The sequence below is a fragment of the Python bivittatus genome, unplaced genomic scaffold (assembly GCF_059951505.1).
Source record: "Python bivittatus isolate LINGU-HERP-01145 unplaced genomic scaffold, Pbiv_v1 ctg000220_np1212, whole genome shotgun sequence".
Taxonomy (NCBI): domain Eukaryota; kingdom Metazoa; phylum Chordata; class Lepidosauria; order Squamata; family Pythonidae; genus Python; species Python bivittatus.
The window spans coordinates 32,518,091-32,756,815 of NW_028277048.1; the positions used below are offsets into that span (position 1 = coordinate 32,518,091).

The following is a 238,725-nucleotide window of genomic DNA, read 5'->3' on the forward strand; positions in this document are numbered from 1 at the left end:
TATATATTAATAATATTTATTAATATTTGACATTAATATTAGCAAGAGACAGGTTCAGGAGACAGGAGTGCACCCTGAAGTGGCAGAAAGAGGGAGATGTCTCTCTTTCTCCTGCTCCACCACCCCTTGCCACCATTATTAGTCATCTACTATTCTGGCTGGTCCAGATCTCTCGACTGGGAGAGCCTATGTGAAAAGGTCAGAGCCTGTCTGCTTTGAAAGAATAGGAGGCTTCCATAAGAAGAACGCCCCTGGAAAACATGTTCTGGGGCCAGCAGTGAAGTGACCAATATGTGCCAGGCTGATGTCATTCAATGACCACACCACCAACCACATAATCAGTGAAGCATCCTAGATCACGCCCATAGCCATGTGTTGGGAGAAGAGGGAAAACCTTACTGGAAAACTGGAACAGCTTTAAGCTGCCTTTGCTGTGGGGTGGAGAGTGATGAACTCAACATCATGATAACATGGCATATAAAAATGGTTCGTGCCATGGTTAGGAGAACATGAGGATGAGACCTGAGATAATGAGGTTAATGCCAGTGATTGTTGCTTGCTTCATGACTGCCATAAATGAGATGGAGCATCCAGAAAGAGAAAGAAGAGGCTCCATTACTAGCAAAAACATAATCCAGACTTACATTTTAGGAAATATCTTCCTCATCAGTGGAGAAAGGGATTTATCAATTACTGGCTTATAAAAATAAGTTACCCTGTTGTTTTACTTCACAGGATTTTTGGGATCACAACTCTATTTACGCTATTTGGTTTGGTGCTTATTCTCATGCCACGATTTATATATTTATACTTTGTGCCATGTTTTTTTTTTAAAAGGATCTCTGCTCTCACTCCTGCTCCAAGGCATGGAGCTTGCCATCTAGACTGGATGCTCTTCTAAAGCTCTTCACTTTAATGTGGCAATTCAGCTTCCGTGGTTTGAAGGCAGAAGGACTGAGAGATAAAGCTAAATGCTTCTTTGATCTGGAAGATCCTCCAAATATACTGAGTAAAGGGGTTTTACTTCAAATGATAATTAACATTTTCTATGTTTGCGTAATACACTGAACATAAGTTAACCCAATGAGTTGAATTTGCATAGTATGCTAAACAAAAACTAACCAAGGTCAAACTAAGCAGGCCTAGCAAGTTGGGCAAAGGTACAGTATTAGTTTTACTTGTGAATGCAGCCTCTAAATTTCTACTCATCTTTTTTTCTATTTTCTTAGGGCTACCTCTTTTTTTCTCTCTTTGGATGGACTAGTATTTTTTATCAGCCTTTCTTAACCTGGCCCCATTCATATACACTGAAATGCCACTGGCCAAGTCTGGAATGATAGAACGGGTCATCTAAACCACCTGGTTGGAGAAGGCTACCTTAGGTCCACCGTTGCCACTCTTTCCTTGTCAACCAGCTCATTTATTTAAGCAATGAGGTTTCTTTTACTTGATGATGTCTCCAGGCACTTCTGCTTCAGTGTGATACCTGCAGTTGTCTCCTTTCTTCTCCTATGGAGGCTTGATCTTTAACTGTTACCAGCAATGAAATTCACCAGCTGAAATCTAAGCCACTAGAAAAAAGGGAACGAGTAGAATCAGCACTTGCTATGTTGAATGCATAAAAGGAAGGACATTCGCGTCAAGAAGTGCTATCTTGCCATAAATGTGTATCCTGAGTGGACTCTTCAATTATTCTAACATGAATGTCCCCCCCCTTTTTTCCCCTTTGGAAGGTATTCCACAAAGGTGGAGAATTGAGCAGCCTTAGAAACAGCATGCACAATGTAGGCAAGAGTCTTTATTTATTAAATAGTAATGGAGAGACTGTGCAGAAGATAAATACAGTTTGATAACTTTCAGTCAACAGAGCAGAAATTTCCCAGAGCATCAATAAAATAAGGGCAACTCAACCAGAACTATGCAAAAACTGAGCAGTTTTCTTGGATTCAACAGTTATTCTGGGTCTTTTGAATTAAACAATGGATTAAAATGTCTTCGCTTCATTATTCATGATGTGCTTGTCAGAGCCGACAAGCTACCTAGGGACTTGCCTAAAGAAATTAAAAATGTATCTTACATCATCACCGTACTTTTGCTCAGTAGCCTTGAATACTACTAGGAACAAAGCCACAGCTGTTACGTGTTGTGTAAAACTGGTGGAGCTACATTTTGCATATTCTGCGCAGAGGAGGATCCAACCTATACAAATGTCACCTTGCAGGATAGCCTTATTCCAGATGTGGGTTTTATTTCTTTTTATTTATTTATGCATTTTCTATAGCCGCCCATCTCAATTAAAGTGACTCTGGGTGGCAAACAATCTCAATAATTAAAACCATTAAAACAATTACAAATTATACATATAGGCAGCCAACAGTTATCATAAAAATTACACAAAAATCAACAGTGTAACCAGGTAATGGGGCCCTTAACACTTTTGGGACCCCAGGCTTGGGTACATAGCCAGGTTTTTAAAGCCTTATGAAGGGCTAGTAGGATCAGGGCCATCCTGAGCTCCTGAGAGAGGGTAACAGTGGTCCTACTTTGCACAAGAGATGTCTGACGTACTTTTCTTATTGAACACTGAGCTAGTTTGTGTTTCTTAAAAGTTGTTCCCATAAGGCTTCTCCCATACACACAAACAGAACCCCTTCAATGACAGAACATAAAGGAAGATATTGCAGATATAATGTATATTTCACCTGACTCTTCCACTCTCTTTTGTAATTCCAGGGCAAGGGGGAGGAATCATGGGAATCATTTAGCTATCCAATGACAGTTCAGAATTGTGATATAAATGGTATGTATTACACATGTATCTAATTTGCTAGAACATGATAGAAAGGCCACCTTTTAGCAAAGCCTGTTATGTGTTATATATAGAATATAGAATTCAACTGTAAGCAATCAAGTTTCAAAGTACAGTAAGTGGAACAGCAGAATTGAAAAAAAGGCTGCTGATCCACGCTGTCCCTAGTAAGGAGAATCCGGAAATTAACTGTGTTTCAGTAATCTCTCTTTCACTTAAGAGAAAACAAAACCGCAAATTAGAGAAACTTCCCATCTGTACCACATGTCACAAAATGGAGTCCATCACATAAGTGCAAACAAGGGGAAACATAACAACAGAGATCATTTAGCAATCCAATGACAGTTCAGAATCGTAATATAAATGTAGTGTATTGCAGATCCTGAGAATCAACTTCTGGTTCTCCTTCTCAGGAGCTCCTTCTCATGTTAGGGTGGACATACTGGTTAGGACTGCCTCCTTTTTGATGGCCCAACCACCCATGCTTGGGGGGTGAGGTTTTGTACTAGACAGCCCACCTTAGGTGTGAAAGCTCCCAGTGCAGAATTGGCATAATCAGGAATGCACAAGGCTTGAATTTCTGAATTGGGGCAATCCTTTATGGCCCTCCAGTGTGAAAGTATGAACCATTTATTGTTAAAAATGATCTGCACAATTCAAACAACACAGACATTTCAGGCATGCTAACAAAAAGGTGATTTCAGCATGCCTCTTGGGTGTAGAATACAGAAAAAATGAAGCCGCCCACACTGGCCAGTGCCCAACAGGTAGTTATGTGTATACTGTTGAGACCCAGTGCTGCAGAACCACTGCAAAACCGCTCAACTTAGGGAGTCAAAAGCAGTTCAGATTGGCTGAAGATAAAACACCCTGGCTATTTTTAAAATTCCTGCATTGTTTTATGCCCTTTTTTTTAAAGTAATGACTACTGTTTTAATTGTTAGAGTCTCTTGCTGTTTTATTTGTTTTGTGCAGGCCAATGTAGAAATGTCATGCATCATGTAAATGGGTCAAAGAAATACTACGTAAACATTTGGCATAGCACGGTCAGAACATCTTGAGCTCTGAGCACAAGTATCTTGCAGTTGGCCTAATTAGAGGCAGCCTCAAAGGGAGACTCAATGCACCCAAGTGAATCCCACAACAATAATGTTGCACCACATTCTGAAGGCTCATTGTTACTTGGTGGTTCCCATTGACTTTCCTAACTGCTGAGTCTTGTTCTGTTTCTCACCCAAGTTCCAGTGCTTTAGGATTCCCTTTAATACTGTTACTTATTCATTTCTTCATTTTTCATATTCTGCAACTACTAAGTATTTGGGCTCCTTAATTGGGGGGACATTTTGTCTAGGAGTGAAGTCCAAGCCTTCCTCCCCCCCCCGCCCCACATTTACTGGCACACTTTGATGCTTCCCCAATACTTCCCAAAGCCTCCTGGCCCTTGGCAAGCTCTGCAATTGTCCGGGCACTCCTTGGCAGATCGACAAAAAAGAGGAGCATTTATTATCATTTCAACGAGATGGGCAGTGACAAATTTGATAAATAAATAAATAAAAATTAATAAATAAAATTATTCTTGCGGCATTACAATTCCTCCTCACCCCAAGTCCTGTAATGAGGTAACATATCAGAGTAAACATGTATAGGAGGGGAGGAAGCCAGCTGAAAGCAGCTGGACGTATTTGCTGGGAAAAGGTGTCTTCAGCGCAGCATGAGTGAGGCAAGGTACAGTAAGTAGCAGAGCAGAGCAGTCAAAGCCCGTGACTGTACTGGATGCTACTCTGTGAACTCTCCCACCCTGTGAAAAGATGCTGATGGTATCCTAACCCAGAGACTCCCTGTGAGTGGGATGGAAAGGTGCCTTTTGAATTTCTTGGGAGTAGGAAGGGCTGCCTTGCTTTTTGGGTTTCCTACGCTTCAACGCAAGACTGTTTTCCTCTTTCTTGCATGGCAAAGTGTGAATGCAAACCTGCCTGCTGCAAAGGGCCCCCTGAAAGCCAACACAAAGATTGATTTCCGCTGCTTGAGAACCGTAATTTGCAAGTCCTCCTTTCACTTCAGGCTGCAACAGAAGAGGAAGCGCTGAGCCACCACCATGCTTGAACTGCATCGTCACAGTTGTTGTCCTTCTCCACCGACAGGGCTGTGTTATCCGTCTCCGAAGGAGAGAACCGAAGCAAGCGGAAATGGGGCTCCTAATGAGTTGGGGAGCACAGGGGAGGGCCCTCACTCACTGCTTCTCTGCAGCTGCCCCAAGCCGCCTCCAAGGATCAGCAAAGTATTTGTCCCTTGGTTAAAAGAGAGCTCTCCTGCTTAAACCTTCAACTCAGTTTTAAACAATAAAAGAGGAATTTAATAACCCTCCAGAGCCGCTCAAAATGGGAAGAACTCAGAATCTTCAGACTGCAGCTTTCTCTGCTGAGACTTTTGGGACATTCCCTTAAGGAGACAAGGACTCATGTTTGAGCCTTTCCATCCTGGTCTGTCCTGACTCTCCAGGATCTCTCTATTTTAAAGCAGGGATAGACAACTGTTTCATAGCCAAGGCGGGTGGCGGGGGGGGAGGAGTACTCTTAAAACCATTTGCTGAGGCTTCAAGGGCTGCAGGTCAGTAATGGGATTATTTTACAGGAAGGGAAGGCATCAAAATGCTCAGTCCATTTTGTGGAATGGTGGTGGTGGTGGGGGGCTGAAAGGTTTTAAAGCACCAACAGGATGCCTTCAACTCTCATCAGATTAAGGCAGCCATTCTCTTCCTTATTTTACCAAGAAAAACACGGGGAAATTGCGCTACTGAAAATCAGCATTTTTGCCAGCAAACTTCCAAAGCAGGAGGAGTGTTTCAAGGTCCACAATGAACAATGAGGAACTGCACGTGGCCTATAGGTTCTGGGGCATTTTCTTCTGCTGTAAACTAAAAAGCCCTAACCCTTTATCTAAACTCGAAAGGTGTAAGCTTCTTGTACATTTGCCATAATTGTTTTTTTCCCCTATTTTAACTGGCTGATATTAACACAATGCTCAGTTCTACAAGACTAGCTTGCAAATCCAAATGTTATATTGATATCAGCTAGTTAACATTTCTAATAGAAAGCATTTTAAGAATACTAGATCAACATTCCTCCACTCTATTCAGCTCTGATCAGCTGGCAGTGTGAACATCTCAAGTCTGCATTTTCCAAAGGAAGCCCGCATTATCACCTCCAAAAAGAACAGTGCCATCCAATGCCTTTTGGTGTTCGTTTTGTCCCCCGCTCTGCAGTTCAGGGCCAGAAAGTGAGAACGAAAGGACAAAAACAAGTCAGTGGTAGTTTGAGTCTTTCTCCTCCGATGGCTGGGTTTTATTTGCATGAATAGAGGAGTTGCCCATTTCTCTGATGAGTTGGAAATACTTATTTATTAGATTTATATTCTGCCTTTTCTGTATAGAAGTTCAAGGCAGCATACATAGTGCTCTCCCTTCTTATTTTCCCCCAAAACTGCAACCCTGTGAGGTAGGTTGGGCTGAGAGTCAGTGACTTGCCCAAAGGAGCTTCCACAGCTGAGGTGGACTAGGACCTGGGTCTCCCCATTCCCAGTCTGACACCTTCACCAGTTACACCATACTGGCTCTTTGTTGCTAGAATGCCACCCTCACACATGGACAAGGTTCCCAAGCTATAATATAGTGTGTTGATTGTCCCTAAAGGGGTTGCCAGCAGGAAGAGGCAAGGAGATTTGGAAGGAAGGTTGTTGAGGTTGATTGGTGGTGGCTGATGAAGGAGAAAGGAAAGCAGTAATTAGAACTGGTTTGGGAGACAGAAAGTGACAGCATCTCAACTTTTCTGACCCCCAGTATACCTAAGCAGAATTAAAGAGGTTAGGATTTGGTGGACATTCCAGGACTCTAAGCTGGATTGGAAAGTTGAAAAAAGCAAATGGCAAACCCATTCCGTTGCCAAGAAAACTACCTGGATGTGACTGTGGAGTCACCAGGAGCTGAGTTCAATTCAAGGTGGCTTTCCAGTCCCCATTGGGTGCCAATGTTGGGGGCAGCTTTGCCTGATCTTGGAAAGCTAAGCAGGGTTGGATTTGGTCTGTAGTTAGACAGGAAACCACCAGAAAATCTCAGGGCTGTAGGCTAGAATGGGAAGTTGATAATGAAGGAAATGGGAAATCATGTCATACCGTTGCCGATCAAGTTACATGGATGTGTCCACGTGGTAACCCAAAGTTGAGCTTGACTCAGAGCAATCTTTGCCTTCTTTTTCTATTGTTAACATTTCCCAGTATGGGGACCAAAGGAAGAAATAGTTACTTCAAAACAAGATCTCTGTTTATGTAAAGGGGTTAAGTTTAATGTTTGGTTATGTTTGCCTACTTTGTTCTCTTAGTGGGATAGGTGATACAATATTGAAGCTCGTTGTTTCTGGTGTGGAGGACTGAACTGCTCACTTAGAAGTAGGGCCTCAGCACCCCACATTGGCAAGGTCTGACCATCAGATTTGCCCACGTCAATTGCAGACTTGTCAGGAAACAATAAGAAAGAAAAGCAGATTTTCCATTTGCTGCAATTGGGAGGGACCTCATAATTAAAAGTGAGGGGCGGCAGTTGTCTGAAAAGAATGGTACTGTACCCAGAAGGTGCCCTTGGTAGGTACCTGGCCAGCATCAGGAAAGGATTGAAGGGTGGGGAATATAAGGCTCACAGCACTATCATTGTTTGGTGTCTTCTGTGAACCCCGACAGTGTGGGTTTATTCAATAAAACATGGCAATACAGGACCTTTTCATTCATACTTTCCCCTGAGAACCTAGAAGCTGCATTTAATTCTAAAGAAAGGACTCTGTAAAGTCTGTCTGAGCTGCAAAAACACCTTTTCAGGCAGGATGATGATTATTCCTGCTGTTTCTTATACAAAACTTATGTTCAGTATGGTAAATTATAAACTGACAAAGCAATCCGTAAGCAGTTCAGCAATCACAGGTTGGATGAGAGTCAAATCATGAGCACAAATGGGACTGAAATCAGGACTCAGTTGGCATTCAGGGCCTTTTTAATGTATATTCTAAATAGCATGCTTAAAAGTACAAAATATGAATACAGAAAACTCATGGTTTCAGTGGACATAGATGTATTGAGGAGGAGAAGGAGGAGGAGAAGGAGAAGGAGAAGGAGAAGGAGAAGGAGAAGGAGAAGGAGAAGGAGAAGGAGAAGGAGAAGGAGAAGGAACAGCCAGTACCTGTTTCCAATACAGAGTTCCCATATACTGATTCTTTCCTGGATGAGTTTAGAGCTTAGATCCTGAACACTCCATCTGGTCAAGAACTGAAAAAAGAGCTAAAACCCTGGCTTGCTTGTTTTTAAGGGAGCCGAAGCAACCTCTGACCAGCCTCATCCTGTCCCCATATATATCATCTCCTCCTCCTCCTCCCCCCTGTGCCTGGAGGCCATCTCACCACTCTTTCCCTTCCTCTCCTAGGTCTCAGTTTCTTCCCTTCATGGCCTTATTCTTCTTCCCTTCTCCCTTCCCTTCCCTTCTCTCTTGTCCCTCTCCTGCACATGTGCCCAGCTATGGGGTTCTCCTCCAAACCTATCCCACTGCAGACTGCCTACTTGCATACTTCCCTGCTACTCTCCTCACTGCCATCTCTGTCCAGGATGCAGTCTTCCTGCCAACCCTGGATCCATTCCTCCTCCCCCTTGTCTTCCTTCCTCACCCAGCATCTAGCTTTCCTTCAGTTGTCTGTTGCTATTATTATTGCTGCTGGTAGTAGGGATGGGAAGCAATGGAGACAGAAGAGCTTGCTGGGTTATTCTGGGCCAGCTGCTTTCCCTCAGCCCAGAGTACTTCTTGGTAAATTGGGTTGAGGTTGTTCTGTTGTTGTTGGATAAAAATCAGGTCTTACCGGTGGGATACAAATGTAGAAATAAGTATTTCACACTGCATTATGGACCACAGGCATCCACGGGGGGGGGGGGGGGGGCGAAGGAAAGATCCAACCTTGGGACACACACAAAAAACCCCAGGATTTGTACAGTGATGTCACAACCCTTTTTGTCATTTTTTTCTTCACTGCAGTTTGCAGTGGACCCCTATGTGATATACAATGTGTTAGATAAAATACCTACCTAAGAAAGTTTGTTTTTTGAAAGTTCACATCTATGTCCCTACTCCAGATTCATCTTTATTTCCAAGAATGCCTCTGGGCCCAAATAGTATCTAGATGGTCTTAGAAAACAAGACCATTTTGGAAATGTGCCCTCCTGCCCAGGAAAAGAACAAATTAAAATTGAGTTGGTAGAGGACGTCTTGTGGGCAGAGGGGATGGCATTCTGCCTTCTGGTAAATGGGTGTTGAATGAGTATCCATGCCCATGATGGCAGTCATTTTGTGAGAGCGCTCCTAACTTATTCCCAGCATCCCAAACATTCTCACCCTTGTTTGCTGCAAGAACATACCCCATGAATCCAGGATACAGTAGATGGCAAATCTAGTTTTTCCCTATGTAAAAAGTATTCATCTATCCTAAGAGGGAAGCTGCAGGAGAAAAATGATCCAGAAAAATGATATAGCCAAAGGCAAATGGTGACTCAAAGCTTGTTTGGGTGATTTTATTCTGAAATTAAGGCACAAAAAAACCTTGTTGGGAAATGCACAGCAAATGTTTCCACTTGCACGGAGAGCAGTTAATGATATCCTGGTTGAAGAATCTAATCTGCTGCCTCAGTCCTCAAATAGAAAAGCTGGATTTGGGCGATTTGGCACACCAGGGCCTTTAAAGACCTAGAATGTCATCTGAGCTGTGAACATGGGACAGGATTAGTTTAAGGTGCCACGCAAATTAGATTAAGATACCACACTTTGAATCTAAAGTTAGTTGTGGATTGATTTACTTTACTAGACACAGAAACTAGGAAGCTAGAACAGCTGCAGAAGGGTTTTCCTCAGCTGTCCCCCAGCCCATCTAGAATAGAAGCCAGGCAGTACATATTAAAAAAAAAAAAAAGTGAAGTTCTATAGAAGGCAGGAAGGCAGGACAGCTTGCCCCTCACTACAAATGTGGATGGAGGAGGAGGAGGAGGAGATGATATATATGGGGACAGGATGAGGCTGGTCAGAGGTTGCTCTGGCTCCCTTAAAAACAAGCAAGCCAGGGTTTTAGCTCTTTTTTCAGTTCTTGACCAGATGGAGTGTTCAGGATCTAAGTAAAACAGGAGCAGCTCTCAGTTCCATCAATTGCCTGGCACTGACTTACTAACAGGACCTACCCTATCTGGGTTGCAAACATCCGTATCACTAGGTGGCGGCAAAGAGTTAGAGCAGTGTTGTCCAAACTTGGCCACTTGAAGATGAGTGGACTTCAACTCCAGAATTCCCCAGCCAGCCTTGCTGGCTGGGGAATTCTGGGAGTTGAAGTCCACTCATCTTCAAGTGGCCAAGTTTGGACAACACCGAGTTAGAGCTTTCTTTACCTCTCTGCTGCCCCTGGTGGTGGTGGTCATCTGGAATTGGCAGCTCAGGTATGATCACCCTGGTTCACTTCATAACAAGGTCACGCAGAAGGAGGAAGCTGGATCCAGCAGCTTGCTCTGGGTGAGAGACATGGGCATGAATGGGAGGTAAGCTATGGGGTCTTTGAGTGCCCCACAAAAGCCGCTCTCTTACTCCTAAAAAATTGTTCTCTCTATTTAAAGCCTGATAGAGACAGGCCTGTATTTCAAGTGATTTGCGATCAGACATTTGTTTTGAGTCTGACTCACAAAGGTAACAAAGGCAGCCATGTGACAGGAAGCTGTACTATGCCTGGTTAAAATAACATACTTTGTACTCCCATATATTTCACTCTCATAACAAAAGCACCAGAATTCTAAATTAAAGGTTGGTGCCTCATCCCTTCCAGAAATGGCCTAATTTTAGATGGCTAGATCTCGCTGGAATCAAGCTGAACTTTTAGGCTGACGGAGGTAGACTATTCTAAGCGGAGCTCGGCCTCTGCTGCTTCACGGAAGCCGGTCCTGGGTTTGAAAGCTGAAGCCCTCCTCCTCCCTGCTCCCAAGATCTCCCCAGCAGAATCTCTCCCGGATCCTGCAGAACTGATTCTAGTCGAGCCAGCTGCAAAACCTTCCAGCCAGCAGGGGCTGTGGGTGGGGGGCAAGGCCACTCCTCCCCCATCGATGCAAGAAAACCCAGGAGACACAACTTTACACAGAGACATTAAACTTAATGACTTTACACAGCAGTGACTATTGAACTCAGTGGCAATAGGGAAGGCAACCCCTTCCCCTAGAAACAGAGAGGCTTGTTTGGAGAAATCAGTCTTTCTCTCTGTCACCCAACAGAGAAGCCAGCTTTCCATAAAACGGGTACGTTTTAAACCCCAAACATGGGTGTCTGCAGGAGGGAATCTAACCTTGCAAGAGATGGTGTGCCATGCTCGTACAAAAGGGGGGGGGGCTTGGATGGTAAAGCCACATCTGTCATCTTGCAGAGTGACTCCCCCATCCTCTGCAGATGCCCCTTACCTCAAACATGGCCTTATGATTCAGCAACCATGGCCTAATTACCTTGCCAAAATCTCCTGGAGCAGCTCCTTCTTCCCTCCTTTGGTTTTCATTGGATTCCTCTTGCAGCTCCTCCTTGCTGGTCCCGATTCAAATCTAGGTTGGCATCTCATTGGTTCTTCCAGTCATGATCTGCTCCCCCAGAGGTTCCACTCTGGATCTTCCTCTGGCTCTTAATCTCCATTTCCCCTGGTTGACCCATTGGATGGATTCATTACAGCTCCCTTGAACACAAGCTGCAAGCAGGCTGACCGGAAGAAAAGGGTTTCTCCTGAATAATTGTTCTGCCCCTTGCTCTCCCAAGGGAATCCTTTAGCTCTTCTCTCCCTTTTGTCTTTTTAAGCTGTCTGGCTCATGAGTAACCTTTCTCTCACTTTAAAGTTTTCCTTCTTTCCTCCCTTACTCCTGAGTAATCTTCTGCGTTCCTTTAAATCTCTGATTCCTTTTAACTCCCTAGGGTTGCCTCTCTGTGCTGATGACTTCCTTTCTTTTTTCTTTGCCTCAGGCAGTGTCTCTAGATCTGCTTCCATCCTAGGTCTGCCCCCCAAATGCCACATCTTTTATACCTTTTCCAAATGGGATGATTTCTTACAAGGTGATTTCCCCTCCCCCCTCCCCTTTTATTTTATTAAATCCATTTATATAGCTGCCCATCTCAGTTCATGACTCTGGGCAGCTCACAACATTAAAACAACAATATATAAAACAATACACACACACACACACATATACATATACACATACACGCAAATACAAAATAAAACAAGAAATAAAATACACAGCAGCCAGAGAATCATAAAAAGTCCTTGGCATACCAGGAAATTTCCTTGCAGGTTCCCCTCCCTCTGAAAGGAAATAGAAGTGCTAATTGTAGCAAAGTGTTCCTCTGCTGCTACTAAGATATCTCTGTTGGTAAAAAGACTAAAAGCACCTTCAAACCAAGCTCATCTCCTGGTGACTTAGTTTTCTGAGCAACAGTATAGCTCTGGTTTGCTACTGTCATTTTCCAGTTCCTTGTTGGTTTGTATGTCTGTTTATTTGAATTTCCCATTCCAGACTGGTATTTCCTGGTGATCTCCCACCCGAGTATTCACTAAGTCCAGCTTAGTTTATCTGAAAGCAGACAAGGTCAGGTGGGTACTTGGAGTCCATCCTGTGAAAATATTGCCCATCATTTTATGAAACCTCCTATGGCTCTGTCTTCAGATTCCTCCTAATTTTGTCCTTAACCCTCTTCCTACTTCCATGGAACTGCTTTTCCAGCGCCAGCCAGTTTTTTTTCCCCATTACATGCATTTCTCCTTGTAGCATCCTTTTTACCTATTGGCCTAAACTCAACTGGAGGCCTTCTGGCAGCTTTCCCTAACTTGCATCCTCCAGATGAGTTGGATTACAGGTCCCCTCACCCCCAGCCCCCCCCCCAGCAAGAGCGGTGCTTAGGGCAGCCTTACTGAACCTGACATCCTTCAGATCAAAGGAGGCTTCAGCCTCCAGAATTCTTCCCTGGTTTGGCTAAGCTGGGGCAGAATTTTGCAGTTGCAGGCAGAAGACATCTGCAGAGCAACTCTGAGAAGCTTTTCTTAATTTATAGCAATCTTTCCCCTCCCCTTTTCCTGTTACTATTCTGTTAATGAAACAGAAATAAAATAATAACTATAATCAGTAATGATTGCCCATCTTCCTTAGCTACGATATTCTCTCTTGATTGGCATGAAGTTCACAAACATTTGGAGCAGCAATTTGTCTTGGTTGGGTTCCAGAGCATACAGGACGGGGTTGCTGACGGATGGGAGCTGGGGCCTCGTTCCTCCTCCTTCTCCTCCTGTCCTCTTTCCTTTCTCCCTTGTGCCAGAGTGGAGCAGGGGGCAATAGCAGCCTTCAGGAGGGAGACGGAGACGGAGACGGAGAAGAGGGTGGAAGAAAAGGATGTTTTTATTCCTCCATTTTTCATAAACGATAGGTTGGTTGCTCCTTTTTCCCCTGGGACATCTCTTTTGATTGCCAGAATACCTGTGAGAACCATGAAATGAAACATCTGATTTCATTTGATAAGTTTCCTGCTTCCTTCTAATAAGAGTTACAAAGAATTACCTGGAGCAGTGAGATTTGTTTTTTTTAATAATTCCCTCTTCCTAAGATCCTGACATAAATCAATTTCTGCCTCTCTCTCACACATACACCCATGCACAAACACATTCCTCACAATGACACTATATGCCCAATGAGCTGTTGTGTTCCTTCCTGGTAAGAGGGAAATACATTTGTGCAGGTAATTTAAATGAATGGCAAAAATAAAAGTGACCTTGGGAATTTTTACGTACACATGCATCTGTTGGGAGTGCATATCTCCAGTTTAATATTAAAGAAAATAGAAGCAGCAGAAGGGAGACAAATAAGAATAAGGTGGTAATTTGCAAAGGAGCTCTGTTTTTGGAGGGAGAAGACAACAGCACAATGACAGTAGGTTTCAAGAAAGCTGGCCCTTCCCGTGGTTCAGGCTGGCAAGGTAAGAAGGGGTGGGATGAAAGGAGGCAGTAACAGAGCAGAGGGGGTGGTTCATGCTATTTTGTGTCCTGAGAGGGTGGGCAGGAGCGTGGCACTATAAAGGAAACAGTTTTGGAAGTTGCCAGGGACATCACACCCCTGTAGGATGCTAGGGCAGTTTTAGGCTGAGGTTGGGAAGCAGGAATATCAGTGAAGGTGAGGACAAAGTTGTGTGGGCTAAACAACCTGGCCTTGACCCTCTGAACTGCTTGGATAAGGCAAAGAAGGCTGCCTCGTCACCAGTTTAATGTGGAGAACAGGAGAAGTATGAGGGGGCATGTAAGCTTTAGGGGAACAGGAGGAGAAGAAATCGGATTAGTAGACAAATAACAGGAAAAAATGGAATTAGAAGAAAGAATGACCTCGTCTTCTTAATATGTGATGAACAAAAGTGTCAAGGGAGCAGTTGCTGGAAGAAAAGGGAAATAGGAAGGAGAGGAAAATGAGAGCCATAATATCTTTCTCGTAAAATAAATGCAGCTCTATTAGAAGGTAACATTTCAGAAACAATTGGCTGACTTTTATATGCTAGACATGAGATTCATCAGTAGAAGACAGAGGCACCTGGCTGGCCAGATGCAGGGTACCCCTCTTAGGTAGGCAGGGAAGAGAAAAGGGGCACTCACCACCCGCTGCCATCCTATTCTTCCTTCTTTCAGCCCTGGGTATGAGATTGGAATGGGGAAGATCTTCCACTGACCTATGCGTGGCTTCTGGAAGGAGGCCGTAACCCCCAATTTCAAGCAAGTGATACATTCTTGGTGGATGACAGCCCCTGGCTGATTTTGTCAGGGCTTAGAAACTAAACTGCCTGGTGAGGACTTGGTGGAAAATCTCCAGGAAAGACAGGTGATGCTTTAGAGAGGGAAGCTGAGAAACATTCCAGAAGAAGGAAAAGGTAGAACCACTTCCATTCTGTTACCAAGAAAACTACCTGGACATGTTCATGACATCACCAGGAGATGTCAGCCAGACAGGACACATGACCAGATAAGCTAATTCTATTTTATTGTAAAGCTACATTAACAGAATCTTGCAAGTCTGAAAGTACAATTTTCCTGCCGCCTCTTTACAGTCTGAGAACTGAGCCTATTGCTCTGTCCACCATGCAGCTACGGGCTATGCTGTCTCTTATCTGACCATTCCCTAGGCAGCATCTCTTTACTTCATCTCCCAAGGTCTTTCTCACATACCATTACAGGAGCTTGCAAGTTACCTTTTATAAAAAGAAGGAGATTGCAGGGATGAAGTTAGAGAGACAGGAAGATGATCTTATCAACTCATCACAGAAGTGCAACTTGAGTTTTCAGAATGACAGACATTTTCTTATATCTCTTACTAAGGCAAACTTGAGTCATGTCTTAGCTTTATGGAAATATCTTTGCCTATCTTGAATTAAAAAATGCAAAGTTTTCCCCAGCGTGTTGTAATCTGGACATGTTAATTGAGGGCATCTCCTCCCATCTCCCAAGCATGATGGGTCCTCATGAGGCAGCCTTTGCTCATCTCCCACCCATAGCTGAAGGCAGCTCACTTCAGGTTTTCTGATCTGATGTGGAGTTTTCCATCTTGAGATGAACCTCACTATCCATGTGATGCCTGTTGTTTCAGGAAGGACTGAGTGGATGACACAGCAGGGGGTGGGATCCGCCCAGCTCTTATTGGCCACTTCTCTGGTGCAACCCCCCCAAGTCATTTGTGAGGGGGAGTGGCTGGGAGGAGGAGGAGGATGCTTTGAAGTCATATTTACTCTCCCTCCCAAATTCTCCATGTCAGGTTTGCATGGAGTGGGGCTTCCCAGTAAAGCAGGAAGTGAAAATCTCTCCCGCTTATTGCCCCTTCACCTGATCCATGCAGATGACCAGTGGGGTGGGTATAGGGCTTCTTGGTAAAACAGAAGCAGAAAGCCCCCCTCCCAATGGATCAGGTTTGGCAGACAGCTAAACCCACTGCTTTAGCCCTCTGTTGAAACACACTCCTCCTTCCCCAGCTCCAGCCCAAGGTAGGGAGACCAACTGATGTATATTTTTCCTGTCAGCAGGAAAATCCATAGACAGCTGAACTTTAACTTGTCCCATAGTAAACTGTTAGGACAATGCCACCAGCCTCATTAACAAGGTGGAGTTGAGACTGGTTTTGTAAACGGAGCAAATTTATCCTGGCAGGCTTTGTGCCACTTCACGGACTGGAGGACGGCCTGTTAAACCGGCACCCTGGATGTACCTGAGCTTCTCAGCCCCGGACAAAAGGGCTGGCCTTGACGGGAATCATAATCTGGCACCTCTGAATGCTGACAGGCTGGGAAAGACAGGGGCGGGGCTTCTGTGGTACCTTTTGAAAGCCATCGTGGGCTCTCTCTTCTCAGCACTGCTTCTTCCACTACTTTTGAACCTGTCTCCCCCTTCCCCCTGAGGAAGATGGCTTCCCCTCAAAAGACACATTTGGGTGTAAAAAGGAGAATGCAGGCTGCAGTGCTTTAAATGCACACCCCAAAAGGCAAGTCACTCATACAGTGGAATTGTGGAAGGAGCCCTTGTTGCAACTGAATGTCCCGCCCCGTGTCTGTAACTCTTTTAGACACAGGACTTCTTGGAGTAGATGGCCAGATTCCACAGCGAGTCATGGAGTTGCTCCATGGAGTTAGCAGCTTCAGGAATTATGGGAACTCCATAAACTGCTTACCATGGGAAAGAAATTCTACCAGTCTTCATAGAGGCTGAGATGGTGGATGAATGCAATGACTATAGCAACAAAAACAAATAAAAGGTAAAAAGGTTTGTTACATCGTTTTCTTCACACTCAACAAGTGACTGCTGACTGTGAATTGATTCTCCTGACAGGAATTGCATTTGAGGTGACACAAAATTTCTGTCTGTAGTGCTGGGTTTATGATTACTTCTTTGATATGTGCAAGTTGCTGCTTCAACACATGCAAACCAACTCAAAGAAATATAACTTTATTTGGCGAATAACTGTTTACGCTCCAGCTACAAAGGAAGTTGCTTTTAAGCAGCTCAAACCGTCTAGGCTGGACTCACCATGTTCCCTCCTGGAGGCCTTTTCTGCTGCCTGCTTCTTTTTAAGGGAAGATGTCAGCACTGATCCCCTGACATTCTGCATTTAGTGCATGGAGCAAGCAGGGGGTCCTCTTTTCTCTGGGCATCAGCTTATCTGGGAAAGGAATTCAGCCTCTCTTTCACCTAAATGAAGAAACAGTTCTCCCTGGCAAGGTAGGCCACAATTTTGCAGTAGACATTACATTAAATTAAATCATTAAATCAGGAATTGAAAGTCAGAAGTAGAGAAGACTGCTTCTTTCCTCCTGAAATACATCCTTTGAATACAGCTTCTCTCTTTATTACACACACACACACACACACACACATCTATCCCTCTCTTTCTCTCTCTTCCTTTTCCACAGACACCCCTCCCTTTCTCATGAGCAATCTCTCACTTGTAGCCATCTGTTCTTCTCACACGCACAAACACATCCTCTCTCTTTAACCTACACAGCCACCCTCCTTCTTCTCATTCAGATGCACAGCCCTTCCCTTCCCTTCCCTTCCCTTCCCTTCCCTTCCCTTCCCTTCCCTTCCCTTCCCTTCCCTTCCCTTCCCTTCCCTTCCCTTCCCTTCCCTTCCCTTCCTCAGTCTCTCTCTCTCTCTCTCTCTCACACACACACACAGAGGTCCTCCTCGTCTCTGTCACACACCTGCTTTTGTGCTGTTAACTGTTGTGCACATCCCGCCCTCCCAGCCCTTGCTGAAAAAGTCTCCTTCGTGGAAAGAGGTGTGCCAGCCTCTGTCCTGCTAAGCCCACCAGCCCTTCGGTGAGCATCTTCCCTGCTCTTTCAGGAATGAAGGTCAGGCCTGGAAGCGAACCACACAAACACTTCTGTGCCCCTATTAATTTATAACATTGAAGGCTCACCATTCTCACAGCACTGAGTTATTTTTGCTGGCTGTGAGAAGCGAGGGAATTGGGCTGAGAACACCTCTAAGCAGCGTGTTCTTTGTATTTTTATCGCTCAGTGGCACAGCTGCCAGAATGAGTATGTGTTAGTGCACGAAAACCGCAAACTCTAATGAAGCATATGGCCTTTCCTAGAACAGGGTTGGTAATACAGCATCATTTTTAAGATTAAGAAAGGTTGGAAATGACGAGCTGAGTGTCCCTTTAGAAAGCAAGTCCATCCTGAACAAATCGGTAAGTTGAACAAGATGTTCTTCGTCAGATCAAAAATATGCATTACGCTACAACTTCAGTTGTTTAAATTCAATACAATTTATGCCATTGATTTTGTTTGTATTTAAGCATGTCACAGTGTGACAGAGTTATTTTTGAACTGGAGGTGTATTATGCTTTTCCAAGAGTGGCCACTGACTCAGAAAACAAGACAGTGGAGGCTTTAATGCTTTGAATTATATACAGTGACATTATTTACAGCAAGTATTTGCAAGGGGTATATGCAACACCATACAGGTGTTCACCCAGTGTCAGGTTTCCTCCTAAGTCTCCTTCCCAGAGACTGTCCCCCTCTAGATCTCCCTCTCCCTCCCCAGTTTCTGGGCTTGATCACAGAGAGTGAAAAGAAAGGAAGAGGCTGGAATTTACCGTAGTGTGCTTAGCGTGGCCTGACCCTCGCCTGCTTGGCTGAACACCTACTGTTTCTCTGTTGAAGGAAGAACCTCTCTCGGCGTCTTCTGCCCAACCCTTCCCCAGAGACCAGAGCTTCTCTGCCGACAGCTGATCTCCTCCTTCCCCTCTGGGGTCTTGGGTGAAGCTGCCGCCTGGAGCCCCCCCCCCCAGGTCCTCCCTTCCCATTCTTGGGTCTTGGGTGGAGCTCTCGTCCCTCTGGGTCCTCCCTTCCCTTCTTCCAGGAAAGCCACCCCTGGACCTTTCTTCTCCCTTCCTGACCAGAAACCAACAACTGCTTTGCACACTTAATTTCTCTCTCCAACCATTCTGTTCACTCTGTTTTGTACAGACTTTCTCTCTCCTCTCCTTCTCTCTTTCTCCAGTTTTGGGTCAGACTGGCAGCATGTCCCCCAGCAACTGAGGAGGTGGGTGTCCCCCCAGGGCTCTAGTCCCCAGCACCTATATACCAGGTTGGGCCAATGGGACTCTGTCTCTCCTTCTCCCCACAACAGCCCAGGCTAGCAGCCAGGTCAGTTCATCAGCCCTCATGACAGCACAGCTGCCCTTCAAGTCCAGAACTGAGCTTTTTCTCCCCTTTCCTCTCTCTGCTTTTGCTGACTCACACCAGCACAACAGCAGCCAGGCCAGGCCAGGCCAGGCCACTAAAACCCATATGCCACAAAGCATCTTGAACTTTGACCTGGCTGCTAGCCCGGGCTGTTGTGGGGAGAAGGAGAGACAGAGTCCCATTGGCCCAACCTGGTATATAGGTGCTGGGGACTAGAGCCCTGGGGGGACACCCACCTCCTCAGTTGCTGGGGGACATGCTGCCAGTCTGACCCAAAACTGGAGAAAGAGAGAAGGAGAGGAGAGAGAAAGTCTGTACAAAACAGAGTGAACAGAATGGTTGGAGAGAGAAATTAAGTGTGCAAAGCAGTTGTTGGTTTCTGGTCAGGAAGGGAGAAGAAAGGTCCAGGGGTGGCTTTCCTGGAAGAAGGGAAGGTTTAAACTTTAAACAATCTCTTTAAACAGATTGGCAATATCAGAGTGGAAGATAATGTCACAAATGTTGCTGGTTGAAGTCAATTTTCTCTGTTGGACCCGTAGGAGACCTCACAAATATCACCTGAGAACTGGAGGAGGAGGAGGAGGAGGAGGAGGAGGAGCCTTGTTTAGGTATTCCGGAAGAATTAAAAAGTCAGCAGGGCAGGAGCCCCTCCCAAATAAAAGCAAACTTTCAGGCAGCTCTCCAACAGGATGTCTGCACGCCCAGCCAGTTTATAGAGGGGAATCTTATTTTCCTAAGGATAGAGTGCCTATTTCCTTTTATGTTCCTTTAATTTATGAGCAGTAAAGTATAAAACATGATATGAAATGTGGCCTGATTATTATTTTCTTGCTGTTACAACCACTGATTCAGCAACCATTCAACATTAGGATGGCGCCAAACGAAGGGGACTTATGACTGGTCCTTGAAGTTGCGGCCGTTGCAGCATCCCCGCAGTCATATGATTGCGATTTGGGCACTTGGCAACTGGCTTGCACTTACGACAGTTGCAGTGTCCCGCGGTCACATGATCACCATTTGCGACCTTCCCTGCTGGCTTCCCACAAGCAAAGTCAACAGGGGAGGTGGCAGGAGATCACAAGTCGCTCTAGGAAGTTGCTCCTTCTCCCGCCGCTTTTTCTCCCAAGAAGCCCCTGGGGAGCAGGGCAAATGCGGGCCCCAGGCAAGTGGACGGCTGCCTGCCCAGCTGCATCCACACTGTGCTGTAGCACCTGCCCCCAGCCCGCTTGCACTTGTGCCGTGCTGTAGCACCCACCCGTGTGTCTGGCCACTCTCGCATAAAGGCTCAGTTCTGTGTTCTGTAGCTTCTGCGATCAAGGCAGGTGCAAAGAATACATTTGGTTTCTTGTGTTCTCCATATATTCACTTTGGATCTGTTTCATTCCTTTGTCATCGAATAGCCCAACCCTTCCCTGGCTGTTTTTCTGCTTTGAGTGCCCTTAAAGTAACCCTTCTTGCTCTCCTTTAGTTTTTTGGCATACGGTCCTCAAATTCTTTCTTTGCATTGTGTATTATGTTGTTCTGTTCCACATACCCTCACACGCTTCCGTATACTGTATTCAACCTGTAGGCTTATAAATAAAATACAAATATTACAGAACATCAGTAAGGTTAGTTTCATGTGACAATTTTCAAAAGCACACCATGTTTGAGGAAGTCCTGAACTTCTTAATTGCATATTCTGTATTATAGATTCTATAGTAGATAAGTAGTAGAGGTTTTTTTTACCAGATAGTTTTAATTAGTCCATATTCAAACAAACATAAAATAATGTAAAATAAAATAAAAGTGAACAATTTAACACACACAAAAACAAAAGGAAAGAAAAAACATGGCACAACATGAAAAGCAAACAAACTCTGTAACTGCAACTATATCCTAAGTTCACCTGATCTTATAAGTCTTAAAAAAACTAAACTAAACTAAACTAAACTAAACTAAACTAAACTAAACTAAACTAAACTAAACTAAACTAAACTAAGCTTTCAATATTGACCAAACCTATCCAATAATTTTTTTTCTAAAGGGAAAGATAATGTGATATTACCGGATTAACCAAATATATAATTTTCTCAAAAATTGATTAAGTAGTAGAATTATGACATGCAGGATGCTGAATACATTGTACCCTTGGAAGCTGAATTACTGTTCAAGCATAGGAGGAGGAACAATTTAACCAGAGTCAATTCCAGTGTAAAAAAAGCCAATTCTCAGATGGTGAGTGAAAATATATCCCAGCCATTGGTGCTGAGATCAGATGTAAAATTTAAGAGGTGTAATGGATTCCAATGGAAATGAAAATGAAATTGGAAAAACAGTATCGAAGTGACATATTGTTTAGGCATTACAAAACTGGCGTTTATGGAGCTAGTGTAAGAGTCAGGATTCAGATCTCTACAGCTCTGAAGTTTATGGGTTTAGGACAATTCCCATTATAATCTGCATAACAGATTGTTGAGAAGTTTTCTCCCAATCACTCTTTAGAACAGAGATGAACAACGTGTCTGCAATCAAGGGCCAGCCTTGGCTTTTGATTGCTATGCTGAGGGCCATGTTCCCAAACAGTGAATGGACTCAGGGCAAAGTATTTAACGGAACTGGACCAGAAAATAAAACTGGTAAGGGTCTTTCCCGTTCATTTAATGCCTTCCTTTGCTGTCATACAGTATTAATGTTACCAGAACAACCTTTGGAGGTGATCTGTGGCCCAATTGCAGTTCTACAGTGTCAGGTTGTACAGCTCTGCTTTAAAATCTATCTTTCTGATTTTGAAACATCCCTACACATGGTTTTGAATTCAGTTTTTGGTTTCAGTTGTCTTCCACCTTTTAAATTTTGCATCTCCATCAAGTGCTCAGAATAGATAAACTGGTGATACACTTCTCAAAGTCAGCACTGTAACTCTTTGTGAGAGCTGATTCTCACATCAATACGGGGGCCAACAGCCATTTCCAAAGCAATTTCTAGGCGCAGGCTGACCCCCTTCTCAACAGAACCAGGCATCCTCCCCGTTTTATTGAAAGAGCGTAAGGACGAGAGTGAAAACCCGACAGCCTTGGTTTGCCTTTATATAGTCTTCCTATTTGGAAACTAAAACACTTGCCAGAATTCCTGTTGTTACTTTAACCCTTTTCCTAATACATCTTAGAGAAACTCATTCCATAGATCAGGGTTCTCCAAAGTGGTCAATAGTGATCCCAAAGGGTCAATAGGACTATCCATTGTTGTTATTCATAGTACGATTAGTTAAAGTAGTATTTATTAAATTATTTTCATATAATAAATGTTTGGGGGTCGATGAACAATCTGAAACTTCATGAAGGGGTCGATGAGCTGAAGAATTTGGGGACCCCTGCCACAGAGTGTTTTCCAGTCCTGATTACAGCCAAAGAAGTCTGGCACCATTTCTCCTTCATTTGCCTTCTTCTCCAATTCAGTTACATGCCACATTCTTATCACCTACTGTACATCAGAACCCAGGTCCAAGCACCTGCACCCTTATTAGCTTCCTCCCTCATCAGAATGTCGGTAACAGTGTGGTGAAAGGGAGGACTTCTGCTCTGCTCTTTAAATGAGACGATCAGAACGTCATTCTTTGCAACATAAGCATGCTTCATTTCTAATGGAACTCATTTGAAAGGCAGACAATAATGAATGGATAATGAAGGTTGCTTCCATTTTTAATGGATCATGAGAGGGTAGCATTTTTCAGTCAACAACTCATACTTTGAGACCCAAACTGTTTTCTGAAATGAAAGTGCACACATTCCCCTCCATACCACATTCCAATTGTCATCAGGTGGAATGTCTCAAATATGCAGATGTCAATAATGCGTTCCCTTCCTCTCTTTTTATCCAGTCTCGTGCTTTTCACATCTTAGCAAGAACCTAGACAGCAACCCTCTTTTTGCTTTGGCAGCAGTTTTCCAAATGCCTGTTAATAATCACACATATCTACAAATAACTTTTCCATAATGAAAATAAACAGCTGAAGACTGAAAAAGGTCCAGAACAAGGGTATAAAAAAAATCTTAATCAGCTGACTTTCAGAAAGATTTTATAAGTATGCTAATAATTTCAGATGCGCAGTCATATATGATAATTCAGATTTGGCAGGGATAACTAGAAACTGGCTGATACTAACTCAAATCATTGCCTCAATATCTCATTCAATATTGTCTGTTACATGGATTGGCAGCAATGTTCCATAATTTCGAGTCTTTCCCAACCAACCTCTTGGGAGGCCAGAAAGATTACATCTCTTTGACATATAAAACATAGGGGCATTTACTCAACTGGAGAACTAAAAAAAAAAAATGTAATACTGATTGTCAGATTAACCTGGCTAGTATGATGCTTTACATATACACAGATGAATAAATTTTATCTCAGTCGGATATCACTGAGTACAAAACTCCTAAATGTAAAAAGCTAACAGTTCTGGAAATAACCTTACAGATGTATAGCAAAACATTAACCCCATTAGCTTTGATTCCATGTAACAGTGCTTAGAGTCTAGGCTATATATAACATCCAGTTGGTTCCTTCTGCACATTAACTATCACTTCATCTTGCATGATGGCTAAGAAAATGGAAAAAGGTGATTATAAACCTGGAATTGCCCTCTCCTTATGGCAACATGTAAAACATGAATTGTTATAAATTGTTTTGATTTCATTGTGCTGTACTCTATTTCGCCATGATATTAGCATTTGCACCTTTAGATGCCCCAGGAAATAACACCCAGTGACCCTACATGGATTGCCACTATGCAATAACACTATACATTTCTGCAAATAGTAAGGGGCAGAAGGGTATAGATTTGCAGCACGCACTTGAAATTGCAAGACAGCTCTAACCCCATTTTTAAATGAATACAGCAGAGGCAGATTCTTGGATGTGAGGGTTACTTCTAAGCAGAAATGAATTTGCATTCCCACTGGAGCAGATACAGGTATGGAGTGGATCATTCTGGACAAGCAGGTAATGAACAATTATACAAAGAGTCTTATTTAGCAAGTGGAGAACCATCTAGTTTAAACTGAAAAATCCTCATTGATTAAGTCAGCAACCTCCTAAAACCTTTGCAGTAAGAAAGACTCCCACAAAAATAATTGTCAGTATCTTTATTCATACTCAACTTGCTTCCAAACTATCATTACTATTTAACAAAAAAAAGTCATGCAAACAAAGTTTAATTGTTAAGTTTAAGGAAAAAGTGCAACAATTTGTACATTAATCTTGTCCATTTTTAAAAACATCTTCTCCCAGCAAATGAATGGCCTCTCCATTTTCTTTACAGTACCATGCAATTATTAAATAATTAGAAAACATTGTTCTGTCTTCCAAATAGAAATATTGAGCCTTAAAATAGTATCATATATAAAATGTAAAATTTTATTGGGGTTGACTTTTGTCCAACGAGAGAGTGGGAACACAGCAAATACTACAGTGTAATCGTTCTCATTCTTTCATGCAAGAAATTCATCGTATAGGGGTTATAAGCTCTCCCTTCCATGTGACATATGGATCTCAGGCTTTACATTGACAAAATTACATTACATTTTATAAAATTGATTGTGTACACCTTCTAAGCAATGAAAAGAAATAAAAGCTCTGAAGTTTGTTCTGAGATAGTTTGGGGCATTGATTACAGTATAAGTACGTCCTAGGCCTAAACTCTGCATAATAATTAAGCATAAGCAGGCCAGCTAACTGAAATGGGATAGTAATGAGTTGGTTAAAATTAACCTTTTGAATCCCAAAGCAGATGAGATCTGGATGGGGGGGGGGCAGGTGCATCTACAGATGTTCAGACAGAGCCCGAGGGGTCTCTAGTTGTAAAAGGCTTAGCCAGTCCCTAAGATGCAAAGATGTGGGAAGTGGAATCCTTTGCCGTGGAAGGCCTGAGGAACACTCAGGGGAGAAGGCGTGCTCTTGTTAAAAAAGGGTGGATGGACATTATTTGCATACTTTACCCCAAAACCTCCTTCACAGAGATTGTCATGGGGTTTGCATAGGAGAAATTCCCTGCGGATTTTGTAAAATTTGAATATCAGATCAAAATGGATTCAGGCCGTCTCTCAGTACATAATCTGACACTCTTTTCATCAGTTGTTGAGAATAATCAAATAGTCTTTGACAATGATCAGAAGACACCCAATTACCTCTGAGCAAAACCAAGTTATCCAGCTTTTTGTCCTGTTATACTAATTTATATGATCATGTAAATGTGCAACTTGCTCATGGATTGAAATAAAGTGATTTAATTTCTGCTGATGGGATTAGTTGCTTTCAAAAGTCCTCCCACTTTCCGTGCTTCATGAAATCTTGCTTGAAAATATACAGTGTCCAATTTCTTTCTCCAGAAAATATCCTATAGCACTCCATTATGCTAAGACTTTTTTTTATGCAGTGTTGGAACCCCATTAATAGAAAAACCACCTTTATACTTTAGCAAAAGCAGCATCTTGCAACACTGTACAGGACTTTGCTTGGCAAGGGCTAAAATATTCCAGATCCCGTATGAGACATGTATTGGGTTATGTAATTTTTCTTCAGCAGTACTATTAAAAGTTGTATAAAAAAGTACAAATAGCACAGCATATTCAGCAAAATATGTAAATTGTTGGATTCTCTATTAAAAAGTGTAATATTTGTTTTTTTGTTTTTTTAACTTGGAAGTGCAGCAAGAATAATAACCAAACAGACCTCACAATAGACTGTGAGGATATAGATAATATTGTTATCCCCATTTTACAAATGAGGAAATTGAGGCAGAAAGGTTTCATACCTTGCCCAAGGCCACAGAGGGAATCATTGGCAGAGCTGAGAAAAGCAGTCCATTACTCCTAGATCCCACACTTGTAATTCAACTATGAGGACACCTGTATTGCCCCCCCATCACATTAAATATTTTCATATCCCAAGAGACTTTTTAACAGCAGGCTTTCCTAAGGTGGTGTAAATGCCAAGCTTCACTGACACAACTATTTACTGACAAAGTAAGGAAACGAGCAGTGTTAAATCACTGTCAATTTTAAATATTTCAGATATTGTACTTTTGGATTTGCTTCTTACACTTCAAGTCAACAATTTGGGGGGGGGTCTTTTGGGGGGTTGAAAACAGCTGCAATGGAATTTTTGCACATTTTACAGATGCAATGACAGCTGTAACAACTTAATATTCAAGATAATTTCATTCTCTCCCTCCCCCACCCTCCCCATTTCTAAACTGAAAATGAAATATTTTCTCTCTACAATAATGTATAGAGTTTGGTTCAGGAGGATTCTTAAATGGATATGAATACATTTGACCCATGCAATATAAGCTGAGAATCACAAGCAGTCCATGCCATGTATGTTCTGTTAGGTACCTGAGCTGTGCTCTGTACACATCTCTCCCCTGGAAAGATCCCTCTGGAGTAGAGGGGGGCAGGGAGGAGAGGGAGAAGGGGCCTGGGTGATGCCCTGATTATACCAAAGTATCAGTTTCGGCAACCTTCAACAGCGTATTCTTACAAGATGTTCTGTTGGTCTCGTTTTGCATAAAAGATTATTCTGAAGTGGAGCCAATACTTTGTTCTGTGAAAAGATGCTTTCTAAATTAATGATATACAGTCTTAGTTCTTAAGTAAACATTGCTTTAATTCCACATACTGTAAAACCAAAGAGGAAAACATATCTCCTATGTTTGTTGACCTATTTTAGTCTCTAGGAGTACGAGGAGGCCTACTGACAAAGAAGCAAGATGAAAGTTAAGTACACACAGAACTTAAGTACTCCATTGAGGAGAAGTGCTGCCCTTTATTTATTTATCTATCTATGTAATTATTTATTTGCTGAAAACAAAGCCAAGGGATTAGAGCCCCTATAGGATGTTTTTGAGGAACATACAATTCAGGAGCTACATTCTAGGAATTTTAAAGCCCTGCTCTAGCAAAGCCACCCCGAACCAGATGCTTAGACAAAACCCAAGTCTGAAGGGCTTAAAAAGCAAGTGTTTAGGCCTAAATTAACAAAGACTTCAGAGCAGACCTAGCTTAGAGGGCTAAGTGGGAGACTATTGCCTTGCAAGGACCGACTCTATGGTACCAATGTATCTTAATCCAACATTCAGATTTTAAAAAAGGAAGTTATCGTACCTATTTAACTATTCCTACAAATTTAGCAGGAGGATACAGAAGCCCAGGCAACTAAACTATTTTGTGGTGGGAGATGAAAGAGGCGTCTACAACGATGCGTGACATGAAGCAAATGGTTAGGGAGATGCCTCCCCCCCCGCCGGTATTAAAATCCAGCATCAATCAATGATAGAAATGGAGGACAAAAAGGAGGAGGTCATCTCACAACACAAATGCAACTATGGAACGTGGCAGAAGATATAGCAACGCCCAACACTGATGTTTTGAAAAGGAGATTAGAGAAATTCATGGAGGGTAAGGCTCTTAATGGCTACTAGTCATGATAGTTCAATTCAACCTTAATATCTCTAAATATCAATTGTATGGGATTTGTGCAATATGCATGTGTACAGGTGCTCCTGGTAATGGAATACTGTTGGATCAATTCATTTTTATTTTTTAAAAGATCTTGGCAATACCTGCTCTGGACTTACCACTCTGCTTAAGAAATTTTGTCATCTCCTCATCCTGTAACTTTTTAAGAAGGAATACACTGTTTTAGAGTAATGCTGGGACTGAGCAATGACAAAGAATATTGCTGTTCTATTGAGTGGACATAGCCTAGAGCAAACGAATATGAACATTTACCTAAATAAATTTAAGAAGGAATGCATTTGCATTGTCTAACAGAGGTAATTTCTTCTACCTGACTGAAAAATACACAGGGGCCTTAAAATTTATGCAAAATTCACAGATCTGTTGTTGATTGTATCTTTAGGGATAAATTGTGGCTAAAACTGGAGCATTTGTTTACTGACCAAAGGCTGCTTTATCTTGTCAAGACCCTGTATCCATCCTTCAGCTCTGATGTGACAATGCAGGCCAGTTTTACTGAAGCTTCCCCTAAATCCGAGGGATTGGGAAGGGATGGCAAGGATGACTTCTAGCCTCTACTCAACTTACACTTGAATGATCTGAAAAATACGTTAAATAAGCTTGATAGACCTTTGCCAGCATTTGGAAAGAGGAACATTTATGTTTTAAGGTACACAGATGATGCAATCATCCTCTTGTTATAGACCTGGACTAAAATATGAGCTAAACAAATTTTTAAATGTTTATAAATGGTCAATTTTTCAAACTTTAGAGCAATTTCTTAGAGATCAGTTATGGTAAGTGAAAGATCAGAATGTTCAAATGGTTACTTTGCAAAGATGGTGACTAGGTAAGCAACTCAAGAGTACAGGTCAAGACTTTTCTGTGTTATTTTCTCACTCGCATAAATTATGCTTTCCAGACACTTCAGGGCTTGAAACTGCTATTGTTTCTTTTATCTTAAAAGGGATCAGTATCTTTCCACTGTCATTTAAGTTTTTAATGCTACAGTTAACCTCTCATCTCCTTCATGGCGCTGCCATTTGGATCCAGAGAATGCCTTCAGATCTGAATTGCAGCAAACTGGTGTCTTGTGTGCCCACTTACAGTTCCCAAAATGTGTTTCCAATACAATAATTTTATTGGAAGGACAGTTCCTTTTAGAGATTAGAGCACAGCTCTTTGGTCTGTTGTGCTTGCTGAGAGTACCTATTTTTAGGATAGCCCCTGGTTTATTTCCTTATCTCCCTGCAGAGGGTCACAATTGCTCCTGACCAAATTTGAAAGCCCAAGGAGCTCACTGAATTGGGCTACTCCCACTGCTTCTCTATCTGGGCAGGGGATGATTCTGCTGTTGCACTAATAGTTGGAGTATTTCCCTTCCAAGCCTCTGAGTTTATGCTCATTCATCCTGTGCACCAAGCTCTTGGCATTTTATTTGAAAAGGGTTCTCAGCCAGCTTCTTATCTTAATAGAGTTCTTGTAATTAATTGTCTTGGTTCAAAATAGGGAAAGGAGGACAACAAGGCTGTATACTGTCACCCCGCTTATTTAACCTATATGCAGAGTACATCATGAGAAATGCCAGGCTGGAAGAATCACAAGCCAGAATTCAGATTGCAGGGAGAAACATCAATAACCTCAGATATGCAGACGATACCACCCTAATGGCAGAAAGTGAAGAAGAACTAAAGAGCCTTTTGATGAGGGTGAAAGAAGAGAGTACGAAAGCTGGCTTGAAACTCAACATTAAAAAAACTAAGATCATGGCATCTGGACCCATCAATTCCTGGCAAATAGAAGGGTTAGAAATGGAAGCAGTAACAGACTTCATTTATTTGGGCTCCAAGATCACCACAGATGGAGACTGCAGCCATGAAATTAAAAGACACTTGCTCCTTGGGAGGAAAGCTATGGCAAACCTAGACAGCATATTAAAAAGCAGAAGACGTCACCTTGCCGACAAAGATCCGCATAGTCAAAGCTATGGTTTTTCCAGTAGTAATGTATGGCTGTGAGAGCTGGACCATAAAAAAGGCCGAGCGCCGAAGAATTGATGCCTTTGAACTGTGGTGCTGGAGAAGACTCTTGAGAGTCCCCTGGACTGCTAGGAGGTCAAACCAGTCAATCTTAAAGGAAATCAACCCTGATTGCTCATTGGAAGGATTGATAATGAAGCTCAAGTTCAGATACTTTGGTCACCTAATACGAAGAGAGGACTCTTTGGAAAAGACCCTGATGCTGGGAAAGATTGAAGGCAAAAGGAGAAGAGGACGGCAGAGGATGAGATGGTTAGATAGCATCACTGAAGCAATGAGCATGAAACTGAGCAAACTCAGGGAGGCAGTGAAGGACAGGAAGACTTGGCGCGATATGGTTCATGGGGTCACGAAGAGTCGGACATGACTTAACGACTGAACAACAACAAAATTGTCAAACCTTTGTTTGACAAGGCTGAATGTATCCCCCTCACCATTGTACAAGGAAGATATGAGGGGGCTCTTCAATTCTTGGGGGCTTGTCCATGTAATGATCAGGAAGTCGGGTCTAAGCAGCATGTCCTCCTGTACTGTAATTTTTACACTGGAGCATGTCAGCAATTGACTATACCTATTACGGAGTGCAGAAGCAGCTGCAGAGTAGTCCAAAAAGTCCAGAAGACAGTCATGAGTGAGTGATCAAAACCCTGTCCCTTTTTTATTGTTAACACCACTTGATTTTTGACACTTCATCCCCCTTAGATGACCCAATTAGACTGTCCTGCCAGTTCTGTGTTCTATCTTAGCTGAAAGATAAAATTCCAAGGGTTAGTGTCAGTGGCTATTAGCAAGGATTGTCTCATAGGAGAGGGATTATCTGGGTCATTGCTGTACTGCATTTTTATAGTGTGTGTGTGTGTGTCTTTGTTGCATTTAATGTTTGTTTCTTATCTTGGCTCTTGCCATCAGCTATAATAAATTGTCAACTGAGGTAATTAGAAAGAAGAGAACTGCATTTGTAGAGCCACTTTTCCCACTTCAGTACCCACAAGATGTGATGGATAACAACACAATTAGAATGAGGGCAGTGGAGTGGAGAAGGCTGTTGCACAGCAGTGGTTGAATCATTTATAACACCAATGTACATCTAAGACACACTGAACAGGGGCCCAAAATACAATTTATACCATAAATTGTGATGATGATGATGATGATGATGATGATGATGATGATGATGATGATGATGACTTCTTGTTGTTGTCATCTATGGTAAGTGCCACACATTTATGTCCCTATGATTATCAACTTGTCAGTTGGTTGTCTCGGGTGATTTATGCCTGCATTCCTTGGCACAAGTGCCCCCTTCAGGGACTTCTCATTATCTCAGAGTCAGAGCCCTAAGAATATATGCTGTGCACTGTCTGGTCTACTTAGTCTGGTATTGCCAGCTTTGACCAGCAGCAGTTTTCCAGGGTCAGACTGATGCTCTGCCCCATCATTTGCAAACCAATTCTCTTTAACTGGAAATGAGGCAGATGGCACCCCAGCCTTTCTACAAGCAAATCAAGGCACTCTACTGTTCAGCCGTGGCCTTTCCCTTTTTTGCAGCCTTTTGAGGGCTTTTTGGTGGGGAAACTAAGCTACCCAACTTGATAGGATTAGGAAAAAGCAGAATATAATGTTAGGTCAAAATTAAATTTGATTTAAATAAATAACTTAATTAAAATTATTATTTCCCATGTAATATGTTCCAAATCTATATACAGGTAGTCCTTGACTTATGACCACAATTGGGACTGGAACTTCCGTCACTATACCATGTGGTCATTAAGTGAGTCATGCCCAATTTTACGACTTTTTGCCATGGTTAAGGAATCACTGCAGTCATTAAGTGAATCACATGGTTGTTAAGCAAATCTGGCTTCTGCTTGTCAGAAGCCCCCTGGGAAGGTTGCAAATGGCGATTATGCGACCCCGGGACATTGCAACCAGCATAAATACATGCTGGTTGTCAAGTGCCCTGAATTTTGATCACATGACCGCGGGGATGCTGCAACAGTCATAAGTGTGAGGACCAGCCTTAAGTCACTTTTTTCAGTGCCGTCATAACTTTGAACGGTCATTAAACAAATGATCATAAGTCAAGGACTACCTGTAATGTATATTTTTACAGCAAATTATTTGATTTTGAGAGTCTGCATACATGTCATGGCATCTCTTTTTAGTAAAGATACTCGAATACTTCGGACTTGAATAAAACACCTCAAACACCAGATTTTACATTAGAGAAACTTGGCATTTTGTTTCTTTCACTGTGGAAGTGTTATACACAATTTTGGCACTTATTAATAACAGTGTTATTGTGATATATCATACATACAAAGCAATCAGTTGAAAGGAGTCTGAAGAAACCTAGGATTTTCTGTAAGCAAAATCCATAGTTTCTTGAAAAAGTTTTTCTACTCAGGATGTTCATGGTAATTTTGTATTATGTTCCCCAAAGTGCTATTACCATGACAGGTGCATCTCCCCAATAACTTGAAGTGTATTTGAGTAAATTGGGGGACTTGACCTAAAATATTAAATGCCCAGTTTATGGCTTGGTGGTTGATCTCTGCCCCAAAAGTTCTCCATTAGGCACTGGCCCAGCCTAATGAAATTATATGCTTAAAAAGGCAAAATGTGCACATTTTTTTTAAAACTGGCTATGTCCTGAAAAATAGGCAAAGGAGAAGTTGATGTCAATTAAGTTTTATCTAATATGTTTAACCTTTTTATGTGTAACAATTGCTTTCTGTATACTGGTCATATTTTTAAATTTTTATACTATTACATTATAAGTATAAATATACTTAACAAATATTTAATACATTTAAAAATATTTATACTATTAAAAAACAGCTAAATCTGCATTGCCCTGCTTAAAGATCTCTTATTCATAGTCTGCTACAACTTCCAATATTACATCCACTTAACGGCATGAGCATCTCCTGTTTTAAGTTACTTGTTGGTGTCTCTTCAGTACTGCAGTTTGCACAGCTGTTTAGTTAGTTGATTCTCAGCTGAACTAGAGATATAGTACATTTTTGCAGGCCTATTTATTTCTTTATGACAATTTGGAACACTAGATATAGGAACTGGAATCAGGAGTGTGCTCATGTAAGTGCTAAATGGGGCAGGAATATTTTTACACGGGGCAGCAAAGTTTACAAAAAATTGTAACTATCACATTACATGTTTGGTGAGATGTCAATCTTCTTGTAATTTGTTCATTTACTGAATTTATATGGCTGCCTATCTCACACAGTGATCCCAGGTGGCTCACAACATGGCATCTCAAACTAGATTCTTCCATTTTCCCAAGTGGCTCATGGCCACAGTTGTTTCACAGCCGATGTGGTGTTTATTTGGGGCTTAGGTTTAGGGTCACCTTTACAAATGCTTTTTGGCACACAGTTGTAGAGAAAACACATGCCATTACATATGAAAACCTGGTCTATTTTGTCATGGTTGCACACCTCCTGACCACCTGTATTCAAAATAGCTTTCCTAATAAATTCCACACACACTGAAAAGTGTGTATTTGTGTGTGTTCTGTTCACACAGAACATGCTGTGCATGTTTCTCTGTCCCAGAGAATTCCAGAAGGCGGCAAAAAAGCAAGTATAAAGTGACCCTTGCACAGATCCTTGGAGAAAATGAGTATGTTCAGGGGAGCAAGAGGTTACAAAAGGGGATTTTGCACACTTTTAAACTGGTATGAAAAATTAATCTTCAAATATAGTTGGGAACCTCTTCTTCATAATTTTATGGAATACATTTCATTTTGAGGGCACATTTTTCTGTGACAAAATTAATAAGCAGATGGGCCTTCCAGGGGCTCTCATGCACATATTTCGGCAGCTAAGTGTACAGAAATTAAGAGGGAAAACATTACAAGAAAAAGCATATCACATTTACATGCAAAAAACCTACAAATCCGCTATTTATCGACCTTAAAAATGGGTATCTTCTAGTGAAATAGCCGGGGGGGGGGGGAGTGAACCAATTTAAAAGCAGGGGTATAAAACTCTATGAAAACTCTGATAATTATAGCTCTAATATATTGTTTTCCTCCCCCACCCACCAAAAGTAATAGATATGCAGTAAGCGTCCAGTTTCCCCTTGAAAGGAAGCCTCATACTGAAGGAAGAAAAAATGTGCAGGTAAACGGTTGTTCCCCACGTTTCCTGTTCAAGTTCCTTTCTCACATAACCCTCATGCTGCTTTTCAAACTGCTTGAGCGTGAAGAATTGACTGAGGGCTATGGTGCAAGTTCTCTGCAGAGGGATGGGGAGAATTGGCCCTCCATGCACCAGCAGCTTCTCTTTCCTGGCTGGGAATGGGTAAACTTTGCACATGTGTGTGCACTGTGTTCACTGTGCTCAAAATCTTATAGCAGTTTAAGATAATGTAGCAGCAGAACGACATAAAAATAACGCACAGAGCACAGATTTCCCTAAACTATCACCAAGGTGCAGCATTTTAAAAGTCCTAAACAAAACCCAAATAGTAATAGAACACTAAGCTTCACTAGTATAGCACAGCTGTGTCTTATTAAAATGTGTACCATAGGAGATACAATTACCCATAATATAGATTAACTTAATGTTGTTCATTAAACATGCAAAATTCATTGCATGATGCATATTCAAAAATGTATTCAACAGCTTCCAACAGCAGTTGAAGAAAACTTATTCTGTGTTAATTTTCACTTTGATTTCTGTGGTTCCAGGTATTCTAAACCAGTATCTTAAAAGCTGAATTTATTTTTAGAAACATTCCTTAATTATCTCAGGCTTGACTCTGAACTCTACATCTCTATTAATTTACTGTACACTTTTTATATTCTATTCATGCAGTTTACTAAATAAATAAGTATAAATTGAAGAGTTAGGGATGTGTAGATTAGCTTCAGAGCCAAGTTAAGAAATATTTAGGATAAAATATTAAAACTAGCTTTACAATAAACTTGACTAGTGGTGTAAATTAAACAGCAAAATGGCACCCTGGATCATAATATAATCTCATGGAGATTAAAAATAATACATATATCAGTATTAAGCAGTTTTACCTTTGAGCTAGTTCATCACAGGCTCTAGTTAGTATTCATCCTATGCACATAATTTTTATTTTATACTGAAAACTTTTTAGCGAAAACTTATACGAAACCTCTATTTTGATCAACTAATCTTAAAAGATCTTACGGGCCTTGTTTGTTCATATATTTGTTTTAACAGCGATCTGGCCAACTGTAATATTGAAGTAAATTTTCTGGATTTCCCTTTATTCCATTTTTTTCCCAGGCCCCTTATTATTCAGTCCACTTACATTTCCATCACTTTCTTTCTTAACCCCACATGATACTCTCAGATCCATTACTAACCATCTAAGAAGAAGTTTTCAGAGGTACAGGATATAGAGAAAAATAGTCAAAGTTATAAAAATGACAAAGGCTAGCAGTAATCTATAAGCAGCAGTGATTCCTAGATAAATACACTGGGTGATCTTCTACATCCACACGTTCCTTGGCATCTTCCCTTCCTCCTTATCCCTACAATTCCCAGACCCAAATGGAATCAACAAGGCAAAGGTCTAAAAACTCCAAGGCTAAAGGGCAATTTTCCACTGGGTTGCTTTCCTGAGTCTATGGTTTTCATACTGCACTCTGCAACATGGGATGTACAAACTGTGGATTGACATAGGAGAACCCCTCAAAATCTGTTTGGTCTATGTTAGAAATGACCAGCTGATCAGGTGGCGTTAATACTGGTTGTCCTCTGGTAAAGAACTTGTCGAAGTTTTCGGCACCCTTGCCACACTGTAATTAAAAAAAAAAAAAAAAGGGAGAGATTTACAAATTGGAAATCCTTAAGTAAACAGATGCTAGAGTACTTAAAAAGTCTATCCTGCTCTGAAGATCATACATAGGAACCACATTTTTTAGTCCTGAATAAAAAGGCTATGATAATAATCTTGAATGAAAGAGCCATAATAATATTCTTGATACAAAGAGTCACAACTGTCTTGGATATACATTCAGATGGATGAAAATTAAACCTAGTGACTGGGGATATGAAAAGCAAGAATTCTTGTGCTAGCTAGGCCACCCTGTTCAACAATGGTGATCATATTCAGACCTAATATGCAATATCTTTGTTTGAATGTACATCTAGGACCTAGTTATGTGCACAAAATATTTATATTGTAGGATATATGCATTCCAATTATTACATATTTGAGAATACTGTTTCCAAGTCAGACAAAAACATTTCAGGCTGGAGGCTCAAAATAGCCCACACAGGATTGGGAAGTCTTCCCCTTAAGCCCAGTGTAGGATTTTAGCCTTGTGGCCTTCCAGAAGCTTCTAAAAGCCAACCTGTTTTGGAGAGCATTCAGGAGATAATGAGTTGACAACCTGATTGCTGTGCTTGTGTTGTTTTTGTTTTATATATTGTTTTTTTTTTAATGTGAACCACGGGAAGTCCATACAGATTGTGGCAGTATATTAAACAATGTGAGATGAAATGAAATGGGTGGCAGAAATGTCACTATCCTAGCTGGTTAGGCTCTTCCCATAGGAAAATAACTTCAACAAATAAATTGAAATGGATCAAAATGTATTATCTTTCAGATGAAGCTGCTAAACTCAAATCTCACTGTATTAAAAACATGCAATGCCATGATTTTTAAATCCTTTAAAAAATGAATCTCACAGACTTTCTGTTTTGCGTTACTGATGTGTGCCCGGAAAGTCACATACTGACTTGTGCTTTCCCCCAGGTCACGCTTGCTGTAATATTCTAAAACTCAAACAGGAACCCTGGCACTTAGAAGACAATGTTACATTTTAGTGGGGAAATATATATTAAATGGTAACTGCTATTGCTCACAGCTGTCTTGCGGGGAGTTTTGTCATGAACGCGTCATTTTTCTGCCAAATACATTCTCTTAATTTCTGGTTGCAGCAATCAACAGAAAAGTGGTTCAAATAATACATTCTATGGCTTCTTTGTAATGTTTTCAAAGGGCAAACTACTTCATGGCAATCAAAAAGGTTTTTAACATGATGGGCATTATGGTTGAATTCCAGCCCACGTACTAAAAATAAATGCTTTACAGATTACTTATTTCACATCTCCAGTTTATTCTGTTCCATTTCTTGTGAATGGCATTACATCTCCATCAAACATTTTTAAAAGCCCATCTTGGTACATAATGTAATTCAATATCTTCTCTACTGCCCACACTAAAGCGGAAAAACAGCTTTAGGTACCTAGTGATTGTATGAAAAATAGTTTCATCAAACTCTTCAAAAGTATTAGTACTACTTAATCTTAGAAATATATGACTTTTGATGCTTTATGTCCAAGTTTTTTGACAAGTTAAATCATATATATTTCAACAGAAAAAGAAAAACTACTGGGAAGGGAAAAATTGAACTCAGGACTGGCAATTTAACATTGACAGACTTTGAGGAGATGGGAAACATCATCCAAGCTATGCTTTCTGAATTATGCTGTTTCCCTCTTGCACTTCCAGCCAGCTGGGAAACAAATACAACAGGTTTTATAGGATAATGACTTCAAGCCCATCTCACTCAGGAAATAAAAAAGATGACTGCATACAAATGGATTAGAAGGCATCCATTTACTCCCCTAACTGATATGGAATATATTCCCATTCTGAGCGCAAAACAGTAAGAAATTATTAAAGAATAATCTTAGCTCTAGAAAAGGCCAACATATAGTAAATATTAATCCCTTGGGATAGGCTTTTACACACTCGTTGTCCCCTGATTTCACCGCAGCTTTCTCACCAATAAAGATGAATAGCATTATGCCATCATGGCAAAAGTTCCATGTAACTCCAAAAAGTCAGCACTGCAGGTTCTTCCCCAATCCTTTGAAGATCCATGATGCATAAAGCTGTTACATTTTGATTAATGTGAAAGGAGGAGAGTTGGATCTGTCTAGCCTGTACACTGGAAATTTCTGGGCAAGATATCTCATGTGATGGATCTTTCACCAGAAAATATCAAGCCTGTACACATATCTATAGAAGCTCCACTCAACCTACTTATGCATCATTTCTGTTTAGGTCATAATACAAGAATCTCTCCTGTGATTTGAAAGGATCAAATTTGCTCCTTCTGTTTAGCCTCGTTGCATAAACTTCCACTGTGCCTTCAGAGCTGCTTTAGAGGCCCTTCTCTAGGTTGCAGGTGAGAGGAGTGCAATATGAGAGAGTAAGGCCTTTGTTCTGGTGGTTCTCGGAGTCTGAATCTCTCTCTTCAGAGGTTTTATCATGCTGACTCCTCTCAGCACGTGCTGTTTCTATAAGTACCTTCCAGGTGGTGTTTTTAAATTCTGCCTTTATCTCAGCATACTGTTAAATCTTCTGCATCTATTTATTTATTTGGTTCTGCCTTAATTTTATAATACTTGTCTTGAGTTTCTATTGGCATCTGCTCTAAATCTGCTTTAAAATATCTAAATAAAATAAAACTTGATTTTATTATGAGACCATAGATACCACATGCTGAAAGAAACATTATTGTCCATCTCATTTACCACTTTAGGTTTGAACGGAGGCTGGATATCTCTGTTCTCCAGTCTATCCCAGTCAATTCTCCTGAAGAAGGCATGTTCCCTAATGTCTCTTTCTCCTTCGGGCCCACAGCCGAGACGTTTTGCAGGGTGTTTAGTCATTAACTGGAAATCAAGCACACAAATGATACAATGAGATTTTTCAGAATGAAGGGAGGAGCAACACACAGTCATCAATGTCACTTTGTTTTCCTCAATGTCTGCTGCTGTAATCCTAAATTTAAAATATCTATAATTCATAGTATATTCCTAAATTCCAAATTGGTTGCTGTTTTCTCTAAATACAGATCAAAGACAGATTTTTGCCATTTTGCTAGATGTTCAGTTTTTTTAATGTTCACAAATTAAAAAAGAAAAATTTGAAGAAGAAACAGACACATTTTTGAATCCAGAATTACTAAACTAATACTCACTACTATCACTTTAAAATGTTCACTTGATTAGCCAATGGTACTGGGAAAAAGGATTTACCAGGATGTATATTTATAGATATTTTTCACCACTGTTATACTGTACAGAAATAAATGTCCTTCTCAGATGCAGAAATATTTTTCCTCTTCTGTCAAGAATTAAATAGCTAGCAATTTAAAAAAAAATCTATATTTAAAAAAAACCCACCACAAGAAAGGTTGAGAAAGCATATTTTCTTAATTTCTGGATAGCGTATCATTCTAAAAGCATGAGCTTCAACTATTGTTGCAACAAGGGAAAGAGAAAGATAGCTATCTAAAGAGCAAATCATGAAAAATATGCCATCTAAGGTTTAAAAGAGCTTTAAATACATTTGGGACTACATAATCACAAATAAAACTGTATCAGATGAACATCCCTGTCCAGACATATTTTTTGTGTAAGAAAGTGCATGTTTTCTGAGTTATGACATTCATCCATGTTCTCAGACAGAAGCAATATCCATTTACGTAAAGGAAATTCATCTTGTGTGAAGCACACAAAGAGAAACAGACAACATTCTCCTTTTCACTATCATTGTTGTACAAGAACTTTGGCTCACAAATAGCTAGTGAGAACTGAAAATTTTGAATTTCAAAAATGGTTCTTATGGAAGAATACATTTTATTAACTATTCTGATAGTATAAAAGTGAACACTTGTGACAAATATAAAAACGTTGGGTCGATTCTATTACAGCAACAGTGCTCATAAAGTATCTAAATTCACTCTACTCATACAGTAACTGATAAATGCTTCATATCTCAATCATCAATTTATATGACTCAGAAAAAATATCACAGCATCTCAGATCAGTACACCTTACAACCATTAAGCCAAGATCATCTTCAAGCAGAGGGTCTTGGATATCAATGCTCAAGTTGGCATGAATCCCTAAAAGGGTTGGCCAAGAATAAAAAGACATTCCAATTAGAAAAATACTTAACAATAGGTCTGGCACAGGGCCAAAGAAAGAGCACAATTCAAGCTCCTGGATTCTATGATAAAAATGGGCGATTCTACTGAATACTGTACTCAGAGAGGAAATGTATATGTGGTGCCTTAAACAGAGACACACATTCTCTTGTACTGCCCTCTCTATTCCCCAGCGAAGGAGCTACCAATCAAGAGGACAGCCCCTGGGACCCCACTATCAGATTATCTTATTTCCTTCAGCGTACAAACAGACTACCAAATTCATAGCTAAAGCCATCCAGTGGAGAGAACTTCCTACCTAGATCACATTAGGATCAACTGCCAAAATGACAAACATATTTGAATAGTTTACTGCTTTTTGTATAACTTAATACATTGAATCTATGTTATTTTATTTTATCATGTCGATACTGTGTTACGATTTGATATGGTTGTTTGACTGATCAATAAACTAAACAATACAACCGTACCCCTTTGCAGATGGACACAGCTTCTTTGGACATTGCTTTGGGATAGGAAACATTATGTTCCATTATTGACTGAAAGAGTTCATCTTCATCCTCACCATCAAATGGAGGCTGTTAAAAAGAAAGAATTAAATGATTGATATGAAATTCAGAATGAAGGCCTACACTGAATATTTATTCAAAAGCAGATCATTATTTCCCACTGGCTCAGACTACCATTTGGTCAAACTGACTGGAGATACTGTGGGAGTTTGGGGGAAGGATGAATAACGCTCTGTTGTATTTGTAGGACAGAACATGACCTTCGTGCGTGGGAATGGAAGAGACGATGTTTTATGCTATTCCAAGCTTTAGTTGGTAGTCCCACAAAGTGTGCTGGCCTCGTATCTGATGCCCTGACTGTTGGAAAATGATGGGTCTCCCTCCTGTTCTGCATCTACAATCCCTGGGTGAGGTTACCTGGAGTTTTGGAATCCAATGTCACCATACGCTGATGGTTCTGACCCTCTCAATCTCAATCTAAAGAAGCTGTTCATGTTTTTAAAAAGAGCTGTTGACTATACAGTAAGTATATGAAGGAAAAGAAATTGAAACATTGTCTGTTTTGGGGTATAATTCAAAGAGCAGGTTATGACCTAGCTCTAATGGATTTGCAGCTAACTGGAGTATTGTATTTTTCTGTATGATCTTAACCTTATTTTAAGATCTCTCAAAGTCCATTTCTTCTATTTTCTTTGAAAACTTTAAAGATAATAAAGCGCCTTCTTTGCAGCTTCATCTACCATCCTTCACAAATGAAACCTATCACTGATAGCTTCTACTGACAGTTTGCAACACATATGGCTTGTTTATTTTTAATTAATGTGTGATGTGCTAATGTGTGGGTTATGTGAATAAGTCATACCTCGTTTTAAGACAGTATTTGGAAATATAGTTTGTTGCTGGCTTATGGATTGAGAACAATATATAAAGGAACATGGCTGGATTTCTGGCTCTTATGTCCTGCACAACCCTCAATCTGAAGAGTTGCAAGAGAAGAGTAGCTGAAAAGATGGAAAACAAACCAGGAACTGGCCAACAAATGAAACACGATTTATTTGGTTCATCTGCAAGACTGACTTGTTCAACAAGCCATCATATTTTAAGACAAAGTATTATTTAGATGATGCATGAACATAGCCGTTGTTTGCATGTACTACTGAAACCTCGCGGTTTTAATTTTTGGAGAATATTCAGTTGGTCAGTTAACTAGAAATTTAGCTATTTGCCTTTATTTTTACTGTTTCTCATTTTGCATTTCATTCCTGACCCATTTAATGATTTAAGGAACAAATCTTACATCATGAAATGGACACATTCTTACCTGACCAGCCAGCATCTCATATAAAAGTACTCCGTAAGCCCACCAGTCCACTGACTTTCCATATGGCTGATAGGCAATAATCTGCGAATTCCAATGAAAAGCTTCAGTAATATATACTTGAGCGTATATAACTTTTGAAAAAGATATAAATTCAAGTATACCTCTATAAAACACATCAGTTATACTAGTAGCGCAGTGCATCAAAGTGAAACTTTTTTTCTTCAATGATTGATACAGAAATCATGGATATTTTTAATACCACGAAGTGCTATATCTGAAGTGGTGATATTTAAGTTTAATTGTGTTGAGGGGAACAAGTTTCCTGTTATGCAAATAGTAAAATGGGATGAACTGGCCTAGCCAATTAATCTTAAGGGGGTAGAATTTTACCCCAATAGCCCCGGATCTATTTGGCATGAGTCTGTTTCTGCAATCATCTGTGCTATCTGAACAGCTGAAGTTACCTAACCCTTTCCTATCCCACAGCAGACACAATATCCTAGAAAGTCCCAGCAAAAATGAGACCGCTCTAGATAATCTGTCTCTATAGCTATTCTATTTTATCTGACATTGAGGAGGAGATAAAGGGGCAGAAATGGGTGAGCACGTTGCTGTTCACATTGATATTATAATGCTTGTTGCAAGTGCACCATTATGGATGTGATTTTTTTTATTTACTCCAGAAAGAAGGAAACATGGGAAATGGGAAAATAAATGACAGCCTAAGATAATGGCCCTGGGGCAACTGACAAAATTGTCATTGCTCACGTGCAATGGGGAATAATCCATCTGGGGAGTGGATCATTGGGTTAACCATCTTGGGTGAACCTGGCCACTGAGGAGCCAATTACTCAGGTGATTCTGAACTAATATATAGATCCAAGGGGACATCTGATTCTGTGTACTGTGTATATAGAGCTTACACAGCAGTAAATCTTAGTGATATCCCTCCATTGACCCTTGAGACATATCAACCCTTAAAATATATTCAGACAGCTCCCTCTGAGGAAGGAGCAGCATTTTTTTCTGTCAACAGTACTGAACTATAGTTTCAACTGGGTGATTAGACCTTATGGAAAGCTACAATGAAAAACACATTTGCTGGAATTATAATGATAATTATCATTTGTGCTATTGCACACACATTAATCAAATGCATCCTTGGATTAACACCACATGGCTGCATTTAGAGAGTTCTGGATCTCATAGTAGTGAATTCAAGTTTGAAATCAAGTATTTTCTCAAACCCATTTTCTGAATGATTAATGGGTGAGAAGGAAAAAATGAGAAGACATCTGGAGCTCTAAAGGTTAATTACATATAGGCAAAAGTTACAAATATGTCATAAGGTTAATGCACCTATTTACAAATATACTATACTGAGTGGTGGTGAACAGCCATAGAGGCAGGCAATCCAAGTTTGTGTTGAGAGAAATGGTTGATGGTTAATGACCTCAACCTGTGCAGTGCAACCACACATTAATATTATGACCTGGACCAGGATTGGAAGAGGAAGAGAACATTGTGGTACTTTTTTCACTTTCCCTGAAAAAAATATATGAACATAACCATGAATATAGTACTCTTTTCATATTAAATTGCCTCTCATGCTACTCCTCTCTTAATAACATGCAACATTGTTAACACAGATAAAAATTGGTAGGAATGGTATGATTTAAGAAATGGAATGTTCTGCAGTTCTCTGGAACTTTCTGTTCCATTATTGGGGAAATGGGAGCTCAGTTTTACTTAATTTTATATGTTAATTGGCATGCAGCTTCATGATATGCATCTAAGGCCATCTATTTCCTGTTACACACAAGAAAAGTCTGACTGATTTGGTTCCTAACATACTTTCCTACACATAAAATCTCTCCTCTTTTGTGGAAGAGTCTTTTTGGGGGGTTTCTTGGAAGCTGACTGAATGGGAAGAAAAGCCATCAGTCAAGGCCCTCTAAACCCCTGCAAGTTCCTTGTATCCTCCCCCGCTGGCCCAGAGCCCCCAGCTGTCTGCAGCCAATCTGCAGGAGGAGCACATGGGGCTCCATAGAGACGCTTACGAAAATTACTTCCCTTATTTCATCTTGAAAAGCATTGCATGAGCAGAACTCCATTTATGAATGTCTAGATCTCAACTATTATCACTGTTTTCTTTATGCCAACAATTTTCTGAGAGAAGTAGTTCATTTATAAAACAGTATTTTTTTACTTAGGGGACTGAATGTTTTCAGGACTTCACCTAAACTGGATCTCTAGCTTCCTAAACATTTGTTAGAATGAACTCTCTCTCTTCGTAGGTTGAAAAAAATCCCCGAATTTTTTAAAATGAAGATTAACAGCTTTCTTTCAATATCACCCTTATTTAAGGTAACACAGCTTCCTCACATGTGCCTTTCTAACATAAGAGTAGGGATTTTTTCCCCCTGTGGAAAACCATATTACCTCATTCATATTGAGAGCTGGGGACTCCACCTTTTTCTGTCACTCACTCATTGTTCCATTCATCCTTCTCCTTTTCCTCTCCTCCCTCCCCTTCTCTCTTTTTCTCCCCCCCCCACCTAGGGGGTTATCAAAGAAAACAACAGACTGCTTTTGTCTGAGACCTCCACTGATTAAAGAAATACATTATTGTTACTGAGAGCCACAGAGTAAAGTTCTAAAAGGCACAGCTTTGGGTTACATCAGACAGTTCCTTGCCAAAAGTGAATCTGCCCATCCAGTCTGGTCACTGAGAGGGGCCCAGCTGACAGTGCCCTCCCCTTGTGAGATCTGGGGGCAAGTGTGAGGCAGCTGTAGTAGCCCCCACCTTATAGAATACTCTCCTCTCCAGAAGTACATTGCAGCCCCCGCCTGGCTGCAATTCTGAAAACAAGTTAAAACTGTTTCATTTCAATGTGCCTCTGGTCCCAGCAGTCTGAGTGTGGGCACCTATTCGGGACTGAGGGGGTGCTTTATGTGGTTATTCTTAGTTTTTGATACTGTTGGGATTTAGTTCTTTATTATTATGTGTTTATTTGTTTTCTTGTGGTTTGGTTATGAACGCTGCCCCAAATCCTTTGGGATCAGGGCAGATTATAAATGCTGTAAAATAAACAAACAAGCAAATACGTTATAAGAGTTAAGCCAAGGATTTTACCACAGCATGGTTTCGGTAAAATGCTCGTTCTAGGCACAAAGTTTCAATGGAAATTGATAGGTAGAATCAGGCAATCAGATTCTGAGTTTTATCCAAAATATTATTAAAATGGTCATTATGACAGAAGGAATGAAAATCCACTTACTATACAACAGTAGCAAAATTTCACAGCAAGTTAATATTAATACTAAACTACTGCTCTTTTCCGAGACTCCAAACAGGCTTTTAAAAATACTACAAACTATAGCTAGCCTATTTTAAGTGAATTTTCATTTGTATTTTAGTTCCAAATATAAACAAATGCAGAAAAGCAGTTAACTAATTAATAAGAGTGAATAATAGGCACTATTCAAGGCATTAATTGCAAGAATATGTATTTCAAAACATGAATAACCAGGAAACTGATTTATTCTCTTTCTGGCTATAAAGGGAAACAGAATGGAAAGCTAAGGATTGGAGAAGAAGGAATTTCCATTCATTGGCTTCACAATACTGGAAGCTGAAGTATCTAGATATATCATGTATATTTAAAATTAATCATGATACGGATTTACTTCCCTCTAAAGAATGAACCACTCCTGGCTGACACTAATTTAAGGTACAACGAGATGAGGTCAGATTTCACCCTGGGGCTGTAGTCACTGTTGTCAAATATTTCCTTTTGTCACAGACTTGGGCATAAGCATTCAGTACAAACTATGATGATGGAAAAAATGATGAAGCATGCATCATGATCTCATGATGCAAACTGTAGCCTTTCATAGTTTCATGCATCCTAACATCAGAGAGAAGTATGTAAGCCAGAAGGTTGCTTTTCAATGTCACGATGCAGATTTCCTCATTTGCCACCACCTTTATCCCTCAGTAGACACTTACGGAGTTATCTAAGAATGGAATTAAGAGATAAGGGTAGAGGGACAATCACTTTATCAGTTCCCCATCAATTTTCCTTACTGACTGCAGAGCAGCAGGAAACCTGGCTTGGCGTAGTTTATCAACATTTATCATCTCTCTCATTTCCATCATCAACAGTGAACAATCAAGTTAGAAAATCTAGCACTGGTATATTGTTCAAAGGTACATTACACATTTCTTCTGGAAGAATTATGTGCATGGTGCATAATATCTCAAACAATAAATACCTCTGGTGCAATATAATCTGGAGTCCCACAGAAGGTCCTTGTTGTCACTCCATCGCTCATACTCTCCTTGCACATGCCAAAGTCTGCAATCTTAATATGTCCTTCAGAATCCAACATTACATTATCTAATTTCAGATCTCTATGAAAAACCACAGCAATTAAGAATGTTAAATATCAGCTGTCAGAAATGCTGATGGCAGGCTCATTATAAGAAATAACTTAGAACCAGGGTAGCTCAAAGACCATACTTTCCTATGCAAACTTGCTCACCTATTGAGAAGGCCTGCAGACAACTTATGTGTAGGTGCCAAGGGAGATGTCTGAGGGCACAATGGAGTATGTTGCCACCATGTTGCTTTCATAACTATACAAATCAAACTGTATGTCTTAAGTACCCCTGTACTGTACTGTATATAAACAGGGAGCAAACCCCACACTCAGTCGCACTGATGATGCTACCTAGTTGGGTCATGAAATGTCTGCAAGCAAACAACCAAGCTCAGAGAGCACCAAGGACTCCACAGTTCAACCCTGAGCTACAGATATTCGCTTCTATTGTATGGCTTAAATCAAACACACACAACACTCTTTTCCTATTGAAATACATTAGGCAAGACTGTTCAGAGTCCCTTCCTTTGGTGAAGTCAGATTTGGGATTGACTTTGGGAGCTTTGGGGACCAAACCTCTATGGAATAGGCTTCATGGTCAAGCATGCTAGTCCATGAAGATAAACCATAAAGCTATGCCTTTGTTTTGCTATTTTTTGTTATTGCTGCAAGACTGCTGCTTTTGGTTATTTCACTTCTGCATCTCTTGTGATGATACTTTATTTAAATGTATAAAATACAACTCAGATTAAATGTATAAAATACAACTCAACAGATTGCTGTTAGCATCCAATGATTTTATAGGATCTATTGAGAGCAAACAGACTGATCTAGCTGCATTTCTTTGTCTTATAATGCTTAAACAAAGAAGCTTTTATATGTTTTGCAAATCTTATAGCACTGAAGACTTCTGTTAGGTGTGCCACGGTGAATAAGCAAATTGTAATACAAATACATATTTTTAATCTGTTCTGTTAATTGGGAATACAATTGTTCCCAGTTCAGTGCTTTCTTCCTCCATCTTTCCCTACAAACACTGCTTTTTTATAACCTGTGACAAAACTTGTATTGTTACACAAAGCTGTTATATTTACCGATAAACAATTCCTTTCTTATGGAGAAAAAAAAGGCCCACTGAGATCTCTGCTGCATAGAACCTGAAAAGGAAAAGAGTCCTGCTAATCAAAGGATCTTTATATGCATCGACAAATTTTGAAACACTTACAACCACCCATTCAGGAATGTTCTTTCACACCACTGGACCTGACTCAGTAGGGATGTGAGGACTGGTCCTTTCCTCTCCATCAGGTTCCCATTGGTAGATCTTGCCACACCATAAATTTTGGAAGCTGATGGCTGGTATTGGACAGTCAGCCCCACAAGATTATAAACTCCTGATTGCCCTGGATTCTAGGTTGCAAAGAAAACATTCCCCAAGAGATCAGCCCTCTGATGTAAATGTTCACATTGCAGTATGTGGAGGAAGATGAGCATATCTCCAGAGCCATCTCATGGGGCAAGAGGGAGGATGTTTACACAGGATTACAGGACAAGATTAATACAATGGCTGCAAGCCACAGAAGACCACCTTCATGCTATGACTCAACGTTCTGTTATTTACAAGAGAGGATTCTGATATTACTTTTTCTGTCTGTATGTGGAAGTTAGTGATTTATGAAGACACCTGCCTCCATATTACACCTAGGGCTGTATTTTGGGGCCAAAGTCAAGGTGGTCTCCAACTGACAACTTGCAGAGTGGCAGGTGATGGAGACAGCAAAGAGGCTCACCATCAATACTTCAGGAGTGACAATATGGGTGCAAGTTTCTTTTTCCTGTCCTTATTTTAAAAAGTACTTTTTTGTAGTCCAGGGCAACCAACTGAGCATGCAAATTGTTACAGATGTTCACTTTATTATGTTTAGATGTCTAACCCTAACCCCAGTAAAGCCTGTAAAATGTTAAATTCAAAAGCTAAAATTGCCTAGTTACATGGCTAACTTACAGTAATGTCTTCTACAGATAGACTAGGAACAGAGTGAACATACTTTGCCATAGCCAGCCAACACCCAAACCAGTCTTCTCCTGAGCAACTTCAGGCAGATTATACTTTCTTTTTTTTCTGAATTTTGGAAGGCTTCAACTTATTCAATATCTTGAGGCAGTGATTACCCCTCTCCTCCCCTACCCCAATTTCATGGCAAGCAAGAGGAACAAGTCTCCTCCATCCAAAGGTCACGATGCAACATCAGTGCCTTGTGAAGCAGGCTCTAAACCCTAGAGCTTGACTATTATGTTTTTAAAGAGAGCTCAAGGAGGGGTGTGTGTGTCTGTGTGTATCATGGAGTCCAGAGTTGCTGATAAGATAGTAGGGTAAGGACATCCCCAATCCATGATGGCTTCTTGCAGTATTACTTTGTTTTGTTCCTCCTCCTTCCTCTGGCTAGTTACCAAGAGCTCATCAGACAGGTTTATAACTTTCCCCCCCCTCCTCTATGACAAGGCATTATTAGTATCAGGCAAGAATAGAAGAGAATCCTAATACACTGTTAGTTTACTGTTTGACAATCTGAACTGTAGAGCATGTAGTGCCACATCAGCTTGTTTCTAAAATGCTTGTGATTCACACTAAACCTTATTTAGTCAATGTTTCACACATAATACAATAATATAAGAAATGCAGCTCCTTTCAAAATGTTTACTAGTTTAATTATATGAAATTAATAGAAACCATGCTAAGATTTACTTCTTCTGAGTAGTTTTAAGCCTGTGCAATATTGATGAGTTTTTGAAGCTAGCCTTACTGTGAAACTGTCAGTTACACACAAAATAGAAAATATGGGTGGGAAATGGAAAGACGCATATTCCTAAAACATAATATTTAATGACAAATTTGATTTAAAATCAACAGAAAAGGCACTCACACTGCTTGGGGCTCCTTAAATTTTCCTACTTGCTGAATATGATACATGAGGTCACCACCATTCACATACTCCATGACAAAGTACAGGCGATCCTAGCAGACAATATGAAACCAATAAATATGTCAGGCAGTGGACCTGCCACTCAGGAATTGTTAACACAGAAGACTGGGGAAAGAGTCTTAAGTGCATCTACACAATTATAACACAGTCCCATGAATTATCAGATAATAAAAGCAATTCTTTATAGGACTAATTAGATCAATTTGGAAGCTATGCACTGTGTACAGGTGCAGATTTGATCTTTCTTCTTTTTATAGCAACAATTGTTATTACATCAATAAGGTGAGGTGGATTTTCCTCCCCAAACTTTTAAAGATAAAGTATGAATAAGTCAAATGGTTTAGTTCTGAATATCCCACTTCTTTCCTTAGATACATAACACTGGTTATCAATGGAAGCATACTTATTAGAAATTATTCTGAAATTTCTAGGATGTGATTCCAGCACCCTCATTTAAAGAACCTATAGCCAACATAAATGTCACGAATACAAGTAATATCATTCTCTTTGTTCCCTCTGTTAAGCTGCTATTTTCCTTTCACTATTTTCACTTAAGAGTGAAAGGAAAATAGCAGCTTTGGAGAGTGACTTTTGTCAGGATGATGGCAGGAGTTTAGCTGTTCAACTCCTCCTTCCCATTCTCCATCCTCCAAGACAGGCGCCTTTGCATTCCTTTGTACGTAAGAAAAAAAAAAGCAATGAATGGCAGTCTCATCCATCCATCCCATGAACCTACTGGCAGATATTCAAAAGAAATGCTCTGCAACTAACCTATATTTTTCCATTTTAAACACTGTCCTTATTTCTGCTGATAAATATATCAGCTGAGAGAACTACATTATTTATCACCCCACCCCCTACCACACCACCCCCTATTTTCACTTTACTCTGTGAAGTCAGTACAGCAAATATGGTGTGTGAGAACTCATACCACAGGGATGATGTATAAACACATACCACAGTCTGGAAACAAGAGTGAAGCTGTGTTAAGAAAGGAGGTTTGTCCATCAAGGCTAGAACCCGCTTTTCAACCATGGTACACTCTACATCATCATCTTGAATGACCACATCTTTTTTCAATATTTTGGCTGCGTACAGTTCTTCTGTTCCCTTTCGTTCCGCTAGCATCACCTGAGCAAAAATGAGAAAGTGAATATTTAGCTGACTACAGACTATGAGTAATTTCTTATCAGAAATATGGAAAAACATTTCTGGTAATTCAGTTCCCTATAGAAGTTCATTAACTTGCACAGAGTCTCTAAGAAATCTGTTCTGTTTTTTCAATGTGTTTGTTCTGTTTTTCCCATTTCTTACATAAAAACTACTGAAGACTAACTATTCCAGAAGTTATACAAGGGTGACAAAGGCCCTAAAACTGATTGAGCCCACACTGCCTCTTTCTGCATGTGGATCCTAGAAGCTACCTGGTTTTTAGAGGAACTTTGAGAGATGAAGTGGCAGAAGAAATGCCTAGAGTGTCACTGGAGATGAAGAGCAAAACTGACTGAACGCAGGCCTGAGCCTTTATTAAGGATCATACAATGGCAATAAAAGCAGCAAAATGCAATTATTTTTCCACTCTTATTGTGTCCGTGGATCGTTGTCCAGTGGCTCTCTTAGGGAGGGATTGGTCAGATGGCCATCTGAAGGACTGCTATGAGGACTATTTGAGGCAACTGCAGATAAAATTCTTTGGATTCACTCTGGGTTGGACTCCAGCTGTTCAGGTTTGTTAAGTGTGGTATAGATCTATCAAGGTTATCTGGAAAGAATTTGTGCCTGTTGGCCCTGAGGAAATTAACAGGGACCTCAAAGCTGTTAAGGCAGCCACATGCATGTTAGATCCATGCCTTTCCTGGCTGGTCAAAGCCTCCTAGGAAGTGATACGTAGGTGGGTCCAAGCAGTGGTGAGAGAGGGGTAGGTCTGCATCCAGTTAAGGAGGCAGTTGTCTGCCCCCTTCTCAAGAAACCATTGCTGGACCTTACAGTGTTGGATATTTTTTAATCTGACTCCAACCTTCTTTTTCTGGGGAAGGTTGTTGAGGAGGTGGTTACCCTGCAGCTTCAGAGAACTTTGGAGGAAGTAGACTGTGTGAGCCATTTCAATCTAGTTTCAGAACAGGATATAGCACTAAGGTGGCATTGGTTGCATTTTTTTGATGACCTGCAGCTGGTTCAGAATGGGGGAAGTGTGTCCCTCCTGGTCCTCCTTGATTTCTCATCAACCTTCAGTACTATGGATCATGGTATCCTTTTGGACTGGTTCAGGGCATTGGGGATGGGAGGCATGATGTTACGATGGCTCTCCTCTTTCTTCCAGGGTGAGTTTCAGTCAGTGTTGATGGGGAAGAGAGGTCAAGCCCTCAACCTCTACTCTGAGGGGAAGTATCTCAGGGATTGGTTCTGTTCCTGATTCAGTTTAGGAGGCTGCAGGATGAGGTCACCTGTCAGTATGGGGATAGATACCATCAATAAGCTGACCATACCCAGTTATAGATCTCAACCTTTGGCTGTCCAAGGTCTGGCTCCTATTTCTTAAACAGTGTCTTCTTGTGAGACCCAGGAGATGTATCTTTTCTGTCGCCACACCTGTCCTCTGGAACAGCACTCTCCCTGAGATTTGGATAGCCTTGATCCTGCCTTTTGGAAGGCTTTTAAGATCTGACTTTCCCCTCAGATATTTGGTCAGGAGGTGTTGTGCCTATATCGATTATTTTGGTTGTTTTGGGTTGTACAAAGTTACCTTGTGTGTGATATGTTTTATTAGCTTTTTGCTTCTTAATGGTTTCTAATTTTTTAAAAATATTGTTACCTACAGTATTTTGATTCTTTCCCCCCCTCTTTTATATCCATTTTATATGTTGGCTAAAGGCTGTAATAAAATTGATCAATGGTTATTACTAAGTTTTGTTTTTATCTTGTATGTTGCCCTGAGGTGCACATGATTGGGTGGCTATATAAATTGATTAAATAAATGAATAAATAAATAAGCCATCTCTCCTGTATGTTTCTTGAAGTAAAGATAACATATTATTTAACAGCCCCTTTTGTGGAAAACCAGTTTCACAACTCCTCATTTTATCGCACCTCCATCAAAGCACAAAATATGATAAATCATTAGCAGCTAGACTAGATTTTCCTAATTTGCAAATTCCAATTTTAACCATTAAAACATGTGGTTGCTTAAAGATAGGGCAAGATTATTCTTGGAAGGCTAGTAACCTGGTTGCCAGCTGGCCGTGGAAAACACATGCAATATACTTTCCAAATTGCATAATGCTTTCACAGCAGTATTTACCTGACTCTCAGATCATACAGAAGCTTGATCCTGAAATGGCAAGTTTTATTATGTTTACACTAAATCTTATATGTATCTACTCAGAATGAAATCCCATTGAATTCAATGAGGCTAACCCCTCATGTAAGCAAAAATGTAAGACTGTAGGCATGTAGGCAAATGCTGGATTGCAGCTTTGTTATCAGGAGCAGCTAAAGGAATTATTAACAAATCTGCTGTGTCTCATATTTTTCCTTTTCAGATTCAAAATAAAATCATAGAATCATTGGGTTGGAAGGGACTGGGGGGGGGGGAATCTTCTAGTGCAATTCTAGACCATCCTAGACAAATGGCTTTGTCTGGAAACCTCCAGTGATGGGTGCACCCACGACTTCAGGAAGCAGGTTGATCCACTGCTTAATAACTCTCACAGTCAGGATATCCCTCCTCACTTTAAGTCTGGATCTTTCTCTGTAAAGCTTCCACCCTCAGGGACCATGGAGAGTAAATCCACACCCTCTTCCCTGCGACAGCCCTTCAAGTATTGGAAGACAGTGCTATCATGTCTCCCTTAGTTTTCTTTTCTTTAGGCTAAGCATACCCACTTTTTAAACTGTTCTCCATAGGATTTAGACTCCGAGCCTCTCATCTTCTTTGTTGTTCTTCTCAGCACTTCTTTTCCAGTTCCTCAGCATCCTTCTTATATTATGGCAATTAAAACTGGACATAATATTACAGGTGTGGTCTGACCAGTGCAGCACTGAGTGTTATTATCACTTCCTGTGATCTTGACACTATACCTCCGTTGATGCAGTCCAAGTTTGCATTGACTCTTTTTGCAGCTGCAGCACACTGCTAGCTTATGCTTAATCTCCAGTCTACCAGGATACCCAGATCCTTCTCACAAGTACTAGTGCTAAGCCAGGTATCACCTAAATGCACCTGTATCCGTGCATTTGGTTTTTCCTACCTAAGTGTAGAACCTTATATTTCTCACCAGTGCATTGACATTTTTGTAAATAATTTACTAAAACATAAATGGATGAGGTAATGTATTTATTATGCATTTCCAATTTTTATTTATATAATTCATGCCACATTTCCCCAAGCATTTTTGATAGATTTGACTCTTGTTCAATACTTGTTAAGTTTGGGTTAAGTCAAATACACCGCAAAGTTGTAAAAAAGTTATTTTGACTTAGTCCATTGTCCTTTGAGTCCAAAGTGTGCCCTCCCCTCCTTTGTCTCTAATTCTGGTTGTTTCAGTCTCCCTAAAAGTAAGAAACAAAGTAGCATGAAATTACACCCTCATTCACAAATCTTGACACTTAGTTTGTTTTCATGATGGACAATTACGGATCAAGATACAGTCTGACTCCAGATCAAACTGGCTACAAAGCCTGGGATTGGATTTCTTTTAAAGTAAAAAATTGCTTTATTCTGTTGCTTTGGTCATATGGAAGTTGGATGATCACTGTAGTAGTAGATTGATGATCACTTTGTTAGTAGATTGCATTTACTAATCTGTGTCTGAAATAGCCAAGTATCTACTCAAACATGGGTACACTTTGATTTTTGCAACTATACAACTTGAGGTATTGTCCCCATATTAATTTTTAGGCAACCATTTATAGGTTACTAAAATGCCATATGATTTAAGCTACCATTGCTTGATTATAATTGCATCCGATTCAGTATAAATTCAAGTTTCGAACTGTCCTCCATAACAAGCTAGTATCTTCCCCCAAGAAATGTTGGCGACCTGGAACTCTGGTGGGATCCTTTACACATGATGAGGAACTCCCACTTAAGATATTTCTCCCATAAAATGACAGGCCTACATTCAAAACTTCACTTTATTTTAAGGATACAAATATGTTACTGCATTTAACATATAAATGTACTGCTGATCTTCTGTTTCAAACCAGAAATTATAGATTTGGGAATGGTATGAAAAAGTTTTCATTATTCCTAACTTCTGATTGAGCTTACCCTGTGTTACTGTGAGTGCAAGGAGCATATGCACAAGAACTTTGGGGAGTAAATTGCCCACGATTTTGGTGCCAGTTTAGTTTCTTTCTTTTCCCTTTTTCAAGAATCAGCAGTATTATATCCCTCCCATATTTCTTCCTTGTTATTTGTATATATGTTTCAGAAACCACATTGTTTAAAAGAACCTTACAAATTATCAATACATCTTACCTTTCCAAAGCTCCCTTTTCCAAGTACCATTAGAAAGTTGAAATCTGTTAGTTTAACCCGATCAAGATTATTGGATGGTAAATTACAAGTCCGGTCTTCAACTGGAGTTATAACTTTGTTAGCTGATGGACCAAGCTTGGCTTTCTACAGAAACAAAGAAAATTGCTATAAGACCTATAGTCTGGTTCTAGAAATGATGAAAGATCTGGATGAGTTTGAGGGTTTGTACTTCAGAAGATACTTCATAATAAATAGTGAACAAGCACAAATTCAACTGCCCAAATACTTTAATTATGGACATTGTTAAAGTGACATAAAGTAGTACAGAAATAGAAGCAATGCCTTTTTGGGGGTTAAAACAAAGTCCAAACAATGTAAGTCATTACGTTCATGCTAAAACTTCAAAAATCAATTGCCTTTTTTTCTTTTCTATCATGAACAGTGTTCATAATAAAATGCAGGGCTCATATGATCCTAGAAATTTCCACCTCTTCAGATGTAAGAGACCCATTCAGTTTAATACATTTTATTCTCAGGCAACCGGCAACAGGATGGCAGCTTGGATGTAATAATCAACTAAACATTTTGAATGTTCTAGCTGAAATTCACATTTCTTAGAAGCATCATTTTATCAGTTTGTGATGTGTTTTTTAAAAAGAAAATCTTTATTGTTAACTGAATAGATAGCATATTGTATAAATCATTGCCACTTTCCAAGCATCATAATTTATTTCTAATCAAATGCTGATTTCAGTGTAAAAACATTATTGCATTCAAAGCCTTTTGATAAGGGTTTTATGGCTTGCAGAGGCATACACTGGAATAACTAAAACAGCAATTCTTTTTATAAAATGCTTTTCAATCCACAGAATGTTCATTTATGAAGGGTTGTAAAGTTCATCTTAAAGAAAATTGCTACCTTAAAATCTAATTACCAAATTACTATCATATCTTATTTCAGCACATTTTATCTGCATGGGATTTTAAAAAAATGATTGAAAACAAAGTCCATTTATAGAAAGACCCATATAGTGAACTTCCTTGCTCACTTGCTTCCATCCATCCATCCATCCATCCATCCATCCATCCATCCATCCATCCATCCCAGAATTACTTATAGTCAGACATAAGGCTAAGATACATGCTTTATCATCATTTCAGTACTATCGTGCAGATGCTAAAATATCAATGCAGAAATCTGTCAGCTTCTTAAAACGTTCTATAAAAAAAACAGGCATGTACAGTATTGGGAGTTGGGAAGCATTTGTGCCGTTTTCATGGTAACATTCCCCTAAGATCTCCCCCACAACCACCCCATGGTAAACAGTGGAAACACAAGAAGTCCACCAAGACACACTTCAGTGCTTACCACAGGGTGGCCGTGGGGAGGTCTTGGCATGTCTTAAGTGATGTACCAGTATTAAACAATCATTTGATTAAAGAAAAGAGATTGCAAATTTTGATAATTTAGTTGGGGCAAAAAACTCCAAAATTATATAAGTTATGTTAAGAATTCATACAACATTGTTCATTACTGTTAGTATTCTATATCCAAGATGTTCTTGGGGCTAAAAAAGAAAAGATAGTCCCTTCTATTTTCAATTTTAGTATAGGAAAAACAACAACCTTGTTGAAATCAAAGTTAGAAACAGTATATTTTAAACATTTATATTCAGACAATGTTGTAGTTACTATGCTATGCCATTCACTCAACAAGACGTATCATTCAAGAGCAAAGGCCCCCTTCTGGATCCATTCCTGCAAGCTATGGAGCAGCCAAGTTGCTTGAAATCTGATCTAGTGTAGCTGCTTTGAGATTCTCCTACCCACCAGGAGAGCTGGCAAAGCAAAGCAAAGCAAATTGAACTATTTGCACATTTGTAGTAATTACAGTTCTTGACTTAGGAGGTCCATTAAAAAAAATACTCAGCAACAAGGTAATGAATCTTTATAAGTCACATTGTTCAGAAATTAGAATTGATAAGAAAACATAAAATAAATAAGAAGAAAATATAAAGGTCCATTAGGGATTTAAGCACCAGTAATTCTTAAGAGTATAGGTAGTCCTTACTTAACAACCGTTCATTTAACGATAGTTCAAAGTTACAACTGTCTTGAAAAAAGTGCTTTATGACCTGTACTCACACTTATGACCATCACAAACATTGCACCAACTCCCACGGTCACGTGATTGCAATTTGCAACCTTTTTTATGATGGTTAAGCAAATCACATGGTAGTTAAGCAAATTCTGGCAAAAAATGTCCATTGGGGAAGCTGGATTTGCTTAACCACCACATGATTTGCTTAACAACCACATGATTCATTTAATGACTGCAGTGAATCACTTAACAACCATTGTAAAATGGTCATAAATCGGATCTGCTCACATGGTGACTCACTTAATGACCACCCCGCTTAACTGTCAATTTTCCAGTACCTATTGTGGTCATTAAGCGAGGACTACCTGTATGGAAAGCATCAAGAGATATTATGTCTCCTACTTTCCCAAATTTTATGTGAAGCATTAGATTGTCATGAAATGTTTTGAAATGCATAACGTAAATATGTAAAGTCCAGAAATATATTGCAAAACTTACTCTTGGAAGTTAAAGAATGTCCCCTAAAAGGCATTTGAATGCATTCAGTTCTGTGTTGCCAGTGTGAGCACGATTTGCCCAAACGTATGAAAAACTATTTATAATCACAGGACTGCATTTGAAATAACCCGTTTCAGATTTTGTAAAAACATCAAGTGCTGTATTGCTTACGGCCTCCAGTGTTGAATACTGTGTGCAAAGCCCTGTTGACTAAAAGGATCGAGGCTATCTGACAGCCCTTTGAAATGGGGCAAAATATTTGCAATATTCACAGATCCATTTTAACGTTAGGAACTTGAAGTGCTGATACAATGTGATACTACATAACCTGTAATTTTTCTCCTCCTGTCATTTCAAGGTGATATAACTCGTAATATAACTCATTTTTTAAGAAGATGGGAATATCTTAAGAAGATATCTTAATATCTTAATATCTTAATATCTTAAGAAGAAGAAAAATATATATAGATATATTTATATATATATATATAAAATTTGTCACTGCCCATCTTCTTAAAAAATGAGTTATATATATATATAAACAAACAAACAAACAACATGCCCACATCCCAAGGTTGGCGACCCACTGTTGAGGAGGAAAAATTATATGAGATTCTACAGAACTTTAGTTTCCATTTTGAGACAGCTGAACACTACTGTCCAAGATACACATCTCACCTAAGCCACATACCTGCTACTCTGCGTTATTATGAAATAAGCTCAAAGCATCATAACCCACTGAATTATTGACATCTTCAAGGCAAACGCAGGGATATGAAATATTACTCAATACACAAAATACAATTACATGTTCTCATTTTTAAGAAACAAAATATTGTAATTATTATATTGTAGCATGTAGTGCATATTTTTCCAGTCTTAAAAGATGTATAGTTTTAATTAAATTACTGTTTAAAAGGCAAAAAATAATTTCTGGGAACAACTTTACACTATCTCCACAAAGCACCATGTAACACTTGGTAATTATATTATGCTTATTTTGGGGGGGGGGATTCCCCCCACCTGCCACCCCTGCTGTTGGTTTCAAAAGCACTTATTTCAGATAATGGGCATAAATAATCTGCTCTTTGTTGTACAACTACAGGAGTATAAAGGACTGCATTCTGGAAGGCATGTGTCCTTCAGCCATGGTTTCTAACAAGGACGGATGGCTCAGATTTCCAGAAAGACCTTTCCCCCTTTAAAAAAAAAAAGGGGAGGGGTGAGTTCTGCAAATTTTTATTACATTCCAGAAGAATTAACATGTTGCCTGTTTACTGAAGGCATGCAGAAAGGCAGAAGAGAATAATTCCAGCTGAGAGACAGGAAGTAGAAACAGAACGGTTTTAATAGGTGGCAAATAGTTAGGCAGCAACAGAATTTGATTCTGAGGAAAAATGCCCATTCAGTTTAATAGTATTAACTGGGACAAAACAACATAGGAAAAGAAAAAGTTTAATTTGTAATCTTTCTCAGTGAGTCCAAGAAGAAAGCAGGATACGAAACAGACTTTAAGACCAGTGCAATCCTAACAATTTTAATATATACCTTCATGAGAAAAAAAAATGTTTTTAGTTTTCAAACTATGGTAATATGGATTAATTTCTCCCATAATATTGGTTGTGAAGAACACGGGGAGCCTTTCAAACCTGGAATCACAATGCTTTGTTTCAATCTAACCCAAGCCAAATTTCACCATGCAGTATGCAACACACACTGGACAGTTCGTCAGGCCATGCAGCACACTTACATTGTCTTAGTGAGGGGAGAAGTTTTAGGTATACATTTTAAAAATGAAAGTAATATGTTTAGTACAGTCAAAAATACGTTCCACAAAAGATGCCTCTGCCCTTTGGTTTCTTACATAGGTATTTAAAAAAAAACCCATGAAGCAGATATAGACCAACACAGCATACAAAATCCTTGCGCCAAGTGTGGAATTTTATCACAGCCTAAGTGCTGGCGCAGTAGAACCCATTAGCACTGCTATTTTCCTCTATTCTTCGGTAAAACACAGAAGGGGCTTAAGTTCATCTCTACCCCTTTTCAGCCCCCAGGTCCCCATGTTTTGTTTCAACCTGATGAGCTTTCATCAGATACCAGAGCTTGCTTTTGTTAGCACTGGTTTAACTCTTCATTTAGCGGAAGCCAAAACAGATTAGCATCATATTATCAAGCTGTCTGCGAGACAGCTACATGAATTTCTGCTTTGCTTCTGTAACACTATTAGGACCCATTCTGCATTCTTTACTACAGGCATTAATATTAGTAAATTCAAACAAAAATACCACACAAAATCTTATCTTGCAAACTCAAAGCCTAGATTTTTTAAAAAATGGAAATTAGTTGCGCTGAGAAAAGGAAAAAACAAGACATGCATGTAATCTTACTTTCTTTGGTTTGGACGCACCTTATCTTGGACCCTTCTTTTACCCTGTAACCACAGGCAAGATACACTTTATACATTTTCAACTCTAGGATATAAACAAAATGACTATATTGGTAGAACCAAACTCAAACTCACTTCTACCTACAATAATTAGAGATGCCACTTCATCATGGCTGTTTCTCAACTGTATTACTCGGAAACCCTGTGTATCCCTTTATTTAGAACGGATGGGGAATTATGATGTAAAGAGAAATGTCAGTACGTCCTATTTTTGTATCTTAACGTTTTGTAGAGAACTATGCAGACATACTGTACTTTCTATAGCTACAAAATCCAAAGCATCATAACAGGTAAGATTAACAAGTGAAACACACTGATTGTCTGAACCTAATGATCAACTTGTTTCCATGAGCAAACCCAAGTTTTGTGTGAAAGCAGCACTCTCCCACTCTGTGCCAGAAAGTTAGCCTCTTTTCTAACTGGATATTGACAATCAACATCATCATCATCATCATCATCATCTATTAAATTTATATGCCAGCTGATTCCCAGATACTCTGGGCAGTTTATAATTGCTGAAAACGTTTATGAACAGAAATCAATACAAAAATCCACAAAAAAAGAGCATGAGACAGAACAATGGCAAAGAAAACAAACCCAGAAGGGAACGCAAAAGAAGAAAGGGGTGTCAGTCATCCTCGCCAAAGGCCTGGGTGAACCCTTTAAGGCTCTTCGGAATAGGAGTAGGGTGGGAGCCATTCGAATTTCGGGGGGAACCTCATTCCATGCCATCTTATCTACCAATTTGCTTACCTAACAGTCTCTAGAAAAGGACTGTAATTATCCCCAACTCTCCTACTGAAGTGTGAATATTTTTTTCTATCAAAATCAGGTTGTGCCTAGAAGTAAGTTCTTCATATGGCAACATAGAGCAAGCTTATTCCATCTCATATGCCCCCGTATGTCAGAATGTAACCTAAACCCCAATCCCTAAGTATATAAACTTTATCACTGAGGCCCAATTGTATCAGACCTGATTTTGTCTGACTTTTAGATCCAGTGTGTACAATATGCTTAACTGAGTGGGGGAAACAAGTTGTATAAACTCTTCAATCCACCCAAATGGCTTGCAACTTATGGCTGGACTGTCAAGAGCTGCACCAGACTTTGCATGGATTGTTAAAGACCAAGCTGCAAAGTGGGGCTAGGACTCAAAAATGGTTCAAATGTGGGTGAAATTTTGCCTCCTGAAATCCCTTAAAACATACCAAAAATCGGGCTGAAATTGTGGATCCAAGCTGCACATCTTACATCCCTCAAAAATTCTATCAAAATGTAAACATTACCTCTTGCATTCAAGTAAAATACTAACTTGCACTATTTTATTGCTTATATTAATTTAGGGCCTAGATCGATCGATTGATCGATCGATATACAAATACAGAGATATATGCATGCACGCACATACAATTTTCTTGGTCCCATTCAAACAATGATTGCTACCTTGTTTTCAGTAATTTGAAGCTATAGGTTAATAGTGATTTCCCAAGAGCGATAACCATAATTTGCCAATGGAACATCACATTAAACAATGGTTAAAAAGGAGGGATGGAGGTGGAAGAAGAGGAGAAGGAGGTTGTACAAAAGAAAGGAAGAGGGAATGTGAGACCTATATAAAAATTAAGACTGTGAGTCAGTACAACAAGTTGCCAGTAGCAGCGAGACTACTATCTGATCTATCTGAGAAAGCACCATGGGCTGGTCGTCATAGCAACACATTTTATATCTCTATGGAGCTCACTAGCTTGATTTCTTTTGCCTGATATGTAGAAAGCATAAAAACTGGTTAATGCTTTTACACACTGAACAAATGAACCTATATTTTCTGAGGAACCCATTTACTGTATTGTTTTTATTCACTTCAACGGCATCTAGTGGCCAGAAAAAGAAACAGCTTTGTTCTTCTGCAGTTGATCTTGGTAAATTCGCTTAAGTGAGCTAAGCAAATTTAGGGACTTAATTCAATAGAAGCAACGGTCCTTTATAAATTACTATTTTGTTCTTAAGAAAAAATAATAGATATAATCAGCATGGGAACAAAGAAGTACAGACCAATGCATAAATCTGCAAAATTTCTTTGCATGAGGTGAAAAAAAAGATGAGCCTGCTTTTAATGTTAGCAGAATCATCTACATTGCTCATCCCAAGCGCAAAAACATTTTAGAAGAGGCAAGTGATCAGATTTTTAATGCTTTAAACCAAATAAAATTATCAATTACGGTTCCAGTGTTGATGTACAAGCTGATTGTCCTTACTTACAACTTAAGGACCCAATGAACCCAGCACGCACCTTCCTTTCATCTTTAAGTCTCAATTCCCTTTCTCTACAAATTACAAGAAAACTGAACCTGGTATTGTGTAAACATTTAATATCAATGTTACTACTCTTGGGAAAATTACACAGTGGCACAACTGAAAGACTATAAATATTTGGGAATACATCTTGCTGAGGATTTGCAGATTTAATTGAATACCCCAACAAAGGGGTAGAATGAAAAGATTTGGGGTGAAATAAGTAAATGTGAAGAGAATTAAGAGACATTGAATTAAGCACAGAAATACCCCACTCCATCCTTATTTGTTGTTCTACACCTAAGTGCTTCCGTCACCCTCCCTGAAATTCTTACTGAAGACCTTGTGGATGTGAGGACAGGCTAGGACAATTTTGGAAGGGAACAGGTCTCTGAATCAGGACTCCTTTGAGGAAGAAGAAAGTGGCTGTAACTGGGATACAGTGGGATATCAATTAAATGGTTGTATTAGATTGACTAACAGGAGGAATGTTATGACAGATGAGTGAGATGAACAGGCTCTGGGTGAAATAACCAATAGTGAAGTAACAGAAAAAAATCCCATTGGTCTACATTTCTGCAGGTTGTAACAATCAAAGAAGACTTTGGAATTCACCTGTGTGGATCTTGCCAAATGTTAGGAATTTTAAGTGGAGGAGAGATACAAGTTTAATTCTTCCCATTTATATAAGTAGAACTGAGAGCAATTCCTTTTGCCTGGGCTGTATCTAAACCTGTTAACTCAATCAAGGGAAACAGTTTAGAGTCAGAATGAAATGCTTATCCAGAATAAATCAGTGATCCCATAACGCTGTTCAATTTATAAAAGAATGGGAAGAGAAGAGTATGGCTGAAGCATACATGGAGTCATATGGAGACTATTTGTCAGATATAAATTTACATACTATATACTGGTATATCATAATTACTTAAATATTAGAGCTAGATGTTCTAGATAAATACTTACCACTAACTAAAAGATGAATCTGTCCATTTTATGAATATTTTGCTGCGGCTAGATATTATACATTATTTCATCACCCTGATTTATTTCTTAAAGGAATAGACGCAAGAGTTACCTATGGCATTCGCTGTGTTATAGCAATGTGCTACTGCCCTCATGTGGTTTAAAAAAAGGAAACGTGCTATCAAGAGAACTCAAGAAATCATTGCCCCCAGACAGCTGACTGTAACAGAAACACACAGTGGGCATTCTCCTTTATAACTGAAATTTACTCTCCTACAATTGTGCAAAAATAAAGATTGTGCAAATTGTGCAAAAATAAGGATCTTTGTATGCTTGTAACAATTCTACAGGCAATAGAAACCAGCAGATAATGCTAAATCACAATGATACCCATTACAATAATTACAAACATTACCCTTGGAAGAAATTCATTGGCCATAAACAGAGTAATAGGTTACTACAGTAATGGGTGTACTGCACTTTGCAGAAGAAAGAATTAGGCATTTGTTAATGAAATGAAATACTTTCTTAATCTCAGTGAAAAGGAGGATGTCCTAACATGTCTCTGTTAAGAACAGTAAGAGAAGACAACTCTTTTTTTAAAAGATAACAACAAAAGAAATAAGTTTGACAGCTTCCAAATGCGATTCCCTCGCAGCCAATCCTACTAAAGGTAATATTAGATCCAGCTTTCCTAGAGCTTATGATCCAAGATTGCTTTGAAAAACTCATGAAATAGATTTTTTTGGGCTCACCTTTAGCAGAGCTCCTGCTAGTGACAAATTTATAGCCATGGAGATTTCTTTGGCCCACAAGGAACTTTCATAATGTGCTAGCCTATCAGCACAGAAACATTTCCAATCCAGTCTAAGGTTCTGGCAAGCCATTTCTGAAAAACGTTGCCAAGAAAACTGCAGGGGCTAGTCCAGGCAGTTTTCAAGAGTCAAGTCTGATTCAAAGATGCATGCACCACACACACACTTTATAAAGCTGAAATCAACAGTGAGCAGGGAATAAAACAAGGATATGTGGCATCCCCTGGTTGTATTTTTACATAAATGTATAAGGAATATTTGTAGCGACATTAGAGGTGTTTGGTAGGAGACATAATGAGCATGTAGTCTTGTATGCAGATTATACTGTATTATTGGCTGAGAATCTGATTTCTTTGCAGTGAATATTGTATAGATAGTATGCTGACATGAAGGTAGGCAACTAAAAATTAATATACCAAAGACCAACATAGTTGCTTTTGACAATGAAAACAGAGAAAACAATTCCAAGTTTTACATAAATGGCAAAAAATAGAGGTAGCAGATGAAACTGAACATTTAGTAGAATGTTTGTTAAAAATGAGAATGTGGATGAAGAAATTTTGTGATGGCAAATGCTTATAGAACAATAGTGGGTAGCGTGGGGCCTGATACGAGTATCAAAGTTTATTGAAAGGAAGAATGGCTGTGAATAAGAGCATGCTTCTACCCACTTTATTATATGGAAGGGAGTGCTGACTGTGTCAGGAGAAACCTAAAAGTAAGATGAATGAAGTGGGAATGGGTTACTGAAAGAGTGTGAGGCAGCACAAGAAAGAGAGTCAAGAATGAATGTGTGATGAATTAATGTGCATTAAATACACAGATGGGTGGTTGGTACAAAAGATGAACTCTGAGGTGGTTTGGTTATATACAGAGAATAAGTGAGGATCAAATCACAAAACTACATTAAGGAAAAACACACTGAGAGGAAGAGGAAGACCAAGAAAATTGTGTTTGGATGGACTTCATGAGATTCTCGAAGAGACAGAAGTGAAAAATCTAAAGAGTGAATGCCATCCAATCCTAACACCCTCCAGATGTCAGGACAAGGCATTAACATCATCTCCAGCCTGATCTGGGGTAGCAGTGTAAAACTCGGCATCAATAGCACATTGATACTGGTGGTATTGTACTCTAAACCAATGGATGACCTCTCCCAGGGGCTTCACGTAAAGGTTAAAGGGGGAGGGAGGATTACAGGCACCAAATTGACCTTTCCTCTTCTATAACCACTGACTGGATCCCACCCCTCACCCCTTGCTAAGGAATGACTGAAACTACAGCAGAACAGTGCCTTCAATCTCCAACCTTAATGAGTGGTCCACAAAGACATCACAGGCCGTTGAGTTTTCTAACAGGGCTGGGAGGGGTGCACTTGCTCCATTCAACCTTATAATATGGAAATCTAGATAGCTTAAGCATCTCTGTTATTAAACAGTCCTCCTGATCTTTTTGCTATCTTTTTAGTAATATTTACAATGGAAATGTCCTTACAAAAATGTGTTGGATCAATGCATTACTGAAAATTCTTTTTTGTTACTGAACGTTTGTTACTGAAAAACACCTTTGATTTTAGAGAATATATTCAACATCTAATATCTTCCCTTTCCATAAACAATTTAGACAGTTTAGGTCATACGGGTAGTCCTCACTTAAAAATGGTAACTGGGACTGGAATTTCTGTCACCAAGTGATGTGGTCGTAAAGCATGATGGCATGTGATTGCGCCACTTTGCAGTGGAAATTCTGGCACTTCCAATTGCCACTGTTAAGTGAATCCTGCACCATTGTTAAGTGAGGATAATATGGGGTCACCGTTTGCCACCTCCTGCCAACTTCCCCATTAACTTTGCTTGTAGGAAGCAGGCAAAAAGATTGCAAATGGCGATCACATGACTGCAGGATGCCGCAACATCACAATTGCAAGATGGGCACCAAGCACCCAGATTGTAATCGTGACCGTGGGGATGCTGCAACCGACATAAATATCACTCGTTCAGCACCACTGTAAGTTTAAATGGTCACTGAATGAGTGGTTGTTAAGTGAGGACCACCTGTATGACGTATCTCTAAGAAGAAAACAAATTACTAATTTAGGCACTGTGCAACAATTATGAGTTAAATACAGTCTAATTGTCATATACCTTATTAAAAATAAATGTGATAAATAGTATATATTTATCCAATCCAAGATGGCGGCTGCCAGCAAAAGCTGGTCATTGCCGCTGTATCGGGGGGTCTTGTGGTTTTGACCCCTCCCCCCCGGGACTTATAATCTTTTAGGGGTGGACTGGGTGCGGAGGAGACTGCGAGGGGGGGTTTAATCCCTCTGGTGTGTCGACTCGGGGGCAACCCCCGGACGGAGTGGCAAGGCGCGACCAGAGCATGGTGGTTCGCAGCAGGGAGCAGCGGCCTTGGACGAACCTCGGATGAGCTCTGGTGCAGTGCGGTCCCTGCATGGTGCGCTGAGCCCCCGGAGCAGAGAGCTGGCGTGGCGAACCCCAAGGGGCACCGGTGGAGTGTGACGAGCCTACTGAGCCCACCTAGTCTTGGCGTGGCGGAGAGAGCCCTTGTGGGCCTTGGCGTGGGTGGCAACCTTCGGCGAGCCTTGAAATGCAGAGGCCCCGGGAGGGTTGCAACGAGCCGCGGCAGGTCCTGGTGAGCCGCGGCGCAGTGTGGGAAGCTCCGGCGAATTCCAGTATGGCGTGGCGAACCGCCATGGACCCCGGCGTGGCACACTGAGTCCCAGGCCCAGCAGGCCCAGCAAGCCCTCAGGTGGCGCAGCAAGCCCCAGGGGACCCCTGGAGCATCTCTGCAAGCTTCAATTGACCCCGGACTCCATGTTGTGTCTTAGTGAGCCCCGGAGCAATGCAGCAAACTCCAGGGATGTGGGAATTTACAGGCAGCTGGAGCCCTGGGAACTTGGTGGTTTGGCGCAAGGACGCTGGGCAGGTTGGTGGGGCCGAGACCATAGTGGACTTGTAGTCCGGCTGTGGAGGAGGATTGTTTGGTGTTGGAGGAGCAGCTGGACAGGGGAGCAGCTGGACAGCATACGAAGCCAACAGCCCCTGCTTCTAAGACCAGCAAACTGGGGATTAAGAATCTAGCCACCCCATTAAGCCCCCCCCGGGCCAGTGGAGAACCGCAGGGTACCTCCAGTGTGAGTCTGGGACTTCCTCCTGGGAGTGAGAGTCTGGAAGGGAGTCTGGGAGCGTGTGAGGATACTAGGATCCACCTTCTGGGTGTGAGACAGGAGGTGTGAGTTGGGTGTCACCCTGCCGTCTAGTGAGAGAGGTCATGCAGGGTGGCAGAGGGTGTGGGAGTATGTATGGTTCAGTGAGGGGTGGGTCCTGGTGGCGCCGGAAGCGTGAACTGGTGCACTGGGATGACCCTCCCTCACCGGTGAGTGCTTGGGTGTGAATAATGACTGGTTGGAAGGAGGGGCCCTTGCCTCAGATTGGGGACCCGGGAGGTCCAGGTAGGGAGGTATTTGGGCCCAGAACCCCTGGGGGCTATGCAGTGGGCTACACCATCGAGGTGGTGACGAGCAGGGGATGTTATGGAGGGAGCTGGAGGGTGGGCCATCTTTGGGGAAGACGCCCCTGGTATGTCTCACCGGTGGCATGTTCCGGCCCTCCTGGCTCATTCCCAGGTCCTGGTCAGCAGGTTCGTAGGGGCCCTGGCTTTCGGCTGCTGCTGCTTAATGCCAGGTCGGTTAACAACAAGGCCCCCCTCATATGTGACTTGATCACTGAGGAGGGGGCAGACCTGGCTTGTATTACCGAGACCTGGCTGGACCCCGAAGGGGGGGTGCCCCTCTCAGAAATGTGCCCGGCTGGGTTCACGGTGTGGCACCAGCCGACATGCCAGGGCAGGGGAGGAGGGGTGGCTATTGTGATCCAGGAATCTCTAGTGGCCTTCATGGGCATTGCTCCACAAGTTTCTGGCTGTGAGACGCTGTTCATTAGGTTGGGCTCCCGTGAACAGTTGGGAGTTCTGCTATTGTACCAGCCTCCCTGCTGCGTGGCAGCCTCCCTGCCTGAGCTGCTGGAGGCGATCAAGGGGCTGGCAGTGGAGTTCCCCAGGCTTATGGTTCTGGGGGGCTTCAACCTGCCATCCCTGGGGTGGTCCTCGGACGCAGCTCAGGAGTTCATGGCTACGATGGCAGCCATGGGCCTGTCACAAATGGTGTGGGACCCAACCCGAGACAGTGGCCACATGCCAGATTTAGTTTTCTTGTCGGAGCAATGGCAAAGTGATCTGAGGGGAGATTTACAGCTTTCCCCATTGTCATGGTCAGATCATGTCCTGGTGACCTTGAGCTTCTCCTATGCCACCCCCCTCCGCAGGGAGGCAGGACCCATGCGATTGGTCCGCCCCCAGCGCCTGATGGACCCGTCAGGGTTTCAGAGGGAGCTGGGGGATATTCCTGTGGACCTGCTGCATGGTCCAGCGGAGGCCTTGGCTGCTGTTTGGAATAGGAAGGCGGCTGGGGCCTTGGACAGGATCGCACCTATGCGACCTCTCTTGCCACATCAGCCCTGACACTCCCCGTGGTTTACGGAGGAGTTGAGGGTGAAGAGGGTCAAGAGACCGCTGGAGGAAAACAAAGACTGAATCCGATCGAAGACAGGTTAGAGCCGCTGTTAAGGCCTACGTTGTGGCAATAAGGGTGGCGAAGCGTCAATACTTCTCCGCCCTTATCGCGTCCGCAGAATGCCGCCTGGCAGCCCTGTTTAGCATCACTAGGTCCCTCCTTGGCAAGGGGGATGTGGGGGTTCATTTGCAGGGCCGTGTGGAGGAATTTTCAGAGCAACTTCAGGACAAAGTTGCTCGGATTCATTCCAAGTTAGACTCCGAGCGTGGGGCAGGGTCTGGGGAGATACCGGGGGACTGTTCTTACTCAGTTATCTGGGAACAGTTTGATCCTGTTGCTCCTGAGGAAGTGAACAGGGTCCTAGGGACTGTAAAGGCCACCACTTGCCATCTTGACCCATGCCCCTCCTGGCTGGTGAAAGCAGCTCGGGAGGTGACGTGGTTGGATCCAGGCGATGGTTACTACATCCTTGCAGGAGGGAGTGTTTCTGGCTGCCTTCAAGGAGGCGTTGGTGCACCCCCTCCTCAAGAAACCCTCCCTGGATCCTACCATACTGGACAATTTTTGTCCAGTCTCCCACCTCCCTTTTTTGGGGAAGGTGGTTGAGAAAGTGGTGGCTTCACAGCTCCAAAGGGTTCTGGAGGAAACAGATTATCTGGACCCTTTTCAGTCAGGTTTCAGGCCCAGTTATGGGACAGAAACGGCATTGGTCACGCTTATGGATGATCTCTGGCGGGAGTGGGATGGTGGAAGTGCGACCATCCTTGCTCTCCTTGATCTCTCAGCGGCTTTCGATACCGTCGACCATGGTATCCTGTTGGGACAGCTCAGGGAGTTGAGGGTGGGTGGCAGAGTCTTGTGCTGGTTCACCTCCTTTCTTCAGGGCTGACCCCAATCGGTGTTGATAGGGGGCAAGAGGTCCCATCCTCGGCCCCTCCTTTGTGGGGTGCCGCAGGGTTCGGTTCTCTCTCCGCTCCTTTTCAACATCTACATGGAACTGCTGGGTGAGATCATCCGCCACCATGGGATGAGGTATCATCAGTATGCTGATGATACTGTCAGGCCTAGCCCAAGGAACTCCAGGAGACCACGCAGAATCAATCCAGCAAGGTTTATCAGCCACAACCCATTAACAAGAATCTTCCCAGAATGAAACCAGTTCCCAGGCTCACACCGATGGAATTTGTTAGGGAGGTGCCAGTCTCCTCCGCTTATCTCTTCCTCGCTCCTCTGGAGATGAGAGCACATTCTTTACTCCCCTCCCACCATTCCAGTCCATCACAGATACACAATTATACATCTCCACCCCCGGTGAAGTAAGTGATGCTGTGACTGCCCTTTCTCGGTGTCTGGAGGCTGTAAGGGTCTGGATGGGAAAAAACAGGCTTTGGCTGAACCCTGGTAAGACGGAGTGGCTGTGGGTTAATAGCTCCTCTGTCATCCGGGACTTTGGTGCTCGATGGGGTGGCACTACCCCAGACAGACCCAGTGTGTAATCTGGGGGTCCTCCTAGACTCACGGCTCCTGCTTGAAGAGCAGATGGCAGCTGTGGCAAGGAGGGCCTTTGCAGAGCTTCGGGTTGTGCATCAGTTACGCCCTTTCCTGGATCGGGATGCCCTTCGAACAGTCACTCATGCCCTTGTTATCTCCCAGATAGACTACTGCAATGCGCTCTACATGGGGCTACCCTTGAAGAGTATCCGAAAGCTACAGCTGGTCCAGAATGCGGCTGCACGGGCAATTTTTGGAGGCCCAAGAAGGGCCGATGTAACACCATTGCTCCGCAAGCTGCATTGGGTACCAATTTGCTTCCGGGTTCAATTCAAGGTGTTGGTTACTACCTTTAAAGCCCTACATGGCATGGGGCCAGGTTACCTAAGGGACTGCCTCTCCCCTATGTCTTCAACCCGTCCCACCCGATCGCACAGAGAGGGCATGCTTCAGACCCCCTCAGTAAAAGAATTCCATCTAGCGGGGTCCAGAAGGTGGGCCTTCTCTGCGGTAGCCCCCGCTCTTTGGAACATTCTGCCCCCGGATGTGCGATTGGCCCTCTCATTCCTGGCCTTCTGAAGGGCCTTGAAGACCTGGTTCTGCCACTTGGCCTGGGGTGGGGAGGGAATACTTCAAGCAGGGGGATGGCTAGCCCCATAGTAGCCAGCTGTCCGCAGCCTGATTCTCCATCTTCTTGGATCTTCCTTTTTTAGTATTGTTTTTAATTCTGGATGTATTATGTGTTTTAGATATATTTATAGTTTTAATGTTTTTTGTAAGTCGCCCAGAGTCCCCTATTGTGGGGGAGATGGGCGGGGGGAGAAATCCAACAAATAAATAAATAAAATATAGCTTTCTAAATGTATGACTACATAGTAAATTCTGGAGGTTGTATTAGAAGTATCATCAGTGAAGAAATAAAATAAACCACTCCTATGCTTTAAAAAATGCACCATTTCAATTTTCAAGGAAAGACAAAAAAATTCAGATATATTTATTAAATTTGGCAAGCTATTTTATACCCTTTTAAATAGAGAAAAACTGTAGTTACAATTTTAAAATGCTAAAATGCATCTTTAAAAAGGTGGCCAAAATGGACCAGCGTCTGAATTTTGGAAATGAAAAATAAAACAAAAAGGAAACCTGAATGTAAATGAATAAGGACACAAAGGAGAAAACCACCTTTAATAGATGGCTATATGAATAGCAACTTTAGGGGAAAAGGCAAAAAGGAAGAAAAATGCTTTATTTCTAAGGTAATAGCAGCAAAGGCACTGAAATATAGTAATCAGTAGCTGCAACAAATAAAAACCAAATGTAATACAATAATGGGAGCAGCAGAATGGGAAGCCCATAAAAATGAATTGCCAGTTGTTCTGTGCCAGGTAAAAAACAGGGGAAATGAAATAGTATCAGGAATGTTGCCCTCAAGAGCAGACACAATGCAGGATAATTGCCCTTAACCAAGAAATGCATCATTAACGCGGCTTATCCGTCTAACTGGTCATTTTCCTCTATAAGAGCACCATATGACAGCTGGAATCATTGACCAAGATTGTGATCCTAAGCAATTATTGGGTTCTTATAAAGTATCCATAACAGAAAAGCAATAGGCTTGTGTGCAAGAATAATTTGCAGATCTTTAGAGAAAAGACAGAAATAAAGTGGTACAAAGAGGAACTGCAGGATAATCGTTGTATAGAATTGGTGCAATGAAGTGTCCTTAAAAACAATTACCAGTTTCCTGTGCAGTTAGCATGATACCACATGCCTGTATGGGCACTCGTTTGTATTTGTCACAATCACTGTAGCACACATCTACCCAACTGAATGATCGTGCTACTTTCATTAGCCAACATTTTATGTCCTCTGGCACAGATGTTTGCCCATCCCTCTCATAATGCTTATTATGCAATGACATTACACTGTTCTAAAAACTGCATTTATTTTATTCAGAACTGTAATTTAGGAACTGCTCAGTGCTTCTGTGAATGGCAAAGCAGAGCTGGGTTTTCCAACCAATTCTGAAAGACGCAGCCAATTAGCACTCCTATCCGAATTTGAACTTGCAAGGTCCAATTTGGACAAAATTTGTACTAGCTGAGCAACAGTCTCACCACTTTATAGAAAGGCACTTTATAAATAGTATAAATTCAATATATTTGTCTGAATTTCATATTTGTGCTATTTACCCACAGACTCATCCCTGCTAGTTAGAAAATACTGTGGGAACTATTATTTTATATCCAGTATAGCAGTGTGTTAACACTGTTTGCTTTTCTAAAGAGCAAAAGAATTAGCATAAAGAGATATTTATAATAGCTCTGAGACATCCATCCCTTTTGAGACAAAAAAAATAAAAATTCTTCCTTATTTATAACCAGTATATATAGTAATGCAACAATCTTCTGGCTCCTAACACAAAACAGTAGTGAGATACTGTATCTTAGACTAGATGATAAAATAGAAGCAAATGGTGTACATGGGAAGTACCCTAAGCAGAACTATCTTCTTTGTCCAACTTCTAGGTCATTACCTTTCCTGGTCTTTCAGTGTGAAATCCCTATTAGTCTGGTCTTAGGTTCTTGAAAATTGAGGCTCTTCACCAAAGGCTATTATCTGGGTGGGCATGAGGAAGACCACATTCTAAAAGGTGACTAATCTTGGCTTCCTTGCTGACCACATTTAATGGACTTGCAGTTTTCAGTGATTAAGTCTATGAGTAATTCTCCCCAAAGTATTGATTCAGTCCAACCAGCGTATGAGGAATTCATGCTTTTACATAATCAATCCTGCATTCTGTTTTATGATTCAAAACGACCATAACAGGATGGGCTTTATATTACTGAGTGTATATATAGATCTTTAAAAAATAACAACAAATATACGAGTGTCTGCATATAGTCTGTCTACTAGGTTCATTATATAAATGAAGACACGAGGCTGATATTTTCAGCTCAAGGAAAGTACATTCTGGCCTCTGCTATCAGGGAGGAGACTAGGGGGCAGAAGGGGTCCAGAAATAATATAATCAAAAGAGGAAAAGAAGCCTAATGTATCAATTGGCCAAAGAGGGGAAAAAACAAAAAAGAACAAAACAGTAGCTGCAGTGAGCTTGCTTCTGTTACCCCCTGCCTAGGAGAGTGGGAGCAAGTATACCATTCCAGCTGCTATTCCAGATTACCCTAAAAATTCAGAATATGAAGCAAATTCTTCTATCTTTGATCCTTGCCAAGGAAAAGTGACCTTCCAGGAAGTTCAAGATGCCATACAGTAGGAACAAATAATAGCCTAAAAATAACATGTCTCTTGAGAAACCTGCTGGTGGCTCTATCTTCTTGTATTCCTTGGCTTATTCGTTAATACAAAATCAAGCTATTAAATACCCTTTGAAAAAGCTGTCATAATTGTTCATTTCCAGCCAAAAGGTGGCATGAAAATCAAGCATATACAAATAAAATCATTTACAAGATTTTCTAAATAAAAGTAGCTATCTTTATTGTATGTCATTTGAACTCAGAAGTGCTACTTATGTGTCTTGTTATTAGCATTTACCCCTTCTGTTTTCCTTTTGCATTTGCACTTTTGGTGAACCACGCTGCACTTATTTACATTTGAAATATGCCTAAAGAGAAGGTTTTTTGCAATTATTTTCTCTATCGTACCCAGACAGGAATCGTGGTTAAAAAGTATAGTCACATCTGTCACCCTAAATGCTGAGCACCTGTTTCAAATTTGAGTAATTATGTCAATCAATGTTATATTCTTCTAGAGTTGACAATATACCCAAGTAATATTGTTTTTAAACTTTTAAATAAGCAGTCATTAAGCACATACTCATTCAATATCTGGAGGTCAGGAGACTCTAATGTGTAATTTGCGTATTTTTTTCCAACTTGGAATAGAATTTTTTAAAATTTGGGAAAAAATGTTATCAAATTATTATTTAATAGCAACATTTATTTTTTAATTCAAATTGCAGGTCATAACTATGCATCATATTGATTCCTCTTCAAGTATTGTGCTCGAGAGATTCTGCACGAATAATTGCTATGTATAAAGCCTTTTAAAACTAAACAAAATTGTACTTCAACAAGTGCCATAAACAAAAAATGGGTGCATTTGCTCTTCTAAGCAGGTTTAAATTCCTCTGTTGGCTTCTGGTTCCTCGTCTGAAACACTGGTGCTTTACCAGATACACCTGGTTTGACCCAGAAACCAACAATCAGAATGAAGAAAGAGTTTGGAAGGGACCGATGCTCTCCCAGGGCCCATTGCTCAAAGGAGGTTGCTACAGGGAAAAGTCCTGGGCATCTCCTATTACCTTTGCAGAGCCCTCTCTGAAATGAGAAGGTAATATCAGCAGAACTAGCAACATTGATTATATGACCAATCATACAAGAGCAGGGTGGGGGATGGAGAGAAGGATGGAGCTTTCAGGTCTTGGCATGCATGCTTCCATTCCAGGTACGAAGGTGCAGTAAAATGGCCCCACAACTCAGCAACTCTGAGGTATGAAATAAGAATACAGAATGCTAGAATGACAGTGACTTTTAAGAGCACCACAAACTTAAAAATGGTAGTATCGCTTTCATTATCTAGTCAGAATAATTAAACATTAATAAGAATAGCATGAATTTGAATCAGAAACAAATGTAGTTGATTTGCAGTATTCACGTGTTTTGTGCACATACCCAAAAGTTAAGAAAATTCAAAGTTGTCCAGTTGATTGAAAAATAATGTTCACTGTACACTTAACTGGGGTTTTAGTGGGTTCCAGACACTGAAGTTGAAAGCAAAAATTAGGCACTCCTGGGCAAATGGTGTATTTCAGTGAATTCCTAAATGAGCAGGAACTGACACAAACTCTGTACTAAGTCAACACATCTTTCTGCAAATCTGAATGCATACTTACTATTTATGCATAATTTACTAATTCAAAATTTAAAAAAACAGTGAGTATGACAGGTGTTGAAATTTATGTTGATAGTAAAATGGGAGTTATCAACTTACTGAGAGTAGTACAAACAGGGCAAACTGCTGGCTAGAAAAGAATAGTGTTTCCTGATGGGACCAGAGGTGTTGAAACATTTATTTTTTAGGTAGTATTTCTACAGGAAAGACCTTTGAGATGTGAGAATGGACCCCTAAATGCATACCCTGTACACTTCTCTGCTCTAAATGCTCTTAAGATATGAGTGCCCTTTATAGTCACTGCAATAATACATTCTCACCTCAAACTTCTGTCTCAATTCTGCATTTCCATCTTCATCAGCTTCTGGTATTGGTACATTATAATACTCGCCTTCTTCCTGGTTAAGTAATTTGTACCTGGAGAATGTGAGGAAAATAATTTGAGATATATAAAAAGGATTGCTTTATGTATTTTTCTTACTGTTTGTATGCAAGCCATTTCTTCAGGAGAAAAGACCACAAAAGGAATCTCTGCACAATCCTCGAATTCTAAATTTACTAAGGCCAAACAGGCTCTCCTTAGTGAAGGTGGTCCATGTTCTTAAGGGTGCAGCATTTTCCTGCAGGAAGGAATTAGCACAGTACATGGTAAGTGCACAGCTGATCTGAAGGCTGCTTCATCCCTTCCAGAGAAACTGGTGAGAGGGGCTGTACTATTGACTTGGATTCTTCTACACTTTGGGGAACCAGCTGAAAGAGAAAGACGCTGTTTCTATATCAAAGCCAGTTACTGACTCAAGTATTATTTTAAAACTCAGCAGCACTTCTGTTTCCATTTCCTATAAGCTAATAATTACACATTCTGTAAATATGTAACTGACACAGTGAGGAAGCATTTCAACAATTAAATAGAATTTATGGTTAATGGATTAGCAATGTATTAATCAAATAGACCAGGTTACAAAGATCTCTTACCATCCACAGGCTGGTGACTTCATCAGTTCTGACACCCCAAAAGAAAGGGATCCCATGAAATCATTCCTAGTTGTTCGATCCCAGTCCCAGACCTCCACAGATAACCTTCTGTCTTTGTCTGTAGGCTTTAATTTGCTAACAAGAGAAGAACAGTCGCCATCTTTATGCATTCATACAACAAAATGTCATTAAAATATGGTTAAGCAAAGTATCAAAATGCAACTTACAATGTGAATGTCTCGTTCCAGTGTGGATTGAGTGTGGAACGGATGGTTTTTGTTTTTTGTTTACTTTCATTTTTAGGATCTGGAATGAGTTTCAGTTTCACATATGGATCTGAGAGTCCATTAGGATCCATAGGAATTAGATTTCTTGCGTCCCGCACTGCAAATATACAAAATAACTAGCTTTACTGTAATATATTCAACACAATGTTTGTGTTGAATGTAATACATTCCCACATTAAATATTAAAACCATGCATCATGAAGTTATTAGAGATATATCATTCGAGAAAAGTAAAGAGAAGAAAAAGGATTTACTATGAAGTGCGGGGACTTCACAATTCCCTAACTACTACAATCCCCTGCTCTCAAAATACCCTGTAGTAGTAGTAGTAGTAGTAGTGTTGGCTGTACTGGCAAAAGGGCAGTTTCCTACAGGCCAACTAAGTTAGTGGAAATCTCTGCAGAAAGTTATAGACGCAACATTAATGAAGTCCAAAAGCTTCCATTGATATAAAATGTGACAGCTCAGCTGTTAACCAGTGAATGCATCAAGATTGTATCATCTTATTAGTGAAAGCCTTGTCCAACATTTGCCAGATTCAGTTCAAGGTTAGGTTTAAAGTCCAAAAGAGTTCAGGACCTGGCTATCTAAGCGACCTCCCTTTATCTTATTATGAACTAATCTGGCTATCCAGATCTGTAGGAGAAGCATTTTTGAGGACATGATGATGTGCAAAAATCTGTTTCTTCAGATGTGGAAAAGGACTGTCACTCACAAACTCTGGAAAGCCCCCCCTTCAGTCTCTCTCATCCTCTTGGTTTTTAGGGGAAAAAAAGTTAAGGCACTTAATTAGGACTTGAATCTGGGCTCCCCTAATCAAAATGCAACCCCTTAACCATGACATTACATTGCTCTCATGTAAAAATTAGGATGTTTCTTCACAATTTTACTCAATTTACAAGTCCTCAATCTTATAGAGATGATAGATCAAGGTTGCTTTTAAATCACCTTGTAAGACCTTGTACCTAATACTGTAAGCAATATTAGCCACATTTCTGCATTTAAAGATTTTGACATAATAAACATCCATCTGATACAATAGCCTTCTCTGTATATTTTGGTCTTTTTTTTCCTTTTAGTGCTTCAAGGTTGATACTCTTCCAAGTCTCTCAAATATCTATACAGTCCTACCTTGACATAGCAAAAAAAAAAAAAGGGGGGGGGAATCTTAAATGTGTTTTCTTTTAAAATATTGCTTGTTTGGCACTCTTCTGTCCAGCAAAAAATATAGAATCTATCAGAATATCTATCCCACAGCAGCAAAGCTACTTTTTTCTTCTCCTTCAATCCTTTTCACAAGAATAGAACGTCACATTAAAATACTAGTTTAAATCTAAAGTGAGTGTGACACCAGTAATAAAATACATTTAAAAGACCAACTACCTGCACAGAACTTGACTACAGAAAACACTGAGAAAGATGCCCTTCGAACAGTCACTCATGTCCTTATCATCTCCCAGATAGACTACTGCAATGCGCTCTACATGGGGCTACCCTTGAAGAGTATCCGGAAGCTACAGCTGGTCCAGAATGCAGCCGTGTGGGCTACTGTTGGAGCCCCAAGGAGGGCCCATCTAACGCCTCTGCTCCGCGAGCTGCATTGGGTGCCAGTTTGCTTCCGGGTCCAATTCAAGGTGTTGGTTATCACCTTTAAAGCCCTACATGGCATGGGACCAGGTTATCTAAGGGACCGCCTCTCCACTATGACTTCAACCCGTCCCACCTGATCACACAGAGAGGGCATGCTTCGGACCCCCTCGGTGAAAGAACTTCGACTGGCGGGGTCCAGAGGCAGGCCTTCTCTGCGGTAGCCCCTGCTCTTTGGAACATTCTGCCCCCAGAGGTGCGATTGGCCCCCACCCTCCTGGCCTTCCGTAAGGCTTTGAAGACCTGGTTCTGCCACCTGGCCTGGGGTGGGGTGGGAATACCTCAAGCATTGGGATGGCTAGCCCCATAGAGGCCTTCTGCCTTCAGCCTCAGATTTTTCATCCTCTTGGACTCCCCTCCTCCTTTTTAGTAATGTTTTTAATTAAGGTTTTATGTATTTATATATTTTATGTTTTTAATGTTTGTTGTGAATTGCCCAGAGTTCCCCCATTGCGGGGGAGATGGGCGGTTGAAAAAATTCAATAAATGAATGAATGAATGAATGAATGAATGAATGAATGAATGAATGAATGACTCTTTCCAGGGGTGCTTCTTCTGTTTTCCTACCCTACTAATTTAGCAGAATTTTGTTGTAATGCTTAAAAAAAATAAAATCGTTTAAAATTAAAGGACATGCAGAAGATACAAATTAGGACTGACCAATGTCAATTTATATAGGTTTTGCTTTCCAGATTCAAGGAGCTAGTAATAATAAACGTAGTGGTGATATTATTTCTCTCACATTAATTGGAAAGACAAAAAATACCATGACCCTTTATGAACTGGACGAGTATAAATAGGGATTGTAATTTTGCTGTTGAAGTAGTAACCATTATGCCCGGCTTTGTATTCCTGAATTAATCCATCTGTTTTCAGTACAGAACATTCAGCTTACATTTGCTCAAAAGAGAACACAATAATACTGATGTCTTATCAGCATTCTAATTAAGCTGAAAAATTTGGTGAATCTACTAAACAAACAAATAAACAAACACAAATCTTACTGAAATCTGGGCATTTTGCCAGCACAACTTGATGGCCTGAACTTGGGGTTCTGGGAAGGTAAAATATGTGGGATAGCTACCCATCCTTGCTGTAGAGTTAGAATTATCAAAATCCTTTATGCTCTGTAAATGTAAATTTAACACACCCTCTTATTTTTCTTAAGGCAGTAATGACAGACTACTCATGCCCAGTGAAACTCAAAGCAGATATCCAAGCTACTCTGGGAAACACCGGAACCACATGGTTCTCTGACTTTTGTCTTGATTTTAATCATCTTTCAAGTCCAACCAACACAGAGTATGAGCTGGCTTCATTCAGTCACAGAGATTGTTGGGGGGGGGGGTGTTATCTGCAGAAGACTTTCAAATTAAAAAGAGAGAGAGAGAGAGAGAGAAGGGTAAATCCAGAAAGTTACTCTTCTACAAATGCATGGTGTTCTTCCTTTGACAGAAGAGTATTTGATCCAGTAGAGGTTTCTCTGGGAGTAAGTGAGGGAAATTTTATTTTCTCCTGCAGTCTCCACAATTCAGAGTTATACCACAGATTGCCTAAAACTCTGGAGCAGAATACTGTTACAGGGAAGTAGGCACCAGCAAACTTCACTTCTTCCAACAAAGGTATCTTCCATCATCTTTCTATTCATTGAATTCTAATAACCCCTTTTTTTAACCACAAGTTCAATAAAGAAAAAACAGGGGATAGGATATATGATCCAGATAGTTTATTTGGCTCATATCTCTTAATTTTCTTTAAGACCTGAAGGTAAAAAAAAGTGTTTGAAAATGGAACTTAGGCCAATTTGCTAGAAAAACATAGCCTAACATTCTGTAAACTTTAAATTTGGGCACCAATGCAGAAACAGCTCAGTTATAAACTGCAAGTCAGTACATTTCTCTAGCCAGCTTCTGAGAACATGACCCATTTTCCTTTCTGAAAATAAAGGAATGACTGTGGTGGGAGTTACAGCAACACAGTGCTGCTTTTGTCTATCAGAAATAATAAACAACGAAGAGCAAAAGGCTCAGAATCTCTGGCCATGTCACCAAAACACCCAGTGAAGTGTGCATAATTTTTCAGTAAAAGGTCAATGGAATCATCTTGGATTCTATAATATTAAATCTGGCACCAAAAAAGCATTATTTTGTAACAAGTGCTGAAGAAAACAAGCATTTAGATACAGTAAAACTATTTCTTTGCAAAATCCAAATGCATAAAAATATTGAATAAATAACTAGAAAACAGATTACTTATTTGAACGGCAGGATAACTGGAACAACATATTTTATTTTTCAGCTGGGTCTGGATCTGAATGGGACTTGTCCTTGCAAGAATGTTGAGAGATTATTAGAGAACCTGTGAACCCCCAAAAGTTGGACTACAACATCTATATTTAACTGTTGAGTGTGATGGCTGGACATGATGGGAGATATAATTCAGTGGCTTATGGACGGCCACAATTCACTGTCCTGTTATTAATAATTTTCATTTCATGACATGTGGAAGGTCATGGTCTTCTCACTCTCAAGGCCCCCAAATTATTTTGTTATTTTAATGGAACTGCTAGTTCAGATTAGGACACAACACATGCATGTAGGATTGATGTCTATCAATGTAACTAGTTTCCTTTTCTATCTACAATCCACTTATAAAAGTGTAGAATCATAATTTAATTGAATGTATTATTCTAATTAAAATACAACATTTGAATTTTACAATACAAATACTGTTATATTTTATGACTCCTTGGGCACAGTTACAGTGCTGAAGTAGAAACAGTGTTAACCAAAAATTAAATATAGCACTAATATGTCTTGTCCCCAATAAATCACATATTTAGGAGCAACTACTTCAAATATAAGAACAAGAACTGCATAAGTACTCAAAACTTTCATAATTTTATCTGCCAGTACTTCAACATGTTGAGGGGTTAAAGAAGATGGGATCTAATCTAACTTAGCATGAACTGAATAGCCAACTATTTAAAATCATTTGTACTCGCTTTATAGGTCCAAATTATATTTAAAAAACGTGGAATTTTTGCCACTGAATTTAGTATATTCTAAAAATAGTGAATAACTATTGACTGTTGTTCAGTAATGGAACTTTTTCCAGTGATTGGGCAAGCTTCATCAATGAGTCCATTCATGTGGTTTGCAAAGCCACACTGCAGCTTAACACTAAATGTGTATTGCAGAGCCTGCTGGCTGCTCCAACAGGTTTCCCCCCTCCCGCCCACCGACTAGTTCTTCCTGAAATAAACTAGAATCCCTGGCTTGCATGACTTGATTCATTTGGACATTGGTAGCCCTGCCACTCTCATGCTTGTTCATGGCTAAGCCCTAATATCTCTTAGCCCGATGTATGTAGGTGGTCAGTATTACAAATGTAGGCAAAATTATCTCCAACTGGGAAAGGAGAATCAAGGCTAAGGAATTAGGAGATAAGAGTATCAAAAAAATGAAGAAAAGTGTTTAAAGACAGAGGGAGAAACTATTGATTAATTAATTTTTAGATTAAGACAATAGTGCTCATTTGTTTAAGCACAGGTTTAATTAAAATACGTTTCAGCATGAATTAAAAATAGATTTTTACAAAGTTGAAATTGTGACACCAATCACAAATTTAATAGTTAAAGTGAGGAATGGTGACAGGTTCAGAAGCCAACCTGTTGCACCCGTCAAAATCTCACTTCTGGGGGCGGGGGGAAACAGAAGAGGCAATAAGTTCTGCAAGGCAATAAATACTTATGGCAATTATGTTCACAGTTGAAACACAAACAGATCAATATTAAAAGGAGGACTACTATTTGCTGGTGGCAAGAGCTCCCACAAATTTGAGTCACTGAAGCATGGTAGGTCCACATGAAATATTAACTGGGGAAGCATCCAGGAGAATAGATAGAGGGAAGGTGCTAAAACCTGCAGAGGGAAAGATAGAGCAAAAAGTAGAGCGTAGAGGAAGGCTTAACTTTACATGTTCATTTCAAAGAGTCAGGTCTATGTCCAAGACTTCTACCCCCAAAATAGGCCATGTGGTGCAGGCAAGTCTGATTCGCTTAACTGAAAATTCTTAGCGTGCACAAGAGAAATGCATCAACTAAGACATCCTCTTCCTCTTGCTAATTGTGTCTAGAAGCTCCCACTTTATACGCATCCATATTGCCACTCAGAAACACAATTTCTCCCTAACTACAAGGATATATTGCTGCTACTACATATTAAATAAAATATTGATTTTTCATGATTCAGCTCAAAATGGTATGCTTGTATGTGGGGATATATGAATGCTTTGGGAAAAAGGGCCAAGGAAGAAATTTGTTGTTGTTGTTCAGTCGTTAAGTCGTGTCCGACTCTTCGTGACCCCATGAACCATATTGAGCCAGGCCTTCCTGTCCTTCACTGCCTCCCTGAGTTTGCTCAGTTTCATGCTCATTGCTTCAGTGATGCTATCTAACCATCTCATCCTCTGCCGTCCTCTTCTCCTTTTGCCTTCAGTCTTTCCCAGCATCAGGGTCTTTTCCAAAAAGGAAGAAATACATGGTAGAAAATTCCTTCACTCCCTTCATTTGCTATATTTTACCATTTCTTTCAAGTAGCTCCCACCTGAAACTATCTTTTCTATAACATATGAAGGAGGGAGTATCTCCCCAAGATTCCTGATCAGCATTTTTGGTAAAGTTGTTATCCACATGCTATGTATTTTACATATGGAAATTCTAGCTTAAAATTAATAGACTGTGTACCTATGAGTTACCGTGGTTCAAAATTATTTTTTCTGAAAGACCCAGAAAACCGAGTCCCTGTTGTAGTACCAAGATGCAGCTGGGATACACCCTCCAATCTAGAAATCCACACTGACAGGCAGCAGCCATGGGATTGTGAACAAAACTATTTCTGTTCTGTTTCTCGTGGCACCAAATATCAAAAAAAAGGGGGGGAGAAGAAGATGCTCCAAGACACATTGTTAGAAACCTTCATGCTAAACACAGGCTGCTGAAGAAAAAGGTCTTTACTTTTCTTGCCTTTGTTTTACAAGATCTGTTTCATTTGTACTTTTGTCTGCATAATTAGCACCCTGATATCTTCTTTCCATTCAGCTGATTGGGGTTTTTTTTGGTGATGGTGTTTGATAAGAATACCAATTACCAAGGACTCCCATTTCTGTAGTCTGCCTCTTTGACAGCGAGCTGTCTTGAATGAGACAGTTCAAGAGAGGTTGGAAGCAACAGCTTTTACCTTTCAGAATAAAAGGTTGGACATTAACATTGATGATCAACCAGAACGTACATTTTGAAAGCAAAGTGGTAATCAGTACCTTCTTTTGAAAGCAGTCAGAGTCAACTACAAATTAGTTTGGGAAATTTACTGGCTGATAATTTCCACCTGTTTTCTTCCAAATATATTGTAACACTACATGCCCCAAATTCTGGAATAAAGTGGCCAAGAAATCAAGTCCTTAACCAAGTGCAAATCCGAAGTGTATTACATGGGGATGTAAACTGATACCCTTCAGAAGTTTTGGATTAAAACTCCCGTCTCTTGCCATTGGCTGTGCCAGCTGGGGTGGATGGAACTTGGTCCTATATACCTGGAGAACACTGAACCTATTGTTGCTTCATTGTTTTGCAAAGCTGGAGACCCTCTCCACTCCTTTGCACATGCTGTTATGAGCTTCTTTTATTCATATATAATCTGTATCAATCATACCTCCATCAAAATGGATTGGGACTGACTCTAGTGCAATTCATGTAATATAGAGCAGAAATCAGCTTCTATAATAACTGAGTAATAACACTCTAACTCTATTAAGAGAAAGTTTAATGCTTCCCCCATATGGATAACAAGAAATCCCAAACTATTCTACCGAGGTGTTCAATGATGCAAACTTAAGGAAATGCTAGATTTTCTCATTTACTTGCCAGTTATCTGATCAGCCCCAAAATAAATTAGGAAGACTATATTTCTCCTATAGCATTAAGTTTCATCATTCACGATAGCCTTCTATACCTTGAGGATCTGTAATACATTATGATTCTCAGTTTAGCAAAGTTATTTTAATGTGTCTCTTGGGGACAATAATTCTTCATTATATTCCCAGGTCTTGACTCCTGAGGCATAGTTCTCTAATAACCACAGAGCATTAAAAAGTTTCTATTTCAACTGTGCTCTATACTGAAAGGTATAGAATAGCGATTCATTTTTCTGAAAATAAGCTTAATACCTAATGTAATGATATTGCTGTAACTTTATTACACTGTATTTGCAACAGAAGAAGAAAATGCTTTAGCAAGTCTTGAAAATATGGGGAAATTTTTTTTTCAATTCTGCCCTACCCCAACCTCAGAGATTTATTACTGTTTCAGAAATCAAGGCATGAAAAGTGTGCGTATTCCTTCAATATACTAAGTAGAATGCTCTATCAGCAAAATATGGATGCCTTTTCCCCATGATAATTGCCTTCGTGTAGGCACTGCCTAAAGAAAAAATATGTCAATTAATGGTTAGTCTTGCTCCAAAGTTTAAATTCATAAATTCTTTCACAATTTATAAGATGCCATTTTCTTGGGAAGCCTAAAGGCACAAAACTAAATTGGTGTCATAACTCCCCCCCTCTAAAAACTTCCATGTATTCTCTCCATAATTGAAAAAGAAAGCAAGAGCATACATGAAGCTAAAAACAGGGAAACAGGTAACATGCTTTAAAACATTAATCCAGTGTAACCAAAAAAAAAAAAAAAGAGTTTAATATCCTGAAGAGTATTCTTCTTTCTAAAACAAATAACAGGTTGCAGTCCATCATCTGGAGAGCTATCTGCTGCCCATCTCTGGCTCTGAAGGCTCTCTCTTGCATTGTGGTACAGTGTGTGTGTGTGTGTGTATGTGTGTTTATTTATCTGACACATTTAAGAAAAGGAATGGACAGGATAGGTATTCTTAATGGTTGGCTGACATTTGCATCAGTTGTACCTACCATCTGGAACCAACTGCAGGTAGTCCTCGTTTAACAACCACTTGTTCAGCAACCATTCAAAGTTACAACCACGCTGAACAAGCAGTACTTAAAACCAGTCCTTGAAGTTCTGGCCATCCCAGCACCCCCGTAGTCACATGACTGCTATCTGGCTCACACTTAATGACAGTTGCAGCATCCCATGGTCATGTGATCACCATTTGCAACCACAAGCAAAGACAATGGGGAGGCCAGCAGGGAACGTTGCAAGCCGCTCCGATAAGTTACTCGCACCTCCCCCACTCGGCAGCAGACACCCCCTGGCGCCACTGTGCTCACGCCGCACCTCTCCAGCCACCCATGCACCCTCCCCCACCTAGCAGCAGCCACTTACCTGCCAGCCTGCTTGCAAGCCACCTGGGACTCGCTTAACGACCCGCAATCTCTGCTTAACAACGGCAACAGGGAATGCCAGGATTGCCATTGCTAAGCTACGTTGTCAGGTGATGTTGCATTTTACAACCACATTGTTTAGTGATGGAAATTCTGGTCCCAATTACCATAGTTAACTGAGAACTACCTGTAAAGCCCAGGCCTAACTGCTTTGCACTGAAGAGAATAAAACTGGCAAGGGTGCATAGTGCAATACATGCCATGAATTAAATTAGGTGGTCTTCTATTTTTTAAAAATGACATTGTTCCTTGCTTTGTAATCTGTAGTAACTGTAGTTCTCCAAGCATGGATAGAAGTTCCTGCCCACCTGAAAGTATCCTCTTCTCAAATCCAAGTCTATTTAACATGTGAAGTGACAACAGAATTCTCTCAGTCTTCCCAGTGTATCTCATACACAGAGCTGTCTTACTTTGTGACTAAAACATCTCAGCTTTTTTTTAATGGTTAAATACTAACTTTTCCTCTGAGATTACTTTAATGAATTGTACATGTTTGGTGAATTACTCTAATGAAATATGAAGTACTGTTTTAATAATTGGAGTTCTCTTAGCTACAGACACACCAATTATTAGGGGGAAAATTGTATTGAATTTTCAGTATGATAAGTTACAAATGCCAGACTTTGTTTTATGTACTAGGACTAAATGCTAGAATTAAAAACAATAGCAATTTTGTATGACATAAACCCAGTCTTGCTGGATTTGACAGAAACTTATTTAGCGCAGATCATTTTTCCACAAGATATGTGTGGAAGTACCACAAGCAAGATATGAAAGTAATTGCTTCCTCCCATTGCTGTTCCCTCAAGTAGCATAAAACTATCATGATTAGTAGCCACTGACAAACTTACTCAAACAAGAATTTGTCAAAAACATTCAAGCAAATAGCTATTGCATGCTGACAGTGAATTCCATAGTTCAGCAGGCACTGTGTAAAAATACTCTCCCCTCCCCTCCCCTCCCCTCCCCTCATTTAGCTTCATCTATTGGGTCCCATTTTACAGGAAGGAGAAAATCTCCACCTGCTTTATCCATACCATACATGATTTTAAGGGCCAAGGAGAGGGGAGGGGTAAAATCAGAAACAGACCCATTTTAAGAGGCTTCTCCAGGACATTATCTTGATCAGGGATGGAGAGACTGCTAACCCTCCAGTAAGTAGTTTGCATGACATTGTTAACGTGCCTTCCAGCTCACTCACACTGGAAGCTGAAAGGAATACCTCAAAATTAATTGGATAGGTCAGTTGTCACAATGCTGCAAAAAGGGCCACTGTCACTGTTGCTGTGTAATTTCCCCAGGTGAAATTGTGACCGAGGCTGCCATTTGGGAAGAAAAGAGCAGCCCTTTCTCCAGAACGTCCCAAAAAGAACTGCACGACAGCCAAAACCAAAGAAAACAAGGTCAGGTGCCCTCCAAGAAGTGCTGCTCTTCCAGACGCCCCCATCAGAGATGATGGTGAAGAATCACAGAAGAAGGGAGGACATATCTCAGTACTGCTAATAGTCAACTGCTCCCAATTGACTAAAAAACCCCACCCTTTTCCTCCAATTTGCTATGGATATAAAAGGCTATAAAAGCGAGCCATGTGTTCTCTTTTAGTATGAAAAATCAAAGAGTTAATTATGAGACAGAAGGAGGAGGAGGAGGAGGAGGAGGAGGAGGAGGAGGAGGAGGAGGAGGAGGAGGAGGAGGAGGAGGATACAATAAAGAAAAGATAAAGTACTAGCAGCCGAGTGGAGGTGGATAGTAATTCCGTCAGTACTTCAAGGCTTATGTGACTGTCAGTTTTGTATCAACTTAACTACCTCTTCTACCTTCAGGGCATTTGGCAAAGTAAGGCCTACTTTATTTATTTATTTAGCACAATGCATTTTAAGAGTAATTGGAAGTGTGATTCAGCCTCCTACAGAATTCTGCCCTGAGTAACACTAAATTAAACCCTAAGATCAGCAATAGCTCAATATTGCATTCCGGAAGATGATTCAGAACACTGACACTCCTACATCTTCCCAGGCTAAGAATATCACCTCGAGTTGTGTGGAGAGCTCCCCCATAATTTTTCTCTCCCTTGGCTATCCAGGGGTATGAGAATAAGGGAAACAGTATCCATCACTGGTAGGTCTCTGGAAATATCAGGCCAGCCGGTTTTCTTATGATGGACTGCCTCACCCAGTTCTCTCCTGTCTTATGTTATCTGGGGTTCTGATTGCTGTGTGCACTACGGTGATATGGTGTGCACGATGTGACTCAGAGCCCTCCATGATGCAAACTTCTGGCCCAGGCAAAAGAGTTGGTACAAATGATTAGTAACAGAAGTTGTATTTCTAAGTTTAACAAATAATGAAGTATCAAGGAGTCCATGGTAAACCTTAAACTTAAAACTCAACTGAAAAAGAAATAACTTAACACTCATGAGGACTAAATGAATGAAGAAGCAGACTACTGTATATAAGCTTTATTTAGGGAACAGTATAGTGCAGTGTGTCTCAACCTTGGGAACTTTAAGATGTGTGGACTTCATGGCTGGCTGGGGAATTCTGGGAGTTGAAGTCCACAATCTTAAAGTTCCCAAGGTTGAGAAACACTGGTATAGTGGGAAGCTTTTCTAGGATGCAGGAAGCAGCAAAGACATGGAGAGAAGGATTAGGTATTAACATTTCATGGTCACATAAAGAACCACTATGTTGGATGTGAATTAAACCATCAAACTGTCTCTCTCATGCACACAGTAAAAAAAATAAAATCTGATTTTATTCTTGTGGAAACTTTTGCCATAAGCATAATAACCTTGTAACAGAAAATGCTAGAAATACTACAGATAGCGGCCTGCTAATTCAGTGTCAATTCTATTGCCAAAAGCCTATGAATAAAAATAGGCTTAATATTACTTTGCCTATCCTAATTTGAAAAAAAGAGTCTGCAGAAAGCTCAGCTTTCATTTTCATGGGCTGCTGCTTCAAAAGTGTCACTGAAGCTGAAAGGAAACCAAGCTACCCCGAACAGTAGGACTGACCTGTCTGCATTTCGTCAATTGCAACGCAACATGATTGAAATGTATCTATTTAAAACTTATTTTTAAAAAAATTGCCAAAGAAAACAAACATCTAGCTTTCTTGTTTAGTTTTCTATTTTTGTAGTTTTAGATGAAGATAGAATCATGAAGCGGGAAGGAGTCATTTAGGACATCGACTCCAACTCTCCACTCAGTATAACCCAAGCAAAAGCATTCCTAACAGATGGTTGTCTACTTCCAGTGATTACATTCGGTAAAGGACAGCCCATCAGCTTTTCAGGTAAGTTAATTCCACAGTTAAAACTCATGTTACTGTTAGGAAGTTGTTTCCTAGCTTCCAATTTTAAAACAACTTAAATAGACTGTTTATTTTCTGTACTCTGGAAAAATAAAGGAGAGATTCTGACCTACTCTTCTGGGATAGCTGACACCTGAAATATGCTACCACACCCCTGCCCAGTTTTCTTTTCTCCAAAGCTAAAGTACCAACTTCCTTCACATTTGCCTCTTAGGACTTAGTCTATAATTGCTTGATCATTCTCACTGCCCTTCTCTGAATGTATTCCTATTTCTCCACCGCTTTCTGAAAGTCCAGTGCCCAGAGTTGGATACAATGCATCAATGCAGACTAAGGTGAAAAAAATTATTTCCCATGATCTGGAAACTATATTTCTGTTGATGCAGCCTAGAATTGTATTTGCCTATTTTGCAGCCGCATCACATTGCTGACTTCTATTCAGTTTGTAATCCACTACTATTTCAGGATCTTTTTCCTTAGTATTATTGCAAAGCCAGGAAGCACTGTGCTGAATCTGGCCAAAGGCACATTCTCTTCCTTGCTGGAAGCCCAAAATCAGGATTTGAGAACACCATGTCATGTTCTATCCCCACTTTCCAGCCACAGATACTAAGAAGCCTATTATGTCCTCCAGTTCAGGGGAATACATAATCCTCTGTTCCAGCCAGGAGCTGACATTTTACTGAACATACATAATCCATTTTTCATGCTTATTGCCTGATAAGCTATTCAATATAAATGAATAAAAGCAGCAAGTATCACTAAATGAGGTACATTACATCCAAGCAGCTTTCCTTACCTGTGACTTCCAGCTTGTCACCAGTCACTTCGGCCTTCAAATAAATCCTCCCTCTTTTTTCTGTGTGATCCATTCCACAAAGACTTGGGACATTTATTACACACTGTTTGTGAACATTCATATCACAGGCTGGAAGTCAGAAAATAAATAATTTAACATCCTAAGGATTGAAAAGCACTGACATAACTAATTGGCACTGCCAGTTTCACATTGCCAGTGAAGCTGATCTTTCCTTTGGGCTATTATGGGAAGCTTGTCAATTTATAATCCATGATGGGACTCACAAATATTCTTTCCATGTTCAGTAAATAAGGTAAGGACTGTGTTTGCAGTATCTTTTCCCTTGCAGGGCAAAACAAAATAAGACAAAAGAAAAATCTTGGGGAAAGTGATTGCGAGTTAAGAGACAGCTATTTCTGCCTCACATCCCATGCTTTGTAACCTGCAGTCTTGATGACTGCTTTTACACAAATAATAGGCAAAATACCTTATGGTGACATACAACTAATTTGGCCACGAGTCAACAATTCCACAACATATTGAACGTTTCGAGACAAGACATTAATGATGCCAGAAATCTCATTCAAAACTATATGGATGGTATTTAGTTGAAAATAAGGAGATATGTGTAAAATGTGGGAAAATATAAGTTGATAGAATACCTGCTAGGGATTTATAGAAAGCAAAATGAAAATAAAAACAAACACAATATCAAGGGGAATGCAACTGAGAAAGTTCATAAGGAGCCATGAGAAGGTAGGAGAAAGAGCTGTGACTGTATATCAGAGAAAGAATATTAAGACAATATAGGAGAGTAATATAGGAAGATGAGAAAAATATTTTACAAACAAGCAGAAAGAATTTATTATTTGTAAATGTCCCTTCTGAGCACGTCTACTATATCATGTTCTCTCACAGGATGAAAGTGGCTTTTGACATTGTCCAATGGAAGAGAAAAACCTTCCATTAAAAACCCTCTCATTAAATTCCCCTCCAAAAGGATAGGATCTCCTCTTTTCCAGACTGACCACTGGTCAATCATGAAATTCCAGGTTTTCTAAATCTGTACAACTACTTATGACTCTTTCAATGCTTCTGTTTTCTAGTATCCAGTAATACATGTACAGTTGGTCCATTAATAAAAATCTAAATTATGCTTGATCAAGAAAGCTGCCGCATATTAGCAAAATAATGATTTGTTTTGGCTATTACCTAGGAAACACTATGTGGAAAAATGCTTTCTAGATTGAGTGATTTTTAAAAATCTGATTGGTAAAATATCAAGAGGCAAATAAGATCTTGAAGTTTTTAAAATCAGGAATGAATAACCAGCAGCTCAACTCATGAATGTGACTTCAGGTGACCACAACTATTTTTAATCAAGGCCTTGTCAAGTACTTTCTTTGACAATAAAACTGTTCAATCAAACTGTTGTAAGAAATTGAGGTATCTAATTTTTAGTTCTTCCACATTATTAAAAGGGATATATCAATACCTTGAGATCAGAATCCCTTCAGAAACTACAGAGATAAGTTTTAAGTCTAGAGGCAAACCTAGCTATGCAACAATCTTATATCTAAGAGTGGGAACCAACAACAAACGCTGAAAGGCAGAATAACTTTGTCTTTCTCCAATAAGAAGCAAAACCTTAAGAACGTCTGATTTTTCTCAAAGCCAACCACTGAGCCATAAGAATGTGAGGAGTCAGAACAAGTGGGAGCCAAAAGTAAACCAAAGTAAACCAAAAGACCCAGTAGCCCAAGAAGAAAAAACAGGACTCATCTACAACATAGTGTAAGGATTGTAAGAGTCACTATGTAGGAGAAACAGGCAGAAGACTAACAGAACGCATCCATCAACACCAACTAGCAGACATGATGAAAACTCCTTGACCTCACAACACATGGACAGACTCAACCACAGTTTCCACTGGGAAACTGTGAGCATCCTAGACCAAGCTAAATCCAAAAATGTTAGGGAATTCCTGGAAGCTTGGCATTCAGACAAATCATCCATCAACAGATACAGTACTGTGCAAAACTTTTAGGCAGGTGTGAAAAAATGCTGTAAAGTAAGAATGCTTTCAAAAATATATATTGTAATTGTTTATGTTTATCAATTTACAAAATGCAAAGTGAGCGAACAGAAAAGAAATCTAAATCAAATCAATATTTGGTGTGACTACCCTTTGGCTTCAAACCAGCATCAATTCTTACACTTGCACACTTTGTACACTTGCACAAAGTCAGGGATCTTGTAGGATTAGAGTCAGGTATATGATTAACCAATTATACCAAGCAGGTGCTAATGAGCATCAATTTCATATGTAGGTTGAAACACAGTCATTCACTGAAACAGAAACAGCTGTGTAGGAGGCTTAAAACTGGGTGAGGAACAGCCGAACTGCTACTAGGGTGAGGTTGTGGAAGAAAGTTTCATGTCACAGGTCATACACCATGGCAAGACTGGGCAGAGCAACAAGACACAAGGTAGTTCTTCTGCATCAGCAAGGTCTCTCCCAGGCAAACATTTCAAAGCAGACTGAGCTTTCAAGATGTGCTGTTCAAGCTCTTTTGAAGAAGCACAAAGAAATGGGCAACACTGAGGACTGTAGATGCAGTGGTTGGGCAAGGAAACTTAATGCAGCAGATGAAAGACACATCGTGCTTACTTCCCTTCAACATCAGAAGATGTCCAGCAGTGCCATCAGCACAGAACTGGTGGAAACCTGTGGGACCCAGGTACACCCATCTACTGCCTGGAGAAGTCTGGCCAGAAGTGGTCTTCATGGAAGAATTGCAGCCAAAAGCCATACCTCCGACGTGGAAACAAGGCTAAGCGACTCAACTATGCACGAAAACATAGGAAGTGGGGTGCAGAAAAATGGCAGAAGGTGCTCTGGACCGATGAGTCAAAATTTGAAATATTTGGATGGAGCAGGAGGCAGTTTGTTCACCGAAGGGCTGGAGACCGGTACAATAATGAGTGTCTGCAGGCAACAGTGAAGCATGGTGGAGGTTCCTTGCAGGTTTGGGGCTGCATTTCTGCAAATGGAGTTGGAGATTTGGTCAGGATCAATGGTATCCTCAATGCTGAGAAATACAGGCAGATACTTATCCATCATGCCATACCATCAGGGAGGCGTGTGATTGGCCCCAAATTTATTCTGCAGCAGGACAATGACCCCAAACATACAGCCAATGTCATGAAGAACTATCTTCAGCGTAAAGAAGAACAAGGAGTCCTGGAAGTGATGGTTTGGCCCCCACAGAGCCCTGATCTCAACATCACCGAATCTGTCTGGGATTACATGAAGAGACAGAAGGATTTGAGGCAGCCTACATCCACAGGAGATCTGTGGTTAGTCCTCCAAGATGTATGGAATCACCTACCTGCCGAGTTCCTTCAAAAACTATGTGCAAGTGTATCTAGAAGAATTGATGCTGTTTTGAAGGCAAAGGGTGGTCACACCACATATTGATTTGATTTGGGTTTTTATTCTGTTCGCTCACTTTGCATTTTGTAAATTGATAAACATAAACAATTACAATATATATTTTTGAAAGCATTCTTACTTTACAGCATTTTTTCATACCTGCCTAAAACGTTTGCACAGTACTGTACATAGAGATAAACCACATTTACACTCCATTCAAAAGAGATAATAAAAAAGTTAAGAAGGAAACAAAACATACCAGAACATATCCCCTCCAGGAGGGATTAACACCAGACAAAGAATTAAGCAGAAAAAATGCCCCAATCAAGGAACTACCAAGAAGAAAAGCACACCCCACCAACTCTGGCAGGGCAAGCTACTGTATATAAACAGGGAGCAAAGCCCACACTCACTAGGATTGATGATGTTACCTAGTTGGGTAATGAAACGTCTGCAAGCAAACGACCAAGCTCAGAGAGCACCAAGGACTCCGCAGGAGTAGGTTTCTAAGGAATCCCCAAAATAGCTTCCAAGCCATTTAATTAGTCATAGGTGACAGCTTGCTATTTTTAAAGCTATTGAGGAGGAGTTCTATTCAAGCCACATAAGGAGAAACAGCAGTTTGTGTACTTTCTGACAACAGCTGTTTTTAATCATCTCTTTGTTGCAGCTACTTTTGCATCCCTAGAAGCAGGGTAGGTTATACTTAGAATCTGACAAACTACCATAGGATATGTTGAAAATTATTAGTGTGGTACCATTCCCTCACCTCCCCCCCTTTTTTTCAACTTTTCTCCTTCTACCTGATGCAAAATAAATTAATTTTGATTTTTAAAAAAAGAAGAGCATTTTGAATGGGAAGAGGTATGTGGTTTTTGCATTTATCTAAGTGATGAGTAAGTTCAGATACCCTGTGTGTGAGAATACTGGTTTTCACAGTACTGGACTACAGACATATAGTCATCTACATCCTTCCTGGCTTTCCATATACTTCAGCTAAATCCCTAGGAAAGACAAAACAAGAGAACTCTCCCATGGGTCTTTTAGTAAGAGACTTGGATGCACTGGGTCCTGTTCGCAGCTCCAATGGGTTGCTCCAGATGAAATCATGTGGTATAAGCCAAAATGTCACCCACTCTTTGGACATGGCTCTAGTGCTTTATTTATGGGGAAGTCAAACCCCCAGAACAAAGTGGGATCCAGTGGTGGCAATTTTCAGAGGTGGATCAACAAAAACAGAACAGAACAAAAGGACAGTAGAAAAGCATTATGAAGCCACAAACTGCCCTTAATTTTTTAATGCTTAAGCTTTTATCATAATATTGCTGGTCAATTGCTGATTGAATATAATGCTTCTCTCTTCCAGTAAATTTCCATTAATATACAGCTATAGCAAAATCAACATTAGAAAAGGCTCTTCTCGTTTACACTCTTTTGCTGGATGTGTTCAAATATTAATTTGAAATGGACTGCCACACTTGCAATTAACTGTAACTACAACAAATTTTGCTGGAAAGAAGTTAGTCACAACTCTAATGGTTTCATTAATTTTTAAAAATCTCTTTTAACCCTGTATGAAATAAATGTCTTACTGTCACATTTCATCCCTTGGTGCAGAAGTCCATAAAGTAATGAACCACAATGGTCACAAAACGTTGGGCTCCCATACGTGTGGATTTTGAACTTATGCTTGCTTCTGGGATCCTAAAAAGAAGAGAAATAAATGTCAGTGTCATGCTATTTGTTAATCAATGAAGTTAAAGATGTTAATGTCATCATATATTACATGAAAGTTTCTGAATTACAAATCCATGTACAACTCCTTGCAGAATACATATATCCATTGAAAATACTTGTGTGTTTCTTAAAATAAATAAATAAATATATAAAATCTGTAATATAACAACATTACCTTCATTTGATTTTGAGTCTGTTTATATTATAATAAAAGTAAAACAAAACAAAACAAAATCAGGAAAAACTCCCCATACCTAATACAGTGATGCCATTATCTACATGTTTCCCTTACACTAATACATACACCTCAGTATGGTTCCTTCAAAGAACACTTGAGCATTACAGATTTGTTTTTGGAAGCCTGTGATAATCAGGCTGAAATACTATCAATGTTGTATCTGTATATTTTGGTCTTTGACTGCTACAATAAAGAAACTTGAACTGGCTGAAATAGTATGAAAAGCTTATTCATATTCCTACCAACAGCTTAACTTAAAACTATTCCCAAGGAATCCTGGTTCCTTCAAACTGTGCTTTGAAAGATGACATCCTGCTTTACCAATTCTGAAATAAATTGGTAGTTGCCAAAGTTCTATACTTTTAACGAGAAAATACTGGTAACTGCAGCTTCTTGTTTTTTGCTCAGGATCTAGTTCTGTCACAGAAAGATATTCCAAAACCACAGGGATAACCCATATGCTGCTGCATAATGCCCTAAAGTTAAGAGCAGGAAGGCAAGAGCTTGTCAGCCCTACAAGGGGATCTCCAAATTGTGGGAGTCCTCAAGAATTTAGGCAGCTGCTGCAGATGGCAGAAATGGAGTAGCCTCTGAGGTCCCTTCCAATTTCAGACTTAAGACACATGCATTTTGCAGAGGAGAGAGGTAAGTGCTTGGTTTAGACTCCAGGTTTAATTAACCCTTCCAACAGCATGAATTTAAAGACAATGAGAAAGACCCTTTTCTGTTTAAGACTACATCAGAAGAGCAAACAATCCGCCCCACTCTGAGGCAGCTTCCAATATTCCTATAGTAATGCCTTGTCCTCTTATTCCTTTTTATATTGGTTGGGGAAGAAATTTAGTTTGTCAATTTTCTCTGGCTCAAGACAGGAAATCCTTTACAATCCTTTACATGAAGTACATATTAAGTATTAAAAAAAAAATCAAAGGTTTAGTGCAAGACACAGATGTCAGAAAATCTTGTCAGTTTAAAAATGCATGAGCAACAACATCAAGAACAGTATGTTCCAACACAAGTGTACTACATATGTCCAAAATTAATATGATACAGTAGCAAAAAGATAATCTCGTATCTGTACCAGTTAGATAATTTTATGCACCAAGTTTAGAGCTTTTGTTAGATACAGGCTATTTTTTCTATCTATCTGAGGACTGAACCTATGGATGATTCCACACACCTGAAGATCAGTGAGGTCCTAAAAGAGTTAGTTTTTTAATCTACAGTAGCAAAAGATCCAGAAAATCTGATGTAGCTTTAATGAATGAGGTGCAATTTTTTACTTCCTGCCAACAATTCTACACTGAAATTCAAGCTTTCAGCTTCATGTATAGATACTCCCTGGAGAGATTCTTGGATGCATTATTCACACCACAAATAATGTAGACTTCCAATAAATTATTTTATGATAAATTTCAGAAGATAAAAATATCCAGAATGGATAAGTATCTAAAATGCCCCTCTAGGGGGAGGCAGAATGACATATAAAAGTATCTAATAAAAATAATTAATGTTAGACATGTGCTTGTTCACCTAGCTCAGCTGCACTCTAGAGGCAAAGCTTTCATTATTTTTCATCACGTGACTTTAAAAAAAAATGCAATGCACATTCACCCCAAAATTATACAAAATGGCACTCAATGATAAGATATGAACAATTCAATAATTTGTACAAAACATTTTAAATAGAATTATCTGCTGGCTTTAGGCCTATGGCAAATAATTGTTAAGATCAATAAACTGTATTTCAGACTACCTATATTTCTCAATAAGATTCCAATGACTATGATGTATAGTTTTAAGCTGCCAGCTCATTGAAAACTCTCAGAAGTGACAAGTATGGCATTATAAAATTTAAAAAGGCTACTGAAGCTTGATTAGCATTTGTGATACGATTCAGCTTCAATGCATGAACGTCTAGCAGCTCAGATGAACCAGCTGCTAGCAGCAGGCTCCCACCCAGACTGGTTAAGTGCCCCCACAAGGAACCGCACCATCCAACTACCAGCCAATAACCTCCCCACAACATGAAAAGTCCTATCAGGCATCATAGCTGCCAAGCTACAGGACCATATGGACCAGTACATCAGCACAGCTCAGAAGGGCATTAGGAACACCAGAGGCTCAAAACACCAGTTGCTCATGGATAGAGCAGTCACCTGAGACTCAAATTCTAGACAGACTAATCTGAGCACAGACTGGATTGACTACAGAAAAGCCTATGACTCAATGCCACACACATGGATCTGTGAATGCCTGGTGCTATACAAAGTCTACAAGACACTAAGGACCTTCCTCAAGAACTCAATGGGACTGTGGCATATGCCAAGGTGATGCACTGCACCCCCTCAGCCAGATAACTGGATACAGGTACAAGTTCAAAAGTGGAACTACCATCAGCCACCTCCTTTGATGAATGACATTGAGCTGTATGCTAATAGTGAACGAGAGATCGACTTGTTGATCCACCTGACATGGATCTACAGTGAGGACACTGGGATGTCATTCGGACTGGAGAAGTGTGGCCAGATGGTGGTAAAGAGAGGGAAGGTAGTTAAGACTGATGGGGTGGAACTATCTGTGGGCCACATAGCAGACATAGAGACCAACTACAAGTACCTTGATATCCCTCAGTCACATGGGAACCATGATGAAGCGACAAGGAAGACAGCAACATCCAAGGACCACCAAAGGATAAGACAGGTCCTGAAGAGCTAGCTCAATGGGAAGAACAAGATCCACGCCATTGACACGTACGCCCTGCCAGTCATTATATACCCTGCCAGTATAGTGAGTTGGCCAAAAGAGGACATACAGGCTGCTGATGTGAAGACCCAGAAGCTCTCAAAATGTACGGAGGTTTCCACCCCAGGTCCAACACCCAGAGACTGTACACCAGCTGGAAAGAGGGCAGGTAGGGTCTGATGAGTGTCAAAGCCACTGTTCTAGATGAAACCCAGAGCATGCAGGAATACATCAGTAAGCAGACATGGGAGGAAGTTCAAGTGGAGGAAGTGCCATGGCAAGACAAGCCCTTGCATGGGACGTACCATCGCAGATAGCTGAGGTGGCTGACATTGGGAAATCCTACCAGTGGCTGGAAAGAGCTGGACTAAAAGACAGCACTGAGGCACTCATCGTAGCAGCACAAGAACAGGCACTAAGCACCAGATCCATAGAAGGAGGGGTCCAACACACTAAACAGGACCCAAGGTGCAGATTGTACAAAGAAGCCTCAGGGACAATCCAATACATAGTGACAGGGTATAAGATGCAGGCAGGAACAGCATACACTGAACAACACAACCAAGTAGCTGGCATTGTGTACAGGAACATCTGCACAATTTATGGGCTAGATCCTTCCAAATCCAGATGGGAGATTCCACAGAAGGTCGTGGAGAATAACAGGGCTAAGAGACTGTGGGACTTCCAGATCCAGACAGATAGGCAGGTATTGGCCAATCGACCAATGGTAGTAGACAAGGACCAGAAGACAGCAGTGGTAATAGATGTAGCAGTGCCAAGTGATTGTAGCAGTGCCAAGAAGGAGTATGAGAAGCTGAAGAAGTACCAGGGCCTGAAGGAAGAACTAGAGAGGATGTGGAAAATAAAGGCCAAAGTGATCCCAGTGGTGGTAGGAGCACTCGGGGCCGTGACTCCTAAGCTGGGAGAGGGGCTCCAACAGATCCCAGGAACAACCTCAGAGCTCTCTGTCCAGAAGAGTGCAGTGCTAGGAACAGCTCAGACATTGCACAGAACCTCAAACTCCCAGGCCTCTGGTAGAGGACACGAAACTGAGGAATATACATACAACCTCATAGGGGTGAAAGGGATTTTTGCTGTCTGTCTATCTATCTTCTTTCAACTTCCTTTGGAAGCAGGGATTGGCAGGAGGAACAATTACACAAGCTAGAAAACCACTGCCACACAACTACATACATTTCTGACAGAAATCCCTTCATCAGCACTTTATCTATCCCTCTAATTCCAAAGTCTAAGTGAAAAAAATCAGTGTTTCTTCTCATAATGTACATGGAATTCCTTGCACTTCCACTTGTTCTGACAGTACACAATTTTAGATTTAAAATTTAGACTTTTTAGATTTTAGATTTAGATTTTTTTTATCTTGCCTTTATTATTTTTATAAATAACTCTAAGTGGCGAACATACCTAATGCTCCTTCCTCCTCCTATTTTCCCCACAACAACAACCCTGTGAGGTGAGCTGGGCTGAGAGAGAGTGACCGGCCCAAAGTCACCCAGCCGGCTTTCATGCCTAAGGCGGGACTAAAACTCACCGTCTCCTCCTTTCTAGCCTGGGGCCTTCACCACTAGATCAAACTGGCTCTTATATTATTCTCCAATTATTTTTTTAGATTTTTTTTAAATTAAATTTTTTTTTTACAATTACAAGTTATACAATTCCACAATTATTCTCCAATTCTACATAGTCACCTATGATATACTAACATTATCTCCTCAGCCCTCTGAGAATTGGTATACTAACTCCCACAAATAACTGATTCCTCATACAGGAATTATTCAGCATCAGCGATCTACAATCCCCTTGGTGCCTTGAAAATCACCAGCTGTGTCTCTGTGGAAGTGAGAAGAGCTTCTGAACGCCTGTACCAGACCTTTATCTTAAGGTATGGATATAAGCATCTGGCAGGAGAGTTGAAATCCCACTCAAAGGTATTTAACTACCATTTCAATGTGTATTTGAATTTGAAAGTACAGAATAATACAGTGTTACACATTCTAAGCAGACTCCCTTACCCTCGGTAATACTTCTACAGCTAGGAAACCTGTAACTGCAACCAGTGCAATAGTAATGCGAGCAACTGGCTATTTTATGTATTGTGGTCACTTTACAGACAGATGAATTAGAAATGGCTGTTTAGAAATTATGATTTTGAAACATTACTGGAAAACATACCAGAGGGATGTGGCAATGCATTTTTACTGATTACTTCTTCTTTTTACAAATTGTCCTCAGCATATGAAAATGTTGGTAAGTCTGGATAAATAACATACAGTAATACTAAAAGTCTCTTCATTAATAGTACTGAGCTACTGAAAAGTTCACTCACTGGTTTTTGATGCCAGGACTAAACTGCCTTCCTAAAGAAAATAATAAATGTCTCCTACTACAGTTCCCTCCAGTGTATATATAAAAAAACTAGTGATCCTGAACATTTTTCACTGCCTAAGTTCTTAATAAAAGGACTACTGTAACCCCTGGAGCTTGTCTCTGTGTTGCCTCAATTTGTCAGTGTTGATACTTCAGCAGCGATCTACAGACATTTATTTCAGAATTGCCTGAAAGATCTGTGGATTAGTTCCAAGGTGCCAAACACTGCTACTGGAAAAAAATTGCTTGTGTAATTAAGAGATCCTGGAAGAGCCACTTAAAAGAATGGTAGCAGCTAATAATGGTCTTGCCCTAACTAATTTCCAGAATGCTTGCTGGAAAACTATAGAAAGTTTACCCATATAAACCATATTCGATAGATGAAGATGTGGGTAAAAGTACATTACATTTAATATAATATGGATTTTGAAAACACACAATAGAAGACATTTAAAAAGACCTTTCTCCATTACAAACAACAATAGCAATGAATGTCAGAAATAAGTTTTCTGTGCCTTAGGTAACTATTCTTCAATAAGATTTCATATAGAGATTCTATGTATTACCATCTTAAATACCTTTGATACTTGCAGGACAGTGTTTTACTCTGTCTGCAAGGATCATTCATACTAAGGCAACATTCATGAAGACAAATAAGTAGCACATCCTAAATACTATAATTTGTGTGAAACATTAAAATCAGGCTGAACTACAGATACAAAACTTCCAGACTTCAAATTATATGCACACTAGAATATGACAGCTAAGTAGACAGAGTATTTTGTCTCATCTCTGTATATACTGCACACATGTTGATAATCTGATCAGATAGCTTTCCTTGGCATGCCATGGGCTGCTGCAATTAAAAATCACTTTCAAATTTTTGCATTTTTTACACAATTAGCAGAATAGGAATTTAATGATTAAAGACCATTTAATTTCCCAATTTCCCCTACCCCCGCGAAAGCCAAAGAATACATCTGAATTTCCAATATACTGTAATTTTAGAGAAAAAATTAAACATATTTTAATAAGTTAGCATTTAAAAGAACGACTATGAATAGGCACAATACTGACAATACATATTTTGCTACACAATAGTTTCAAACTATAAGTAGGTAACTGCAGTAATGAGTCAGTAGCATAAAAATGTTTAATCAAATACATTTTTGTCTAGCCTGACATCTTAAATGATGACCCCATTTAATGATTAAATGCAGCTTTAGATACAATTCCTGTAATTTAAACACTCATATACGTTCTGCCATAATAGAAAAAGGGTAATCTGGTAATCTCCGTAGCCTGTTCAGTCTGTCTGTCTGTCCAGATGCTCATTGTTGATGGGAAACTTCAATGCCTCTTCAGGGCTCTCCCTTCTTAGGGTTCTGTATCTTTCTCAATTCAGTTTAATAGTCCTTGACGTAGAGAACAATTTTTTATTTACTCTAATCTTTAGAAATGAGTGAGGGTGCACAATCTGGGCAAAGAGTGGAATTGGTTCTTTAAATGTGGTCAGTTTTGGGGATGGCTGGTTCCCTAGTCCTACCTGACCAATATTATCTGGTCACAGGCTGCAACAATACCACCATCACTTGGATTTAATCATATTTAATAATTGTAATAATTGTATTTTATGCTGTACTATTTATGTTTTTATTGGTTTTAACTGTTTGGTTGTGAACTGCCCAGAGTCCCTCCTTGTGGGGGAGTTGGGCGGTGATATAAATTTGATTTATAAATTAAATAGAGAGAGAGAGAGAGAGAGAGAGAACCAGGGGTTGAATTCACAAAATGGGCAGGGCCACCAGAGAGAGGTTAATGAAGGCAATGCAAAATTAAATTTATATTAATTGTCCCCCATCTGTGTAATAAAGTTCTCCCCTTCTGTCACATTAATAATTATAATTTAACAGCAACTTTCAAGGTCTCTATCCAATGCTGTGGCATGTGGCCTCTGGGTCATAGATTGTGGCATCCATGTGTGTTTGGGGGTGTGTGTGTGTGCGTGTGTGTGTGTGTGAGAGAGAGAGAGAGAGAGAGAGATTTTGATTAAATAGGTATTAGGCTCTTATTCTAATGACTTCAAAAACTATTTTTTTTTCTATCATTGTACAGTGACAATTACTATTGGGGTGTAGTGAAGTCCTCGTGGAAATAGGAAATAATTCAGTCCAAATGGATGCTGTTGCCACTATTCTGTCTGCAAGCCAGGGCTTTGCAATGTATCCAGAAGTTTGCAGCACAAGATAAACAACTTTAGAATGATATTAATGACTGAAGGTCAATCAATGTTATTAAGGTCACAGGAGACATGCAGAACTCATCTGAATCTCCATTTACACCCATGAACTTACCCCAGTACATCTCCTTCATCAACCCCTCTACAAACTGATCCTTCCATTTTGAATTCAAAACCCACTTTACTGTACTGCTCCAGAGTATCGTCATTCCTTGAGTGATTTCCCCTCCCCCACTGGGAAGAAATAACTCTTACTATCTTTAAATACTTCTTCCCCTGCAGTTACTGCATTTATCCTTCCTTCACTTTCAAAACTCCTTAGGCATAGGGGCAACATTTCTTCCTTACGCTGTAAATTTCTTTTATTTCCTATGCTGCCACTACTTGACCCACTTCATTCAAACCCTCCCTACAGTTTCTTGTTGCCGCATTTGCCATGCTCTGAAGCCCTGCCAGCCATCCCTTTGCCATGGCTCCATGTTAATTTATCTCTTTATTTAATCTCTCCCCAAATCATCCATTTCTGCTTCATAACTAGTTCGTTAAATACCAGCCCTGTTTATAATGCTGTGCCTTGGACCATCTTTCTAGTTATACATATAGATTAAAAAAAAAACCCTTATTTAACCAACAGTGTCCTTTCTAATGGACATACAATACACGTCTCTGGATAAGATCCATATCATGTATTTTATCAAATCAGCCATTCTTCCCTGGAGTATAGATCCTGAGATCAGGTTTCTTGAAAAAGACATGTTTATGGGTCAGCCTAAGATTTTCTGCTTTAAAGACCAAAGTTTTGCACTGAACTGACCAAAATCCTATACTAAGAGTAGCTAGTTGGCCTTCTGCGCATTCATTTTGTTTCTGGTATCTGTGTGCTCAAGACACTATCCAGGACATGAATCCACATGATTCTGCTCAGCTCCCTACTTCTTGATACAATGCTGAAATCTATCACTCATTTCCACAATAACTTTAAAGTGCTTAGTTAATTGCAAATGTTAGAATTTAGCTTTAAAAATAATATATTTTTGTCTTATATCAAATCGCATGCTTATGAATAGACAGATTACTATATGCAAACACATTACAATATGATTACAGTATTTTATTTAGTTTCATACAATGCTGAACACAAAAACTTTCCCTTCATACTGACTTAGAAAGCTATATAGATTGAACTACTGCCTAATACTGAAGCGTTTAGTTTTCCTTTGAAAACTAGCAACTCAAAACACAGGCTTAGAAGTGCAACATCTGCTCTCACACACATTTTAAATCTGCAAGTAATTTTTAATCTACTACAAACTCAGTAAGCAAAATTTTGGCAACAGCAATGCAAGTTCTTGAAAACTGACCACTGCTGCAAGCTCAGTTTTGTTATGAACAGTGAAATATATTAATAAGAATGAGCCCTTTTCCTCAGTGAGGATTTATTCCTATGGAGCATTTAACTGAAAAGCAACCAACATCTTTGGGATAGATCCACATTTATCCCAATTCATACATCATCATGGGATTGTTTGAGCCAGTCCTTTCTCCTGCATTATATCCTTACAACATCTACTTTTAGCAGTTAACTCGGTTACCTATCAGATGAATAGAATAGTGTATCAGAATATTACTATTCTGAATACAAAACACTGAATGCATAAAGTAATGACAATTTCAGTGGATTTGAAATTGCAGAATCTTGCTCTGGATGAGCTCTGTCTCACAATATTCAGGAGCAACTTTTTAGGTTTACGAGCTGTGCCAAGGAACCATCTACTATTGGCTTACATTCTGTGATTCGGTTTATATATTTCTCATGCCCAAACTCTTTCCATGTTTATAATATAATCTGTGTTTAAAATCTCAAGATGCAGATCAAAAGATTACCTTGTTAAATATTATGCAGTACACTGCTAAATCTTATGCCAGACTTCATAAAAGGAATAAATATAACTAATCTCGAAGTACAAGTGAAGTGTGCAGTATTTGCCCAATGATTAGGTAGGTATGTACACACATACATGCATGCATACATACATATACTTACATACATACATATACATACATATACTTCTGCATACTTTCATCTATACATACTCATTGCACATACTCATTTCTTTTCAGGGTAAGAAACATTATGCAATGTGTAGAAGACTATGAAATTGTAAATAAAAGAAATTAAAAGTATGAGATAAGAAAGGTGGCCATAAACTATGGTCTTCACCAGGTTGACTTCTGCTGTCTGTCACAGTTTGTAAAGAATGAAGATGTGAGGGAGGAACCAGCAGTTGTCAGACGTGGGAGAACTGTTATGTCAATGTCAAGCAGCTGCCTTCCAATTTCAAGGATGTAGAAAATGGACATATTTTTATTGACTCAAGAAGGAAGGAAAAGACCTAGAATTTGAACTCTGAAACACAGACACTGAAAGCTTGATTTCTGTGTTCTGTAGTACACAAATCTTCTGTGTGTCCACGGCTTCATTCTTGTTTATAATAAAGCAACTCTTCTTTCTTTCTATGTGTTTCTGCTGTGAGTAAATTCCTGAATACAGGGGTAAATGTTGAGATTGAATGTCTGGAGTCTAGCCTGAGAACTCCGATCAACAGAGGCCATCCTGCTTTTTAGTAATATACAGAAGTGTAGACTAGGTTATCAACCCTAAGACTTATACCTGTAGCATATATTCTGCTAAGAATAAGGATAGTACCAATCAGTTTTAGAACATTTTGGCCAGTATACTACACGCACCACCAAAGCCGCTAACTAAAATGTACATACAGTGTATCAGCACACACTTAAGATACCACAATATTTTCTAGGAAATAAAGTAATTGTTGGGAACCCAACAGAAAGCAATATTAAAAATTTGAATATTGTAAACTACCTCTAAGTTTTTTAAAAATAACTAGGTTTTTTAATGATCACATAAGGTGGGCAAATTCCTCTAAATTTAGACCCACAAATTGGGTCTTATAGAATACTGAAAGCTTGCAGTGAAGCTCTCTGACAGCTTGCCTGGCATAGCCTGTAATGATTTATATAATGTCTGGTGGCTTAAAGGAATTGCTTTCATGAAATTTGGTTGTTTTTTTTTTCCTTACAGAGAACACAACTACTGTTGCTTAATGGAAAAAATACTGAATATAGCTGTGCTACAATAAGTTCTTACAAAAGGAAAAGGACATTATATCACCAGGAGATAAGATTTTGATTAATTTTGATAACACAGTGCAACTGCTAATATTATACCCAGTTTTATTAATATTCCATTATTCTTTATTGTTTTCAAATTTTCATGGGATCTGTAACAGGATGGAAACTTTTGACTTGAAGAGCTGGAATTTAATTTCTAAAAATGGAGACTCTACACCCATTCATTTGTTGTTTCTTCCTGGGAGATGAGGTCTGGGAGAGCTTTCACTACAACATAACGCTACCTTGCACACTGGCTGCCAATCAGCTACCAAGCCAGGTTCAATGTTTGGATTATGACCTATGAGGCCCTAAATAACTTGAGACCTGAATATCTGTATAATTGCCTTCATGGTTATATACCTAGTCAATCACTGAGAGAACTCATAAGGGGAGGTCCAGGTATGTATTCCAAGAGTTACTGCCAAAGGCTCACAGCTGTGAGTGGTGCCATGCTCTGGAACATTCTCTTCCTGGAAATTTGGTTGTTATTTACTATAACAACTTTTAAATGCCTATTAAAAACTCATCTCTTCCCCCAAGTCTTCCCAGCATGACGATGGGGGGAAAAAACCTTCCCATAACTTTTTAATAAATATATATTTACTGAATATTGTTTTAGAATCCTTTAATCTACCATTTTATTATTATATTTTTGCTTTTATTATAAACTACTTCAAGATGCTTCAGCATAGGAAGCCGTATACAAATAATAAGACCCAGTTTACATATCTGAAAAGTCTCCATCATTCGACCTAACCATATAACTTGGTATAGACATAGCTCCAGGATCAGTCATATTTTTGTCCTCCTTCCCTTTTTCATAACTGAAGCTGTTGGAATTAGTTTTTATAACTTCAGTAACTCTAACAAAGATATTGCCTTATTGTTTTGGATTATTTTAAACACTAGCTCTGCAAATACTGGGGTGCATTAGACATCTTTCTATTGACCCTGTTAGTTAAACAAAGGAAGAAATTTATTGCAGACTTCTGTAAAGGAAATGGCCTTTCTGCCTCTTTTTTCCAATCTGTAGGAACATGTCCAATTTTTATGGAAACATAATTTTACAATACTGCTTTAAAACAAAAAGAAGGAAATGCTTACTGACAGGTTGATCAAGGAAACTTTCCCTGTGCAGCCTGTTAACTGATAATTAAACTGGCACATATTCTTTAATTCTTTAATCCTTTCCCTTTTCGGCCCCTCCCCCCCAAAAATCCAGCCAGGTTATCCTCCCAGAATTAATCTTCTAGGAAGCCATTCTACAAATGGATTCCTGAATGTTCAAATAAATAGATAGATCATTATTCATCTTTTACTTCTCTGAAAATCAGTTTGACTGCTGAGTTACTGTGGGCTACTCTAGACAACCAATGGCAATTCAAATTAAGGCTGATGGATTCCAGCTGTGATGAGAAGGACCTGAACCATCTTCTCCCCTTTGAAAGAGAAATGATACAGAAATATAGCCAATTCATGTATCTGAATTCACGTTACATCTCAGAGCCTGCGATTTATAGCACACTTTCTCAGCATGAGTCTAACACTGCTTTCCCCAGTCTACTGTTGTTCAGATATGTCTGGGATACAATTTTGAGAACTATTTCAATATTTCTGTTATCATCCATCTAGAACAACCTTTCCTGTCTTAGGGCTTTCAGAAATGTGGACTCCAGTTTCCATAATTCCTTGGCCAGCACAGGCATTGCTGAGAATTCTGAGAGCAAAAACATGTATAGAGACCCCCCAGGTTAGGAAAGGCTGCCTTTCCACCACATTTAAGATATCCTCAAAGAAGCTGCAAGACCAAAGGATTTAATGGTATTTAGATCCAATAGGATCCAGCCAGAGTTTTCACGTCAGAACTTTTCCAGTCTGTTTTGTAAATTGAAGAAATAAAAAAACTAAATATAAGAACTGGTGACAGGAGCTATCCCCAGATTGGTATCATTTAGAATGGGAAAGCCTGGTTTATAGAGAACTCCCTTGTCTGGTGTCTCAGCCCAAGCATCTTCTTTAGCTCCCGAAAAACAAATTTCAGCGACATTAGTTAAAAATGCCTTCTGGTTTTGCAACTATGCTAGCACATCTCAATAACATTGCAGATCTGATAGCCCTTGCTGTTTCAAGATGCTCTTTTGAATTTCTAGTGTCAGTGAAAGGGCACATTAAGAGCTCTAAAGCAAGAAAGAGCTGATGAAAGCAGCCTACACAGAGAACTCCAGATGGCCCATGACTTGAAATACGTATATGGCCAAAAGACAGAAATATCCATAGAAAGTTAAGAGAAAGACTTCAGGTTTCTTTACAAGTATGGTAGAAATATGTATCACTAGGCTCCTATAACAGATGATATCTGGTCTATCATTCGTCTAGGCAACACTTGGTAAATGCAACCCTAGATTTAAAGGAATACATTACTAGCACCATATTCCTACTCTGTTTATTTGATTAATTCCACAACTTCTTCCAGTGAAATGTTATAAATGTGATGAACCAACAGAAAACATGTAATTAAAATCATGACTTTACATAAGTACACCATAAAAATACAACCAATACAACCCCCCCCCCAATTGTACCAACATCTCCCTCTCCAGCTCAGCAGCTAAGCACACAAAGTTTGGTTTAACTAAATATCTCTCTGTGTACACAGAATGTTAACAGGACGAGTTGTGTGCTAATGCTCTCAGCACACACGGGCAGGTTGGATTTGGAAAAACAAAGAGACATTATTTGAGCATTTCTTCACCCATACCCAAAACCAGCATAGTCCTCAGGAGCATGAAATACTGGTTTGGTTCATGCATCATTCAAAGCCATAATGGGATTTGCTTAGCTTTGGCTTCCTGTATTGGGAGATACAGATCTTTTTTCATTAGAGAGGAACAATGTTTTCCAAGCCAAGAGTTAGCCTTTGCATAGTGTACTGGAGGCTGCTTCACAAAATATTGTGGACTTTTCCAGGATGAAAGTTAACCTCACTTCACTTCACTTCACTTCACTTCACTTCACTTCACTTCACATGTATATTTAATTAAACTAAAATAGTATGATCACTCTCCAGAGAATTTTAAAACGTTCTCTTTCCATCATAGTAAAAAATTATAATTGGAAACATCAGGGGCCAAGGCTTTTATAGGCATCTCATGGTCAGGAGGCCTCAGGTGCAAACCGATGGCTTATGGCTTGGTGGGATGTGTGAATCTGTCCAAGTGTGGCAGTGAGATGTGTGAATCGGTCATGACACATTGATTAGTTCTGCTAAGCTAAACATAGTTCTGTGTATGGGAAAGTGAGCTCCTTACTACTGGTTTCTCCAAGAGTCTCTTCTCCAATAGTCCAGTGAAGGACTATCACTTCCAGAATGGACAGCCTACTGGGAATCCTGGGAGTTACAGCTTCATCACTTCAGGAAGGCAGAAAGGGAAGGTTTTTTATCTGATTTATCTCCTAAGGAAAGCCTATTTCTTTGATAAAATAATGGCCAAAGAAATCTTTCAGAGCTTTTGTGACTTCTATGAGTTGGTTCTATACAAGGCACAAAGAAGGATCCTGCTTTACATTCCATGACATGAAAGCACTGTTCCCTATTTCCTGGCTTTAAAAACTGGGACAAATAAGCCCACCACATAAAGTACTGAATACATAATGCCCTTTTCACTGAATATGTAAAAGAAAGAAGCACATATTTGTCTAAAATGTGTGAAGTACTGTACACATACATAATGTCCTCATATAATATGCTTCCCAAGTGCCATACTTGGAATTTCAATTTTTTAAAAAATTGAAAGTATGAAACTAACATCTATTTAGTTATATCTTGTTAATACATATGGTAAAGCTATTTTAAAAATATATAAAAAGAAATGAAAGAGTGAATGGCTGCATTCATAAAGCATAATTTTTCTGTCATTAAGGATATAGTTGATACAATTTAATATATTGTGTTTATTATTGAAGGCAAAACTTCACAGGGACAAGATGCAAAAAATGTCCTATTTTATCCTCTGTGAATAATTCTGTACCTCCGTTTCTGTTCTTTCAGATTGTTTAGATCTTACGCTATGATTATTTTCAACCAGATATTTTTGCTTTCTGCCTTCCGGGGAAGAAATGCTGAACTGAAGACGGCTCTGCTGAGAATGGAGTTGATAACCGTGGTGGAATGAAGAGCCAGCAAGTGAACCAGATCTTTGGGATTCCTCTCCAGACAAGGAGAGTATTTGAGATCACCCACAAGTGCTCCAGATACTTGCTCTTTACAATGAGACTGCAAGACAGTGGTCTCCAGTGGATTTAGAGTTCTGGGAGATGAGAGAACGCCATCTTTGCCCAAACCAAGGTCAGTGCCTTTATGGACACAGGGTTCGCATACTTCCTTTTCTAATCACTTTTGGAAACTGCTCATTAACTGCTTTTCAGCTATTAGGAACCTTTGGAACGACAAGTTTTACAGCACTGGGTGAGTTTCCTTCAATCCTTAGTGAAATAAGTTTTAAATACATGTTTAAGGACTTTAAAAAATTCTTTCTTTCTTTTTTTGAATAAACAGAAAAGGGTGATTAGAACATTGATTTTGAAAAGTTACAAACAGATTAAGGGTCCAGATGGATTTGAAATAAGATTCTGAAATTAATTATAAGAATCTCCCCCATGGGAAAACACTGTTATTTTGAATTCTTAAAAAAAAAAAACATGATAGAATGGAACTCTGAAGGTTGAATACTAGAGGGAATCAGAAGCAACTAAACATTACAATTAAAGGAGAAGAACACTTAAATTTGACCTCCTAATACAGAATGGAGTAAAATACTTTAACATTGGACATATTGAAAGATATTTGTGAACAATGGACCCAGAAGTTAATTTTAAGAGTGTCTACTTCTATAGATCGACTGTGTTTCAAAGATGTTATGGAAGAAGAACAAGTTTTAACTGACAAGATTGAGACTGATCTGAAAGTGGATTTAAAAGTGACAGGCTACAAGAATGATATGGAAAAAGATGCTACACTGGACATAGAAAAGAAACTGGCTGATGTCTTAATAATTAAAAGGGATATACAAATAAGAAACCAAGAGAGTGACCTGGATAACTTTCCTATACTGGATTTACAAAAGAGACTTGTTAAAGTTATGAAGTATTTTGTGAGAAGGGACAAAAAAAATGAAAAGAAATCAAGTTCTAGGACATTATTTGAAGGGATTAAAGATCAAGACCACCTTTATATTCCTTCCTTTTACTTTAAAGTTGGTTTATTTGATCAAGGTTAAAATAGAAATGTTGTTATTTCTGGTAACCCTTAATGGACTTTTGCTGACATCAGGACTGAAATGACAAGGCTTTAAATATTTGTTTATAGATAAGAGATGGGATATGGAAAGAAGAGATCATTTGTTATATTTTAAGAGAAGGTGATAAACTTCTTTTTACTTAAATTGTTTATACTTGTAATGAAGGGGAAGTCACTTCTTTATATATTTCTTTTCTTTACTATATTCTTGTTTTTTCTATTTTCTTCCTTTTTTTTATTTCCTACACTTTCTATTTTTTCTTTTTATTATTTTTCTCAGTTTGTATTCATTTTTACCTTTTTAATTGTAATGTTTAATAAAATTACTATTTAAAAAAAAGGAACTGAGCAGAAGCTACTCAAGATACTTGACAGGGCCAAGCTCAATGGATGCTCCTGGTTAGGATGAAGTCACTTAAAACAACTGATGGCTTTGTGTAAACAGGAGGGCTAAATCTGTTCCTGCATCCTTTGCTGTTTAAATTCAGAGCAGCTTCTTCCCACTCTTTCTGTGGCCTTGGTTAGCGTTAGGCTGTAGTTGATTATTATTATTTTTTGTAATAACTTTATTAGATTTTTTAAAAAAACAATAAAAACTAACCAAAACTAATATTAAGAATAAAAAGTAGGATTTTTTTTTTAAAAAGTTGATTATTGACATAAATGGCATTCCTGCTCTGGGAAAGTCTAGCTCCCAATGTATCTCCCACAGGGTATGATTTAACAAAATACTGCTACTAATGGAACTAGTAGTATGTTAAGAGCTTTGTAAATGAGAAATGTGAAAATTATTATTCACTGAGGTTCATTTCACTACTGCTTGTAGTTGGAAGAATTAAGCCACTATTGATGGTTGAATGATTTAATACATCCAATTAAACTCATTGTGTTAGAAAGTCAAGAAAGAAAGGCAGCTAGAAAAGAAATGTATACAATATTCTTAATATTCCCAAGTTGAATTAAACTCCTACAGTTCTGGCATTCCTTGGAGGTCTGTTCCTGCTTATTTCCTAAACCAGATTAGGAAGTGTTGTATTGTACTGAAATAATAATGGTCATTCGAGTAATGTAAACCTATATACTTTATTTGTACAAATTAGGCTTATTTGGAGACTAATCTAAATACATTATTTTTAAAGAAACCAGAAAGAACAACATCCACATTTGTAACAGTGCTATTGTGAACCTCTGTACCCTCTTTTCTAGCTGGGTATCATTGTATAGGGGTTGGGGTGGGTGTACATATTTGTTTTAAGCTGAAAAATAATAAATGAACAAGGAAGAGCTCTTTCCTCCCTAGGTAAAGGCAAATAGCCAAAGAATTATATTGCTAAGAGCAATTTCACAGGATAATCTATCACCAGAGAGTTTACTATGGTCAATACATAACAAAAGCACTTCATTCCTAGAACACTGAGAAATCTTTATGTTTTAAAAGGATTAGCTTAAATAGAAGTGGAAAGCAATATATATTTTAAAAATTCAATGAACTCTACGATGAATTTTCTTAAACATCCATGACTCATTTTTCTTCCAATGTGGTTACATGTGTAATTATACAACTGAAAATCTTTTCTAAAACCTTCTCTGCCAGAAGACACTGAAGAGCATTACCAATGAAGGCTGTAATATTGTGGTATGCTATATGGTGACTTTTGTGTGTTTGTTGGTTTGGTTTTAGATTATATGAATCCAGCCAGCCATTGTGATTTATGATTTCTAAATCATGGTTTATGATTTAGTGAATTGTGCAAATTTAGCCAACCATGGCTTACTCAAACTACAATTAAAGAAACCATGGTTTAGCACAATGCATGATTCCAGCTCACTGATTCTCACAGAACCCTACATTTTCTTGAGTATGAAACAATGTGAGAAACTTCTAAAGGAACATACTGGAAGAATGCATGTCAAAGCTTAGGAAACACATGCACATAGGTTGAGAAGTAATATCCAATAGAAGAGAATTTCAACAGATATCAATAGCCATCAATAGACATAGAGATAAACCACATTTACAAACCATTCAAAACAGACAATAAAAATAAGAGGGAAACAAAAAGACCAGAACACATCCTCTCCAGCAACCAATATCCAGATAAGCAGGGATTAACACCAGACAAACAATCAAACAGAAAACAATACCCTAATCAAGGAACTACCAAGGAGAAAACCACACCCCCACCAACACTGGCAGGGCAAGCTACTGTATATAAACAGGGAGAAAACCCCACACTCACTAGCACTAAAGATATTACTTAGTTGGATAGTGAAATGCCTGCAAGCAAACAATCAAGCTCAGAGAGCACCAAGGACTCCACAAAGTAATATCCTGAAAGCAGCAATACCATAATGATGGACAGGAGAGCATGTCGAGAAAGCCCAGGTCAAAAGACAGCAAGATAGTGCTACCTTTGTCTACTTCCTATTAGCAAATTCAGCTGCAAAATGTTATTTCTTCTGAATGTTTTAGTAAAAACCAGAAATCATAGCTAACAGCAGTGGGATAATAATTACATAGGAAAACACTTTCTCTAAATCTATTTTGCTTCTCTGTATGTTTCTTCTCTGTTTCACATGACTACCTTAGAATTAGTAGCCTGCTCTGCTGAAAACGAAACTGCCAGAAATATGAAATAGAATAAAGGGGAAAACAGAAAATTGACATCTGAAACCATTATTAGGTGGTTTATGTCATAGCCAGATAAAACCATAAGTATTCAGAAATGGTAACATTTCTTTACAGCTGAAGCCTGACATTTTAACATGGACCCCAAATGATCAAATACATGCTAACTATGCAATTTCCAATGTAGATATTATCTTGGGAGATCACGAAAACAATCTATAAGAAATCTATATATGACAAGGCTTGGTGCTTAACTATTTTGATTGGGTATTATTATAACTGAAATCTTGTTTAACAGAGTGGACTGCTGACAGATTAATAGTATAGTAAATTAAGTTAAACAAATACCTGTACACAGTAGTCTTTCAAGCATTTAATGAAAATCAAATAAATAAATCACTTCAATAATTCACTTCTTCCTCCATAGAACAATGCATTACATCTTGTCTTCTGGGGGAGTAATGGTGAATTGAGGATGGCTCCATTTACGCGAAGCCAACGGCCATGGCAGTTAAGAGGAGCCGACCAACCATCTGGCTCTTTGGAACCATCTCCGGATAAAGGGGATGTCTGGATCACTCACAAGCACTCCTTACAGACGCTCCCTGTGAAGAGACTGCAAATCTGCGATCTCCAGTGGGTTGAGTGCTTTGGGAGTCATGGGAAACATCGAACCCAAGCCACGGTGCGGAGCCTTCAAGAGGACATTAGATTTGCTTTTGCCTCCTCTTTTAACTACTATCGGAAACTACTTATTACTGCTTTATTTGGAAATTAAAAACCTTCTGAGAGGCAAGTTGCTGCACACATGGAGAATTTCCTTCTATCCTGGAAGAAATTCTCCCTGTGTGCAGCAACTTCTATCCTAGAAGAAAGAAAATTTAAGTAAATCTTAAGATTAAAAAAAGAAGAAGTAACTTTTAGAAAACAGTGAAAGTGAGCTAAGAATATTGACTGTGGATAGTTAAGGGGCCAGATGGATCTGAAAGAATAGTTCCTATGGATTGTTTTGAATTTTATAAAAAATATAGCTGCTGATTTTGGAATTAACTGTAAGAAACTTTATGGTGGGAAAGTTTCCATTGTGAAAATAAACAAAATATAAGACTGGACTTTGAAGGTTAACTAGAGGGAACCAGAGAACAATAAAAGAAAAAATACTTGTTAATATAATGGAGGAATATTGTCTTACTTACTTAAATTTGTTTGGGAACAATGTGTTCAGGACCTATTCTTAAAACTGGATCTAACAGAGGTTATAGAAGAAGAAAAGATTCTACTGGATAAAACAGAAGCTGTTGATGATTTGAATGGGGATTTTAAAATGGACTTTAAAAAATTCCCAGACTATAAAAGAGATATGGAAGATATGGAAAAAGATGATGTGGATATGAAAATGGGTTTTAAAATGCTTGACTACAAAGAGAAAGAAGTTGTAATGGATATATAAACTTTCCTGGTTGAAGGCGATATCCAGATCATAAATCAGAAGAGTGACTTTGAGAGTTATCTTACTTTGGATCCACAGGAAGAAAACACTAAATCTCTGAAGTTGTTTCTGAAAACAGGGAGAAAATGGTAAGAGATTATTATTTGGGACTTTATTTGAAGAAGTGACTGAAGATTGAGCCTCTTAAAAAGAAGAAAAACGAGTTAACATTTTAACATCAGGGTTAAATTGTATAAGTTCTGATTTTGGGTTGTTATTATTGGAATCTCTTTTTTTTCTGAGCAGGATTATAACACTATGATTTACAGATGTAAAAGGGATTTATTTGATTTAGTTTAAAATATACATGTTACTATTATTGGTGTTCCTTATGCCTATGGGGATAGATCTTTTATGTTTTACTTATTAGAAAAAGTCATAAGTTAAAATGCAAAATAGATTTATTTAAGCTTAAAATATATAGTTTATTATTACTGGTACTCTTAATGCTTTTGCTGACTAAGATTGATTGATGAATATTTTTTATAATTTGGCTATTGTTTAGGGATGAGAAATGGGAAGAAAAGTTTTTTTTCTGTAATATTACAGAAGGTGTCAGTTACTATAAATGCTTATACTTATTTGGAGAGAGGAAAAGTTACTTTTTATATGTCTTTCTTTCTCTTTCCTCTTTTTTCTTTTTTGTTCCTACATCTTTTTAGTTTTGTATTAGCTTTTATATATGTAAAACCTCAATTAAAATATTATAAAAAACAATGCACTGTGTCATTTCTAAAAGGGCAAAGTAATTCTAAATCTCTTCTTGTTAATATGACCTCCTACTCCCCCAGTTAGATTTCTATTCTTAAAATCCAACCCAAAGAAATAGGAGAAAATCAGAAGGTATGAAAAAGCTTAAGCACAACTTTTCACCTGATAATACTATGGTAACTATAAACATTTTGAAATCCCAAAATGACTATAGTTTCAAAACAATGTTATTTTCCAGTTGCAGGAATTGTCTTCAATGGATATATTAATATAAATTTCCCAGTTTTCTACATATAGGTCACAAAGAGAGAGAGAGAGAGAGAGAGATACCAACCAATTTTTTAAGTTAAACATGTTGGATGGCTTTCAACCCTTTCAAATTTAATTTAGCGCCACTTCCCATATTATTTTATTTTTACACAAAAGTGACCTTGCATGTCATTTTCATCTTTTGAAAATATGCTATGGAAATAGCAAAAAATACTATATCCTAGGAACTGTTAACCAAAGTACAGCAACTACTCTTCAAAACCTTAAGTACGCCTGATTCTTTTGCGCAGATAACATGATTGCTAAGCCTTTCCTTACAATGTTAATGATGGCTTATATTTTGGCAGGATCAATACTGTAAGTCCATCTTTCTCAGCTTGATGCCTTGCAACTGTATTGGGATCACAGTTCTATAATTCCTAGTTATTATTGATTACAGCAAGGGCTGCTTTCAGTATTTATTAAAAGGTAAGTAAACAGTGTTAGGTGAAATTTCTCTCCTATCCTATATACATTTTTCAAAAATTATCTTGCCTTACAAAACATAATAATAAATATTTTACTTATTTACACCACTTATACCCTGTTCAGTTTTAAAAGGCAAATTCCAAGTCCAGACACTGTGTATGCACAAAGGAACACAAGATACAGTTGAGCATTTAGATCCTGAAAGAAAGGAACAAAATATAGATATACATCCTAGTTCCTTCAACATATGAAAGAGAAACAACTGGACTGGAACTCATTACTGTAATATATCTATATATGCACATACCTTCGTAAACCTAACATAAAATAGCCTGATAATATGAATACAGTGGTACCTCGGGTCACGAACACTTCTGTTCACGACCAATTCGGGTCACGAACAGCACCGTTCGCAAAATTTTGCTTCCGTTCACGAACTCCGCATCAGGCGACGAACAGGATCCGTGGCCATTTTCCCTCCCGTGACACGTGGTCGTGGCTTCCTGTAGAGAGGGGGACTCTCCCTCCAAGCAATAACCGCCTCCCCACCCGCCTTCCTGTCCTCCACGCCTCAAGCAAGGTTAGCGTTCTCTCTCTTCATAGTGTACTGTACTGTACTTTGTGTCATATTTTTGTGGTTTTAAAAAAATATATATATGGTTCAGAGCGGATTAACCGTATTTACATTGAACCTTATGGGAAAATGTGATTTGGGTCGCGACCAATTCGGGTCACGACCAGAGTCGCGGAACAAATTAAGTTCATGACCCGAGGTACCACTGTAGTGTCCTTGCTTGAAAATTATTTAAATTGCAAGTCAAATGCATTCCACCGTGACAAGACTGAGTTATAGTCTTTAATTTAGTCAGAATGTAGTCACAAATGTTAAAGATGAAGATTTTGAAAGATTTTAAAAGTCACGGTTTAAAGTCATCTGTGAAGTTGCATGATTAATCATGGCTCTTGACTATATCTGCAACATTAATACAATTTTATGTATTTTGTGTTTTGTACCCTTTTTTTTCTGTTATTTTAAAAGAAATAAAAAATAAATACAATTTGCTTTTCAATTCTTAACTTCTCCCTATATCCCTGATTATCCTATCTCCACATGGCAATTGAGAACCCTCAAAGCATAGACAGATGGGATATAAGTTTGAGGAGGAGGAGATCATCATTCCTAGAATGGGCTCAGAAAATAGGAACAAACAGGCCCTTCCACTCTGCTTTAAGCTCCACAAGAAAGTAGCATGGCAACTTTCGTACCTTTCCTTTCCTGTCCAACTGCTCAACCTCCTTTCCTCTTTTCATGTCTTCTCTAACAGTAGAAGGCTTAATTTTGACTTCCATAACTATTAACCCAGACAACCACTCTATACATATATTCCCCCAATCTACTCTCATTCTTATATTTGAGAATTCCTGAAGGCAGCAATGTCTGAGTGAGTCAAAACTAGGCCTTGGGAATAGGGAACGAATGAGCAAACTGTTGGGATGGGGTGGCGGGAGTTTCAGAAGAGCTTTTCAGTCTTGAGCAAGAGGAAACTGTGAGAAAGAAAAAGAACCCTGCCTTGATTTTGTTTGATATAAAATGGATTAGAGAGAAACTCTGAGAGGCTTTCAACATTCTGTTATTCTACCCTACAACAATAACAAGCATTCTTGGAATACGTGCTGTGCCTGTTTCTTGACCTGGCCTACCTTGAAGAGCTGACACCATGTTGGCTTAGTTTAAATAGAAACAAGTGGTTCTTATAATGCTACATGTGATAATGAGTTCACTTAACCACTCAGAATATCCACTGGGAAGAAGATTAACTGTCTATACCTTTTGTCTTTGGTTGCTACTCCTTCACCCATCCAAGCAAAAACAATGAGTGCATATACATATGTTCCCATTTCAAGATAATACACAGTACACCTAATGAGACAGGCTTATACTACAATAAGATGGTTGGTCTTTAAGTTGCCACAAGACTGAATATTTCTATTAGAGGATGAATAAATAGGATTACTTTGGAAACAACCTACATCGTATAATGACAATTTTAAGACATACACAAAGTTTATTGGAGTCCAGGAAATTATATTTAATATAAATACTAAGCAAATAGATATTATCTGGACTTGCCTTTAATCTTAAGGATTACTGTTGGCAGTGATACAAGCTTCATTCTTAACTAAATCCCCAAATGACCCTGAAGTGCTTTCACAGATGCCTCTCTTGCCTTATTTTCTAAATAATCTGAAAGAATGAACTTTACTCTTTCAAAAGTGCAGTTATCACATTTAAAGATGGAGCTCCCAACCAGCAGCACAGTAACCTACAGAGTACACAAAATAATGTTGGAATAGTCCTAATGGTGGCCTTGACACACGGATAAATAGCAAAGCCCATTCTAATCAGGATCAGTGAAAAACCAACAATATATCTCTTTCCCAATTTAAATAGGCTAACAGAACTTTTTGGAGAACAGATGGGTCTGTCAGTCTACCCTACCACTACATAGTCCTTTCAAGACTTTCTGTAAAAGCTTCTTGCATGCAGATTCTGCCCTTTTACTGCATCTGCTGAGCATGGAACAGGATTAGAGATAACAGTGTCTCAATTACTTTTGGGTTTCTATGGTTAACTTTCTCAGTTTGGGTTTCATCACTATTTTTTTTCAGTCTATCAAAATCAGCTTTTGCCTTCAACAGCAAGTAATAAAGGGAAAGAACTAGCTACAAGAAACCTTTTAATTAAGATTAAAAAGGAGCTTTTCTCAATAGGGATCTGTATGTACGTATGTATGAATAAACATTACAGAAAGACCATGGTCATCTGAAAGACAGGTGTGTATAATTTAATAATATATTAAATATTGTTTTGGAACTGCCACTTTATTTTGTTTTCCATCTGTTTGTAGAAAGGCAATGCCTTGTCAGTGTGGAAAGGCAGAACAATTTTATCATTCATCTCAAAATAAGTAGGCTAAGAATAGGCACAGCAAATTTATTTCTGCCCCATCAATCAATCTAACATCCTCCCTCACTTACTTTTGCTTTTTCACTCTTATGCGGACTCAGCATTACATGAATAAGGCTTCTCCTACGGCCACAAAAATGTCAACTTTTCCTTTGATTCAGCTTCCGTATGCATAATAAGTACGCTCTAATGAAAAAAACACCAAATTCAAAACTGAATCTAGTGAAAGCACTAACTTCTTTTGATGCTTCTTAAACTTTCTAAACCTGGATTGCTTTATTCATCTTTGCAGAGATACTGTGCCAATTCTAAATCGTGTATAATTTCCCCAGAGATAAAACCCCGTTCGGGCTTCTTTGAACCTAGGCAATCACCAACTTTTGTTCTGTCTATTGAAAATTCAGCACCACATCTCTATCCTGCTACTTCATGTTTGTTACCAACTCATTTAGAATAACTGTCTGCGTTCATTTATCCTACAAGGACTGCACCATAAAAACACTTTATCGCTTCTGAAGCAGAGCCAGAGGTTTAAAAAGCCACCTCAGATTGTTCACTTGTTACTCTCTAATGAACAGGAGCTTTTACCTCAGCCTTCCCCAAGCCTTGATTTCCAAGGCAGTAACTCCCAGATTTCTCAGCAAGTGTAATTATATGGAATTGCTTCAGCTGTCTTTAATAACATTTATATTTTTTTACAGTGAACTGTAAAAATCACTGGTGAATTGTCTTGAGATGGTGAGATGGTTGTTGGCTTGTGTGGTAGTTGTTTTAATACAGTTCAGGTAATAGGTATCATTTCACTCAGCATAAGGAGCTCAAAGCTAGTTTTGCCTTTAAGAATAGACATCCTTGGAAAGAGAGTCAAACTCTGAATATTGTTTCAGTTTACCTGATGCTTACAGAAGAAGTGTGCTGAACTTAACAGAAGTGCAGACTGCAGGATTAACCAGCTACTAACAGAAGTTTATAGTCACAGTATATATTTGTCTATATAGCTATAGATCAATATACTATACTTGTAATTATGAAAAGAGTTTCTTGTCATAATCACCTAAAATTCAACACATCTAAAATTTTGGGGGGGATGGAAAGTAGCATATGGTACCCACTGTTCCCCATGGTAGATAAAGTTTAGGGTTTGACTAAGACCCTATCCAAGATTAGCCATTTATGTTACCTGGCATGTACATCGCCTGTACCGTTTTTCTGTGCAAAAAGGAAATTATACAAAATAAAATATGTCAATACTGTATTAGAGTTTGTTAACAGAAATGGTTAAGCAAAAAGATCAGGAAGGTTTATTTAGGAGAAGAAGGGATTCTATGGGAAAGCCGTGGAAAATATTAAGGATCGGAAAGATCTCAGGAAGCCCGCTGTCTGCTGTTCAACAAAGCTTGTCAGTGATCAGTTTCCTTGGTAACTACAGCAGATATAGACAAAGATTCAGGGAAAGATGTGGCACTCTTTATGATTAGCAGAAAAGAGATGCAGCTTTGCCTACTTTGAGCATTAAAAGGCTTTTTTTTTTTTTTACTCAATTGTGCAAGCATTATTAAGTTAAAAATGCCATCATTTATCTTTTTGCCTAACCTATGCTGTCTGGTCAAAGTAGCACTTATTATTAATTCAGAGTTGAAAAGTTATTCCATTTATTGGATGAATTATTTATTTTACTAAGTTTATGTGGTGCTCCAGTGATGCCTGACTCTGAAGCTTATCTTGCATTAGAAAAACACTGGCTAAACACTGGTATATATCTATATTTTAGAAATAATGAACAACAATTATTTTTAATATTACAAAAGAAGTGACAACATACTGGTAGTACATGTCTGCCATCAACCAGCAGCTATATAACATTTGAACATTGTACCCACGTTAAAGAACTTTAAAGAAAAGCAGTAATAGAAAAACTGATCACTTGCAGAGAGCAAGTGTGGAGATTTGAGATAACAGAGCTATGGACATACAACCTTAAAAGACACATATATATATATATATATATATATACACACACACACACACACACACATACATACACACACACACACACACATATTTATATAAGCGATTAACCATAGACTTCTGGGTGGCTTTTGACTGAAAAAGATTAATGGCCTTGATTAATCTTGGCCAGACTATTAGAACAGTTAGCTTCTTCATGTACTCGGTAAAAGCCAGTGTTCAAAACTTTTTCTGTTTTCCAAAGCACCTTATTTCTATAACTGGATATTCAAATCTGTTTGCTTTTCATCCACACAAGTACAAAGATAGCATAATAATTCTAATTTTTTAAACATGCCACCTTAATTGTGCAAGACTCTCCTTTGTCCATAGATACATATAACTAAAAGATCTTACTGTTGGATATGACAAGCAATATTTATTTTAAATATATAAAAGCCATTTTAAAAAGCCATTCTCATTTCGAGAATTACAACAAAAGAAACAAGGCTAAATTGTTTAACTTAATGATTCCTAGTTTAGTTTACTATATTACACACTTCTAAAGAAAATAATACAGAGACCTATGAAATGCCTAACTAAATACTCTAAATGGAAATCTGCCTTAAAATTAAAATATAATTCTAAACAACACAGTTAACCAACCATAAGAAAAAATAATCTCATTAATATATAACTAATACTGGATAGAATTTAGAAATGGTGCTGTAACTTTATTCTAGTTTCATTTCACACTATTGACTGATTTGTGCCTTCAAGTCAGTTTTGACTCCAGGCAACTGTCTGAACTAGTCCCTGCAGTTTTCTTGGCAAGGTTTCCAAAAGTGGCTTAGACATTGCCTCTTTCCTAGGGCTGGGAAAGAGTGACTGGCCCAAAGTCACCCATCTGGCTTCCTGCCTAAGGCAGGACTAGAACCCAGTCTCCTGGTTTGCAGCCTGGTGCCTTAACCACTACACCAAATTGGCTCGTTTTTTAAAAAAGTATTCTTTAAAAAAAAAATCAAATATGACTGTGTAAGCATCCATTGGAACAATACTTATCAATTCAATGGCAAAAATAAAAAAAAATGTGTAATATTCAATTTAATGAATTTTAAAGTACTCACCTAGAATTATGCTCCCTCTTTGTTCACCTGGAATAATTGCAACCAGAGAGGCTTACTAAAGCAGATTTGGTCAAACACCTTTGATCTCACAGATCCCTTGTAGTTTCCTTAGAAAATATTCTTGTCAGGATATAGTCCACCTGATTCTCCTGGAATTCCTGGATTCAGTTGCTTATCCTTGCATTCCCTTCATCTAGCAAGCTTCAGAGAGTTATATTTTGCCATGGCATTTTTTTTTTAATTCATGCTAACACAAAAGACCTTGGCATTCTCTCCTTCTTTATTTGGCTTTGGACAGATAAGGGATAAAATGATAGCTAGCTCCCACCCTAGTTCTCGTTTTCCCCTTACAGTTTTTCAGCTATAACTATTTCCTCCATCTGCTCCCTCCAAGGTTAAAAACAAAATCCTACCAGAGATTTGTGACCAATTTATTTCTTACCCCTCATTAAAACTTCTCAGGGAGCCTTCGACCATTATTGGTAAATTTGCTTTTTATTTTCTGGTTTAAAAAAAAAAAGTCATGGGGGGGAATACTCAGATCTCATCTGGTATGCCCTCTATATTACCCTATAATGACACTCTAGGAAGCAAACTACTTCCATTCTCTTACACACCTCCTCCTATATCAAATGATTGCTGTTTTGTCACTGAATTTCTGCAATGTGATCTTGGAGTACAGTGGCACAAATGGAGTTTGTGGCCCAAGAAATGCCACCCTGCTATGCAATATACTTCATATTCTCATGAGTCTCTCTCCCATATATTAAATACATATATTAAATACATTAAGGAGAAGAGAACAGCACTATTTTATTTTTTATTTTTTTAAATTTATTTTTCAAATCTAGACACCGCCCATCTCACGAGGAACTTCTTGGATGGGTGTACACTGATATGCCCAAATGCCTAGTGCCTTTGGGTTTGCCACCATATGGATCCTCATTTTTACCCTACACTGAGAAGCAGAGCTGCTCACTTCAGAACTTGTTGCTCTTCCATTAATTCACTTAACCAATGGACTGATTGTGAGATGCCCTTACCTATCTACTATGACACTGTGCAGGTCAAGCAGTAGCAACTGAGACAGATGAAGATGAACTATAACTCATGCAGAAGAATAAATACCATAAAACATTTTTAAAGATTAAAAAAAAAGCCTGCAATGGTTCAAGAGTTTACAACTCAATCCCATTTAAATCTGGGATTATCCTAAATTACATTTGTTTCCCGAAAAAAAAGAAAGGTTGAAATTAAATTATCATTATTTGAATCACACAGTCCTGACACACAACAGGAAAAGCGCATAGCTATCTAATTTATAAAAAGCTTCATGTAATCCTCCTATACGTGCCATTTATTATGTGTTCCTCCTTTTCAACATGGTCTATTTTGGTTGGTGTATAAATCAATGGAACAAAACTGACTAGGTAAAAAGAATTGCACAACTATTTAGAAATTATTTAGCTTTAATAATCAATGTAAGATCTTGATTTAACAGAGCTATTCTAAAGCAGGAAGTTTGTTCATTTGTCCTAACAATTCTCAGTGCCTTAAAACTGATAAGGTTTAATCATGTATATAGAAGTGCATGAATCATATGAAAGGAATTGCCTACATTCCTCTATACATATAGAATTACTTCAGGTATTTTACCCCAGTAGGATTACTTCAGTTACTTCACCTCATTGTACAAGAGTATGGGGCAGCCATTATCATACCAACTGCAATCAAGAACTCCATAATCAGTTAACTGAACATCTAATCATTATCCTCACCCAGCAGAGGCCCAAATTGTTTTTGGAAGTTTGACCCCTGTTTTTTGAAAGTGTCTTTTGTAGTGCTATTAGGTGTGTTGCTTGAGAACAATAGTTCCAAAGCTCAGATGAGCAATTAATCACTGCAATTTTTAGAGTGTTAGGTCTTCATGAAATGATGCTAATTAATTTTATCAAAAACCTTTTTAAAAAGCCATTTGTAAGTCTTATTTGTAATTACTATTGCCTTCTACATTTATCATACAATCATACTGATCCTTAAATGTTTCTGCTCCTCACATATATAAGAGGACTAAATTGGTTTCATACTGAACAGAATAGAGAAGCACTCAAGATTTGGATAGACCCCAGGAAAGATGAGCAACATTCTTGAAAAAATACTGGGAAAAATAAATATTAAGTTTGTTTTATTTTAAAGAATAGCTTTAACAGCTTTAAAAGAGGCATCTTCATACTATAAAGAGTTTTCATATATAATTCTCACGAGTAACAGAGATATAACTTTCTCATTGTAAGAAAAGACTTAATATAAAGAAAAATGCATTGGAAGTCTTGTACTTCTGAACACAGATAAAGTGGGTCACTGCACAGAATCCAGATTGTTTGATTAATAGTAAGGATAGTTCAGCAAAGGTTCCTAACTTTAATATTATATACATTACTGGATCTTGAGGATGAGGGCTTTTTGGAAAGGGTGGGGGTCAAATTGCCTTGGGAAATGTAAGCTTCATGCAAATTCGAATTGCTTTTTGATTTATGTAATCTTCTAGAGATGACTTTGATGTAATATTCAGAGACCGGATTTTTATGGATAAATGTTATTGTCCAGTATTGTTTGGAATGAGTTTTATTCACCAGAAACCAGTTTCAAATAAGGAGACAGACAGGCATTCTGCTGCATAAAAATGAAGGAACAGCATTTTGCAAATGTGCAATCATTTCTTTCCTATTTCAGGAATAATCATTTGTGATTTATTGATTAAGAGGAGTTGTGACCCAGAGATTCAGAAAATGAAACAGGACAGTTTACTTACATTCTTTGCTCTAGTTTATATCCCAAATGCTGCTAGCAGGTAACAGCAACTGTGAATCTTATGTGTAATTCTATATTTCTCAAATAATTTACAAACACTTGAACAAAAAATCCACATAAACAAACCTAGTGAATGATACGTTTCAGTACTGAGTGTTTAAGGAAATACAGGCACTCCTCATTTAGCGACCACAAGTGGGACCAGCAACTTGGTCGTTAAACAATGTGATTGCTAAGTGAAACTGCGACTATGCTTATGATCTTACTTCAGCTTTCCTTTGCTTTACAGACCTGCGAAGGTCATAAATGCAAGGTTGGTCATAAAATCCCTTTTTCATCACCGTTGTAACTTCAAATGGTCACTAAAAGAGGCAGTCACTAAACGAGGACTATCTGTAAGCACATGTCTGAGGAACTTGTTCTTTTTTGATACTGGAATTATCCTGAAATAAGCAATCACAAATATGATAGTTTATTTTAATGTGAAAGGTATGTATTCATAATTTTTAGAGCTATGGATTCAAATTGCCTGGGGCAGGGGAAGGAGGGATCTTTTAGAGCCTGAAGAAAGAGTGCCACTGCTCTGAGAGTTGCATTAAGTTGACTCTTTAAACAGATTCATATTTTTCCAGCCTGTAGACATTTAACAAAGATTGTAAAACAGGCCTGGAATATCAATGTCCATTGTTTTCATCTATTATGCATAGTATAGCCTTGATAAACACCATACTAAGCATGAGCCATAATACCCACAAAACAGTCTTTTCCAATCTTTTTTTCGTGCCCTCCAACTACTACAACCCTGAGAGGATATTCATTCCAGGATATCTGGAGGACACCAGATTGAGGAAGATTTTATTAGCAAAGAATAAATTCCATTTATACCTTTTAACTTCAGGAAATAATGCTCTAAAATCTCAGGGTAAATCTGCAAAGTATTGGGAAGGTAGTTCATGTGAAGATAACTTCAAGGTTTCTTGTCACATGAAGCAGACCTTAAATATTCAGTTCCACAATGTAATTTAATAGTGAATGAAGATATGTCAAAATGAACCATTCTTCCTCTATTTCTGCAGCAACAAAGTCTTCTTTTATATTACTTGAAACAGAATGGAGGCAAATCTACATTTAAAGCATACTTCTTTGAGTCTAGATACACCTTGCATAAGATACTAAGTTAAAAATGTTGAAAGGGCAAGAGTCAGATACAATTTCATGCTGAAGCTAATATGTTATGAATCGGGTCAAGACTGAAATTCCACTAGGGCCCATTCTTAAATGAAAATAGCTGTCTGAAATGAAACCATGTGGCGGCAAGCAAGCAAGCAGAGGAACAGTAGCTCTCCAGAATAATGGAATTAATTTTTATCATGTGTTTAGAAGCTTCCAAGAAGCATAGTATGTGGTATTAAAACTGAATGTGTTGCAACACCACCGACAAAAATGTAGCAATAGAAAATTTGGTGAAGAAGATATATACTTCAGTGAAGAAAATTACTTTTTTAAATATAATTTTTATTGAACACATTTTAACAAGATAAAAAGAATACAGATATTAGAAAAGAAACAAAGAAAATAAAGAAGAATAGTGAATAAGTAAAAAAGGAAAGAAAAAGAAAAAGAAAAAGAAAAAGAAAAAGAAAAAGAAAAAGAAGGGAAGGGAAGGGAAGGGTTATAAAGAAGTGGCTTCTCATCGTTTCGACAGCTGTTATAAATGCATTTATATTTTACCTTCTCTCTCTAAGGTTACATCATAATTTCCTTCTTTCCATAAGCTACCCTTTCTAATCTTCAAACCCATAAATCACAAGTTCATTTTTCTCTTTTTTCAGCACAAAGTCCATAAGGGGTTTCCAGTCACAAGAAAATGACCTTATTGCACGTAACACCCCATTTTAGATGCCACAAAGCTATTTGTAAGAACTGACCCCACTAACTTCAGTTGGTAGAAATTGTGACGAGGAAAAACAGATCCTGACAGAAAGCTTGGGTCTATGCTGATACTTCTGATGCTGGTAAAGAATTTTAGTTAGCCACATACAGTGGTGCCTCGGTTCACGAACTTAATTCGTTCCGCGACTCTGGTTGCGACCCGATTTTGGTCGCATCCCGAATCAAATTTTCCCATAAGGTTCAATGTAAATACAGTTAATCCGTTCTGAACCATATGTATTTTTTTTTAAAAAACCGCAAAAATATGAAACAAAATACAGTACGAAGAGAGAGAACGCTAACCTTGCTCGACGCGACTTCTGGCGTGGAGGACAGGAAGGCGGGTGGGGAGGCGGTTACTGCTTGGAGGGAGAGTCCCCCTCACTACAGGAAGCCACGACCACGTGTCACGGGAGGGAAAATGGCCACGGATCCTGTTCATCACCCGATCCGGTGCTCACGAACGGAAGCAAAATTTTGTGAACGGTGCTGTTCGTGACCCGAATTGGTCGTGAACAGAAGCGTTCGTGACCCGAGGTACCACTGTAACTCATTGCTGAAGGCAGCTTTTTACATGACATTATGCAGGAAGCAAAGGAAAGATCAGCCCCCCTGGACAATATACTCTAATCAAGAGACACTTTGTAATTAAGGAAGCATGCAAGCTGACAAATAAATAAATAATTCAGTCCCTGCAAAAATAGTCACAGAGCCTCAAATTTCCCGCAAGAAGTAATTGCTCTAGAAATATGATAAATAACTAAATCAAATACTTTTCAAAGGGCTAGGGATTCTTTCTGTTTTTTGTTCAACAGGAATCTGTTGGAGTGGACTGAAAAGATCAGTTTCAAATGTGACTTAGTTATAAATACCATTTCCTAAGAGAACATTATGCACAAAATAGCTTGCTTTACAATGGGAAGTAATCAGTTGACCCAATTCAGAAATGAAAGCCTGAACTAATTAACTGCTGATAAATTGGAGTCATTCTATTAACTATAGCATGAGCAAAAAAATTTTTTTTCTATTCTCCTCCTCTGTGGCATTACAACTTTTAACAAAACTGTTTTTTCCATCCTCCTCCTCTATGGCCCTGCAAATTTTAACAAATATTCTCTAAGATGATCTGTTTGTACCTTCTGAAAAGAGGTGTCTGTAAAGTCAGTAACCAGAGAACAATGTTCAACACTGAAAAACAAAATGTGCTTAATTTTCGACCTACTTATTCATTGTGACACTGTCAAAATAAGTGCTACTTGAATTCACTTGAGATTTAAAAGAAATGGTCCTGGGGATGATGGGAAAAAGAGATTTACAATCTTTTGTTGAAATCCTGAAAGCCTCTTCAAAGATAAGTGGAGATCCATAAACACACAATATTTTTGACTTCCCATGAACAGAAGTTCCCATGTGATCTTAAGCTGCTTTCCAAAGCATTTTATCATTCAAGTAATACAGTCTAGAAAAGCCCCATTGTACGGGTCTGATGGTTTACTGTGGCTGTCTCATCTTTATTGTGATAGACTTAGGCTGTATTTACCTAAGTCTCTATACTTTCTTTGAACACATCTGAATAACAGATAAAAAGAAATAGTATCCTCTCAGGTTTCATACTCAGGCACCTTCTGGCTTCTTTGAATCATTGGGCAAGCATTCCTGCAAATGCAATTATTTATGATTCGGCAATTTATCACTAATGCTTTGAACTGGAAAAAAAGCAGCAGAAATCAAACTTAGGGTAACCTAGAATCCTATTTTCTTTCCTAATTTCATATTGTATTCACATGGCATATTCTTGAAGAATTCACCATATGCACTGGCTAGAAAAGTGTGTGTGTTTTTTTTTTAATGGAACTTGTGCTTTGGCATGGAAGTCAATGGACTTCAATTTGCTATTTGGGTTGTTACTGGGAATGGCTTATTGCTATTTCCTGTTTCAGGAAAGTCAATCAGGCATGCATGGAAATGAAAAGTTATTATTTTATGTCACAGCATCTGCCCTGTATACAAAATATCATAGGTTTAATTTCTGGTATCTCTAGATAGAGCTGAGAGAGATTTTTGGTGAAATTCTGAACAGCAACTTCCAATTACCACAACCAATTGATTCATTGATTATGTGTCATCAAGTTGGTATCAACTCTTAGCGACCACATAGATAGGCCTTCTGCAGGATTATCTGTTCCCATCAAGGCCTCTCAGATTTTCCAATAGTGTATCCATTGCTCCTGCAACTGAATCCATCCACCTTGTGCTGGTCATCCTCTTCTCTCTCTGCCCACCTTTCCCAGCATTACAGACATCTCATAATGTGTCCAAAATACATTCAGTATGATCAGACAGAATGGGTATGCTCTAGGTCCCATCAACTAAACAATGTCATCTGTTGGGACCCAGGAAGTATGCCTTTTCTGTCGCAGTGCCTGACCTATGGAATAATTTCCCCTCAAAGATCCATATGGACCACTACCCTGATGATGTTTAAGAAGGCCTTGTAAACTTTGCTGTTTCAGCAGGCCTTGGGTTAGGATGGGTGGTGAGCCCCTAATACCATTTTATATGGTAGTTTGAATATTTTTCTTGCGGTGCATATTCTTTTCTTGGATGACGATGATGATGATGATGATGATTAATGTTGCATGCTTTATGGGGCTAGGTAGCCCTCTAAATTTGATAATTTGAACCTGGTCATTTTTGCCTCAAGTGAGAACTCTGGATTGACTGGTTCTGTGAAGTATTTTGTTTGTTTGTTTAGCTATCTGTGGTATTCTCAGGAGCCTTCTCCAACACCAAAGTTCAAAAGTGTCAACATTCTTTTTATCCAGCTTCTTCAAAGTCCAATTTTTGCTTCCATAGGATGTCATATAATTCTACTGCCTACATGATTCCAGTCTTTGTACCTGTTAGCTCTGCAAGGTAGAGCAGTCCAAGAAACCAATGCCATATAGGTCTAAAATTGCTTTTATTGGAACAGTTGTAGTGACAGAATCTTGCAAGTCTGAATGTGCTTCCCCTTCCCTCACTTTGTGTGAACTAGGGAGAGGCCCTGCCTGAGATGTTTTCTCAAGTTATTTTCTTGGCAAGGGCTCAAGCCCCTCTGACTGTTGCCTGGGTAGCGGCTCTTCTTCCCGTCCTTCGAGGCCATTCCCAATGCCCTCTACAGTACAGTAATACCTCGGTTCACGAACACTTCTGTTCACGAACAATTCAGTTCGCGAACAGTAGTGTTCGCAAAATTTTGCTTCCGTTTGTGAACTCCGCATCAGGTGACGAACATGACCAGCGGCCATCTTCCCTGCTCTGACATGTGGTCGTGGCTTCCTCTAGGTGAGGTTGCGGTCGCAGACAGACACTTGCTGTGAAGCTTTTTGGTGTCGCCTCAAGCAAGGTTAGTGTTCTCTCTCTTCATACTATACTGTACTGTACTTTGTTTCATATTTTTGTGGTTAAAAAAAATACATATGGTTCAGAACGGATTAACCTTATTTACATTGAACCTTATGAGAAAATTTGATTTGGTTGGCAACCAATTCAGTTGGCGACCACGTTCGTAGGGGTCAGAACGGATTAACCTTATTTACATTGAACCTTATGGGGAAATTTGATTCGGTTCGCGACCATTTCGGTTTGCGACCAGAATTGTGGAACAAATTAAGTTCGTGAACCGAGGTACCACTGTAACTATAAACATGTCATGGCATCTGAATATCTTTCCCAAGGCTTTCATTACTACCTACATTATTATACATACATACATACACACACACATACATACATACACATATGCATACATCTTATCTTACAACTTAGTACAACCAATACTGAGCTAGTTTGTCTGACTCATACAAAAATTACATACACTGCACAAAACCATGATTGCCAACAAACCATTATGGCCTGGTTCATACAGAATAAAGCATAAACAAATTTTTTACATCTCATGGACCATGCCTTCCATTTTGGGAAATGTTGATGTTTGCAGTAAATGGGGAATTTGCAGTAAGTGTGACCTACAGGGAAAGCCAGTCCATATACATGCTCTGAGTTTTGAGAAAGAGTTTTTCTTATGTTTTCTTTTTGCTTATCCTATTTTAGGGCATGTACTTCACTCTGTGTGAGCTTCTACCCACACAATACTGTAGTGGGAAATTGTACTATGAATTTTTGGACAATTATACTTGAAGGGGTTACAAAACAATTGAGTTTGGAGGCTGAATGTAGCTCTGGGGACTCAAATTGCCTTTTTTTTTTTACTGTAAATTATAATTGACACAAAATAATGGGTAACTTCACACCTCATGCTAAGCCAAACCAAAACACGTCATATGACGGCTTAGTGTGATGTGTCTAAGCAGTTCTTACACATTTAGTAAGGAGCACATTGTCATAGAGTAACACTCCATATACTTGAGAAAACACCCTCTATCTACAATGTATCTTTTGAGGTTGATTTTATTGCTAGAGTAACACGTTGCCTCACCTCACCTGAATGCATCATGAATAAATACATAATAGATTTGCTATAGGTAATTAAATAGAAAGAAAAGATAAGTTATTAAAAGAAAAATGCTATTGCATTTCTAGCAGGGAGAGCTACCCCTGCTAGAAGCTATTTTGGAGAGAATCCCAGGAAGACCCTTTGTATCTGCATTCCCTTTTCTACATTTCGTATCCCTACTTTCTTTCTTTCTTTGTTTCTATCATTGCCTGCTCTTACTTGTATCTCATTTGCATCTGCCAAAGAAAACATATATTGCAAACCAAAATCTATGAGCACCATGCAGAAAAGAGCATATTAACGTATTCTAATATTGCCAACATCTTTTTCAAAAAGATGAATGCAGCAAAACAAATTAGACAACAAAAGTTCAATGTACTTACATCAGTGTCAGGTCCCTTGTCTGCTCCAGGACAAGAAAAAGTAACGAATTCATGGCACCTCTTGTGAACCACAAAACAGCAAACTAGAAAGAGAAGAAGTATATTTAGATTACTGCAACTTTGTTAACAAGTCTACAGTCAGTTTATATGCATGGAATAAGCTTGATACAGTAATATATCCTGTGAAATTCTTTGATAAGCATTCAAATCATAGATCAATTCATTAACCAGTCTTTACCATCTCCCTTTCTACTCATGTAACTGTTTATAATACACTATTTCCTTATCCATATACCAAATGCTCATTCTGCTTAGGATTCCACAGAATTTTTACTTAGCTTCTTCTAACGCTTCAACAAAAAGGAGTATGAAACATGCTACTCAACTAATCAGCAGTCTTAGCCAAATTCCATAATCATGATACAATTAAGTAGAGTCCAAATGTATCCTCATGCTCATGGAACAGAGTTGGAAAAATGGAATTCTCCTCCTGTGTATTCTCTACAACATTCCCCCGAACTCCTCTGATGTGCGAAGGAGAGTTCAGGAGAAGAATCAGAAGTCCATATGGGGAACATTGGAATTCACCTCATACTTTTTACTTTTGGAATTTTAACTAGGCTATTGGCTGTTCATCATTTAAGGATTGACCTAATAGCATACATTGTTTTTATGTTCAAGGTCACTTTACAATTAAACATTACTATGGGACTTACTAAATCAAAGAAATATGTATTATAAGGAATACCATACTAAGTGTAGCTGAATGCTAGATCAACAACAAAACCTCTGGGGGGACGACTGACACATCCCTTTTACCAGTTGCCATCTATATATTTTTCACTTAAAAGCAGCCATGCATAAAATGGATATATTCAATCTTATTTCAGTATATATAAGCATGGGCTGAGGGTTTTTTAAAAAAAAAATTAAGATAAAATTTACCGCAGGACAATTTTTTGATTATAAGTGGAAAGCTAAGTTGAAGTTGATCGATACTTCACGATGAATATACTCTATGACTTGTTTTCTTTATTAATCTTGCTCATCCTTTGGTAAAATATTTCACCTTTATTTATCCCACAGGAATGTTGGGAAGCTTGCTTATATGCTTGTGTTTTACTACTCTCATGCAATAAAGCCATCTCAGAGATAAACAATTTGGCAATGGCCATGATGGAATTGCGCTCTCTCTCTCTCTCTCTCTCTCTCTCTCTCTCTCATTCACATTCCAGCCCTTAAACTCCAAGATTCCAGGAAACAGGAATTCTGAACTTGTTCACTGTGGAATGAAGTATACTCAGTGAGGAGATAAATGATTTCCCACCCTGTCCAGGTCTAATAATTTTCTTCATTATTTTGGAAAGGGAATTTCAACAACTATGCTCTCAGATTTTCTGGGTATTTTCTTTACTGGCAACATAACTTTGTATTTCTTTTAAAGATGCAAGCCAAAAAAGTTAATCAAGGGCTGAACTAAATTAACTATGAAGTTTATCATAAGAGTGTTTTTTTTTTTAAAAAAAGAGATTTCTCAAACAAAATGTACATTAATAAAGAGAATGGTCAAGCCACTAATTCCGACTTGTAAAGGGCAGGAAAACTGCCCTTTAACTATATGAACATTTCCTTGTGATGGTAGTTTGTTGCTGTTGTTGCTGTTGTTTTGGTTGCTGTTATTCAGTGCCACCTTCAAAGGGGTGGGGGGGACAGTTTCTCATTCAACCAACAGTTCTGGGATTTCCTAGAGGTGTCCCATCCTAAGTGTAACCCTGTGTAACCTTTTTCAAAAACACCCAATAGCAGCTATTTACTCTATTGCTGAAAGAGAACAGTATTTCCTAAAGCAGCCCCAAGATCAGTGGAGACATCCAGTAGGAAACTATTCTTCACTCCAAATAATCAAACCAAAAAAGAAATCATTTTAATATATCCCACTAAATGGAATACCACAAGAAGGACCAAATTAAAGTTAATATTGTTGCTGATCATACAATTAGGGTTAGAAGTGGTCATTATAGCCACCCTACAATAAAGCATTCCTGACAAATTGTTGTCAGCCTCTGCTTGAATACAAATAAAGAGACGATAATTTCCACAGACAACCGATTCTAGTGTCAAACTGCTTTTAGCATTTCAAATAAAATTTGCTTTGCATTAAAACTTAAAACCCAATATTTAACATCCTATACACTGGTTAATAGAATCATGGCCCTTTTCTGTGTTATAATCCTTCAGATGTAAGCATATGATCATATACTGCCAGCATCTTCTCTTTTCAAAGCTAAATATAACAAGGTATCTCAGTCTTTCTTTCACAGGCTTTAGGGGTTAAGAGGATGGACTGAGCATTTTTTCCTGTCCTCCGAATCAACTTAAATTTACTTGAATTCTAAACCATGCTTATCAAACCTGGCATGCTATATTATAGATGGAGGTCTCACCAGCTAAGAAAATAATAGACTCTCCCATCCTACGAAAGCAATGAAAAGAGGTCATTTGCTGCAATTACTTGCACATTCACAGCGAAGTCTGCAATAAAGAAACAGAGGTGGTTTCCACATAAGCCGAGACCCTGATAACGCAGGATCCTTACTCATGCAGAAAGCAACGTGCATACAGAGCAAAAGTGAATGCTTCTCTAATTTAGACATTCACCCTCAGTGCATCAGAAACCACAGCAGTCAAGATAGGCGGACAGCAATGTCGGAGTTATCAGGAATGCTCTCATGTGGACTGCTCTGAATAACGTACAACTGAATGGAGCTAATTCCTTGCTGTGATCTGAAAACTTTTACGGTGGGGCAGAGATCTAGACCTGAAGTGGGAGAAGTGATTTACACTGTGCAATAACACAATGCCCCTGTTGGAAGCTCCTTTAAAAAGCCGCATCTTCTCCTGGGCTCATGTGGAACATCAGCACAAATACACATTTGATTTAAGAAGGGGCTGAAAGGCATGATGTGTTGCCTTTTCCACTGAACCAAGATCCCTGCGCAGATCTAAAAACTAGACCATATAAGATTATGTTTGCCTTTAATGCATGTGCATGTTTTTAAGCAGTTGAGTAATGTATATATTACCTGCACGCACGCACACACCAAAAGACCAACACAAAACAGATTCTCCAATCAGTATCAGAACCTGATTATCAATATTCTTCAAAACTACCATGTAACTATCCTGTCCCCCCATTAGTGGCTGTATTTTTGTTTAATTGAGAGGAGGTTTGGGAATTGTGGAAGGCGGATTACTAAGAATGTATGTACAATTTAGCAGCAAAATAGTAATAAACCTGTTAACATTATGAGAGCAGCTTCTCTGGATTAACTGAGTATGCATATTTCATAGCCTAGTTTTGCATGGGCATGAAGTTGCATTTAGTTATATAACGCAAGTCTATATTACTGCTAAGTAGAAATTTGACTTAATGCTTAGTTAATACAGTATTCTAACTACATTAAAATTATCTTTATATTACATATAAGTATTTACAACTGATCAATATATGTATATACTGGAAAAAAGCTTTGTGTATTCTGAAACCAGTTCTAGATTTTGTTCCACAGAAATTGTTTTACCAAAGTAGGTAGGTAAATATGCATTTATATTATTATATTTTCATATATCCTGGTGGATAATGTTACCCTTGGAAAGACATCAGCTTCTTTACTAAGAGACACATAATGCAACCCCTGAAGAGGTCAAATGACAGCTGCCCATTTGCATTTATTGCCACATTCATAACTTTCTTATATACATAACATGTAGGTCCCAGCCAATAATCCCTATAGAGGCAAATGAGGATGGATGAAAAGGCTCTGAACTAATTTGTAAAAACCCATTCTCGGCCCAACACTGAACTTCTTCAAAGCAACAGCATTTTATTCCTTAAGGTCACAACAGAACAAAGACTGCTAAAACATTATCTTGTTTGATTAAAGTGTATTAAATAGTATGTTTGCCCAATAATTTCTGAATTTAATGCATACCAAGCACCTGAATGCTTTCAATCCCTGATATTATTCCCAGCTATCTTGCTTTGAAAGGATCCATCAATTAAAATTAAGAACAAATTGCATTCACTATTAAAGTGCATTCTTCCTTCTTTTCAGAAACATTTCTATTATAAGCAAAACATAAATTGCTCACATAAAAAAGAAAACCTTATATATTAAATGTAAAGGCTCACTTTTATACTTACAAGGTAGATAATAATCATAATGAAAACATACTATTTCATTTAATGCAAAAATATTTTTTCTTATATCACTGGCATTTCAAATACTTGAAATACAAAAATGCTAAACCTGTTGGCAGTTTTAGCAGCCAACAAATTTCATCTTGCATGCATAATGAAAACTAAAAAGTTTAATCAGACAAGGAAGCAAAAGTTCACCTAAGGTAGAGGGAACACGTTTGGCTAGTAAATGTGCATATTTATGTAAATTAATCTGATACTTTTTAAAAGAAGAGTTTCAGTCTCTTTCTGGACACAATCCTACATCCTACTAGAAAAAGCATGACTGAGGTAAGATTACATATTGTTTTCTATATACTGGCGTAACAGAGCCAGCTTCTGCATTATATTCATACAACTGTACTATGGCATGCCACTTATATCCTTGTATGGCACCTTTTATTTCCCAAGTTTCAATAAAACCAAATAAGAAGACTTGAGATGAGGCTTTTAATTAACAGAGGTTTTCTTGGCCAAGAAACTTCTGGATGGCTCAAGCCAACACCGTGGCAGGAGTGTTGCCCAGAACCACACCTTGCAAAGCAAGCAACAAAGATTTTATAGGCATATTCAGATGTATTCAGATAGTACATCCCCTCATATCTATACAAGGGAATTTTGGGATGACCCAGGGAAAAGTAAAGGTGGGCCCTAAAGAGTTGAATCTAAGTTTAACTTTTTCTTCTGGTTACCAAGGAAATAGCACATGTCGGTCCTTATCTCTTCTTTGTTCCTCTTCTTCTGTTACCAAAGAAATGCCTACCTCCTTATCTTTCTCTGGCTTTCTTTGTAACTTCTTTGGAATTTGGTGTCTCTGCCTGCCCAGTACGAATCTAATTTATAGTTTACTTGTTCAGTCAGGCATCTGGCTAATTGCTTATTCGAAGACATCAGCAATCCACAAAGAGATAAGGTGTGGGGGGGAAGAAACTCTGTGCTCTCTTTACAAAGCACAAAGCAAGTTGTAAACCTTATAAGATAGAGTGCACTGTTACATGTATGTGAAACATATACATTATGTGAAAAATATATATACAGAATATAAAATCATATATTAAAATAATGCCCTTCATCCTGAAGATCTAAAACAGAAGGATTGAAGGAGATAGAACATGAAACAAACACAAACATTGCTGCAATACTAGTGAACTAATCTGACAATCAAATAATACAGTTATCAAATCATCCAGCCACCCATGTACCCCCCCCAACACCCAATCTGTCTCTTAAATATGACCTTCTAGTGATCCTAATGGCTAAATATGACACATAATTAGACATCATGAGCAACTGAGCGGAACATAATGAATTGAAAACATGTCCATGCCCTTCTAGCTGGATTTAGTCACATGGCAGAAATGGTAACTAGCAGTTGTGAAGAGGCACAAGCAAATTACATACTTGAAATTTACAGGCACCCAAATGTGTACTCCAACTTTCCCCAATGTGTTATATTCCAAATGTGCCTGACTACAATTATCAGGTTTCCTAGATAGTGTGGCCAGAAATGACATGGGAGTTAATAGTTCAATATATCTGGAAGGGACCAAGTTGGGAAAAGCTAAAATTGAAATTGGATTATTTTTAGATAACAATAAAATTTATTATTGTTATTATTGTCGTTATTATTGATCAATTTGCTTTGTATTTGATGTTTTTAACTCTTGTTTGGTGCCCAGAGTCACTTGGTAGCCATATACAGGTGAGCTGTTCCAGCTAACGTCATAATCTATCCGTCATAAGTATTAGTATTATTTTTATCCTGCCTTTTAATGTAACTTTTTAAATATAACTCAAAGCGGCGAACATACCTAATCCTCCTTCCTCCTCCTCTTTTCCCCACAACAACAATGCTGTGAGGTGAGTTGGGCTGAGAGAGAGCAACCGGCCCAAAGTCACTCAGCCAGCTTTCATGTCTCAGGGAGGACTAGAATTCACAGACTCCTGCTTTCTAGGCCAGCACCTTAACTGCTACACCAAACTGGCTCTCTATAATAATAGAAATACAAAATAATAATAATAATAATAATGATGATGATGATGATGAATACTAATAGAATAGAATAATAAAATAATGCAACATAGTAGAGTAAAACCTACTGCCAGAGACCAGACATAGAACTCAATAACTATAACAGACTCGGGAGAAGAACCAAGTCTTCAGGGCCTTATTTAAAGTGGCAGGGTTGGGGCCAACTACGTTTTGGTGAAGGGGGGCAGGCTTTTCCCTACAGCAGGCACTGCAACACAGAAGGCATGCCTCCTGGTTCCCATAAGATGGCACTGATCAATTGATGGGATCAAGAGCATGCCCAAACCTCCAGAGATTACTGGAGACACAGTCCCAGAAATATCCCAGCCCTGTGCAAATAGAGGTTCTTGCTGCTGAAACAGGTTCATAGTTCATCAGGCCAGCCGGTTTTTGAAAACAAAGCAAAACAACAAACAAGTTCAGTCATGAAAGGGAGAATGCTAAAAGAAAAAAAGGGGGGGGGGAGTAAAAAATAAAAATAAAATAAAAACACTCACACATAGCCATTTCATTGGCCAAGAACATCTTAATCCAAGATGAGAAAAGCAAACAATTGCTAGGAGTAGCAAAAACAGTTTAAGAATGTCATTGTATGCTTGTTTAATTGGGATTGAATGAATTAGACTAATGCTGAGTAAACAGGTTTAAATCTGTGATACGGAATCTGTGGGGAACAATAAGTCGTGACTGCTAATACTGTGAAAAATGCTACATTGTCAAACTCACTTCGCTCTTAAGGCATCGCTATAAAGATAAGCTCAAGCTCAGATACTTTGGTCACCTAATGCGAAGAGAGATCTCTTTGGAGAAGACCCTGATGCTGGGAAAGAATGAAGGCAAAAGGAGAAGAGGACGGCAGAGGATGAGATGGTTAGATAGCATCACTGAAGCAGTGAGCATGAAACTGAGCAAACTCAGGGAGGCAGTGAAGGACAGGAAGGCCTGGTGCAATATGGTTCATGGGGTCACGAAGAGTCGGACGCGACTTAACGACTGAACAACAACAACTCATGAACTTCCAGAATCCTGGCATCCTGGCAAGAGGGCTGGAATTGTGTCCCCCATTTACGGAATCACAAGATCTTTAGCTAGAGAACACAGCAGGGAAAGTGTCACCATTGGCAAGGTCACAACACATGATGCAGAGATGATGGCAGAGATTCAGGAGTAGGCGCCCTGAACAATGGCCATAGTCAGAGGAGAGTGGGTGAGAGGAAGAGAGGAAGGCCTGGCGCGATAGGGTTCATGGGGTCACGAAGAGTTGGACACGACTTAACGACTGAACAACAACAAAGGTCTATGAACAGCATCCCCCGCAGGTCTGGATGGCCCCAACCTTTAGGTGTTCATAAGGCATTAAAAACCCAGGTATTCCCTCGGGCATTTGGGCCCCCAGGAGGTTAAACCAACCCTGTTAGTGTATTTGTTTGTTTGGTCTGTATGGCTTGAAATTGGATTATTTTTAGACCTAGATACTGTATATGTTTTATATGATATTATATTAATTTATTTATCAATCATATTTATATAGCCACTCATCTCATACAAGGTGACTCCTGGCAGTGTACAACAATTAAAAAAATAAATACATAAAAACAATTATTAGTAGTATTATTTTAGGGTTCTATCTGGTATATTAAGTTTTGATTTTGGTTTTAATCTCTTCTGAGCTGTCCAGAGTCACTGCTGTGAGATAGGTGACCAGACACATAATATAAATAAATAAACAAACAAACTGCACAAAGTTAAACTAGGATCGTGGCATCAACTAGGAAAACTCAGTATTCTGACTAGAACTATTTGAGAGCTTCACAATAATTTCTTACCTTAAAATGAAACCTAAACATATTTTCTTTGACAAAAGAATCTCCTTAGGTGGAAGAAAAGCTGCTTTGGGCTTATGGGAATAATCAACTGTTGTGCATTTTGAAATTACACATTGCAAATAATTATTTGCCTTGAACAATTCATTATTCAGAATACACAAGTTTTTAGATCAGATCTTTCTAATTCTAGTTTGAAAACACAATCTGTTTAATATCAAAGCATTTTATTTAATCAACAGATTTAGTAAACACAAAGTATTTACTGTACCAATTTCCAGACCTTGTGTTCTTTTTATGCACATCAGACACAAGCAATCCAACAAGCAGTGCTCTAGCTCAAACTGTATTCATGTAAATAGGGACTTTATAATGCAATTAGCTGGCAAATGGTAGCCCAAGTCAGCCTTCTCAACCTTTTCCCCTCCCCTTTAGACTGCGGTTGCCTAATTACCAGGGCGTATGCAAAATTTCACAGGAGGTAGCACATACCCACACTCGTCTGTGCTCAGAAACAAAGTTGGGTTGGGTCAGATTGGTTCTTGAATGGTAGCGCCACAAAATATATCAGGGCTGTAAGCTCTGCTACAAAGTCACAAAAGGAAGAAGGCAATAGCAAACCAGGGCAACAACTTGGAGAAAATGGAATTCATTAAGAACAAAGGTATCTAATTCACAAAATTGTTTCATTTCTTACTGATACTAATGGGATCAACTCTGAACTATTTGTTTGGGTTGCAGACTTAGACCGAATTTGTAAATGTAAACTAAGCCATTTTCTTCAACTAGCAGCTAGCAGAATTAAGGACTTGAAGGAGAAAAGAAACGGAGCAGGGAGTCTGTGAACTAAAGAAGAGCAATATGGAACTGAAAAAGAAGCAATCTTTCCTACCCCATACTTTTTCAACTCCAGTTCCTTTCAAATACCAATTCCTTAAGAACAACAATATAATGCAGGATTTATCTGAGTTATTTTGTTTGCGCAGAGTAACAATAAAACAGAAACAACAAATAGAAACAAAGTAACAACAAAACAGAAATTAGTATTTCTCTAATTTGCTCCATATATTTTAGCATATTCATGGCTGGGTTCCCATGACACACTTAATTAAGTTAAGCATCACTTATTCAATTAAATAGTTCAGTCAACTATCATATGTTTTGTGTGTGTGTATGTGTGTATGGTGCTGCAGGCAGCGGACAGGCTAGTAGTATTTTAAAGCTACTCTTATTTATTTTTATTTATTTATTTAAATTTATTGGCCGCCCTACCCCATGGACTCTGGGCGGCATACAAAACTAGGGAAAACATAAAAACAACTAAAAACATTGAATCACACAGACAGTCCAGACTAAAATAATCTAACGGACAGCAAAAACAACAAAGCAGGGACCATTGAGACAAATAATAAACATTACTAGTGCCACACAATCAGAGGTCTGCAAACAGATTTCTGTTGAGGTTCAACAACCTTCCCCTTCAGACACCCAAGAGAGAAGAGAAAAAAATTCCTCTCCTCCTTAGGGGCACGTGTACAGGCCAGCACTGTGTAAGAGGGCCTAAGATTCTGAGCAGCAGACAGGCAAAAAAATCACCCAGTGTGATGGTATGCCTAGCAGACCCCAGGAACACAAAGGAGGCAGCAAGACAGGTAAGGGAGGAAAGGGAGCCATTACAGAAGGAATTTTTGAGTTCAGGGGGTGGGGGGAAGCATGAGAAAGAGATTCTGTAATTCTGCCTTAATTACACCAGTGGTAAGTTGTGCAGGAGAACGTGTTTCATAGGCTCTCAAGATTCTATTACTTTACCTGACTAGCAGTAAAGATCTTTCCAGAAGTCCAAGTGGTTCTTGATGCTGATCTGCACAGCCTTGCAAAGCTTGAGACCACCTGAACTGTCCACACAGATTTTCTTTTCACTATACTCTCAACTAATGTAATATTATTTTCTCTATGTATTGCACTATTTGTTGTCTACTGAAGACAAAAAACAAATCCAAGAGGGTGGGATTATTTCACTTGCTGAAATAATCCTTGGGACTGTAGTCAACTGGCTAGGATCGCTGGCCTTGAATGCAAAGTATTGAGTGTGCCCTGATTGTTTCAAATGCTGAGCCATATTTTGCAAGCACCAAAGACAGCTGTCTCCATTTGGTACACAACAAATGCTTTGAGAGACAGAGAAGTGTGATTGGCTGTCACTCATATAAAAATCATTCCTTCTCTGTTTGGAGTTCATATCATTTTTACTTGGTATTGCACTCCTGTGCATGACCCATAAAAGGAAGCGTTGTGTATTCTTCCTCTCAAGACACACATGTCTATGGTAGGGAAGGAATCAACAGACAGCTCAGAAGATGGTTAAATATATACCAACTAACAGCAAACAATGAGAAGAGGAAGAGTTACAGAAAGAAAAGAGTTTTGACATTAACTGCTAGATCTTGTATTTCCAACAGCGGGGAAATAGAAAATGTATATAAAATGTACAGTTACATTTGCTGCTTTTTTCTATCCAGAGAACACTGGGGAAATCTGTAGTGCAACTTAATTCCATTTTCTTATAAAGTACTTCAAAGCCCATTTAGGAGTGTAACCTAATTTGAGACTGTACCTGGACAGAGGTCCTAAACTGGCTAAAGGTTAACTAGTTCAACACCTGGTACTGATCCAGCTAAACATCTGCCTTTTTTTCATCCTGCCCTTGTTATTCCTTTGGATTTTTATCCATCTTTCCTGACTCAACACTCTTGAAAATTCAAAGGGTTGCAACTGATTTATGGGAAGAAATAGAAATGAAATTCGATGACATTTTTGAGAATAAATGAGCTAATTGTGCTAATGCTAAAGGAAATGTGTTGCATTGATTGACCATCCACACCTAAAGGGTATATAGGTAGTTCTCATTTAACAACTGCCTCAGATAGTGACTGTTCACAAATATGAGGTAATAAAAGATAATATTAAAAAAATGTTTTGTGATGAATGTATGCATTTAAGACAACAAGAGCATTCAGTGTGAAACTGATTAAGGTCTGGTCAGTTTCAGGCAGATGCTGGGAGTCCTGGGAGGGTTCTAACCAACTAATTAAGATCACAGACCTGAGCTCTATAACTTGTAGTTAGTACTTTTTAACTGTGCGCTGCACTGTGGAGAAAAGCAGCTCAGGAAGAGATAGCTTGTTTAAGGAATCTCTCCACCCTGCAAGGGGACAAAAAAAAGGGGGGGGGGATGGGTTAGGCACAGGACACTGTACGAGAGAACTTTATCTGAATGAGATGGCAGCAACCAGTGATCTTCACAGCTTCTCTCTCTCTCAGTCATGTGTTCACTTAGCAACCATTTCAGTTAACAACCAAGTCATTGGAACCAATCGCAGTCACTAAATGAGGACTACTTGTATAAAAACATAACTTGGTTTCTTAACCAAAGAAGAATGTTCAGCATCTCATTTACAGGCAAAATTCCCTGCACTTTTCTCCCCAGGTCACCTGTTACATTTCTGGCTGCTTAGTATAAAAAAGAAAAGCTAGAATAATAGTATTTTGCTAGGTTAGGGGTCCATTTGTTAGTCATCTTCCAAGATTATATGTGAGATGAATACATTTATAACACAGCATTTTATTGTAAGGTCTTTGGCATTAAAATAAGCGTTGGTCCTTTCTAAAACTATACATTTTCTGTGATAGATCATTACTTTTGTTTTCTAGCTTCTGCTGCTGCAGAATCTGGAAAGCTTGGTGAAACACTAGAAAAAGGAGATGTACACTTAAAATAATGGCAATTTTATCAGCATTACTCCCCTGACTTCCTGATTTCCATTACCTGGTGAAAGGAGGAAAATGAAGTCCTACTTTTTTTATGTAACGGTTGAAACATACATTTATGCTTGACAAGCAAAGACATTTAGCTACAACACATATTATCCAGCAAGCTTTTGTCTTTTAGAGGAATAGAGTCTCCTCCTTCATGGACTCGATTAAGCACCATCAGCAGCAGCTGACACATCTGAAAATCCAAGATACGGTCAAGAAAGGTCAGAAGCTTAAATAGTTCTCATGCTCAAAACATTGCATGGGAAGGTTGCAGGACTGCTTCTGGAAGGCCAAAAGTAACACTTACTTACTTACTTATTTATATTTCAAATTTGTCATTGCTCTGTGTGTACCCAGCAAACATAAAAACATAAAAAAATTATGCCTCAGCACTGATAAGCCACAAGGCACACATTTCTCTTGTATTTAATGCAACAAAACAATACATGAAATAAATTTAAATAAATACAAAATGGTGGGGCTGACAACTGGTCTCTTTCTTCCATTCTGAACTACATTTACCCAAACAGAAGGGTTGTTTGTTTGATTTTTAACCCAAAATGGGAATATAGGGTTGAGGGTGGCTTTACATTTTTACTGAGAGCATAGACTATCTAGATGAGCTGGAGGTGCACATGACTATAAATATCTCTGCTGAAACCAGTCTGTCTCTGAAGCTGTGACTTGGGAGGAGCTCCGGGCCTGCTAGGGTTTGATCCTCTATGTTATTTAGGGATTCTGTATTTTCCTTCCTTCCCTGCCTAGTTGTTTCTTCCTCATGTCCGATTCCCCCCTTATCAACTCATTTCTTTGAAGCTCATTTTCATGATCTTATAGATGATTATCTGATTTTTGTCCTTGCAGTGAGACAAAAAGCTAGTGATTTTTACTTTTAGAGTTATTAAGATCTACAAATAACAAAATCAGAAAGTATTTTCCCCAAAATTACTTTGGGAAATCAGCTTAATATATTCAAGGACATCCATTTCTTGGGATTCTGAATTACAGATAGTTTGCGGGTTAAAAACACCTGGTTTACAGACGACCCATAGTTAAGAACGGAGCCTACTGTAGCAAAATTCGAGTTAAGTACACAATGGTTAGAGTTCATTACACAATAAATTAAAGTAATCTTCCACAGAATAATTCTACTGACCCAACAAAAATAAAACATACTGTACGTATGAATCCATCAAAGGAATGAGCATTGATGCTACTGAGATGCAATCATTTAAATTTTCTCCTTGCAAAGCAAGAATTACATATCCTTCTATTTCCTTCTCTGAGAATTTCAGTGCCAAATGTATCATTTCTGTAATGGATTATGTGTTTATTTTACTTCATAAAGAATACTTTATAGAATAAAAGGGGTAAGATCTGTCATCTTACTTTCCTGAGACTTTGACTGGCCCTGATTTTTTATATTCATAATTTGGGTTTGTGAGTTGGGTTGCAGACCCTTGGGTATCCTGGGCTTCTGCTGGCAGAAGAGTTTGAAGGAGTCCCAACTGAGTTTTAAACAGGTTGGCAGAGGGATGCAAGGTTGGGCTATGAGTCCCAGCCCACTCACTGGGGCTAGCCACTCTTTCCGGGGGGGAGGGGAGGGAGAACTTGGGGTGGTACTTTTTGCCTGGGGTAGACTCCTGCAGCACCCATGTTTGGTGGGTGACTGTGGGCCTCCCTTTATTTCCCCCCTTATTTGTCTTATTTTTATACTGTTTTATTTTTCTATATCACTTTGTCTTGTGAGTCACCAAGAGTCCTATAATTGCAGCGGCATACAAATTTGAAAAACAAATAGAAAAACAAAGTCAACAGCAACAAATAAATGGTGGTGTAGGACCAAATACCAAGCGCCCTTGATGACAAACCCAGAAACCATTTGGTAGTTATCCTATAAATGTGAAGTATTAGATATTAAATAGTATCAGAACACACACACCCCACCTAGATTTGTTTCTTAGGGTTCCAATCTTGGCATCTCTGATTTTTTTTTCCTGGACTTGGACAACTAGTTATGTAATCTGTTTTTTCTTGAAGTATCACAAACCTCACAACTTTAAGCTCAGGTATTGTCAGGTTCAGCCCAATAATCACCACGAGACAGTCCAGAAATCAGCTCAGCTTCTTTATTAGCTTGCACCTAATAGACAGAATCTTCCAGACTAACTCTAATCCCCCAACGAGAGCAACTATAACCATCATGCCCTGGGGGAGGGGGGGCAGTGTCTTCCTCTTGACTTTCACACAGTCCAGCTGGGGGGTGAGGAGATCCTTGGGATGTCTCTCCCCCTCCCTGTAACCCTGAAGCTCCCTTCCAGAATCCTCCCCGCTCGGGCCTTCCATCACAGGTATAGAAAGTACATTCCTATAAGCAAAAACAAAACACTGCACAGGAACATTTCAGAGAACAACAGTAGTTTGTTAATGAAATACATTTTGTAGTATCTACGGAAGGAAATATTGATCAATTAGGACTGGTCTGCGTATCTTATCTCTAGAACCATATACATTTCAATACGGGTATCTGCAATGACTCCAATCACAACAGTAAAATAACATTTGCTTTACATATATTTATTCACAAGGTATGGAATATACAGCTGCTTCAAAAGCAAAGATCTTCTCACTAGCCTCGCCTTAAGTAGGCGATTACCTCAGGAATTCCAATTGTTCATTCTGCAGAGTGCTTACTTCTACAACTAAAAGAGAAAGCTAAACAACAAATTAAATAGCAGACTCCAAGAAACTATTGGAGTCAAACATGATTCAGGTGGTATAAAAGTACCACAAATATACAGGTAAATTTAAAAAAAAAAAATCTGTTAAGCTAAACCCTTAGGCAGCTGAGAACTCTTAATCATTCTGCCTACAGAGGACCCCCCTCCCCAGATGTGCTGCACAATAACCTTAGACAGGTCTCACAATTCTCAGTCAATCAGTGTGTTCAAAAGAAGGACAGTCGGGGAATTGTGAGCAGTGTAGTCATATCATCGGCCAGGCATCAGGTTTGGGAACACTGAACATTCATGTAATAATACACAAGTGAGTCACAAAATTAAATTGTTGCAGTAAGATTTGCATCCCAAATAACAAAAGCAAGGCCCAGGAGCACCTGCAAGATTAGAAAATATATCTTTTTACTGTAAACATTTGCTCTGATACCTTCAATTATTATTATTTTTATTTAAAATCAAGTTGGGGCAAAACCAACATCTTGGGGTGCAGTGCATCTCTGGCACCTGGTTCCTAGCTCAACACACCTCAGCTTAATTCAAACTGTTGAATTCATTAAACTAGTTTCTTTTTGAGATTCAGAGTTTGTCATTTTCAGCAAGCCTTTTATAATCATTCCCCTGCAGCTGTTTTTTTTAAAAACACAAAAACAAAACAAGAGAGTTCAAGCCCTGAATTATTTGTCTCAGCTTTAGCTTCTGAGTTTTTCCTTTCCCCAGGCAAACACCTCCAGTTTTCTAATTGAGAACACTTTTACTCCTACAGAGTAGGCATGACGACATTTCAATAGGAAAATCTATTCTTAATTAGTAAATCAGTAAAGCTAAAACAGGCAAGGGACAGTAAACTTTACCACTATAATACACATGCAAAATCATCTCCCTTTAAGTTACTAGCCTTTTCTTTTCTTTCCCTTCTTCCTGTCTCAGCTTAGCAGGGATAAACCCAAGCCTTGATTAACAATAACTTTATTTATTGTTATTATAACATATTTTAATTTCAGTTAAAATAAACATAAAGAGAATATGATCATTTCAAATAACATCTTGAAGGTTCCTCACATAAATTAAAACATGCAGAACCGGAATGGATCAGAAGTTCAGTTTACGAAATGTTCTAGAACAGAAAAGCTAACGAATCAAAGCTCAGAATACATTGAGGATAAATTAGCAGGGACATATAAAATGGAGCAGTCATTCACACCAATACACTACACTAATCACAATCTTGCCACATGGTGTGTGTCTTTTTTTAATGCTCCAATGGCAGGGAAAATGGTGTGTTGGAGTCCCTTTCTGGGAACCTGAAATGTTATAAAATGGCTGCCAGTTGACTAAATAATTTTTGCCTATACATTGCCAGCACACAGAGGTAAATCAACTGGCTGTTGTACTTCACCCACCCACCCCTGCCTTTATAGGGTAGGTGCTAAGGTTCCTGTTTTCTGAATCTCTTCTAGTTCTATAATTTCCATTTTGAGGCAGGATGTCTAGAACTGTACAAAGTATTCCTGGTGTGCTCACTCCATAGTTTTGTATATTGTAGTCCTAAGAGTTTTATTTTTTATTCCTTTTAGGATGTCCAACCTGGAATTTGTCTGATATATTACTGAGAAAGTTGGCATGTTCAAAAACGCATGAAATATACTATCTGCACTTAAATTGTCCACTTTATATTTAACGTCCCAGTTGGCTCATTTAAAACAGACTGTATCATATCTGAAAGGCAATATGTCAATCCGTCAACACTTGAGAGCACTAGACTCTATCATAGAACAGCGAATAGGAATAAAACAAAACTGCCCAGCTTTCGAATCACTCACAGTTTTGCTTACAAATGCAAATCCAATCCTTTTTTCCTCGACTACTATAATGGCTTCTCAGTCAGAAGAGGCAGAAGCCCAGTTCAGATCCAATGAGGAATGATGATTTTGCAAATAAGCCCCAGCAGACTCATGTGTTCCCCCTTCTTTTCCCCATTCCTCTTGTATATCATGAGAAAGATCAGAAACTTCTCAAGCTGAACAAACATGCCATCTCAATTCAGGAAACTCCTCTCATCTTAATCAAGGCCTATACTGCCTGGGTATGAAGGGAATGTAGTCCACCATCATTTGAGCAGAGAAAGTCTATTTTAAGAGTGAGAAGAAGCCAAGAACGAACAACAGTTCCTTATGGTTGGCTGTCATAGAGATTGCAGTCTGTCTGAAAGCAAAGCCTTGCAAAATCTTTTTCTGAAATGCGAAAGAAGAAAAACAGGAAAAGGTAACCCCACTGCTGAAGAGTCACTGCAGTTCATTCACATGGGAAACCTTACAGTGCTACTCTGTAGTGGATCTAATAGAGCTCTAGATTGCTGGGCCCTTACTACATATAACAAAATAATAAAAAGAGAATTACTGACATAATCATCAGAGCACTGAAATTCAGAAATGCATAGCAAACCTCAAGAAACCACAGTAAACCTATTGGAGAAAGATACTCAATTCAAAATTGTGCGCACACAAATAAATTAGTAATGAATTGATGTTCCATCCTGCTGAGATGGGTGGCTATATAAATTGATTAAATAAATAGACATTGTACAGTTGTACTGAGCCCAAGTAGGAAATCACAATTTTTATCATTTTTCAGTTAGGCTGGGGAAAACTGCAAGGAAGTGTCAGCCATTCAATTTCCTTTGACGCAGAGGGGAAGCCTTTGAAAATGGCCAGTCCCCCCCTGACTGGTCACTCCTGACTGAGCACGGCTAGTGCACAATGGAGACTCAACTGAGGAAGAACAGTTAACCAAATAACACCTTGTGAACAGCATCTCTATGCAGGGCTTGTCTGTGCAGAGCTGCATCCTGTGGCAGAGTTATTCAGCAGATTCCCTCATCCAGCACATAGGGCCCATGTGCTGAAGACTTTGCTGGGTCTGCAAGTCAACTACCAAGCCATTTTCAAGGTGGAACTTTTAATATATAAGGCTTGAAACCCTTCTCTAGATAAACCTGGCCCTGAGTCATCTCCTTCCATCTAGGCCAAGCTTGTCTTTCTGCTTGTGAGAAGATGTCCTCCTAACCCCAGAAAGTCCTGCCAATGTTCCCCAAGCCAAAAGTGTAGCAGAGGCTGGTATTCTCTGCAGTAGAACCATCAGGTGCCACAGAGATGAGGCTGGTAGCCATTAGGGAATGCTTCTGATAAAAATTCAAATTTACCTAGGTCTTCCTTTGATGTTATCAGCTGCTCTGATCTTTTTTTTAATGTTTAAAAACAGTTGTTTCCACCAGGTTTACTGTTTCATTCTTTTTATTCCACATTTATTTTAATTACTACAATTACTGCTTTGATTTTTCTAAATGCAAAGAACTATAAAAACATTGTAAAGAATGGAGGACTGCTGAATTGCCATGCTGTTTCCTTGTTCTTAAAAATCTCCACAATTTAGCTTAAAATTATGTGCCTATTATCCTACCTAGTATACACTGTTAATATTTGACTACCACAATGTTGACAGTGAATAGGAAATACAGTTTGCTGAAACTGAAGTAGCATGAAAGTGTGCAAATGTTCTATCTGAAGATAAATCATGAATTATGATTTAACATATTATCTATTTTCGTATGGTAACCTATACAAAATGGAGCTATAACTACTTTTAAACCAACTGACTGGCTCTGAGTTTTGTATTGCATTCTGAGGCACAGTGAGAAATTAAGGACCATGTACACTAATGTTTCTTACTGAGTTACTTCACAATTTTGAGGAAAATTATATATTTTGTCTTGTGTAATTTTTTTTAGAAGCTCAGTTAAGCAATCCCCCAAACACCAGTATACATAAAATAAATCTTTAACATAAATGACTAAAAATCACTTATCATTTGATCAACCAAAAATACGAATAAAAATACTAGGTTTGGTAATGTATATTATTAAAATAAACCTGTATTTAGAATTATACAACGTAAATTAAGAAGATGAAAACATTACTTATTTATAACCTAACTTAAAATTATTTTGGATACTAACATGCAAAACCAATGATTGAACATGAAAAAAATACTATTTCTGATGTAATTTAATTAATATAAAATGAAGTGTTTTAATGCTAACTTTTTTGCCAAGGAAAAAAGGGAAAGGGAGGAGGCACATTAGCTACATTACAATAAACTGCATTAATTGTGATTTGTGACAGCACAAGTACAATTGCAGAATAGTCAGCAGAAAAGCCTTTCCCTTTTCTGATTGTGCAAGCAAAATCTTATAGAGACTGAATCAATCATTTCTATATTAATTAGCAACTATACCATGATGCCATCTCTTGTAAGTAAAATGCTCAATATGAGAGGCCATTTTACTGATTACTTATCACAGTCATTTAGAATCAACACAGATGTCACTTCTTAGCACTTTTACATCCATTTCCCTATACCTTTAACTCTGCAGGAAAGCAATGATTAGTAAGAGTTTACAAAGCATTGAAAAGATGCTTTACTGAGGCCAAGCATTGCCAGTTCTCACACAATCCCAATGTTAGAGCTGTGTGTGCAGCAGAATGCAGATAAGCTGCATTTTATTTTACAATTCTTTTTCTTCTACAAAATATCAGCAATCATGGCTAATCTGAAATGAAAAAGAGGTTGGGAATGTATTTAAGAGCCTTGGTTAGGAGACAGGATGATGTATGTAATTGTAATTGCCCTGAAAGAAAGTAGTGGAAAATATTTTGGTGAGGCACAATTAGCAAGATTGCTATAGATGCTATTGGGGGACGTGGTGGTGCAACGGCTTAATGATGCCGAAAGTTGCCGGCCAGAAATGGCTGACGCTTCGGCGGTTCGAGTCCAGCCTTCGTGTTAAACAGGGTGAGCTCCTGTTTCCTCCCCAGTTCCTGTCAACCCAACAGTTCGAAAACTTACGTGAGTAGATAAATGGGGACTCTCACTCTGGTGGGAGGAAAAATGCTGGCGGCGCCTTGCAAAAAAGGAGTTGGGAGCAGTTGCCGGTAAGTGCGAAAAACCGCGCGCGCCCGAAAAGGGCGCGAAGCAATGGAAACCCCGCCTCCTGCGCTCGCCAGCTGGGCTCTGCCCTAGGAAGGAGGCTCTGGCAAACCACTTCCGAAAACAGTTGCCTTGAAAACTGCAAGGACTCGTCCAAGCAGTCACTGCAGGGTCAGCAATGACTGAGCGCAGACAAAAAAAAAAAAAAAATAGATGCTATTAAAAAGTTCATGCACAATTTGCTTACTTAAAGAGAGAATATTGTTATCTTAATTCTAGAAACAAAAATGAACACACAACACAGTTATTTCACAGTCTCTGGATGCTATCTCATTTCTGAAACTGCATATTATGGAATTCCTTTGCTAATTCCTTTGGGTCTACAGTGACAAACTCAGGTGTAACACTTTTTACCAACATTCATTGCATTCAAGATGGAAATATTCCATTCTCTCACAAGAAACTCAAAACAGGACATTTTATGATGTTCTCATTGGAAACAACTCTAATCTAAGTATTTTTACATGTTTAGTTGCTGTCACTGCAAATGAAATCCATGGAGTTGAGTATTTATTTTAAAGCTGAAAGACATTCCTACCCTAACCATTTGTCAACTAAGGATCCCCAGAGCTTATCTATTATCAGCAGCAGGCTAGAACCATGGATTCCCAGCTATTCTGAGGATGTCTCTGTATTTTGATTTAAACTTGCAGAGTATCATCTAAATAAAGTCTTCATATTTTCAGCAAATGATTTCCTACATAGAACTGAACCATTGAATAAACAGTACCAATGGACAAGATCGTTGTAACACCAATACACTGCATAATGTTTTATTCCTTATCACTCCACTATGTTATTACCAACTGAATCAAACTAATCCCTACCTGAAATAATTTTATAAATGGAGAATGTCATCTACAGCTATTGGTGCAACAATGGCATAGCTCTTTCTTAGGTAAACAAAGCATTCTTAGAAAATCCAATACAAATTATTGGATATTGGATATTACATTGATGACAGGATCAGGATGAAAGGAGGGAAAATATAAAACAATGTTAATCCTACATCAGTGAATTTAAAGTGTTTTACACAGAGGACATCCTTCATATCTTGTTGACTAAAATATCAACTGTGCAACCATCTCTCATAACAAAGTCCCCTCCATGAAAGTCAGACATCAAAGAATGCATCCTATTTATGGTAAACTTCCATCTAGTACCATAGTTATCAGTAGGCTATCAAAGAAAAGCTAGCTATTGTTTGCCAACTGTGAATTGCTTTGTTAAACCAATCAGCAAGCCTCTTCTTGTAGCATTTCACCAACCACTAAATCTATGCAGATTACTACTGAGGTTTTAACAACCTATAGACAATCCAAGATCACACTCTTGTAAATGGAGCATTTAACCTCCTATATTTATGTCAGTGTTTCTTTAAGAGCACCATAGTAGGGGCATTTACTAAATGAAGCAGATCATCTTTACATAAATACTTAGACGTTATATCCAGGATGCAAATTTTAAAAAAAATCTAATATCTTATATATCTTCAGTACTGTGAAATAACAACTATAATAAAGAACCAGGACAACTAAGTACTTCAGTTCAACTCCTTACATTAAACTCATTTTCTGTTTTTGCACTAAAGATATCACTTAATTCACCATCAGTGAAAAAGAGAAGAGGTCTGGATATATACAGTCAGGTCCAGAAATATTGGGACATCGACACAATTCTAACATCTTTGGCTCTATACACCACCACAATGGATTTGGAATGAAACAAACACAATGTGCGTTAACTGCAGACTGCCAGCTTTAATTTGAGGGTATGTACATCCAACTCAGGTGAACGGTGTAGGAATTACAACAGTTTGCATATGTGCCTCCTACTTGTTAAGGGACCAAAAGTAATGGGACAATTGGCTTCTCAGCTGTTCCATGGCCAGGTGTGTGATATCCCCTCAGTACCCCAATTGCAATGTGCAGATAAAAGGCCCAGAGTTCATTTCAAGTGTTCTATTTGCATGTGGAATCTGTTGCTGTCAACTCTCAAGATGAGATCCAAAGAGCTGTCACTATCAGTGAAGCAAGCCATCATTAGGCTGAAGAAACAAAACAAACCCATCAGAGAGATAGCAAGAACATTAGGTGTGGCCAAAACAACTGTTTGGAACATTCTCAAAAAGAAGGAACGCACCGGTGAGCTCAGCAACACCAAAAGACCCGGGAGACAACGGAAAACAAGTGTGGTGGATGACCGAAGAATTCATTCCCTGGTGAAGAAAACACCCTTCACAACAGCTGGCCAGATCAAGAACACTCTCCAGGAGGTAGGTGTATGTGTGTCAAAGTCAACAATCAAAAGAAGACTTCACCAGAGTGAATACAGAGGGTTCACCACAAGATGTAAACCATTGGTGAGCCTCAAAAACAGGAAGGCCAGATTAGAGTTTGCCAAACGACATCTAAAAAAGCCTTCACAGTTCTGGAACAACATCCTATGGACAGATGAGACCAAGATCAACTTGTACCAGAGTGATGGGAAGAGAAGAGTATGGAGAAGGAAAGGAACTGCTCATGATCCTAAGCATACCACCTCATCAGTGAAGCATGGTGGTGGTAGTGTCATGGCGTGGGCATGTATGGCTGCCAATGGAACTGGTTCTCTTGGATTTATTGATGATGTGATTGCTGACAAAAGCAGCAGGATGAATTCTGCAGTGTTTCGGGCAATATTATCTGCTCACATTCAGCCAAATGCTGCAGAACTCATTGGACGGCGCTTCACAGTACAGATGGACAATGACCCAAAGCATACTGCAAAAGCAACCAAAGAGTTTTTGAAGGGACAGAAGTGGAATGTTATGCAATGGCCAAGTCAATCACCTGACCTGAATCCCATTGAGCATGCATTTCACTTGCTGAAGACAAAACTGAAGGGGAAATGCCCCAAGAACAAGCAGGAACTGAAGACAGTTGCAGTAGAGGCCTGGCAGAGCATCACCAGGGATGAAACCCAGCGTCTGGTGATGTCTATGCGTTCCAGACTTCAGGCTGTGATTGACTGCAACGGATTTGCAACCAAGTATTAAAAAGGGAAAGTTTGATGTATGATTATTATTCTGTCCCATTACTTTTGGTCCCTTAACAAGTGGGAGGCACATATGCAAACTGTTGTAATTCCTACACCGTTCACCTGAGTTGGATGTACATACCCTCAAATTAAAGCTGACAGTCTGCAGTTAACGCACATTGTGTTTGTTTCATTCCAAATCCATTGTGGTGGTGTATAGAGCCAAAGATGTTAGAATTGTGTCAATGTCCCAATATTTCTGGACCTGACTATATACCCAATATTTTGCCTCATGTCCTTAATCTGGAAAGTGATCTCTAGCTTCACTCCTCTACAGCAAATGGCACTCTGGAATATTCAATTTTCATTGTTCTGTATTACAGTGGCTATAGCTTATTTGGATTTGCGTTGAAGCAGCTAAAAAGGGTGAAGCATTTCCTTTAAAATGTGGATATTAAAAGTAATTTTATCAGATCTAACCAAACTAACACCTGTTTGGTCTATGACCATATATTTTAATAAACTTCAAACTCCATACTATATTTATTGAATGTTAAAAATTATTTCTGTAGGAGTGGTGCATCTAGCACAGATATTCATTCAAAAAAGGGTTGAAAGTAACAGGAAGACTCCACAAATCAATGAAAATGCTGCTTCTGGCTAGGGAGTTCTGGGAGTTGAAGTCTACACATTTTAAAGTTGCCAAGGTTGAGAAACACTGCTTTAATGTAACACTTAAATGAAATTCAAACATTTAAAAAATAATAATAACAAGCCAGTCCTACATTTATGCAAAAGTAAGCCTCTGAATCCAGAGGATCCACTGAAGGTACTATGAATAATTCTAGGCCTTTGGGTACCTGAAGGTAAGAATAGGATGTGTCTCTCCTTTCTCCCTCAGCTACCCCTGATTTTCCTGATATAAAAATGAACTTGACTGGCAGCCAATTCAATTACAATCCTGCCAATCAGACAGGATCCTCCACATACCGTTTGGGGGCATAGGAGTGGCACGTGACAGATACACATTTCTGATTTATGCCTCCATTGCCCAGCTACTGCTGCTCTTATGTCGCCTAAAGTAAGGCCAATAATAAAGAAAAACACCGAGTTCTTATAGAAAATAGGAATTGCTTTCTGACTGTTGGCATCCTTTGGCTGTGGAAATCTATTCTACATTTCAAGAAATATATAGACAGATACGACTCTCTGCAGTCATTTCCTAAATGAAAACTATTAAGTCTCTTTACCCAAACCCAAGTCTTAGCATCTTCAATTAGAAGTAATACTTTTTATTTGGCAGTTAAACCTTTATTTATATCTACATCTCATTATGAAAAAGGTTTTATTTTTTGGCTACTGAGAGCATTTCTTTTCTTTTAGGCTACCATAGAGGGATGATCTCAGGAATCACCTCTACTTATAAGAGGTATTTTCCCCTTTTCCTACATACATATCACAAAATCAAAAGATACCTCCCACTCATCTCAACCCACACGCACTCTTTCTTCCAGATATGTGCACTGCAGACTTTCATACACCTCCAGACTGTAACCCCTAAAGCTCCAGACATATTTATAATTCCCAATGTGATACTCATGAATCATTTACACCAATATTTGGTCTGAAAAAGAGCTATACAAGGCAACTAACAGCATTTTAAAATCCGTAAGATAAACTTAAATAACAAGCAAAGATAAATAGTAAAAATAAAACAGCAATTTGAATACTACATGCCACAGCAAAAAACATAAATCATATTAATTAAATTCAGAATCACATACAAGTTACATCAGACCAAGAAGCAATGAACTCAGGCTTTTTGCTTTTTGCCCAGCATCTCCGTATCAATACAGGGCTGGAAGGACATTCCCCAACCTCACATTTTTTGCCAAAATCAGAGTCTAACCCTAGTAATCCTCCACTGTAACTCTTCTATAATTAGGATATCCAAGGAACATCTTTAAAGTATCATAGGTATTAGTACCATTGGTATAAAATATGGGAAAGTTCATAAGAGAGGAAATAATCTTTAAGGTATCCTGGACTAAGCCATTTACAGCTTTAAAGCCAGCATTTCTAGCTGGACCACAAAACAAACTGAGACAACAAAGTAATTCAAAAATTGTTGTCTAAAATTTCCTTCCCTAATCTGACATTTTCCAGATAAGTTTGCTATCTGCAAATTTGGGAGTCATAGTCCCAATCCAAGACATCTGTAAAATATCAGCTTGGGAAAGGCTGCAATACAATGAAGACTGTATTTCAGTTAACATCCTGGAATACAGCCCGACAGACAACAGCTTATGACATACATACATACATACATTTATTTATTTATTTATTTTATTTATATGTCAAATTTATATCACCGCCCAACTCAAGGCAGTTCACAACAAAACAATTTAAAATCAATAAAAACATAAATAATAAAAATGTAAAATACAATTATTAAATACAATAAAATCCAAGAGATAGTGATATTATTTCAGCCTGTGACCAGATAATATTGGTCAAAGGTAAGAGTAGGGAACCAGCCAACCCCAAAATTGACTACATACATACATACATAAAAGATTTACAACAATAAAAACGAATACAAATTAAAAATGTAAAAGAATAAAATAAAAAATAGAAGGTGCAGAAAAGAAAAAAAGAAAAGAAAAAATAAGAATATAGTAAAGAAAAAGAGAATATATAAAGAAGTGACTTTCTCCTTCATCACAAGTATAAACAATGTTAGTAACTTATCACCTTCTCTTAAAATGCAACAAATGATCTCTTCTTCCCACATCCCATCTCTTATCTATAAACAAATCCATAAAGCATCAGTCCTGGTGTCAGCAAAAGTCCATTAAGAGTTACCAGAGATAGTAACATATCTATTTTAACCTTGGTCAAATAAACCAACTTTATATTCCTTCCTTTTACTTCTAACAATCTTGATCTTTAGTCACTTCAAATAATGTCCTAGAACTTGATTTCTTTTCATTTTTTCTTTGTCCCTTTTCACAAAATTCTTCAAAGCTTTAACAAGCCTCTTTTGTAAATCCAATATAGGGAAATTATCCAGGTCACTCTCTTGATTTATTATTTGTATATCCCTTTTAATTGTTAAGATACCAGCCAGTTCCTTTTCTAGAGCCAGTGTAACATCTTTTTCCATGTCAGTCTCAATCATGTCAGGTACTACTTGTTCCTTTTCCATAGCTTCTTTTAAATACAGTCTGTCTATAATGGCAGACACTCTTAAAATTAACTTCTGGGTCCATTGTTCAAATATACCCTTCAGTATGTCCAATGTTAAAATATTTTGCTTCATTCTTCTCCTTTAATTATAATCTTTAGTTCCTTATAGTTACCTCTAATGTCAAATTTTTAAAGTTTTATCTTATTATTTTTTAAAAAAAGAATTCAAAACAAAAGCATTTCCCCACGGGAAGGATTCTTTATAATTAATTCCAAAATCTTATTTCAAATTTATCTGGACCCTTAGTCTGTTTGTAACTTTCTAAAATCAAAGTTTTAATCACCCTTTTGCTGTTTATTCCAAAAATTGTCCAGAGAAGAATTATGAAAAGCTGACTCTTCGTTCTGCCACGGTCGTCAGTTCCACTTTTCGCGGAGCTGTCTTCAGTTCACAAATAATTATACAAATAATAAATCAAGAGAGTGACCTGGATAATTTCCCTATATTGGATTTACAAAAGAGGCTTGTTAAAGCTTTGAAGAATTTTGTGAATTCTTTTGTTCCCTGAAAGTCCCATAAACTGCTTGTTATTTACCTGATTCAATTTCTATTTTTTTCTGTTTCTTCCTTTTTGTTTGTACACACACACACACACACACACACACACACACATACACACACACACGTGCTTTTAAAAATGTTCAATTAAAAGAAGGGGAAGTGGGCAAGTAATCACCCCATGTGCTTCTCTTCTGACAACTGTGCTGGTATGAACTGTGACAGGGAACAGAGAAAGAAAATTCTGATCTGAAGCACGGTCATGTGGAGGGTCTGGTAGGCATATCTGAGGGCAAAGGTATTTGGGAGAACTGGATCCACATTGGGAAAGAGAAGTAGTCTGTCATAAAAAACTGATCCATCCTTATCTTAAGAAGAAATCCAAGACAAGGCAGAAAAAACTGTGGTATCAACGTTTTAGAGAAAATGATAGATGAAAAATGTTCTAGAAAAATAATTACCTTGTGGTATTTATTTTATGTCCACTGCTTTGCAACTGCTGCCATTTAAAAGGTCTATTTGTCATGTAACACTAATCTGAGAAATCACTGCGGTTAACATTCAAAACAAAGTGAATCACTCTGGCAACATTCTTTGTATCTGGAAGTATCTATTTTACTATGTGTTATATAGAAATCGTCTCAAACATTTTTGTTTATTCAACATTTCCTGTTCATTTTCTACTAGTGTCAGTGACAATACAGAATTAAAGGAAAATACAGAGGATATCTATCAAATTAGCACTTTATTAAAACTTTGCAAGTGATAAGAGTTGAAAACTGGCATTTTAAAACAAGATTTAAACTGTCCAGATATCTCATACAAAGGCCGCTGATATCTCATCATGCTGGGCTGAATATGCCAAATGTTCTTTGAAAATCATAAAATGACAACCAGGATTTTAAGGAGAGCTTTCCTAATAATTCCTGCACTAGTATAAAACTGTATTTTGTTTTGCTTTGCTTTGCTTTGAACATGCTCCCTTTATGAACATGCCCTACTAACAATCTGCAAACAACACGCCTTAAAATGTTTGCGCTAATGGGTTCATGCTACACAAAAGCGATACACACAGAACCACTATGTTGAAAGTTCACTCATAATGTGCAAAGAGCAATAATTAAAGGCCAGGAAAGCCAAGGAGTATTTTGCAGAATAAGACCGCAATCCTTAAGTGTTCTTATCCTGGAAACTATTTTAAAATGAAAAACTGGGAAGAAACATGTTGTACAATGGTTAAATTATACTTTAAGAGCAATCAAAGCTGATACAAGGAGTTAGGAGTTTAGGAAATGGATTGCTGATAAACAACCTTATGAAAGGTATAATTACTGATATCATGATTGGCCCAGACTAAAATGTTGACACAGTATGATATTAACCACTCAGTGTGGTCCCATTGGCATTGCCCTAAGCAATGGATGGGCATCTGCCCATCTAGGAGGCTACTTTAGAAAGACGTGGGCATTGAGAGTTGATATACCATTTAGCAATTAGTTTGCCTCTGAAAGAAATTATGTATTTAGGTAATTATGAGGTACCAATCTATTCAAGACAGCAGGAATTAAAATGGAAAAGGCCTGATTGACAAAGAATGCAACCTTCCTAATAGACAGTCACTCAACATCCCAGAGAAGGGAACAGTGCTTCCAGGGTTGTGCTTCTCCTCTACCTTTGGGAATAAAATTAAAAGTACCAGCTCAACAGCTTTCAAAGTTACCAAAACGTACCTGGAACAAACAATCACAGTACAACTAAAGTTTGAGCAGGGGACATAAGTAAGATTCTTACTCTGGAGGATCCACCAACAATCCCCCTCCCTGAGGAAGATGGCACTGGAAGCAAACTGAGGAGCTGACACAGGCAAACTATAACAGGAAGAAATGCAGAAGAAAGCTGCTGGACACCAACTGGGAGTACAGTACTTTATTTATTTAACACATTTCTACCCTACTGCAATCAAAATGACTCTCTACAGCTTATATAGAATGTAAACAGGACAATTTAAAATGTTCATGGTCACATAAAAACAGGCAGAAACTAACAGCCAGGAATGGTAAAGACAACTATCAGCCACAAAGCAACAGTAATAAAGCCATAAAAAGGAAAGAGAAGATAACATCAGTAGAAAGCTCTCCAAAACAGTTAGCAAGCTGGAGGCTGCTTTGGGGATGCAGAGCCAATGAGGCTGCTATGCATTGTGAAGGGGGACAGGCCTTCTGCCAAACCAGTCCTCTCACCATTTTTGTGCCCCCAAGAGAAGCATCTGAAGGGGTTAGCTCACTGTTGTGCTAAGAAAATAGTGTAGCTTAACATAGTCTATAGCTGCAACATCCCAGGTCTGCCCAGTAAAGCATAACCTTGAATGGCAGGTAGAATACCTATTCTGGAAGACAGCAGTTCCTATCTATCTAGAGGGCATCCAACTGGGAAAAGCTGGGTACCTCCATGTTTAGAGAGAGCATGTTTCCAAATACCAAATGCTAAGGAGAAAAATGGGAAGGCCATCAAATGCATCTTCCTGAGCTTATCTTGCCCTGAAAACAGATGCGGGGCTTGCAGTTTGCACCATATACAGGGTTGCTTGTCACTAAGCTAGGATGATGAGTCACTAGAAACTATTGTGTCTTTTGTTTGAAATTGATGGAGTACCTTTAACTATAGCCAAGGAGAGATGTATGGAAACAGTAATGCAAAACAACTCATGCATTTTCTACAGGCAGCATGGTCAATAGCCAGGAAGGAGAAGTCCAACAGCACATGGGAACTAGAAAGGCTCCCCATCTATCAATGTCTTACTAATCATTCTTTCAATAAGCTATGGTTCATGTGCAGAAGCACAGATGAGGCACTAGCATTATGTATGACATACACATTGAAAAATGTAATCCCAGTTTAAGGATGCTTTGCAAATAAAAGTACAAAAGTGTCACACCTTCATAAATTCAAGTAAACAATGTGGCAAGTAACAATAACACATGTTTTAAACAGTCAGCAAAGTGTTTAACTTTTTCTATCCATATTAAATATGCAAATGCATAGCTTGTTTTTCCTTTAGATTTCCATTTAAAAAAGAAGACCTCAATGCAGCTAAATTAAAAGCCAACAATACCATCCATGAGAATACTTGTTTTGAATCTCATTTTATGTATTGTAATCATAGCGCCTTACTTCACAATTCTGGACTGCATCAATGGATTTATTTTAGACTGAATGAATACAAGGGTTCCTGTATCTTCAAATACATATTAATCTCAAGAAATCAGGAAGCCACCTAAAATTTCAAGTGATTAAATTTTTAAAAATCATTAGCAGAAAAGTCATCAGTGAAATGAATCCAAATTTAAATCTCCTAAATCTACTAGGAGTTTTTGGCTTTTAATGCTTGCAGACAGAGTAATGTCCCTTTGATGCCATTTCTAAAAGCTGCTTAGTCTCTTAATCCTAAAGCTCATGAAAGGGTGCGCTTGACATATCTCCCTGCTTTAAAAATGTTTCCTTGGGGCACATTAAATTTTAAAGCCTTGACTTAACTAAAATCATGCCTGCCTTAACAGTAAGACCAAGTTTTAATATGAACCAGGCTTATCTGTTTTCCTATGAAGCCTAAGCACTGGGAACTTGTTTATTAGCAGTTCCTTTAATTTACCAGTTGTATTTTGATCATTCTGATTCTCATGTGCCTAGCAGAAATCTCAGGGTGTTTCCAGATGAGGTTTTACAATGCAATCACCCTGCATCAAACCCAAGATTTTATGAGGGGAAGTCCAAAATATACCACCTGCTTTTCATTGGTAACAATTCTGTGTTTGTCTACTGCTCATCCTATTTCATTCTCACAGAGAAAATCTGTCAAGGGGACAAAGGAACTAACAGGTGCACAAGACCATTTGGTGGATTTTAGGTGAGGAGCTACTCAGCAGGGAGATCTTGCAGTCTGAGAGCTCAATGGGGCCTGACTGGATCAAGCTGTCCCCATTATCACCTTGACTGACAGTCACATCTCCAAAATTATCATCTTGGTGAAAGTTGATCTATTATAACTGAAGTAGCACTGTAGATTTATTCTAACATTAGCTTATTTGTTCGTTGTTTTATTCCTCCAAAAGCTCAAGGTGGCTTACACAGGGGCTCTCCCTTATTTTATCCCCACAAAAACAACACTATGAAGAGGACTGGGCTGAGAGAGAATGATTGGCCTAAAGTTAGGCAGTGAGTTGCTTTGGTTAAGGTTATGGTTAGTTTTGAACCTGGATCTTCCCAATCCTATGCCACACTGGCTTACCTGATACCTTCTGCCTGTGATGCAATCTTGTTATGAAGCCAAATGGTCACTATCAGCAATTACTGATCACCATTGGCTGAATTTAGAACCAAATCCAAGTAGAATTTCTCCAAAGCACAAGGAATCTGAACTCTCCTAAGGCTTTACCGGTGATTTGGAGAAACCCAAATGCACACTTCATGCACTGCATTAAACCATAATGTAGTTAGTTCAGTATTGGCTTAGCATGATGTGTGAATCTAGCCATCCTAATATGTTAAACCTGGTCTATGATTTAGTTGAGGAATGGACAATCTTTTGGAGAGCAGGAGCTACACATCACTGGGGAGAAAAATCTGCAGCAAGAGGGGCAATGATTAGAATACGTAAAGATGCATCATGCATATGGACAGTGGAAGGATTTTGTTTGTTTTTTCCTTACCTTTAAGTTGTGTTAATAAGATGATGATGGTGGTGATTTCTTCACACAACAAAATGGAAATGAGATACTTATTTTCAGTAATTATAATTAGGGGTCATAAAGAAAGGGTTAACCTGGGTATTAGGCCACCTACACTGGCCTAGGGCAGTGTGTGAACTAGGCCATGATAGATTGTTGAATAAACTATGACTAAAACAAATCCTAGTTTAGAAGAGTATTTGAGCCCATCTCTGCACAAATTGATACAACTTTTCCCAAGCTCTCCACATACGGAAAATCCAGTCAGTAAAAGGGCATATATTATTTTGACTGATAGTTCTAGCTTCTAATTACACTGAATGTTTTCACCATAACTCTTCAATCACAATGCTTTGGGGAAGGAATATTCAAATATAGATTTGTGCCAAAAGTCAAAATAAAAGTATTTTATTTTATTTATTTAAAAGATTTGTATGGCTGCCCATCTTAAACACAACTCTGGATGGCTCACAACAACAATAAAACCCAATAACTATAAAATAATAAACCATAAAACCATAACCATGGGATCATAAAACCAAAACCCAGCACCTCAGTCATCCCCTTGGGATGCCTCACAACCAGCTCCAGATATCCTCATTATATCCCAGTGCCCGGCTAAAAAGCCGGTCTTGATGGCCTTCTGATAGGCTAAGAGGGTGGGAGCCTGCCGAATCCCTGCGGGAGGGTGTTCTACAAGATATGGGCAGTCACAGAAAAGGAAGTGATAGTCAAAGTAAAAATAAAATACTGTAGTCTGTAGAATCTGAGATTTTAGTATTGCTTAACTTATGGCACAGTTTTGTAGAATCAAATCTGGAGCATATCAACAATTTGACAATTATACTGGTACAGTCCTTTTGTTGGGATTTAACACTCATGCTTACACCTAATGGCAGACTTCCCCAGCTTAAAACTCTCCAGCTCTGTTGGAACTACAGCTCCCAAAATTCCTCAACAGCATGGACTTTGGCCAACACACCTGGAGGGTATCAGTTTGATATTGCTGCCTATGACTTTTTCAGTGAGAACATCCAGATCCTAAATTATAATGGCCCCACAAAATGACCTAAGTACTGACATAATCAAATGAAGCTTCAGATTTTTCTATTTAGAGAAGTCAAATTGGTAAATCATTGGTGCAAGGATTCCCTTCCCAAAGCACTTTCCTGAACCTGCTCATTACTCTCCCATTTAAAATTAAAATGGTTTTATTCTATAGGACTACAAATGGAAAGGAATAAAATGTATTTGTGTTTGCTATTAATGTTGCTTTGAACTTTAATTCTATTTATTTTTCAAGCCATCTTGATCTGATGATTAAAAGGCATCCATCCCAGGAATTTAAATACATACGTAAAAAATAATTTGGTTTAGAAATTGAACCCACTTCAAAGTGTGGCTTTCAGTTTGGTCTAAAGGAAAATGATGAGTACCAGCAACCACGTAGCTTGATCAAACTAGATGTCAGGGAGAAGTAACACATCAGCTCACAGCACATCCCCAGTGCCAAATCATGATATGACTGTGATATCTGACACAGGCAACTGTGAGAACCACCATAGCTAAATGAAAAAGAGAAGTAGTTCAGGAGTGTATTAGGACAGCTTGCATTATGCACAACCAGATTCCACTAACCAAAAGGCATTAAGAGGTGCAAATTTGCCAAAGCAACAAAATAAAGACTTTCAAGACAAGCTAACAAATTCACACTGCCCTTATGTCTTCAATTTTCACAGTGTATACAATGAATTTCAGATGAGTAGATCATCAACAGAATGCAGTTTATTAAGGTTTAGGGCAAGGGCAGGATTCCCATCTGTATGAGGGAGGGGGTATATGTGTAGCAGCAACATTTTTGTCCTAAAACACAGCACAGAATAAGGCCTAAAAATATACTGTCCAACCTTTCCATGGCCTTTCTAAATTTCTGGTGAGTCACTAACAGAGAGAAGTAATTAGCTGCATTTCTAAGAGCCTGATGTGATTATCCATTATACTACAGCATCAGCAGAGCTATAGAGCTCTTAACACAGAAAATATTTCACCCTCTTGCAGACTGAGGGAACAAACCCTGCTCCCATCACTTACACCAGAAGTCTAAATTTCCAACAGCCACCCCAGGCATGCAGAAAGCTACACTCCTGGACTGGATTAAGACCTGTTCTGGAAGGGGTGTCGGGAATTTTAAGGAATGAAATGGTTGCCTTCAGCATCTGTAAGACTTAAGATGATAATCTTGCCCCTTAAAATCCTCCAAATCCTCAAACATGTGCGCGCACAGACACACACACAAAACCCAACCCACACCCAAAACAAAACAAAATTCAGAGGGGGCCTGGAAGCCACAAAAGGAATACTGGAGGGCCATATATGGTCCCTAGGTTTTAGGCCATATTTTGCAGCTTTGACTTATACCAAACCACTTTGAGGGAAACATTCAGACTTGCCAAAAGTTTGACCACTCATGGTCCAATGTGTGGTTTCCTAAACAGTCTGAGAACAGGAAGGGATTGAAGAGTAAAAGACAGTCTAGACAGCAATGGATGGTCCCAACTGATAGCCAACAGATACAGCAAGATATGAAGAACCAAGATGCCGGAGAAGAGGAGCAGCTGGGTTTAGGAAAGAGCTCTCTTTGCAATATGTTTCTAGTGCAGCATTTCTATAAAGTACCACAGTCTCTCAACAGCTTCCAAGTTACAAAAAACAGTGATAAGGCAATATTCCAAGGGACAAAGAAAAAAAAGTGGCAGTAATATCTTGATATTTTTATCTGTGGGTATGCTTCCACAAAGATGAGGCACGTCATCATAACAACACACTTCAACCGATGTTTAGGTTTCACTCAAGTAATTCATGCACCAATGGATGTTCACAGGACCTTGCTGCTTTCATCAAAAGAATGAAAGCAGTATTGCCCTTCAAGGTCTGTCCCTTTCATACATGTGTGCTATGTCACAATGCTTGCACAAAAGGGGGCACAGCAGGACACTGCTTTCATCATTCTGCCCCTCTTGCTGCTGAATCCCCTACTGCAGAGAAGCAGGGTCCTATGAATGTTTAGTTAACAAAGGAGTCACATTTGTTTGGTATGCCTTATTCTCAAGGACATATGCCTATGTGTGCCCCAATTTGGAATATTCCTCTAAATGTATCATTCCGGTGACACTTCCATATACAATGAGTTTTAAGCTGGAGACATCCATTTACACTGCTACATGTACAGAACATTCTAATAACAGGTTTCTAGACTCAGTAATCTATCCCAAAATGCCCCATTTTCAAACCCTAGTACATGGAAAAAATTCAATCCATTATATGCTGTTAATCACTTCAGGTAAGTAAGCGCATGATATACAAATAACGAACAGAATCACCTGAATGTAACTCAGGACATATGGTATGTACAAAAGCATCATTTTCAGAAGCTGCTCCCAGCAGAACCCCTCATACTATTTCTGCCTGATGTCCTTTGAAAGTATTATCTTGCAAAATCCCCAAATTGCTGTTTGATCACAGTTCTACTCATGTGCGCAACTGAAGGTCTACACTCCTAAAAAAATGGAGGGCCTTTCAGTCCAAGGAATAATATGGATGATACATGATCTAAATATTACATCCAAGACATGTATTGCTTGCTACATGGAGACTGTTGTAATGACAAAGTGTAGCATGTACACCAGCCTTAAAAAAATAGCTGTAAGATTTCAGCTACTAATGACAGAAGATTATTTTGTGTGGATCCTTATGGCCACTAGCCCCATGGCTTTGTACCTCTAATTAGTCAAGTCTATTTATTGTAGTCTTTAACTTTGCCATATGCAGCACTGCTGTACTTAATGGTTTTCTATACATTACAGAGAATAATCCATTTCAAAATCACAGTTTCTGGCTTAACATAATGTGTGAGCTCAATTAACTGTATCTTATTCAACAAATCTTGGCTAAAAAAAAAAACAGCTTGAGTATACTTGTTTAAAGTCCTGTATTTGACTAGAGATCAGGAGGGGTCAGCTGAGAGGAAAGAGAGGACGATGTCACTAAGATAGTGTAGTCAGGGGGCCAAAAAGACGTGCAAATTTCCTTCTCTCCAAGAAGGAAATTTGACTAAACAAAGCACGGCATTTTAATCAGTTCCTTCCCTTCTTGTAGTCCTCCTCCCTCCTGGTCTGACAAACACTTGGAATTCCTTTGAGGTATAATTGACTACAACATGTGGTTAACATGCAGGCTTACTGCCCATTATCTGCCCATCCACCACTCATAAATGTTACATTATCAGGATCCAAAACAGACAGGTATTTTAGAACCATCTTCACCAACCTGGTGACCTCCACATGTTAGATTTCAGCTTCCATGATTTTGGTAGGTATGCTATATTCAGGGAGTTACGTAAACTGGTCAACACAGCTAGGTGCCACCAAGCTGAAGAATGTTTTCTTAAGAGAATGTAAAAAGAAGAGCCTGCTGATGGATCCCTAATGCTCCCATGGTCAGGAGAAAAGGTAAATGCTCATCCGTGTTCTAGTACTATATGGACTAGGACTCAAATCACATATAAATACTTTTTCCATTAGTGCAAATATACTTCAGAATTTATCCCTGTAGTCAGATGCTCATTTCTATGGATACTCGCTTCTTAACTGCAAAGCAGGAGCTGGAATATAATGGCTTTAAACAGAAGTCCTATTTCTAATAGGAAGTGAAATTAGTTACAAGTATGCTTCATATTTATGTTACCTAAGAACGCTTTACCAGCCACAAAATAAGCATGCTTTGTTGGAAGCTGGCATTCGGAAACTTGCATGAATTAGCATCAGTTTTCCATTTTTTAACTGAAGAACTAAACTGAACATGAGTGAGGCAAACACAACTGAAATAATAACAGTGAGTTATATAACTTTAGAGCCCTTTAAACTTATGTAGTAAACAAACATTTAGTTCCATAGCGCATATTATTTAGAATCCCCTTTAATTGCAACATCATAATCAGAAAAGGCCTTAGAGCTCAACTAAGCCAAGGCAGCAGCTAATACCATTAAGCAGGAAATCCAATTAAGCTATTTTCAAGTTGCCCTTATCATTAGAGATGGAAGTAAGATCTGGTGTCCAAATCTGAAAACAAAGAACATTAATCGTTCAGAAATCCTTCTGAGATTGGTGCCCAAAGCCTTAGATACTGCTACAGATACTTCAACAGCAGGAGTTTCAGGAAACCAAAGTTACATTTAAATGCTCAAGAAAGATATTTCCCCAAAAGAAAGCCTCATCTTACTATCCTAATCATACCTTGTCATGATTTATATGAAATAAAACCCACAAAATTATCACAACAGCATGAAAAGGTTGGTTGTTACATTTGTTTTAAGCTACTCCATCAAATCATGATTCTGATCAAGTAACTTTCTGTAATAAAAAAAGGCTTCTTCTAGTCTACTCAAGTTATTCTGTTCAAAGAGACAGAGAGAGAGACACCCCTAAAATTTATTTTATTCAGTTTACAAGACACTGGAATTGGGCACGGAGAAACAAGCCACTTTTATTTTCATCTTATACTACGATTATGCAGAATTAAATCAAAGTGCACAATCCTTCTAAGCCCAATTATTTTTTGCTTTTATACAAACAAACCAGATGGCAACACCTAGTATTCTGAAGGAAGAGAGGAAGTATATATTTAACTAGGGGAACTATACAATAGAAATTTGTATGTTGAAAAGTACTGCTAGAAATAAATGAAGTTTAAGATTATTTATCTGATTTAGGAGCCCTGAGATTTGCTTGTGAGGATTCATGTACAAGGTTGCACTGTTAATCATCTTAAACACTTTCTCAGTATTGATACTTGAAATGAATGAAACTATGTTGCTTAACATTAGAACAGGACACAGATAATCTGAGGTTTCAGATCTATTAAAATGTATACAATAATTTGAAGCAATAGATGAGTTGATTGCTGCTCTGACTCCACTTTTTCTAAAGCAGTAGATATTACAGCAGTCTGCAACTCCCATAATCCCCTAGCTAGTTGGACCAACAAAATGCCCTTCAAAGCTTTCTTGTCACAGACATCTTCCTGATCCCTTAAACCTCAGCAATCACCATTGGCAAATCTTCCAAAAAAAACGCCACCTCTGTCATAGGGAGGAGGAAAAAGAGGAGGAGGGTTTGTTTTGGGGTGTTTTAAAGATTTGTAAGTTTATTTTTACATAAGCTTTTGTGGATATAGTCAGCTTCACCAGGTGGACAGAAAGGGGGCTTGATGCACAAAACTTTATGAAAAACTAAACTGGTTAGTCCCTATGATACTGCAAGACTCTTTTTTTTCCCACTGAAAACCTCTCACTTTTCAACTGCTATGAACAAGGAACAACACCTAGAGAGGCATTTTCACCTGCAGACAGCCATCAACTACTAAGCTTTTTCCATTCAGAAATGTATCTAGTTTATTTCACAAAGCTCTGCCAAACTTGCCTAATTCGTTTAGGTTGCCTTTGGAGATCATAATTAAGCTGTCAGAGGAAGACCTTTTATCTTGATTAATATTTTCTGCCTGTATTACCAACTTACAGTTATACATAGGGCATGTGGTACATTTAAAGATTCATGGCCTTTGCTTCATTTACTGCAAGGACTGTCTGGACTATTCTCCAGCACAGTGTTATGTAATATGTAATAAATAAATAATATGTGATATTATCCTGCTGTTTCATTCTATTCCACAGCCTATCTTGCTGAGCAGAGTTCCATTTTTGTACATAACATTTGCTAGTCTTTTTGGCCTCCCAGCAGTTTTGTTTTCTTAAGTGGCTCAATAAATTTTCTTCAGTAACCCCATCACCACACTGTATTTTGGAAGTCTATGCCAATCAAAACTGCCCGTCTCAAGTTTAGCTCAGTTTTCTTCTGCCATTAAAACACATGACATTTGCTACACACATTCTCTCCGTCTCTTTCCCCAACTGGGAACCAAAGTTTCATCTGTTTCTGGATTTTCCATGTTGACCTGTAAATTGGACATGAAATACACACACACACACTCGTCTATACACATCTGCTAAATTCTACAAGGTAGAAACATTTATATTAAAACTAGTAATTTGCAATTAAAACTTTTTAAAAATCTGTTTTGTATTTTGTATTACTGAAGCCTACAACGTAGAGTGACTATTTCACACCTTACATCACAGGTTTGCATTGAGAGGCAAGATCATTACAATGATTTCTGGGCCTGTAACTGGAAGGAGAAAGCTAGAAGGGGCCACCACTTTCTAAATTTCTTTCACTCCCCTTTAAATAAATGCTATGGCCCAGGCTGGCTCAAACGAACAGGCTTTTCCAATACTTTGGCCAACCAACCAGCCTGTTCCAAAGACTTTTGGGGCAGCTATCTGCCTACTGATCTTGAAGAAAGATTATAGAAATGATGCAATAATTCATACATATATCAGTACAAAGTTACAGTCTAGACATTTCCAAAATATAAAACACGTTTGGATGAAATATATCAGTAATTTCAGAAACATTTAATATATCTTCTCCCATTCAAGGCCATGTGTAAACGTTCCTTCATTGTAGGAACAGGGCTCAATAATATTAAAATACAGACAAAATTTGAGTAAGTAGGCAGGTCACTAACATGTACATTCAGAATGTACATACAGAAAAAGATTTAATTTGAATTAAATCCTCCAGAGGTACACAAAAATTAAACGTCACCTCAATAAATTAGTCTATACCCAGCCTAAAGTGTTTTTACTTTAAAAAAAAAAAAAAGTCAAAGCAGAGAATCAAAGTAGAGAGTGTAGGAAGAGGGGAATTCTTATTAGAAACTGCCAAGAAAATCATGTGGTATCCCTGGCCTTCTGCTCAAATTCCGTGGAAACATGTTGTAAGAATTGCTTTAGAAATTGCAAATTTAACTATGAAATGAGATTGTCCTGCAGTATTATCCTTATCTTTTGGTTGTTATGCAATACCTTGATGCACTGGCTCTCATTGGGAAGATTTTTATTGTTGTCTGCTAATTTAGTGATCCCCTTCACTATAATTGGTAGTATAACCTTATGGTGCCTAATGTGCATAATAGAACACTTAAAATTTAAAATAAAATGATATATTACAACTTTCCCCAAATTTCAACTACCAACAAATTCTAGGCTGTAGTTCCGACTCACCTGGAGGGCATCGGAATGAGGAATGCTGTTCTGTTATGAGCTACTATTTGCTTTCCATTATCTGATATCATTCTAAACACAAAAACAATATCAACCTTGCTTGTCAAAAGATATGATCTTTACACATTCTGAACAATGAAGTAAATATGGTTTTAAATTCATGCCAAGGAAAACCAAAGCAAATCATACTATCTGATCTGTTCCATCAGACGCAGCTGCCTTCTGTTAAGATCCTGCCTCATAACCCAAACTCAGTAGGTTACATTAAAGACAAACCATTCAGTGCTTTCCAGGTGTTTTGAACTGAAAATCCAATAATCCTCTGCATTGGTGATGCTGCCCAGGCCTCACGGGAGCTGAAATCCAAAGCAATCGGACTGATTATCGCTGGTATATATTTATGACTATTTATTTATTTATTTATTTATTTATTTATTTATTTATTTATTTGATTTCTAGGCTCCAAAGCAATCGGGCTGATTATCGCTGGTATATATTTATGACTATTTATTTATTTATTTTTATTTATTTATTTGATTTCTAGGCTACCAGACTCCCCAAAAAACTCAGGATTACAATTTTAAAAGAATACATAATATAAAAAGAAAATCATGCCATCATTACTCTTTTGTCTTGTGCTGTGTTTGTGTTTTGTACTGTTCTTTGTTTTTAATGCTTTTAACCCTTGTAAACCACCCAGAGTTGCTGGGAGTTGGGTGGCATATACATTTAATAAATCATCATCATCATGAACACCCAGACAGAGTCACAGAATAACAATAAAAAAATGGCCAGAGGCTCCACAAACAACTTAACCCCAGGCCTGGGGACAGAACCAGGTCTTCTGGCTTATGGAACATTTGAAGGATGAAAGCTGTACATATCTCAATCTTCAAGAGTAGCCCCATGTAGAATGAATTGCAGTAGTCCAGTTGTGAGGTGACTACAGCATAGCAGCCATCTGAAGGGCCTCCCGGTTGAGGAAAGGGTACAACTATTTCTCTATGACTAGGCAAACCTGCATTTGGCTAAACCATATCAACTGTGACCATCTATACACAGTCAGAATCAAATCTTAGTTATCACTCCCTAACAAAAATTAATGGCTAATTAGCAAGTTCTGAATAATAAGATTTTCAAAAGTTATTTATTCTATCAAACAGGTATATAAACTGTACAACAGAAAGTACCAAAACTTCACTGCCTGTTAGTAAGTATCCAGGTACACACTTAAGTGCATTGAATTTCAAAATTTGCTGAACACTTCAACCTCTATTTATCACCTAAAAGGCAAAGTAACTGTTTAGAAACAAACCTTTATCTATCTATTTATTGTTTAAACTATATGACTGCCCATCTCACAACAGTGACTTATACTGAACAATCCTTGTACACCTAATTTTTTCTTGTGTTCCTCTATGTATTCCTTGCATTTTTCTTAATTTGTTCATTCATGTAGAAATGTTATGTCCTGATTTTCAATCAAATAATTTTCAAGGAAGCTTACAGGTAACAGGGAGAAATGCTAAAACAACTAAGCATACGCAACATAGCAGCTTTGTAATTCCTCTGCCAGTGGCAGAAGCCTGAATGTCATCCTCTTCGATTCTTGAAAAGTATTATGAGCTCATGAGATATAGATGCAAAATCTGGGAAGTTCCTTATCAGATAAAGCATTAAATTCACATCATTCTAGTGTTTTCTTGCAGTCCAAAATGTGTTGATTATGTTATATCGAACACATGCCAAAGGGATTGACACATAGTACAGTAGAAATGCAAATGAAGATTTCTTTCAGCACCAAGCAGATACTGATTGTAGAGAGACCTGAGTTGATGGAATGATAGAAAAACTGTGAGGAATATAAGAAATGACAAAGTAAAAAGAGGTTGTGGCTTACCTGGTATAGATACCTGCTGACCCCTGATGTTCACATCTCAATACTGGAGGAGCTCAGCAGATCTCTTTAGATCAAGTCGCACCCAGGCCTGGCTAAGCACCAACGAATTTTAGGATTTTAGTGGCTGTGATGTGGACTGGTCATGGTCACTGCTAGGAATTGGACAATCTATACTATGTAGGATAAATTAGGGAATTTGAAGTACGCACTATTAGCTCTTCAAGGTAGTCCAGACAAGAAGCACCAACCATGAGTACTAACATTGCCTTTATTTTAAGGTTACAGTAACAGAATCCTGCAAGTCTGAAACCTCTCCCATCCCTTACTTTTATTCTCCCAAAAAGTAGGGACAGTCACTTCTGAGATGCTTTCTCCATCTCCACCTCTCCTTCAGACTTAGATTTCATTTATCAGACCATTGTCTAGGCTGCGGCTCTTCCTCCTGTCTCCCAAGATCATTCTCATGTACCACTGCATGTATAAACTAACAGGCTTTGGGGAGCAGAACAACAAGGTATGGCCACAGCACAAATATCTAAGAAACCACACTAATTGTTTTTGTACTGCCCTTCACTTTAAAGCACCAGAAATAAATACATGTGTGTATAAATAAATTAAAATTTATAGCTCTCAATGTAATAGAGTAAAAACAAAGATAATAAACTAGAGCAATACAACCAAGGCTGTACAGTTCATAAATACACAATTCACTCTAATAAAAAATTGAAATGCCTAGAAAAACAGATGTCAGTCTGGCTTTTAATATTTATTTCTTTGTGAGGCCTGTAGTCCATTTTTCCTTCAAAAGATAAAGCAGTTTACTCAGCTTTCTCCAAAATCTGGAGAAATCATCTGCACTGACAGTGACTGGCACAAAGCAATTGATCCCCAGGGTCCTTAAAGTTTTTGAAGTCAGAATGATAAAGTAGCTGCTATGATTCTTCTGTTAGACACTGTTCAATCTAAATTCTTGCAATCAATTTTGACCAACCCTAAATGTATGCCTAATGCCAATATGCATTTAGAACTAGACTATGTAGGTCAGAGCATGGTTATGCCATCTGACTTATTAGCTAAAATTGATTCTCCCCCCATTGGGCTCATCCCACTAATTCTGCAAGACACCTTCACAAATAGTGGGAGAGCGCTATTGGAAATAAGCAATTTTTACAGTTTTTCCTCAGAATTTATGACCTACTTATATCTAAAGAAGGTCAGGGAAGTGATTAAAGAATTAATTTGAAATCTTGATCTACAAAGAGACTTGAATGTCATCTCCAATTTATTGGTGTTAAGAACAGCTTTAAACCATCTATTCATTTGCCTTGCATTACTACACTGGACAGTGACGAGCTTTTACTTTGGACAGATTTAATGCTATGTTATTGGTACTTTTAGTGAACAGAGACTTGAAAGCCACATATGAGCAAGTAGGAAAAAGACTGAGTCAGTGGAACATGTTGCATTGCTCCTTTTAACAGAGAAATACAGGCACTCCCTGGCGCATGTAAGTGATCTATTCCAGAAAATGTTATTTAATCCAATTTTTTGCATAAACTGGACTTCAACCAACTGCCCCCCAATGAGCAATGAAAAGCTTTGTCCTCCTTCATGCTTCTTTATGATGTTCATCTCTTGCTTTGGAGAATGAAGGAAAGTCTCCTCCTTGTAGGAGAAGCTATTTACCTTATGCTCTCAGCCTACAGCATTTATCTCCATATGTCCTCTGTCAAATTGATGTCAGGGGAACATCTGTACAATTTATCTGTACATTATGCATTTTATTAAGAATATGCTAATAAAATTAGAGTGGGAAAGACATTGTTATATAACATCTCCTGAGTGATCAGTTGGCTAAAGTTTCTTAGAGTGGCCAAATTTTATGTAGAAACCAATTGTAAACTGTAAAAACTAGTTAATTGCTGGGGGGCCTGTTCATCTACATAACTTGTTTTAGCAATTGAAAGCCCACTGTAATTGGTATGGTATGATCAATGTAAATTTAATAAGTCAGATTTTAGGCATTAAGTTATTTTAAATGTTTTATTGTTGCTGTAACCGAATGGAGAATTAATACATGTGTATGCCCTCAATTTCTCTAATCTATTATCAAATCTAGCAATGTTTCAACACCTACACAGCCTTATTCAACATATACCATGAAGCAATGGAGCTATCTGTCATCAGCATGCTGATGGCACCTCCTTCCAGATCTCCTGATGATCTCCTCCAACAGTTTCATATTTATTTGTAATCAAGACATTTTCAGGAATATTATATTCTTCAAAAAGATAATTTTTATGTGGATTCACACGGGCCCCATCCCGTCTCACTTGCTTTTCTATACCCACATTAAACTTGCAGGGGAAGATTATCAAGTCTTTTCTAAGGATGTTGTAATTATGCTTGTATCACCCAGATTATCTTCATGATAATTTCTTCAGGTAATGGGTTGGTTCCCCTAAATGCCTGCCTGTAGCTAATAATGGGCTAATTCCCAGAAATTTCAGTGTTAAAACTAAGGTAGGAATCACATAAGATAACCAAGTTTAGATTATGAACTTTCAAAATAACTGTAATGCAGCAATAAAGGGGGAGCAATTTTTTTTTCTAAAGAAAGATCTGTGAATAAACAAAGAATGAGTGTTATAAAAAACTATATAGTTCACAACAGGTCAATCAGCAATACACTTCGTAATAAATACTTTTCAAAGGGCCAGTTCAAACCAAATGGATCCAAACAATGAGAAAAGAGAGAGAATCGTATCACCTGTAAATATTATTCCTTATGCACAAAAGTGTATATACTTTAGGGAAAAAAGACCTGGGTTTCTGATTTCTCATTCTCATGGATGGAACTTTGTTACACAGTTGATTGAAAGACTTCTTAACCTCTTGAACTTTGTTACAAGAGGTTAAGAAGTCTTTAAATCAACTGTGTTAAAACATTTTAAAATCTCAGTTAAAGCACCTTAATCATAATGATTGTTGTTAACAAAACCCCCAGTGTTAGGACATACATCTCTGAATTTGTTGACCAGGACTTACTTAAATAAACTGCTACTAACATCATGTTATTTACTACAATCCCCAAGTTATTACTTTCTCAATTTGCCAGAAGGCCTGTTCTAGACTCTTGGCTCAGGGCTGGTCATTAATTTATAGAAGATTTCGGCTTAAGGTTATACATTAGCTCAAATGCACTTGCATAATTTAACTTTCCCCTCCGTAACATTCTGGAAATATTCTGAACAAACCTACTTTAAAATATTATTGGCTGAATCATGGAGAAATTATTGTTCATATTAAGAATGCTGTTCAAGTGATCTAGTGGTGGTACTTAAGAAATTATACTAATTAATATAGCCATAATATTAAAATCCTATCATTAAATAAGACTGGTTGTCAGAGAGAGTAGAGAGGATGGCCTTGACAGAGAGAGGGAAAATCCATTATCAAGGCAATGGTCAGATAAATGTGGCTTAAGCTCATACCAAGACAGAGATTTACAAAAATGCCTAGGACAGTCTCTCCCAATTCTCATGAAGATAAAAGGGAAGGAGGGAAGCACATTCAGGTTTATAAGATTTTGTTACTATAGCCAACCTAATAAAAGTAGTTTTAGGCCTACATAGTGTCTTTTTCTTGATTTGGTCTATCTTGTACAGCTGACAGTTGTTCAGAAATAATCAAGTTTATTATCTTGCAACAATTAAGAACCTACATTTCTGGCCTGATATAGATATGGGGCAAAATTGGTAAAGTTCTTTTCACTTACAGGATGTTCCCCCATATAAAAAGTACCACTTTTGAATTAGTACAGTAAATAATCTAATTGCAAGAAAAAGGTATGATTGGAGTCAATGTCTATAAATAAGCTATGACCCCTTTAACCTCTATTCACTGGAAAACAAGCTTAACACTGCTAAGCCATGATTTTCTTGACTACAGTGCTTGTTTTGGTTTACCCTGGATTGACTAAGAGTTCAAAGCATCTAAGTAACTTTGTTTAAAGATAGAAAGAATTACTAGAAATCAGAGAACCAACTATATACTATCCTGAAGTGACTTCAAGTTGTTTAAAGGCTTTCTCTCAGGAACCCTTGATGAATAAAAGAAGAGAAAGCAATGACATTTTTAGTTTAGAATATACCTTAACTTTTAATGCTACAGAAGGTAGAAGCCAGAGTCCCTAAAACAAATACCCCCATCTACTTTCAGATTTAGCTCCAGAGAATTAGATACACTTAGAAACAAAGTACAAAATTTGCCCTTAAGCAGATTTTTCAGATCAGTAAATGATGGCAAATCATGTTGCTAAAAGACTATTAAAATTAGAAGCTAAATGCAATTCTGCAAGAGAAAAAAAAATGTGACAAGTTCCAAATGGCAAATCACCTCTCCTGCAACCTTTACTACTTCAAACACATAAGTATTATCACGCCAGTTTTGTAGTCTCTGATAACTGCTATTTATATCTCAATAATATGTACATGAAAGCTTTAATACCAGTGGTATTTGTTGCATAGTTTTAACTACACATAGGCCTGACAGAATATGCCTGGAGCTTCTCTCCACAATATTTATGTAGTGTAATCTTGGTGGAAATAAATACACCACTGGACTTTTTTATGAGGAGAAAAATATTTTAAACCACATTATTCTAGAAAAAGCACTGTAAATAAGTTACTTTGCTTCACCAAGGTATATTATATATACATTTTATGCAAAATCAAGATGCAAAATCAAGGAAATCAGATTATTTTTAGTTTTGTCCTTTGTAATGCATAAATGTAAATAGCATTAAGCACACTGCTATAACAGGACTGGGACATCATAAATATGCCTTTAATTCAGTACACATGAAAACCTCTATGTGGTATATTATGTGACAAGTAGAGTTAGAGAGTAATCAAAATGGAATGGAAACAAACACAAGGGAGGATAGTTGGAAAGGGAAACAAATATTTTCATATACGTAAGTCTTTCAGTGAGTATTTCTTGTAATTATCTTCCAGATTACCCCTACTTCAGGGCAAGACCTGATTTACTTATTCTAAGGCACATGCAGAGGTCAAGAAATACATCGTTCTACAATTAGTCATAGTGACAGGTGTGTCAAAAAAACAACAACTGATTTCCAGATAGTTTAATTACAATACCAAAATAGTAAGAAGAGATTTCATCAGGTTGCCCAAATTATATTGATAAAAACATTATTTCACCAAATCGAGGTCAGATCAAAGAGGATCCTTTATTTTAGTTTATTACTTTATCTTACTGAATCCATGCCCTTCTTCTGATTGTTTCAAAAAAACTTGGCATATATTTGAATCATAGATAATGGATGAAAGGAACCTGCTTTAGAGAATCAGCAACAAATGCATCCCCTTCATGGATCACTGCCTTGTCGTGGCGAAGGGGCTTGCGTAACTCAGTGAAGCCATGAGCTATACCGTGCAGGGCCACCCAAGACGGACAGGTCATGACAGAGAGTTCTGACAAAATGTGGTCCACTGGAGAAGGAAATGGCAACCCACTCCAGTATCCTTGCCAAGAAAACCCCATGGACAATGTCAAAAGGCTAAAAGATATGATGCCGGAAGATGAGCCCCTCAGGTCGGAAGGTGTCCAATATGCTACTGGGGAAGAGCGGAGGGCATTTCCAAGTAGCTCCAGAAAGAGTGAAGTGGCTGGGCCAAAGCCGAAAGGACGTTCAGCTGTGGATGTATCTGGAAGCGAAAAGAAGGTCCGATGCTGTAAAGAACAATATTGTATAGGTACCTGGAATGTAAGATCTATGAACCAAGGCAAGCTGGATGTGGTCAAACATGAGATGACAAGATTGAACGTCGACATCTTGGGAATCAGCGAACTGAAATGGACGGGAATGGGTGAATTTAATTCGGGTGACCATTATATCTACTACTGTGGGCAAGAAACCCTTAGAAGAAATGGAGTTGCACTCATAGTGAATAAGAGAGTGGGAAAGGCAGTAATGGGGTACAACCTCAAAAACGACAGAATGATCTCAGTGCGTATCCAAGGCAAACCATTCAATATCACAGTCATCCAAGTCTATGCCCCAACCACTGATGCTGAAGAAGCTGAAGTTGACCGCTTCTATGAAGACCTACAACACCTTCTAGAACTAGCACCAAAAAAAGATGTCCTTTTCATCATAGGGGATTGGAATGCTAAAGTAGGAAGTCAAGGAGTAATCGGAATAACAGGCAAATTTGGCCTTGGAGTACAAAATGAAGCAGGGCAAAGGCTAATAGAGTTCTGTCAAGAGAACAAGCTAGTCATAGCAAACACTCTTTTCCAACAACACAAGAGACGACTCTACACATGGACATCACCAGATGGTCAATACCGAAACCAGATTGATTATATACTTTGCAGCCAAAGATGGAGAAGCTCTATACAGACAGCAAAAACAAGACCAGGAGCTGACTGTGGCTCAGATCATGAGCTTCTTACTGCAAAATTTAGGCTTAAATTGAAGAATGTAGGGAAAACCACTAGACCGCTCAGGTATGACTTAGATCATATTCCTTGTGAGTACACAGTGAAGGTGATGAATAGATTTAGAGGATTAGATTTGGTAGACAGAGTGCCTGAAGAACTATGGACGGAGGTCCGTAACATTGTACAGGAGGCAGCAACTAAAACCATCCCAAAGAAAAAGAAATGCAAGAAAGCAAAATGGCTGTCTGAGGAGGCTTTACAAATAGCTGTGGAAAGAAGGAATGCGAAAAGCAAGGGTGAAAGGGAAAGATATAAGCAACTGAATGCAGATTTCCAGAGAATAGCCAGGAGAGATAAGAAGGCCTTCTTAAATGAACAATGCAAAGAAATTGAGGAAAACAATAGAATGGGGAAGACTAGAGATCTCTTCAAGAAAATTGGAGATATAAAAGGAACGTTTAGTGCAAAGATGGGCATGATAAAGGACAAAAAAGGCAGGGACCTAACAGAAGCAGAAGAGATTAAGAAGAGGTGGCAAGAATACACAGAAGAACTATACAAGAAAGATCTTAATGTCCCTGATGTCCACGCTGGTGTGATCACTGACCTTGAGCCAGACATCCTAGAGAGTGAAGTCAAGTGGGCCTTAGGAAGCATTGCTAACAACAAAGCTAGTGGAGATGACAGGATTCCAGCTGAGTTATTTAAAATACTAAAAGATGATGGTGTTAAAGTGCTGCACTCAATATGCCAGCAAGTTTGGAAAACGCAACAGTGGCCACGGGATTGGAAAAGGTCAGTTTACGTTCCAATTCCAAAGAAGGGCAATGCCAAAGAATGCTCAAACTATCGCACAATTGCACTCATTTCACATGCTAGCAAGGTTTTGCTCAAAATCCTACAAGCTAGGCTTCAGCAGTACGTGAACCGAGAACTACCGGATGTACAAGCTGGGTTTCGAAGAGGCAGAGGAACTAGAGATCAAATCGCCAACATTCGCTGGATCATGGAGAAAGCACGAGAGTTCCAGAAAAATATCTACTTCTGCTTCATTGACTATGCAAAAGCCTTTGATTGTGTGGATCACAACAAACTGTGGCAAATTCTTAAAGAGATGGGAATACCAGACCACCTTACCTGTCTCCTGAGAAATCTGTATGCGGGCCAAGAAGCAACAGTTAGAACCGGTCATGGAACAACCGATTGGTTCAAAATAGGGAAAGGTGTACGACAAGGCTGTATACTGTCACCCTGCTTATTTAACCTATATGCAGAGTACATCATGAGAAATGCCAGGCTGGAAGAATCACAAGCCGGAATTAAGATTGCAGGGAGAATCATCAACAACCTCAGATATGCAGATGATACCACCCTAATGGCAGAAAGTGAAGAAGAACTAAAGAGCCTCTTGATGAGGGTGAAAGAGGAGAGTGCAAAAGCTGGCTTGAAACTCAACATTAAAAAAACTAAGATCATGGCATCTGGACCCATCAATTCCTGGCAAATAGAAGGGGTAGAAATGGAAGCAGTAACAGACTTCATTTATTTGGGCTCCAAGATCACCACAGACGGAGACTGCAGCCATGAAATTAAAAGACGCTTGCTCCTTGGGAGGAAAGCTATGACAAGCCTAGATAGCATATTAAAAAGCAGAGACGTCACCTTGCCGACAAAGATCCGCATAGTCAAAGCTATGGTTTTTCCAGTAGTAATGTATGGCTGTGAGAGCTGGACCATAAAAAAGGTCAAAGGCCGAAGAATTGATGCCTTTGAACTGTGGTGCTGGAGAAGACTCTTAAGAGTTCCCTGGACTGCTAGGAGGTCAAACCAGTCAATCTTAAAGGAAATCAACCCTGATTGCTCATTGGAAGGATCGATAATGAAGCCCAAGCTCAGATATTTTGGCCACCTAATGCGAAGAGAGATCTCTTTGGAGAAGACCCTGATGCTGGGAAAGATTGAAGGCAAAAGGAGAAGAGGACGGCAAAGGATGAGATGGTTAGATAGCATCGCTGAAGCAATGAGCATGAAACTGAGCAAACTCAGGGAGGCAGTGAAGGACAGGAAGGCCTGGCGCAATATGGTTCATGGGGTCACGAAGAGTCGGACACGACTTAACGACTAAACAACAACAACAAATGCATTGCTTCCAAACACAGAGAATGTTACTGGTCCTTAAGCTGCCCTGTGTATTTTTCCAAGTGTGTAAGCAAATCTTTTTTCTGGGACTGCCAACCCAGTAATATCAGAAACAACTGGGGCTTTCCTTCTACAAACAGAAAGCATTATTACATCACAGAGGCAAATCCTTTCATTCTATTTAGCCAGTTCCTAATACAGATAACGATAATACATTTACTCTGCACAGTATGTGAGCTGTTGCTTAAAGTTATCAGCTTTATCAACTTCAGCAATCTGTTTGGGCTTGAGCAGTGTTTAACTTAATAAATGATTAGTTTCTGCTCATTTCTTGCAGTTAGTTCAGTCCTACATGGCTCTACTTCTGCTCTGAGGCTACCACCATTTCCAATCACTCAGAAAGGAAAATTTAACATTGATATGTGTATCTTTTTGAACTGTGGTGCTGGAGAAGACTCTTGAGAGTCCCCTGGACTGCTAGGAGGTCAAACCAGTCAATCTTAAAGGAAATCAACCCTGAGCAAACTCAGGGAGGCAGTGAAGGACAGGAAGGCCTGGCGCAATATGGTTCATGGGGTCACGAAGAGTCGGATACGACTTAACGACTAAACAACAACAACAATGTGTATCTTGTAATTGCTATATGAAATATGGTTCCAAAATGCCTCAGACACTTTTTGATATTGCCCGGGGCTTGAAAGGAACTCTATTGCCTTTTTAGGAATCCTACTTATATTTAGTTCTTTCAAGGATATCTGTTGCATCTTCTTCCAGCTATGGTGCAAATATAGCTGAATTTAAAGTAGGATAGAGAGGAGAAACAGACTACTCCCGGTTCCATTTCAGAAATTTATGCAAAGTGGATATTGCATAACTGTCTAAGTTTGTGGACCTTACTACACATATGTAGTAAAAATGTAACTACAGTCTATGCAGTTCCAAGGGGCAGTAATATTTGAAGAAAAGGTGTACTTTGCAACTTAGGTGTTGTTTTAAAATGACTGTGCAGAGAAACTGCCTTTGATTACAGAAACGTTTCACAAAATAAAGCATAATTCTGATTGGTCAGCGGGGTAACAAGCTTGACTGATAGTTAGGCCCAAGAACAATCACTGATTGGCTGGTAAAAGAAGGTGAATAAGTGAGGGGGTTAAGAACATGATTGGCCAAAGGTCTGGCTAGGAAGGTAGATGCCTGGAAGAAGAGAAAAGCTGATGGCTGAAGAAAACCAAGTACAGACCTGAGAAAGAAGCAAATCTTCCAGGCTGAGAGGATCCTTGAAAGAGGACACTTAAAAACTAGGAGTAGAGGGGCTTCTGGTGTGAGTCATGGCTGACTGAAAATGTCTCCACGTACGAGCGGAGATGATGACCACTGTGAAGAATGAAAGAGTGGTGAGTAAACTGGTCCTTCGAATTTCTCCAGAGAAGGAGAGATTGGGAGATTGCCCACAAGTGCTCTGAATGGCAGCTCCTTGTGAGGAGGCCATAAAACAACGGTCTCCCGTGGGTTTGAGTGCCAGAAGTCAAGGGAGATGACATCTTTGTTCTCAGCAATGGCAGAGCCTTTAATAAGGACACTAGGCCACTAAACTCATTTTCTAATCACATTCAGAAATGTTCAATTTAACCACTTTATGGATATTAGAGACCTTCAAAACGGCAAGTTTGACACCTGGTGAGTTTTACCTTTTTCTTCAAATTTAAGAAATTTTAAATAAAGTCTTAAGAGTTTAAAATAATATACAATTGGCAAAAAGGAAAAAAAGGATTTTGATTTAAGAGAGTTTTAAACAGATGGGGAGACCAGAAAGATTTGGAATATTGGTTATTTTTGCTGTATGATTTGAAAAACAACTATATAATTAAATAATATATTCATGGGAAACAACAAATGGAGCTAAACCCATACTAGGAACTGAGGTTTGATGAAGGTTGCAAATGGACACTGAGGGAACTAAAGGACCAGGCAGAAAAGAGTTAAAATGGCTAAGATGACTATAATTTTTTCTCGTCTTAAAGAGTCCTTTGAAAAATAGATTGAGATATGAATAACTAATATTTAAGAAAGGATACAGATTTCAATGGATAAAATTTTAGAAGACGATAAGAAAAATTTTTTAAAACTTTTACCTGACATAGACATTACAGAGTTTGAAGGGATGGAAGACAACAAAATTGAGATTACCAAAATGGGAAAAGACAAATCAAGAAAAGGATCTGGACATGGAACAGCCGCAACAAGAAATCCTGGACAATGCCTCTTTATGGGGTTTACAAAGTAGACTGGTGAAAGCTTTGAAGACTCCTTTGAAATGACAAAGAGCGATCAAAGATCATATCTTGGGATGCCACAGGAATGATTTAAAGATCAAGAAGCAAAGCAGAGCAAAAAGAAGGAATATAAAGTTAGACTATCTGACCAGGGATAAACTATTTGTTTGATATTTCTGGTAACTCCTAATGGACTTTTTGTTAAACTAGGATTGAAAAGATAATGATTTCTGGATTGTGTTTAGATAAAAGTTAGGCAATGGGGAGAAGAGATTTTTTATTTGTAACTTTAAAAGAGGATGAAAAGTTACTACATCAGCTTATGCTCAGTGTGATGAAGGTTGGAAGCCTCTTCTTTATTATCGTCTTTGTTGCTGTTTTCTTTTTCTTTTCTCTTTTTCTTTTGTTTTTTCTTTTTTCTGCACCTTCTGAACTTTTCTTCTAGTTTAGTTTGTATTAGTTTTTACTATGATTATTAAAAACTTTGATAAAATTATTAATAAAAAAGAAAGAAAACTAGGAGTGGAGACTAAAGAGAAAAGACACTGTGTTTATAAAAGTTGGAGTTAACAGAGCCTAACACCAGGTAATTTCAAGTAGAGCAATGATTAGAGGAAGAGAAGATTTAATCGCATAAAATACTGAACTTCAGAAAGTATTTTTTAATAGTAAGAGGTGCTGAACAACGGAACAGACTGCTTTGGCGGACGCTGGATGGCCATCTGTCAGGGATGTTATAGCAGTGAACTAGCTGATCTCCAAGGTAATTTCCAACCCTTATATTCTATGATTCTGCAATTCATTTTATTATTTCACTGCTCTTTCAACTGGTATCAAGCAAAACATTGCTAGACAAAAGAAAAGAAAAATGTAAGCCAAATGTTGCAGTGAAATCTATGAGCACCATGGCACTACTTGCTGAAAACATGACAGAATTTTTGGTTCTCTGCCAAAAATTTAGGACACAGTGGAGATTACTATGTTCCAAATGGCTTCAGCTATAGTCTTTCTGATATTACTTTCACACATTCATGTCTTCTAACCCAAATGTTTCTTATTTAACATAACTTTTGCTTTCTATCTTAACTAGTTCAGCCTTGAGTCACCCATGCATTAGTGCTACTGAAGAATGTTGAAATCGCAATCTAGCAAAAAGTGAGGATAAGTAGAACTAAAACCCCTCCAAAACATCTTAAACAAACCAAAAGACCCAGTAGCTCAAGAAGAAAAAACAGGAGTCATCTACAACATACAGTATAAGGACTGTAACAACCACTATGTAGGACTGACAGGCAGAAGACTAGCGGAGCACATCCACGAGCACCAATTAGCAGTCAGAAGACATGATGAAAACTCTTTAATCTCACAACACATGGACAGTCTCAACCATAGTTTTAACTGGGAAACTGTCAGCATCTCAGACCAAGCTAAATCCAAAAATGCGAGGGAATTCCTGGAAGCTTGGTATTCAGACAAGGCAGCCCTCAACAGGCACACAGAGTTAAACAACATCTACACACTCTTCAAAAGAGACAATAAAAAGGAAAACAAAAGACCAGAATATCTCCTCACCATCAATCATCACCCAGATAAGCAGAGATTAACACCAAGATTATCACCAGACATACAATCAAGCAGTAAACAATACCCTAATCAAGGAACTACCAAAGGGGGGGGGGGGGAAATAAAACAAAACAAAACCCACACCCCCACCAACATTGGCAGGGCATGCCACTGTATATAAACAGAGAGCAAACCCCGTCCCATTCTAGCACTGAAGATGTTACCTAGCTGGGTAACGAAACGTTTGCAAGAAAACAACCAAGCTCAGAGAACCCCACGGATTCCATAAGTAGAACTGCAACACTGCACGTTACTATTACATAGCACAACTCGGACCACAGGTGAAATAACTGGGGTAAATTAAAATGCCTAACTTTTTAAAAGTGTCCCTGCACACATTATATGTGATGCAACTGGGTCGAGAAATACTGTAACCATTAACATTTAAAATAGCTGGGGGGTTCCAAATCGTTCACTTTTACGTCTTCCTCTAGGGTAAACTGGGACTTCAGAAGAAACTAATGTTTAACTAGGAACCAAATAACTATTGGCAAAGCATAGGAATTTGTGACATTATGTAAGGAGAACTAGCCTTGCACAAATGGCTTGGTTGTGCTGGCCACGCCCCCTTAGTTCCCCACCTCTATACAGAGCAACGTGTTTTGAAGGGGACTCTCATTTGTGTTTAAGTGAGAGTAGCTAGAATCACCCCTAGTCTTCTTTGCTGTACATAAGAAGATTGGGAATGGCAGGGAAGAAAAGTTGGATGCAAATGAACTCCCTTATATGCATGCGTATCCTCTGTTTAGGAATCACCCCTCTGTTGCCTAATATATCTTTTGTGCTAAAAAAGGATTCACAGGCAATAATCGGATGGCAGCTACAGAACAGAGGATTCTGTCAGAAGTAAGCCAAACTATCTACTTAACTAGTGATCCATCTAAATTAACAGAATTTGCCTGCCTGCACAATGCCAAAATGAAGTATCATCTGGTATCACCTGAAGTATTCTTTGTTCCTAGTTCCTTGATTTCAAAGGGATCATTTCAGCCACTGAGCCCGCCTCCTGCTCATCACAAGCCTCCAAATGAAAGCATTCCTAGGAAATGGCTCTGTCTGAATGCATCCAGAAACGGAAGCCCATCATCTTTCTAGGTTAGTGGTCCCACTGACTTCCTACTGCAGGAAAAATGTCCTAACATTCACTTGCAATTTGTCTTCCTGCACTTTAACTTCTTCTGTGTTCTGCCCTCCAATACAGAGGAGCGCAAAGATGACCTTGGAAAAGGTATGCAGAGATCATTAGCAAAACAGAAGCTTAGTCCAGGAAAATAAGAGAGTACAAGGCAGAAACTTAAAATTGGCCTGCCTTCACTCTATTTAGTATAAGGAAAGGGAAATGCTGCCAGGCTTTCAAGATTCAGTTATTATAGCCCATTTGTTGGAGGGTGGGAATGGATAGGAAAGAAGCCAGACACATGGACGCAGACAATGAGTGAATACAGTGCTTTTTATTACTATAAAACATAGTGCACCAGGTCCATCATGGGTTTGGGGCAGACTTCACTCCCAATTTGCCTTCAAAAGCTTCAGGCCTCTGGCCTTCAGGAGTCCTCCACATCACCCAAAATGCAGCCTTTAAAAGTGACTGTGGTCTATTTTACTGTTCCTTTTTAATTTATCCTAAACACTATCTTAGCAATACTCGCCAAAAGGCAATATGTAACTAATTACTGACATACATGCCTGTACAATTATGCTTCTACAAGCCATGAGGATTGGTGTTTTATCACTATGATATCCCTCTAAGTTTTTAAAGATTTCAGCATCACTTCCTTTCTGTGGCTTTTCTGTTATTATAGAATTGCAAACTTTTAAATACACTGATAAAAATTAACAACGTACCTCCAAAATAGTTTAACAAAGAACTATTTATTTATTCTGCAAATTTATATGGCCACTCATCTTAATCTAGAAAAACAGTCATATAAAAACAACAATAAAAGACACCAAGCAAAAATACTCAACTCCTTGATTAACATAGGATGAAACACACAAGTTGGGCTCCACTAACATCCTGGCCCTAAAGCGTGAGGGGAACAACATTTTAAACGGCAACTTCTTTAAAAAGAAAAAGACCAGTTAGAAATAAAACTACTTAAAAGGCCACAAATCTATGTTTCTCCACGGCTTTCCCTTTTAACTAAGAACCAGGTTCTCTTATAAGAAAAAATGTTTCTAATGAAATTTCATAATGAGCAGACAGGATCATCTCTTTTTTGTTTCATATAGAATTCTTCCAATAAGAAGTATTTGAGCATCAAGATACAGATGTGGGAAATTAAAGTCAAAGCTGATATCGCAATAGGACAAGCAGGCTTTCCTTCAGTAACAGGTCCAAAGTTCCTAGCAGCTCTTCTGTCTTGTTTTGCTGATAATTATTAGTGAAAGTGATAATTATAAGTGAAGAGACTTAGCAGACTCTGAAGAGACATGACTGACAGATCATACCAGTGCATTCCTGGAAGCCAGATCTCAGCACTTCTGTCTCTCTTTCTCTCTCTCCTTAAACAGAAAGAGGAAGATGGTAGAACAAAAAAGCAATTACCTAAATGAGAAAACATTATCTGAATACAAAGAGATGTAAAATGATTAAAATCCTTTCAAATGCACAGACCTGGTGGCATTGCTGATAATAGCAAGGTTTTGAAAATGTTAATCCAGGACATGCCCCTCTTTCAGAAGGCAGTTGATTAGGTTAATGTAATGATAGCTACACAGATGCTGTAGTATATCCTTTGAAAGGATGTAAAAAAATAATACTCACTTTAGTGCCACAATAGTATGCCTCACTGATGTATGATATTCTTTATCAGACTAAGCAGTTTATCATAAGATTATAAGATTACCGAAATGCATCATACAGACACAAAAATACCCAATAGATTTGAATACAGTATCCGTGTTAAAGAAGAGAAAGGTACAAAATCTGAAGAGGAAATCCTGTATTGCCCATTTATTTAATATGCTGAGCATTTACTGAATATCTTCTCTGTAACAATTAGACTTATTTTCTTTTTACAATAGAATCCAATAGTTCTTAATGTACCCCATTAAGATTTGAGCTAAGAAACCATATCATTTAAGCCAGCTTTGCCCAACTTGGTGCCCACCACACTAGCTGAGAATTTTAGGATTCAGGATCTCACAACATATTGAGGGTACCAGATTGTAAAAAGCTGATTTAAATTGTAGAAATAATCAGCTTGGCCAAACAAGGGGCACTGAACTGAATTAAGAGAATGCCAGTTCTGATCTAGCTGTCCCAGATGAGAAGCAAACGCTCTCCTTTCATAACCTTTATTCTGTGAAGTATTCATTTTACAAAGTCAGACTTCTTGCATTGGGAATGTTATATATTACCAATAGCTGAAATAACTTGTGGGACAAAAAATCTGCCTAAAGTTAGGAATATTTCTTCATATGTAAACGGTAGGCCACTATGTTTTCAAGTTGTCTCTCACACAACAAAGCACAAAAATCTTTTCCCCTTAAGGAAACCTATCCTGAACTCTCGTGCCAACATGAATGAAGCTATTGTCCAGAAACTCGATATGGTAGGGAAGGCTGAAGTGACCATAAAGAAGCAAACACAAATGTTGGATAAAATACAGTGACAATTTCCATTAAATAGTGGTATTAAATTAAGGGAATGTTTCCCACTCTCTGAACCAGGAAAATTCGCCTCTTGGTTAAATGGGACCTAGGTACTGTACTTACTTTAAGTCAAAAAGCCTAAAGTAAAATTCCTCACGCACTGCATGATAACTGGGCTACAAACAGGCACCATTTCCAACTGCTCCCTACATCAGCTGCCCAATCCTTGCCTTGCTGATCTCCATCATCACTCAGCAATCCAAAGCAGGAATATATTACAAGATTATGGATCTCACTCTTTCTTTTTATACACGCCCCTCAACTGTTTCAGCTGCTACAGATAAAGATCCTTTAGTTGGCTTGCTTCACACTCTCATTAATCTCAGTGCTATAGGATGGAAAGACCCTAAATGATTTATTTAAGTATAGATAATATCCTATGGGGTCTCCATATCTGATAAATTTTGTTATAATATCTGCCTTATCATAATTCTCCACCCCCGCTCATGAGGATAAATTACTTCAGATGTCATCTTTCGTAGTTCCTAGCTGCTATTCAAAGCCACTGGAAAATGTGGGGGGAAAAAACCTTTGAAATGTTTAAATATGCAGTAGGACACTTGCTATTTATTGAATAGGGATGCCTGTAGCTTTTGCAATTAATGCATTAGTTATCATAATACATATTATTAAAAGTGCATGGAAGAAACCAAGACAACAAGAAACCAAGATGTGATTAATATCAGTTGTTTATTAAAGGTGTGCACAGTCTTGCTTATAGGAAATAAAACTACCCACATGATCAGCAATTTTTCCCACAGAAAGACGTAATTCTTCTGTACCAGACAGAGAATAGTACTATCAACAGAGCTCAGTTAATTATTTGTCAACTGCATTAATGAGTACTTTCACAGTCCTATACTTCCTGTTTCTTTCATTTCAAAAAATAAGTTGTAGCACTAATGAGCCTTCTTATTAGATAAAGGAAATATTTTAGGATACTAAGTGATTTCAGAACAACTCGGTAATACATTCACACAGCAAATAAGTTACCCATCTAAAGGAGAGGTTGCTATTGTTGTATCCTAAGGCTGCCACACCAGCGTAGGAGTGCCAGTGCACTTGTGCAGCCCTCACTTGGCAGGCATTCATCAAGCTCCATGAAACACTATGCTGTAAAGCAAAACACATGATATTTACTTCTCAAAACACTTCTAGGCTCTGCAGATGTATCCTTAGAAAATACAAACAAAGGTCTGGAGCTCTATTTAGGCATAGCCACAAAAAAGACAGAAGTAAACCAAGATGCTAAATAACATCCTGAGAAGCCAGGAGAAGCCGTGGAGACCAACCTCAACCCTTTTGATAAGTCGGCACTTTGTTACAGACACAGCAGCCATAGAAGCCACTATGTGAAAGTTCCATTAATAAGTTGTCAAAGTTACAAATACTTCACGGGTTCCAAAAGGCTGGAGCTGAGAATATCCCTAATGTATTTAGATGAAGTCAACCTACCACATCATGTATCGGTTCACCAACCTCGGGTTACTTATGAGAAATTATTTTTAATAATGTATACAAATTAAAGCTACATTTAAATATGGCATGTTAATATCCCAAATGAGTCTATGCTGGATACGCCATGTATTCTATTAAGTTAAAGAAATGTAAACAAAAAAGGCCTTCCCCAATTTTGAAGACTGAGGAAAATAAGTCTAGAGCCAATATGGTTCCTTCAAAAATATTCAAGTACTGACTGACTTCATTAGAGATTGTGTAAGGGAGACAGATGTAACACAACATCCTTGGAAAATGCTAGGTTGAAAAAGATAGAGACAGAGCCAATATTCCAAACAAGGAAAGTCCTTTCTTTTACAATAGAGTACACCAACTAACATAGTGTTTTTGTCTTGACAGAAAAATTATTTGCCAAAATTATTGTCCTACAGCTTTCTATAGTTTATTTTGCTTTAGCAATCTGGAAAATTAGATAAATTTAAATATAGGTAGTCCCTTGGTTTAAAATGCCCAGTTTATGGACAACCCATAGTTAAGAACGGAGCTTACTGTAGCAAAATTTGAGTTAAATACCCAATGATTCAAGTTAAATACCCAATGGTTTCAGTTAATTACACAATACTACTTATAAAGTATTATACAATAATACTGTTCCAGCTTACATACAAATTCGACTTAAGGACAGACTTCAGGAACAGAACTTGTTCTTAAACTGAGGACTATCTGTACTTACAACTGTCCTGTGAGAAAATCTAGCCTGAATTCAAGGCATGAGGTGGAATCTATTATATACCATGTATAAATCACTCTAATAAGGCAAGCCAAGACCCATAGTGAAAGGTACTTGCTCAGATTTTTCCTGCAAGTTAGTAAGTTTGTTTCTGAGTACACAAATTCCCACTGGCTTGTATCAGGGAGCCTCTCAGCCTGCTGCTCTAATCAGGTTCCAGAAACCACTGACTGTTACAGCAATGTGGACATGTGTTTGGCCAATATACCATGATAGTGGCTTATACAGTCAGGTCCAGAAATATTGGGACATTGACACAATTCTAACATCTTTGGCTCTATACACCACCACAATGGATTTGGAATGAAACAAACACAATGTGCGTTAACTGCAGACTGTCAGCTTTAATTTGAGGGTATGTACATCCAACTCAGGTGAACGGTGTAGGAATTACAACAGTTTGCATATGTGCCTCCTACTTGTTAAGGGACCAAAAGTAATGGGACAATTGGCTTCTCAGCTGTTCCATGGCCAGGTCTGTGATATCCCCTCAGTACCCCAATTGCAATGTGCAGATAAAAGGCCCAGAGTTCATTTCAAGTGTTCTATTTGCATTTGGAATCTGTTGCTGTCAACTCTCAAGATGAGATCCAAAGAGCTGTCACTATCAGTGAAGCAAGCCATCATTAGGCTGAAGAAACAAAACAAACCCATCAGAGAGATAGCAAGAACATTAGGCGTGGCCAAAACAACTGTTTGGAACATTCTCAAAAAGAAGGAACGCACTGGTGAGCTCAGCGACACCAAAAGACCCGGGAGACAACGGAAAACAACTGTGGTGGATGACCGAAGAATTCATTCCCTGGTGAAGAAAACACCCTTCACAACAGTTGGCCAGATCAAGAACACTCTCCAGGAGGTAGGTGTATGTGTGTCAAAGTCAACAATCAAAAGAAGACTTCACCAGAGTGAATACAGAGGGTTCACCACAAGATGTAAACCATTGGTGAGCCTCAAAAACAGGAAGGCCAGATTAGAGTTTGCCAAACGACATCTAAAAAGCCTTCACAGTTCTGGAACAACATCCTATGGACAGATGAGACCAAGATCAACTTGTACCAGAGTGATGGGAAGAGAAGAGTATGGAGAAGGAAAGGAACTGCTCATGATCCTAAGCATACCACCTCATCAGTGAAGCATGGTGGTGGTAGTGTCATGGCGTGGGCATGTATGGCTGCCAATGGAACTGGTTCTCTTGGATTTATTGATGATGTGACTGCTGACAAAAGCAGCAGGATGAATTCTGCAGTGTTTCGGGCAATATTATCTGCTCACATTCAGCCAAATGCTGCAGAACTCATTGGACGGCGCTTCACAGTACAGATGGACAATGACCCAAAGCATACTGCAAAAGCAACCAAAGAGTTTTTGCAGGGACAGAAGTGGAATGTTATGCAATGGCCAAGTCAATCACCTGACCTGAATCCCATTGAGCATGCATTTCACTTGCTGAAGACAAAACTGAAGGGGAAATGCCCCAAGAACAAGCAGGAACTGAAGACAGTTGCAGTAGAGGCCTGGCAGAGCATCACCAGGGATGAAACCCAGCGTCTGGTGATGTCTATGCATTCCAGACTTCAGGCCGTGATTGACTGCAACGGATTTGCAACTAAGTATTAAAAAGGGAAAGTTTGATGTATGATTATTATTCTGTCCCATTACTTTTGGTCCCTTAACAAGTGGGAGGCACATATGCAAACTGTTGTAATTCCTACACCGTTCACCTGAGTTGGATGTACATACCCTCAAATTAAAGCTGACAGTCTGTAGTTAACGCACATTGTGTTTGTTTCATTCCAAATCCATTGTGGTGGTGTATAGAGCCAAAGATGTTAGAATTGTGTCGATGTCCCAATATTTCTGGACCTGACTGTATATGATATACAACAGGTCAAATGCAAGTCCTATTACATTAACCCACATCTGCCCAACTATAGAAGAAGATAAACAGATGTGGCTTCATGCTAAACGATATTATAGCAGTTGAAGGCAGATAGTTAAGTCACATGAGAAGGCAAGAGAGCATACATTTACAGTGATATGCCCCATTTTTCAAATTATCTTGTAAGAAGTTGAGATTAATACAGGTTGGCACATTTTCCATCATATCTGAAAACAACAGTCATTTAAGATGAACCTCTGAGAATGAAAGAATAAAAAGCCTTTTTAGGTGATTAAATATTTCCTGGCGTCTGTAGTCTTGAGTCAGGTGTGATATATACTCTCTACCATCCTACCTTTAAAGAGAAAATTATTAAACAGATAAATGTCAGAGCATATTAAACCAGTGGAATGATTCACTGCATATGAAATATTTCTACCATAAATTGCACAGATTCCACCTACCAGTTATGCTTAAAAATGGGAAAAGAAAAAATAGAGAACTATAATGCAAAAAAAGACAAGAAAGAAAGAAAAGGCAATAGTCCTACTATCTAACAAAATATTGGCTCATAGCCTGTTTATCTACATAATACACCGACAGACATGAAAAATTGATCAGAGCGTCTACTCCATTTAAAATACATGAGATTACATTTCTCACTCAACAGGAGTCCGCAAACTTAATTACTGAAACAAATACTTGATTGAAAGCAGTATCCTTATAAAACTGTTGGCAGGTATCCTGCATTAACCAGCCAATTAGCTTTCATTCATAATAAATTAGGTACACTGTATCAAGCTAAGAATGTGAAGAACCCTAAGAGTGAAATACACTGCTTTCTTTCTCACTCTATCATTGACATCACTTGTGATAGCAAGGGAATCCAGAAAGCAACGTGAATGCTGTTTGTCTTTTCTGTGTATAACAACAGAGAGAAGTTTCCAGCAAGCAAAAGATTTTCAGCCTTCAAGGTTTCCACTGTTTTCTTGCTGGGTTTTTTGTTTGTTTGTTTGTTTCCTTAAGACCAACAACTGCACATTTGTTAATCTGGTTCTCAGTTCCAATAGACTTTGTTGCTGGATGATCAGAGCCATGAATTATGCAGAGTGTGGTAGGTCTCTACCACAATTAGAAGGACCATATTTAACTTGTAGTTAGTGTACAAATTCAAATTCACCGCAAAATATCCAGCCCAGATGATCTGTAGAAATATTACACAATATTTTTGAAACATAATGATAGATCTAGTTGGTCCCACGTGCACCGGAAGTACCGTGAAACAGATGGAGGGGATGTCCTATATTGTATGAAAGCATCTTACATGGAAGAGAATGAGAAAACTCTTCACGTGCACTTACCAGAACTATATACAGTAGTACAGACCTTTATTTTCTTCATTAGACTCTTTAAAAACAGTAATGTTTCAAGAGATCACATTGCCTTACTTGAGGCAATGAACAAAATGTAATATATAAACACATTCAGAACAGAATCTCTTAGCTTGTAGGTAAGCTGAAATAAAGTTCCTTGAAAGCTGAAAAATTAACTATATTTTCCCATTTAGAAACTATATTATTAATGATGTAACCTCCCCACATAAAGCAGTCTTTCTCATTATTAGTTTACATATTGTTAATATTGATGATAGAAATTGAAGTGTTCCAAGAGGGAAGAATATCTGTAACATTCAGAAAAACTTAATCTAATCTATTTTAAATATGACAGTAAGAGTCCACTCTACATAAGAAAAAAAATTGTTAAGAAAAGCAACAGTTATTTGTATATTCACTTTTTATTTATTTATATATATATATCAAATTTGTCACCACCCATCTCATTAAAAAACAACTCTGGACAGTTTACAGAGAAGCTAAAATCAGTTAAAAACACAACATAAAACAGTCCTGAATAAATAAGAAATAAATATAGTCCAAGAGTTGATGTTAATTGGCAAGTAGCTCAGTGAGCGTCACCAGGACGCCAAACTTTTTGTAGGTTTTTTTTAAGTGTAATGTAGAAAAAAATTAAATTGCACAGGTGACCCACAATGAGAGGTCCCCAGTTTTTCACTAGACTTTCTAGCCATGCTGTAATTTGAGATACCTAGAAATCCAGTCTACTGCTGGTCTGTAGGAGGTAAGCATCTCAATCCAGGAGCCAAGGAATCCCCACCAAACTTCCTTATGCAAGATACAGATGAGGAACGTTCTGGCTTCAGCCAGTGTTTGATGAAGAAACTCAGAACCCATTATCTGAGCAATGGAAAAATGACCCCTCCCTCTTTCTTTCCCTCTTTCCTCCCTCCTTCTTCTTGTGGGGAAAAAAGGGCTGGTAAGAAGGACCTCAGCCACTCAATAGCTGAAAGCATCTTCCTACTCTCTTCCCTGCAGATTAAGAATGGTAGGGAACCTCCCAGGCTGATCTCAGAGCCCTCAATTTGATCTTGAGTTCTGGAAGGGGCGCAGATATTGCTGCAACCTCCATAACTTCAGATTTGGAAGAAAGATATGTCTCTCACAATGCTGGTCAGAAAACAGCACCAAACACACTAAACATAGCATGCAACGTGAGAGGAATAAATGGATAAAGCCTGTTTTAAATTCTTTCACATTATTCTAAGTGTTCAAATTACTTCCCCAAAATAGTTTTACCAGACAGCTCCTTAAGGCTAACTGTAGAGAACTCCAATCTGAAGTATATAAATATCAGTTTCACTTTGTCTGACAAACAAAACATCTGCTTGTGGGCTTTTTATACATATAAACCTGTAAACCTTTCAAAAACAGAATTTCACATGTGTAGTGATTATTTAACATTCCAACAAGTACTGGTAAGGTTTTTTGACCAAATAAAATTATCCTATGTTTGGTACTTGTGCATGTTTATAAGACAAATTCCATTTCTGGTCACTGGTAGAAAGACTTACCATGCCACAGATGTTCCTTGCTTTAATGTTTGCCCATAACGTTTATCCCTGGTTGATTTTATCTTTCAGTCACTACACCAGTGTCCTCCTTCTCTGTGTCTGTGAGCTTCTAGTGGTGCTCCCAAAGTGGTATTCTAGTGGCATTCAAAGAAGGCCTCCTGTGATTCTGAATCTTCTGCACAGTATGCAGCCATGGGGACTTGTACCCACTGATAATCTGATCCACCATGAATTTTACCCCTTTCAAAGACTGTAAAAAATAAGTGGCCATAAACTGAATCCCAACTGGTCCAGAAGATGAAACACACTTAAGAAAACTTTAAAGCTTAAGGAGAACCACAACAGGAACAGCTGTCCCTAATTACAGCTCCATAGGAGGTGAACAGTACAGATGCAAGTATGTCAGGATCCATCTCACAGCAAGGTGAGTTGGATATGCTGCAGAGCAACACTCACTGGCTGGCAGGATTTAGGCAATGAATAAAGCCCCTAAGATCTTTTCCAGCTTTTTTTTTTTCCTTGAAGGAGTGAAATGGGTGTCTTAAGTAACTACAAAGCTTAATAAACCTATTTTATTTGTTCAATTTATATCCCTCCTTTTCTCCAGGAGCTCAAGGAAGCTTACATGGGAAGATATTTTAATTTATGCTGACATCAATGACTCAGTGAGCTAGGTTGGACTGAGTGTGTGTGACTGGCCCCAATTCACCAATACCTTTCCATGGCTCAGGATGGACCTGAATCTGGATCTGTTCATGTTAGTCCAACACCTTTACCATCTCATCCCAGTATATCATACCCCATATGCAAAAAATGTGCCTCCAATTTCAGGCCCTATTTATTGGGGACCGAAAACTGAGGGTCTGCTAGGCTGTCCTGTATGCACCTCTAGTTCTGCTGCTTATACAACATTGGCCCTTACCATTATATAGCAAGCATCACACAAACACAGCTGGTTAATTTCCTGGCTAAGGTAAGCTTGGTTCTCTACAAAACTCACAGAACATTTCAAGCACAACACCCTGTTCTTAACAGCAATGGGTTTTCATGAACACCACCTTTTAATTCAAGTCATGAATGCAGTGCATGTAGATTCAGGAACTAAAATTAAAATATACAATTCTATTCCTACTAGCATGTGGGTGAATTTTAGACAAGGAAATAGCTACATTTAGAAACAATAATGAAATATTGCTATTTAACCAATGGAAATATTTGGTGAAAAGTAGGATATGCTTAAAGTTTTATTCATCACAGAGTGTTAATATTTATTAGAACTTTTACAATCTTTTCCTAATTTCTATCATCAAGGTATGATAAAATCGGCTTAATAAAATATTTGTATACCTTATAAGCTTTGTTCATAAACCACACTTCTGACAGAAAAGTCTAAAGCAAAAAAGGAATCATTGAAAAGGCGGGCAGTAAATTTCTTTGCAATAGTGACTTTTAGTGTTATGGTAATGCTTAGCATTGTTCTCATGTATGTAATGTTACTTCTAAGAAAGAACTGCATTAAGGACCATGGTAGATGTTGGTGGGTTAAAGCGGCTTACAGAGAACAAAGTAGTGCATCATCTTCTCTGCTGTGCTCCCGTAACTGCCTCTTGTTTCTCCAGTTACACACAAGGTTCCCTTTTCATGGTAAATATTCAGTTTTATCACATGGGTACACTGTCTCACCACAAGGCACACAATGGCACTACTGTAATCTTACCTTCATCATGACCCTGCAAAATACTTGATGCTTGTTTCACCCAGAGCATTTCATGGCTGAATCTGAATCTAAGCTTTCCTCATCCAGACCTACTTATGCCACTTCGATGCATTGCACTGCACATCAAATACACAAGTGGTGCACTTTGCTGAAATAACTGTTTCGTCCCACTGAAATTCTTCGGAGGTCACAGAACTGCTAGGCAGTAGATGTCAAACAAAGGAACAGCAACCTTTTTAGGTGGCAGGCACCATAATGCAATGTTGTGGAATGTCACAGATGCCAAAAATTAAACAAAACCTTTTAAAAAATAATAAAATGAAGTGAACACAAAGATTTTATAGGGGTTGGCCATTTGTAATTCTAAGAATAATTTGGGGGTCAGTGAGTGCCATCTAGTGGTGCCATGGATGTCATATGGGCAGGCCCTACAGTAGCCAAAATGCACATATAGTTTAGTTATAGATTCACCAAGTAACATCCAGTCATTATCGTCCCCTGATAAACAGTATCCATCAGCAGAATGGATTCTGCACTGGACTGCAGAATGGATGGAAGAGTTTTCACACCACTGGAGAAAGAGAAGACTGCAGCACAGCAGGGAAGAGGGAGAAAGTTCTGTCATACAAGATGAGGCCCCTCTTGCCATCTTAGACTTGACATCATAATAAGCAGCAATGAGCCTTTATATAAGGAGTAATGGTAATATAATCACCATCACAATGAGTGATATTCTAGGGTCACAGAAGGAACTTCTCCTTGAAACACTGGAGAAACAGTAAAGTAGATGGTACTACCGTGCACAGTAAATTGACTGGAAGCATCTGATGCTGCAACGCACTTGAAACTAAAGACCACAACTCTGGCTACTAAGCTTATCAGTGCCTGTAAGATTATGAATGCTTTCCAACAGCAAGCCCAGATAAATCACTTTATGACCATCTATGGCACTTTCTTTGGATAAGAACCAATGCCCACTCCAGCAACAAGGCTCTTGACTTCACAGGGTCCCTCCAACTCTCCCAGGTGTAATGAAAAACATGCAGAGAACAATATATTGGTTTACATCTGTTTCACTGATGTACAATTATGGGACTTCAGCTCATCATCTTAACCAGGGTCTAAAATTTGATTTTATTCTGAAACTCCTAATGCCAGGGTGGAAATATCATTTCATAAGTATTTATGCTACAGTTTAAACGTATCTTTAAACAAGAACTTATTTCTTATTATGATGATAGCGTGAACTTCCCATATTTGAATCTTCCAAGAATCCCAGTTCTGCAGCAGAACCCTTGCACAAAGAGTTAAATCCTAAACAAAACTTCTGGTACTATTCCAATACATCATAATGCACTATTAAATGAAGGAGAAGTTTTCATAATGATTTTCACAGTCCTTGCAGGTATGCATATCTTCTGTCACACGTACTTTTTAACAATGACTAGTTAAATTCATATTTAGAATATATTATGACCAAATAAAAATATATTAAGACCACTAATTCAACAGGTAGCCCATCTGTTTGTCTTTGAAAAAACTTTTCAGTAGGCACCATCTCCAGAGTTGTATTTTTTACAGCCTTTCTTTTCATTCTTCAGACCTTGGAGTAACTACAGAAAAGCCAGCTACTTTGGCTACAATCTAGCCAAGATCAAGCACTTCAAACCTTCAATCAGTGCAAGCATTTTAAGTCTGCTAATCTCAACTGGAGAGATTGAAACACATCTGTAATTAGAATGTGTTTTCAGTGCAAAGCTATACTGTATGACAGGGAAGGGAAGGTGACGGACTATGTGGGTTCAAGTTTCTTCTCTACCACCAGACATATTAGTCACAAACGCTTAGACTGCAAGTTGTACACAGAAAACAAATACACAGTGATCCAAAAGAACAACTGTAACATATTCCTTGATATTGAAAGTTAACAATGAAGATACAAGCATAATTGAATTTACAAGAGACAACTGTAAGCACAATAAAAATGTGGCCAGTCATACTGTTATTTTCCATGAAATCAATATTAAAGTAGGCACAGCCTGCAAAAAGGAGGAGGGAGAAGGATGACTAAATCTGATGTCCCTCCAAATGCAACTATACTGACTGCATGCAAAGGAGTAGAAGCCCAATACGCAGGGAGGATAAACATCTATCCAACAGTTCCTTAATTATGAAGTTTAAAGCCTTCATATTCCAAAATTTTGATAAAATATGACTAGATCCTAACATAACTGCTATTATAGGGCTCAAATTACATATCTCTGGAAATCAAAAGCAATCTTGCTATAATCATCTCCTATACTGCCTATTTAAATTCTCCTAAGTTCTTGAGCTATCAAGTATGAGCAATGTCTAGTTCTTTTTTATTTCATAATTTCCTGTTCCTTCAAGTCATCTACCACAATTGATTTCAACATTTCGTAGGTTTCAGCTAACATGTACAATGTCAGTTAAAAGGGAAGGGGCATGTGAGGTCTAATTCCGTAAGTGTTCCTTTCTGTTTCCATTTCTGTAAGCGTTCCTTCTATTTCAAATAAGTGAGCTGGCCTGGCAATCTGGGAAGGAAGGCAGAGAGACTAAGACTAAGCAGACTCAGGCAGAACAGAAAGAAGGGGTAAATTCTCTTTTGTTTAATTGTAATCCCTTTAAATTGTAATGGACAGGAAATCAGGGACTGGCATATGTTCCTTCCAAGCGGCATGTTATGGGGGACAGAAAGCTTTGGTTCCTGCAAACACAGGTCCTTTCTAAGCCAACCATGGAAAAGTCTTTTATTGATATTGTAGCTCCAAGAGAAAGAAGGGTGGCAGATATTTTGAGAAGTCAGATTTCAGGGAAGTAATAATTAAACATAGCTTATTTAGCTCATTCATATCATGTATTAAAAATATTTAAAAATTAAGAGACAAAAACTGAACTGATATAATGGGGCTGATTTCTAAAGTTAAGATTGAGTACATCAAGTACATGTCACATTTATTTATTTTATTACATACAGAAAGCCACCCAACTCCACAAAGACTCTGGGCAGTGCAGAACATTGAAAACAGCTATAATAAAAGAACAATGCACATCCAGGAGAAAAAAACATTCAAATTAACATAAAATCCAAGGCCTGGGGACAAAGCCAGGTTTTCAAATACTTTTTTGACTTCCCTGATTGCAGGGAGGCATACAGATCAGGAGGGGGGGACACCGTTCCAGAGGGCGGGCATTGTGTATCCTGAAATAAGATAATTCCACAAACATATATAAAATAAATTCAAACAAATCATAAAGTGGTTTGCTTGATTTGGGTTGTGTTACATGAAGCCAGTCAATATTTATTCAATAAACCATAACCTGCATAATGTGTGGTCCCTGCCTTTTGTGTTATGTGACACCAGCTATAGTCTTTTCAGGGATCCCTAATTGCTGGGGAAGAGGCAGGAGGCTCATCTGAATGCCTAAGAACAGTTCCTCATGTTCTTGCAATATGACTGCTACCCAAAAAATTGCCATCCAAAAATTGTGGTCAAGACCAATTACAAAATACCAGCTAACCAGAAAGTAAACTATCCCCTTCTTTAGCCAGCCAGGAGGCTCCCAGCTTATCTCTCCTTTTTGTCTGAGCTGATGGCACACTTCCAAATAAAGTCATGAGTTGTGCTACTCACCATTTTATTTTCTAAGTACAATAAATAAATTAATGCTGGCACCTTGTTTGCAGATGGCAGGGTCCCATTTATTGGTGCTATTTAAGCAAAAGAATCTTGAGTTAAGAGGACAGGGAGACTTGTGTGTGCAAAAGGAGGCACCTGTGGTTACATTAGCTCACAGAGCTCTTGTGATAATGACCCCGGGTCTAAATTTCCCCCAGTATAATTTGGTTGGGAAACTAATAAGCAATAAAAGCTTTAACAGGGCACTATTTAGTTTCAAACATGACCTCTACAATTTGGGTGTATCTCTACCACTGGGCTTAATCTAAACCATGAGTAAAGTATAACTCAGCAAAGGTGTGCCCTACATGGCAAAGCAGAGCCAATCTGTCTATTCAGATACAGTGAAGGACAAAGTCCAAGATACGTAGCTTCTTGTTTTTTCCTGTTTTCATGATTCTTTTTTGCACCTGCCTGTTCTTCCTAAACTGGCAAATATGAAGGGATGCTACATTCCTCTGTATACAGCAACTCCACTCGCAGCAATAATTTAAACTATTTTTAAAGAGTCCAATCAACATCTTCCTAATTGACTGAAAAACAGTGCTTCTCAATGTTGTAAACTTTCTTTTATGAGCAAGCCAAATTGTACATATATTAGCACCCTTTACTAATATAATACCATTGTTGTTTTATAAAACAATAGTACTCTATGTATTTGAATCTTACCCTTTAAAAAAACCAGATTTTTTTTCCTATTGCTTTAAAATTTCCCTGAATTTTACATCTCTGTTTGGGCACTGCTGCAAGCTGAATCACTTTGATTCTTCACAAAAGGAGCACGAATGAGCCACTATTCTAGGCATTAAACTAGAAAATAAAGCCAATCACCTAGTAATGCTGAGAACACCATTTGAAGCCACTCAGTGCAACTAACAAGCTAGGACTCGTGGACTCACAAAGAGTCCTGGACCTGTTCAAGGTATTTCAGTTTGCATAATATTGTTGATCTGAGTGTACAGAACAAACATAACTAACTTTTGCTCAATGGGTAGACAATGGTTGCTGCTATTGCACAACTAGCAGAATAAAAGTTACACTGTTTGATCTGAGAGTTTATATATCCAAAGAAGCTTCCACATCTCTAATTTTACCTATTTTTAAAGCAAAAAAATTGATTTATCTGTAAGTATGTTAATATCATTAGGCAAGCTAGGAGCAATACTTTTAAGTCCAAGGCAACCTAGCAACAATATAAACAGAATATTAAATTGCTTGAATTAGGTCTCTTTAAAACAAAACAAAGCAAATCACCAAGATTCCAATACTATGGAATGAAGCTAAGGCCATGTGACTTAATGGTCAAACCAAAACCATCATCATCAAGTACCTTAGCAATAAATAAATCCTATTATGAAGCTGAGGTTGCAGAATTTCAGGGAACTCTGAAAAGTATGCAAGATGTGAGCTGTGGTTTCAGAAAGAATTAAAAGGCAGGATGGCAAGAGATTCACATCTTTAAGAGCAAAGATTTAATATACTGCCGTACAACATCATAGGCCAAGTGTTCATGTCATATACTGTGATTTATAAAACACAAAGACTGAATTCACACAACATACTAAGTTGACTGACATTTGTGGCCTAATGAAACCAGGCCACAGTATTACACAGGGAACAGTATGTGGGCAAAGCAATGAAATTTCAGTAAAGTATGTTCAACTAATCTCACTGCTAAGTGTATAAAATTCATGTTTCCTTCCAATCCAACCACTTAGTCCCAGAATATGCTGTGATTTCAGAGTAGTAATCTAATACCTCACTGGCTAGAAATAATTTAATGATGCATAATTTGATAAAATGTTGGGTAAATCTAAAGACCCACTAGGAACCAAAAAGACAGATCAAGTATAAGGTTAAATGCACTATATACTGAGAAATACAATTGTTATTACACAAAATAAATACCAAGTTTAAGCTATTTTTTAAAAAAAAACAGTCTGGGTTTCTTTTCTGCAACATATACTATTTTCATTCCTTAGCAGTGTGCTAAGCAGTTTCTGATCAAACTTAAAAGAAATTTAGTCCTTTTATTGAAAATTTCCATTTGGGTAAGGAAGAAAAAAGAAAAGCATTTACAATTAAAGAATAAAACATTAAAAATTAATAAATGTCATTTCTCATTAAGACTGAAAGTAGAGAAAAAATGTTGTTATGGTTGCAGCAGTTTCTGATACTCATTAACAGAGTTAGACAAGAATTCCCTAAACTATTATGGCCTATAAAACATTATTTGGCACTCAGGCATGAAAACATTCCAGCTCTTGAGTCTGATTCCCCTAGCTTAATACAATGAAATAAGAAATCCTGTGTGTGTGTGTGTGTGTGCGTGAGAGAGAGAGAGAGAGAGAGAGAGAGAGAGAGAAAGAGAGAGAGAGAGATAAATTGATAAGCATTGTTTAGGACTGCTGACTAATCTGAAAAAGGACAGTTGATAAATATCATAAAACTGGGAGAGATAAAAACTGTTTATTAGCAACCACAGTAAAAATTCATCTTGCTCTCTAATATAACACTATAGACCAGTGTTTCTCAACCTTGGCAACTTTAAGAATTGGGAGTGCTGGCTAGGGAATTCTGTGGGTTGAAGTCCACACATCTTAAAGTTGCCAAGGTTGAGAAACACTGCTATAGACTATGGGCCCAGGATAAAGTTCTCCATGTATGTATGTATGTATGTATGTATGTACGTATGTATAAAATTTATATGGCCACCCAACTCATGTGATTGTGATGTACACCAGTAAAACCAAAGGAAAATCCAAATTATAATTAAAATCAATGATATCAACAAGAACAAAGCAAACACTGACATACAAATAGCATACTGTCAGGGCCCACCAAACACACATTCCATCTTTCAAGACAGGCTCCTCTATCATCCTGGTCTAACACCTGGGGGAGAAACCAAGTTTTTAAAGCCTTCCTAAAGGCTAAACTCACCCCCCAGTCCTGCTGCGCTGCCTCATCATGGCTGGGGGAACGGCATTCCTGGGAGGAATGAGGAAAGAAAGTCAGGAGTGTGTGTCCAGAGTATATATTCCCAGCAGGGTCACCCATGGCATGAAGGCCATCTCACTGCCCAGCTAAAGCAAGCAGACACCTATACTGGGCAGCAGCAATGTAGGAAGATGTCAGAGGCAGATGATCACTTTAGTAACAATGGAAAGGCATCAGTTCACACTGTGTGAGAGAAGGCAATGGTAAACCACTCCTGTATTTTTACCAAGAAAACAACATGGATAAAAAATATAAAATGATTGATGATATAGTGCCAGATGATGGGCCCCTCAGGTTAGATGGCACTCAACATGCTATTGAGGAACAGCTGAGAATCTTTCGGAGTTAAATGGTGTTTATGACGTGGCTAGATTAAAGCCTTCAGGATGTCTAGTTGCTGATGTTGCCATATAGGAAAAGAAAATCCGAAGCTGCAAAGACAGAATTACAATAGGAACATGGAATGTAAGTAGCATGAACACGGGAAAGCTTAATACAGAAGATGAAACAAAACTACAAAATGACATCTTAGGCACCAGCAAATTGAGATAGATAGGGATTGGAGACTTTCAGTCAAAAGATCACACTGTTTATTACTCAGGACATGAAAAACAAAGAAGGATTGGCACTGCTTTCATAGTTAGGAAGGCTATAGCAAGGTAGTACTTGGCTACAATGCAATCAACAACCAAATAATACAAACTAAACTTCATGGACAACCCTTTAACATGATGATCATTCAAGTTTATGCTCCAACCACTGATGCAGAAGAAGGGAAGGTTGATGAGTTTTATAATCAAGTTTTAATTTGAAATTGACAGAACATGCAAGCAAGATGTGTTGCTTGTGACTGGAGACAAGAATGCCAAAGTTGGAAAAATGAAAGAGGAAAATGTAGTTGGACTGTATGGCTTAGGAAACCAAAATGAAGCAGGAGACCAATTTATCAATTCCTGTCACTCCAATGATTTCTTCATAGCTAACACTGTCTTCAAACAACCAAAATGATCCCTCTATACATGGACATCACCAGATGGAATATACAGAAATCAAATTGATTATATCATTGCTAAAAAGACTTGGAAAAGTTCAATTATACACTGCTCATGTGTAAGCTCCAAGTTAAGCTAAAGAAGAATAAGAAAGCAAGTCAGTTTCCACGATATATCTTGAACATATAGCCACCATTTTTGAGGAGAGCATCAGGAATTGTTTTGAAGTCCTGAACCTCGTTGATAGAAAACCAGAAGAATTATGAAATGAACTTAAAGAAGTTATTAAGGGTGAATATGAAAAGAGACTGCTAAAAATGAAGAAAGAGAAGGCAAACTGAACAAACCATGGAAATTGCCAAGAAGAGAAGTCAAAGCCAAGAAAGACAAAAGAAAGGAACTTAATAAAGAGTTTCAGAGAGCTGTTAGATGAGTCAAGAAGCAGTATTACAATAACATCTGTAAAGAAATTGAAGATGGAAACAGACATGGAAAAACAAGGATCTCTGAACTCAAAAGGAGATTCTAACCTCAAATTGGTACGCTAAAGGACTCCAATGGACAGAAGGTAACCAATTCAAAGGAGATCAAACAAAGATGAAAGGAGTATATTGAAAGGATGAAAGGAGTATACAGCAAGATGTCAACATCCAAGATTCCTTAACTTACAAGAACCTCTAATACTAGAAGATGAAGTTAGATCAGCACTCTGGTCATTACCAAGTTGGAAGGCTACAGGAACTGATGGAATACCCACTGAAATGTGGCAAGCAGCAGCAGCAGAACAAGTAAAGGTTCTAACTAAGCTACGCCAGCAAATTTGGAGAATAACACAGTGGCCTGTGGACTGGAAGAAGCCAATCTATATTTCAATATCAAAAAAAGGAGACTTAATAGAAAGTGCAAACTATCGCACAATATCCTTAATTTCACATGCTAGCAAAATAATGTTTAGGATCACCCACACAGATTAGGACTACATGGAAAAGAAGATACCGTGTGCTCAAGATGACTTTAGAAAAGGCTAAGGAACATGAGACATTATTGCTGAGGCACGCTGGATAACTGAGAAAGCCAAAGAATATTACAAAAATGTCAGTATGTGCTTCATTGATTATAGAAAGGCCTTTAATTGTGTCGATCACATCAAGCTGTAGAAAGAGCTCAGAAAAATGGGAATCCCAGAACAACTCATTGTCCGCATTATACAGGTCAGGAAGTCACAGTACAGACAGAACATGGTGAAACAGACTAGCTCCAGGTTGGCAAAGTAGTGACACAAGGCTGTATACTCTCCCCTTAGTTATTCAACCTATATGCTGAATATATATTAAGAGAAGCTTGATTGGAAGAAGATGACCATGGTTTTAAAATTGGAGGAAGAAACATCAATAACCCGCACTATGCTGATGACACTATCCTGATAACAAAAAAATGCAAAGGATCTGCAAGCCCTAGTAATAAACGTTAAGGAGCACACTGAAAAAAATGGGACTAGAATTAAATATAAAGAAGACCAACTAATGGTAGTAGGTAAAACAACCAGCCTTAGAACTGACAATGAAGATATAAAAGTGGTGGATAACTTCTGCCTTTTAGGATCAACCATCAACAGTAAAGGGGCAAGTCAAGAAATACGCCACAGACTAGCACTTGGTAGAGCAGCCATGAAGGCCTTGGAAAAGATATTCAAATGCTGTGATGTATCTATACCTACAAAGATCAGAATTGGGCAAGCCATTATATTCCCTGTGACATTCTATGGAAGTGAAAGCTGGACTTTGAAGAAGCAAGATAAGAAGAGTATTGATGCTTTTGGACGTTGGTGTTGGAGAAGACTCCTGAGAATACCGTGGACAGCGGAAAAAACAAACCAATGGATCATCAAACAAATCAACCCAGAGTTCTCACTCAAGGCACAAATGACCAGGCTCAAATTATCCTACTTTGGACAAATTTTGCAAAGACCTAGATTTCTAGATAAGGCAGAGATAGGCAGTCTCACAGATAACTAGTCCTGTGGCATTTAAAACTCTTTAGGTGATAACCAGCATCTCAGATTGCATAAGGAAGTCTACTGGGAACTAATGCAGCTGGCAAAATAGTGGTGGTGTTACACAGGCATACCAAGATGTGCCCATTACTACAGGCACCATTGCATTCTAGACCATTACAGCTTCTGGATGGTCTTCAACAGCAGCTCCATGTGGAGCATATTGCAACAGTCCAACAGGAAGTAACTAAGGCATGCATAGGCATGATCAGAAGTAGGGCCTCCCAATCCAGAAACTGCAATTGGCACATAAGCTGGAGTTGTGCAAAGGCTGTCCTGGCTGCAGCTGCCACCTGCTCCTCAAGCAAAAGCTGTGAGTCCAGGAGAATCCCCAAATTGCACACAAGTTATGAGTGGGGGAATGGAACCCCCCTAAATAGCCAATGGTGGAAAATCTCGTTCTGGGATCAGAGGGGCCCTAAACCCACAGCTATCTGGTCTTGCTAGTGTTGAACCTGTTCTTCCCCATCCAGACCTCTTCAGCCTCCAGACAATGGGACAGATCTTTGACAGCATCACTTGGTCAGCTCAGAATGGAGACATACAATTGAGTATCATCAGTGTATTGATGATACTTCACACCCCATGCAGCTCATGGCATGACATATCACCCAAGCATCCTACTCAGAACTTCTATTCAGTTTGAAAAAGCCACTGATAAGCCTTTAGGGAATGTCTGTAAAATCTCTCTAAAACAAACAAATATACTTTTTCACTCTGTGTTTGATATTTATTCCAGTTCTCCTGACATTGTTTAAAAACAAACAAACAAACAAACCTCCTGCTCAGAAGCTCACATATATCCAAGAACATTTTAATACATCATAAGCCGTAGCAATTCACCTTATTGGAGGTGAACAATGCTCAGCCATAACTACATTAATACTCCTAGTTAAGTTAGAGGCAGAGAAGCTAATACCATGAGTGTCTCTCAATTCTCCAATGAATTCCACTGTTCTCCTCCAAAATGAAGCCTAGAGAAATACAAATGTATATATAAAAAGATATGCAAAAGGAAGCAAACCACGGTGCTTATTTTTCATTTATTTTCACAGCATACAAAGTATTTATATTCTTTTGGTGGAAAAGAGTGAAAACATATTTAGTTTTGTCTAATTCCCAGTAATTTCTTTGTCATGCCTTCACATAATTTGTTTAAAAATACATGTCATTAATTTCATAGTCACTTTGTTCTCCTGCTTGATCTGCAAAATGAGCTGTCAAAATGTATGTTAAACTGTGCAGTGCAAGGCCAGAAGGATTGCTTATAAAGAATGAGAAACTTTAGTTTCTAAAATACCAAAATTCCTAATAGTAAACAGACATTAATGTTATTAGTTTATGGGATAAAAGGCTGCCAGGGTTTTACCAAGTTATATAGCATAATTCAAAACAGAAATACATAACTAAGAAGCCACTAAATAGTCTTACTGAGTTGGGATGCAGAAGGCAGAGTTATGGCTAAGATCTAAAGGTCTGAACAGATCAGCAGAAACCCTAGGTGGTGAACAGCTGACTTCCTACCTGACTATATCTTCCAACATCCCCTATTCAGAGAAGTCCCCTACATTCTCCAAAGTTGGATCCTTGGATGTGGCAAAAAGTATTTCATAGCTGGTCCTCTGGATCCCAGCCTATGACACTTCATGAGGATTGAGTCCTTCAAAATACTTCCAATTTACAAGACCCGCATATGATCATTCCTATTATTTAAATCTCCTCCAACAGAAAAATTAAGCTTATTTTAGAAAGATTAAAACAATTGTAGTCATTTATGGATTTTTCAAACCCAGTGTGTAGTTCTCTTGTCTCTAAATACATCTTGCCCTTAGACCAGGCATTTGCTGCACAGTGATAATGCAAGCAACAACAGAAATGGAGACAGTCATCAAATGAAACTGATGCTTGCAGTGTTCAAATTTACAAATGTAAAGAAAAGGCCAAGGACATGATGAAAAGTTGTCATATGCAAGTATTCTCCCAAGCTGACAATATTTTAAACCTTTGGAATCATCGTCTCACATATCCAGAGCAGTTTTTAAATGAATAGTATTGTATGAAATACGACGTCTAGAATCTTGCCCTTTTTGCTGCAGCAGTTCAGAGAAATTCATACCACTGCAACTCATAACCACATCCACAGGCCAACCGTTAATGATACAACCAACATTTGAAGGAAAGAGAAGAAAGGGAAGAAGGACTTTGCAGCCCAATAACAGTACTGCAGCACACAGGGCCAACTTCAACCTCCCTCTTATCTTAACGTGCACCTAGGGCAGTCATCCCGCCCCGACACCATCCTGACATGCCAATATGTGTTGGTTCTTCTGTGTTTAACTGCCCTTCACACAGTCTTAGTCTGGAGGTGGAAAGCAACTCTGCCTGAATTAGCCAAATAGCAGAAGGATTCATCTGACAGAAGATCTCAAAATAAGCATGGAAATTATGTAGCCACAGGACAGATTTTATTTAAACCTCTCCTGGGAGAGATGCAATTTTCATTACTTAAATTGCCATTAGGAAAATTTTATTTAACTACTCTTTCAGAGAAAATACACGTGTCATCCCTTCTCAGAGGTATTTTTTTTTTCTAATTTACTCTGGGTTTTTTTTTTTAGATTAATTTTCATCTAAAACTTTGGAATGATTTGATCATACTCTGTAATACCAAAGTTGATATTTACTTCTTAAGTCCTTAGGAGGAAAACCAGCTCCACTTCAATTAATCTTTGATAAACAGAGGACATTATTGTCATACTGAACCATTACACTCACAAAATTTATTTCTAAACTGTACTAATCAACTTGTTTATTCTGATTAGCTTTTCTTCAACAACCAGCTTCAATAATTCTGAATTATTTAACGCATATTTCTGAATTTCTCAGTGTTTACACAATTTTTAGGAAACATGGAAATTGTACTTAAAAATCTGTTTCTAAAAAATTTTAAAATCATTTTTTCTCTGTCCTGAATAGCAAAGTACACTAACAGAATTTAATTTTCTCTAGGAAAATTTGATTTGTTAACCAGGGCACTTTTATATTTACAAATTACAAAGGCGCTATCATAGGAATAAGCAACATGCACAATGCCTTCCAAATGTTTGGGACTAGGATTACCACAATGCACTGCCTTGGGTCATCCTGGCTGATGTTGGTGAGTCCAAACATCTAGAAAACACCAACTTGCTTACTCCAGTCTTAAAGCACTGTGGAAAAAATTTATAGCTCTTTAGATACATTTTACACATGGTCTCTCAGTTTCTCTTTCAGTCCTTATTCCTCTGTTTCTATCAGCAATACAGAAATGATAACACTGACCTTACTAAATTGCTGTAAAGGTTATAGAGATGATATAACTGAAATGCTTTAGACACTGTAAAATGCCGGATAAATGTTTGATATGCTTAGTTTTATAAGTCAACTATCTCTTCCAAGTGCTATTTCAAGTAATATCACCTCACACTGACCTCATATTACCATCTCACACTGACCTCACTATGCCTGCAAGTCTATATATATTTCCAAGAAAGAAACATTCTGGACAGTTCAACAACAAGAAAAAAACTGTCAGTAACTATTATAACAGTAATGAAAACCAGTAGTTTTTCAGCTACAAGCAAAGTTGGAGGATTTGACTGAGAAGAATATGACGGCTGAATTTTTCATTGATGATCTTCAATGCATTCAGTTTAATCTTCCCTCTTTTATCAAGCCACATATCTTTTCTGCCCTTCTTTAATTTTCTCATTAACAGTCAATGCCATATAATCACCACAGAATTTCTTTTGACTTGTGCAATTTCAATTAGTGATGTGATTTCAATAAATAGGATTTTCATTTGAAAATATTTACTTTTGCTCTATCTCTTGGAGCTTCCTAAATACAGCAACAAATGCCGCAGTTTGGGGAAAAAATAACACTGAAGAGTTTGGATCCTGTGTTGCTATTTTATAAATAGAAGAATTCCTTACATTCACAGGATGGCTCAGTTAGAGCACAAAGTCCTTTTCTGAAGATCCTCTAACAATACAGGAAGAATATTCGCAAAGTAAAATAGGCCACTCTTTCCTCCTTGCAGTGGAAATATCCCATTAACAGAATTTTGTTTATGGTAATTTAGATTCCAAGCCATAATATTCCTTCTAACTAAATACACTAATCACCTATAATGCCTCTTCTCCCTTCCCCAGTGTGCATGCTATTAGTCAAATATATGTAATAAACAAGGCATAACATAAATCTAATCACCTACATTTTAAACTACTGCTTCCTTAATAGTTGCGTCTGCACATACTCCCAAATTTACCAGTGGTATCAATAAAATAATGCATGCAAAAATACCTTATATATTGAAAATAAAGCATTTGAAAATTCACCTATAAGTATGAGATTAACAGTATATTTGTATTCAGTTGTATATCACTGAAGGGGGTAGCCAATTGCCGCAGCAATTTAGCCAATTGCCAGAGCAAGCCTATTTTGTAATTAAGAGAAGTATTTCCTTCACCGGTTATCTAAGTTCAGAATGCTATCACTACAGCCTCTAGCACCATTTTCTCTCCCTAAGGCCCTCCAGATATCTTGACGGCCAAGCCTGCTGTGAATTATGGGAATTCAAGCCCAACCTAAAGGACCACCAGATTGTCAAACACTGTTCCAGAAAAAGGAATGCATTACTGAAAAAAATTAAAAAGTCTCAGACAAGGGACATTATGAAATGCAAAGTTAGAGCATTTGTTGTTGTCAGTTCCCTTCATCAGAATACAACACAACTCAGCTTCAAATTAATTCATCACAGCTGTTGACCAAATTGGCCTAGACTTCTGCAAATTCTCCAGCACATCTGGAGGCCTCAAAAAAATACCCAGCCTAATTCAACGGAGTTAATGCAGCACTATTAGTAGCAGGCAAAGGAGCAAGTATAAAGACAGTAAATCCCTATGTGATTTCAAGAAGAAAACCTTGCAGTAGCTTGCTTTCCATGCTGGATATTTGCATTACTTATATTTCAACAATAGTTTAATGAAACACAGAGTCCAACTGAGTTCTTTTCTGTGTTTGGGATCCGCTGTCTCAATAGTTTAAAGGCCATATTTACAAACTTAATATTTACAGTCCAAATGTTCAGAATGACTGAACTGCCACAGTGCTTGACAACACAGAAGAGAATATACAGTACATCCCTAACCGCATGCTTTCATTAGAAGGTTTGGGTAGAAGAACCTTTCTTTTGGAGATCATTTTACTTATTAAATTTATATTCCACCTTTTGTTCAAGAGCTCAAGATGCACACATCACACCCACCCACCCACACCATTTTTTCTCACCACAGCAAGAACTGTGAACTGAGAAAAAGTAACCAGCCCAAAGACAACCAGTGAGCTTCCATGGTTAGAGATAGATCAGAACTTGATTTCCCTCCTTCTTATTCAACAGCTTAACCAGTGCATCACACTGGCTCCCTAATGGATCATGAATACCTATACTCAGAACAGGGTGCAAAGCATAGCACTAGTATGGTGCTTCAAATGAATTCATACCAACCTTGACAAACTGTTCCAAAGAAGCTGAATATTATTATCCCCTTCTTGGAGATGGGAATAAGAAATAGGAGGTTATTTAAGGCAGCAAAGGAACTATTTGAACTGGGACCATTCCAGTTCTCACAAAGTGGCACCACATTTCTCTACCTTTTGAACATGCAATGCAAGAAAAATCATCTATACATTTAATAAATAAGTAAAATGATCTCCAAAAGAAAGGTTCTTCTACCCAAACCTTCTAATGAAAGCATGCAGTTAGGGATGTACTGTATATTCTCTTCTGTGTTGTCAAGCACTGTGGCAGTTCAGTCATTCTGAACATTTGGACTGTAAATATTAAGTTTGTAAATATGGCCTTTAAACTATTGAGACAGCGGATCCCAAACACAGAAAAGAACTCAGTTGGACTCTGTGATTCATTAAGCTATTGTTGAAATATAAGTAATGCAAATATCCAGCATGGAAAGCAAGCTACTGCAAGGTTTTCTTCTTAAAATCACATAGGGATTTACATTTATTAGCATGATAAGATTCAACAATATATTGCTAGCTATAAGAGACAGTAATTTAATGCTCTCTCCCTTTTCAGTATCTCTCTGAAATCAGAGTTCAAATCTCCTGGCTCAAATTTCAAAACTGTTAAATATAGATTTTTGTGGTGTGGTGGTTATGTCCCGAGCAAAGGTTCATGCCAACAATGTTTATCAAGTCAATAATCAGATTGGACAACAACAGGGCTTTTTAAAAATCTTGTAGGTATCACATAGCATTTTTTTTTCAGCTGCTACCATCAGCTGCTCCCTGACAGGATGAAATTATCAGACCAAATGCTGTTTCATTCACCTAGCTAATACAGATGGTTTCCATGGTAAAACACTAACTTATACAATTAACCTTCAATAACACTAATAAGCTATAAACAGGAAGAATATTACTAAGAGATATTAATAGTACATTAACACTCAATAGCCATCCCAGGGAAATGATACTCATGGTAAAATTACAGGCATAAGGAAAGAGGCCAGGGGAGAACACACATTTCAAATGTAAAAATTTCCAGTTTCAATCTGTAGCATCTCCAGGCAAAAGAAAACGAAGTAGCTGTGCAAGTCTTCTGTCCAAATCCTTGGAGAGCTGCTGAGTTTTGGCATATATCATGCTGGAGTAGATGAATTAACAGTCTGATATGTGGCAAGGCAGTTTGTGTATTCATATTCAAAACATATGCTTCACCTTTGTTGAGTACATATTATGACTCGTATTACTGTTAATAATGCAATTTACAGAAACAAATTTCTTTTCCATCCCAAGATTTATAATACTTCACTGCAAACTACTGACATTGCTTTGAAATACATCCATCAAATGTTTGTTTTCTCTTACAGTATGCCACAGAATAAACAAACTAAATCAATGACCAAAGGCCCAGCTGAATATAAAACTGATGCAGATTAGTAAGGGAGGGAAAAGGTAGAAGGGAGTATTAAAGGAAACCCAATGGAGAGCGAAACCACTTTTCAAAACACCCACACAGAGACAGCAGCTCCCGACAAGAAAAATGTTCTCTACAAAAATAAACCACAAAGATTCTTTTCATGAAAAATTAAAGAGTTCTCTATATGCAGATTACATGACATTTAATTTTAGGAAACTCTGCTGAAATGAAACTCTTCTGTGCATGATTCACAGTTCATGAGATAAATGATTAAACAATACACATCCTTTTAGATAATTTAATATTCTTCTTTTAGCATGTTTAATTCCTTCTTGAGGTATGGTTCATACATTCCCTAGATTTAATTATTAAAACAGAAATAGAAACCATTTGTCGGGTAACGAAACGTCTGCAAGAAAACAACCAAACTCAACAAACCCCATGGACTCTATAGAAACCATCATAAAACCATTTCTTTCTTACCTTGGCACTGAAATCCTTGTTTTCCAAACCCCCTGCAAGGGGAAAAAAGAGAGAAAGGAAAGGACTTAGGTATACATTTTGATATTAAATTAATACCAAACTATAATATATTTAAACTTATTGTCAAAGCAAAAGAAGCTGTTAAGACCTCTTATTTTCAAGTAAGAATAGGATTTTTTTTTCCAAATTACTATATCTAATTTTGAAGAAAACCTGCACAGTGATACAATATGTCTATGTAGGGTGGTACACTTAACTATGTGACAAACATTGCAAGTTGCTGCATATTTGACAGGTACCAACAGCTTAACGTTTTCTCTACTAACTTCTATTTTCTGAAATTCTGCCCCAGGAATAAAAATATGAAAAAATGGGTTACAGTTTATTCAAATGAAGGCCATGTTTCCTTGGATGGCATCTCCTGATTTTTTTTTAAACAAGTAATATTATTTTGACAACATAATGATTCATATTGCTCTGTTAGGATTCCTTGTGATGGTATGATAATGATTCATTTATCTTTAAAGCTTTTAAAGTCCAGAGTACACCAGTGTCATATATGGCTATTGAATAATAATGTATCTAATTCAGGCTTTGCCAACCTGGCATTCTCTAAATAAATTAGACTCCAATTCCCATAGTATTTGGCCTTTGTTCTGAATTATGGGACCACATATATGGAAGACAGAGGACAGCCTTTCAATGTTGGGCATGAATATGAGATCCACAAGAAAAATCAAGCCAGGTTATCCATTTATTGGAAGTGTTCCTATAGTTTTGCCCATCTTCTTCTCTTCTCAAGGTGTCTGTCTACAAACTTTTTTTATACCAGACCTTCTATTCTTTAGATTCAAGAATACAAAAAGCACTCTTGTAGACACTCACATTTGATTGGTGGCCTTTGTAAGAATTTGCCATATCTCCATATCCTTTAAGTGGGGCACTGGGAGGAGAACCAAATATAAACTCTGCAAACATTCTATTTTTTTTAATTTAGAAAATATGTATTTCTTAGGGACACACAATATAATAGAGAGCTCACATACATATATTTCCTTCATTTCCTCTCTTCTCTACAATTGTTTAATTTTCCAGGTGTTTCTATGAGGCTGATGTCAACAGTGAATTTCTTTGAGGACATCAGTTTTCACCGTGAGATGAAACATTGGTTACTAGTTCTTTATTTACAAAAAACTCTGAAGGCAAGATCAATGAACAATGACCTAATGTTTATGTAAACCGTACCTTACACTAAACATTGAAGACTACATGACATATATCCCCATAACGCTGTAAGATGCCCAGACTCATTGATGAGTGGGCAGCCTCACAAAATGATTACATAAGTAAATAAATGTTATCCTTATCCTGTCTCAGAAACAATACTGTATGATAGCCCAATGACAATAACACTTAAATATCTGAGATGTGTGCTCCACAATTACTTAGGAACCACTCTGTGCCCTAACCTACTTGTCTAGTAGAAAAAGTCTTTTATCACATGGAACTAAAACACATCTGACTCAAAACTTTTTATAAGCACAGGATACCAGGAACTGGGTTTCTGCATCTCATTATAAACTTTGGGCCATGTCAAATTCGTGGATATATATCCATGTTGTCAGAAGAGAGTCCTCTAGGACATGGTAGTAAAACTTTCTCTTAGTCCCACATTCCCAAGCACACACACAAAGATTGGTTAGGAAACTGCTGCTGTTGTTGTTGAGTCGTTAAGTCGTGTCCAACTCTTCGTGACCCCATGAACCATATTGCGCCAGGCCTTCCTGTCCTTCACTGCCTCCCTGAGTTTGCTCAGTTTAGCAAACTGTACATATGAAGAAATTCTGCATACAGTGGCACACAGGAAAACTGCCCTATATAAATCCCAAGGTTAAATCCTGGGTCTCTTTCTCCTATTTTTTTAAGCCAAACAACTTTGGCTCTTCTTGGAGTTCTCTGACACCTATTCCTTGATTACCAAATTTCTATCTCTGGCATGAAAACCAGTGTTCCTTATTTTACCAGCTTCAACTCTGACAATTTTATGGAAATAAAGAGAAGGGGTAACAAACTTCAATGGCATCAAATGGAAAAGGGCAATAGTCCCATTCATAAATTGCTCTAAATTATTTCCCAACCTTCAAGAATGGATTTTTATGGCTTACAGAAGATATAAGGGTCATGTATAGTGAAAGTTGTTGCTGTGCTTATGATACCAAATTACTGGTTGTTCTGAAAATGTTCTGAAACAGCTGCTTATCAAGATCAAGGAACATAGTCTCAAAATGGGCCTGCACCTTAATGAAAGAGGAGAAAGATTCTAACAACTGGTAATATCAATAATTTTGCCCTTGACAGAGAGGAAATAGATATAGCTGACAACTTCAACAGGCTTGGATTAGTAATGAAACTACAAGCAGCCAAATGATGAATTGCCCTTGGAAAAATGGCTGTGAAAGACCTAAACAAGATCTTTAAGGACAGAGATATTTCTTTGTGTACAAAGGTCTTACTTGTTCAGACCATGGTATTTTCAATAACATCATATGAATGTGCAAGCTGGTCAGTGAAGGCACAAGACAGGAAAAAAACAGATGCTTTCGAATGACAGACCTGACAAAGGATACTACTGATACTATGATTGCCTGATGAACAAATTAATCAATATTGGAGGAATCAAACCTAAACTTTCCATAAACGCTCAAATGATAAGACTATTCTTCATGCTATGGACACATCATGCAAAGAGAAAAATAATTAGAGAAAGATCTCATGCTTAGCAGGGTTGAAGGAAAATGCAAAAGAGGAAGATTGGCAGTATGAAGGATTGATACAATAACAGTAGCCCCTGATGCCATCCTAGCAGGGATCAGTCATCTAAGACTGAATACAGTTCAGGACAACTATCCACAGGGTCACCATGAGTTGACATTGACTTGACAGCAACTAACGACATAAGGGTCATGAGAGAGAGAAAAGGTCCCAGTGAAAGAGCAGTCCTGTATCCAAGTAAAACTGCTGTAATCCCAGTGAGATACTTAACATAGTTTAATCCAGCTGCAAGGAACAATTTTTCAGAGACTACAAAATGGTAAACAATTATTTTTCCACAGTAAGGTGGAGATTTCTTATATGCAAGAGGCTTCTGTCTACTTCGTTTCTGTGATCAAACTATATGAAGTTTGTGAGTTCAAATATAGATTAATACTGTCCATTAATGTACCTATCAGTAACTAGAACTACAAATTTTTGACTTCAATATTCTTCTGGGCCACTTCAAAAAAATCCTTACTGCTGCAAATGTTAGCAAGCTCTGAAGGTGCATATAATACAAACAATATATAAATACCCAAACTGATATTATTGAAAATAACTGTTAGCCCTTACCACAGCATCAAACTTAAGCTTTTAAAATGTTATATACACACTATTTCTGTACACTGCCTCAAAGCAGCAGACTTTAAATTTTTAAAAAATGTGGTTATTGATTACATTTATACACATTCCCTTCAATGTGCTTATTTTGAATACAGTAAATTTAAAATATTCAACATGCAAGAAAAAGCATCCAGCATAACCTGTAAGAATCACAGATGCTCCCTTTTAGTCCAATAACAAAATATCTGATAAATACTATTGATACTGTTTTGTAATTGCTAGCGTCTTCAATAAATTGTTGCAATTAAATATCTCCTGAAGTTTGCCTTATCTCTAATTCAGTGAACAGTTATTTTTTTCCTATAAACAACAAGCCTTCAAGAAAGAAAATATAAGTGACTCCTTGACTCACTAACACCAGAATACAAATAAAAACATGAGGTAAATGGGGACCTGAACAACCTGCTTCATATTCCGGCTCAACCATGAAACTGACTTTGAGCCCAGAATACTCTCTCTTGGTTTCTCTCTCTCTCTCTCTCTCTCTCTCTCTCTGTCTCCCCATCACAGGTTTGCTATAAGAAGAAGGGCAGAACTAATATATGTACTACTTTGAACTTGTGAAGAAAAGATGGAGTACAAATTTAGCAATATATAAATCAGATATTTCTTTAGAGTATAACATCAAAATACTGTAGTTTTTAAAATGCATTAATTATCCCTCTGTACTTGGTGATATAGCCCCTGTATAATTTTACTTCTGCAAAACCCTAGGCTTTCTTTTCTGTTCCCAGTTCTCAAATTACTGGTCATTTTCTTCTTTATGACATTTTTTTAAAAAATCCATGTTTACTAAATATGACACTTGGTCATTTCCCCCATCTTCTGATCTATCTTCAGTTTCCCACTGCCCATACAGGGTATTTTCAACAAATACACAGAGGAGAAAATATACATGGCAAACTAACAGAGCATTTGAAGTCTGTTGTAGTCAGTGGTGTTATTCCCAGTGAGACTTGGAGGCTTTCCCACAAGGATCAGATTATACCTTCATACAGGATATAATAGGATGTTCAGACACTCTGCACAGGATATTTTGTATTCTGATTCTACCGGACAACATACTTACAAACCCAGAAATTCTCTAGGATACGAAGTCGCGCATATGTATAATGTACTAGTTTTCCTTGAACGTACATATGAGAAAACTCAATCTACTCCTGTTTTTATCATTTTTTAAAAGAATATATTCCAGTTTAAAGACATTCCTCCAACTGTCTTTGGAAGGAACAATAAACTAGGCCATCATATTTTAGCTTAATGTCTTAGCAAACCCTGCCTACATGGTTAGTTTACTATTCAGCATGTTATGTGAAGTCAGAAAATTAGGATAATTCCACAAACCATGGTTAAAACATGAGTAAACATGCAAACACACGTTATTTATTTATTTAGATGCTCACTCACAGTGGAACAAACACCACTATGTTCTCTACTACTGTTTCCTAAATTCAAAATGTCCTCAAAGAAGCCGTTCAGAGAGTACCGCTTTCTTCAGTACAAGGTGCCGTAAGTTAGTTTAAATAGGACCACATCCTGGAAACTCTACCTTTCAATCATCATGCAATGATTGCATACTCTTGGGTAAACAAATTACCACATGCAAACAAAAGCAAGGTGATTTGAATATAAACAGTTCCCAGTTAGTCACATGTGAATACCCAGTCATGTTTTGCTAATAAGATGAACATACAGAGGAAGCATGCTGCGCCACTTACATGACTGAATCTGGATTCAATTTCACACCCTGTGAAACCATTGGAATTACCATACAGCACAAGACGCATCACTGATTTCGGTGGCTCTTAGTTAAACTATGCAATCCGTAGTTCACCAACTAAAATACAACACACACGCGCGCACACACACACAAATATACACACATATCTATATCTGTATCTGTATCTATAAACACGTTTAACCACATAGCTTTATCCAGTTTGCATGATAAAAGCTCAGGATTTAACCAAGAAAGAACACTGTTTTCTGACTTCCCAGTGAAACCTATTACTTTGTTTCAGGTTTGCTATATGGAAAATTTCCTCCCAGTCCTATTCTATGACCATAATAAACTTCAAGAATTCCTGCCCCTCCCACAAATACATATGTCCAAACATGTCACTGATGAAAGTATTTTAAGTCCTCTTCCCCTCAAAAGGGAACACAGTAACAGAAACCCAGTATAGTTCTTCACTGACTTCACTAATAAAGACCAGAACAGCAACCACCATCACCACCACCCCACAGCTTGTTTGGAAATTGCCAAATCATTTGACTTGTAAAAGGCCCAGTTACATATACCTTACAATGAACTTGATGAAGATCCTAAATATATATCTCACACATTTTTGTTTCCCCATAGTAAGTAGTGTGTACGCGTACATAAGCACACAATCCTCAGAGAATTCCAGGGGTGAAAAGGCACCCTGTATGAAGGCCATGGCAAATTACAGTATTCTGAACTGTTGCCAAAAAAAAAGCCCCTACATGCATTCTTGTAGCCACCAGGAGTTGAGCTCAACTCACGGGAGAAAGAGAGATAAAACAACTAGACAGAGAGAAAGTGCAGCATACGCATATATATGTGTGTGTGTGTGTGTGTATGTATGTGTGTGTGTATGTATATATACACACACACACACACACACAAACATATATGAGAACCATCACCATGGAGGTTTGCCGTATAAGGCATCAAAGGAAGAGCATGTGGGGTCCCGACATCTACATCAACAGCACCATCATAGGCCCCCAACACGTACATGCACTTTCTTCACATGCTCTTCTTCTAATGTGAAATATGCTATCATCTTCCAGCAATGCCCCTCTGGATTCTATGTAGGTCAAATGGAAAAAACTTTGTAGAAAAAAATTAATGGGCACAACTTTGACATCAGGACTCAAAACAAGAACAACGTAATATCAGATCATTTGGTTTGGCCAGCTGGGTACAAGTGACTTATTGTGGGGGAGAGATGTTAACTTCCCCCAACATATTTACTGTTCTGGTCCAATTCACAATTCACTACAGCTATATTTAAGTAAAAATCCTAATGATTATAGGTCTTGTGTTTAGGCTGAGCCTTATTAGAACAAGAAATTGAGACAGCAGGTCATGACACATGCCCTTTAAATTCAGTAAAATGATTATATACTGTGACTTTTCAACACTTAGGATAAGATGTGAACCCATCAAGAAACATGCATAATTTTTAACAAGAAGCTACGGTTTGAAACTATGGAGGCTACTGGTTACAAGCTCTCATTTATTATAAATCTGAGATGCCATTATGTCATGAATTCCAAATCATGACTTATTCCTGACTTTTTAATAAAACCAATTCTGGGTTCCAGCAAAAGTCACGGAGGAAAAGTAAACCAAAAACTAGCTCAATGAGCTATGATCATTTTCCTCATCTCTAGGACCCAGTGACTTGAACAGACTATGGTTAAAAACTCAGGCTTAGTGGAATTACAACCTATGAGTCCCAAACATACCTAGGTGTAACAAGTAAATGCATAAAATGAGACATAATGGGTAGGATCACACATTGTGTTTAGTTTGTGGCTCAGTATGTTTTTATGATTTATTTATATCCCATTTTTTTTTCTCACGGGTTCAAGGCAACATATGTGTGGATCTCCCCTGATTTTATTGCTATAACAACTATCCTATGGTTGGAGTGACAGAGACTGGTTGTCCCAGCATTACCTTGTAAGTTCCATGACAAAGGCTTGAGCCTGCACTATAGGTTAGTATGCTATGTCAATACTATAGCTAGTGAGCACTGAAAGCTTTTCAGTAAAGGAAAGGAGCAAGATGGATTAGAAAGAGGGAGAGGAAAGAAAGTCTCTAAAGGACAATGATAAAGCAGATAAATGGGCTAGACAATCAGTACAGAATTCAAGTAGAGCATGAAAGAGTTCTAGAATTTGAAAAAAAAAAAACCTCTTTAATAAAATACAGCTGGAATTCTCACTAGCCAGTACATAGTAGTTGTGTAAGATTTGTGTAAAGAAGTTCTCCTTTACATAAACTAACCAATGATTAACCAATTGGTTAGCTCGTGGTTCAGTGTTCTGCCCATCAAACTCTGCAAAGTAAACTGTGATTAATCAATAGGAAGTCATGTGAATATAGCCATGAAGACTATGTCATGCAAAGAAAGTTTGGATCTAAGGAAGAAATTCCCAGGAAGAAAGGAAAAATACTTAACGAGAACATTTTACAAGGTGAAATTGATGTCAGTGGTTCTTATTTACATGCTCACATTGGGCTATGGAGGGTCAAGATGCCTTGAATTTAAATCTCTGCCATTGTTTATAGAAGTCATATATAGTGATATTACTACCTCTATCTTTTTGCAGCCTAGATTAAGCTTTTTGGCATATTAATATAATTCCTATGTTGGAACAACAAATTGTTTTGTTGCTGTTTCTGTTCTGGTGTCAGGGAAGCAATACAGTTTTTTTCTTAATTTCAGTAGCTGCACAGCAGTTGTTACCAATCAGCTTTCCATGCCAGGAAGTGAAGGGGCAGAGAAAGAGAACAATGCTTATTAATCCCTTATTAAATGAGCTCAGTTCAATGGATGAACAAGATAATCATGTGCAATGGAGGGCAAGGTTCCTGTACCTTTAATAGCAAAGGGCAGATGTAGGTATGTTCACCTTAGTACGACAAGCTGTACCTTCTAAACAGCTAGTACATGAATAGAGCAAGGATGAGGAACCTACAAATTTCCAGATGTAGAGAAGCTGCACTTCCCAGCAGTTCTAGCCATGATACAGTGATGAGGGATGCTGCAGCAGCATATGGAGGTCCCCAGGTCCCCACTTCTTCTGAGGAAAGGGGATGCTGCATGGAAGGAAGGGGGTTGTCAGAAATCAAATCAGTTTAAGGGCTAATAGGTTGGCAGAGCATATACATGCCTCCTTTGGAAGGCACATACTAGGTCATGCATGTAATCAGGCCAGCAAAGCAGCAATTGGAATGATATACACAAGAGTTTCCTCCCTGGGATATAGCTGGCACCTCTTCTATCACTGTAAGGGGACAGCCCAACCAGACTGGCAACAAATGTTTAAAAAGGTGCCCTCTTTCAAGTGTTATCATACAAAGATTCCTTTTTCAGAGTGTAACCCATTCAGAGGGGAGAAGGGGAGAGAGAAAAGTCTTTTACAGAAAAAAGTCAAATGATGCTGATAAAGGTTATGCAGAGGATCAACATGAATTTGTGTGTATCTCTAGTGCAAAAGTGGTACATAAAGAGCTTCATTTTCTGATGTGGACAGTGGGAGTGGCGGAGTTGTCACAGAGGGAGGGCTACAATTCAGGAAGTGTCTTTGAAAAAGGTGTAGTACTGTTTAACTATCTCTCCAGAGTGACCTGGCAACAAGGATCCTTTCTGGGAAGTTGAAGGAGTGTCCAAAAGCTTTCTCAGTGGAGTACCGATAAATATCCATCACCACAGGTATGCAAGTAATGGTATGCTGGGAGATTCCCTCACATTCAGAAACACACAGGTACTCCAAAAGTGCTTTCCCCAACCTGTTGTCCTCCAGATGTGTGGAACATCACCTCCCATCATTTCCAGAAGAGGATGTGAATTAACATCCAATACATCTGGAAGACACCAGATTGGGGAAAGCTGCCAAAGTTGCGAGAGTGGAAGAGCAGTCGTTGTCACTGGGACAGCCCACATGGTCTCCTCCTTTCAATAAGATGACTTAAGTCCCAAGGGAAATCTGTTACTCCCACTTGAAACAGTGGACTCTCTCTTCCCGCACCAAGACAGTCAGTGAACCCACCTGGGAAATCTATGGAGGAGCTAAAAGGAGAACGACGGGGGCAGAGGGAGCTCTGGAGAGGCGGCGCGAAGAGTCAGTCTGCCTTTCGGGGAATGCAAGCGGGGCTCCTTCGCGAAGCCAGGATTAGGAGGGAGGGAGGAAGGAAGGAGAGACGGAGGGAGGTGTCGGCTGAGGACGCGCCGGCACTGCGGAGCTTGGTTTGGGGAGGGGGCTTGCACCGGGGAGGAGAGGGGGTGGAGGCAGTCGGAGGAGGTGGGGTCGGCGGCTCTCCTTACCAGATGAAGTCGGTGCAGTGGCTGCAGAAGGTGGGCTGCTTGAAGAACCGCGCGATGAATTTATGGTCCCGCACTTCGTGCACGTTTTTCTGCCGAAGGGCCCCTTTCCGGGCGAATCGCCGAGCCGCGTCGGGACCCGAGCCGGGCTCGGGGGCTGTGAAGACGTCGGCCATGGCGCGCGCGCCTGAGCGAGCCCCCTTTCCCCGCCTCTCACTCCTTCCTGCTTTCCTTCGACTTCGCCTAGCCCAGGAAGCTGCTTCCCCCGACTCTGCCCCGTCCGGCAGCCGCCGACACTCTGGCAGCTGTGTGGATGGGCGCTGCCTCCTGCCCGCTTGGGCTCCTCCTGACGTCTGAGCCACGCGCAGGAGGGAGGCGGGAGGAGGATCCCATCCCCGGGCCAGACCCGACGGCTCCGCCTGCCGGCGCGCTCCTGGGCCCCCTGCCGCGGGAAGGAGGAAGAGCGCGAGCCGGGGAAGCCCGTCTCTAGGGCAACAGGCAGGCAGGCAGGCGTACGCCCCCAGCGGGAGGGGTGCGCCGAGAATGGGCCTGCGGTGCTCTCCGCTCCTCCCCGCGCGCAAGGCGCTATGGAAGGGAGGGGTTGATCACCTGTGGCATTCGATGCGCGCGGAGACACACCCCGCTGCCGTCAATCAAAGCCTGGATTCGCTCGAGTTTTGGGAATTGGCAAGAGAAGACGGCGGCTGATACACGCAACAGATACTTTTGCCACATGCGCACAAATGCACCCCCGAGGCCTTGAACACTCAGATGCGTACACTGAGAAGTTACCCGCGAAAACTCGAGGAACCTCAGCCCCAGTATTAAACCCCCCTTCAGGGGAGGAAGAGCGGAATCATCATCATAATGGCTGGGTGGTTAGAAGCGCCCAGGTTCTAGGGGATGGGGGAGTTTTTATCTCTAAATAGAGAACTGTGCTTAATATTGTCTGAAAGTAAATTTGGCTCCTGAAATCCATGCCAGTTTCCAGCAGATGGAGTTTGCTTCGTTCTTCCAACCCTTGTGCCACTTGGGGTTCAGAATTTTGCCAGCTGTTTCCAGGGCACCCCAGCTGCAGAAGACCAGTCACCATTCTGAGTGCCTGAGAAGCGTTGCTTTCCAGAAAGCCACATGTACGCAGACCACAAGTAGAAGCATGCAGACGGTCCTCCTTACTCATGCAGTCAGAATGCAGTAAACCCACTTGTGCCACATGATACCAAATGCATTCCCTCATATACCCAAAAGTATGAAAGCTTTTTCCCACGCCCACAGCAAACAGGTTGCCTAATGCAACCTCTCCAGGATTTAAGCTGGGGCACATGAACCTGTTGCCTCACTCTATGGTTCCTTCCCTTCTATTCCCCCACAGCAATAGTGTATGTGGGGCCAATGTGTTATGCAGCCCTTGACTGCCAACTGGGAGGGGAGGACAAACTTGAGAATTCCCTTTCAAAGGCCAAGGTGGAGGGAAAGGACAGGATCCGACCACTAATAGCAACAACAGAGTGCATTCTGAGGAATGGACAAATTGCAGTGGACCACTCTCCTTCCAAGTCTGAACCTCAAAATGAAACAAAACAGCCATGTGCCTCCCTCTTCCTCTTGACACAGCATCTGGGTAGGGAGGAACTGCAGCAGATATGACTCCTCAGTGGTGCTTAAAGGTGCGTTATTGAGTCTTTTGATGATCACAATCAGTAAAGGCCACAGGCTGTGCTGGACTGAGTCTACCATGTTGTTTCACTTGCAAAGCTAAAGCCTCTGGTCTAACATGCAACTACACTTAATGATAAACAACATTTCTTTCCAAAGGCAGGTGAGCCCAACCTGCCTGCAGTTCTAATATCAGCCTTCTTTACCAAACTGTGTCTGTTCATGCAACAGGCTCATCCAAGGTTAGCATGACTCAACCATAAACCAACCACAGAAGCTGGCCTCACACAATAGGTCCTCAGTGCACTCTGTTAGGCTAAACTGTAGTTCACTAGTTTGTGGTTCATGTGTCTTGCAAACCCAGAGAACTTCATTAATTTAGCTAACCATGATTAAGTAATCATGGACATTTGTGTTATGTTGTGATATGCTGCCTTTGCATATCATCCAAACCTGAATCTTGAATCAAAAGTTGGAGTGCCTTAACATTTTTATATCCCACGTTAGTCATGAAGTAACTTGTTTCCCTTCTTCATCCAGACTCACAAAAGAGTAACTTTGAAGTTAAATATTTCTTGGCAGTTGAGACAAAAATAGGGGCTAGAGCATCCAAAAGTGGGGTTGAGCCAATATAACAGTATTGCTGTTCTTTCCAGGAGAGTGAGGAAAGAGAAAGGAAAGCTCTCTGGCTATATTAACCATGGGTAAGTATATCATGCAAATACAACTGTAAACTAGATTGCTCCCTTAGCAAGTAAAAAGACTGTGTTTGCGTGATAGTAAGAAAAAAAAATCAGTACCACTAATTTATTTCCCTTGTCACATGCTGCATTTTAATGTAGCTTTACAGCTGTGTTCAAACTCAAAATAGATATTGGGGGGGGGAGGTTGAAAATGAGAACTTATAACAAAGAATTGTTGCACACTTCAAGTTCCAGTTTCCAAAAACCTAGGATGGAAACTATACTTGGTTCAAATGACATGGTAAGCTACAAAACTTGATTATCTTGTTTGAGGTACAGCTCCTGATAGAAGATGAGGAGAGACTTAAGAACCTGTGAAGGGAACAAGAAATGAAAGCCTTCTACTAGTGATGCCTTAAGAAAGAAAAGTAGAAATGAACAGATAGGAGCCACCAGTCATGACTAGCAATGTTTGTTGCATTTTTGTATTTCTATCTAAACAGCCTGGTGTGTATTTGCTGTAAATACAAGCTTTTAGAGATGCTTGAAGAAAAAGCTAAAGGACTGGAGTAGGGCTTGGCTCATAGTAGAGCATTGTGATTTAGCAAATCAAACACTGTAAGAGCTGACATAAGAAGCAACTCTCCACAAAGAAGAGAAATAAAAGTCTAAGTCCAGTGGACAAGAATGACAACTAGTACTAAAAACAAAACCATGGAAAATTACATCACTGGACCTTAAAAACAGCTTTGAGACCCCCATGGAAGAAACAATCTCTGAGTATAATGAAGGTCTAATAACAAAAATGACACTTAGGAGGTGGAAAGAACAGGTTGTAAAGGAAAAGTACATAAGGTTGTACAGAACAATAGAAAGGGTACCAGGAAAAATGAATGTGAAAATGAGCTGAGGTTAGATAAGAACAATAAAAAGATTTTTCAGATGTGTTCAAAATAAAAGCAAAAGAAAATAATGAGTATACCAGTTAATTAATGAAGATGGCAAAATTCTGATACATAGTAAATGAAAAGCAGAGTTACTCAATTTCTATTTTGGTTGGGTATTCTCTAACAACAAAGTAACAGAACTAATCTCCAGGGCTAAATGAATTGTATCCTAGAGTACTGAAGTAGCTTGCTGATGGTGTGTCCAAACAAGATCACATGCAAATAATTCTGAAGGACAGAAGAAATAGCAGACTGGAGAGGAGCAGATGTTTTCCTTATCTTCAGAAAGGAAAAGGAGGATACAGCAAACTACATCAATACAAACAGATTCTATAGCACATCATAAGAGATCAATCAGTAAGTATCTTGAGAACAACTCCTGCCAGACCAACTGCATCCAACTTTTTGATTAGCTAGCCAACTTAAAAGATAATATAGGTAACATGATATATCTTGACTTCATCAAAGCATGACATTCTAATGAGCAAGATAGTTCCATGAGTGCTGGATGGCTCACAAGATTATACTCAAAGAGTGTTCATCAAAGGTTTCTCATCATACCAAGGGGAGGTATTGAATAGGCTGTCAAAAGATTCAGTTCTGAACCCTATAGTCTTGTATGAAGAAGTGCAGAGAATATTTATGAAAACTGCAGATGACATAAAATTGGGTGGGATATTTAATACCTTTGAAAACAGAAAGAAAATTTGAAATGATCTTAACAAGTTATAAAAATGATCTGAAAGCACAGACCTAATTGAATACATTCAATTGCAAAATTCTTCATTTAGGAAACAGAAATCAAATCCACATATATAAGATGGAACATAGAGGGCTTGGTAACTGTGTTTCTGAAAAATAATTTGAAATAATAATTGATTGTTAACTGAGTATGAGTCAGCAATATGCTGTAGATGCAAAAAGGACAAATGCAATTTTAGATTTCATCAACGGAAGTATGGCTTCCAAATCATGGGAAGTAATCATTTCAATTTATTCTGCATTGGTCAAATCTCACCTTGAGCATCACATCCAATTATGTGCCCTGCAGTTTAAGAATGGTTTAGAAAAGCTGAATCAAAGAAAGACAATGATACTCAGGAATTAAATATTATGTCCTATGAATAGGAGATATTGGGAATATTTAGCTTTAAAAAGAGAAGGTTGAGGGGGGATATAATAGCAATCTTCAGATACCTCAAAGAATGTCAAACAAAGAAAGTAAAGAGCTGTTCACTATCTTTCCAGGATTTGGACCTGGAGGAATGGATTTAAGCTACAGAAAGACTGAGTTCAATTTAATGTTAGAAAGAACTTCCTAAATTATCTAGAAACACAGTGGGCTCCCTTTCCCTGCATATATTCAGACAGGAACTAGACAGCCACCTTCTAGGGATGCTTCAATTAGGATTCCTATCCAGAGCAGGAGGTTCATCTCAATGACCTCAAAGGTAGGGTTGTGTGAAACTTCAAAAATGTGCTTTTCTTACATGCAAACACAGCACTTATTTGAAGCTACCTGATGAGTTAATGTATTGGCTTTGCTCAATTTGCTTCAGAGACCCCCTCATCTTCATGTTGTGAGAGAAGGCTGAAAGGAGCCTTCTCCCTAGCACTGGTCAATTTGGCTCACACTGCACAATTGCAGTTCTGAAGCAACTTTGATGGGTGCCGAAACACTTTCAGGCTCGGTGGCTTTGGTGAACACTGGACAATCCTGCAGCATGTGCTAAAACCATATAACATGGAACCCCCTCAAAATACACTCTATTCCAGGCTGGGCAGCTGTAGGAAATTCCAAAGTCTGTGAATCTGGAAATACTTCAGGCACCATTGGGGGAGAAAGCTGAGTAGTGCCTTCCACTGCAGTATTAGCCTGAAATGATTCTAGACCACTCAAATTATTACATTAAGACAAATTAGGTGGTTTCTTGTTTTGGTAAAGCCAATCTATGTTGCTTTTCACAGGTTTTCTGAATGGCCCATTCCAGCTGAGTGAATCCATGAAAGTGGTAGTCTACACCCAATAACTGGATTTTCAGCATCTCTGTGAACATGGCCATAACCTTGGTTAAGATTATTTATTAAAAATTTCCAATAAACAATGGCAGCTTAAAGGGAAACTGCTTTAAAAAACAATCCTGGTTATCAGTATTTGCTGATAATATATTTCAACGCTTCTTGACTACATTGTTTCAAACTACTTTACTCTGGCAATTTTATATCAGCACAAACAGAATTTTTGGTCTTTCAGAAGACATTTAACATTATTCTTTAGTAAAACTGTGTGCAAGAGATGGTAATTACTGTATATAAATAGTAGTTAAAATGACTACACTCAAAGAGTAAGAGTCCAAAATAATACTGCATTACACAAATGGCATTAATTGTGTCAATTTCTGTCATTTGCACAAATGAGGCAAATCCCTGCTATGACCTGCTGTTTGTTTCAATGGACTTTCCTCAACAACTGACACCCCTTTCCCCCATCGGTCCAGTAAAATGAAGTTTCCTGAATTTCACTTCTGAACGATGGCTATCCTTGCCTTTAAAGCTGATGAAAATCTTCAGGTGAGGAGAAGCAGCCTATGGCCATTTTTAGTCTCCTGTGGGCTTCTTTTTATCTGAGTTTCAGGTTTGGCATGCAAACTCAAAATGGACCCAAAGTCATGTTCACTCAACATACTTAAGCTCAAACTAGTCAACCACATTTTAGCCTGCTGTGTTGTATGAACCAAGCAGATGTAATTCATTAATGGTTCAGTGCAAAAAATTATGTAAATTGAGTCAACCATGTATGTATTTTCTGTATGATGCATTTGGTAACTTAAGCAGCATATTTCTACATTGAGAATAATCATATAATTCACATAGCTCTCGGCTTTCTATGTCCACCCTTTCTTCATCCCATATAATTCAGTTAAGTATGCATATCTATTATGTTGGAGCACATTAACAAAAATATTTGAAATTCATATCAACCCTGTTCCCCCAAATCAGCACTGTACTGAAATGTTAAACGTTCTTGGGTGGCAAGTATAATTTTAGTGTATTCAAGTGACCCAATCAGTGGGCTGTATCACAGTTTGTCCTGTCTATAAAGTGGGTAGATCGTTAACTATTGATAGAATATTCTGTAATATCACAGTAAAGTAGCAAGTTATATGAAACAATTTGATAGAATACTTAATCTTTAATATTTTGTGGAACAATGTTAGTAATCCTCATCAAATCTTTATTACAGTCAAAGACCAACATAAGGAGGATGGGGTACAATCAATTGGAAAGCATAGAAAACACATCAGTGTCTAAAAATGATAATAATAAGAAGCTAAAAGATATAAAACAAAGTATCTAAAATGAATCTAAAAGGAGGGATAGGAACATTAGATGGGTCTAGGGGAACATAAAGGTTAATATGTGGTAGACTACATCAAATTACAGAACACTCTAGTATGGAGAATTAGATACTCATTAAGACTAGTTTATGGCACAGGTCATCATCTGATGAATTTTAATTGCTGCTGCGCAGAACCTGGCAACAAATGTTGTAGCAGGGTTGGTATCTGAAAGCAACAGGGAGGTATAGAATTGTCCTGGGCACCCTGGGTATTTATGCAGTAATGGTGAGATGAGGCTAGTACGAATGTCTCTGTAATACAAGCATTGGAGAAGCACATGCTCTGTTGTTTCTGTGTGTCCAGAGTCACAGGGGCATTATCTCTCTGTGTAAGGAATCTTCCTGTATCAGCCTTCAAGGACAGCTGAGGGGAGGGCATGACATTGTGCCAGAGTAAAGCCCCTCTGGTATTTAGGTACTTCAAGTATAGTTAAGTATGTCATAGGAGAGGCAGAGTACAGTACCTGTTGGATTCACTGGCAATAAAGGTTGAGGACCTGGCTAGATCCAATTGGCACTCTCTGTCTGCTACACGCTGTTTAATGAGTGCTTTGGCCTGATCGTGTCCCATGCTGAGTAGAAGACCTGGAGAGAAGCCCAAGGATGAGATGTTAGTTGCTACTGCCTGTTTTCATATGGACTGAAAATAATCTCTCATAGTTAATGGGGCAAGGCCAGGGGGAAAAAAGGATAGTCTGAGCCAATAGCTGAGTATAGTCACCCATGCTGTAGCCTCCACTTTCATAAGACCTATCTCTAGTTGCAGGATGGCATTAGAGACACATTTTGGGTCTAGAAGGGCCAATCTTAGAAATGTGGATTGTACATGTTATAATGGTGCAAAATTGGAGAAGGGGCCCAGCTGGGCACCATAAAGCTTTGGTATTGGCTTGGCTTCAAATAATTTGAGTGCTGCAGGAATATAGTGGCCACCTCTTGTCTTGAGGAATTTAAGGATGGCAGATAAGCTCCTCTGTACATTTTCAGCAATGTAGTCCTCATGGACTTTCCTACTGCTGGCAGAATGAAGGACAACTCCCACGTATTTGAAACAGGAGACTTGCTCAATCTTACTAATGTTTTCCATAATATTCTGTTACATATGTTAAAGCCTACAGAAAAAGCAATAAATAATTTACTGATTCAATATATTCTGTTAGTCTAATACTTTATCTCAATACCCTATAAGCTTTATACCCATCTGAAAACATCAAAGCATTTTAATTTATCACAGCTTAATACACAATTTATAATGCAATCCTAGTATCGAGATTGTGAAGACATAAATATATGGCACATAAAAATACTAATCCATCAATAAAGCAAACCCATGAATAAAATAATCCCTCCCCAAATCTTTTGTCTTTTTATTTAAAAAAGAGAAGGGGGAAGAGGAGGATGTGTTTCAAATATAAATAAATCTAGCACGCATCTATTCATGGAAAAATATCTGTGACATTATTTTTAATTGTGTGTGTATGTGTATGTAATTATGTGCTATCATGTCAGTGTCAAATCCTAGTGATCACATAGATAGATTTTCTCTATGATGTCCTATTCAACAGTGCACCTATCCCCACTGTAACTGAGTCCATCCATCTGGTTGCTGGTCATCCTCTTCTTCTCTTTCCTTCTACACTTCCCAGTTTTAGAACCTTCTCTAGAGAGCTAGGTCTTCACCTAATGTGTCCAAAGTAAGACAGTTTGAGCCTGATCATTTGTGCCCTGAGTGAGAACTCTGGGTTGATTTGCTGTTTGTTTTCTTGGTAATATATATGCACAATCCTTCTGTCTGACTGAATACAATATGATTACTCTCAGATAAGTGCGTACAACAGTTTTCCCCAAACTGATGACCTTCAGATAGTTTGGGACTATACCTCTTAGGATTCCTAATGGACTGTAGGCTCAGAATTGTGCAACTTGTAGACTCAATATATCTGGACGGTACTAAGCTGAGGAAGGGTTGAGTACCCAACTTAAATGGTATTAAAGTGATATTATTAATAAGTGCTATTATTGCACTAAACCTTGAGCAACAGTTTTAAGCAGCAGGTGGCAGATCATATCAGCCCTGTATGGTAAACCAGACTAAGAAACTAATGCCATATAGGTCTAAAACTACTTTTATTAGAACAGCTGTAGTGACAGAATCTTGCAAGTCTGAATGTGTTTCCCTTCTCCCTTACTTTATCTTCATGTGAATTAGGGAGGGAGCTGTCTGAGAGGTTTTCTCAAATTAGTTTCTTGGAATGGACTCAAGCCACATTTGTCTGATTGTTGCCTTGGGTAGCAGCTCTTCCTCCTATCCTACAAGGCCATTTCAATGCCCTCCACAAATCTTGGCTAATCTCCAGAGTTAAGCAATGAATGAATTTCAGGGCTAGTGAGTAGATTGGGAAGTCAAAAACCATACCCAAAGAAGGTAATATCAATTTGATTCCATATCCCTCTCAAGAAAATTGCAAGGATACAATAGTCAGGAACTGAGTTTGATTTCAGAGCATCTTTACATTTTTAGGGTCTGACGAATTGATTAGATCTACCTTGCATCAATAATATGGATGGAAAACTACTGGAAGGGGTCTTCCCTTTAAATCTCAGTGGCTGAACCTGCATGACATGCTTTTTCATAATAAATTAAACCATGTTTTGTACAACCCATGTCCCTGTGTTCCATTAGCATAATGAACCATAAACTAATCATAAGGGCCAGGCTAAAATATTGTTGGCAACATTGTAGTTTGATATGTTGATCAAACATAGCCACTGATTTCACATTTAAGCCAGTGGGAACTGCAAGTGCTTAACATTCACTTGGCTCACACCATCTTTTTAATCATAGTGTTCCTCACTATCACTGAGTATTAAATTTCAATCTGTGCAAAAGGGCAGCATAAGGGTTTCATGCCATTTACAACCAGTGGATTAACTGAATATGTAGCAGCCATTATTCAAGTTTATGTTTCTTCAGTAAGATCTTCAAGCAATTACCCACAAGAATATGAATATGTTAGCCCAAGCCTATGCCTGTTACTCAGTACAAATCTTGTTGAAAATGTGCATAGGATTAAAACCTATGAGAGAAAATCTTCAAGATCAGGAGAGAAAATGATGCATGTACATAACTGGCATCATGATGCACATGGTGTCATTTTATTTACTAAGATTTATAACCCACCTTTATTTTACAACTCAGTGTGGTGTACATAGTACTCCTTCTTCCTATTTTCCCTACCACAGCAAACCTGTAAGGTGGATTCCATCCCGTGGGCTGAGAGAGTGACCAGCCCAAGGTCACCCAGCCAGCTTCTATGGCTGTGGGAGGGCTAGAACTCATGATCACCCAGTTTCTAGTCCAGCACAACAATGGTGGCTGATGACAACAACAAACGGGCCCTCTTTTGATGTCACTGTGATTTCTATGGAATACCTATAATGCAGAGAGCTGCCATTTCTGGTAGGCCCTTTGATCTTTCTATGGTAGGCTCTATTGATCTTTCTCTGCTCTAGTCTTTCCTACCAGATAATTCTGGAGAGGAAGAAGAAAGTAGCTTGGAAAGAAGACTGCAAGATTAACCTAATCTGAGAAACCATTGGCACTTTCAGATGATACATAAACAACCCGGGGTGATGAATGGAAACAATGCATTGTGATGTTTCCCTCAGTCCCATGGGGCTTATTTTTGACTATTCCAATCCTCCAAAGGCAATATGGTGTTATTTCTGATTAATGCTAGCCTGAATTTAAGACCAAGGACTAATCTGTGTAATTTAGGTCTGGTGCAATCAGTGTACATGCTTTCTAAAAGAAATCTGCCACATTTGATCAATATCTTTGAAAAATTCAAGCAAGCAATCACTGTCAGTTCCAGAACTGATGCTCCAGTATTCACGAAGATTCTCTCCACAGAAGCAAGCTAAGCTGCATTCATACTGCACAAAGAGTCACAAACTAGCCAACTATGATGTATTTGCAAACCCAGCCTATGTGGTTAGTTTATATTTAGGTTCTCATGCAAATATAGGCACTTAAGTTAATTATGTAAATTACTGTATGGTAAACATGGCTAAGTTATGTATGTAAGCATATAGTAATCACTGGGTTACAAACCCAGAAGGACTTTTGCTGCTCTTTGAGGACTTGCATGATCAGTTAAGAGGCTTGGCTAGCATCATGGTGATTAAGTACACAGGATGTTTTAAGTAGTTCTTTGGGGAGGTTACACCAAAAATGGGTTAATTTATGCCAGTGGCATCCATAATAAACCAAACCAATGGCATAGACATGATGTTGTCATCACACAAATGCTGCCATTACATTCATATGTCACAATATCTGATGTGATATCACTACCCACATGTTATATTTCCCCCTTCCCCTTGCAGATGCTCATGACTGATCTAGTGAACAAATCCTCAGAGGTTTAACTTTAACCCAAAGTGGACTGACTCATATACAGAATGAAATTAACTCCACTCGGTCAGTTAATTCAGCTTCAATTGATCATAGCTGTTAGCCAGCAAGCTGGGTGATAAAACTTTGCAGCATTGCCTGTTACATTAAAAACATTGTCTGCAAGACCCTGTCAATCATCTCAGAACCAATGAGTTGGCCAATTTGTATCCCGTGTTCTCTGCAAGGAATGAACAAAACAACTGGAGAGGAAACATAGCTGAAAAAGCCAGCCTCTTGATTACAGACCTCACTGCCACCTTACTAAGAAGGAGGGACATGGAGCGCTTCAGATCCAAAGCTGGTGCTGTGGAGGGGGCATGGCCTGGTATGCCAAACCTGTCAGCACCTCCTTAAAGAAATGGTGGCTTTTCCTGGCTCATACAGTAACTGCGCAATCCAGAAAAATATGTCAACAGAGTGTGACAAGGGGCTTTGAAGCATGCCTGGGTGCATTGTGGACACCACCGTACTTTAAACATGCCTGTTTCTAGCTCCTGAGGCTACTACATGAGCTTAGGAAAAGATGCAGTTCTTTAAGGTGGTGCTGACCCACCCACTCCAAATCATCTTTTCAGCCCTGGATCTGAAACACTGTATACCCTGAGCCTGAATTTTGCTCTCCCTTGGATGAACTTAGAATGGATTCAGTCTAGCCACAGTGTTCTCTGCACGATCCATATTTCTTTGGAGTTTCATGCTCTGTGCAGCAGTGACCGGGCATTGGCTGAACAGTGCAAGGAGAGGTTTAATGGCAACTGGAACTTCATTTATGAACATTCTCTATGCAATCTATCCTTTTATAAAGGAGCTTGCTATACCAGTAATGCTTTTGCAGGAAAAGCAAAGCCTTGCCTGCTTAATGTCATCATGACTTGGAGAACTACAGACAGGAAAAAGTCTATGTGAAAATATTTTCTCTCCCCACCCATTCCCACTCTAACTCCAGAGTGAGCATACTCAGAGGGCCTATCAGTGCTAAGAGGAACTTTCCCTTTCAATCTTATTTTCAATTTTCTGGAGAACAGAAATAAAATAGCCATTAATAATGAACAAACTATGCTACCTGAAGAAATGTTCAGTATTATATGGACAAACAATGGAAACAATGAACAGACTGCTGTATATTGGAACAAAGGACATATGGCTTTTTTGGCCCAATTACCAAATTCCCCCAATGCCATTTAGCTTTAGAATAATAGTTATCTTAATGTGCAGTTGCTACAATTTGCCAGGAAACAGACTGTCCTGTATACCAAACTCTGGAACTATTTTCCACATCAAATATGTTGTAACAACAACTACAACAAAAGAACACGTAATTTTCAGGAGCTTCCCACAGATTGGTACGTTCCAATAAATTGGGGAAGAAGTAGATATTAGGCTGGAGAAGGTTGATCTGAATGCTATATTTTCTTCTACTTCAACAGAGGGGATGGAAGGAAATAAACAATAGATATCTTATGGTCAGCAAAGCAATCATTAAACAAAATAATAACAAAGACCAGTTTCATTAGGATATGAAATTGGAACTGGAATTCATAAGTTCAACAATTGGTGGATTTGTTTATCACACTACATATAATAAACACCAATACAAGAATATCTGTCACTCTTAAGAATTGTTTGATGAATGGGCACTGTCAAGAAGGTTAACTATCATTGTCTCTATTCATTGCGTTCTGGGTCCATTAGACGTCACTCTGTACTAGCCCCTCATCCCATTCAACCATATGTATATGTGTATGTATGTTTTTATTTAAAGATAATATTCTGTGGTTTTGATGATTTGTGGACCACAAAACTTATGTCATGATAAATGTCTTAGATGTTCCATAAGATTTATTGTTCCATTAGATGCCAGTCAGTATTTTTATGAGTACTGCAAAACATTTTACAACATAAGCAGACATTTTGGGGACTGTAATCCACAACCCCAAAGTACATGCAATTTACTGATATCTACTCAGAAGTAAGTACCATGACATTCAGCCAGAATACATGATTTTAATTGGGTAGAATACCAATAGAACTGCATTTATCAACTCAAGTATAAAGTCTTTTATTAGATGTTTCATTGGATCATATCAACAAAGAAAACTTATGTGGCTGGCCATCTTAAGGATAAATCCTGTGTAGCAGACAACAAACCACAAAAAACACATTAAAATAACCCCTCCAAGCATAAGCACACACATAAAAATTAAAGAACAATCATAATACATTAACCAAAACAGAAGAGACTTCCAACAAAATTGCACCTATATTGGGCTCAACAAACCAGTTCTTCACCGCCTTCCTAAAGGCCAAGAGGGTTGGGGCCTTCTTAATTTCAGGGGGAAAGCTGTTCCATAGGGCAGGTACATCTCCTAGGTCACATCACATGTTTGACATGCCCACCCTGTCAGATCTCATGGGCAGGCAGAAATTCTTGGGAAGAGGTGGCCCCACAAGTAACTTGGCCCTGTGCCATTCAGGCCTTTAAAGGTGATAACAGTACCTTGAATTGCACCCAGCAGCATTCTGGGAGCTAATGCAGCTTGCACAGCAACAGCGCATCCCAAGTGAACCTCGGTATGCACAAAAGAGCACACACTGCTGCATTCTGGACTACGTGAAGTCAGAGTGCATTGCAGTATTTCAATCAAGAAGTGACTAAGGCATAAGTCACTGTGAGTGGGGGGTCCTGAACAAAGAATAGGCGGAATTGGTTTTGTGCAAAAGCTCCCCTAGCCATGGCTGCCATCTGTTCTTCAAGCAGGAGCCATGAGTTCAGGAAGATCCCCAAGCTGTGCACCAGCTCTGTCTGGAGGAGTGCTACCCCATTAAGAATGAAGATGAAAAATCTCACAAGATTCATGAGGCCCCAAAACCCAAAGCCATTCTTTCTTGCTAGGGTTGAGTCACAGTCGGCTCTTCCCCATCCAGACCCTTACAGCCTCCAGGCACTGGATGAGCACCTTGACAGCATCACTTGTCCAGCCAAGTGAGATGTACAGCTGCGTATCATCAGCATACTGATGATATTTCACACTGTGGTGATGAATGACCTCCTCCAGTGGTTGATGCCACATTCTAAATCCAGAATGGTACATTTCAGAAAGAGGAACCCCTCTCCTATGCCCCACCATGTTTTGGTAATGCATATGAGACTGGCCGTCTCATCCAAGATTAAATCATGGATGAGGTAACCGTTATTACAGGTCAACCTTGCATTAAGTAGCAATAGCTGAATGTCAGCCTTGCAAGGTAATCTAGACAAGAAGCACACCAAGGACTACCAGTTCTATCTTATAAGG

At 38.8% G+C, this 238,725-nt stretch overlaps 2 protein-coding genes and 1 long non-coding RNA gene across 3 annotated transcripts; 2 read left to right on the forward strand and 1 right to left on the reverse strand.

Moving 5' to 3' along the window:
• Positions 1-24,224: 24,224 nt before the first annotated feature.
• Positions 24,225-224,685, reverse strand: PRKCA (protein kinase C alpha). The gene is made up of 17 exons (XM_088138294.1): positions 224,288-224,685; positions 214,764-214,795; positions 131,352-131,434; positions 93,873-93,984; positions 88,845-88,973; positions 75,618-75,774; positions 75,391-75,525; positions 74,736-74,832; positions 54,293-54,436; positions 49,771-49,944; positions 48,754-48,845; positions 46,924-46,986; positions 45,722-45,860; positions 41,444-41,524; positions 40,084-40,191; positions 38,193-38,333; positions 24,225-35,440 (listed from the first exon to the last, which is right to left on the reverse strand). Exons 1-17 carry the CDS (start codon positions 224,458-224,460, stop codon positions 35,276-35,278), a joined length of 2,025 nt encoding a protein of 674 aa, XP_087994420.1. The 5' UTR covers positions 224,461-224,685; the 3' UTR covers positions 24,225-35,275.
• LOC148216319 (uncharacterized) lies at positions 65,317-72,778 on the forward strand. The gene is made up of 4 exons (XM_088138467.1): positions 65,317-65,420; positions 66,268-66,365; positions 67,066-67,784; positions 72,641-72,778. The coding sequence occupies exons 1-4, from the start codon at positions 65,317-65,319 to the stop codon at positions 72,776-72,778; spliced, it is 1,059 nt and encodes a 352-aa protein (XP_087994593.1).
• On the forward strand, positions 223,580-230,808 carry LOC112542001 (uncharacterized). The gene is made up of 4 exons (XR_003085911.1): positions 223,580-223,675; positions 226,597-226,644; positions 227,744-227,927; positions 229,539-230,808. It is a non-coding gene; the product is annotated as an uncharacterized LOC112542001 (long non-coding RNA).
• The last annotated feature ends 7,917 nt before the right edge of the window (positions 230,809-238,725 follow it).

Coding starts and splice junctions, on each gene's coding strand:
- LOC148216319 (XM_088138467.1), top strand. CDS start 65,317: ATGCCGCAACATCACAATTGCAAGATGGGCACCAAGCACCCAGATTGT. Junction 65,421..66,267: donor ATCACTCGTTCAGCACCACT/GTAAGTTTAAAT, acceptor GTTGTGTCTTAG/TGAGCCCCGGAGCAATGCAG. Junction 66,366..67,065: donor GGCGCAAGGACGCTGGGCAG/GTTGGTGGGGCC, acceptor GCTCATTCCCAG/GTCCTGGTCAGCAGGTTCGT.
- PRKCA (XM_088138294.1), bottom strand. CDS start 224,460: ATGGCCGACGTCTTCACAGCCCCCGAGCCCGGCTCGGGTCCCGACGCG. Junction 88,974..93,872: donor CCAAGGGATGAAATGTGACA/GTAAGACATTTA, acceptor TCTGACTTCCAG/CCTGTGATATGAATGTTCAC. Junction 40,192..41,443: donor ATGAGATGCTGGCTGGTCAG/GTAAGAATGTGT, acceptor TCTTTTTAACAG/CCTCCATTTGATGGTGAGGA.